General features: G+C 41.8%; 2 protein-coding genes across 4 annotated transcripts; one reads left to right on the forward strand and one right to left on the reverse strand.

Moving 5' to 3' along the window:
* Nucleotides 1–21,525: 21,525 nt before the first annotated feature.
* Nucleotides 21,526–22,686, forward strand: LOC308312639 (inositol polyphosphate 1-phosphatase-like; the record flags this gene model as incomplete). The annotated part of the gene is made up of 1 exon (XM_080759301.1): nt 21,526–22,686. One exon carries the CDS (start codon nt 21,526–21,528, stop codon nt 22,684–22,686), a length of 1,161 nt encoding a protein of 386 aa, XP_080615427.1.
* Nucleotides 22,687–27,610: 4,924 nt separating this feature from the next.
* Nucleotides 27,611–203,772, reverse strand: LOC308310782 (VPS10 domain-containing receptor SorCS1-like). Of its 3 annotated transcripts, XM_080757204.1 has the most exons (28): nt 202,870–203,772; nt 123,649–123,716; nt 117,040–117,139; nt 96,237–96,395; nt 85,053–85,126; nt 78,811–78,875; nt 77,132–77,250; nt 75,779–75,868; nt 73,212–73,391; nt 70,855–71,001; nt 69,343–69,445; nt 65,833–65,909; nt 62,658–62,749; nt 60,805–60,912; nt 58,286–58,403; nt 55,295–55,428; nt 50,504–50,617; nt 49,574–49,745; nt 47,924–48,110; nt 45,506–45,639; nt 43,704–43,827; nt 42,677–42,789; nt 39,480–39,614; nt 36,134–36,233; nt 35,301–35,406; nt 34,128–34,288; nt 32,774–32,824; nt 27,611–30,702 (listed from the first exon to the last, which is right to left on the reverse strand). In XM_080757204.1, exons 1-27 carry the CDS (start codon nt 203,659–203,661, stop codon nt 32,790–32,792), a joined length of 3,807 nt encoding a protein of 1,268 aa, XP_080613330.1. In that variant the 5' UTR covers nt 203,662–203,772; the 3' UTR covers nt 27,611–30,702; nt 32,774–32,789. The 3 variants fall into 3 exon arrangements, 2 of the variants coding, with proteins under 2 accessions (XP_080613330.1, XP_080613331.1); XM_080757205.1 differs by lacking the exon at nt 39,480–39,614; XR_013963536.1 differs by lacking the exon at nt 27,611–30,702 and having other exon boundaries at nt 32,775–32,824; nt 34,128–34,284.
* Between the last annotated feature and the right edge of the window lie 84,586 nt (nt 203,773–288,358).

The following is a 288,358-nucleotide window of genomic DNA, read 5'->3' on the forward strand; positions in this document are numbered from 1 at the left end:
GAGACAGAGACATAATGACACTGCTATGCAGTGAGCATGCAGGGCATGCAATTATATTTTCCTCTTGATAAGAATATAATAAACTCAACACCTTTCAAATAATTATGTTATGACTGACAGTTAAAAGATGGTGATTCCCACTACTGTCTCGGCCAATAGCTGTTTGGTTTGTGATTTTTTTTTTTTGTACCATTCACTCTGGATCTGAGATGTTATTTTGTCAGCAGACTGGTGTTAGTTGGTATGGCAAAATGTCTACTATCCATTCATTAGCATTACAATTAAACAACTAATAAGTCAAACATGGAGATCCTTCTTGTCCATATAGCGAGTGCATTAGACAAAAGGGAGGTATTGACGTAGGCAAATAGTATAGGCCCCACATTCAGCCGCTGGTATATGTAACACACTGAAAGATCCCTTTTAAAAGTGTCGGAACCTCAACCTCTGTTCAATGACGGCTGACCTCCAGGAAAATGAAGTCGGGCCTTTTAATTACGGCGTCTAGATGACACTGCTAATGATTACCTGTTAGCTCCGCCAGTCTGAGATAGATTGAGTTGGCCCCAGAGGTGCACGTCGGATAATGTGTGTCTCTGTTGTTTGCATATCTAGCTACCTACTGTCCACCTCAGTGCCGGGAGGTGCAGAGATAAACTCATGCATTGTGCTGTTATCATGCAGAGTCACACGTCACTGCAGACAAACCCCTGATTGTGTGTGTGTGTGTGTGTGTGTGTGTGTGTGTGTGTGTGTGTGTGTGTGTGTGTGTGTGTGCCTGCCAGCCTTTTGTGATCCCCCCCCCCCCCCCCCCCCTTTTTGTTTTTTTTGCAGATTCCACTTCTTCTTCATTATAGACCTCTATACCAAACAGGCAACTCCTGTCCGGTTTGCTATATGGTTTAAGTGGTTAAAGCATGTGAAGGTGGTTTAACTTCGGGGTTGTTTTTGCATGGATGCGTATGAACATGAACCCATTTAGACCGGGAACGGCTATACACAACTATACCTTTCAATCCGGCAACCCCTTTTGGGGTAGTTGTTGCTATGTAGCCTACAGTAGTTTACATATTTTTTTCTGTAAGTGTAAGTTTTCACAGAGAACTTATTTAGAAGGCTTTTTATTTTGTATTTGCTGCAGGTCTAAATTGTGAATTGGTGACTGCTTCACTATAGGACAGCATTATGTAGTTTCTTTGTCTCAAAATACATTTCATAACATTTCCTCCTACCTTAAGGCTTCACCAAATGCACACACACACGACATTCTTTGACAACTGTCAGTTTGTGCCGTGACATTTTCAAACTCATAATTCTATTGGCCTGGAACATTAAAGGGTAAGACCACTTTTTTAGAGGTTTGGGTTTTCTTACCTTATTATGGGCAAACTATTACATTCCATGAGTTATTTCACTCCGTTGTGATTAGCAATTTAAGAAATAAAAACTAGGGTCCATTGATTTGGCTTAGGAAGCCGTGGATATGCACGGCTTGGGATACACTGCCATGTCTTCCTTCTCAGAATGCATTTCTTTCATGTGGATTCCAAGGGGTTCGATTTCCCAAAAGTTGCGTAACTGATCTGACAGTGCCTGTTCCTCTCCGACGCTGATGTGCATCACTTCAATGTCCACAACTTCAGTCATGATATTTAGCGTGGTGACTTCTCCTTGCACCAGCCATCCAAATACACTTTCCAGTGCAACTAGTCCTTCATTCAGTCTCTCCATTTTTCCTGTGACCATTTTCCAATATTGGTCTCCGCCAATTAGGACTCCTAATTCCACTGCATCCATCCCTATGATGGGTACATCTGCTATGGGCATTTATTTTGCTTCCAAGTCCCTCCTTATCTTTCCGTTTGGCGCTTTAATCATAGAAGAGCTCAACTTGGGTGTTTAAATGGGCATCAATGCTTTGATTGTTTTTAATATTTCTCAAACGAGCCTTCACGTTCCTGCAGGTAATTCTCTGGGGTGTTTTGGAACCAAACACATACATATTCAACGTTTCTTTACCTATAACTGGCAGGTTAAGTGCTCTGGAAATATCCTCTTTAATGAAACTGCGGGTGCTACCCCCATCTAATAGGCACCTGGCTACTTGGCTTTGCGTTGGTGCATCTATCCAAATGGTAGCTGTCTGCAGTAATAGGCCTACTGTAGGCTACTATTGTCAGAGTTGCTTGCTACACTAGCCCTATACTAACTGCATCTGCAACACTGTGGTCAGCCTGTCTGTCGTTGCCGTGGTCGGCGCGTCTATCATGCGTTGTATATTGACTATGGCTGTTTGATTGCAAACTGTTTTTTTGGTGTCTGCGCCCGCACTCTTCACAGTGAATGCCCTGCGTTCTACAATTACGCGCGACATGCCTGCCTAGCATTTTAATGGCATTGTCATAACTCTGGTCTGATAAAGCCAATCCCGCGACTACGTAGCCGCTGTTCCTCTGCCACTTAAGAATGACTTTAAATATGTGAATTTATCAGACTTACTGAGACTCGTGTTTTTGTCTATTGCTGTCTCAAATTGACTCCAAAAGCTTTGCCATTGACTCACATCTCCAGTGAACTTCTCCATGGTCAGTTTAGGCACTTTGACGGACTGTTGTCTTGTCACTGTATTTCCCGAGGCCGTGGATACGATTTCTCCTTCCTCATTTCTCACATAAAATAACTAAGCTAAAAATGCATCACAATTCATTTTGAGCTTGTAGATCAGCTATTATTTGAATCCTTTGTGAAAAAAAAAAAGGATTCTGACAGCAATGAATTGTATTGTGATCTATTTGTAACGACAACGGACATTTGTATTATACTTAATTTATTTGCTGAAATGAATACATTTGAGTTTTGAAAATTATGTAGGCCTAACTTAATTGTAGGCCAATTAAGTTAATTTGAGGTACTTTTATACTTGTACTTAAGTCATTTTCAAGTAGAGAATCAGTACTTCTACTTAAGTAAAATATTTTTGTACTTTTTTCTACTTTGGTAGAAATTTGTTTTTCGTTCTGCAGGTGAGTTGGCTACCTACGCTAGTGTGCGTAGGTAGCCACTAGCGTAGTGCGTGCGTGAGAGGGTGAAATGAACAAAGAAGTTGCTTTAACCCATTTTGAGTGGGAACCCCTTTTGGTGTTAGCATTATGTTACGCTTTAGCTATTGAAAAATAGCAGATCTACAAGCTCATAGCGCGTCACTGAGTCGCACGCTACGAACTTGTAGGTCTGCTTTTTTTGAAAAATCGTAGCGCAAATTTGGAAACATAGGTATTTCCGAAAACTGTCATGATTTAGAAGACATTTTTCATACATACATACGTACATATGCAGGGCCTGGCTGTAAACAAGTTATTGAGCTTAGTCCAGTTACCCTGGGTAAACATGGTAACTTTGCTTTGCTTAACCGTCTCCTTCTTCTGCCAGTGCGGAGTCTGTCATGTAAAGTTTGTAAAGTGACATGGTACGCTGAGTGCGCTCCCAGAGTGAAACACATTCCACATGAGAAAGATAAAGTATGGCTTCCACAGGGCATAACATCATCATAATGATGATGATTGGTCAACATAGGGTAACATACTGTAGGGTAACTTTAGGCCTGTCTGTGCATGGGCAGGGCATCAGTATTATATTGATATCATTAGACAGGATATTGTCTGTGATTTTGGATATTGTACTATTGGCATTAAGAGTAGAGCTTAAACACAACTGGACCAGTGACAATATAGGGAATATTTTTTCCTTGAAAACAATGTGTCTGAATTGGAAAATCTTATAATGTTTTAAAACCTTTATTTTTTATAAAGTAACTAGTAACTAGTTACTTTCATAATGTACTGTAGTAACTAGTAAAGTAATTAGTTACTTTTTAAAAGTAACTTGAACAACACTGTAAGTGTGTATGTTGTGACAGGATATAATAGTCTATTGTATATGTTGTAACCGGAAGTGTGCAGTACATACAGGCTGTGTATGTTTGTCTGCTATAGTGAGTTGTGAGTGACAGGGTACAGTTTATAGTGTGTGGCAATTGGTCAGCTTGCTTGCTTGCTTACTTACTCAAAGCTTATGGTGTCCCTCTCAACCTGATCCACAGGTAAACAAGCCAGGGTGATGACCCCAGACCCCAAGCTCAGCTTCTTCTCAGCCCTGATATGAGTCTGTTCTCCTGTGACATTCTGTGAATGCTGGACCCTAGCGCCTGCCCTAAATCCCTGACCACTGCACTACACCAGAATGCTACAGTATGTGCAGTACTAAACATCCAAGGCTGTGTGAGAAGATGACAGCCAGGAGAATGAGGCTGGAATTGATACTGGGAGGAAAGTACTGGCCAGCTAGCCAAATGTATGGAGGATGGAGATGATTGGAGAGGCCGCTGGAGGCCTCATCATGAACTGAAGAGATGGAGGCTCTATCTCACTATCCATGGCTTCCAAGTTCGACCGTGGCATCACTTACACAACTGATTACCGGTAAGTCAAGTAGGAGACGCCTCCAGGTAGGAACAGTTTTTTGCTTCTTTGCTGCTTGTGTTTGACGCTGTGTGATTCAAGCTGGTGGGCTATTGCTGTCATTTTGGGACCCAATGACTGGGTGGCAATGAAACATGTTCAGTAGGCCTACTGTTTCTGTTTGTGACTCTGTAATTGAATGCTGATGTGAATCTTCAGTTTGTAAGTTGTGTTGTATCTGCCGTTGAAGGTATGAGAGTTGTTTCAGGGAACAGTAGCCTATACTGTATGTATGTGACTCTTGCACTTCAATAATCCTATGAGTGAATTTGCTATTTCCTTTTGGTTCGAGGTAGAGGTTTGACATGACGACCATCAATCACAAAGCTTCATTTTCTAATTTCAATTGAAGACTGATAAACAGTAGTTTGTGTGTTGTGTTGTGGTTGCTAAGGTTTGTTGTGAGTTGTTGTGACAGGGTGGCTGTATCTGTGTCTAATCTCTTCTCCTAGTCCTCTCCCTATTTTTTGTCTAGTTTTTATTAGTATGAAGAAATTGTCATTATATTTAGTCTTAGTCGTCATAGCGTAGTTTTAATTGCATCATTATTTCATCAGTGAAAAAAGGTAGTTGTCATAGTGTTAGGACGGAATTAGCACATCTTGGGTCCAGCCCATCTCTTCCTGCAGTTAATTTGTGAGGCTTTTCTTCCAAAAGGTCAGGAAAATACCAAAAACCGTCTAATAGATAAAATGTGAAGAGCTGGTTTATCGCTGTGGAATAATTTGGAGTGAAGTCATAAAATAAAGCATTGGCAGTGAATTGTTGTAGCATAACAGGCTCATTTCTACTATTCAGGGCTATTTCAGCCTATAGTAACTTTTTCAAAAGAAATTTTCTTTTTTATAGGATCTTTCTTTAATTTTTCTCTGAAAGAGGGCATGTTCAGCTGTCAGAAAAACATATTTGTATTCCAATTATCTCCATTTATATATATATATATATATCTACGTGTTCCGCACCGGACCGTTGGGATTCGAACCACGGAGAAAACCGTTTCCCGCACGGGCTGTGTTAATCGCAATAGTTTTTGCCACAATAATAATCGTGACATGTCATTTTCATATTGTCCCATCCCTACGACCAGCACACCAATCAATATGTTCAACACCAAATCTGTGACCCCTGGCCAGTCTGTGTTGGTTCGCACCAACAGTCAGAGAATGAGGCCACATGGCCTATAGTTAACGTACAGGTGTGTTCACATTTTGATTCCAATGTAGTCTAGACACTTTTGTCTGTTGAAAATGTGTTATTTTTGTCGAGCGGCACTTTGTCAGCGAGGCATGAATCAGCCTCTACTTGCCATTCTACGCTCTTCTGCAACTGCCATTACATGGATGTCAGCAGGGGGGAAAAGGGAATAATAGTGGTCAGGTTTATAATGTAGTCACAGTGCACAGTGGCTATTATCCTGCTCTATAGCTACTGACTGAGGTGCAGGCCTGTCTCTGGGTCCGGGAACCCTCCATGATATAGAATTGATTTCCCAGTGAGAAAGATAATTACTCTCGGTTGCACAGCGGAGGAAATGTGCAAATAGGGCTGTTAGTCTCCACTTGCTGTGACAGTGTGTCTTTTTACGCAGCTCACTGTCAACACGGGCCGCCTTCTCCCTTTGCACACGCAAATAAAGGCTGACGACGTTAGGCACTATTACCGCTCCTCCTCTACAAGCTGCAATGACCTGCTGCAGTAGAGTAGACCACACACACACACACACACACACACTGTTGATGCTTTGATGAGCATGCAGGGCGAAAGGGGGAGGGAGGGGGGTGCGTGTGCATGTGTGCGTGCGTGGCTGCGTGCATGTGCGTGCGTCATCTTCAAAGTGAAGATTTTCTTTTCTCCACATCTCCCTTATCCAGTACAAGGGATGTGTCTGCGTCAGGTAGTTAGATTTAGGATTTGGTTTAGATGTATTATGTAGCAAGTGAGAATTGGGATTTATAGGTTCAGGATCAAATTCAGGGAAAGAATGTAGCCCACTGATAGGCCTATGAAATGTGCGTGGGTGCATGTGTGCATGCATGCATGTACAGATCTGCATGCAGGAGTGAACATGGTTAGTACAGTGAATAATCTGTATTCCCTCGTGTACGTACATGCCCATACAGACAGGCAGAGGAACACATTATGGACAACAGTGAGATAATAGCTATGTTCATGGTGTTGACATGTTTAAGAGGGCAACTTTCTCATCGTTATCATCATTCATATTCATAGCTGCTTTGCATCATTCCAAAGAAAATACTCGTTTGTAATGTATAGACAAACGACACAACAAGCATGCAATACAATTCAGTCACTGCAGGGCCATGGCATGGAACCACTTACACATTTGAACTTTAAACAGTTGAAGCAACAATTAGCATTTTTCTGCAGATGCATTTTAATAAATAATCTCTGAAGCTTCATATGCATTTCCTTGAGTTGGACCGCTTTGATTCACTACCCTGATTTACACTAGCTCACATTACACTAGTCATGCATGAAGAAAACAAAAGGAAAAGTCAATCCGACGCACAATATAAATCATTAACATTTCAGCTTGGTAAAATCACTTGGCAAAATCAAAGGTCGGTCGGTCGGTCGGTCTATCCAACAATGTGTTCCCAAACAACACATCGTCGCTGCCAGGCAGGCAGAAACCTTGAACATCCTCCTAGCCCCTTATTTTTCGGAAAATGGAAAACAGAACCTCTGTTCCAATTGGAACCGTTGTAGTTGATGATTTAGTCACAAATCAGATTCTTAATATTTCCCATTAGTTAAATATTTATAAACTAAGATAAAGCACTGCAAAGCAGAAAGCCTGCAAATGAAAATGAAAGTCCCAAGGTGCACGGCCCGACAATAATGTCTGGGTGAGGCATAATAAATCTATACGTGAAGAGAACATTCATTGAGCGTTGGCTGTTTTCGTGATATAATTCATTGAGTGTTGGCTTTTTCCTTGTTTTAATGCTAGGCAATTATCGTGAAAACACTTTTCACAATTTAACCCATTCTGACCGGGCACCCATTTTGGTGTTGGCATCATGTTATGCTTTAGCTATTGAAAAATATCAGATCTACAAGCTCATATCGCGCCACCGAGTGGCGCGCTACGAGCTTGTAGGTCTGCTATTTTTGAAAAATTCGAAGAACGACTGACATTTTTAGAATCTGATCTCAGGTCAGAATGGGTTAATCAGACCAGTGTGTGTCCAGTGGAAACCTCGTATGAATCTGATCTCAGGTCAGAATGGGTTAAATTGAATATGCCTCACCCAGACAGAGTGACGGACGTTATCTATACTGTATATCTAAACTATCTATACATGCAGGCCACGTGAAAGAAGGGCCTACTGATTGCCAGTGGTGGAACGTAACTAAGTACATTTACTCAAGTACTGTACTTATAAGTACAATGTTGAGGAGTGGAGTATTTCAAATTTTACTTTTAGTTTTACTTTTACTCCACTACAATTATTTGAAAACGTATTAGTTAACATAATGCATTACCCACTTCAGCTCTATATATATATATATATATATACATTTCGACCATTTGGAAATATAGCAGATCTACAAGCTCACAATGCCAGAAGCAGTGAGTGCATTCTCCGGCAGCAGCCACGGCCAATTGCCGACAACAGCCGTGGCAGTGTTTCCTCTGCCACCGGCAAAGCCTCCTAATCTGGCGCCTGCCGACAGCCGCCGGCGGGTGCCGGCACCGCACACTCGCTGTCTCTCCACAATGCATCGCATTGCGAGCTTGTAGATAAAAGTTTGACATGTTGCATGTTGTGAGATCCTAGATCAACTACTGTATTTCTGCAAATAGAGGTTAGAGGGGAAAAGGAGTGAAGTACGTATATGGTTTAAGTGGTTAATTTCTTAAAAAAAAAGAAAAAAAGAAAAGATGAAATATGGAGAATGGAGATACATGTTTATGCCCCGACACCTTCATACTCCCAGGAGGATGAACCCAACATGGTGACTCCTGCATGGCAGAGCTGACATGTTCACTGTCTTGCACACAAAGATATCTGAAAATTGAACAGGCATTAGAGACTTGCTGAGAATATTATTCCATCTGCCCGGACAATGAACTTGAATGGCCTTGGCCTTTTCCTCCAAACGCCAAACTTTTTTAAACAATTTATAAACTTTGCAGGCAATATATCTCATTATTCTAAATGCAGATTGCAGCATTGATTTTGGTGACCGCTTTGGCCTTTCCTCTAGCCCCACCCGTAGGCCAAAATATCCACTTGCATTCTGTCTTAAAGGCTCGATCTTCATGGCTTTTTCAATATTGATACAATTTTTATTTTATTTTTTTATCCCCTGTCGTTGTTCACACAATGTGCTAATCCTTCAGTGAATATACAACCCACCACATAACACGCACACACAGCGACACGGCTGCCATGCTGTCCTTTGACAGCAGCTGTCAGAGGGGAACATGGACCACACAGAGGGTCTTTATGTAGGTGTCCACAGTGGTTCAGCTAGCCCATTCTGACCTGAGATCAGATTCATACGAGGTTTTCACTGGACACACACTGGTCTGATTAACCCATTCTGACCTGGGATCAGATTATAAAAATGTCAGTCGTTCTTCGATTTTTCAAAAATAGCAGACCTACAAGCTCGTAGCGCGCCACTCGGTGGCGCGCTATGAGCTTGTAGATCTGCTATTTTTCAATAGCTAAAGCATAACATGATGCTAACACCAAAACGGGTTCCCGGTCAGAATGGGCTAGTAAGAACGCTGACCGTAATAACCACAGTGTCCCTGTATCGATTCCCCAGCGGGGACCTGTGCTGTACCGCATGTCATCCCCTTGCACGGTTACAATCCCCAACTGTTAATTGAGCTCTGAGCTGCAGGGTTTTTCCTGTGTGGCTCTCTGTGGCCTTTCTGTCTCTCTTCGCTGTCCTGTCGCTATAAATCTTTAACACGCCATTAAAATAATCGGAGAGAAGGATATGCTTCATATCGTCACTGCATGGCTCTGTGCCCTTTTGTATAACAAAGACGGTACTCTCATCCACAACTTTCTAATTTTCTTTCTGTGTATGCTGTTGCCAAATTTCGCTTGCCATTATACCAGGCCCTCCTCATCGTGGTTTTATGTGATGACAGTCACGACACTGTAAATTCCTAATGTGTGTAGGCTGTCAAGCTAAGACGAATTTGACGACGCAGTAAAATCCCTTTGGATGGGCTTTGTTTAGCTGCCTACTCCAGTGATGGCATGGAGGCTATTGAGCCTCTACACTACAGTATACACCAGGGGTCCCCAGATAAAATACAGTAGCCTATTATAATGTAGCATCAAGTTCAGTTTGAACTACTTTAATCGTATTTTACTTTGGCTATTTGACAATCAAGACATATATTTGATACATATTAATTTGGGGGTTGTTGACATCAAGATTTTTGAGAACCACTGTACTACAGTATATACAGACGGCTGGTGATGTATAATTATATCTCAGATGCAGATGCAGGCTCCGCTTTATTCTAAAGCCAAGTGTTCAGTGCCATTACAAAACTCTCACCACCTGTTGTCGTACCTTGAGACCTTGGAATTTATCTTTTTTTTTTAATTGTTTAGTTGTATTACTTCCCTCCACCTTCGGAGGTTTACAGATTACAGCTAACCATGCATGTCCAGCATGTGGCATCATTGGCATGAGTCTTTGACCAAGTCCGCGGGGGATATTTGACTTGTTTACAGAGTTTAATAAAACCTTTAAACTGTCGTTTGTTATTTATTTATTTTTATTCTTAGTCGTAACTAATTATTGTCTCCACCAGGCCGAAGGCATGGTGAGGGAGGGAGGGTGTGTGTGTGTGTGTGTGTGTGTGTGTGTGTGTGTGTGTGTGAAACATACAATATGTATACATAGTCGTCCGTTGTAATTGTGAGCTAACATTCGATTCCATCGGTACGGACGTTTCTGTCTGTCCGTGTGTGTGTTTGTGTCCGTCCGTCTGTGTACAGCTAAACTCCGGCACTGTTAACCCGGTCGATGGCAAATTTTGCACACACACTCCCTGAATCTCTGCCCCAAGTTTTCCAGAACGGCCACCAGAAGGCCAACTTTTGAAAAACACATTTTCTTATATTACTCCTCCAGATTCTGTCCAAAAATCCCGCAAATCGTTACACACCATCTCTATAGTCATGTGTTCAAGAAGGATCTGTCCAATATTTCATATTCCATCCTAATTGGCTAACGTTGGCTTTCAAAGTTTGCAGGATTTGCCCGTTTTGAACAAAAAGCCTCAAATCATGAACGCAGCGTGCAATTCATGTGAAATCTTTCACAGACTTTCCTACTAGGCTGAGGAATATATCCCACCCTTTTCACATTGGCCTGTTATAGCGCCACCAACAGGTGGATTTTTGCCAAACGAATATTTGGAACAAAATGCCTCAAATCATCCAATTGCCATCCAAGGTGTAAGAAGAAATGGTACCCTTTTCACATTGGCCTATTATAGCGCCACCAGGAGGCCACAACCTGACCTGCCCTGGTGGAGACCTGTGCCCCGAGGGGCACCTTTTCTAATTTGAATGTCAAATTGGGTGCATTGAGTTGCAGGGTACTATTTCATGAATGCCATTTCATGAAAGCTACTTTTTAAAGCAGGACAAATGCAGAAAATAATAATTTTAGATCAGAAATTAATGAGAATAACCAACTGGCCCAAAGCCATGCAAGGGACAAAAACAGTTTTACAATAACAGGTGTGCTGAGGGGATCATTGCTTTCCAGGTGCTGCACCAACTGTTAGAATGCCTGCCTGGCCAGAGTGGCGTTGGAATGGAACTTGGCTTTTACCGCACACTGGTTTCTGAGATCAGACTTTTATTAGCTGGTAGTAAGCCAAGGCGCTCAGCACCTGCCGCTGGCCTCGCCTCCATTCTAACAGACTCACCGAGAATACCATAGGCTTTGTTGACCTTTGCTGATGCAACTCGGCTAAGTGGCTTCCCTTAGCCCATTGAGACCCGAGGCCCATTCTAAAACTCTCTCCTAAACTATACTGGTTCCCAAACTTTTTCATGTCAAGGACTCCCAAATTGACACTTATTAGCCAGGGACCCCCATAAGAGAAGATGTTTACGGCTCTAGCAGAGATTCTCAATTCCCATTTAATTTTAAGGACCCCCAGTTTGACATGCATATTAGTCTACAGACCCCCATTTAATGGCATTTCTATCTCTGGGACCCCAATTTATATTGTAAAATCAATGTTAATTTAACTGTGAGAGTGTACAAATGGACCCAAATGGACCTGTCATGGTCTATTTGGTTCCATTTGTACACTCTCAGAGTTACAGACCCATAAGTGTCCATTTGGTTCCAAACTATCATTCAGCTGGGGACCCCCTGGAACTCCCTCAAGGACCCCTGGGGCCCGGGTCCCTGGACCCCACTTTGGGAACCATTGTTGACACAGATGCTTACCCGGTTTTAACCGGTTAAAGTGATGGGATATACTGTAGATACCTACAACAAAAATCTAATAAACTGTAGCTTTGATGTACTCTTTTGAAAATGTTTCCGTAGCAGTGAGTGGTCTCGTAGGGTGAACTCTAAACACGATACACAAGAGTCAGGTCAGCTGTTCACAGTTGATGTTTGAAGCATTCTCACTTATTCCGGAGGTGAACCATCTGTCTTAGACACCATAGGGTGCTTGAGCACCAAACGTACAGCATGTGCACATTGCCATCTACTGTGAGATGTGAAAACTGCACAGCTTGAAATGTATGCTTCAGTCAATGAAGGTTGTACTCTGCCTACAATGCATGTTGTGACACATGTGCATGGGCATAGACGCACTCATTATACAAACAAGTTGACATTTACACAACAAATAATGACTGGATACAAATGAATCACAGATACTGCAGGCACGCACGTGCACACACAAACACGCACACACACACACACACACACACACACACACACACACACACACACACACACACACACACGCACTAAGTTGTAGTGCGTAGCTCTTTATATATTTCTTAACTTAAAATGTAATATTTAGTGTAAAAAAAAAGGCAACAGAGTTTAGGGATAGAGGGTATGCGCATGCCTAAAGTGAATGGCACATTGAGTGGCAAATCGAGTGGCAAAGCAACAGGCAAAGTGAGTTTAACATTGTGTAATGTTGTGTAATGCAATCAGATAGGACTTTTCTGTGTGGATGTATGGGCTGTCAAGGCCAGGAAGTAGTTTTTTGCCACTCAGTAGGCATTCCTGCATAACTTCCGGGTTTGATCATGATGTCACGCGCATACCCTCTATAAGGGGTTTAGCATGGACGGAAATCGAGCCTATGTCTGTCTTCCTAAAAGCGTGTTCTTACGTCAACAACAGTGCACAGAACTGTGCACATGATGCAACAGCAACACGGATACAATCAAGTCATTTTAATAGTGCAAATATCCTTCTGTTAGGACTTTTGCTGTCCATGGTGCTTACTGCTTAGCACAGGTCCTATGCTATGCTCCCTTTCCAGCACCATGGACAGCGACAGTGAGAGAAGAAACACAAATAATGGGTGAAACAAAGTCCAAGTATGATTATTTCTATGTGCCAATAACAGCATCAATACTATAGGCTAGAGTTGGCTTACTTCTGAAATCGCCTGATTGTTGAACTGAATGTCCTAAACGGCCTCATTATCACAATTATTTCTTTCCCCCCTTTTTTGGATAGCACTTACACCCCCTTTAACCGTTTAAACAATATAGCCTATCCTTAATTGATTGGAGTCCCTCAGGGGTCTATATGAGGACACTCCTTTATCCCTCTACAGTCGACAATGAATCTAGCCAGTCTAACCAATTAACCAATTAGCAACGCATGGTGATCTAGCTATGCCCAATAGTGATGCTAGGGTTCATCATGTGGTTAAGTTTACACTTAAATAGAGCTCCTACAATATTGTGCATTGACCTTTACTAAATCTCTATTACTTGGAATCCAAATAGGTAATCAGATTTCCCCTGCAGGGTTTCAGCTGTGCGAATATAGTCCATGCAGTCTGTTGAACTGACATAATGTTGTATGGAAGGGGGAGAAAAACCCTGAAATCCTATCCATTGACATTAAAACCTGCAGCTCAAACCAGCATGTCAGCCCTTAAGTAATGGGAGAACGTATATCAGTGTCTGCCACTTTAGTGAGCCGTGTACCGACTGCTAGGAGGATCGGTGGCTCTGCGTGGCGCACTCTTCACTGACACGGGAAGTCGCTGGAACATGACAGAGCCACATCTCCCCCTGTTGAGGGAAAAGCATAATGCTTGTCAGATCTCTGCATGCAGTGCTGTACCAGCCGTGGCTGTGTGACTGAAACATGCACTTTCATTCACCCCAGCCATCCGGTGAAACCTAAAAAACATCATCTGGCGACTGCTTCGTGCTTTATTTTTTTTACCCAGGCTGAGCGTGTTTCATTATGGGGCCTCGGTGGGGATGCACCGAGCAGTTAGAGGTGCTCTGTTACCCAGGCTGAGCGTGTTTCATTATGGGGCCTCGGTGGGGATGCACCGAGCAGCGTGTTTCATTATGGGGCCTCGGTGGGGATGCACCAGCAGTTAGAGGGTTTCATTATGGGGCCTCGGTGGGGATGCACCGAGCAGCGTGTTTCATTATGGGGCCTCGGTGGGGATGCACCAGCAGTTAGAGGTGCTCTGTTATTTCAGCATTGAGCTTCGGGTCCATGATTTGTTGTGTGGAAGGTCAGTGGTTCTCAACCTGGTGGACACTGCGAAGATATAGCAAAGTGGACCCCCCAAATAGTTGGCAAAACACAAAGATTGTAATGATAATATAACAAAATCACTCAGCTCCATATATGGGCACAAAAGCGGGACAGACAGACAGACAGACAGACAGACAGACACACAGACAGACAGACAGACATGATCTGCTAGGTCTCATAGTAAGTGCTCACTGCGTTCGCAATTAACATATATATTAATATGCACCATTGATCTCAAATTTATATGGTGCTTTTCTGTGTAGGCTACCCAAAGACACTTTACATGGGGGGCATGAGGAAACGACAAATAAAAACAGCTTTATTAGGTGGAAAATAAACTAGGACGATCAATAAAAAACGTGCAATGATTTAGCTGTGGAAAGTAATGTTGAAGAGGTGGATTTTGAGGGCCGTTTTGAAGCTTTGGAGGGCGGGGGCATCTCTGAAAGTTTTGGAGTGCATTCCACAGCAGCAAAAGCTATATGTCGCCCCAGGTACGATCATTTGTGGTCTTCTTGGGGACCTCAAGGAGGTTTGCGTCACCAGACCTGAAGAATCAGGACATGACACTTGAGATCAAAGAGGTAGGGGGAGCCAGATTGTTTAGTGCCTCGTAGGTGTTAAGTATAGTATTTTGAAGTGGATGATTCTTTGTTTGACCGGTAGTCAAAGTGAAGGTAGCAATCAATTTATTGATCATTGACATAAACATGCTCTGAAAATGGCCCACCCAACTGATGAGTGGGTCAACACTTTTGACATTTTCAAGTGGGCCGTGATCCAGAATAAGCTGTACAACTGCTTCAGATTAAACCGTGTATAGAGTGAATAGTACAAATTAACGCATTTATTTTTTACAGTTGATTTAATCATTATGTAGATTGTGACCGCATTCTCAAATGAGCCAATGGAGACAAAGCATTTAATTTGCATTCGTCAAGAGGTTTTGTCCCGGTGGGTGTCTGAGAGTAATACAACATGCCAATTACGATTGCTTGATTCCCTCTCTGTTAGACATTTGCTTGGTTCCAATTAATTACAACTCTTATGTGATTAATGTGATTAACGATTAACTGTGAAATTAACTGATCACTCAAGCCAATGGTTGTAACATCATCACTGTCGGCAGTTTCCCCCATTTGGGATTGGGGTAAGGTTATAGGCCAAATTCCTTTACCAATCCTTTATGCATTTAACCTATTAATATGAGTGACTAAGATATTCTAATCGCTTAGGCTACTTTGTTGTAAGTCAAATAAAATTTGTTCAACACACACACACACACACACACACACACACACACACACACACACACACACACAGAATGCACCGCTCAGTTCATGGGTGTGATTGTTTTTTGTCTATTATGACCGTCCAGAGGAGATGCTTGGGTCCATGTGGTTAAAGATCCCATATTAGTGCATTTTGAATTTGTTTTCACGTGCAAAGTCAGAGGATAGGAACCACACAAATCACTTGAGCCAATGGTCAAACATTCAGCAAAAATAGCAGATCTCACCTCATAAATGTCATATTATTATGCATTGTATCTAAAGCTACTTTCTGCAAAGAGATTGTGGAGGGGAAAAGGCACCGGGCCAAAGGTAGACCCCTGGGTCACCCCAGGCCAATTAACTATATTGGCGTCAAGTGGTTGATGGTATTTTAGACACTTTCGGCAGGATTGAAGAATAAACATTCATTCCAATGCTATTGCATTCAGTTTGGCGGTGTGACTCTGCTCCTTTAGTAAGTCGGGGGGGTAGGACCAAGTCTCATGGGATTTGGGATTTGTTTATAAACATTTTGGTATTTGTTTATAAACATTTGTGATTTGTTTATAAACATTTGGGATTTGTTTATAAACATTTGTGATTTGTTTATAAACATTTTGGGATTTGCTTATAAACATTTAGGATTTGTTTACAAACATTTGGTATTTGTTTATAAACATTTGGGATTTGTAAGTCTCATGGGGGGGGTAGGACCACTACCAGTTGACCTGTAGTAAGTCTCATGGTCGTGGGGGTAGGACCAAGTCTCATGGGATTTGGGATTTGTTTATAAACATTTTGGTATTTGTTTATAAACATTTGGGATTTGTTTATAAACATTTGTGATTTGTTTATAAACATTTGTGATTTGTTTATAAACATTTGGGATTTGTTTACAAACATTTGGGATTTGTTTATAAACATTTGGGATTTGTAAGTCTCATGGGGGGGGGGGTAGGACCACTACCAGCCAAACTGAATGCAATAGCATTGGAATGAATGTTTATTCTTCAATCCTGCCGAAAGTGTCTAAAATACCACCAACCACTTGACGCCAATATAGTTAATTGGCCGGGGTGACCCAGGGGTCTACCTTTGGCCCGGTGCCTTTTCCCCCCCACAATCTCTTTGCAGAAAGTAGCTTTTCAATGCATAATAATTTGATACTACACATTATCTGCGCAAGCATGACACTGAATCATACAATTCAGGCCCCATTATGGTATTCTTATTGCTTTGTGCTCAAGGCACTTCCTCCCGGCAGAGAGCACCTATTCAACTAAATAGAGATCCCATACAGCCAGGTTTATCATAGTTAAGCCAGTTGTGATGTGCAGTAAAAAGAAGGAAGTAAATCACTTTGAGCTCTCAAAATGGATGTTTACAAAATAGCCAAATCAATCTTTGTTCCCAAAGATTTTATGTTGTTCCATTGAAAGTGTCAACATCCTTGAATACAACTTTCTAATACTTGCCTTTGAGTAAATGTAATCTGCATTACAGAGCGCCTTTAAAGCTCTGAAACCTTATTTGAATTTTTATTCATGTGCAATACAAAGAGATATGTCTGACTCTCTTGATTGGATTTTAATGAGTGTCTGTCTGTCTCTGTAATCACTTGCACTTTCAATTGTTTGCAAGTTGCGTTGAAGGGAAAACAATCACAGTCCATAGATCTGACAGTGTTTGCGTGCGTGCGTGCGTGCGGGGGTGTGTGCATGCACACACATGTGGTTATTGTGACAGGCAAATCATGAAAGTATCTAAGGAATTACAGGTTCATCAATCACTATGTTAGCATGTTGGCGTGTATACACTGTGCAGCGCTGTGGTCTAATAATCCAGCCAGTAAGTCCTGTGAAGTCTAGATTTAACAAGCGGATTGTACGTTTCATTTGAAGGAGAACAGCATTAAGATAAGCCTATTAAAAATGTGTGGGTAGAGGCTTCTGTACGCTAATGATCTTGGGCAGAGGTGAGAGAGAGAGAGAGAGAGAGAGAGAAGGCTTGCATTATATTTTCCATATATCTATTTGTTTTTCTGTCTTGATTCTGTACAGTGGGTTTGTGTGAAGTTTATACTTTAGTCTGTACACTGTACAGTACAGGAAAATACATACAGTACATGGATTTACAGTAGATTAGATTAGATTAGATTCAATTTATTGTCACTGCACATAGTATACAAATACTTTGACAATGAAATGAATAGTGGCGTCCAACCAGAGTGCAATACAGTAATGGGAATAAATATACTTGTCGTTGAATGTACAGAATGTACAGTATGTAGAGTAATATATAATAAATAGGAATAAATAGAAAAATAGACAATGAAGTATAAATAGAAATGAGGAGTATGCATGTATATACACACCCACACAAGCCATAAGCCATAACATGCTAGTGTATGTATATGGTGTGAGCATGAGAGTTCAGTGTCATTGAAGAGGGGCAGAGTTCAGCAGGGAGACAGCAACAGGAAAGAAGCTGTTCCTGAGCCTACTGGTGCGGGAACCAATAGATCTGTAGCGCCTCCCGGATGGAAGAAGGGCAAATAGTCTGTGGTTTGGGTGAGAGGGGTCTTTCAGGATGCCTCTCGCCCTACGCAGACATCTTTGGCGCTGTAGATCCTCAATGGACGGGAGTTGGGTGCCAATGATGTACTGGGCCGTTTTTACTACCCGTTGCAGGGCCTTCCGATCAGACACTGTGCAGCTGTTGTACCAAACTGAGATGGTGTTTGTGCAATACATGCAGAGACGCACGCACACATGCTAATATATACATTACTTACGCAGCTGTTTCTTTTTGAGTGAGCTGTACATTTTACTTATTTCCCTTGTGCCATATGTCATTGTCAGCTTATTAATGGTATGGCCAATGGACAAACACACCCTCCGCAGTCAAAACAAAAGATCCATTTGAGCTGTAAGATCCATCCTCGCTTGAAAGAAATGGATATATGGACCTATACAGGAAGCTTGAACTATAAATTAAAGGCTAATCAGCAGAATGCAAATGCTCCGCTGTTACTGTTTGCTTATTCTGCGTTTCCAAACCAAAAGCTGTGATCAATTCTTGGACCGAAAATGTCACGTTTTTGGTTTGTCAAACGGTATAGCCTCCAAATACACGTATACTCATGAGTGGTAAATGACCTCTGAGAATGTAAACATGGACCGTGGACACACGGGTCCCTGGCTACATTTTACTGTAGGTCCGGTTTTTCTCGCATAACTGCTCTGAAAAGGACATTTACACTAAACACTTGTATCTGTAAACATGGACTGAATCACTGATGCATAAATCAAAGGTTCTGTACCCATCTCAGCAAGAAGGTTACAAACAAAGGTCCCATTTGCCCCTCCTGGGAAATGCCTCTTAATCAAATCAACCATTTTCAATGACAAATAATAAGCATGCAAATTGCCTGGGGTGGGGGGGGGGCTGGGGGGGTGGGAGGAAGGGGCGGCGGGGGGGCTGACATTCCTTTGATAGATGCCCTGGCTGTCCCGCTCTATCTCCGCTTTACTCTAGGGGAGAGAAAGACCCCGGGAGTGCAGCATGCGAGGGAACAGAGTGGATGGCTGGCTTGTTAGCCGTGGCCTCTCGCTGTGACCCTGCTTACACCAGAATCAGCGGGCGGAGGCGGCGCTCTGTGCCCTCTGTGACCTCCTCGGCTCACTAGTCTCTGGGGCTTCCTGGGAGACTGTGGGTGGTGGGCGGGTTGCACACAACGCACCCATTCAGGTTGTGGAGCTGCTGTGAGAAATACTCGCAACCTGACACCTAATCCATCTCTACAGCAGCGTCACAGGCTTGTGTTTATGAATCCCTCCAGTGACCCTGCAGTACTTATGGTTTAGGGTTACTTCTGGTCAAATATTGCTAAACTGTTACTATACTTACTGTTACTATATAGGTAACATGTTACTCGGTCTAAACGTACTGGATACATGCTTTTGATGAGCCTTGAAACACATTTAAGCATTAAAAAGGACAAATACGAAGAACATTTTATTTCTAATATCAATGCACCCCCCAAAAAATAAATAAAATTAAATAATTAATGAAATCAAAAGACATTAATAACAATGAAAATAGCATACATACAAGCGATTTTCTCTATACAATAGAGCTTAATATGTGGTTAGTTCATAATGTACTATGTATTTTGAAATGTAGTGAAGTGAAACTCTGTATCCAAAAAAACACAAATACTCAAACCATGTGCAATACTCAAGTAAATGTATTTCTTTACTGTCCACCAACGGTCGTGTTTGCGAATCCCCCTCAGAAGGAGGTAGGCTAGCTGTCATCCAGCCCTCCTATATTGCTCCTTCGGTATGCTAGGCCAGTAAACAGAGAGCCGCACGCTATAGTGACTCATGGCTTTGACCCCAGAGTCCTGTCATACGCATGTAGTCTATAAACTGACAGCGAGACAGACATAGCTGGATTTGTACAACGGAATGAAAATTGTATAGGCGATGCGGCGATAGACCACACACAGACACACACACCCCCTTCAAGCTAAAGTAACAATCTGTCCTCCTGCCATTCTCGCTCAGTTTCTATCTCGGATAATGTTACTGTAGTTCTAACCTAGGGTGATCTATTAAAGAACTGTCCCAGGACCCTTAATCACTTCATCTGATTTCAATAATGGCAAAAATACATGTACATCTGCTATTTTTTGCTACTTTTGACAATTTGTTTGACATTTTCTATTATCATTAGCAACTTTTATATACTGCATGTGTTGGCCAAGGGATCTGTCCTTTTTTCCCCTCCTTTTTCCACCCTCTCGGAAACATCCATATGTGCACACGCAGATACATAATAATAATAATCTTTATTGTCCCGAAGGATATACATCTTCACACACAGGTCTGTTCAACACCAACAACAAAAACAGCACATAGTACAGAATGGATGCCCAGATGATGTGCATTTATAGAAGGAAGAGGTCGCCATAATAATGTTTGAGTGACTCCCGGGGGTTATTACTTGCGCAAGCAGAACGCGCAAGTAATAGTTTTCATCCAGTGCCGTTTGATGCGTATGCGCCGTGCCATCAGCGTATGACGTAATGACTACTTGTGCTTGATATGGCACAGTGGTGACACAGTGGTGTCAGATTACATACATGTATACATAGGCGCATTTACCTTTAATCCTCCCAACACTAAAACATATTGTCATTACGTCACCATCGAAAACCAATTACACCCTGGCATTGGGTCCTTTAATCCACATCTTTATTACGTCATCATTGAGAGCTTGTTATACCAGTTATACCCTGACGTCATATGCTGCTACGATACATACGCATACGCAAAGTAACCACAGTATGCCGCTAATCAACTTACAAATGACATATACATAGAGCACCTCTGTCGAGTGCCTACTTGCTTGTAGGCACTACAGTACTTGCGCGCTCTGCTTGCGCACTATAGGCCATTTATGGCCTACTTGTGTGCAACAAGCAAGTAGGCACTCAACAGAGTGCAGTTCTAGTTACCACTGTGGCTATAGTCACAATACTCTGACTATAGCAACTGCCTGGAACTCCATATTTGGGCATGACTCATTGTGACCTCATTAAGATGACAACCCAGTCACACACTATACAAAGCACAGTGCCTGGCAGCTCCAGGCAGAGGTGCGTGTCTCTGACTTCCAGGTTCATTGATCTGAACTTCTGATCAGTCCGAGGGTGATGGAGACTATCGCCCAAACCCTTCTGAATTTGCCTTCCATTTCATATTCTGTTGCACTTGCTGGACATCCTTAACTGGTCTGTGTTCTGAGGTTGTTGGGTTAAAAACTCATGATGATTGTTCCAATAAAACACAACAGACATGGATCCCATGAAGGCACAGCAGCTGGTGGCGAATTTAACCCGAAGTTAGAGGTTTAGAGTGAGGAAGAGGAACATGGCTGATGTTCTCCGGCTGCTGCTTCAAGTGGCTGAGAAAGCCGCCAACGTGGCTCGGGTCTGCAGGCAGGAAGTCCCCCTCTTTCAGCTTCTGGTTCAAGAGAAAACTGGACAAAATGACAAAAACAAAGAGTTTGTCCCGGACTTCAAGACACTCGCGGATGTGGTGATCCAAGAGATGATCTGCCACGATGTCGGAGCCCAGTTCCCTGAAATGACCGGCTTCATACATGGAGAGGAGTCCAACACGTTTGAAAATGGGCTTGGAGAGAGTGTGACAGTGACCGTGTGTGCAACAGAGGTGGAGACTGCCGCGCTCCTGGCCACAGTACTGGGCGGTGACAAAATGGCAGCATCTCTCCTGGCACAGGCCATTCACCAAGACCCAGCGACAAGTGACACATTACCTGAGGATCTTGACGTGCCCCTCAGTCCCTCCGAGATCAGCATCTGGATTGATCCGATTGATGCTACTAGCCAATACATTGATGGTCGTGAGGAGGTGTTGGAAGAGGGCTGCCTGTCTCCATCAGGTCTGCATTGTGCTTTGGTTCTCATTGGGGTCTACCTGAGGAACACAGGAGAACCAGTCATGGGTGTCATCAATCAGCCTTTCAACTACAAGGATCCGGCAACTGGTTGCTGGAGAGGAAAGCATTTCTGGGGCGTGTCGCGTGGAAACGTCAAAGCCTGCTCGGTCTCCCGCCCCGAGGGCAGACCTGACGGGAGCAGGAAAGGAGGAGAAAGCAGAGGCCTGTCGGTGGTCCTCAGCCCCGGTGAGAAGCAGGTGGTGAAGGAAGCGCTGGCCCCACTGTGCGGTGGCCTGGACAAGTTAATGTATGCCTCTGGAGCCGGCCATAAGATACTGTGTGTGATCCAGGGTTTGGCTGATGCCTATGTCCTCTCAGAAGGAAGCACCTTCAAGTGGGACTCTTGTGCACCGCATGCTTTACTCCGGGCTCTTGGGGGCGGGGTTGTGGACCTACGTGAATGTCTGCGCCAGTCCAGCGCCGGAGAGGTCGTCCAGGCAGAAATGACCTATCACCAACCCTGCACTGAGAGTAAAGGGGCAGACATCTGGGCCAACCATGGTGGTCTTGTGGCCTATCTGAACCCTGCATCACTCCACATTGTCATAGGGGGGTTAAAAGGCAAGTAGGACATGATACCATGAGTCAGACACCCTAACCTCACAGGAATGTCAGGAGCCACGGGTGATTTTTAACCCATAGCACAGGTTTGTCTGACTAATGACTGGAGGACTGTTGGTATGTCTACCACCCCATCTATTTGAGGTATACAGGGGTCTTTGTACTCAATTCATGTAATTAACTTGTTATCTGCAAAGGTGTGGCATTTTACTATATAATACAAAACATCATGGGTCAGATCAATTTTTTTAGTACAGTATACATATTTTAGCTTTCTTACAGTATGAGCCAGAGGGGTGATACAATTAGCAAAAGAAAGGTTAAATAAAGCACATGAAGACGACACGTCCTGGCGTCTGACGAACCACTGCTCCACTGCCTTGTGTTTATGTCTGGGAAGACAATGGTCAAGGGAGAACACCCTCAAAGAGAAAGCAGGCGAGAGGACAGCGACCGACTTCTGTATTTAGCTTTGGTTGGAAACTATTGATTTTCTACAGCCAAAACACAAACTATACTTGATCCTCAGGAGCAATGCAATGTCAGGTACCAGTGCATGTCTGCCAGACAGACCCGATGATGGCGCTCTGTTAAATCCAACAGGGCGGGATGTGGCTAACAGGTGCCGGGCACCTGATGCAATACAATTTACAATTTACAATTTAGGCATTTAGCAGACGCTCTTAATCCAGAGCGACTTACATTAAGATGCAAGACGGACTCATATTTGCCACATTCAACATCTGGGATCTAGCCGCGACCGAGTGCAGAAAGCTGGGTGTGAACTGAAGAGCTAGGCGGCCAAAGTCTGAGGAGCTATAGCATTGAATCTTAAGGAGAGGTGAGTGGAGATATGCCGACTACAGGAGCTCAGGCAGGTACACAAGAAGGACAGACGAAAGAAGACACTAGCTGGGTGTGTGACCTCTATGAGGAGTCGGGGTCAGTGGGGTGGAAAGCGTCCCATGGGCAGCAGACATTAGCAAAATAACTTGAGAACAGATGGCCATATTTCCATGAAACTTGGCAGTAATGATCAAAAGGCTGCCCTGAAGATCTGATTCACTTTTTGAAACGGTAAAAGTTCAAAGTCACAATAAAGGCCATGGTAAAATAATAAATTATAAGGTATGGGTGTATTTTGTGTGAAGACATGGCATGACATTAAATGTAGTCCTTAATCCTTAATTGATGAGTTAATGAAGAGAGTTCCCAGCAACATTTTGGTATTGTTTAATTTACTGTCACCTTCATAGCGTGTCTCCAGGTGTAGCCATTTTTGTTTGTTTGATGACAATGACCCTGACCATCCTCATGGTATGATCCGATTCCTTTTACAGAGTGTCTTAACATTTCCTATCAGAGAAAATTGTTGCGAGGGATGCGACTGTAAGATTGTGACTGTGAGGTGTGCCTTACCTCTAAAACTGGAGCCAGGTCCTTCTAGATGGAAGATGGAAGGAAGCAGTTACTCAAAAATAAAGGGTACAAGACTATTGTTTAATCTGACAGTTTCAACATTAAGCCATCACCAGAGCAAGTTAAAAGAAAATGAAAGAAATTGTTTAATCTCTGACAGTGTTTTACAACCTTTATTTTGGAGTGCCGCTTTCCTTCCATGTTGGTGTGCCTTTCCTCTGGTCTGGAGTGGCACAATAACGTCCATTATGTTAATTGATGTTGGCAATGCTTGAAAAAGATAATTGGGTCACTCAAATGGCTAAGGTTTACCCTTTGCATGGTGCAGAAAGTGTCATGATAATCCACCTATGGCAACCCATTACATTTTTAGATGTCTTGCAAAAAAACCCCACTTGTCTTGCAAGTGGGAATTTGGCCTACGGGTGGTGCTAGAGGAAAGGCCACGATTGCCTTTTCAGCCTAAAGTATCCTCATTATGTTGTCCATTGTGGCAAATCCATCCTGCCTCCAAGTACATTGAAACGAGAACAATTCATGTGAATATTTGACCCAGCTCGTACCCTTACATGCATAGTAAATTAGTAATACAATAAATGATATAACATTTCCACAGGCATGTCTACAGAATCAGATCGGCTGCTATAGTAGATAGCCTACAGTACAGAACTCTCACTGTATAACATATTGATCTACAATGTCCTCCAGAAAAACGTGTTGCCTATGCAACATGAGAGCTTTTACGTCGGCTATACATTCGGCACGCGACACCGTCGTGCAAACCAAGAATAAATCTGCTTTTTCATAGTACTGACGGGCACATCGTAACATGTTGTGTAATCCTCCTGCTATTTACTTCTCCACCACACTCGTTCTCTGGCTCTCCTTCACGCTGTACGGCTGTGCTAACACCAGGCCTTATTGGCTGCAAAGGTCCCGTGAGGCCACTGCACTGCGCTACCTTGAGCTGTCAGCACTATCAGCCCCCGTTGGCATTGATCTCTGGGTAATCTGCTTTCCACCGGGCACTCGGGCATCGTTGGACCAAGAAAACGATTAACGAGTCCCTCGAGTTGTCACCCCCCCTCCAACCCCCATCCACGACTCCCTGTTCTCATGAACACTCACGCTTTGTATCAGACTGTGGCCTGCAGTCCCTAATTCCTTCTGATCTCGTTTTGTGAAGGACAAATGCGAGTCTGTGGATTTCTACATCGTGTGAATCATAACCATGACATTCGTATTTGGTATGTATTTTAGCCTGATAGAAACAGCGCCGTCATACTCATTTAGTTGATGTAGACGGCGACGCTCTGTTCTTAGTTGACCGGAGGGGTCGCCCAGGGCTCAATACTAGTTCCCCTCCTGTTTTCACTCTACACTAATTGTCTTTGCTGAAAATAGATGGTCTACAAGCTCACAACGTATCTGAGCGTGACGCATTGTGAGCATGAACATCTGCAATTGTGTCATGCGTTTTTTTTGTGGTTAAGTTACAGCTTGCATATAGCTGTAACTTTTCACAGCCTGAAAAGGTAAAGAACCACTGTATCTACTGTACCTACAGTATGTGGACACTTCTGATAATCAAAGCGAATCACAATAACAAGTCGTGTTTCAAAACATGATATAGTTTTACTCCCGATTCCTCTGTCAAAACAGACAAAAGCCAACAGACTACGAGTCTGCCAGGTGGAAGACTATCTCACTATCACTTTCATATAGATCATTGTAATAGCAATTTAACATGAAGAGTAGTCAGAGATCTGCCACAGCTGAGTAGCAGGAAGAATGTGAGATAAGGAGATAAGAGTGAATAAAGGTGCAGTAGGCCTACCTACTAAATAAGTGAAATCTCTCATTGCTAGAGTGTTTATTCATTAACACGGGGAGGCACGTGCACACATAGACATGAAAAGGGGCTCAGCACTCGAGCCCCTGCCCTTTTAACCATCGGTTAAAACTTAAAAGTGTCCTCTCCAGACCATGGATGCAGCACTTACTTACTATGGTGAAAAGAACACAAAATGCCCTCTCTCCATGCCCTACTTGAGGGCAGCATTATTGCCACTTTGCCCCAGCATTTTATGTTGAAAGAATTGCCTTCTGTAGAAATCCATGCCGTACGCCACACACCATAGCCAAGGTACAAATCCATAGTCGCGTTACAAATCCATAGTTAAATTCATAGTCAAGGTACAAATCCATAGTCAAATTCAATCATGGTACAAACAAATCCATAGTCAAATCCATAGTCATGTAAAAACAAATCCATAATGAAATCCATAGTCAAGGTACAAATCCATAGTCAAATCCATAGTCAAGATACAAATCCATAGTCTCAAATCATATCATAGGCTGGGAGTCATCGTGGCTCTTTGTCAACGTGCCTCATGATCAGGGCAACGAGGTTGTGTCCCACTGTTGTAGAGTAATACTGTACATGGCAGCTGAATTGCTCAATGCTCATATTATGTATACTGTAGAACATCGGTGACCACTTTTGTATGAATATTGTTCATGTGTTCATTTGTGGAGTTTTTCCAGTGTGATTTTTAAACCGAGATATATTCCTCTAAATCTGGGTAATAACGTAAAAATAATAATAATAATAATTATAATTCTGCCCGGCGCCTTTTGAAACTCCCTTTCTCTCAAAGCCTTTGAATAAACAGAGAACACATTTTCAGGTCCGGATACCAATTTGATCAAATCAGGAGAGAGAACTCATACAGGATAAACAAGTGAAATTGGAAGTGATGGCTCAAAGAAAAGAAAACTTGAGCACTAAATTGAAGATAATACATGTACTCTCTCCTCATCTGAGACGGGGAGACCCTTGCTTCTACTGAACAAACACTATAGCAATGATTACATTCAGAATAGAGATATTATGTTGTTGTTTTTTTGTTCTTTTTTTACAAAAATGTTCTTGGAGATGGAAGACAAAAATACAAACACCCGTTTGACTTGTTTTCTTTATAGGTTGAATATTATTTCGGCAAATACATAGTATTTCTGTACAAATATTGTAAGAAAATGAAAACACTGTTAACAGACTTCTCTCCATTTAATAAATATGATTGTAAATGCATAAAACAATTACACACCACAGTTGAGGTCAAACAAAAACATTGTAACACCTTAACGTCTGTTCTTATACAAAAGCTTTACAGTAATAAAACTTTTTTTTTAATCCTTATGAATATTTCTCTACAAAAATAATCTTGCTAACTCTATGGGAAGAAGAGAGAGAGAGAGACAGAGACAGAGAGAGTGAGAATGAGAGGAAAAGAGAGAGTGAGAAATAAGTCATCAGACCTCAAACTTAAACCCTACACTTTGTTGACCCCTGGCGGTCCCCAGGGGTATATACTTGGTCCCCTATTTATTCCCCCCCCCCCATGTAAAATACAGGATTCGAACCCCGGCCTCTCGCGCAGGAAGAGACCCTAAGGTCTTATCCACTGGCCTAAAGGGGACCCCCCCCCCCCCCTTGGCTGGGGAAGATAATAGGTATTTTGCTCTTCAGACAGAGGCTCGGGGCCACTCTGCTGGACTGGCCTCTACCCGTCCTCCTTTCCTGTGGCCTTCAAAAGCAGAAGCTGCTCCCGGGGTTCAAGTAGCACGTTTCTTCTAAACTCTGACGATCCCGTCTGGAACAGACTCGTGTCCTATCCACTTACAGTTAAAGCCACAATCCAAAACGTTTCATGTCCCACCCAGGATTCAAACAGAATTCTGATCAAATGTCTACGGCTCTGGGCTGGGGTTGGGTCAACTGACAGCATGCGCTTATTAGCTTCAGGCGGTACCAGTCGTCAACTAGTGGGTGTCCTACCAGTCACCACGGTTGAAATGTTTCAATGGAAGGGTAGGGGAGACCACCTCTGAACACTGCAGATAGTTTTATTGTATCAACAGACTCTAGCATACGGATTAGTTAAAGTTATGGTTTATTCATTAAAATAAATTCTGGATTGCAGCTTTAAGGATATAAAGATTAGAGCTTCTGTATGTGGTTACAAGCTACATGTACACACCATTGTGATCTGAGAAAGGTAAGCGGCAGATTGCCTGAAACAATGAGTCCATTGAGTTCCATTGACTTTAGCTCTCCTCTGGGGTATATGCAGTATTACAAATCATAGGGGGTAAATCAGAGTTGAATTGATAATGTCCCACTTTTTTATGTTGATGTAGAGTCAAAAGTCTTTGTTGTGAAATTACCCTCACCATGCTATTGTACAGTAGAAGTCAAATCATAGCAAGGCAAAAATGTCCTGCAACATTAGTATGACATATAGAACACAGGTAAAATAAAAGGTAAAGATGATAACATACATACTTGTTTCATTTTTACACGTGGCATCAAAATGTACACTGTTCATTTTAAACTGGCAAATTCATATTAATTATAACTGATGCAGGGGGAAAAAAGGCAAATGTATTAAATAGTAAATCACTGAATCCACACTAGGAACTTGTCAAGGGCCCAAGTCTCTTTTTTTTGGCATTTAAAGTGTCAGTTTACAATATTTTGTATTTTCATGATTTACATTCGTGTGTGTGTGTGTGTGTGTGTGTGTGTGTGTGTGTGTGTGTGTGTGAGAAACATACAATATGTATACATACAGTAGTCGTCCGTTGTAATTGTGAGCTAACATTCGATTCCATCGGTACGGACGTTTCTCCACAAAACGACAGTGATGGAACAAAGCAAAGAAAAACAAACGGAACAGCAGAACAGAACAAAGACTAAGCGTAGCAAAAAAAATGCTCCTTCTTTCAGAAGTTTAGAGAAGCGTCCATCACAGATCCACGTCAGACAGATTCTTCCTGCAAAGACAGCGAGGGCCTTGACATGTTGCACTGCTCCGGCTCTCCTTGTCATTCACAACATTCTAATGAGCTGGCAGTATGGATGAGGTCAGGACGTCTCAAGAGACAAGTAGACCTTTTGTACTTTTTACTCTGTTGAAAACTTTTGGATTCTTATTACAAATAAAAACAACAAAAATATATAAATAAGCCCTATTTTATATGTGGCTATTTGAAAATAGTCAACCTTGTGGATCTGCTATTTTCAAAAAATATATATACTTTAATTAAGTACACTTTTGTACTTTTACTGGAGTCCAATTTTTAATGCAGGACTTTGACGTGTAACAGAGTATTTCTATATTGTTTGGTTTTATTCTTACTCGAGTAAAAGAGAGAAAAATGTATCTGAGTAGTTTTTACAGCATTGACGGTAGCCTAAATGTGTCACCAACCTTACCCAGCCTTCAGCTTGCCTGCATGGCTGCATCAGCTATTAGCCTGTTCTGTACAATATGACACTCTAATGTGTTTTGTGTCCCCAAAAAGCACTGTTCCATTTCTCTCATCCCATCGTCTCTCTCTCTCTCAGTCCAACTCCGTCTGTCTCTCTCAGTCTCCGTCTCTCTCCGGCTCTGTCTCTGTCTCTCTCTCTCTCTCTCTCTCTCTCTCTCTCTCTCTCTCTCTCTCTCTCATGCTGTTTGACCTAAAATAACAGTAACTCTATTTCCGTCCAGCCGTCACTTTATATTTGTCCGGGCATACATTGTACTCTAGTCTGCCTTGGAAGGGACGTGAGCTGTGACTGGGTGGCGACCGAAGAAGACTTTTCCGCTGAGATTTTCCGCTGTCATGAAAACTCGCCCTGTGATATTCCCAATGCCTTCTGTTTCTGTGAAGGCATGTTCTGTCATTGCCAATGTGTGTGCTGCATTATTACAACTGGGTATTTTTTAGTCCTGAACTAAGTAACTGTGCAGTACCTTTGCCATTAAGTTGTCTTATTACCTTCAAGCAACAAAACACAAGGGGAAAAGACATTTATCCTTAAATAGAACGGCGATATTCAATGCAATTATAGGACAACCAAACCCTGCATCTAAACGAGATATTATTACTTTTAAAGCAACATAAAACATATGAGTACAAAATGTGCATTGTGCCATAATCAGCTTCAGAGACAGAACTGGAATGAAATGATCCTATTCATATTTTTATCACATTTTGTTTAGTCTGACATTTGTTATTAAAATACATACATTTCTAACAGACATTCATGATTTACAAAATAAACATGTATTTAATTTCAGTGATATACTTCATAAAAGTATATTCTTATGAATAAATAATCTACTACTGCTGTTAGCATAATAGCACAGCAAAACAATGTTGGATACCTAAGCAAAACCAAGAAAACGTTACTTTTATTATATATATATATTTTCCCCGCTTTAGTTCATGCTGGCTTTTCCCTCTAGATTATGTATTTGACTCGTATAAATAAATGTAATCAAAAATGTTGAATTCATCAGACATATTATGTAAAAAGAAGATCGGATCAACCTGTACACAGTTTCTTCTGGTTATCACGGAGCACAGTATGTGTCAGCAAGGTCCACCGTCATGCACAGGTTTAAAGCTCAAAACCATCGTGTCCCAAATGGCAAAAAACAAAGAACTAAATCCAAGATACGGCTGGACGAGTCTTCCCAGTCCAGTTTAAACGTTGATGTACGTGGGGAGTTCCGTTGAGAATTTGACATGTGCGTGAGGTTTCATACATCCTTGGAAAAGATGACAGAGAGAGAATGAATGGACGTTAAGAAAATCAACTGTTATAATCAGTAGACAGTAGATTAGAGTTATCAGTGTTAAGTTTGACAGCAGATTTTGATATAGTTTTAGTCTTTTGAATAAATGGCGGGCCTTGATGGCATCGTAGTGCCTGATACTGTATGTAGGAGGTGTGATTTGTATTTTCGGAGTGCGACTCGCACACACAAGTGAGCAAAGCATGACTTTTCTTAGTTCTACTGGATCTTCTCCACTTTTTACACCGTATTAGTCAACAAAATTAACACTGACAGTCACAGTCAATCTCAAGCCATCGCCTTTTCCCAATGTTTCTGGGCTTCCGTTGTAGCCAGATATCCAGGCCAAGAGAAGACTTCTTCTACTGTGCATCGGTCATTGTTTACAGTCTTGCTTAGTAACTTGCATGTTTTAATTACCAACTTGGTGTTTTAGGTAGCCGACTGTAAACTAGGAATTGTACTTTGGGAAATGCGCTCGTACCATATAGACTGTAAAAAATAATATGGACGAAGGGAACGGTGAGTCACCCATTGGTTTCTACAGACCCGTTTTGAAGCCACTTCTTTGGCGAATTCCAATCCTTGGAATTTCTGGTCCAGAAAGGTTAGCTGAAACAAATGCTATTGACTGGAAGGGCAGCGATTAAGGCAGGTATTACCCAGTAAAGCCGGTAGAAGCCCCAGAAGCATACCCAACCTTATCATCAACTTTAATATGAATGAAAAATATAAAAATGCATATTACCGTAATTGAAAGAAGACTTCAAACTAGCGACTGACAGCATAACATACATCATTGACATTTATTACTAAGGTAAACCAAGTGTAAAGTCTGGTCAAATCCACACTGTTGTGGTACTTCTGCAGCTTGAAGGGGGTAAATAGCGACCCATTCCAGGCCATTAATGAACACTGCAGTGCTGAAAAGCACTTCCATATTGACTTCCTATCCAGCAGAGTTTCCTTGGCACTTGATTCGTACTCTTTTGCGGCTGTTTAACCTGGATACTAATCTCACATCACAAAGCCTACTCGAATATGATTTGTCAATACTACTCAGACTATAAGACAAAGTACAAACTGAAACCAATGTTGTGCCTTGCTCAATGCTTACAGATTCTGTATTCATATTGCATATATCTGTTTATAGAGATGACAATCATTGTTATTTTACTGGGCAAATCAGCTAAAACCCAACTGAAGTTAACAGACCAGGAAAAGATAAGAATTAGGTTGGATATTTGCATTACAATAAGACGATGCAAGACAGGAAACAAGACAATAATACACAATCGGTTATGGGAAGAAAATTGTGAACTTGGAATAGTGAGGTTCCATTCGAATTTAGTAATTTAGAGATATGAAATTATACAATTCTCAGATTTTCACACTGATATATCCTTTAATCTAAAAACAACAGAAATCCATTATTCACATTAAAATAATTATAACCTTATAATTCCAAGAACACAATAGCAGAATGGTAGTTATTCCTCAGTTAGTGTGTCAGGCCATGTCAGAGAACATGATGAAAATGTAGTTAAAAGTCAAATATGGACAACGTATTACCCAGAAGTACATTAAAGTAAATACATTTAAAACCTCTTGAACTCGTCCCTGTTCTGGGCATGTCACAATAGGTGAACATTCTGCTAAATATCTAAAACATTCACCGAAAATAGCAGGCTATAGGATGGATGTGAGCTCGTATTTTACACAGAGACATTTGGTATAGAGGGAAAAAAGGAACTAGTGGCCCAAGAATAGAGCACCACAGAGGAACCACTGCGACACTTTGTGAGTGACCTTGTAGATTGGCTATTTTTTTAACATTAAAGTGATACAAGTTGACAATGTGTCACATTTGCACCATGTTGTGAGCTTGTGGATCAGCAATTTTTTTGATTTCTTTATTTTGGGTGGAGAAAAATAGAGCATTTTTCATCACCTATATAATGAAATGCCCCAAATAGGAACGCCAAGGTGAGTAGTTAATTAGGAGAAACAAAGTTGAGTTTTTATAAGAGAACATCCATCATACTTTCTCGTCCCACTGCTCAAACGTGGGTTATTGAACTGACCCCATTAACTCCTGGGAAACACAGGAAACAAAACATGAGTGCCATGGAATGACTGGTGCGTGGAAACAACACAAACAACAAAACAAAAACACAATAGTGGAAACCTTGTATGTCCAAAACGGTCACTTTCAGGAAATGGGTATCAATGTCAATATGACCCCCCCCCCCCCCCATGCTTTCTTAGGTGTGATTTGAGGCCCTAAGGATGAATACAAAATGAATATTAACATCATAATACTGTCCAATACTTAGATGGTGAAATTATGACAGGCAGTTTCTGCTGTCAAAATATGATCCCCCCCCCCCCTCATGCTTTCTAAGGTGTGATTTGGGGCCCTAAGAAAGAATACAAAATCTATCTCAACATCCAAATACTGTCCAATACTTAGATAGGGAAATTATGACAGGCAGTTTCTGCTGTCAAAATATCACCCTCGTGTCAAAAAATATGTTTTTTTTTTAATAGACACTCAAGCTTTCTAAGGTGTGATTTGGGGCCCTAAGATGAATACAAAATGTATATCAACATCCGAGAATGCACTCGCTCCCTCTCTGAATTTAAGCCTTACCGGTGTCTGTATTAATGGATACGCTCTTGTGCCACCTTAAATGTAATGTCGTAATGTTTCTAGTTCATAAACTAGTCCGAGTTTAGGCCTATTAACTAGCAGAATTGCGAGAAAAACCTTGTGAGTTTATTAAAAGCATATTTGCCACATACAAGTAAGACATTTCTGAGTTATGTGGCTAATCTGTGAGATTATAAAGTCAGAAATGTCCGACAAAAATCTCTTGAGACTAATGTCAGGAAATTGCCCCGCCCCCACCAGCAATTTCTTTTTTTTTTAGCAGCAGTAATACGTCATCATATGTGATTGTGTGATTAGTGAGTAATGAGGAAGGAAAAAAAGGTTGATGATGGACCGACCGACACGATAGTGGTGGTCCCCAGGTTGCTCTTAGTCAGGATGGTGGTCCCTGGGTCAAAATCTGTTGAAAACCCCTGCCCTACATGCCTACACCGAAGCTCACAGCGCGGGGCGTTGTGAGCTTGTAGATCTGCTCTTTTTGACTAATTAAGTGGTTAATGTACAACAAAAGGTTCCTGTCACACAAAGATTTGGTGGCCCTCATGAAGACCCCTTAGGGGTTCCGGACCCCATGCCGAAAGACCCCTGCTATATAACACGACGATGCAAGGCATTCATTTACGGGGAGGGTAAAAAAACCATTTCAAAGCTGAAATATGGAGATACAAGGTTCCTGCCAGACAGTGAAGAGATGAACATGTGCAGTATGAGGAGGGTTTTTTACCGATGGGCCGCGTGTTGAACTCTGTGTCCAGCATCTCCAAAGAAGTCACCAGGTCCCGTTGTGCGTTGGGTGTGCTCTCTGTTGGACTTACTGGACTTGGGATCATTTCTTGTTCTTTTTCGTTCTGCATCTGCGCATAGACGTTGAGGCCTGGGATCTTCCTTGAGGAAAGATTCACAATGAGGCCAGGTGATAAAGGCATATTAAGTCTAACTAATATAACGGAAAGAGGACATGGACTCTGCCTCAGGTTCAAAGTGATTGCAATGCTCCATGAAATCTTGGATTCGTGAAAACACCCTAGTTATGTCTGACCAGAACCTGAAGGTTGTCCTTTTTGCCTGTGTGTTTCAAAGATATCACTAATCAATATTCCAACATTTTGGTCGGGTCACGTGCGGGGGGATTTTTGTCCCCTTTTTATTTATTTTAGCTTTTTTTGTGCGACACTGTTGTATGAAGAAGTAGGTCAGAAGTGGCTTATTGACGGTAACACACGGGAGTCTGTCCCCGTAACAATGTGGCCTTGCTGAGGTGGAGCGCCACATCTACCATCAGCTACTGCTTGCCCGTGCCCGGGATGGAATCCATGAACTCGTGGTCCAAAGGAGAGAGCTATAGCCTCTACCGACTGAGCTACCCGGACACAACGTTGTATGACAAAGTATAAAATAGGGCTTACGTCGTAGTTAATCAATCGATATAATTTGATTATCCAAATAGAATAATAGTTATGAAACGGCACCGGAAATTGTGTCTTGATGCTATCGCTATTTCTCTGTCAGATATTGCTAAAAGCTGGTGTCCTTTTTTTTTAAGCAACTTGCAGAGAAATAATGTAATATTTCAGAAAGGTCAACCAGACAAGCTCAATGGGCTAAATATTGATAATGCTGCAACGCTGACTGACATTTAATTTGCAAAGAGTGCCGCCACAAAGGACTTCGAACAAGATTCCCCTTGAACTGAGAGAAAGGCCAGTTCTCTGTGGGACTTGAGCGGCTGCTGCGTTTACATTGACAGACAGCAGATCCAACTACTCTCCATCCCCGCTGGCAGCTTTGTTTACTGAGCTGCCAGGATCCTTCAAACCTGCGTACACAGCACTCACAGCCTTTCTATCAAAGCAGGGTTTGACGGCTAAATTGAAATGTCATGTCATAAACGCTATACCTTTTGAATTTGTAGATGACAAATACAGCTAAGCCCACAACCACTACCGATAGCAGCATTAGCAGGGCGGAGCCACTGTGGTTTGTGCCGGTGTCCACTAGGGGCGCTGCAGAGACAGGGAGACAAGAGTCACAAAGTATAAATCAATAGATACAAGGAACTGTATTTTCCAGCAGCAAGCTACAGTAAGCCATGCATTAAGCGGGCAACATGAAAATTCACCCCTATATGTAAAACAGTGTATGAATTAATTTAATACTCTCTTACTCTTTATCTTATAAGCTCTTAGGACAGTAGCAGCATCCCCAATAGGAAGAGGCACACATACTTGTAACGATGCTCACTCTCTGAATGTCTCTGTGTAGCTACATGTTGGGAGCCAATCACACACAGGGTTGGGGGTGGTTAGTTGACCGGGGCCACCGGGGGGCCCACAACACAAACCACCTGGCTGTCTTAAGGGCAGTCCATACTGTCTCCGACCACCGAACTTTTCGTCGGAAAGATCAGACTTTTACTTTTTTCTCCGAAGTAGAGTTCGGCGAGTCACAACATCTGGGAGTGCAGCTTTCAGAACAAGAATTGGGAGGAATGTGTTTCAGAAGTTGCGAGTGACGTCATGTTGTATTTGTACCGGAGCTTTCCGACGAAAAGTCCGATGGTCGGAGACAGTATGGACTGCCCTTTATTACTGCAGGGCTATATCTAGATGTCTCTAAAGCCTTCTACATTATTTTTTCTACATTTTCTCATTGTTACGCTCCCATTAGGCCTCCTCTTCAACTCTTATCAACATACATAACATGTGTAGTTAAACAGGTGTTGGGCCTTACCGGCTGACAGGTGTGCTGCGTACACAGAGACTTGGACCCCAGGCCGCAGGGTGAACTGGACTAGGTTCTGGTTCAAGGCACTGAGCAAAACCTCCGAGAGCTGGTGAGAGGGAGAGACGGCATCTAAATCGGTGTATTTATTACAAAAAAATAGCAGATCTGCAATCTTGTATAGATCATGCCAGTAGCATGATCAGTATGGTTAGTACATGTCAGTATCAGTACATAGTCAGTATCACTGAGTGACTTATAATCACGGTGTGATGCAACTTTGAATATAATACATTATAGCAGTGATTACAATGCATTATAGCAGTGATTATAAGGTATTACAACTGAGAATTAACATGGGATATTATAGGAAGAGTTACTTACGAGGGCTTATAACTGTAATTATACAGTCTTATAAGTCAATTACAATGCATTTATAATTGGCCATATAAGTCATTATAAAGCATTGTATATGGTTATTGTTATGAAGCATTATGTATAATAGCTTATAAATACTTGTGTATTATTATAAGTGCATTATATACATGGGATGCATAGCCAGTGTTAACCCGGTTTTTATTTGATTTAATCAAACCGATGACGATTGCTTAACCCATTCTGAACGGGAACCCATTTTGGTGTTAGCATCATGTTATGCTTTAGCTATTGAAAAATAGCAGATCTACAAGCTCATAGCGCGCCACCGAGTGGCGCGCTACGAGCTTGTAGGTCTGCTATTTTTGAAAAATCGAAGAGCGACTGACATTTTTTGAATCTGATCTCAGGTCAGAATGGGTTAATCAGACCAGTGTGTGTCCAGTGGAAACCTCGTATGAATCTGATCTCAGGTCAGAATGGGTTAACTAAGAAGCCCCACAACCCACTGAAATGACAGATACTGCACCTACGTATATGCAGGAACCCTGCACGATTGCACGCCATTCTGCTAGTTATGTCTCTGAGTGCATCCACGTTCCACTGCAGTATGAATGCAATTAACGGCACACCTAATGCTTTTTAGAGCGACAAGAAACATTCTGCTCTAAGAACTTGGAAGTTTGACACGAATGAGACAGATTACCCTGACCTGAAGGTAAACTATGAAAGAATTCAAGAGTTCAATCTTGTAGGTCATAAACGTTTTCCCCACGTACAGTAGCTGGTCTGATTCGTACTATGATAAATCTACACCCCGAAGGGCTGCAGTGAGCATAAAAATGACATAGGGTTTCTTTTCATATACGATATCGGTATATCATTGAACCTTTACCTTTTCCATTTCATCTCCAGGCGTCATTCATGCCAAAAGTAGGGTTGCAAACAGAGGACATGAAAGGACTGACTAAACAAATCCCTTAAATTTCTCTCACCAAATCCTCCTTTCCTATTATAAAGGCTTCATTTATCTTATCTGCCTCATTTGCCAAATTAATTGTGATATGAGTAATTCCTCTACCCCTTCATTTCCCTGTATTTCTTAGTGGTTTAAATTTAGACTATGCCATGAATAATTAGTTTCCCCCCACTGTATAGCAGGGTCAGTAAATCTATTATACATTCTAATAAGCAGTCCACGCATTACACTTTCAAGATGTCAACCTTGAATGAAGATTTATTGCATGGCTGTGCAAAAGAGGGGTCTTGCCATGCAATCAGCCAGGTGTGTGTGTGTGTGTGTGTGTGTGTGTGTGTGTGTGTGTGTGTGTGGGAGGGGGAGAAATCAAATTGATTTCTTTCCAGTTCCTTTTCTCTAGACATGCCTGTGGAATATTTCCTGTGAAGAGCAGATCTCACATTATTACCAGTCGCTATCTATTATGTTACGCTTAAAGCTAATGCAGTCCATCTTGATATGCGTGTGATTCAGAGGTCCGATCAGCTGTGACAATCTCTTTGTCTTGGATTTCTATATGCTCCTTTTGAGACTTCCCCCTCCTCCACCCAAAGATGTGACTTGAGGGGGTTTAAAAGTTGTTACCCTTGATGACTTGTGAATACTTGTCAGGCTTATTGATGAATCTATCGTTGAGATTCCTCAGGCGTGTTCCGGAATTAGACTCTCTTTTTTTGCATAATATACCCCGGTCATGCATCAGTGGAACAACATTGACATCTGCTGGAGGAGAGAAGAACTCGAGCTTTGGGGGTTTATTTTAAGGGGGAGCAGTGACTAGAAGCTTGGCAGCAGTGACACCACACAGCAGCAATAAAATAAAAAAGAACATGACATAATCTGCCAGGGTGGCTGGCTCCTGTATAAACACTTCAAACATCATCTGACATTGAATAAGATCAACAAAGGTTACTTTCATCCGCATCCACTCAAATGTGTTGTCGCACGCACTGACAGTTTTGATTTAAATACTGTAGGGAGTGGATATTCATTCAGCCACCACCAGCGGGGACATTACGATTTCAGTAATAATATAACATTCATAAAAAACTGCCTGCTTAAATTTAGGCTCTATTAATATATTGTCTCTGTCGGGTGGAAACCTCATGTGTCCAAAACTGTTCAGGATTCAAATTCAATTCAAATTCAAAAGGGTCAAGTATTTTCATGCTTTTGTGTGACGCTGTAATATGATCAAGTATGACATACATTTATGGAAAGAGATTGAAAAGGGTGGGCGCCCGCTGGCCAAGTGGTCCAGGCACATGCCACATACTGTATAGGCTTTGGCCTGACAGTGTGTCGCGTGCTCGAGTCCCGTTCATGGCGACCCTTGCTGCATGTCTCTCCACCTCTCTCTCTCCCTCCTTCCTGTCCATCTTCACTTGATACTATCAATAAAGGCAGAAAAGCCTAAAACAAATCTTTAAAAAAAAAAGAAATTGAAAAGGGTAGAATATGGAGAGAAGAGTTTTCTTTTGCACGAAAACCACTCCTTGGTGAGATAACCTCACACCTTTATTGCTTGTGGAAACCCCCGTTTAGTAGCAGATCCACAATCTCTAAAAAACAATCTGCTACCTTTGATAGTTTTGAGTGACGCTGTAGGGCGTTCATTTACAAAAAAAAAACACAAAGAATTAGAATACGAGGTTTCTGCCCCGACAGCAACGATATGGTTAATAGCGTTTCCGGGGGTGCCCGCTGGCCTTGTGGTCCAGCTGGCCTTGTGGTCCAGGCGCATGCCACATATAGGCTCTGGCCTGTTCCAGTCCCATTCATGACGACCTGTGCTGCATGTCTCCCCACTTCTCTCTCACTCTTTCCTGTCAATCTTCACTTGAAACTATCAAAGGCAGAAAAGCCAAAAACAAATATACACTATATATGTATACAATATACATTATGAACAAAAATAAGTCTGTCATCCGCGTATCCCAGAGAGGGGAAAACATTGCGTACCTGATCTAAATGAGCAGCGCTCTTCTCTGGCCGGGCCTCGGTGAACTGTTTGTCCGGCACCAGATAGAACTCGGAGGCAGTGGGCTTCCCTGGCAGGATGGTGACCAGGAGCAGGTCTTCTCTCACTCCTGTGGCCTGGTGGAGTCCAGCGGGAAGAGGAGAGGTTATGATAGTTAGGGACAAGAAGAACAGGGTCAACTGAACCACATGGGGACGGGCTCTTAAAGAGAACTTTTTAGAGATTTTTCGGCAGCGGGGCACGCTTGTATATCTGCTATTTTTGAATAGGATATTAAATGGATAAAGTGGTTAATGATTGTGATGCTATCTTAACTACTTTTTCGCAAACATTTTTTATGTCGAGGACAACCATCAGAAAGGATTTTGTGAGAGGGAGAACACCTAGGCCCAAACGCACCAATGCTTTAAGGACACAAACAGTTTTAAGGACATGTCACACCAATGCAACGCCTTGCAACAAAACAGTTTTAAGGACATGTCACCAATGCAATGCAACTCCTTGCAACAAAACAATTTTAAGGACATGTCACACCAATGCAACTCCTTGCCAGCACAAGTGGTTATACATGGTACTATATCAACTAATTTCTCTGGGGAACTCTGCCCTATATAGAGCGTCCAAATTCTGGTAGTAGAAGACAATCATTCAACGGAAAATAGGCGGACCATTGGCAGTTCTACAAGCTCACAACTTGCATATCAGCTTTGTGCCAATGATATTTGCCGTTAAAGGGGGGAAAGGAGGGGACCATGACAGTTCAGACATCTAGGGCACCTTCGTTAAAGCACTATGTACTGCACTATCAATCAATTATGGTGTGTATGATTATAGGTGAAGCTACCCGGTATAACAACAATGCATCCTTTACCACCTGCTACTTCAAACTGATTAGCGCATAAGTGCATTATTCATTCATATGATTGTGAAATAGGTCATTTCTGCGTAAGGTCCATTTCAATAACAACAATGTTGTACTTTTACTCAAGTAATATGTTGAATGCAGAACGTTCTCAATGTCAGTGGTACGCTACTTTTACAAATTAAACAAGACAATGAAAACAAATCTGAGTACTCCACCACTGGATTTATACGTATTTATACACAATGGATGGATTTATGCACAAAACAAGAAAAAAACCAGGGCATTTTACAGTACAACAGAGTTGCTAGGACCAGTTTTATTCTGTTTAATGTGTTGAATGCGTACAAGGTCTTCTCATGCTAGCTCAGTGGTTCAATAAGTACTTGAGGGGGTTCCGGGCCCCAGCTAAATTATGTTCATATAGCATAAAATATGTATTAACACAGTAGCATCAGAAGAGTCAATTTAACCACTTTATACTGTATTCAGCTGTTTGAAAATAGCACATCTCCAAGCTGAGATTGGAGATTTTCTAAACATTTTGTGGAATATTGTGAAAAATGTGGGGGTCCCGGGGACACAAAATATTTTCAGACGGAGGGCCGTGGCCAAAATATCAGTTTAGGGGAGGGGTTTGATATGAAATTTTATATTTTTCAAAAAGAGCAAATCTACAAGCTTGCGTCGCGGCAAGATGTGAGCTTGTACTGTAGATCTGCTATTTATTGGAATAGCTAATGTATGATAAGTGGTTAAAATGATTGATGGGGGGGGGGGGGGGGGGGGGGGGGTGTACGTTAACTAATGGTCTAGTTGACGTACAGTATTTGTGGTGTTGCTTTCAATCAGAACAGAGTCATGTTAATCTGTACTACTGTACAGTATGTGTGTGTGTGCTGCTTTTATTTTAGACAGTGCGCCTGCCTCCATGACTCACCGCAATTTTACATTAAGTATAAAAATGCATAATATTTGTCATGTATTTCATTGGCACTTCCCAGAAGAAATCGATTGTGAACCGAGAATGGCGTCACTCTATTCCATAATGGACCAGAAAATAAATCAAGTATATTTTGCATATAGTGCTTTCAATCTCTATTAGTGGCCTGTGCATGAGATGTGACATAGAAATAATCTTTTCAATACCTTCAAAGAAAATAAACAAATAAATAAATAAATCCATACACTATACACAACATCTTCGTTTGAACTGCACAAACATGGCCCTGAACTTTGAGCTAACGGTAAAGCCCAGTTCTACGTTGATGACAGGCCAGGTCACCGCCATAATGTCTGATTTATACTCGGTTGCTTGCCGTGTCACGCAACTAAGTATAAACCATTCAGAATGATATCTTTTTTTCATCTTCCCTTGCCTTGCCATTGATCATCATAAAAGTCAGACTCATCTCTCAGAGTGCCGCGGGGTCACGCTCTATTCAAACGATCCCCCGTGGTCCCATGAAACCCAATGGTGGAAAGCAACTAAGTATGGAGTATTTTCCGTTTTCTGTACTTTTACTTCTACTCCACTATACCTCAAAGGCAATAAAACCTTTGCTGCTAGATACTTTGCAGATGCAAATTGTTATAAAACATACATTAACCACTTTAGACCTGTTTTATACATACTAGGCACTTTTCAAAAGGGGATCTCTCATGATGACGTCAAAGAAAAGCACCCACACACTGTCAGGAACTTTTGCAATTTCCTGACAGTGTGCGGGTCCTTTTCTTTGATGTCACTATCAGAGATTCCCTTTTGAATATATGCACTTATTATTCAATAATTAAATACATAAATACATAGGACATTTGGACATAGCCGATCTACAAGCTCACAACTCGTCACATTGCGATGCGTTGTGAGCTTGTAGATCTTGATTTGATGCCAAATACCTTTGTACTTTTACTCGAGTAACATTTTGAACACAGGCCTTTCATTTTTAACAGAGCTATTTTTACATTGCGGTATTTGCTACTTTTCCCTGAGTAAAACATACGAGTACTTCTTCCACCACTGCCGGCGGGCGGCGGTGCTTTAGCGGCCTGGTGCGGCCAGACTCATAGCGAGGGTTCACTATATGCAGGGAGGAAACGTCAGTGAATCCTCGCTATGAGTCTGGGCCGTGCAAGGCTAGCGGCGCTATGATTCTCGGCCGCGCCAGGCTAGCTGCGCTATGAGTCTGGGGCTAGTGGCGCTATGAGTCTGGGCCGCGCAAGGCTAGCTGCGCTATGAGTCTGGGCCGCGCAAGGCTAGCGGCGCTATGAGTCTGGGCCGCGCAAGGCTAGCTGCGCTTGGCAGCACTATACCTGGATCAGAGCCTTCCTCAACACGCGGCTCACGTCCATCCTCCACTCCGGCACGTCTGGGTTGTGGTCGTCCAGATTCGACGAGAACGCCAGCAGATGCGATCTGAAGTACTCTGCAAAAAACATAATACAAACTAATAAAAAGCAGTGGTGGAAAGTAACGAAGTACATTTGCTTAAGTACTGTACTTTAGTACAATGTTTTTGAGGTATTTGTACTATACTTGAGACTGTCAACTTTTCTGTACGTTATTCCTTCTTGGGTGCATACTTAGTTTAGACTAGTCATTGGTTAGACATGGGTTAAGGTTAGGTTTAGGTGTGCTGCCCCGTGGGAGGTTAGGTTTAGGGTGAGGGTTTGAGATAGGTTGTAGTTGTAGGTCTAACCAATGACTAGTCTAAACCAAAAACTGTCTAAACTAAGTAGGCTACTGCTCAGAGGGGGGTGCATACTTACCCCTCAGAGGCAAATATTGTACTTTTACTCTACTACAATTGTTTGAAAATAGCCGATGGTATTAGCTGGTATTTTCAAAAGATTTTCATTCATTGGAAAACATTAAATGGGACATTCTGCATAATGAGCACTTTTACTTTAGGTATTTTAAGTACATTTTGAAGCCACTACTTTTGTACTTTTACTCAAATAAATGTTGAATTCCAGACTTGTAACAGAGTATTTCTACATTACAGTATTGGTACTTTTACTTAAGTAAGAAATGTTCGCACTTATTCCCACCACTGATAAAAAGCCTTGTCGAAATAGGATTTCATTCCCCCTCCTGCTGCCATTAAATGCAAGGGTTCGGCCATTAATTCACCACCAAGGGAGCGAGCTAAAAATCTATCCGAGACTGATAGTATTTACTTTGTAAACGAAAAAAAGGGAAAGTTTAATTAAAGTGGACCCTGGCGGCATTCCTTGGGTGTGTGTGTGTGTGTGTGTGTGTTTTTTTGTTTTTTTTTCAGCGCTGTATGAAAGTCCCAGTGGAGGAGGGAGGTAGGAGGAGGAGGAATAGTGGGCTCACCGTGGACAGCAATGTTTTTTCTGTCCTGCAGAATAGCGCTCCCAGCGGACACCTGCACGGTGACTGTGTTTATGCCTTCCCGGGAGAACGTGCACGCCACGCTTCCCTCCAGGGTGATTACAGGCTGAGAGAGAGAGAGATATGAGGGGATAAAAAACAGGGAAGGTGAGGGAATTCCTATGGGAGACCCTTATCAACGCCTGGTTAATATCTCATGCTATACTGTTATTTACACTACAGAAGTGTCATCCAGCCAACCACTGTGCACGCACGCAAGCGCGCACGCACGCATGCATGCACATGATGCACACGCACACGCACAGTCGCACACACACACAAACACACACACACACACACACACACACACACACACAAAAATGTATTTACCATTTTTAACAGAAACCCTGAAGCTTAAAATTACAGATATATAAACTCACAACCTGACGCAATGTGAGCTTGTGTATCTGCTATTTTTGGTGCTCGAAAAAAAAAGACCAACCTCCAACCTCTAAATTTATCTGCGCTCGTGCACACGCACGCACACACGCGCACGCACATGCACGCGCAGTCGTAAACACACACACACACACACACACACACACACACACACACTACAGTCTCAGAGGAGCCACATCCAGCCCGGTCCACAGGGAGTTCCTGTGTGACACCGCCGGCTCCTGCTGTCGTTTTTCCACATCTCCATTTGATCTTCAAATGGCTCAGAGATGCTAATACTGCCTCCGTTTATCATCGGGCGCCGCCGAATAAACACATTCACTGCAATTATAAAGACAGATATGTTTCTAGGAATGAGACACTAGTGTCCCACGCACGCCATAATGTATACTATATGGCAGCCAGGTTTAGATTTAACTGTGGCATTCAGAGCCACGCGTCAACTCTTGCATTACAGGCCCGCTATACACTTGGTTGTGTGCCGGTGTCGTGCATATAAAATAGCCGAGCCACAAGCTCACGTGACATGCGTTGTGCTGAGATACGTTGGGAGCTTACAGTACATGTACATCGACTATTATCAATGTGCGACAACAAAGCACAACTGTGCATAAATCACCAACTTATTGCACACACATTTATCTTTGAAAACCAGTGCTTCATCATGCATGAAGTAGTGACAGTTTATGCGAGCAGTTTAGATGAATCACGTTATTTATCATTTAAGTCTCTGGGGATTGATCAACTTAGACCTTAGTTGGAAGAGTGTAAAAGTAAAAAAAAATAATAATAATAAGATGGACACACTTCAGTGGCTATCAGTGATTGAAGCACGGTTGTGTGTTTTAGAAGTCAGCACGCCCTGCGACTATTTATCCCATTCTGACCTGAGATCAGATTCATACGAGGTTTCCACTGGACACACACTGGTCTGATTAACCCATTCTGACCTGAGATCAGATTTTAAAAAATGTCAGTCGTTCTTCGATTTTTCAAAAATAGCAGATCTACAAGCTCATAGCGCGCCACCGAGTGGCGCGCTATGAGCTTGTAGATCTGCTATTTTTCAATAGCTAAAGCATAACATGATGCTAACACCAAAAGGGGTTCCCGCCCAGAATGGGTTATCAGAGTACAGCAGATTACCGTGGCCACAAATTGCAACCCTCTGCACAGAGGCAGTCGAGCTGAATTAAGATCCCAACTCACGCATGAGAGCGCGAAGAAGTTGGCAACGCCGTTAATTACAAAAGCAGCGGCTGCCAGGAGGAGAGGAGGAGGAAAAAAGAAAAGATGCAAACGTGGAATGTAATAAAAGGTGCGAAAGAAAGCCTCCGAAGACGTACCTCGGAATTATTTCCGATCCACCAGATGTAGGTGACCGTTCCCACTTGGCTGGGCCACAGCACAGCAGTGAGGTTCACCTCCTTATTCTTCACGGCCACAAAGGGAGCTGAGAGATGGATGTGCTCCAGGTGACCTACTCAGGCACACAGATACATCACGGAGTGAACTCGCTGCTCTACTGCTGTGTGCAGCTCTGTCTGCACACAGAGACCAAAACACTGAGAGACAACAAGAACAACGCTGCAGTCTCTCCAATGCAAAATGTGAAGCGACGAGGGTTAGGAGCAGCGGCGTGGACGAAGCACGCAGACCTAAAGGACCACTTCACCCATGTTTAATATCTTCGTATAATTCATGGTCCTCACTAATGCCCATTAAAATTTGGTACCATTTTTGTCTGGTAACTCTGAGGGCTGTGGACAGCCTTGCAGTGACGACATCGATGGGGAATCCAAGCTAATAGAAGCTGCAGGTTTTTCTATTCCTGGAAAGTTAACATGCCATTAATGGATGCCATTGTATCTGCGTTAATAAAAAAAAAGAAAATGACCCTGCATGGCCCAGAAGAAAACCGCTCTTTTCAGGACATTCCCCAATCAGGGCATTGTACAGTACTTGATTAAATTGAATCCACCACTCGGTGAAACGCCGTTGCGAAGAGAACAATTTCACAACAAGGAAACGGCAACTTTGCAGTCTCTCGTTGCAAATGTGAAGCGAATGAAAGGCGGGACGACGGAGGGTTAATGAAAGGGTTGAGCTGTGTTCAGAATCCCTTCCCTGCACGGGGGACTGTTGGATACCATCTGCGTGTTATTTTTCATCTCGTGGCACTCCCTCCCGGAGCCCCGCGGTGGCTCTATTTGCACTGCTGGCACATTGGATTGACAGACTGGAGGGGAGGGGGCTCAGTGCTCCCTGATCAATAAGTCTGCTCCATTACATCTGTCACCCCCCCCCCCCCCCCCTAATACGCTCGGGGTGGTCACGCCCATCACGTAGCAGACAGCCTGTGGTTTGCAACACGCACCGGGGGTTGGACCGCTATGAAGCGTAAGTCGACTGGAGTGGAATTGTAATGTATTTTTACTATCTGGTGTTTGTTTGGTTACGGGAGAGAGGAGTGCGCGTGCTATAAACAGATAAGGTTTGTGTCACGCTGGGTACACGTTGACATGTGCAATTTCTTGTGTGTGTGATAAGGCCATACATAGCCAAAGAGCAATCGAAGAGAGGCCTTGTCTATACGAGTAAAACGCGGAATACGTTTAAGAACGGGTGGGGGTGTAGGGGAACGCGGCCTCGTGTGAAGGTGAGGAAACTCGTATAGACTGTAAACACAAATTCGCACATGCACAAAACGTTGCTGCCGGGGCAGAAACGTTCTCTTTCAACTTTTTTTTGTAAAATGAATGTCTCAAATCATCGTACAATCATTGTGCAAAAGTAGCAAAATAGCAGTTCTACAAGCTGACGACGTGTCTTATCGCCATCCATTGCTTATAGATTTTTTAATAATTATTAAAGTGAAAGTGGTGTCTGTGGATTTGATAAATCGTGAACCAATGAAACGTTTTAACAAGTGCTTGTTTCTGAATCATAAACACATTTGATCGATTGGAACACTGGATCTTTTTTTCCCATTTCGTTCGTATGTCCAAAACTGTTACTTTTCAGGGTTCAAATACAAAATTAGCAAATGTAAGCTTGCAGATCTCCTACTTTTGTGCGACACTAAATGTAGTACATTTACATTTACAACACCGACATAACATACTTATAAACCCTCCCGCGCACTCAGATCAGCCAACGCAGGGAAGCTGGAAGTACCTTCACTAAAAATGCCGGGACAACGCTCCACACGTCCCAAACTCTTCTCCCTTCTGGCTCCAAAACTATGGAATGCACTTCCCATCACAATCAGAACTGCAGCCTCACTCTCGCCGTAGTCTGAAAACCCACCTTTTCAGACTCCATCATGGCCCATAGCACTTGCCCTAGCCCCTTAGATAGCACTTTATGTAGACTTAGATAGCATTTTACGTAGATAGCACTAGAGTTGCATTTTATGTAGTCATAGCACTTTATAGTACATACAGTATGTATGTATAGTTTATATATATATAGTTTCATGATATAGATACTCTGTTTCATGACAACTACTTTTTATATATGTGATGTATGCCATGCTTTTTTGTTATTGCTTAATGTAAATCGCTCTGGATTAAGAGCGTCTGCTAAATGCCTAAATTGTATTGGCCGGTGGTGGACAACACCGACATACATACCCAGCCGATCGCAGTACTTGCTTGCGCAAGTAAATATGGCGATAAGAGGTGTCCGCCCGACTGTAAAAAGTAACAGTTTTGGTTTCCACCCCGACACAGTGACAGTGAATGGAAGGGTGTCTCACGTACACGTGACGTGCAGGTAGAGCACCGTGCTCTCTGAGCCCAGGCTGTTCTCTCCAGTGGCCGTCACCCGGTAGATCCCCACCGACTTGTACACGTGTTTGATGCCGTCCTCAATGGAGCTGACGTTGGAGTAGGTCAGCGCGTGGCCGTCACCGAAGTCCAATGTAATGCTGGTCCGGGTGCCTTCACCCTGCACGGGAGGGACACACATTGTTAATGGAATATATGCTAAAGTGAACTGCATTCACATGTTCTTGCCTTTTATTGATCGTGGAAAGTGGAGACAGACAGAAACGAGGGCAGAGAGACAGGTGATGGTTCTAATTTAACCATTATGAGGAGAATGTTTTTAGTTTTATATATTATTTTGGTTTCAACACGGGGTTTTCTGAAAAGGTTAGGGTTTAGGGTTCGGTGGTACCTGGTGGTCTGGACGTATTATAATATAAGGTCCTGGTTCAGACTTACATTATTCACTTAAAATATATAAAACTAAAAACATTCTCCTCATAATGGTTAAATTAGAACCACCAACGGGGAGTGACATACAGCAAAGTTCTGCATTAGGATCTTCCTATCCTGTGTTTAATATTAAAGAAAAATAATGGCCAGAACTCAATCAAAAATTGGTGAAAGCGGCCTTTATTGGCCATTATTTCTGGAACGGAAAGTCCAATCTGCTCTGCTCAGTTCAAAGCTTGTTGGATGTGACTTTGAGGACATTTTCGGGGGCTCTAGCAACTCTCGGGGGGTCACGTAGTTTGCATATACGGCGGACCGGCACTGTGGTTGCCTGTAACTACCAGTACATGCGTCTACTCACAGGGAGGAGGAGTTGGCGAATCATTGGTGTGGTTAATTGGGCTTTATCCAAAACCCACTGTACCCGGTCACCTACTATGACATCATATCGATGTCACGGATCTCCATATATGGGCATAAGAGGGAGACAGACAGACCAAACTTCCTTCCTATACAGCACATCACTCCCCTGGGTAGTACACATGGCAAGTTTGAGGTTGTTCAGGTGGACAGTTCTCAAGATATGCAGTGGAACACACACACACACACACACACACACACACACACACACACACACTCACACTCACTGGTGCATTTATAGAACACATTTGAAATGTCAAACATGCCCAAAGAGGACACAAAGAGAATTCTTCACAACCTCAACTATTTTATCCTTCTGTTACTTTGTTTTACACTGTTTTGACAGCACCTCAAACAGCTTTAGATAGTATTATTGTTAGAGGTCCAAGCCGTGAAATACAGGAACCCTGTTTTCATGATTTTCCTCTGATAAAAGTGTGCACGACCTGGAAAGACCTGAAACACACAAATTGGCCGGTGGGTTGCAAATTCCACCCACTATACTATAAAATGACACTCATTAACCTCAAAGCAGCGGTTATAATTATCGCATTTACGTTTTCACAATTATCTCGAAAACAGCTTGGCCTGGAGTCAAAATGATTTCATAATTTGAATCTTTCCAGTCACTTGCATCTTTCCTCCTGTTCTTTTGTTCTGATTTCCAATTTAGAGACGTTTTTTCCTATTTTCAACATCGCGCCACAAACCAATGGGCCATCCCAAAACAGTGATGATGCCAAATGGGAAATGACCCTTAAATGATCGTACCTCCTCCAGATAGACGAGGAAGGTGACATTGGTACCCAGTGTGGCTGTCAGACTGCCCTCACTAGTGACCAGGTAGAGCCCCCTAGGGGCCTGGATGGGGCATTGCTGTCTCCTGGCAGTGTACTCAGCAATCACTCCTGCTGTGCAGTTGTTCGATACTACCTTCCTGTAACTGGAGTCAAACACATGCATTATGTACAGTGCAATAGTGCATACACAGTGAAATCCTCAGGGTTCATGTATCCATTCCTGACTTACATATTATTCTTATCTTACAGTATTATATACTCAGTTGCATAGTGGGTAGGTTGCCCTAATAATCTATCAACTAATTCTAGAGATTGCGTCCTTGGCTAGAATGCGTCATCAGACGCATTCTTGCACTGTGATTGGCTGAGCATCGCATAACGGGTGTGCCACATGAGGGAGAGAGAGGATGGGGATAGAGAGAGTAAGGAGTACAGTACAGTACAGTACAGTACAGTACAGTACAGTACAGTACAGTACATGCGTGTGTGTTAATTTGGCTGTTCTTAAGCCTCCACAGGGTATGGAGTAGTAGTGCATGACAATTGATCAGTTAATATGTTTTGTATTAAAGGTCGTATGTAGTGTCGTAGAAGTATAACGTATTAAAATTGGCTACTTTCACTACTTTTGTGTGACACATAAAAACATAAAAAGTAGAAATATGGAGATATGAGGTTTCTGTACACACACGTATGCATGTGCACGCACACGCACCGCGCGCGCGCTAATCTGCTCATAAATTATCAGCTCTCTGTTTTAAGGCCAAATTGTGCTCAGCCAGCCCTCGTTTGAAACGAGACAGCAATCAATGCGCCCTGAACTCCTCAACTCAATGCAATTCACTCAAGGCTGTAAGGTCTGTGAGTCAGCGGCATGCTAATTCCATCGGCCCTCACTTACCCCGTGCTGTTGACAAAGGTTGTCCCAGTGGCGCAGCTCCTGGACGTGGCTGACGGATGGAACCAAAAGGCCGGCGTGCACTTGCCGTCCGTTCGCCTCTCGTAGCCGTAATCGCTGCAGTGACACAACCATGCCAAGGGGAACAGTGGTCAGGCAGTGCAGAGGAGTATTTTGTTGTGTTGGGTTTTTTGTTTGTTTGTTCATTGTTTTTTTAAAGCATCTTACTAAGACAATGTTTCTCAGACATTTTTCATGTTAAGGACCCCAAAAATTGATAAATGTTTGGGCGTGGAGCCAACACTTCCTCTGTCCTTGGTGTTGAGCTAAACTACAGAAGCTGAAAAATCTGTGATAAAAACAGAAATAAAAGGGCTCGCAACTAACTTTAGATGCTCCAGACTTAATTAAACAGCAGCAAAGATTATGTTCCGACCTTGCAGCCTTATTCAGGTTACTGAATTTGAAAACATTTTGTACACGCAGATTTTTTTTTAGAAATAGCAGATCTACAAGGGATGTACCACACTATATACATTCAAGCTATTATTATTATTATTCAGTGTTAATGCCGCACTCTGGCAACTCATTTCTACAAATTAAATGTTAAAATAACATGTCAAACAATCTGAGCATCTGCACAAACACAATTGGCCTGTGTTCGGAGGAGGAAAGCGGGGCAGAGAGGCTAATATTTCTCGCTACGCATACTCGGGGCGGCTGGCATGCACCTGTCAGCTGCAAGTGTTGGGGGGGAGGAGCAGGACAGAGGATTTACGTCCTCCCGGTGGGGGCTCCTCACTGGTAGGTGATGGGATACAACAGTAGTGACAACACAGAAATGTGTGAGGGGAGGAATTCATTGGTATAAAGACTAAATGGGGATAAAAAGAGGTAGGAAAAAGCAACTAGTACATCTGCAGTGGTTGTATAGGTGGAACCTGGTGGCGGGTAGAGCGCCTACCGGCTGACAACTGCCTGAAGTGCAATAACTCCACTGTCCAAGTGGGGATTGCCTTAGAATGGTTCAAATCCCGAGGTAGGACATAACAGTTACAGATTGCAGCTTTAATTGAACCCTCTTACGCTTTAAAATGGATACTGTACACATTAACACTGAGGAATTGACTGTGTATATTCTTAAGCTTTTTAGTCTCAAATACATTCAAATCGGTCCCTAATCTGACAAAATAATTGATCAGCACAGCATTTACTTTAGAAGGAATTGCAAATTTCAACCCCTTTGGGGGAATGATGAACTCCTTATTTGTTAAAACAACATTGACGCCAAACAACTGCGCTTTCTCCATTAAGTGCCTTTAACACAAAGCCCACAAGTTGTTTGTTCTACAAATTAGACGGCACAGCGCTGCGCTGTCCCCAAAAAGATAGAAACAAATTGCCCCAATTAGTGCGACATGCACACAGATGCAAAAGTGTTGTGATTGTTAATGAACGCTATTAGGCCGGGTGACGAATGGGTTCTGATGGAAGCTCGTTCCATACTCCCTCACTCAAGGGGCCTGTATATATTTGGGAATAAAACGAAGGAAAAAAAGGAAGGAGAGGGGGGAAAAAAGGGCTACATTTATAATGCTGATATTTCAAAGAAAACAGGTTGCGTAGATGAATCTTTAATGAAAAGAGCCACAGGCTATGGCTACAAAGGCAGCTTGTGAAGTACGGCGTGACGTCTTCCCTAATCTTTTAAGAGGAGGTAGAGGGATGGCAGACATTCAGCCACGAGCCCAGGAATACTGCGGTGATGCATCAATGCACACATTGTTGTATTACTACACTACACTTGTGAGTACATCACAGAGATTTTATGAATGCCATTATTTGTTTTCTATTTGTTAACCCCATAACATAGCGTTAAACGCATCGGGCTGCGACGTGTACTGTAGATCATCTGTTTTATGTGCGCAATAACGGCATGCAAGTATAAAACAGGCAGAACTCTCACCCCAAGCCATAAACCTAATGTCTTAATAATTGTCTAATCCTGATCCTATATATACCAAAACCTGAATCCCCAAACCTAAAAAAAATAATAAAGATGATTTCATAATTACGGGGACGTTGTTTGGCCCTCACAAGTGTAGTAATATAGGTACAACACACAAATATGCATGCACGCACATGCACATGCACGCCTGCACACACCATCACAGCTTGGTGTGTAGCAGTTGAGTGGTTTCATTTAGCTGGGGCAGAGCCTCCAGGAGATTACGGCAGCCCGAGCTGTTCTACAATTCTAATGTGGAAGACTTTATCCATGACGGTGATCTCCTAACTGTTCATCCTTCACTTTCCTTAAATCCCACTGCCACATATTATTGCCAACGTATTGAACAAGACGGATAGGGCTTTAGACCGGTGGTTTCCGAAACTCATCACCCTTGAGTTAAGTTTGGTGTCTTCCCGGGACACGGACGGACGGACGGACCGAAAAATACATCATGAAACCACTTGAGTCCTGTTTTAAAAAGAAATAGCTACATTAGCTTGAAGGTATACAGTATAGTGACAAGCTCACATGGTGTCGAATCACAGAGCTTATACTGCCCTACAAAGTCAAAGTGCAGTAACTATGTTTTTTGGACAAAACAACTTTTTGTGTATCCTAATGGTAAAATTAGCCCTTTGGCTTTGTACTGTACTGTAGGTCAGTAGCCTATAGAGAGTATGCACATTAGGACTGTCAAAAAAAATCGATTCGAGTTAGAATCGCGATTCTAATGCCGTCCGATTCAGAATCGATTCTCATTTTCCTGGCCTGGGTTTCTGCATAGTGCATTTACTACCAGCTAAGCTAAGCCTGCCAATTGTATTTATTTTACACCTGTTAATATTAATGTATTGTTCTGGTATTGAGTGAGAAGAGATTTTGTAACTTTTGTACTGGTTCAAATTTGTGCAAGCTAAATACATGAGACATCTTACTCTTGGATTTAACCTTTGTGTGTTTAAATCATTCAGTTGATAAAACCTTTACAATTATACAAGCTTTTTACTAAATGTACTCTGCTTTCATGCCAGAAGACTGGAGTAGATCATGCTAAAATTCTATTTAATTGTTTTTAATTTAAAAAAAAAAACTACTTTAGAATCGAAAAAAATCTTTTTTGAATCGAGAATCGAAAAAATCGAAAAGATCGTTTTTGAATCGAATCGTCACCCCAAGAATCGGAATCGAATCGTGGGACACCTAAAGATTCGCAGCCCTAATGCACATGCATGATTTGCCCATCAGGACACGCCCCCCTCATCTAGACTGAGTGGCAAAACATTGAGCAGCATGTTGGAGTGTTGGAGTTTAGAAGCGCTCGTTGGAAATCACTCAACCGTCCTGCGTACCACCTGTTTCTAAATGTCACATAATGCAGGAGGCAGCTAAATGTCATTGAAAACAAGCACTTCCAAACTCTGGCACTTAATAATCAAATAATCAAATGCAGGGCATTTCTTGACAGACAGTAGCTCATAACGTTTCTATGGTGGATTTCTATGAAACAAAAGGATAATAGGATAATTCTAGCTTTTCGTACAGCTGCAATGTTGGTGAGTTTAACATTGTTTAATGCAAACAGACAGGACTTTTGTGTTTGGATGAACGGGCTGTCAAAGTCATGTGTACTACCCAGGGGAGTGATGTGCTGTATAGGAAGGAAGTTTGGTCTGTCTGTCTCCCTCTTATGCCCATATATGGAGATCCGTGACATCGATATGATGTCATAGTACTGACTTTCTGGCCTTGAAAGTCCATGTTTATTTATGGATTTTGGAATATTTCTGAAAAAAGTTTCTTCTTTCTTATTTTAAATAATAATTACATTTTTATTTTTTAAGGAAATAGTGATGTTTACTAAATACCCATAAGTTGAATGTTGTTGGAAAAGAAAGAGCTTTTTGCCATTTTGTCAGAAACGTTTCTGTTGTTGGCTCGATGGTGAATGTGGAAAACTGGCCCACCATCACTATTCTACCAGCCAGCCAGGCTTTGTAAACAAATCATAACCTCAACAGTGCGCGCACACAGTAGAGTCACGAGGATGCAAGATGCAGCTCTAACAGGCGTCTCTTTCCAGCGTCATTTCCATCCACCCGCTGTTTAAAAACCCAGAGAGACGCCTGCTCTAAGCTGCATCTTGCATCTCTGCGACTCTACTGTGTGGGCGCACTAATAACTGACCAGGATTTGGCTGCTGATTGGTTGCTGACAGACTGCTCATAAGCCATTGTGAAGAGGGGCTGAACTCTGATGTTATTTGACTCTACTCTACTTCTATTGAAGTAGAAGTAGCAATACCACAGAGTGGAATTACTCTATGTTAAAAAGACCTGCATTCAACATGCTACTCGCCTGGTATAAGTACAACATGTACTTACTTGTGTGTAAACAAAATTGACAAACTATAAGAATAGCACATTTACAAGCTCACAATGCGTTGCGATGCTACAAATTGTGAGCTTAAACACTTAAGCCACTACAGTACTTTAGTATTCAGCAGTAAAAAAATAGTCGATCTAAGCTCACAACGCGACATGTTATGAGCTATTTCCGAGAAAATAATAATAAAAAACAAATGCGTCAAAATGTAATCTTTGCCGCTGTTGAATTAAGTCTGTATAAGTTATTTGCAAGCCCTTTTCTTTTGCTATTTTCTCCGCTTCTGCAGTTTGGCTCAGCAGCATCGTTATTTTTGTCTTTGAGCGTCCATTGCCAAACACGTATCAAAATGCTTGAGAAACATGGACTTAGCAAGAACAACGTGAAAGATGTCATCTCACCATTCAAAGTCAGCCTCGGTGCAGTCGCAGGGTCCCGATGTCATCGTCACAGAGTAGGTCTTTCCCATAACGCACCTGGCCGTGGGCTTCAGTTTACGGTAGATTCTCTTCACTCCCATGAGGCACGGTTCACCCTGTGGGCCAATCAAAAGGGCATCAAAAAGTCAGTTAATCTTATATCTATAAATGCACCAAGTCTCTGTGCGTAGTACGTACACGTGTATGTCTTTAATCCACATAACTCGGAAACCGTTCACCCCACCGACTTGAAATTTGACACACGCGTTCCACACCACCACAGGGAGTGCAATAATGGCCGGTGTCGAGTCCGTCGCATAGCCAGTTGTCCAGAACCTGCACAAAAGCCTCTGCCCGGACTCTGGACCTGATCACTCCTATACTGTATCTCCATATATGGAGCTGGCCTGTTCTGACATCACAACACTGAATTCATATTTGGGCATGCCTGACACAGAACTCCATATATAGGAATAAAGGGACACAGAGAGACAGATACATAAATCTCCATATGGGCAGAACGGGTACTCTGACACGGGTTCAACGGGTATTGCATAGCCGGGTGGGGCATGGATCTCTAACTTCCATCGTTACCGACTCGGTGCTCTACAGCCTGGCACCGGTCTAGTTGAACTAATTGATTATAAAAAATATCAATCGATCTCACATGCCTTATTTCAAACATTGTACACTGTACATTCAAACAAACGATGCCAAAAAAGAAAAAAACACTTACGCACTTGATATATAAACATTTTTCTTTTAATAAATGTGCTTATACTGTAGATTATTTGATTAATCAAAAAGGTAATTGATTTTTGCAGCCCAGAGAGAGCGAGAGAGAGAGAAACAGCTGTCGTCATAACATTTCATTTAGCATGAATATTATGCATGGTGGCATTAAGCAATTGTGTGCAACGCGGCGTAATATGTGAAAGGGACCGCTGCCTGCCTATCCTCTGGTTCGCTGTGCATTCACGCTGTGTTCACGGACTCATCATGCTGTGTGTTGTGTGCATGTAGTAAAGTTAACAACTACTTCTACTAGAATCTTACACTGGGGAGAGTGTGTTGTGTTTTCATAATGGGATGGGATTATACAGTAGGATTATTTATTTTATTTAAAAACTAAAATGTGCGACATACGTAGGCATATAACAGACCGAATGAACGAGATTGTAATTCTGTTGCACAGCTACCAGTATATTATCATAGTTCTTTGGCAATCAATTTACGATTTAGGCATTTTGCAGACATGCTTAAATCCAGAGCGACTTAACCACTAGAACCTGAGGGAACATTAGCCAAAAACAGCCGATATACAAGCTTGTATATTGCAACTTAACCCATTCTGAACGGGAACCCATTTTGGTGATAGCATCATGTTATGCTTTAGCTATTGAAAAATAGCAGATCTACAAGCTCATATCGCGCCACCGAGTGGCGCGATACGAGCTTGTAGGTCTGCTATTTTTGAAAAATTCGAAGAACGACTGACATCTTTAGAATCTGATCTCAGGTCAGAATGGGTTAATCAGACCAGTGTGTGTCCAGTGGAAAACCTCGTATGAATCTGATCTCAGGTCAGAATGGGTTAAGACTAGAGCCGTTAAAGAGTGCAAGATTGGTGTGGCATGAGCCCACCCTAGGAGTCATAAAGTAGTAGTAGTAGTAAATGGAGTGCCAAGAAAACAATTACACTGTTAGCTCCACAAAGTCACTAGGTATTGATCAACGGGGGAATGTGCGTAGCAGGTGTGTTTAACGAGCCAGTCAGACTGCTGGCTTTTTATAGAAGAACAAAAGACCCCAAAACGGACCTACAGTACACTTAAAGCACCGACGTATTTAATTTAAATTAATTGTATCATCTATCCATACAGTATATGAGATTAGTTTTAGCTGTTTTTGAGAAAGTTTTTAAAGTGGAAGTGGTTAATTATCATTCTTGTCTGTGGATAATATTCAACCAATGAAAGGTATAAAACAAGAGCTTGTGACTAAAATATAATAATAAAAATAATAACAAATAATAATCATATCAATAACCATAATCATAATAATAATAATAATAACTATTGGATCCCATTGGAGGTTTCACCAAGGATATATGTTATAATGGGGGAAGTGATCAAACAAGATGAGAAGATTGCAGGAAACTGAACGCTCCGTCCTAAATCATTCTGTTTCTGTGCTATACGGTAGGTGTCACTGGTGAGATGTGGGAATTCTCTCTCTCTGTGTGACACTGCTGAATTCCACAAAGAGACACAAAAAGACTAATAAAAACTTGAATGCTCCCAAAATAATAAACATTTACATTTTATTTATGGGCTAAATGATCCACTTTGTTCTTGAGTTGACGATATAGGGCTTGTCCTTCTCTTCAGGGCTTATTGTGCAATTAATTGGCATGAACCACAGTCCGCCTCCATGCTATATGTTGGATCGTTAGCCTAGCCAGAGCATATGGTTGTCTGAAACTATTACAGCGCTGGATGCTGAATAAAGGAGCACTCTAATGCTCTTTCTTGGCTCTGGGCCTGAGCAGGTTGAGTGGAGAAGGTTTAATGTATGCAGGACTTGATTCACAAAGATCACTGAGAATAAATGGAGAATGTGCAAAAGTGGTTTTGGAGCAGAGAGACATGCAGCAGCTCACTCCACTTCTTAACTAATTTCTATCTAAGCCAATGATCACACACTATATCCTGACCAAGTTGACTCCGTCTCCTACATTTGATTTGAGGGATCCTATATCCAACAACGCCATAGCATGCAGAGAGATCATGCTTTGATTGAAATTTGTTCCAAAGTTGTTTGTCATCTAGAAATAGAAGCTACTTGTTTAAACAGCAGAATGTGGTGTGAATGAGTTAATGTCTGTGACTATGTACCTTATACTGTTTACGAGCTACTGTACTATAGATGCTTTAATGAATACTAATCTAGGGCACTAGTGTGGCGTCTTACCTGATCATGTAGGTGCCATGTCTGATAATCGGCCTCTGTGCACCTCCTGTTGAAGATGGACCTGAAGTCTATCTTCACCAGCTGCCATTCAGAGCGATGACTGACATGGCCGAATATCCTGGAATATAGCCAAGCACACACGGTCAGGTACAGTGTATGTCCAGGAAAATGCACCGAGTAGCACTGGGGATCAAAGAGGCACAAATATAACAGGAGGGAAAGAAGTAGGCTTATTGTCTGTATCATGCCGGTAATACATGAGATCTGTCCCCGTAACAATGCGCTAGACACCTGGGAATGGGAAACTGCTGAGGTGGAGTGCCACAGATCCCAGTACTTCCCGCACAACTTGCTGCACCCAACCTGTGCTACTCATACGCTGAGTTGGCGGTGCCCGGGATCGAACCCATGTGATGTGACCTTGTGTTACAAAGGCGAGAGCTCTTCCGACTGATCGAGCTACCCGGACACAAACACGTGCGCTGACACGTCAGACTATTTATTCTCAGGTTGCCCGTTGGTTTATGTTACTGCCAAGTCCACTATCCAATGTTACTTTGACATTATCATTTTACTTTAGTTTGCTTTTGTGGATTAGTAGTTTGTGATTTATCACAGCATGTTGTTGGTTATCATCGACTGGAAAGCACTTTGTTTGAGTCAACTGTGCTCTAATAAATAAAGATGACTTGACGTGACACTGAGCGAGCCAAAGGTAAAACAGCTGACTGGCCTCTCTACACACCCACTCAGTCACTCACAACTTTGACATCATCAAGCTTTTGCTGTTAAGCTGAGAAAGCACAAGCCTAACATTGTGAATATCAATATTTTCCTAGTCCAAAAGAATGATCTGAATCCAAGGTTATGAGACATAAGCAGATAAATATTCTGTCACAAACTAAATTGGGGGGCGTGTTTCTTGGTGCTGACCGCCTCACTATTCAAACCATAGCAAATTTATCACAATCAATCTGTCAATTAGCTTGCGAGGCGCACTGCCATGACAGGCACTTACTGTAAAAAATGAGTACAAATTTATTTATAAAAAGTGCATGATGGTCTTATGAGAACTAATGGTGCGTCTGCTAGCAGAGAGCCTCAAGATCTCAAAGAAAATACTTAACGAAATCACCATTTTCTTCCGGCATTTCCTCAAAAACAGTCCTGTCCCCATCCCTCCCCGGCTAGGCTTGCAAGTCTCATCTGCATCAAAGGAAAATGCGAGTGAGTAATCCCCCCCATTGTCTCCCAAATCCCTTTATTCTCTCGGTGGCGCCTGATCTGAACGCTTTGTTGCTCACCGACAATAGCCGATCTACAAGCCCACAACGCGTGGCTCTGTGACGTGTCTGTGAGCTTGTAGATCGCTTATCTTTGGTGCGCAAACCAAAAAGTATAAACCTGCCATGAGCCTCTCTGCCTGTCATCGGTGCCTCTCTCCAGCTGTGTCTCTCCATCGTTCTCCCGGACTACTGTCACTCTGTCCCCTTCGGCAGGTGCCATAAAACATTGATGTAACTGGATGAGGAAACATTCCCAAACGTTATACATCTTTGCTGCATTAAGAGGAGTGACGCCGGGTCATGCTGTGTGTAGATTAGAGTCTGCGCCATTCGCTTTGCATTTTAAAAGAAGTTACAGGTTTTGTAGCGCAACTTTCTTCTGTTTCTTTTTCGATCTTTCCTTTTTTTTCCCCAACTGATTGTTGATTGTTTGATCACTATGATCATTTCCCTCATGTTCTTCAAATGGACAGTTATGCTGTCGCCGGCTGCCGCAGCATTGATCTGAATCCAAGAGACGGACAGTTTTGATGTCAGCTAGACCTTGAGAGAAATCTTTCTTATTCATGAAAGGAAATCAGGCAGTCAAGAATGCTGATTCCGTGTGTCTGTCTGCCGTGTGTGTGTGTGTGTGTGTGTGTGTGTGTGTGTGTGTGTGTGTGTGTGTGTGTGTGTGTGTGTGTGTGTGTGTGTGTGTGTGTGTGTGTGTGTGTGTGTACGTGCACACATTACTGTACTTGTGAGGACCTTAATGTCCAAAAGTATACTAGAATATGAAGAATAGACATGAGTACCATTTTCCTGGTACAAATATTCAAGTTAGGATTAGTTATAGAGGATAGTCTTAGGGGTTAGGGTTAGATGTATGCCCGTTTTATATACTGAGTTGTGCACTGCATGGTGTCGGGCACTGGAAAATAGCCGATCTACAAGTTCACATTGCAAGTTGTCCATGCCCTCAGTTTCTGTATCAACTACGAAATTAGGGCTTTCATTTTGGTAGGATAGCGGGTGACACTGGACCAAAATACTGTTAAGGGACGGAGGAAGCTCCTATATTCGTAATTTTCGGGCAGCGGCTGAATTGCGGGCCGCATTGCATGGTAAAGGTGGCGACGAAATTGGTGCCCGTACAGTATTACTACTAATTGTGCACGCACACACGAACACAAACAGTTTGTTTTCAGCTTCATGCAGGCGGGCAGATGATTTGCATCCATCTTCATCACTCACGTCATAATGAGAGTCTCCTCCCCGGGCTCTCCAAGCACCCCGTCCACAAACAGAGGAGAGTTGGTGAAGCTGTACTTGTTCCACTGCCGGCCTTCATCAAAGCTCAACCTGCAAAAACACAGCACAGCATTAACCCATTTAGGACTGAGGCCGATTAAAAGAATATATATAAGTCTAAGTTCTAAATCATAAAAGTTTTCTGAAAAACCTATGTTTCTATGTCAGTGGTGCTCAACCTTTTTCATCACCGACCTGCACCAGAATGATCTGTATTTGGCCGCGGACCCCCATATGAAAATATGTTGTTCCAGGGACCCCCACAGAAGCAAAGATTTGAGTTGAAAACATTCGCTGAATGATGTGGTTCGGAGCACTTTCAGAGCAATTTTTACGAACGATAGAAACACTGACAATCACAATCACAATCCATCAGAAGGACATCTACGATGCAATCAGTCTCTCTCACCCTCTGAATCACATTAGTTTTATAATTAACGGAGATGAGGAGACGATTATAAAGATGAAGGTAAAGATAAAGAAAACTTTATTGTCCATTAAATGTAACATGAAATGAAAATGTGCCCTTGGCAGGCATAGCTATTATGGCAACACCTGGTACAGTAGACTACAACTGTTTCACCTTCTTATAATTAGCCAATTCAGGACGGGAAACCCTTTTCGTGCTTTAAGCATTATGTTACTTTTTAGCTATTGAAAAATATTTTTGAAAAATGTGGAAAATGTTGGGCAAATCTTGAATATATATATATATTCTTTCAGAGCAAACGTTTTTAACTCGTATCTTTGCTTCTGGGGGTCTCCCCGGAACAAGGGTCGACATAGAAACATACGTTTTTTTCCAGAAAACTGATTTAGAAGACATTTTGTAGAATCTGTTCTAAGGTCTAAAGGGATTATTCAGATAAGATTATCAATATACAGTATCCTATTGCATGTGTCTTTCAGCACCACTGTCACAGAGGCGTGTGTGTGTGTGTGTGTGTGTGTGTGTGCGTGCGCGCGCGCGCTCTCCCCCCCACGCAGCTGCAGACGTCACAGTGTGTTTCTGCCACCGTTAAACAGAGCGTTATCGTTAATTGTTCATCAGTGTGGACGCTCATGCAATTATCATTATCGTTATCATGCTTGGTGTGAACGACCGTTTACAGTAATACATTTCATGAGCTAATAATGACCCTTAGCCCTTTTCATTCCATTTTGATATGCAATAATTAGTCCACGACCCATGTTTTATACAATTTGAAATGCCTTTTATTGAGCTCCTTACAAAACTTGGTTCCACTTATACAGTTTCAGAGTTAAAGCCCGTTCAAAGCAGTATAACTATAATGATAACCATTATCATTCACCATATTGTCTTTGTTGTATAGTTGTGATGTGAATTCTGCCACCCACTTGAGTTAGGATGATTTTCAAAACGACATCTTTATAGTCATCCATATAGTTACAGTACGTACCGGTATATTGCTTGGTGCGACTGGCCCCTTTACAGACCTGCAATATGCCTCAAGGACCACCTGGGACTCCCCGGACCCCCCCGTTGACACTCAGTGGACGGTGGAGAGGACAGAGAGCTACAGTACTTCCCGAGTAAAACACTATCCTCGCCATAATGGGTGAGAAGTTGAACCGAGCGACAGACGGTCATCACAGTAGAATAAATCCCACGCCCCGGCAGGGTTTGTTAAAGTAGAATTAATTACTTTTCCCGTGCTTTGAGATGTACTAATTTGCCTGCGTTTGGCTAACGTGCAGGCTCGGAACTCTCTCCTTCCCTCCCGGGGAATGAGTCACACTGTGACAAATGGCGGCTCCCAGTAATAATGACTCACCACAGGTGTCGGATGGGGAGAGGAGTGTGTCTTATTGCCACCAGGGCTCCTCCTTGGTCTAGGTACAGCACGGCATACTCCTCATCAAAGATCTGCACGCACGCACGCACCCACGCATGCACACACACATGCACCCACGTACGCACACACAGAATGCACGGGAAGCAGCTCATTAGCACAGTATACGTAGCTTTTATGAATGACATTATATAGAAAGATTTATATAGATACGCGCACACACACACACACACACACACACACACTCTTATTATTAGTAGTATACTTGTGAGGACCCCATCATTTTAGAATGGTAATTTTATGAATAGCATTGTTAATCCATTCTGACCGGGCACCCATTTTGGTGTTGGCATCATGTTATGCTTTAGCTATTGAAAAATAGCAGATCTACAAGCTCATATCGCGCCACTCGGTGGCGCGATATGAGCTTGTAGATCTGCTATTTTTGAAAAATTCGAAGAACGACTGACATTTTTAGAATCTGATCTCAGGTCAGAATGGGTTAATCAGACCAGTGTGTGTCCAGCGGAAACCTCGTATGAATCTGATCTCAGGTCAGAATGGGTTAATGGTTGAACTATATATCCGGAAATAGCCTGAGCTTGTCGCATCAACATAATATCGCGGTGCTGCTATTTTTTGTGTAGGCATAACTCCAATCCCAACCCATAACCTCTTAACCCATTCTGACCTGAGATCAGATTCATACGAGGTTTCCACTGGGACACACACTGGTCTGATGAACCCATTCTGACCTGAGATCAGATTCTAAAAAATGTCAGTCGTTCTTCGATTTTTCAAAAATAGCAGACATAGCGCGCCACCGAGTGGCGCGCTATGAGCTTGTAGATCTGCTATTTTTCAATAGCTAAAGCATAATGTAATGCTAACACCAAAAGGGGTTCCCGTTCAGAATGGGTTAAATGTCTAATTCCAAACTGAACCTTTTCCTAAAACTCCCCAACTTTTGTATTCTCCTTTTTTATTTTTTATATTTTAACCATAAAACAACCATTTCTCTTGTGAGGATCACAAAGCAATAATGCCAGTCAGCAATAATTAAATTAATTGCACTATTTACACGTTCACACGTTCCTCCACGTGATCAGTCGGGCAATGCAAGACTATAGGAACATTTGGTCCTCACAAATATAGCGATACAGGTTCACACACAAAGGTACATGCTGATGCATTCATTTACAAAAAGACACAAAGACAAATATCCAGGCATGCGTGCAGCGCCAAACTGGGACTTCCATACAGGTCAGGAGGCCCACCCCCACACAGACCACTCTGCCAGTGGCCATATAGACCATACAGGTCAGAAGGCCCACCCCCACACAGACCACCCTACCAGTGGCCATATAGACCATACATGGGCACCTGGCGGCCCGGCAGCCAAATGCAGTCCCCACCATCACTTAATGCGGCCCGCAGGTTAGCAGAATACAGATTTTTTTGTCTCATAGCTGGTGGTGACGGAGGCGTTGCATAGCAACCGGATCAATGTTAACAGCTGCTATGGGGCTCAACCACTAGGGGGTACGAACATGTTCGTACCTGGCAGAGAAGGAACCGGTGGGCGTGTGCACGTAAAAACGTCATTTTAAGAAATACTGTACATGGAATACGGATGTGTATATTACAGGAAACTCCCGTTAAACTTTCCAACAAACTCCGGTAAACTCCCGAATTGTACCATCACACCTGTATTACTGTATTTGCCTGCTAAACTTGAGGTTTGAGGTCTCAAAATCTAGTGCGCATAATTGCCCGTTAACTCCTCTTTTCACGCAGTAGAATAGAATCCTTCTGACCAACCACCACAGGCACGCGCTGAACCAAAACACACCCATCCATCCATCAACTCTAGATAACAGCCAGTCTATGAGTTGGAGTAGCCTAGATATGATAAGAGTGATTTCCTCTGCATGTTTTTCAGTGACACAAGGGAGAAATCAGTCTCTAGGCAGGCCAGGCCATTGGGAATTGTCCTCAATTTCCCAAAGACCATTCAGGTCGCACGCACACATGCATGCACGCACGCACACAAACACAGGCGCATGCACACACACAGACACACGCGCGCGTGTGCGTGCATTACGTTGCAGCCTTGAAATACAAATAGTAGAAGTTGTTCTCCCACTGGTTTTACATCTCTAATTATTAGAGATCCAGAAAAAGTGACAAAGTGTGGAAAACACTGCACGCACGCACGCACACGCACACACACACACACGCGCACGCACAAGCACACGCCCACGCACACGCACACGCACACGCACACACACTCACGTCTATTAGGATTAGATCTTGTCATATCAATGTTTCAGCGGTTACAGAAACAAGCATCCTAATGTGATGTTGGCATAAGAGGAGGGTCGCCCCCGGGTGCTGTGTGCAAGAACTGAATCTAATTACTGCTAAGATTTCATTTGATTATCGCCCACTAAAACACTGAGCAGGGTGTGAGGATAGATATCAACAAAGTGGCACATCTGTCGGTCTGCTGTACCCCCCAGCTGGATACCACAGATTAGCTACTTCTTTTGAGAGGGACACAATTGTTTTATTATGCTTTAATCATTAGACTTTAATGCATGTCGGAAACACTGATACCCATATCAATCAAAGCATCTAAACTAAAGCTTTAATTCAGAATGAATCGCAAAGCGGTGTCGCACGATAAAAATTGTCAACGTACAAAGCTCACAACGTGGCACATACGTGTCGTGTCGATAGCTTGTAGATCTGCGATTTTGGTGAAGCATAGAATTCCGGTTTGGGCGGTATTGTCAAAATGAAGATATCACTAAAACACAAACATTTCCCGGATTTCAACATTGACCACCAAATTGTCTTTGTTTTCACCACAAATAAATTAATAATATTTATTGCTTATAGTACATACGTAGGCTACAGTACATGTATCATGTATTTTTGGTGTCACAAGTGTGCTAAGCGTTAAAATAATTGTTTCCATCCTGATGAAAACAACAACAATAAATTGTCAAAAGCTGCGTGTTTTTGTGTTTCTGAAAATAATAGTCAATTTACACATGCTCTGCATGTGTGTAAAGATAAAGCCAGCAGCGGGCTTCCACCCACAAACAAGAGCGGCGTGTTATTTATCACACATTAAAATAAGTGCTCTCACCTGTCTCCATGTGTTGCCTGCGTCCGAGGTGATAAACACGCTGACGTTGCTGGTGGTGAGCTCTGAACCGATGGAGCCTGGAAACAGAATGCGAGGGGGGGGAGGGGGCTCTTAATATAGTGGAATAGATGGGCGGAAGCAGGCTAAGCGTAGGGTCAGAGGTCAAACCACTCACCAACCACAGCACTTACTGTACTTGTAGGTAAACGGTGAAACGCATATGAAACTAGATTCACGATAGAAGGTGTGGCGATATAGTCTATATAGTGTGTGGGATAAAAAAGGCCCCATAAAATGCTTTATAGATTTTTGCATTTGTGTGCGTGTGTGTGTGCGTGCGTGCGTGTACGTGCGTACAATACATTCTCACATAACTCGATACCGTACGACTGATCTTCAAACTTGCCATTCAAGACCAGCGGTTGATGACAACATATCTGTCTCTCTGATTCGCTTCTATGCCCGATTGCCTGCCCCGCATATGGATGTCTCATTTTCTGGATCTGTCTGTGTCTGTCTATAGAGATCCCTGATCTGGGATCAATATGTTGTCATACTGTAGTACTGACGTCATACTGGTATAGGCTACTGCTTTAACCCTTAGTTAGTTAGTTAGTTAGTTCCTTTAAATGTGATATTTTCACGATTTGGGTCCTGATTTCTCTTTTGGGTCTCAAGCTAAAAAGTTTGGGAACCACTCCTTTACTGTAGTTTCAACGTTGAAATTATTGAAAACTTTTCCTTGTGCGTGTTTTCAATGTCCAATGTCCAACCTTTGTAGTACGTTATTGTAGTACCGAACATTATTCAGTCAATGTTGTTGACAGTCAAAGTATTTTGAAATGAGTCCAAAGCGGACAGAGTGATCCAACATGGGTTCCAATGCAATAATACAGTGCATTGGGGCACAGTACATGTCAACTGAACCAACATTCATGAACACACAGTATACTATACAGTATACGGCCAATTCACATTCCTGCATTCATTCCTCAACCTCTCTAACCACGTTAAGGCTTGAGCGGTCCTAATGGTGGCTAGACTACAGTAATAGCTTCCAGCCAGTAATTGGCACCAGGTGGTTAAACACAAGGCCTGAATACAAACGCAAGCGAAGCAACATAACAGCCCCTGGTAGCGTAATAAACTCCCACAGGCCCAGTTAGCTTTGCACATGATTGCACACTTAAGAAAGGGTTACATCTTCATGACGGGTAACATAATTATTATAGGTAAAACTAAAAGTCATATCAAAGTTAATAGTTGATTATCAACTTTCAGAAGTAAACCCCCCCTCTGCTGCCAACTCACTCAACCATCTACTACAACCACACAGCAGCACCCACACAACCACCCAGCACCTACACAACCACCCAGCACCTACTGTATACAACCACCCTGCACCTATACAACCACCCAGCACCCGCCCTATACACCTAAAGTACTGGCCACATCAGGGGACCTATCCTGTCGTGCATATGTGAGTCCGGCCGTATCCAACAGTGGCTAGACACCATGGCTAAAGGCTGATAGACACTATGGTTACCTTAGGCTACCTAGGCTTCTGTGATGTGATGAGATCTGGCCCTGCTCAACTGTGAGATAACATGCTGTCAGGTTGCCTGTGGGAAATGTGGACCGCTATTGAAGTTTCAAACAAGTGAGTGCAGGAATTAAGGTAGAGATCAGGATTGAAGGCAACTGCAGTCTCAACGATACAGAATAATGGAGTTGGAAACTCAGCCAATGTAAGATTGCACTGGTTGCTCTAAAATGAGGAGTTCCAGAATTCTCCGCTGCTGTTTCCACCTGGCAGAGACAAGGCCATATCCCATAGGGCAGTGATACTCATATCTTATCTTTAATTACATTATTATAAGTAATACTATTATAGTTGTACTATTACTCGAACGAAAATAAAAGCTTGGGGGGGGGGGAAATTGCGGAAATGGTGGAAATGGAAATTGCGGAAATGAAAATTGCGGAAATTGCGGAAATTGCGGAAATGGTTAAAATGGAAATTGCGGAAATGGAAATTGAGGAAATTGCGGAAATGGTAATTGCGGAAATTGCGGAAATGGTAATTGCGGAAATTGCGGAAATGGTAATTGCGGAAATTACGGAAATTGCTCTTCACTTATAGCTATCTATTTTCAGGTAGATTGTTTTATTTTACTCAGTCAGCCATATCACTACTCATTTTTTTTAAATATTTTTTAAAAATATAGCAATTGAAAGAGAGAAGTTATCAAGTATCATTAATGTCGTAATTTTATCTACTGGCCCCTGGCCCCTTGCCATTTTTGTAATGTGGCCCACAGGTAAATCTATTTGAGTATCCCTGCCATAGGGGAATACCACTCATCCCCGACCTCCCCACCCCCCCTCCCCTCTCCCAGGCCAACAACACTGACAACGTCATGTGGAGCAGAGAGCATTATATGGCAAATGTCAAATGCCATTTCTCAAATTTCCCAGCCCCCATCAACCAAGAGTCTAAGACAGTTATGGAAAATTATTATATTATTAAGCATTGGAACACACATTTTATTTCACTTTTAATATGTCCATTAATTTCACGTTATGTGAATATTATTAATATTCACATATTGTCATCCTAAATATGGGGCCAGAGCCCCCTACTTATGTGTTAAATTGCAGATGGACAGAGAGAGGCTTCCGGACTCATCTCAAATCTCGCGAGAATGTGTTGCTGGGATAAAGAAATGTCATTAACAAAGTAGATTTTCTCCTGATTTGTCTCGCTAAAAAAAGCCATTTTACTATGAATATCTTGTAAATATTGTGTGCCTTGTGATGATTGGGTCCAGTATTTAGTTCAGTGGCCATGGAGTTAAGGAATGGTTCAGAAGCTGTGTTCACGTTCACTCTCCCGTTTGGAAATGAATAAACTAATAATGTCACCGCTCACCTCACGTAGATACGGGAAGTAAAGCAAAGTTGGCCCCTCTTGCTAATTCTTCTTCTTGGGATAGTACACCGACGTGATGCCATTGATCACATGACCCCAACTTCTCGACCTCCAATTATTATATAATAAATAGATGGATTATAATCGCAACTGTGATGTATTTACAAACAAAACTGAGTCATTAACCCATTCTGACCGGGCACCCATTTTGGTGTTAGCCTCATGTTATGCTTTAGCTATTGAAAAATAGCAGATCTACAAGCTCATAGCGCGCCACCGAGTGGCGCGCTACGAGCTTGTAGGTCTGCTATTTTTGAAAAATCGAAGAGCGACTGACATTTTTTAAATCTGATCTCAGGTCAGAATGAAAACTGTCAGGATGTAGAAGACATTTTTAGAATCTGATCTCAGGTCAGAATGGCTTAAGTTATTTTGAAATTCCTCCCCCCGCTTCTACCGTACGTCGAGCACTCATGCTCATCCGCTGGGTGGAGCTGCTAAGAACTAGGGTCGTAGAAATGCAGCCTCCTGTACTGCGGCAACATGCTACTCCAGAGGTTATAGCTCACTTCACCTACCTGACGCCACAATGATCCCAGGGGCCGAGTCCTTGCTGGCTATGTTTCCTGACGTGTAGGGGTTAGCCGACACATGGAGATGGAGGTGCAAGGAGCAGTAGGGCTGTACGTAGGACGGCAGAACAAACAAACAAAACAACAACAATTATATACTTTATTCCAGATGCTTACTGTATGTCCAGAGAAAAGTATACAATGCAAAACACAATTACAATATACCGCTAACCCTCAGGAACGAAAACTCCAGGATCAAAACCACAGGAAATGTATGATATGAAACAGTACTGTACTGCATGTATATTAGGGCTGGGCAAGTAATACATGTAATTAATTAAATATATCAAAACCAATATTTAGAATAACCGACTTCTTTATATCAACAAATCAAAATACTTTTTTAAATCAAACTAATAGATTTTTTGATTATCTTAACACTGTATTACACTTCATTGTACAAGGGTGGTGTATAGGCCTACAGTACACACAACAGAAAATTGTCACATTGTGCCACTTTGCTATTTTTCACAATAAAAAATACATTATTTATCATAATCGAGTCAAAAGTATGAAATAATCCTGATTATTGATTTGAAGTCATATCGCCCAGCAGTATTCGACATTTCAACTAAAAAGTTCAACCCTAATTCCCAAATCCAAATCATAAGATTCTTCAAAAGCATAGTGTCCCTTATTAAGTTATTGGCTTGTCTCACCATTCATTCTGATTGGGATGACCTTTACTGACACGGCTCTCATTACCAGCCAGCAGAATGCCAGTGGTGCGCGCCATGTTGTGACGGGCCGTTTAGAGGTTTATTAAAACTCTGACATTTCCTGACAAATGACGGTATAATGTGAGAGGATAGCGAGGCACGCTACAGGATTAATAATTACTAACAAACTAACAAACAAGCTTTGTCACCGAACAGTTGTCAGTAACACTGATCCTAAAACATACAGTGTATGCTAATCATGAGATTCTATTTATTTATTTATTCTTCTGTCTTGGCACAACTCTTCACAAACACATCAGTAGGCAATCAGCTTGAACCAGCAGTACATGATACAAAAAAAGAAAAGAATAAGCCTCCCGCGGAGTAAAGGATAAAGCGAAATTGCGAACTTTGTAAGCGAGCTATAGGAACCTAATGTACCATGAGAAACATTGAGCTCAGGGAGGCTTGTTAGTCAGAGAAAATGCTGTCTTTCTCTTGTCTTTTGATGCCTCTTGCCTGCCTTTGGTAAATGGGAGGACATCTTATTGGGCTGAATGAAAACATCTGACCTTTAAGCCCAGCGGTCTCGGAGCAGCTTTGATGGGCGCTGCTCTTTCTGAGAGCTCCATGCAGCCTCATCAGCGCTGGGATCAAGAGAACTTCTGATAAGGCCTATAGCTTTGATGGAAACTATCACACTGCAACATATCCTCACTGTTTATCCTGTCGTATCCGCTCAGATATACAGTATATAAACCTCATGTAGAATAGATGCAGCATGTAAACACACACTTACCAAAACACAGTGGATATTGTTTCCTTTCAGGCCGGTGCTTGGAGCCTGCAGTAGCCTCCAGTCTCTGCCTCTGTTGTACGTGATGTACGTCTTCACCTGGTTTTCTGTCCTCTTGTTGGCCAGGAACATCCCCTTAATCCCTGCCACCTAGGAAATATGAACCGCTTTACAATTGTATGAGAATCAACAAAGAATAGTCAACAATAATAAGAGTGTTACAGTACATCGCACACGATCGGCTATTCACACACGCACGTATAACAGTACATATAGGTTATTCATACTCTGATGGAAATCACAAGCCCAGTGACAAGGACACATCCTTACAAGCTTACCACTTCTGTATCTCCAGGTAAATCCAATAGTGTTACATACAGCATTCTGCGCAGGAAATGACTGATTGTCTGGGGTCTCCTGCAAATCGATATGTGTCTGAGAGAGTGTGAAAGAGTCCATGCATGTTCTGGGTGGCGTTGGAAACAAGCTTTGGGGATACTGGCAACGTGACTCGTGAGTCAATAACAGTGGCATCATCTGGTGAAACACCGTCCTCTCGACGAATGACAGATGCTTCAATGTGACCTGGAGCAGCGTAATATGCTAAATGTCTGCTTCAGGCCACATTGAAACATATTATGTTGTGTTTGAGGTGGCGACCCCAATCAAGCCAATGGATTTGACTGCGGGGAAATGGAAGTGGTTTTCAGGCGTGGGAGGTATCATGATGAACAAGTCTAATTATTTGATTCAGAGCTCATATTTTGACTCCAACTAAATTGTGACCAGATTTGACTGAGAGCCTGCCATCGCGCAAATTCCAGCTTTTCACCAAAGGAGAAAAACTTTTTTTTCCAAAAATGTGTTTATAGCACAGGCAGACTCTTCACATACTACAGCATGTCTGCAATAAGTGTCAGAGCTGAAATCGACATGTAAATATGAAATAAATGTGTATGTTAATGTTAGAGACCACAGAAGTGAACCTTTCAAGCCTGTTTTCTCAACTCGCTGTTTTCTGCAAGACATTACTCTATAAGCCATATCTCCAAAACTGGTGGGTCAAACTGAACAACCATGCAATATGTACATTTTGAAGCTATGATTCCCTGCTTTCATATGACACGAACAAACGAAATTTAAAAAAAATCCAATGGCAGTCCCTCAGTCAAATTACAAATGTCTGATGCTGGGCTGCAACTGTTAATCAAATTAATTGTTTAAATAAAAAATTCCAAATTAGCGAAAATAGACAATAGACAATGTGATGCATTTTTTTGCACAAAAAAAAAAGGATTAGCATGATTATTGTTTTCACATTGACTATACTATACGATAGAACAATCGGGAAGAAAAGAATGGATAGTTGCAGCCCTAGCTGATGCTGATATTTCCTTCTTGGAAACACGTAGAATGCTTCTACCTAGCCTTGCTTTTCTATCGGGTACATTTGGCGAACTAATATCAGCAGTTATTCATCAAGAAAGGAATAATCTCAACCCCCCCCCCCCCCTGACAAAAATCTATATCCTTGGCCCAGTCTGTTATTGCCTTTGTTGGTGTCAGCACTCTGAAAGCTGCTTCGTATTCACACAATGTGTTCTGCAAACAGTAGACCTATACCTGCAGCAGCAATATCTACTTCCAAAATGAGGCGTACATTTCATTCTCTATCTCCCATAGTGCTGAAATATTGATCCCTGGCTATAATAACCCTCCATGCTGGGCAATCGTCAATCAAGTGCATTTTATTTCTAATATCAGAGAAATGTGCCAAAATGGAAACAGCGGGAACAGAAATGTCGACCGCTGTTACAGCACTACTCTCCTAGCGCTGCATTTCTAACACACAGTAGTCGCATGATTATATAAAACAAAAAGGATCATTTAGCAGAAACCTACTGTCTAAGGTTTTGTTGTGAGAAACACTTATATAAAAGATCCATAAGGTATTTGATAGAAAAATAAAAACAATAAGTAAGGTATGGTACCATCATATATCTTTTTTTTTTTAAATATATTTATATATATTTTTTTACTTTTGATAACTGGAAGCTCTTTAAACCGGCATGTGCTCAGTGTACATGGTTTATGCCCACCTGGAGGAATTTATAAAACGGAAGCTTGACACGGGCGCCAGCATTGTTGTTGAAGTTGGCCAGTTATGAACCATGCACCTCTGCCACAGTATTCTCACTTTTAAATAGTAACTCCATTGATTAGGAATAGACAAACAGGCAGACAGACAGTCAGTCACATACCTTATATATTTTACCTAGCTGGGGGGACATTAGTGAAGAAAGTGGACAATACAAGATGGCCATTGCTACATGTAACGGGTTGGTTTGTGGAGGTTTTACCTCATAGAGGTCGACCATCACGTTGCCCTCCAGACCCATGCTGCTGACCACGTTCCCCAGGGCCAGGGTGTAGTAGACGCCTGCCGTTCGGGACACGTACAGGTTGTAGGTTTCATTCTGGTTCCACTCCTGGACGGCTGCCACCACGCGGTTGTCGTCTGTACTGATCACATGCAGTTCCTGGTAAGAGACACAGACCCGGAAACAATGGATGTTAAGATCAAGCCTGAGTTATACTACAGTGAGTTGCGGGCGGATGTGAAATAGATGATCTAACAAGCTCCTGTATATCTACAGCATACTCTGGAGACATTTAGCGAGATATAGGCCTACTGTAGTGAGACACTTAGTGAGACGCGTTGTTGTCACTCCAAGCATAAATTGGCCTTAATTACAGTCACTCACTCTGTCGCCAGAGATTGTTGGTTCTGAAGTGACTGCGATGTACACCTCTACTGTCAGTGTTGTTCATTTATATTCATTTATATTTTCAGTAATTTGTTATACTTGTCCAGTAGCATGCACTCATGTAAATGGCAATGATTACCTACTTGTGCAATTATGAATGATGTACAACAGGGCTATTCAACGAAATTGTTCAGGGGGCCACATTGTCCGAAACGCTAAGGGACCGGGGCAGGACTGAGCTTGTAGATTGCCTATTTTCGCTGCACAACACAAGTATAAAATAAGGTTAAAGTTATACAGTAATCACAATCAGAATATTTAGCATATTCACATATTGAATCTCTAACTTTGAGGATATTGCACTTATTATGAGATGATTATGATTGTCGAGTAGAGCTTACGCAAAGGACTGCACGCTGTTCTCTTGTGTGTTTAATTTACCCCTGACTGTGCCAACAACACCTTGGAGAGAAACGACAGCGACCGTGACGAACATGGCTTGATTGAATAAAACATGTTTATTTGTCAACGGGGGAGTGACGAGTAGGGCCATATGCACACAAACAGAGCTGCCCAGAATAACAAGTCCATAGCCAGTGTGATTTCATTTTTTGGCCTTGATTCAAACACAAAATATCAAAGATGGCGACAAGCAGAGCCAGCTGTGAAGCGCTCTAAGTTGAGCCAATGTTTCAACAGAGACGGACTTTGTTGTTCCATGACAGCTGAACCTCTAAAACAACACGGACATGGATCTGTGGAATGTGTTCCGTGGAAAAAAAACCAAAGCAAAATAGAAAATGCAACAACATCAAAACATCTGTCAAGTATATATTTTTTAACAGAAGCTTTTCGACAGCTTTATTTCGATGTTGTCAGTGAGAGAGAGGCAGGACAGGTGTACAGAGAACAGGGCAATAAGACACACAGGATAGCAAACATGCAGTCCAGCCAGCTGGAAAGCAAACCAGGCTGAAGAAGGTATGTTGTGGGGTGGTTCCATTCATGTACTGTACTTTAAAGTTCTCTATAATCGGCAATGTGTGAGTGATAATTATGTATATCAAATCTAATTGTATTAGTAGGCAACATGGCTCTTCCATGGGAGAGGGAGAAGGCATAAGATTTCACTGAGATTAGGGTTGTGCAGTCTGGCACGGTGATTCATTTTAATATTGTAATGCCCAAACCACACCTATGCATAATGTAATGGGTAGCAAGCCTAGCAGGTGTTTTAGGGATAAGGCTGGTGTCTCAAGCTAGCGACTTTTGCACTGGAACAGCCTTTGCACAATGCTAAATCCCCAAGTAGTGGGATTAGGGACTTATATTATATATTAGGCTCTACTGAAAATAGAGCCTAATATCTCCATATTTTAACATTTTTGTGTTTTTTTTGTAAAGGTTGTCCTACTTGATCGTACTACAGCGTCACACAAAAGTAGCAAAAGTAGCAGATCCACAAGCTCAAAATGTGGCATGAAGTTAGTAACATGTTTTGAGCTTGTACCCTATTTTGCTGAATATAAGACTACGTTTTTTTTCCAATGGAAATATCCTAAAAAACGGGGGCGTATTATAATCGGGGACTAGACTATATTTGACATTCAATGTTCTTTTTCCACAAATGAGTCTCAAAAAATGGGGCTCATCTTATAATCAGAGTCATTTTATATTCAGCACAGGTAAACACTACCTTTGAATTTGAATCCTGAAAAATAACAGTTTTGGTGAGATTTCCACCCGACAGAGACGATTATGTTAATCATTAATGTAAGCTGCATTTTGACCACTTCAAATGAAGGGACTTCAATACTGGAAGTGATAATTAGGACATTTGATTGATTGAATACTTTATTAGTCATAAAATAATGTAAACAGCATGTGGCACAGTAAGACATTAAGGCTAAAACTAGGGGTGCACAAATTATGAAATTATGACCCATATCCGATCTCCCATTATTTGCAGCCAATCTACATTGACATGTTGTGGCCATTTTAACTATTAAAACAACTATGTTGTTTTGCAAAATAGTAAAAAGGGGAAGAAAAAAAAGACAAAGAAGTTTAGGGATAAGGGGTTTAGCGGTGACGAAAATGGAGCCCTTTATAGTGTTTGGACAGATTTGTGCCAGACAGTGCAGTGGAACAGTGCTCACCTTGGGCAAAGTGTACTTGGGCAGCTTCATGGGTGTGAACACGTCTCTCCTGGCTGACACATAGTAGATTGGCCGCCCACCAGTTGAGACCTGAGTGTGATGAAACCATGCAGGGAAAACACAGAGAAACAGGCAGTCCAGGCACTCACACGGTCCTCATTTATTTCACACTTGTGGGACCGATTACATAATGCCATAATGTTCTGGGGTTGAACATAGCGTACTCATGTCCGCACCACGGACATGAGTACGCTGTTCAACGCCAGCACTTGAGTCAAAGTAGCCTACAGATACTCCTGGTCAAACATTAACAACAAGTGTAAATTGATCTGTTCAAATTATGCTGGAGTTGCCTTTGCCTGGCTCCAGCCCTGAATCACTAGCCATGAAAATTCAGGCTGAGTGTCAGGCTAATACTGGAGTACTTGCTTAAAAAATATGAATACAAAAGTACGTACATGCTTTTAAAATGACATTCTCTCAAATGTCTCCATGGAGACGTGAATTCATGGTCATGTTTTTGTTTTTGTTGCATTCCTAAGCAAATAACTCATTTGTGTCTCCTACCAGAAACACAGTAGGGAATCAGCCAGTTATTGGCATAGGAATGCGACAAAACTAAAACAAATCCATGAATTTATGTCTCCAAGGGGTGAGAAATCGATAGGGGAAAAAAAAGTCATTTTGTGGGTGAACTACTCCTTTAAGTATTCAAAAGTACAAACTACATTTTCTTTTTAATATCAATGCATCTGGCAGAGGGAGAGGAAGTGTAGCGCCCAGGATTACATTAGATAATTGGCACTGGGTGAAAAGAAAACTGGGTTACAAAATCGTGGGATAAAAATTAAGTTAAAAAAAAAATGAATATCAATGCATCGTTGTAGGTTTTCCTGAAATCTTCCAAAAACGCTCTACAAGCTCACGGCATGTCGCATTGCACCGCGGTGTGAGCCTGTAGATCTGCTATTTTCATAGCCATGGTCCATGACGCTTGTCCGTCAAGAGCGCCATGGCGGAACTTCAACCTTGTTTATGCACTTGCTCCATTCGGTGGCCATTTTATCCGTTTTTTTCACCATAATGAACAATACGGAACATAAGGGTACTTGTATGCGCCCGAGGAGAATTGTAACATCCGTTACAATTCTGTAAAAGGGCTGTTCTGTAAACGGGTTCTGTAAGGGCTGTAAATGCAGCAAGTGTGTAAACCAGGGTGAAGTGTTTCATTCATAATGTGCTGTGAACGTATTAAGTATAAAACAAAAACAAGGAAAGTAGAACAGATACTGTTCACAGAACAATTGTCTTAGCGGCAATTTCTTTCGTGTGAAACCCGGGAAAATGTCCTACCTGGACGAAGACATACTCATCTTGCACCACCAGGGAATTAGGGTCAATGTAGCCGGGGAATGGCTTCCCCTTGTTGGCCTCTGTGCAGTTCTGCAGCTTGCAGGTGACATACAGCGCCTCTGTAAAACACACACACACACACACACACACACACACACACACACACACACACACACACACACACACACACACACACACACACACACACACACGTCAAGTCATGGCACAGATGACAGTGATTGATAACCAGCTACATCCAAACTAATCCATCCACCCACCGACCTCATTTAAAAGGGAATACCACACATTTTCAACATTGAACTATGTCATTAATATACCTTAGGTATATTTTGTCCTACACAAACATTCATTGACAATGAATGGACAATTTTGAGTGTCCGTGTAAAAACAAACATTGCGTAACACACAAATTGACGACGAAGGTGATGTATTTTCTGATGCCAGAATGAGATCATGTAAGATGATGTACGATGATACGATGATGTGATTTTTATTATTTCCACACAACAACTCTACAGTAAGTTATATTAAGGACATAGTTCAATGTTGAAAATGAGTGGTATTCCCCAGTTCCTTATTGATAGGACACCATCATATACTCCTTTGACGTTCCTCTGGTTCCAAACGCGCCATTATGTGGAGAGAGAAAAAACCAGCTAAGTGTTCAGGCTATAGCCTTCACCTGGAGTGCTGAGCGGACCTTGGTTCCATATGTACTTTCTCAAGGGTTTAAATAAACCCGACGTTTTTTCAAAAGGGCATTAGGCCAGTGAAGAAAGGCAGCCTTCACTGAGCGGCCTCCATTGGGTCCTTCCATTTCCAGTGTCAATAAGGTGGCCTCAGTGGACAGGTAGGCTGTGGGGGGGAGACAGACGGCCAGGGGGCCAATTGCTTTCCTTGCCTTCATTGGCAGTACAGAGAGAGTGGCTGTCCCACAGTATTAGCCTCTGCCAGCCACGTGTCCCCTTTGACCACATGTTCATGATCAATAGTGATGGCTTCTGAGAGAGGGTGGCTTGGAGGTCTGACACCGTGTGTGTGTGTGTGTGTGTGTGTGTGTGTGTGTGTGTGTGTAGACGGCAGAGTCTATTGCCTCCAGGGCTCAAGCCGTGATTTAACTGCAAATAGGTGACACGCCTGCACTGCTTTGCTATATTAGACTGAAAAAACTAAACAAACAAAAACAAACAATCTTGAGTTTGCTACTAATATTTATTTTATGTATGCATTATTTAGATTATAATAATAGGCATATAACAATAATCAAGAAGGAATATACAGTTGTGTGTGTGTGTGTGTGTGTGTGTGTGTGTGTGTGTGTGTGTGTGTGTGTGTGTGGCTCATTCAACAAAACGAGTGTCCCAGTTGTCACTATCGCTCATGAAAATGAGTGATATTTCTCCATACACAAACATGCACGTGCACACATGCGCGCACACACGCACATGCACAGCTTCAGAACACATTCTAATACATGCATTACTTTCCCCTGCAGTGTCACTGTGTGTCCCTTCACCTGGGCATTCCCTCTAGACTGTCCCTTCATGTTAGCCGTCAGAGGCACGCGTACGGCACACACCACTCCTTCTCTACTCTAGTACAACACAGTACCGACACGCCGTGGAATGGAGAAGTCAACTCGGAAAACAATTACTCACGTCCTTCAGAGATGCTGGTTTCCAGGTGAATTAAGCCTGGTTCTTTGTCCAGACCCATTTTCGACCTGTAAAGGGAGACAAATGTGTTTTCGTGACCATCACCATCGCTCTATTTTGGCCAGGGAATAAGGGAGCATGCGACGGAGCTAATGGCATCAATCGTAGCTATACATGTGCAGTCAGATCTGGGAGATAGAGCGCCATGCGGCGATGGCAAAATGAATTCATAACTACAAGGTGGCAACTGTCAAATGCCATGATGGCTGTCATAAACCAAGTGGGTTCCGGGGGAACCTCAGGGGTCCTCAGGGGGAGTTCCAGAGGGGTCCCCAGCTAAAAGGAATATAGCAGCATCAAAATGTGTTTAGTTTGCTCCCTATTCTTTTTTATTTCTGAGCGGTGCCTCTGCTCCATTATGCAGCTATGTGTGTCCCTATGTATGTATGTACAGTACAGTACAGTACAGTATGTGTACGTGTCCCAGCATGGATGCGTGTCTGAGCACGGAAAGCTGCAACACAATAACTCTGTCATTTCACGACCGCTTCGGACCGTTTGTTTGTTTGTTTGTTTGTTTGGGAAATGCAGTGTCCAATCATTTTTCACATCCCTTGAAATCCAAAAAATGAATTAGGTATAGTGCAATTCCCAAAGCTTCTTTGTAAAGTTTTAAAGCTTATCTTAAAGGGACTGGAGAATCAGAAGTGAAATAAAGGCACCGTCATAGGAGAGAACGACAGAGAGAGAGACCATAATCACCATAAATTCTAATTATTAGAGTCATTGCTACTGTACTGTAGTTAGACGGTAATATCCGGACTGTTAATTAAACTGACCCTATGGGTCAATTTGTACACTTTGAGAGTTGAATGAACACTCTAGATTTTGCTGTGGTAGTGTAGGTGAATTTCTAAATCACAGGGCTTCAATAGGGGGTCCTTAGAGTTACCACAAGGGGGCCTGCTAAATCTGTGTGATAGGAACGTTGTTGATGTGCACATTGTTAGCTTGTAGATCAGTTATCAGTGAAGAGATTTGTTGTAGAGCAAAAAAAGAGCAGATCAAGTACAGAGCCATGGCCAAGTTTATTATTATTATTTAAAAAAAATATGTAAACAAATAAACGTGAATTTACTCTTGAATCTGTGTGCCATAATCGCATGTTGTCTCACCATGACTGGCCTGGAAAAGATATTATACCGATCCATTCATCGCGATAGATGTTGGATACTCAAAATGACACTATTCATTCTAAGAATAAACCTAAATAAAATACTATACCGTATATAATATATATCGTACCATATATAATTGATAGTGCTGTCATACAAGTCTGCAACACAGTTTTATAGAATATGTATAAAACTCTCAGGTAAGGAGTCTGAAATATGTTGTCCCCCGTTCCAATTGAAACCCATCTCTGAATAAGCTGGCCTAGTTGAGTTCACTTTGCTTATGTCCATATGTCCATTTACCACTGAATAATTCAGTCGGGTAGCCAGAACCATAGCTGTTGTTAAAACTTTTCCTTTTTACAATAGTTAATGGAAGGTAAAACTCTGCTTCAGCTTCAGCTTTTGGACTTATAACACCAGTGGCGCACAATATATTATTTATGCACCAAAAGCCAGCCGGTTCCATGCGCTGCACAAGGTGCCCTTTTTTCACTTGAGCACCTGCCCCTCTGTCTGTGCACGCCACTTCTGGGTACGACATTGAATTTGACAGCTGTCCTTGTATCCCAAGAGATCGTTTTGCTGTAGGACCAGCTGGGAGGGGGGGAATACAGGAGTGGTTTAGTCATGAGACGGAGCTGTTTCCTCATAAAAAAAGAAATACAAAAAAAGAAAAGAGAGGCAGTGCCAGATGTTTCCTTGCCGATTGGTGTCATTTTCATGTCTGAATGTCTGAAGAAGTGATTATCCAAATACATACTTTTTCAAGGTTCATGGGAGTTGTTACAGCATGCAACCAACGTTTTGATAATAAAAATGTATAAATATATCATTGAAGTTGCTGGCAAATCAATATAGCACTCTACTGTATATTCAACACTGATTCAACACATGGAATTTAATGGACCAAACCACACGAAAGGGTTGAGAACTTGAGACAGTTTTAGTGTTAACTCCTTGCAACCGTTTGGACCCAAGGAGTTGCATTGTGACCCTTTGGTGTGGTTAGGGCTTAAGGGTTGCATCATTATGTGAGGAATCGGATCAGCGTCTCCAAATCTGAGGCCATGGTTCTCAGCAGGAAACCAGTGGATTGTGCAGTCCGGGTAGGGAATGAGGCATTACCCCAGGTGAAGGAGTTTAAATATCTCGGGGTCTTGTTCAAGAGTGAGGGGAGGACAGAGAGAGGAGATCAGCCAGTGAATCGGAGCGGCAGGCGTGGTATTGCAGTCACTGTACCGCACTGTTGTGACGAAAAGATAGTTGAGCCAGAAGGCAAAGCTCTCTGTCTACCGAGCAATCCTCGTTCCTACTCTCACTTATGGTCATGGGTGTGGGTCATGACCGAAAGAATAAGGTCGCGAATACACATGGCTAAAATGAGTTTTCTTCGACGGGTGGCTGGCATCTCCCTTAGAGATAGGGAGAGAGGTTCAGTCACAAGAGAGATACTCAGTGTAGAGTTGCTGCTTCTACGCCTGGAAAGGAGCCAGCTTAGGTGGTTCGGGCATCTGGTTCGGATGCCTCTCGGGCGTCTCCCTAGATGCCTCCTGAGGCACGTCCCACTGGGAGGAGACCCCAGGGCAGACCAAGGCGCAGTTGGAGGAAACACATCGACTCACTGGCCTTGGAACGTCTCGGGATCCCCCAGGAGGAATTCACTAATGTTGCTCTGGAGAGGGAAGTCTGGAGCTCTCTGGTGGAGCCGACTACAGATAAGGTTGAAGATGGATGGACTCTACATTTTGCAGTATAAAGATGACAAATGTATTCCTGTGAACTTCGTGTATAGGCCTACTTGTATACTTTGTGTCACTCGCCAAAAACAGTCGATCCACAAGGTCAGCGAGCTTGTAGATCGGCTATTTTCGGCGCACGACACGACCATGCGACGAAGTACACATCATGCTGGAGAGTTTCTTGCTTAGCCTCATTACCGGGGTTACCACTACACTTCGCAACCCCAGTATGGATCCTAAAATAGAAACTCTGCCAGCCATTGCAGCAGAAAGCAGCCCTCTGGGCTCTCTTCACTCCTGGCTACCCGGCTTGTTAACACTTTTGACAGTTTCCCTACAGCCCTTCGAACAAAAGCTTTTTGTTGCACATTACTACAGAGGCCAGTCATTCGGAGGAAAGTATTCTCCCGTGTTGTGATGGTCTGGTCGCAAAGACCACAAGTAAAAGAATGGGTCGAGTTCCGATATGTATTATTTATTTGCTTTTTGTATCGATTTAAAATGTTTGTTTTTTTGTCTCACATAACACAATGTGAAGATGAACGTGTAATTTTGGGTATTCAGGGGTGCACGCAGGCAGAACAATGGACATTATTACTTTGCCTCAAGAAAATCTACAAAGCTCTACAACAGTTGTGTACTGTTTCTTTACCAACTTAAAAGGAAAGCAAAAGTACAGTATTAAGATTACACGCAAACTCTAGAAATACAAAAGTCATAGAGCACCTATATACAGCCAACCATATACAGCCGCTATTGACAGAGAACAGTCCCTATTTTGGCCATTCTCTGTGTTTCCATGATGCAATTTAATGCAATCCTTCCCTGACATGATAAACTCATTTTGTCAGGGGTTCCCAAACTTTCTCAGCTCGAGGCCCAAAAGGGAAATTTGGTGTCCGTCCGACAGACTCCGTCAGACTTGCCAAAACCCATTATTAAGTTATTCTGACTGGCAGTGGCGGTGTATACCTGGTAAATGTGGTAAGGTAATACATAATATTCCTATAAAAACAGGACATTAATAACAATACGTTATTGATATTTCATTATCCAGATTTCCTATCATTATCCAGATAGTATATCTATCTATCCATCCGTCCGTCCACTCAGCACAACAGCACATTATAACTACCAGACAACACTTATATGTTGTGTCTATAATACATATTATGGGGGTCCCTGGCACTCAAACTCTTAAAATGGGGTCCGCGGCCAAATGCACATCAGTTTGGAAGGCTAATGTCTTACCAGCACACCAGCACACACATAGTACTGTAAATGCATGCAATCTCTGTCTGAAGCCCTCCAACCGATCAACTTCAGCAACTTGGCAAGTGTAGTGCTGAGTGCCAGAGGGAGTTCCATCCAAGTGGGAAGTTGGTCAGATCAGCGCTTTTCCAGGAATATCTATAAATCAACGAATCTCTGTATCCATCTTGTCTGTTTGTGTCCCTTGTATGCCCGTATAGTATATGGAGATCCCTGTATCTGTGAATCTGTATTGTCTCCACCAGGCCGAAGGCATGGCCGAAACTACGTTTTGCCCCCGTCCGTCCGTCCAGATGACAGAGCAGAACCTCTGCCCCCAATTTTTTTCAGATCTGACTGTTATAGCACCACTATGAGGCCAATTTTTACAAAACATTTTTTTTTATATATTAGCCTACTCCCACAGATTTCGTCCAAAAATCACGCAAATCGGTATACATAGTATCTCTATTCAGTATTTAAGTCTGACGTCATTTTGTAGTGCTACGTTACATCCGGGTCCAAGTGGCACCAGCTCCCGTCCGCATCTCATTGTAAATAGAAAAATGGGTCTTAATGCTTCCAACTCGAGTAGAATTATTAATGTTTTGTACAAGTGTCCATGGTAACAAAAATATATGATGTGGACACAATAAAGACTATTATTATCATAATTATTGAAGGTGGCAACAGCCCATTGCTCCGTAAAATATTTCGGGGGCATATTTAGAATGTGTGCAGGCTTGAGTATGTTGAATGTAGTTTGCATTAATGAGGATTTAGTTGACACAATAAAATAAAATGGCGATAGTATTCCATGTGGGGCCAGATTTGGGAGAGCAGCGCAGCTTTGTTGTTGCGAGGAAAGCTGTAAAATTTGACTTTCATGGTTGTTTTCGTCTCAGATTTAGTCCGACGGAGCGTCACAGTATAACTCTATGGGGAGTGGGACCCGGAAGTATCTCAGGAGGGGGCGATCACGTCACAGCTAAAATACTGAATAGACCTGCAATCAACACGCTTCTGTCCAATTTTCCATATTCCATCCCGATTGGATTCCAAAGTTTGCATAATTAGTCTGTTTTGAACAAAATGCCTCAAATCATGAACATAGCTTGGAAATCTGCTAGATTTTCAGTAGGCCTATTTATATTTTTTATGAAAGCAGGTGGCTTGCATCAGGTGAAATCACCTGATGAAGGCCGTTCACGGCGAAACGTCGTGTCCTGATTAGAATGGTGTTTTAACAAAATAAACACTGTTGGAGCAAAGACTGTGTGCGGACCACTCCTCTCTATTTAGATTTTCTACAATAATAATGAATCACATTTTCCCTCAAAGTGTCGAGTCGGCCTACTTTCTGCACCCTCAAAGTTGATTAAAAAAAAAACATTAAATCAATTAAATTGATACGTTTTAACATATATATGTTATATCTATATGCAGTAAAATTCTCAGAGTTACTTAAAATTAACATTTGGCTACATTTGTACATTAAGAGTAACAATTGGACAAATGTTATATTGTTACGTTTGACTGAGTACAGTGGAATAATTACATGTTTTGATACTGCTCAACATCCTCCTCCAACGCCTTGCCCCCTCCCACTCCCTCAGGTCTGGTGATGCAAACCTCTTGGACATCCCCATTACAAAAAACGCACCTTGGCTGACGGGCTTTCTCAGTTGCAACGCTCCCTTTGGAACTCACTCCCACCTCACATCAAAGCCACCAGGCCTTGCCCTGTTCAAAGCCTCACTCAAAGCCCACCTTTTCACACTCGCTTTCCCAGCCTAATTCAAATCCCTTTCTGCCTTTTAGTCTAAACTTAAAGTTTTTTTTTTCTTTGCAAAATGTTTAGCCTTTTAACTATTTCTAACTATTTAAAGTAGTTTTGTTGTAAAACGACTTTGTGTACTAAGAAAAGCACTTAGCGCTATACCTATACAGTATACACTGTATGTATTTCTAGTATTAAAACATCTCAGAGGCAAATACAGAGGCAGTACTTTTTACGCAACTACAATTATTATTTGACAGCTTTGTTCAACACGGCTAGTGAAAATCATATGCTTACCAATAGAAGCGATTGGGGGCCACTCTCTCGTGCACCAGCTGCCATCTCCTGCCGAACTCCACTGAGCTATAAAGCTGCAGGAAACAAAACAAAATAAAAAATACACATAGGTTTTAGTCAAGTCAGTAACATGTTAACTCAATTATAATGTGTCTCCAATTTTCAGCCGCAGCCAGGTTTATGAAAGAAACACACATGCACCCACCGATTATACACACCAGGAGTGTGAGTGTGACGAATAAAATGATCCGAAAATGTGTAACAAATATTTCACGTTAAACTGTTAATTTGGTGATGCCTCATACCTTATTTTTAAATTACGCACGCACGCACGTATGCACACACGCACGCACGCACACAAGCACACTGTTTTGCGTAGACGCCACCAAATTTGATTATTTTATCCAAAATTTTAAAAGATGCATTATTTCTCTTCCCACACAAGCCGACATTTAACCTGCCTGCAGATTGTGAATCATGCTGCAGATACTTAAACCATGCATGTTCACACACACACACACACACACACACACACACACACACACACACACACTCACTCAAGGCTGAACACCACCGGGATTTAAAATATGAAGCTGTTAAAGGAAGGTGTTTTTAGGTGTACTGTAGGTATTATTCCACAGGAGAAATCGTCAATGTCGGGCAGAAACCTCGTATCCTGTATGTTGTATGTTGACATACAAGGTTTCCCGACGGTGACTAGATTGTGCACCCTCTAACAAGCCTGTGGTTAGACAGCGGGGTGAGGAGAGGCTGACCGCAGTGGTCTGAATGCAACCATTGTTCACCAGTCAGCAAATTACTGCTCTGCTGAGATTTCACCACCAGTTATCCATGTCATCAGCCATACTGATAACCGCTAAGGCCTATTTTAATTTATCCAAGATTCATCATTCATTCAGAATTAGTCCTATATGTGAGCCACATATTGTACTGTACTATACGCTGTATTATTTAGCTGCATTTTCAGTGAATAAAATGCTATTTTTTCCAGTATATAAACTTATACAATTGGAGTGGTCTCCCTGCTCTTCTATTGAGACATTTAGATCCAGTGTCTAGGATGGACACAACCTGTTTCTGGTCAAAATGGTATTGTTCCCAGTGAGCGAGCAGGCATTATTAGCTCAGTGGTAACAATGCCAGCACAGAGGAGACCCATGGGTTCAAATCCAGGATAGAACAGGAAAGTTACAAGTTTGTTGTTTCATATTCATATTTTGTTGACTGATCATTAAATCAACAAACTTGTCAGAAAGACTAATTATACGTTTCCTCTGTCAAAACAATGCTGTACCAGGACAAAATGATAAATCAGTTCACTATAAATTACAGCTAAAAATGTAATGAGCCATAAAACTTATTTCGGCATTTCAATTAGGACTATTTCCACTTAGAGCACGAGCAGCCATGCGTGATGTGTAAACAGTCATTTATTAGCGAATAACTCAATATTCTGTTTACATTTAATTATTTGCAAATGTTGTATTTATTTACTCTGTGCTGAAGGGTGAAGTCTGACTTCAACCTTCAGCACAGCGTAAATAACTACAAAATTTGCAAAGCCAGCACATAAATACTGTTTGATGTTGACATTACTTTACCTGCAAACAGAAAGAAGCTATTTATGATTCCATTCCATTTTCAATTGCCAATGTTGCCCAGCCAAGGGACAAGTATAGTTCTGTGTCAGATAAACAATCAATCCCAAATTCCCAAATCTTCCATCGACTCTGATCAATCAACCATGATAAACCCTTTGTGACATAAGCTATACAAAAGGAACGTTACCGTGTGTGTGTGTGTGTGTGTGTGTGTGTGTGTGTGTGTGTGTGTGTGTGTGTGTGTGTGTGTGACTGTGCGCGTGTACGCGTGCGCATGCTTGCGTGTGCGTGCACGCTTGTAAGGACTGTATCCAAGTGTATCCAACAACGAGCAGATGCAAACTATTCCCTGCGAGTGTTGAATATTGGACATAATTATACGCTTCCATGAGGAGATAAGCACCTGCAGGAGGGAGAGGGACTTCCATGTTGAACAGCGTTAAGCAGATGGGCGAAAAGTGTGCGATGGAGGATAAGGCAGGTAATCACAGCTGACTAATTATCCTCCAACACTGAGTAAACACTTAGTCAGGCGAGTAACAAGAAGCCACGTGATGGAGGAGGGAAGGTTGAACTCTCACATATAACCACCTAAACCCTATGCTTTGTTGACCGGGGTCCCCCAGGAGACTTGAACTCGGCCCACTCCTTGTTTCCCTCTACACAACATCTCTTTGCGGAAAACGTGCAGACGTGTTTTGAGCTTGCGCTATTTTCGGTGAATGATTGTTTGCCTATTTTTTGCAAATTGTGTGCATTTTTTGACACATGGACACTAAGATCATGTAACCTCTTCCCAGGCTTTTCTCAGAAAAGTGGAGAAAAGCGTAGTAACAAACAGGTGGGACTTCAAAGAGAGACAACTATTCCACAATCTCCGAATGCTACAGTATAATACTGTATATTGTACTATACTGAGTCTGACTGGAACTACACCTCCCAAAAGCAGAGAAAGGAAGTCATCCATCATTTCCGTGCAGGATCATATATTTTAAAATATCTTTAAAACATATTTTTAAATCACATTTGTGCTAAGCAGAAAAGTTATGCTTCAACTAATTTGTAATTTATATTCAGTGATTCCGTGCTCCGGACTGTGTGATGAAAGCATTAGAAAATTGTGTGAGGCAAGAGTCTGGCTCACGAGAATAATCAGAACATAAAAGGTGGAGTTTGAGTGACTAGTTGCTGGGAGACAACAAGCTCAGATAAATGAAGGGTGGCATCCTGATGGTGAATTAAACTACCTCACCAGAAGGCCACGCATTAAGTACGACATGAGAGTTGTGTATACATCCCATGTGGTGGTGAGTAATACTGGAGCTGCACAGGGGACAGTCATGTTTCCTTTTCTGTTCACCTGATACGCCTCAGACTTCTGCTACCCTATTCGGGTGCCTGTCACCCCCAGAAGTTCTCTGGCGACAGCTACTGTATATTGTGGGGTGTGCGTTGACAACGGTGACAAGGAGGAGTACAGAACCCTGGTGGAGAAGTTTGTGCAGTGGGACTAGGAGAAACACCTGTAGCTGAATGGCAGGAGGACGAGGAGTTGTGTACAGTGTTGGACGAGTGTTGGAAAGGCGAGCATGGTTCGTTCCTCGGGTTGAGTACAGAGTGACGTAGAGGGTGCACTGTGACTGGCCAGTCGCTGTGATTGACAGCCTACACCTAAACCTAACCCTAACCGTAACGTCAGTAAAACTATACCTAAACCTAACCCTGACCCTAACCTTAACCTCAGTAAAACTATACCTAAACCTAACCTCAGTAAACTATACCTAAACCTAACCTGGGGGCGTTTCCAAGAACCCGGAAGAACGACGGAATCCGCGGGAAATCCCCTCCTCGTGTTCGAAAGAGCCCCTGACCCCTTGTGGTGGTTGCGGTCTGTATGGACAACACACCGAAATGGCAGACTTTCTGACCATATAATCATTATATGGTCAGAAAGTCTGCCATTTTATATTATAATGTAACAAACTGCTTTTACCCTTGTATCCCATCAGACGGGGGGGGGGGGGGGGGGGGGATTGCATTAAATTAGACTATTAATGGAGAGAGTAATTTGGGCCAAATTATCCTCCATCATGGACACTGTCACCAACCCTTTGTACAGGGTACTCTCACAGCTGGTACACTTGCAGTAAATGGTTCATCTCGATGAGGTGAACTCAAAATATGTCCCGCGATAACCTGGTTGTAGGTAAAGTATGGACCATGGAGTCAACAACACGAGGAGCAAAGGAAAGAGGCATACGTAGGTTGGACACATTTCTCAATGTGAATCTACTACTTTTGATCATTTTGTGTGACGCTGTAGTATCATCAAGTAGGGCATCTATGGAAAAAAATATATACCGTACATGTAATATAATATGGAAACTCTGCCCTCTCTCTATCGACAGCAACGATATGCATCTGTCTTTATTAACCCATTCTGAACGGGAACCCATTTTGGTGTTGGCATCATGTTATGCTTTAGCTATTTAAAAATAGCAGATCTACAAGCTCGTAGCGCCACCGAGTGGCGCGCTACGAGCTTGTAGGTCTGCTATTTTTTGAAAAATCGAAGAACGACTGACATTTTTAGAATCTGATCTCAGGTCAGAATGGGGTTAATCAGACCAGTGTGTGTCCAGGTGGAAACCTCGTACGAATCTGATCTCAGGTCAGAATGGGTTAATAAACTGCTGAGGAACAGTGAGCCCAGCCCACTGGGTCCTGGTGCTGTTCTTTCTGTCTCTCTGTTATTTGGGTCCCTGTGGAAATATTGAAGGAGCAGACGGGACTTAAAATGTGCCGCGGGCGGGAGTCTGGCAGTCAGAAATAAACAGGTCGGGTACAGGATGAAACCATTGTGAGAGCGGGAAGATAATGGGGTCAGAAATACAGCAGAAATGTGTGTGAGCGGAAAGGACAATCCCACGCAGAGCAGTCTAAGGGACAGTACTTCAACACCATTAGTACTAATAATAATCGACCATAATGGTGTTGACATAACGTGCTTCTCAATTATTTATTAATCAAAAAAGTACTCGATAGAATACACGCTAAGAAAATAAGTGTTAGTTGCAGCCCCCCCCCCCCACAAATTGTTCAGCTTTGTGATAAGTGTGTGTGCGCGCCGTGTACAAAATGATGGTGTTGTACCCTGTTCTTTACCACAAGAGTGAAATATACAATTATAAACACTGTCAAACGTATCATTGAGCTTCTTTCAGCACTATAGTAGGAGCCCGGTCATTTGAGGCTGGATCGGTGACTCAGACAGGTCTTCGCTTGTTCTCATTTAGCCCAACCATGTACTGCATACCAGCTCAGTGTAATTGACAGGCGGCTGGAGCGCGAGCTGAATGCTAACAGAGCTGCATTAGAGTAAATCACGTAGTCAAAAACGAACATGAAATAAAAAAAATGACGAATTGCTACAGTCCAATACCTGTACAGTATACAAAGTATTAAGTGTAACGGTGTGAAGGTTTGTGTGAAGTGAATATGCACGTGCTGTATTATATGTGCATGTGTGTGCACATGAGGGATTGTACAGTCCCTGCACAGTGCAGGTGTGATGTGTATGCAGGTCCAGCAGGAGTAGCCAACTCAGATCCCCTTGAGGGGCGTGTGCATGCACGCATGTGCACACGCATGCACGCACACACACACACACACACACACACACACATACACGCACGCACGCGCACACACAAGACAGGCCTCCTCAGCGGAGAGGAGAAATGCCTTCATTATTCATCAGAACTGAAACATTAGGCTCAAATGGTCTTGGCCCGCAAGGAAGGCATTTTATTAATGCAAATGGTCATTCCTTAACCCATTCTGACCTGAGATCAGATTCATACGAGGTTTTCCACTGGACACACACTGGTCTGATTAACCCATTCTGACCTGAGATCAGATTTTAAAAATGTCAGTCGCTCTTCGATTTTTCAAAAATAGCAGACCTACAAGCTCGTAGCGCGCCACTCGGTGAGCTATGAGCTTGTAGATCTGCTATTTTTCAATAGCTAAAGCACAACATGATGCTAACACCAAAATGGGTTCCCGTTCAGAATGGGTTAAGATGGCTATAAATTGCACCTCTGAAGCAACACTGGAATATATATCCACTCCACATTACCATCTCTGCTGTACTATAGTTCACAGATAATTACCTTCACCCAGACACTGTCTCCTGTATTAGATGTCTAGATGATTATTTATTTGAAAAACATTTAGCAGTCCATCTCCATCACTGTAACTCTGGTGATTTACAGTTTGATGTATTACACCTTTGACTTATAGAGTGATCTATATTGGCTTATTAAACCACTGACTCATGCGGAGGGACTATTAGGTTAGTCTAGGCTTTGCATGTGGGATAAAAATGGTATTGGCTCTTTTTGTAAATCGCCTCATCCCTTATGCCTAATTTATGCTCTTTCATACGGCGGAGTCACCGACCGAAAATACTGTATAGCCGATCCATGAGCTCACAATGCATTGCATCCGAGACACATTGTGAGCTTATAGATCGGCTAGTTTCGGACCGCGGCACTGTCTGGCGATGAAGTATAAGTTGGGCTTTACTACAGTGTGTTACAGCAGTTGCCGTGAAGTTATTGGAACGAATCCCACATTTAATGGGAGGGGAGCTTAGACGGCTCTACGGGGATTTGTATTCTTAAAGAAAGGACTGGATATGGTGCTTTGCCACCATATCCAGTCACTGCCTCACTGCCTTCGAACATGAGCTGTGCTGTTTGGACTGAGCTGTGAATACAAATAATTTGGGGTACAGTGTGGCTTCATTTTTTTACTCAAAGATACAATTTACTATAGTTCAGTTAACTAAAACTGAAACTAATTAAAGTGGTCAGAATATGTTTTTGTGTCAATAAAACATATGGAATGTGGCCAGTACATCTGTACTGGCCATATATGGAGCGTGTCTTGAGTGTACAGGGTTTGATGTGTTTATTTATTTGTCATGTCTGCCCTGTGCATTTTTTTTTATTATGGGGCATTTAATTAATATATTCCAATGTTCAGTGCCAAAAACACAATTACATTGTTAATCACAATTATTAGTGTGACAATTAATCATCAACTTAAATGTGTAATCAACAGTCCTAATCATAACCTGAGAAAAAGAGGAGAAAAAAAAGGATTCTATTCTCCGGATGGAACTCTTCTTTTCTCCATATTTTCACAGCTTGTCAAGTGCAATCTTATGTGCTATCTTGAGAATATAGGAATCCTTCAGCCACATTAAATCTGGCATGTTTATTTTCGGCATACGTACAGTAAACATTTAAAAACACACAGACAAGACAATAAGTATATGAACCAAACCACCCCTTATACAATTATACTCCCAGAATGCTTTGGTGCTATACTTTGAATGCTTGGATGAAAACCTGACTAACATCTACCCATTAAATGTAGACTACAGTTCGCCACCTAGTCGTGATCAGAGCCATAGAGTAAGACCCAGTTCTGACAACTCCGTTCACTTCATGGGGCAAGCGGCTCTTTGTACCTTTTCAGGCTGCATGAAGCCTGAAATTGGCTAGAAGTATTGGCTAGAAGCAGCCATACTACGTATATCCCTGGCAGCCACGCAGACTGCAGACTCGCAACGCAGATCACTCACCAGTCACCACAGTCACACTCACAGCTTGATCATACTAATATGGGGGGCAGAACACAGCAGAGACAGCGCTTCTTTCACCTGACATTATATCACTATGTGATTAATTCTCGTTTTTTCTTTCTCCGAAGTATAAAATAGGGCTTAAGTAGTTAAACTATTTTTCTAGAGCACCTACAATACATTCAAGCTGCTGCAGTACAGTGCATAATTTGACGTTAAACGTGTCGCCCAGGTCGAATGGATTTATGGGCTCGCACATTTTTAGTTCAGCCACTGTGGCTAGGTGTCATTCTTTAAAGGCCTTATTTTTAGAGGCATGCTCTACCAGCAAAATATACACAGTATGCAAGAATGATCCAACACCTTTCACTGATGCAGTTACATTTAGAACACGGTCTACACGATACACTATACACAGCTTTTGAATCATCCCAGTTATAGGAATGATACTATTGCCTGTTACAGAACAATCTGTGTTACAGTGTGGCACTGAAGGGACCAGCTTCATAGAACAGTGTTTGTCCAGAGCCATAGAGTAAGACAGAGTTAGGACATTGAGGGGGCAGAAAACAACCTGGTCACGTGGTTCATGTACTCGCATTCTGTAAACCTTTAAAGGGACAAACCAATAGAAGTCTATGTAGAAGAGCCTGGCCCTATGAAGTGAACAGAGTTGTCGTAACTCTGTCTTACTCTAGAAATACAACTAGTGTTGACTAATCATTACAAGTGGCTCTTATTTTGAAGAGGAAGAGGAAGTCGTTTCGGTTGTGGTCAAGCTGTCATGACAGTTGTTATGATGCCGGCAACAAGAACCCCGTTGATTAAAAGCGTTTAGCTTGTGTTTAATCCATAATGTTTACGATATGAAAACCATGCATCCGTGACTAAAACAATGTACACACTTTGGAAGTACATTAAACATGGAATGGAACCTCCGTGGCATTAGGTGAGTAGTTAATTGTATAAGTTTCATGCTGGCTCACACTGGTAAAATCATCAACAGCTGCTGCTCAAAAAAAACATTAACAGATAGGCTACTCTTAAATTAGTACAGACTGTTACTGTCACTGCCTGCAAAAATGTGATGTTAATAATTGAAGTTCACTTAGCCTGCTTATATCATAACCTTAAGTGCTTGCACTTGGAACTGTTTGGCCGCCGTGCCAATTCTTATAAACATTTTAGTTCATTGGTTGAAGTGGGAACACCGTGCACTGTGGTGCTGAAATGTACTGTAGCCTACCGTATGTTTCGGGTGACTTGAAAATGGGATGCAATAGATCTTTAACTTCTGGACCTGGGGTAATTTTTTCACCTTAAGCTAAGGCACGGCTGAATTAACGAATGAATCCATTCATTAATACGTGGCACTGAATGTGTTTAAATAAATAACAACAAGTTCACATGTTGCATCACGATGCATTCTGATGCTTGTAGATTGTAGCCAATTTCCAAATTTGACGTCAAGTAGGGCTTACGTGGTTAAGTCAAGACTTCAAACGAATACGTCTAGTGTAGATTAGAGGTGGTGCAGTAAGAGCTCAGCACTATTAGCAATACAGTATGTACAGATACAAGAGCATGTCGGAATGAAAGCAGTGGACACGGAGGCCTTATAACATCTCCATTAGGGATTCTCCAGATAATTCCCTTCCCACAAGGGAGACCCGGGATTGAATCCAGGTGCGGTTATGGCATAAACACCACAGGGGATGCTGGCACTGAGCCCCTGGTGGCATGTGGGGTTGGCAACTTGGCACAGATACCGTGGAAGATAAAGAAAAGGCATCTGAGATAGGATCTAATGATGATACTGTACTTTATTTATTATAGCTATACTGAGTGGGAAGATTAGAAGATATATATGCTAGTGGTGCTGGGCCGTCTGCTGCACAATGGACACTTTTCCACAGCAGCCAGCCTGGCGTGTCATACAGTAAAGGTTGAATGCAGTTTAACCAGATGAACCCCATGAACAGTAGCTCTACAACCTCTACAACCAGGAAAATACATTTGGTAGGGGGGAAAAGGAACCCCTATTTTGTGTTTTAATTAAGCATTATGGTATACTTTGGCTATTGAAAAATAGCAGATCTACAAGCTCATAGCTTGTTGCGAACGCAGTGAGTACTAACTATGAGACCCTGCAGATCATGTCTATCTGTCTGTGTGTCTGTCTGTCTGTGTCTGTCTGTCCCGCTGTTACACCGCCTGCCCGCCTGTTACACTTAAAAAAAATCTTAAAAAACCCCAAATATGTACGAGCTGCGTTCGCTCCCCGCGTTTGCGCGTCTTACTTGTAGGTCTGCTATTTTTTTTTAATCGTAGAAATGCGGCACATGGATCTTTGAATATATATTCTTTCAGAATACTTTTTTTCTTTTTTTTTTCAGGTCAAAAGGGGTTAAGGTAAAAATATCATTAATTCCTGTAATGTTTCATTAAGGGGTCGCTGTGTATACCGGCATGGACAACTCCTGTACACTTCATAATTACTCAAATTAGAAAAAGCTCTATATAAACACGTACACTAATGTGTACTTTACCAGGTAACAAAACAAATCATTCAGGCAGCTTTTACTTCCAGTACTGATTATGGTGATATGATATCATACTGGATCACCAGAACACAATAGTATTTGTACTGAGGTGTCCTTCGCACGCATCATTGTTTAATGTATATGATTGGTGATTTCCCAGAACTGAGGCTTAGTAGAACCTCCTAAGAAGGTGCCCAAATTGGGTTCTGAGAAACGTATCTGAAATTGAGCTGCATAGCTCAATATGCAAGCAAATCCAGAACCCGTGAAATACGAAAAGAGCCTTTATAGACGACACACTCAATCATCTTTTCATGCCGTGGTCTCTGCGGGAGACTGCTGTAGCTGTCTATAAGCCGTCTGTGTGTCTGTCTGTGTGTGCGGAGCTAATCTTGCAAACCGCTGGAGCGATCAGCGCCAAATGTCTTATGCACATCACTGCCAGAAGGCCACAGAACTACCTCCACTTTTTTTCCCTTCCACGCTTTATACTTTTTGAAATATTTAACTTTCATTTCATAATGAAAGTCAATGGGTCTCTTATATAGGACTGAAACCTTGCCCAAAACTCTGTCCATAATTGCCACCGCAATTATTTCCGACTGGAACGAGGGACGTACCGTATACAGCACACGTCAGAGCTGCTCTCTTCTGTTCACTATGGCTACTTTCTTGTCTACTGTCTGTGTAAATTTCCACCTGAGAACTTGATCCTTCAACTTGCCGTCATATTGAAACTGTTCTTCGCATCCATATGTGTGCCATTTAAAGTGCAGACATACAGTACACTAGCTATACTGCAACGAGTGAGTAGCCTACTGTAGTTTCACAGAGAAAGGGGGGGAGGAACAATTGCTTTGATCGTTCCATTTATGAGTTCTAATGACAGTGACAGCGAGTCCCCGGCTTGATTCCCAGCCAGCAGACAATTTGCTGCATGTCACTCCCATGTTCTCTCTCTCTCTCTCTCTCCGCTCTCCATGTTCCGTGTGTCCCCTATACACTGTCAAATAAAGGCTCAGGAAAAACTTTAAAATAAAATAAAATTATAAGTTCTAAAATAAAATAAAGTTGTACAAGGCTGGCTGGCACAGGAGTTACACACCAATTTGTGTGCCTCTCCTTCCCTCCGATCAAAGGATGCTCGGAGCGCTTGCTCACATTGAAGACAATGCCAAAAACGCAAATGCCTTTTCACCAATGAATTGTAATGAGAGCATTTGCATGAAAGCCTCTCACATCGATCCAACGCACTCTCGGGACGGCATGCTTTCTTTGAGAGACTCGGTTGTTCAGCGGCACCACCACCACCCCCACAAACATCCCTGAGCACGCACACACACACACACAGGCTCCGAGCTCTCACCTTCTGGTCGTGGCTGTAGGCCAGGATCCAGTCCTCCTGCTCTGGGTGGAACAGCAGGCTGAGGATGTAGAAGCTCAGCCGGTACTTCTGGTAGGTGGCTCCCTCGTCGGAGCTGATCAGGAGACTGCTCTCTATCTCTGGATCCGTTAGCAGCATGATCTGAACCAATCAGAGGAAGAATGGAGGGCGTTAAAGGTGAAGAAAGTGATTGTGTTACTAAAATAAGTGTTCAGCTCTTCATTAAACGGACATAGTTTCCATTACCTTGGACGGCAGGGAATTTTAGATTCCCTAAAAGGGCACTTTTGGCAAAAGAAAATTCAAAAACAGGGGATCTACAAGTTCACTCGACACGCTGAGAGCTTGTAGATCAGCTATTTTCAGGGCGTGACCCCACACTCTTTACCTATACCTGAAGATGACATGGATTTCTACACATTGAACACAAAATGTTCGTCTCTTTCACCATAGTAAAACATAGTACATAACAACGTACAACGAGGGAGGGCTCGTCTGAGAACGACCTAGAGAGAGAGAAAGGCAGGGGCTGAAGCCACCTCTGATGCCTATGTGTGCACGTGCATGTTGAACGGCCGCAGATGATGTGATCGGTAGACAGGTTTCTGTGTACCTTCCACAGATCTGCTCTGTGACACAGAGTGTAGACAGAAATGGTGCACTTATTATTTTGTGCAAATGTGTGTCATAATGGCTATTTCCCCTACCATAAGCCCTCAATGTTGGGTTTTAGTGCTAATTCGCTTATTTCCATCGCTCAAAAATCATAATTTTTTTAATATTCAGTATATTCAGTCCGACGTCATTTTGTAGTGCTACGTTACGTCCGGGTCCAAGTGGCACCAGCTCCCGTGCGCATCCCATTGTAAATAGAATATCTAAACGCGTGAATCTTTTTACAATGACGTTCTTTTTCAGAAAGGAAGCCATTGAGGGTTAAAATGGGTCTTAATGCTTCCAACTCGAGTAGAATTATGAATGTTTTGTACAAGTGTCCATGACAACAGAAATATATGATGTGGAGACAATAAAGACTATTATTATCATTATTCAAATCCCTGTGAACCATGAAACGTCTCTTATCAGGGCTGTGTTAGGAGTCCACAATGCCTGGATGCGTGTTTCATTTCTCTTTTTACTTTCTACTCGACTATTATCCATTTGCTCTGTAAAATATTTCGGGGGAATATTTAGAATGTGTGCAGGCTTGAGTATGTTGAATCTAGTTTGCATTAATGAGGATTTAGTTGACACAATGAAATAAATTGGCGATAGTATTCCGTGTGGGGCAGACGGCCTGTCACAGCCAGATTTGGGAGAGCAGCGCAGCTTTGTTGTTGCGAGGAAAGCGGTAAAATTAGACTTTCGTGGTTGTTTTCGTCTCAGATTTAGTCCGACGTTCGTCACAGTATAACTCTATGGGGACACAAAAGCGACACAAAAGTAGGACCCGGAAGTATCTCAGGAGGGGGCGCTCACGTCACAGCTAAAATACTGAATATCCTCTGTCATAATGTAAATAGTATCCCAAGTGGCACACTTGGAAATAAGCTAATTATTTCCATTTTAATTAGGGGAAATTTAGCCAATAACACACGTTTGCACAAAATAACACCTGGACCTCTTTGGTGGGGACGTAACAACTACAAATAAAGGTAAGAAAGCCTTCTAGTCCGAAATTCTCCTTTAATGGGAATTTAATATTTGTGTCGGAGCGAAATAGCCAATTTGCTCGTCTACATATGACGTAAATTCTCCATTCATTGTCAATGGCATTTTATGTTTGTGTTAGGACAAAAATCTACACTATGAGTATGAGTGCCCCTCAAAAATGTAAAGAGTTAGACATGGTGTCATCTTATAATGAGCATTATCGAGGCCCAAATCCATGAAGATAAGGTTGAAAATGGGTAAATGGAGGGATAGGACAGATGGTGGCCGACATTCCTAAAACTTTGTGTCTTGTTTGGTTCTGTTACTTCTTCATTGGGTAAAGCCCTTTCAAGCTGTAGGCAAGTCATTCAAGACTAATTACCACTTCAAAACATTTACTCTGTGAAATGCATTATAATGACTGCTGATCCCCATTAGTATCCACAAACTTAACATTTTCTTGCTGCCAGATATTCACCGGTTATTAAACAGCTCAATTATTAATTTAATGTGCTCCATTCAGCTTGCTGATATCGCAGTCGCTGTGATACAGCCACTCTTTGATGCATCCTATCTCGTAGCAAAATATGTGTATATTTGTGTCAACAAAAGGGGCGGTTTGTCGTGTTTGTGATGTTTGGGGGGGGGGTGTGTGTGTGTGTGTGTGCGTGCGTGTGTGCATGTCTGTGCATGAGTGTGTATCTGTGTGTGCGTGTGTGTTGTTAACTTGTGTGAGTGCCTGTATGTGTGTAACTCATTCTGATTTCTCCAGTGTTTTTTCCCACTTCTTTCCCTTCATTCTCAGCGTCTATGCTCAGTCAGGCCTTGAAAGCATTAATTTCCCATGAGCTTTCTTTATTTCTGGGAGGTCCACCACTCTTTGAGGCCATGCCAAGTTGAGAATGGTAAAGGGAGAAAAGGATTCACAGATAAAATCAGCCACAAATATAATTGAATCATCGGAGCTGAACAGTTACAAACGGTCTTATCATTAGCATAGATGTATATAAGGAATGCTTTTGCATATGTGCATGAATCATGTATGATATCTGGAAGAAGTACTCCGATTGTTTACGTAAAACGACAGTAAAGGATGAACAAGTGCAATTGGTGGAAAGTGATGAAACAATAAATGAGCACGCAAAATTGAAACTGGTAAATCAAGGTCTCTTTCCCGAATGGACAACATTCGGGTCCCACCTGAAAATGGATTTTCTACGCTTGCTTGTTGGGGGCTTGTGGGGGGATATAAGCCCCAGGGGTGCCTATTGTTTGTAATGATCCATTAGTGACTCCAGGTCCCCCCCAAAATGGAGGTGTTGGGTGGCCTTTGTGTGACAGGCTATTTAACTGGTCATTGTATCCGTGCGAGGCTGCATGAGGCTGATATTCTGCAGAGCCAAGTCACTGGCCATGTACACTCAGAGTTACAAATGGATGTTATAAGTAAAGTAACACTGAGGATGTTACTGTGCAGTGGCAGCCACCTTTAAAGAGACTTCAATATAATATTTCCATCCATCCATCTTCAACAGCTTATCCGTAGTCGGGTCCTACCTCCTGGGGGATCCCGAGACGTTCCAAGGCCAGTGAGTCGATGTGTTTCCTCCAACTGCGCCTTGGTCTGCCCCGGGGTCTCCTCCCAGTGGGACGTGCCTCAAGGACCTCCCTAGGGAGACACCCGAGAGGCATCCTAAGCAGATGCCCGAACCACAAGCTGGTTCCTTTCCAGGCGAAGAAGCAGCGGCTCTACTCCAAGTCTCTCTTGTGTGATTGAACTTCACCCTATCTCTAAGGGAGATGCCAGCCACCCGTAGAAGAAAACTCACAGCTTGACACTTCAGCACTTTTTGCATATACCTGGCCTACAGGATTCGTCCATGGATTCGTCTATAGGAAGTGTCTGAATATCACATAACCAAATACTGAATCGAGCAACTTAACAATTGTCTGGGGTGTTCACAAATGCCAGAGTAGACGATAAAATGATAACATTTTTTTACTTTTTTTAAAGATTTCTTTGTGGCTTTTTATGTTTTTATGATAGATAGGACAGTAGCCTGACAAGAAATGGGTAGGGAGAGATGGGGAGTGACATGCAAAGCAAAGGTCGCCTGGATCGGGACTCAAACCACAACGCCCTGTCAGGCAACTCATGGGGCATGGACCGCTACGCCAGCAGTCCAGGCCCAAAATTATTTTGAAAGTGAAATATCCCTTTCAGTAACAAATCTGAGCACATCTTTGACAACTTCTTTACTTCTGCAAACCTGTGAAGTGACAATAAAGCTGATTCTGATTACCGTATTTAAATGTTCAGGTTCTGCCCTATGAGGGATATGTATCTAATATCATGTCCATGTCCAATATCATGTCCATGTAATATCTGTGTATCTTTCAGGCTCTGCTTCAGGGAATTTGTGATCTCTGTGTCACACTGCTGAACACAATGCATTTTCATTGAAATATATGTGTTTCATGTCGACGAGAGACTGACTGAAGTACAGTAGAATAGCGCTGAAAACCACGTTATCCCAGAGAGCGTGTGTCAAACCAGTTCTTTATGCTGTTTCTTGGTTATTCTGCTATCTTATTCTGTTATCTATCGTGACTTGAAATGTCCTGACAATGGAGGAAAAAGGCTGTGTTCATATTCCCAGGCCACTGCAGCACATTGCGGACAGATTTACAGAGAGGTCTCACAATCCAATTACAAAAATGACTGTGTGAAATTGAAAATATGGACCTAATTTCATTAATATTCTATCTCTGGCTATATACAGCAGCGGTGAAGTTAACTCAAGTATTTCTTACAGATACTGTATCTTAAATGTCCTCCTCCAGTTGGCATAATCGCTTCATTAAACTTTGTCATTTTAAACCTCTTTGGCCTCATAATTTACTGTCTCTTGCATGCACACACGTGTGCAAGCATAGCCACACGCACGCACGCATGCACACACGCTCGCTCGCTTCTACCTTCTTCCCATTGTCTCCCAGAACGAGTAGAAAGTAAAAAGAGAAATGAAACACGTATCCAGGCATTGTGGACTCCTAACACAGCCCTGATAAGAGACGTTTCATGGTTCCCAGGGATTTGAATCCAGACTGCAAGTCCTTGGAAAAAAAAAAACGAAAAAAACATTGCATAATATATGCTGAACAAAGACACCACTGGGGGTGTCTTTCTTTCTTTCTTTCTTTCTTTCTTTCTATAAATGTATCTCTAATTAGGTTTTATATGTTTTTCACATGGTTTTGGACAAGGCGATACAAAATATAATTATTTTAATTATGTTTTATATATTAGTTTGCTCTGTAAAATGTTTGTATTCTAGCATCGCTGTCCACATAAGGTGGATAAGGGTCTTGGACAGTAGGCCTACTTAGCTCTTCCTTGGACCTACCTGTGGATACCAGGGACAAGAAGTGACTCACTTAACTTTTTCAGTCACTGACTTTTATCTTTTTGCTTGTGTGTTTTTCTAGCATCTTAACTAATGTTCATAAGTATATCATGCACATTATACATCTGCTGCTATGCACCTTCATATCTTATCTCGGGCATATGTGTAGATAAATTGTCTTTTTTTGTTTTCTTGTTTGATCTCCTCTCTACCCTCTTTCTTTTTCCCCTTCTTTTCTTGCTATGCTATACTATAATAATGATACGATGGGAATCATGCACGAAAACTAATTTCACCCACTATTGTTTTGACTTCTGTAAACCCTTTCTGATTCTGACTCAAATCACTCAATCAATCCTCTCACAGTGTGCACTGGGAGGAGGAGACCAGGTAAAAATGAAAGTATGGAATCTCTAAACAGCTGTTTGCAAATGACTTGTTCAGCCTCTTTTGCATGCAGTCATATTAAGAGACTATGGGATTTCAACGAGGCAAAGGCCGGCACACTTGTCACGCTGTTATCTTCAGTAGATGAATAACATTAATCCTGTAACGATCAGCGTCATGCTGCTGTCCTACTGAGTCCCTTTTTTCCACCCTGCTTAAAATGAAACTCATCGCTGTCAGACAGAAACCTTATATCTCTGCATTTCTTCCTATGATGTTTTCTTTGTAAATCAATGCCCTACTTCTTTGTACCAGAGTGTGGCACAAATGTAGGAAAATTGGCCAATCTACAAGCTAACAATGTGTCAAATTTTAGAAGATTAAAGTTGAAGTGGATCTTGGAGCTTTTGACTAAATAATAACTATATTGGATTCATTGCAACCACAGGTTATTTTTTTTTTTTCCTGAAAAGTAACAGTACAAGGTTTCTGCCCAACAGCGACAAATGTAAGGTAATTTTACACATTGTACTGTAGGTTAAACTTTAACGCATAACAATCCCAAAACACAACCTCACGTGATAAGGTTGCAAATTTACATAATGTTTTTACATGCTACAACTAGAGCCTAGCTATTCATCATTTCCATATTCCATATTCCAGTTCATTTTGTAAATCATCCCACAGTGGTGAGCATTGTATTTAATTGTATTTGAGAGTTGGCGTTTGGGTGTCTTTGGAGTGGTCGGCTGCCTCAGCATGTGCCTCACGTACGAGGCACCACAGTGATTGATGAAGTGGTGTTTGAGGGTCTGGTCTGCGTACCATGGCCACCATTACCCAGCAGGAGTTTAGCTAACAAATGACTAGCAAATGACCAGAGATAGTTAGCATTATGGCACCGTGACGAGAGAAATATTGACTTATATTGAACAGGGGTTCTCAACCTTTTGCGACTCAAGGCCCACCTGGGTATGGGTCAAGATGGTGCAGGGCCGGCCCACATAGGGCCCGAAATAAATGTAATACTTGTATAAAGAGGAATTATTCAGCTTTTCAAAAGGCTTATGATCAGACTCAGTCCCTTTTTTTTTCTTTTCCTGATGTTTGTCCATAGCATAGAGATTTAATTGTGGCTGTTTTCTGAGTGTTTCCAGTGCATTGGGAGTGGGGCCCACAGTCTGCTGACCAGCACTGGGTGTGACAGACCCCCAATTAAATCACTGTTGTGATGTTATTGGCACATTTTGTGCTTGTTAAGCCTCATTTGACTATGCCAGTAATTTGTCAGCTAAACATGAACGTGTCAATGAAGAAATCTAGTGTATGCATTTTAATTCATAGTATAAGCTATTTGGGCAACACCTGCCTGGCCCACTGGGAGGTGCTCTGGGGCCCACCAGAATAGGATGATGATAGAGGCTGCCGTGCCCATGGCCATATAAGTCCCTATGATATTATGATATGTGTATGTGTATGTGTGCATGGTGCCTTCACTTATACACTGTACTTTTAGATAACTTACTGCAGCTTATTTTCAATTACTGTAGTAAGACTGTAGTATAAAGAGTTAGGACTATACTCTGGAGTTGGCATTATGGTGGCAATTTTTTTGTTTTTGTCTGGGCAATAATTCTTAGGATTTTATGTGCCTCTTATAGACTGCTTGGCTCTGAAAGAGAATAGCAGCAGATGCTATTAACGCTTAACACTGGCTATAGTCCATGATTATTTTGGTTGGCAGTCAAACAGGGATAACATTGATAACGGCATGACATCATATACTGTACATCATCTGTGCCCAAACTTGGTCAATGTAAGCCCCATTGTCTTCTATTATAAAGTCAGGTTTTTTGAGAGGCACTAGCCCCTCCTATGTCCAGCTTTTGGTGTGTGTCCACAAACTTTGTCCTACACAGACATTCCATTCCCATTGACAATGCAATGAATGAAGAATTTTCTTCACGTCATAGTGTCAGTGAGCAAATAGACAGTGTCTATTTTACGGCATGTGTGCGTGCGTGAGTGAGTGAGTGAGTGCGAATCAAATGAGGGCCCGTAGCGTAATGCATAACATGCTGGGGGTAAGATCATCCTCTGGGCCATGCAGAACTGATTGTCATTATTGGAACAGGTCTGCTGAGGAGATTATATGAGCTCTTTTTCACAAGCGAGTGATAAATGTCAGTAGTAACTAGTAACGAGGGGAAGCACAGAGTAAAGGTCTCATCATCTCCAGGGACCACCGCCTTCCCATTATCAAAGAGGCTGAGAGAGAAGAAGCTAAGAGATGGGTATTAATGCAGTGTGACACATGCTGTACTGTACATATACAAGGAAATATGTAGCTGATAAAGCAACATCTGTCACAACACAGCTTTGTCGTACCATCATGTCGTTATATTGATTTTAAGATCTATGTTCATGCTCTTCTGCCCAACACGACACAACTATTTTCCAATATATTCTTGCTTGTCTTGAGCCGGTTTCACACAACGCACTGCAACTCTGAGCGTGCGCGTGCGTGCGTGCGTGCGTGCGTGCGTGCGTGCGTGCGTGCGTGCGTGCGTGCAACTCTGAGCAATGCACTGCAACTCTGAGCTTACCTAGACATTCCACAGAGGCACTGATGAGAATTCAAAATGTCCGGATCGCTATGACCCTGACATGCAGCAACGGACGCTACTGCGGCTAAGTAGCCAATTAAAGTAACCAATTAAATATTTAGTGCTGGATTGGGAGAATTGAATTCCAGCTCCAACATGCAAGACGCCGCGCCATGAAATGCATTCCTTTCGCCATCCATATGATAATGTCTGTTTGAGTATGCTAAACCTGCCCATCAGACAGTGGCCGTGCATGTTTATTAGCACCATTAGACACCATGAGGTATCGTGCACAAAGGGTTGTGTGTTTTGTTTTGTTAAGTAGGGCGGGGGACCCAGTGGGAGATAGCAGCGTGATAGATTGGACTGAGGGTGTATCTTGAGGGGATACATGGTTGTGAATATTATTTATGTAATAAAGTAAGGATAAAGCAGTTGAGGCAGTTAATTATTTTGCCAGTTTTTATTATTAGTAGTTAAGTTTCATATTCGAGACAAATACAGGTTTGATGTATTTCAACACCGTTTATCGTTTATGTCTTTATTTTTGCATAAAGATATATTTTCCCCCCCGTATTCCCCCTCCGCTCTTTTTCATAAACTGCACGTGCATTATCTTAATGTTATATGTACAACACGCTTACATTACAAATTCTTTAACGGTTTGACTGAACTTTATTTACAAAGTCCTTGGTGGGTTGACGTGCATTAAGGGTGGATCTATGAGAGACTCCGTGTCAAACAGTTCACATTCCTGTGCATATTTATTTCACATCTCATTTTCACATCGGTCGTGTCCTGAAGACGGAAATTAATAAAGAAGAAGATTGCATCTCATCCTCACATCTCTCCCTGGTGCCGTTAAGGAGCTAAGCAGTGTGCCTCCTGCACCCTTTCATAAAACAATATTTCCAAGAGGAGAAAACACATCTACCACAGGTTACAAATTACAATATCTTCTGCTGTGTGTGAAAGGCCAACTCTAGACAATGTCCCCCGGAACTCTGATTCTCTGGACACTCTCAAGACTCGGAGTTCATATTGTCATTTCCTTTTATCTCCTAATTTGATTTTTTTTAAATTATGTCTGTGAATTAATGCCGTACGTACTTACGTAGTTGTACAAGAGTGTCACGCAAAAGTTGCGAAAATAGCCAATCTACAAGCTCACAATGTAGGTGTCACATCGTGACGTGAAATTGTTTTATTGTTTTGTTTAGTTTGTGAAAGTGGTTGCATGGGTCTTTAGGTTTTATACATAGCCTATTTAACCAATGAAAAGTATTAACAAGAGTTTGTGACTAAATAAGATCTACATTGGGGCCACGTGGAGAACACATTTCCTGAAGAGAATGTTTTGACATCATTATGTGAATTGTGAAAATGACTTTGGGTGCAGCGGGATGGACTGAATATAGGACAACCAATACTCTATCATGAATGTTTGATTTCTGCCTTTTGCATGTTCTGTAGTGGGATTCCACATTTACCACTCTCAACTTTCCTGCTGTCTAGCTGTAGAGAGGGAGAAAGACATATTGTGACAAGTTGCCCACTCTTTTGAAGGATCATACCAGCATGACGCAATGTCTCTGCTCCTCACACGGTGGTTTGCAATGACTTTAACATTTTCTCCTGCCAACTTGATACTTACTGAAACTTACAGTAAGCCTACCAGGGCATACAGCACCCCATAGTCTACCTCACAGTCTCCACAGTGCTTCTGAAAGACTCTCGACACAACTTGGACATCCACAAATGGCACACAATTATTATGGTTACCTACACCATTACATGTGAGAAGTAGTTAATCTCTTTTAATGCTACTAACCTCAGGTTAGTAGCAGTAACCTGGCACCTTCCAGCAGCTATGTACTGTATTAGTGTACCAGTGGTTCCGGGGATCACCACCAGGGGTCTTTGAGGGAGGTCCAGGGATCCTCAGCAAAATGAGGAACAGTTTAACAACCCTCAACTGTGTGTGTGTGTGTGTGTGTGTGTGTGTGTGTGTGTGTGTGTGTGTGTGTGTGTGTGCGTGCGACTCTTTTTAAATAATTTGTGGGGTAACTCTGCCAGTTTTGGGGTCCTTGACATGAAAATGTTTGAGAACCACTGGAATGTACATTATAATACAGGACCTCACAAAGTATAGTCACTTCCAAAATTGTAACTATACTGAATGGAGATATGGTTGTAAGGAGGCATGGAAAATACTCAAGAATACCTTTGCTGCATGCTCATTCAAAGCCATGTGCCCTCCACACACATAATGCTTCAGTGCAAACAGCTTTTTAAATATCAAATGAGATACAAGCGCTACTGTATATATTGATCCAAGGTAGTTGAAGCCTGCAGGCAGTCTGATCACTCCCTGACATTTTAACTCACACTGACCTGCTGCACTACTTCATGCTTTTAATTATTGCGTTTAGTTATTTCTCATCATTTTGGACCATGGGCTATAGCTCATATCGTACGGCATACTATAGCACATACGGCATACTATAGCACGCCGTTTTTAATAATAAATAATGGTTAGAAGCTATTTTTCAACAGCCAAAAGTGTCAAATAATGGTTAGAAGCTGTTTTTCAACAACCAAAAGTGTCAAATAATGGTTAGAGAAAGTTTAAAAAATCAAAGCAAATACAGGTAATTCGAAAATGTTATTTTTGTACTTTTGTGTTTCTCTTCTTTATATATTACTTTACTGTTGAAATGTAAAATTAACATTTTAACCAAAGGACCTGTAAATGACAACACAAAAACTAAGGCACTGGTGTCGTACTTCTGGTTTACCGGAACGGGGTGCAACTCCCTGCAGTGCCCTGCTCAATTTGTTGTATTTACATGGTTCATTGGTCCATGGTCTCAGAGGTCATCGTTATAGTCTTCATCATTTTTGAGGATTTAAAAAAGGTGAAAATCGAGGAAAATGTTGCGGAAAATTGCAGAAAAAACGATGGGTTATAGCCCATGTTTTTAGATTCTTTTTTATTTTTTATTGCGGAGTATTGCAGAGTATTGCGGAGGAATTACGGAGTGTTGCGGAAAAATTGCGGAAATTGCGGAAATTGAAAATTGTGGAAATTGCGGAAATTGAAAATTGCGGAAATTGAAAATTGCGGAAATTGGAAATTGCGGAAATTGGGGAAATTGCGGAAATTTTGGACCGTGGGCTATAGCCCACGATTGTCAAATCATCAAAAATGATGAAAAACGTCGTGCTATAGTATGCCGTACCATATGGGCTATAGCCCATGGTCCAAAATGATGAGAAACGAGGATAACTTTTTTTTAATTTCTGGATCAGGGCTGCTGTGTTAAGTGGTCAGATGGGTGGGCCGTAAGCATTTTCAGAAAATGCTTATTTTGTGCCATATTTTATATTATGATCACTCGATTGTGTTCCGGCTTGGATCAATGAAACTAGTACTGTACGTCAAATTCGTATTCATCAGTATTGGGGTGACTGTGGCTCAGGAGGTATGAGCAGGTCGTCCAATGATCCATGGTTCGGTGGTTCGAATCCCGGCTCCTCCTGTCTACATGTTGAATAAACTTTGTTCAAGACACTGAACCCAGATCCTGATGTGCCTTGCATGGCTTCCGCCACAATCGGTATATGAATGTGTGTGTGAATGGGTGAATGTAATGCGCCTTGGATAAAGGCACTATAAAAATGCATATATAAAGATATATATAAAAAGGCACTATAAAAATCCAATCAAATGAGGCCAGGCCTCATTTGATTGGCTTGGCCACGCTGCCCGTGGAGAACACACGCGTTGGAAGGCTTATAGATCTGTGTTCAAACGGTAATGAGGATTCACACAAATGAAAGGAAACAACACGACATGAACAACATGTTTGAGTTCATTAACTGGAGGCATCACCAGTCGCAAGTGGCGTGCTGAAATGCACGGGGTCCAGGACAGTGCTCATTAATAAATAACAGCATGCAATTTGATGGATGCTGTTAACATACATTTTGTCAGCAATTTCTTCTGTCACAGCTATAGCTATTTATAACTTGCATAGCTTTATTTGAATCAAACATGGAAGATGAGCTTGGGATAAAGTCTCAGGACTGTTTATGTTTAATCTCTTAATTTATGCTGCTAGAGAAAAAAAAATGCTGTTGTCTTGGATTAATGAGAAACCACCAACAAAGACCGGCACAAAATAATCATGCAGTGCATGCCATTGGAATTTTTTAACACTTTCCCTCACATTCACAAGTTACACAAGTTAATTGATGTAGAACAGCTTCCCTCCTGAACACGAGTTACGTTTCTACAGGCATATTATATACGTGCCTGTAGAAAATACCAGGGGTGTGGGCAGGGAAACAAACCTATACCTTATGATGTCACTGAGCATCATGAAGGTATACTGAAAGACCCACCCACCTCAGACCTCAGCAACATAACAAAGTTACAACAAATATACTAATCGTCCGGGTGAAAATCACCCGTGTTTAAGTGTTCTAGGGTTACACATCAAAATGACTACACTTCCCAGAGTGCCCAGAGTGCCCAGAGTGCAGCTGCTCGTTAGTCAAACAAACACCAGAGAGAACAAGCTACAACTGAACTACTTGCAGGTTCGATTCAAAAGACAATACTGTAGTTGGTGTAATTGTTTTTTGTTTACATGCTTGTTGTTTGAAATGTTGCTGAATGTGTTTGGTTTTAACTGTTTTAACTGCTACAGTTTTAAGTTGGTTAAAAGGAACACATTGCAGCATTTGTGTGTGTGTGGGGTGGCACACTTGTATGTTCAAACACAAACACATCTATAGGACAAGTTAGAAATTACAACATTAAAAAGGTTTAGTGAAAACAGAGCCGATCTAAGCTTGCAGATCAGCTATTTTTCTTAAAATGTTTAAATGTTGTTCATTTTTTTTTTTCTCTATCAAAACTGCAGAAATAACTCCTGGACTGGACTAGTTTGCCCATAATAAGGTAAGAAAACAACACAAACTGTGGTCTTACCTGTCAACACACTTTTACTCTATGTCCTGGGGTGAAGGCAAAAAGTGATATGCACAAACGTACATGTTTTTGTTCAACGGTATGTCACAACCCACATTAATAAAGTCCATCCACTCAGTTCTGATGTCCTCATCCTTAGTTGGGATGATGCAGAGAGACTGGTGTTGGTCTTTACAGCCTCTAAATCACAGCAGCCTTTTCTGCACATTCAGTGTTCACAGAGCACTGGGTTTGTTATACCTCAATGATTTAGCTCCTGTCCCAAGCTGGGATCACCAGGATCCACCAAAGGGATCCCACAACATACAAGCCCTTTGCAAAGACATATAGGAGCGAATTGTAATGCTCATAAATTATATATAGTAGCAGGAATTATGTTAAATATATTAAACCGAGGCCAAGCCTTCTTTGTAACCCAGAGGTACAAAATGGCACGGGTGGGGGGGGGGGTGCACAAGCCGCACGTTGGCACCTCGCCCGAGTGCAGTGTAGTTGAAAGTGTTATTGAACCAAGTGTTACAACCTGAATTGCACATCTAGATTTCTATCTCTCAATTTATTTCAAGGCATACGCTAGTCCAGGCATGTCCAAACTCCCCACAGCTTCCTTCCTAAAATCCATTATTTATCCAATATAAAACCAACGTTACGTATATATGTACACCTACGTAAGTACGTATACTAGTGTTCTAGGATATATAATAGGCTATGTAGGCCTACTGTATACTACTGTGGCTGTGTGTTTGTCTGCTGTTGCTAGTGAGTTGTGACAGATGGGGTACAGTACAGTATGTGGCTCTTTCTTTCTTTCTTTCTTTCTTTCTTTCTAACTTACTTCTACTCAAAGCTTATGCTTATGGTGTCTCTCTCAACCTGCTCCACAGGTACACGAGCCAGGGTGATGACCCCAGACCCCCAACATCAGCTTCTTCTCAGCCCTGAGTCCATTCTCCTGCGACACGCTGTGAATGCTGGACCCACTGCACCACACCAGACTGCTGTGTGTGCAGTACTAAATGTAGCACCCAGCCAAGACCCGGCCCGCAACAGCCCTGCCAATCGGGCTCTGCCCAGATAGCCAGATGTACGGAGGATGGAGATGACTGGAAACGCTGCTGGAGGCCTCATCATTGACCCGGGCATCACTTACATTACACAACTGATGAAGTAGAAGATGGCTCAAGGTAGGGAGTTTGTTTTTTGCTGCTACTCCTGCTGCTGCTGCTGCTTGTGTTTGACGCTGTGTGTGTACTAGTGTGATTCAAGCTGGTGTACTATTGCTGTCATTTTGGGGCCCAATGACTGGGTGGCAATGAAACATAACGTAACTGTTTGTGGCTCTGGAATTGAATGCTGATGTGAATTTAGAGTTTGTATGTTGCGTTGTATCTGCCATTGAAGGTATGTGAGTTGTTTCAGGGAACAGTAGGCCTATATGTGTATGTGGGGCTCTTGATCACTTCAATAATCCTGAGTGAATTTGCTATTTCCTTTTGGCTTGAGAGGTTTTGGGCTTTGACATAACAGCCAATGATTTAAAATGTTAATTTTCAATTGAAGACTGATACACAGTAGGTTGTGTTGTGGTTGCTGAAGTTCGTTGTGAGTTATTGTGACAGGGCCGTATTGGTTCATGACTGGCATGGTGGCGAAGTCTTCTTTCTTTCTTTATTTCTTTGTCCCGTTCTTAAATAGTTGATGCATTAAAATGTGTCTGTATCCTACACAAATCTTGTGCCTTGGACAAAACTATAGATTTTGTTTTGTCCAGCTAATGAAGAATAGCCTGTGATAGTGTGAGTAACACGGAAGAAAACAACCCTAATCTTTAACCCATGGAATGGGTGTCACCCAACACAATAGAGGTGGTCCCCAGGTTGCTCTTAGTCAGCTATAGTGGACTGTCCCTCTGGAAGCTGAAGTGACGAACAACATAAAATATTAGTTTATCCAGCAGCCCTGAAGGAAAATGGTCAATGATGTTAAATGACCACTTCACCACTTTTAAACCTATCTTCATATAAATGGTCCTCACTAATGTTCATGATAAAATACCGCAATGGTTTTCCGACTTGGTCTGTGTCTCATAGGAGGGCTGTGGGCAGTTCAGAAACCCGTCCAACAGTGACATCATCGTTAGGCAGATTACTATTTTTTAAACAAGATTTGTTTAAAAAACATTTAGATTTGTATTATCGTGATAACGATGGCTTCCATTTTTCACTGGTGGATGGGTTTCTGATCTGCCCACAGCCCTCATATGAGACACAGAGTATAAAAATAATTGTGCTATTTCATCATGAACATTAGTGAGGACCAATTCCATATCACTCACCATATGCACTCCTTTTTTTTGCTATATTAAAAAGTATGATGAAAGTATCAACACATCGACACAAAAATAACCGATTTTGTTCTAGTAAATGCCGCAGCCCTATTCCAGCATACCGGTAATATCTAAATGACTGCATTAATAGATGAATAATAAATGCTGGCCTTGCAATGACCTCTGCCAACTCACTCACTCACTCACTCACTCACTCACTCACTCACTCATTCACTCACTCACTCACTCACTCACTCACTCACTCTATCTTTATCACACCCTCTCTCTCAGCCTTTCCCCTCCTATCCGTCTGTCTTTCTCTCCCTCAGCCTCACTTGGTCCTCTTCTCCTGGGCTCCAGCGTTCTGTTCTTGCATCTCCATTGGCAGCCATTTGCAGATTGTGCCTTTAGGGCTGACAGATGCTCAATCCCCTCCGGCGGCCCCAACCCCCCCCCCCCCCTCTCCCCATCCTCTGTTAAGTTGTCTCCTCCATCATGTAACCATCACGGCGTGCGTGATCCGCCAACAAAGCATATAGCGTTGATATACACACTTTCACTCATTACACCTGCACCGGCAAAGGTAAACGTTATTACCCCGCGCCCACGGTGTGTGTTGGCTTTCAATTTGGTGTTTGAGCTCGGCAAATAACCCAAAGAGATAGCAAAAACCATAATTTAGATCCTCTAACCATCCTTGATCTATGTAGTGTTTAATCAAATAATCGAGAAGCAGTTTTTTGAGTGGTGCAACCACTCCTACAACCAGCAATGTCCACCTGTTTGTGTACGTCAATGAGTATGTTACTTATTTATACCAGTAGGGGGCGCCAGAAACAGAGAGAGGGGTAGTGCTGTGTCTCTAATGAGAGAGAGAGAGAGAGAGAGAGAGAGAGAGAGACACACACAGAGAGAGAGAGAGATGGGGGGGGGGGGATTGCACCACTCAGTTCACACGTGTGTGATTTTTTCTTTTACTTTTACTTTGTATATTACTTATACTGTGTATATCAAACAACACAACAGAATCATAATCGAGGAAAAACGTTGAAGTAATTGTGAGATTGATTTGACGTCATATCACCCAGCCCTATAGGTGCTCGTTGTGAGAGGTTAAGGAATGGACATGGAACAGACTGATCGCTGGTACAATACAGCAATGTAGCAATTAGCTTCTAGATCAAGCATTCACAGCATTTTATATAGCGCTTTTCTCCAAAGCACTTTCCATTACACCGTACCCCATTCACACACCGATGACGGAGGAAACGGCTCATTAGGAGCATTTAGGGGTTCGGTGTCGTGCTCAAGGACACTTTGCCAGGAGGAGCCGGGAATCGAACCTGGAACCTTCAGATTCCGAGGTGTGATAGACTAGGCTCAGTATGTTTACTGAAAACAAAAGGAGCATAATTACTGTATATAAACACAGACAATGTAGCCCAGAAGAGGATAAACATTGAGTTTACTCCACCTATTCTTATCGGGGAAACATCTCTGTGCAGTGTGCACATCTCCTCTATCGCTTTTGCTCATTATATACACAGCTTGTGTATTAGTCGACAATTCATCCAAATAAACGTTTTCATTTACTGAAGACATGCAGTTAAACGTTAGTGAACATTTCAACTTTTAATAGCTGTCGGGTCTTCAGGACAAAAATGTGCTGTACATTATTTTATTTATTTTGCCATTTTGAGTGTGATTTGGGGACATGGAACACTGCAGTTGAGCTTTAAGTCTGAGTATAACTGGAATCTGAGCATGTTACAGAGGAGCGACAATGAACAAAAAGCCTTTGAACCTCCACAGTGGGAGGGATCTCATTTGTGGTGAATTCATATTCCGCCCACCGGCCTGTTGTTGCCGTCTGAGTCTCACAAGGCCGTAATTGGTTTTGAGCGCTGTGCATACAAACCGCGCAGACACGGACACGCAGACGGAAGCGCACCCCAGCTCCGACAGACTTGCAGAGATTGAGAGGCGTACGCACTTGCATGCGCGCGCACACACAAACACACGCACGCGCACACAACGTAGAGAGGCCTTTTGCCTTGAAAACACTTAGTCTGGCAATTAGTCTGGCTCTCTTTATTCTTGTTTTCAATGATACAAATAATATTTGTATTTCATTTGAGAGGCATTATCTCTCATGCCAGTGTGTGGAAGACAAACATTCCAATGGTTTTCAGTTGTGGAAAGTAACTAAATAGATTTACTCATGCACTGTACTTAAGTGCAATTTTTAGGTACTTTGACTTTCCTTGAGTATTTTTTTATTTTATTACTTTTTCTCTACATCTCAGTACTTTTTCAGCCACTGTTGTTTGGTTTCTGCTGAACTGTGTCCATGAGTGACCCCTGGGTCATCTCTGTCTTTCACTCATCTCTCTCTCTCTCTCTCTCTCTCTCTCTCTCTCTCTCTCCCCCACCTTCACATTAAAGTAAAGAGAGGATCTTTGTTTGCCACCACAGCAGCAACAGTCACATGGTATCACGCCACCAACCTCCACCCCATTCCATATTTGTGAACCATTGTGTTTGCGTGTGCGTCACAAAATATATGTATAGTGCGTGCGTGCGTGCCACATGCGTGTGCAGTGCCTGTGTTTTGCGGTGCTTGTGTGGGAGTGGCACATGTACAGTACTGTATGTGCATCCATGAACGTGTGCATGAAGGAATGAGGTGAAACATGCAGAGTCTGAGGTTGTGTACGTGTGTGGGTGCGCTGCTTGCATGTACTCCGTGTGAAGTGAGAGACAGACATTAACAACCCGCGGAGCTGTTTGCGCGTCCTCGCGTGCTGCAAGCACTCGTCGTGTTTCGACACGACGGAGGCTGTGCTGTGGCCAGCTATACTGTTCACCGAGCTGGAGAGGCGGGCATGTGTGTGCCTCCCCACCGTGCAGCACTCCTCCGTGCCCCCTAACAGAGCTGCTGCCTCATTAGACGCACTCCACACCGTCTATTGTGCATTACAAGTGACTGACTCCTTCTCCGGGAGCAGTGCTCAGTCCCGCAGAACACAGCCTGATAAAGCATTCATCTGAGGATCTAAAGGAGAACACCAACAAAAGGTAGCAGACGAAAAGGATATGCTATCACCCGGTTCCCACTGTCGTGTCGGTTTCCTGCTCTCTCTCTCTCTCTCTCTCTCTCTGTTTCTCGAACTGTGAATTCTTAAATTCAGTTCATTGTGCGGGCGCCTACAGGGATGCTACACTTCGCCAAAATACATGGGGGATAATACTGTGGGAGCAAGCCAGATAATAATAACCGCACAACGGGGGGTTGCTAGGGCTGACTCAAAGCATATAGCATTGCTGCTGCTCTCTCAAACTGAGAGTGCATTGTCGCGCTTGTACTGTACCACACAGCTCAATTGAAAAACCTCCATAATAATTGCCAAACATATTCATTATTCAATTTGGAAAAGTCTTCTCTAGTTTGTATTCACTTTCATTGAGTCGATGGTATATTTTTGTTAACGGTTGATGCCAATTATGAACCAAACAACTTCCTGGCATCGAGTCATTTCAGTATGGCGTGTGTATCATTACCTCCTGTGATGACAACATGAATACATCCCTGTCAATCTAGCCTGAAAGTGCTCGGATCAAACCAGCGCCGCAGGAAACGGACGCCGGTTCCCCATTGGTTCACCAACCCATGTTATTAGCTGATAATTAACTATAGCAGGAGGAAAGGATTTCTGCTGATTAGTCGCATTAAAGGAAAAACACGGAAAGGGCGCATTGAGGAGGAGGAATAGTGGCAGATGCTTAATGGCTTTCAGCTACAGCATGAAACATATTGCTATAACACAAATGTCCTGCGTGCATAATCGCATCGGTAATTCGGTATCGGTCAACATATTATTATGCATGTAATGTTAACATGTGCACCTGGGGGGGGCAGTGTTGCATTTACTAAAGAACGAACTTGCAAAACAGACCCTGAATAAGTCCCCCACACACATTGCATTGCAGGGTTTTGTGTTGTTTACAGAAATGGATACAGCACAAAGGTCGGCAATGGCCAGTTATTGGATGTGTTGAAGCAGAAGTTTGTGAGCGCACACATTTGAAGAGTGTGTGCATTTCATCAGCACCACCAAGACAAATGAATAGCATTCTGACTACAATAGAGTGTGATGCTGTTCCTTCATTAACCCATTTTGGGCGGGAACCCCTTTTGGTGTTAGCGTCATGTCATGCTTTAGCTATTGAAAAATAGCAGATCTACAAGCTCATAGCGCGCCACCGAGTGGCGCGCTACGAGCTTGTAGGTCTGCTATTTTTGAAAAATCGAAGAACGAACTGACATTTTTAGAATCTGATCTCAGGTCAGAATGGGTTCATCAGACCAGTGTGTGTCCAGTGGAAACCTCGTATGAATCTGATCTCAGGTCAGAATGGGTTAATACAAAAAAGGAAAATGCATACTTTGTGACCTACAGTAGTTCTATACTTTGAACTGAGAATGAGACTGCAATGAAATGATTACCCAGTTACAATACAGATGCACTGTGGCACTGTATAGGCCTGATGCCAATTGCTAAAATTGGGTTCTGGAGAAGAAGACTCTTAGATGCTGTAACTCAATATGGGGGAAACTGCAAAAACTGTATAGTACTATACTGTAGCTGTTCATTTCTCATATAATTGGGGGGTTTATTACGGACAGAGAATGTCTGTGTAATGTCAATACAAAAATGTAATGGAAAAAAGTTTAAAAATATAATATAACCTCTCGGCCGAACAGTGGGGCCCTAGCGGCCTACAGTTTGGGAATCGTTGATTTACATGACCTGAAAACTCCCTTAAACCTCCCCCTCCCTCACCTAGTCCATAATTGATTCATTCTGGGAGAGCTGGAGAGAAAGACTGTACTACAATGATTAATATTAACATTTGGGGAGTATTTTCTGTGGCTTACTCTCTAGTTGGTTTATTATATCGTTTGGTTTTTTTAGAATGGCTTTTCTTAGTGACGGAGGAAGAGTGAGGCAGAGTCGGTGATGATGATAAATGCCTGGTTGCTGGTTATTACTGGTTAGTTATATCGTCGCCGCTGTTGGGAGGAAAGTGGAAAGCTTGTATGTCCAAAACCGTTTTCAGAAAATGGAGGAAAAAATGCTTTCCAACATCTTTCCAAAGGATCCAATGTGGTACTTTGTAAGTTTAATTGTTTTAAATATTTTATACAACCACAACCCACGACACACTTAACCACTTTTACTTCAACTTTCAAAATGTATAAGAAATGGCAAAACAGTTCACAATGGTGCAATGCAACGTGTTGCGAGATCGTATCAGCTATTTGTGCTACTAGTGTATATATGGAGATACAAGGATTCTGCCCGACAGCAACGATATAACAATGATATAAAAAAAAGCACATTACCTTTCTCTTGTTATTGGGGCTGACGTACAAATAGCTGAGTATTGTCTTCGATCCCACCTTCTCGTTCAGCTTCTGGTAAGTGGCGCCGTAGTCTGTTGACCTGGAATTGAAATCAGAAGAGTAGGCTGATAAACAAACACTTGATGAATTACACTTGTTGCAATTAAACGTTCCCTGGAGAATTCCAACGTGAGAGAAGCGGGCAAACGATGAAGTCCCTCTCGTGCTCCACACAGCCGCACACCGGGAGCACCAAGGGCCAAACGATGAAGTCCCTCTCGTGCTCCACACAGCCGCCTGCACCGCGGCGGCACGCCGGGAGCAGCAAGGGCCAAATCGTTACGGTCACCCCGCGATGACCTCGCTAGTATAATTTACATTAAACATGGCTCCGAATGGCATTAAAAAAAGGTCCCATTCTTCAAGATGCAAATATATATTTTTAATTAGTTCTGCATTCTAACAGTAGTTGTTGGCTGTTGCTTAGAGTGTTTGTTCAGTAACAGGGGTCTCCCAGGAGACCCCTTACATCTCAACTTACATCTCAGTGAACAACCATGAGTACTTACACTATGTGCATTCATGCACAAGCGGAAGCCTCTGCAATACATGGACATCCATTATCATCACACAATAAATGTGCAACATGTTGTCTTGGTGACACTGGTAAAATGGAATATTGGCAAGATACATACAGTTCAGTCAGATAACTCACAAATAGATTGAACACATATACTTATTATAGAATGAGAATACAAGTGTGCATATAATTTAAGTGCTGTCAAACAATTAAATATTTGAATTGTGATTAATCAAATCTAGTCTAATCAGTTTCACAATGTACCACAATGTTGCATTTCACGGCATAAACAGCAGTACAGATTGATATGAGCTAGGTGCTCAGGTGGAATTATAACGGAGGGGAGATAGAGGCACGCTCTATAAAATCCTCTGATGTGGGAGTGTCTCGTCATTGGTAATGTGAGCCTTCAAGAATATGCAGAGAAATCTCGTCATTGGCAGGCAAGAAGCAAGTACTCCAGTACTTAGTGCAAATTTCACTTAATGTACAGTAGATGAGTAATATTCAATATTTGGATTGAGTACTTTGAAAGGAAACATAGTTGGCATTAATTACCCTGATGAATAAATCAAGTTAATTGTTTCCAGTGCAATAGGTTGTTATTTTAAGAAAGACGGGTTAAATCAAGCATGCTGCACGAGTAGCTGAGTTCAGTTCCTCTTCATGTTTCATCTCCTTTTGTACCAGAAGAATCTACTAGATATAGTCAACTATACATTATACGTTCCTATACTCGGTGGTGGACAAAGTCCTCTTCTTTAGTTGTTAATCGTTATGCCAATTGATTTCTCCCCACACACATTGCTGTGTTGTCACTGCTGTTGTATCCTACTGACTCACCTGCCAGTGAGGAGCCCCCCCCCTTCGTCCTACTCCTCCCGCCCGGATTTCGGACCTGGCTAAAATGTGTATGCACTTAATTTTGGAGAGAATATCTCAACTGTTCTTGGCTAATATGACCCCCGCGAACAACTTGGGAACTGTAAAAAATTCTCTATCCGTGGCGGAAATACCCGAAAATGACCACGCCCTTTTTTAAATGACCACTACCTCGAACATGACTCTATCTTCTCTAAAACGTTGGAGCTACGGATTTTCGGAGGTGCTCAAAATGTTCAGAATACTCATGTTTGTTGAATCCGTGCCCAAGTCAGCAACCCTCCAGGTCATCATAGTGGCCAAATCCAAAATGGGAATCAGTCCGCCACCTTTTGCTAGAACTTTTGAACCGCATGAGCTATGAATGCAAACTTGTGCAGAAGGACGCTGAGGTTGGAACTGCTTTTACTCGAGTAAACTTTGACTTTTGTATGGCTTTCAGACATGATGTCATGTGGCAGCCAAGTCTATGGACTTAATGTTTGGGAACCAGTTTCGGGTCCAGTTGAGGCTCACACAAACAAACAAGCCCTAATACCACCACTTTTATACTGAAAAACATCCCTCCATGTGCAAAAAATGAAGGCCCTGTGAGTGGCCTTGTGAGAATAGTATTGTGCATTTTGCTTTGGCAATGTTATTCTCATGCCAATAAAGCCCTTTGAATTGAATTTAATTGAAAGGAGGCAGTCTAGCATGGTGAAGTGCTTACGTTCTGTTTGTATTAATGAATGGCATTTTTTTAAAGCTCTTATGATGTGCTTCATTATAATCAATAATGGAGAGTTATACCTTCATTCAGCCCAGGACGCTGAAGGACAGATGAAACCGGACATGGAGAAATTGGAAGACAAAACTAGCTAATGGATGTACAGTAGAAGGACAATTCTTTCTTGGAATAGTGGAGTGCAAATCACAAAAAATTAAATTCTTAAGTAAAGTACAGAAATAAATAAAAAATTATGCTTTACTGTCCACCACTGCCTATATGTCCATTCTGATGAAATGGTAGTTGCTGGTTAGGCTGCAAGCATGTTTTCAAATAATTTGTATTGCTTATTGGTGGGGTGGAACGTGTGTGTCGAATTTGAAGTCGGTGGGGCGAACGGTTCTCGAGTGGATTACAGACGTACACACAAGTACGCACGCACGCACAGACTTGGTGCATTTATAGCTAGATGTGTTTTATTGTCATTGCATCTTTGATTAAATGTGCTATCATAACAGATTCAGAGAGGGTGAACTTGGGTGAGCAAAGCTTAACTAAACATTCATACCACAAAATATGACAGAAACAAAAGGCCACAACTATTCCCAACACGCATGATCCCAACACGCATGATGTTGTTGTTGTTAACTATAATTGCTCTTCTTGGCAAGCATCAAAGAATCAATTTATTGTTCTTTTGTTTGTTGTCTTTAACCGCATGCACAGTCCACATACAGTAATTATGTAATTCACAGACATCATTTATCACTGATCAGCACACAATGAATGCACAATAATGCATTGCACAATAACTTGCCTTGGTGACACCGGCAAGGGACATACAATATCAGCAAGCTACATACATTACAGTAGCACCGTGATTCTAAACCTGCAATAATGCTAGTAAAAATCTGCAAAGTAAAAAATAACTAAAGCTGTCAAATAATTGAACTAGAGTAAACTTTTACCACAGCTCAATGTACAGATAGGTGTCATTACGTGTCATAGAACTCTCTAATGGATATAGCTTCCATTTTGCCAACCACCACACTACGCATTCAGTGCCCCAACATTTTGTCATTGAGACATTCCGACTGACAGACAGACTCGTAAGGACGGGCACTAATATGAACATAATAGCTTAGGAATCGTGTGTTTGTGTGTGTGTGTGTGTGTGTGTGTGTGTGTGTGTGTGTGTGTGTGTGTGTGTGTGTGTGTGTGTGTGTGTGTGTGTGTGTGTGTGTGTGTGTGTGTGTGTGTGTGTGTGTGTGTGTGTGTGTGTGTGTGTGTGTGTGTGTGTGTGTGTGTGTGTGTGTGTGTGTGTGTGTGTGTGTGTGTGTGTGTGTGTGTGTGTGTGTGTGTGTGTGTGTGTGTGTGTGTGTGTGTGTGTGTGTGTGTGTGTGTGTGTGTGTGTGTGTGTGTGTGTGAGTGACTGTGTGTGTTAATGTGATGCTAAGAATAGACTGTGCACCGTCTGAGTGCACTGAAGGGTTTGTAAACTTGTCTGGAATTCTGCCATGCCTTCAACCACCCAAGCTGCTTATCATGGCAGGGAGGACGACTCATATCTCCTGCCCTCATATGAACTATCCCAACCACGCCTTTTCCCACCTCCTAATCCAGTGGTTCCCAACCTTTTTTCCCACGTGTGTACTATATGACGTTACATGTATACATATATGTAGCTGTCTAGCAACAGGTGCATGTGCGCACGCTCCAGTGGAATGCGTTAGGTTGACTATATGGCTGTGAAGGTGGAATTGGCTTCATCGTAATAGCATTCATAATTTCTTCCATTTCTCTCAGTGAGTCACATCATCTTCATAAATGAGTTTGTGTCCTCGTAGGATGTTTCATTAACTTCACCTCATTCAGTGGACAAACTCAAGTGGTGACTCAGCTGTAATAATAAGCTGCGCTGCTGGATGGCTTTTTAAACCCACACAGCCATGTCTATACTTGCCTTTCACCAGTGGTGGAATGCAACATTTAAAGTCATTTACTGCCCGAGTTTATCTACAATAGTCGGCACACACTGCCAACAAGACCCACAGAATATTTTGTGCTATGACTGTGATGTAAAAAACGAATTACTAGCAGTGTACGGTAGATAATGAAGTATTCTAATGTTTGTTTATATTATATATATACTGTGTATATATATATATACTGCAATCATGTATTTGGGAGATTTACTACACTTTTGAGGTATTTCCAATAGTTTTACTTCTACTCAGAGGCAAATATTGTACTTTTACTCTTTACTTTATTTGAAAGCTTTATTTACTAGTAGTTACTTTGTAGATTTTGATTATTATTACAAAACATACATTAACCCATTCAGCCCTGAATAGCCTACATTTCGGACATTTGAAAATGGCCGATCTACAAGCTCACAATCGCGACGCATTCTGAAATCCAGTCCAACATCAGACAAAATGACATCTGACCTGTTTTTTAAAGTGAAAATACCGTGTGAAGTGAGGGGCGCTCTTATCATCGTACATCATCATGACGTAAAATACTAGACACTGTGACACTTTAAGACATGCACTATATATGCCTATTTGCTCAGACACTGACGGAAAATTCTCCATTCATTGTCAATGGGAATTTAACTAATAGCTGAATATAGGAGGGACTGGTGCAGTGGCGCCCCTCGCAAAAAGTACTCAAACTGAGTACCTATACCACAACTGACTTTCACAAAGCACTGGCAAAGAAAGTCCCGCATTGAGGCGCCTGCAGAGAATAGACGGACGAGTTTCACTCAAACTCATCTGTCCTTGAGAAGCCATCATTTTCTATTTAATGTAACTTATTTCATCTTCCCAGGGATCTGGCGAGGCCGTGGGTGATTTTTATCGGTTCATGTGGAGAGTTGCTGTAACACTAAAAATAAGTCATTGGCTCTTAAATCAAGCAGCTCTGTGATAGGGTCCTCCGTGGAGCCGATCAATAGCCCGATGATGTCATTGTCTCATGGGCCCTGAGTGTCGATGGTTAATTCTTTGATGAAAGACGCCAGAATGATCCAGCCCAGTTCAACCCGTTGCAATGCGTTTCCTCACCAGCAGCGGTGGAGATGTCTTTTATCTTGGATTTATTTCTATTTTATTTAGTAAAAGTAGCAATAACACAATACAAAAACCTTTATTAAAACTTTGACTTCAGTGTGTTAACATTTAATTGGCACCAAAGTAAAGTAAATTTAAAAATCGCATCGCTGGTGGGGAAGGAGGAGCTCCATAATAGCCGGAGCAATGCTAAAAGGTAAACAGACGGACGGCGCGTGCATATATGGAGTAAACCGTTGTCTACGAATATACACGTATAGCACCAGTAGGTACCATTAGCCTAGCTACATTTACAAACGTAGATGGCACAGAAAAAGTTAAAGGCTTTAAAAAAAGAGCAGAGCAGAAGTGGGGGGGAAAGGTGCATTAATGCAGTGCATAATTACCATCCCCTGTAAATGTAAAGGGCGAGGTTGCGCGCATGCAGGGGCGGCGGTGGACCAGGGGTAGAGTGGCTGGATGGGAACCGCAAGGTTGTCAGTTCGATCCCGGGCTCCCCCAGAGTTAGTGTCGAAGTGTCCTTGAGCAAGACACTGAACCTCCTAATTGCTCCTGATGAGCTGGTTGGTTGGTGCCTTTCCATGGTTTCCGCCGCCATCAGCTTATGCATGTGTGTGTGAATGGGTGAATGTAATGCACAAACTATGTAAAGCACCATGGATAAAGGCGCTATATAAATGCACCATTTACCATGCAGCCGTCTGGGTGCCAGCAGACTGGCTGGGCGAGCGCTGGCGTTTTGGCATGATGAGTCAGATCAACATATGTAATTAATTCTGTACTGGCCATGCATATATGGAGCGTGTCTTAAGTATAAATGTTTTGGACATGGTTTCCACCTGACAGCGGTAATGTTTTAAAGAAAGAAAAAAGTCACTCTTACCATGAAATTAGAATAGCTCTTTCATTGTACCTCATGCATCTCAAAACACATTAATACAAATGCCAAATTGTAACGGCACACACATTTCACATCAGCACCTTGACCGACATTTAAATACTATTTCGTTTCAAAAAGTATTTTTGATTCAGCAAGCATAGCTCATTTCTATGTAAATCATTGTCTCTGTCTGCCAGTGGTCTTGGACAAGAACGATTACTCTAGAGGCAATATGATTTCTATTATCTATGTTCTGTGTAAGAGTCTGAGTGGACACAGACCAGAGTTTTTCAGATAACGTGAACATTTTTGAAACTTTACTGAAGATGCTTCCTTGTCACAGACTCAAACACAAGACTCACAAACCGTCTTCTAAACACATGGGCCCCTACAACGCTACACCACCAATACACCAAAAAATAATATATATATATATATATATATATATATATATATATATATATTGGTATGAGGAGCTTACCTCCATAATGAACTCTCTGTGACGCTGTTGAGGTTGAAGTCAAACAACTTGGTCAGCATCAGAATCACCTGCAAAACAAAAAAAGAGAGAAAAGATAAGAACAATTTATTGTGACTGAACGCCTGGTTTTAATTATTACACCTCTACTAGCCACTGAGTTGAGGGGTTGCTCATCCGTGTGTGAGATAAATGAGCGAGACAAATATGAAGCGGTTAAAAAAAAGAACAGCTGACGACGACAACTTTTTTGTACGATAATCAAAAGCAAGCCCAAATAAGTAACTACAGTACTACACTTTAGAAACAAGCCCAAAAGGCCACAGCCTGCAAATAATATTTGCAAGTGACTTCACACAAAAAAACAAGCCCAAAGTCGCTTAAAATTAGCAGACATATGGCAATACCGCTTGTAGCCTGTTGTTTTGTCACTGCCAGTGTGAACATCTGGTTGGGGTAGGGGTTAGTTAAGGTTTCGGGTTATGATAAGGTTTGAGGGAGGTGCACAATTAAAAAAATAAACCTTGTAAAAGAAAATCACCCAGTGCTCAGACCGCATTACGACGGCACGCCTCAGTGCAACACAATGCTACTCAAACATTAATTTCACATTCCTCTGTGGCTCTAATTGTCTTATACTCATTACTAAATCATATCACACTGATTTTAAATACTGCTATCCAAATACACCTCGTGCAGTTAACACCCCCAAGACGCCCGGGTTCAGAAAGAAGTAGGCCAAGCTGCTGACGTCTTTGAGGGAGGAAACGGAGGCAGAAGAATCACATTCCATCCCCGAGCACAAAAGAGCCACAGCAGGATGGCAGCTCCCCATCTATTTACTTTGTGACTGGGTGGATATTTCACATTGCAATCAAATTCCACGGCAGAAATGAAGAGTAATATTCACAGGGAGACTCGGTCTCATCTTCAAGACTGTGGTATTTTAACCACTTATGCCCTGTTTTATACCGTTATACCTCGTTGCACAGTTGTCAGTGTTGCATGGAAACAGAGGAGATAGCCATGAGCTTGTGTTATTTTAATAATATAATGTCAATAATCTAAACTTTGTCGTAAGAAAAACAGCTAAAATTGACAATATCAAACAAACAATATCCATAAAAAACTGTCCTATTCACTTTTTGGCCTATAACTCTTATGATCGTATATGATCAAAAATATTTTTTTCCCTAGACTCCTTGGATTATGATTCAACTTCCCATATAGGTCTCGACTCTCGAGTTCTCGACCATTTCCGATTTCAAGATATATATATATATATAAGAAACATAACATACTGGGTGATAACAAGGGAATAATATATTGGTTTAAACATGGTTGAATATTTAACTCAGAAATCAAATGTATTGTATGGAAAATATGTTTTGTTTAGTTAAAACATGGTCATTCATTTTCTGTTGACAAGGTTTGAACATAATGGGGGAAAAATTCAAAAGCATGTGAGCAATAGTTCCAGGAAGTGAGAAACCAAGAACAGCTGTACAAGTACAGGAAGTGAGGCGGTCGGGCACATGAACATGGTATACAGTACAGTGTGTCAAAATCTAAAGTTGCAAAAGTTATAATTGGTCCCTCACTGTCCCTCACCGTGTAATTAACAGACATATAATATACTGTACATGCCCTTGGCCTATAGCAGTGTACATACACATGAGGAGAAAGCGTTATAGTATGAGAGAGGCAGGCAGATATACAGATATACAGAGACAGACAGACAGAAGAAGATAAAGCGACAGTCAGAGAGAGAGAGAGAGAGAGAGAGAGAGAGAGAGAGAGGTGCTGCATGGTGCGAGTGTGAATTGAGCCTCCAGCTGGGCATCTAAATGGACCTGGTAGCTCATTAGCATGCATGGGTGTAGTCCGGACATGTAAGGTCATTCATTCCCCGGGCTAATTCTTTCCACACTGGAGAAACAAAACACACACACACACACACAAAAAAAAAACTGGGCTACTTCCTGAATCACTCTTGATCAACAACTTTTGTTTTGGTCTAGTTGCTGTCTGTCTTTTCCCACTGCACCTCCTAAACAACGGCCCAAAGCTTTTTCCAGCCAGCCGCAGGTCGGCCCAAGTGCACCACATGTTCGGGTGTTGTGGGGACGCATTTGTTAGTGCATACTTAATAAGCACCAACCTCGCAATGTAATTCTCCCCTACCCAAGGTGCACCTGTTCTACGTGTACTCACAGGAGCCCCCATGCTGGCGGAACTGTTTCACAAAGTCACACGAGTCGTACGGTGACTCACCGGCAACCTCTCTAGCAGCGGTGTGAACACAAGGAGACACAGTTGGATGTTGCCCCGAAGCCCTGCATGGCACCTGACTTAAAGGCACATACAAATTGCATTGGCATAGATAGACTGGTTGTTTATTTTACTCTTTGCACACTGTTGCACACATCTGCTATGCATTTCACCTGAGTGGTGCGCCTTATTTATTTATGTCAGACACACTTAAAGGCAGCAATCTTAACCGGCCATGCATGTGTCTTAACCGGCCACGCATGTCTTGCTGGAAGCCACGGGTGAATCTTAACCGGCCACGCATCTTGAACTGTTGCACGTCGGACTGTTAGTACGTCAGACCAACGTCCCCTGTTGCATAGACTGATTGTTTATAGGGCTGAAAGCAACTACTGACTAAAATAACCAATCCTTTTGCAACATATTGTCAGATTGTAGGGTTGACTGTAAGTAACAATTTAAATGTTTTCCCTCAAGAAAAGTGTGTGTGTGTGTGTGTGTGTGTGTGTGTGTGTGTGTGTGTGTGTGTGTGTGTGTGTGTGTGTGTGTGTGTGTGTGTGTGTGTGTGTGTGTGTGTGTGTGTGTGTGTGTGTGTGTGTGTGCATATATATTTTTATAATCGATTGCATGGTAAATGGTAGTTACATGAATTTCATATTTATTTGTATGTACACTGGGGCACATCTACTGTATGCAGTTCACTTGAGTCATGCCTACACAGCATTATCTCAGACAGCAATGTTTGAGATAAGGGTGTTTGTTCCTGTGCATAGCGAGCAATACTGTATTACATGAATTGAATACATTGTGTCACACACAAGCATAAGGGTCGAAAGATAACTGTCAAAGTCACAAGGACTTATGCTTGGAAGTTCCATGCAGTTATATCATAGCGAGGGTTCACTGATGTTTCCTCCCCGCGGGAAGAATCTTCAGTGAATCCCCGCTATGAGGCTGGCCAAGCCAGGCTAGTTACAGTATATTGAGCTCTAACTTGACAAATTCAGGAGCAAGACCTAAGAAAGTGTGCTCCTTGGAGCTTCATTATTCAGACTGAAAGCCCTCTCCACGGCAGCAGTTTATGGGATGGGCGTTGTAAAAGCGGCAGTCTTCGGTGATTGGTTCATACCAACCACTCAGAATAGGAAAGCAGATGACGTTGTTGTCAATCATGAGGCTATGGCTAACCCGCATGCATACTAGCATGCACAAAAGCGGTAAAATATGTCGGATGATGATGTTTCTGTAAAGAAACTATTTATCATACGCTGATTTAATATCCAGATTGATACAGTCGTGAGTCACCGCAGTTGGGGCAGCCATGTTTGTTGTCTGACGCTGTTGAGTGACTGGGCTGATGGCCAATCAGCTGCTGTGATCGTATTTTCGAACGACACTAACGCCAGACTCCAGACCTGAATCGCCAGAACATATTTTCTTAATGGGCGTGGCTAGCGAATCAGGGCTGGAGCCAGGCTAGGTCCGTGGCTGAAATGCCAAATAAATACTGGGGCTTGATGTGAAAAAGGTTGAAAACCTCTGCTCTAGAAAGGCTGAGCGGCGACATAGTGTAGAGGCTTGGTGAAGGACCGCGTCCAGGACCTTCTGTCTGCCACATATGGAGACTAATGTGGGTGGCCTTCAGTGTCTGTTCATGTCACATGGGCTCCCAACTGGAAAGTACATATGCTCAATCACTGACCGTGCCAATTAGGTATGTTGTTGGTTTCTAGCACTGTAAGCATGACCCGGTCAGAGGACATGATGTCACCCCATCCGGGCCAAGCAGGCAGTTCATGAAGAGGCACGCTTGCGTAACCTTCATCTTGATACAGCTGCGACTATAGATTATTTTTGTATACCGATTATTCTGTAGATCATTTTTTGTATTTTATGGGAGTTATCGAGCATTACGTGTTTTTATTGTATTTGTTTAATCTATCAAAGAATCGGTTAACCACTTAAGCGTTTTATATTTGTCGCACAACTGTATCATGCAAACTTTGTGAAAATACCTGCTCTACAAGGTTGTACGATTTAGTATAAAACCGGCATAATGATAGGACAATTGAAAATGGGACCTTGTTGCTGGTGGTGGCATTTTAAAACCATTAAATTGTGTAATTATTATGCGTTTAAAGATGGCGTTCGATGGCGCCCATCCCAACGTGGTGAAACTTAGCAGATTGTTTTAGGTTTACAAACACAATTTCTCAGAAGAGACCAGTGTTGCAATATCGCCGATGCAAATGGAATTCTTAACTCAAGGCTCAGATCATTACAGTAATAACAATATGCGCCATGTTTGGGGAGCTGAAGGCATCACCCCTCCCCCATCGTTCTTCATTAAAGCAAGCCTTTTTGCCCGCTAGCAAACAGTATTATCTCTTATACTGTTGGGTAATTGTCCTTGGTTGGAGCAGACAAAATATCATCATGAGCTGAGATCCACAAACATGCATATACAAACAAGCATTATTATATCCTAGGGCACAACGAGGCAGAATAAACAAATATGAGACACGGCATCTCAGCATATCTGGACCTCGCTAATAAGGAAACGTGTTCGGATCATGTCCTGCAGGCTATTATCAACTATTTATTTATCCTCACAACCATGTTAAATTACTCTTGATTACTCTTTGTTTTAAATGAGTTTATGTTGTTGTTGTTTTTAACAGGGTACCCAGCATTTATATTAACATATCTAAAAATAGTTATACTCACTCCATTATGACAATCCCTATGCACTATCCCGATACCTCTTCAGTCAATGATATTTAGCCCATTTAGGCCTGACGTCGAAATTAAAAAAACGTTCGCTCTTAAAGAATATATACCGGTATTCAAAGATTTGTGCCGCATTTTTACGATTTTTCAAAAATAGCAGACCTACAAGTTCATAGCGCGCCACTCGGTGGCGCGCTATGAGCTTGTATATCTGCTATTTTTCAATAGCTAAAGTATAACATAATGATTAGTTAAAACACCAAAAGGGGTTCCCGTCCAAATTCCGCGATTACCTACAGTATGTTTTGACGATGTGTTGTGTATATCAAATGTAATCAATTTAAAAACATTTGATTTGATTAAAGTTCTTAAAACATAGAAACAAAAATGCTACCTACAATAATAGGTACACAACGCGTCGTGTTTGATCTTGTATATCAACTATTTTGGAATATATATATATTTTTTTTGCTTTTGAAAACATTCTTCTACAAAAATTATAATGAACATTCACAAAATACTAGGTTGAAAGTGGTAAGAAAAATGATATAACGTTGCTGTTATATGTATAACCATACTGTATATCTGATCAACTAACTTTGTGTTTTTTTTCTTAAATGAATGCCCTACTAGAACATAATATAGCGTCACACTTGACTAAAGTATCAAAAGTACAGTATAGCAGATCCACAAGCTCAAAACGTGTCACGAAGCGACATGATTTGCGCCTGTGTATCTGCTATGCTTTTGCAATTTCTTTGCAATTTGAGTCCTGAAAAGTACTGTAACAGTAACAGTTTTGGACAAAATAATGAGGTTTCCACCCGACAGAGACGATATAAATAACGAATGATATGTATCAGCCAAACCGATAGATGGGTCTGGATCTGATAATACTGAGCGGCGAAAAAGTGAGTCAAGTACACCCATATAATAATGCAAAAACACCTGCTGAGACTCTGAAAGGGCCAACACTGGAGGGCTGTCTGGCTTTTGGTGGATCACTGAAGCAGGAATGCCTCTCTGTGAATTACCACATGCCATACGTCTCCTTTTATAGTTTCATATAAAAAGTGAAATGTGCCGAGGAATCAGGATTTGCACTCAGTTGTCCGATTCTTGAATATCTTAAAATAATAATGTCTTCATCAGTATTAAAATGGATGAGTCTAATGAGAGTCTGACTCCCAGGAAACGAATTTGAATAAAAATAATTATGCTGTCATAATATGCTAATGTTTGTGATTGTTACTTTAACATGCAGAACCATTATTATACAGTATAATTATAATATTATATTTATTATAGTTTTGTGCATAATTACCCAGAAACAGGTACTCAATTAAAAGCACTTAAAGATGGAGTGCTGTGATTTTTGTATTTTTCCAGTGTTCATGGGGTGACAGTACTTCATTAGAGTAGACCTGACCTGCACTTTTTCTAGTTCCTTCTGCTATTGGAATGTAACGCTCATTGTGAAGTGCTTTGGAGAAAGGTGCTACAGTCAGTGCACCAACTTTAAAACTTAAAAAAGTTAGAGCATTATTGATTTATTTGCACTAAACTTTATCTCCAATAATAATCTTCCATGCCTGAAGACTACAAAGCAACTAAAGAGTCACGAAAGACTGAAGCTAAACTTTAAGTGGAAGTTGGTGGTTATAATAGCATGAAACAAATGTTTGGCCATGTTTTTAATGTGCTGTACATTATTATTTTGCCTCATGCTAATTGTATTACATAGCGGGGTGAACAATAGCAGAGCTACTGGTCTCCCTGTTTCATTTCAGCTCAAGCGTATACTGTTGCACTGTGTTATGAATTATGCATATACAAATGTGTGTGTGTGTGTGTGTGTGTGTGTGTGTGTGTGTGTGTGTGTGTGTGTGTGTGTGTGTGTGTGTGTGTGCGTGCTCACATATATATATTATATCCTTGCTGTCAGGCAGAAACGTATCTCCATATTTAAACTTGTTTTCTTTCTTTTTAGTTTTAATACTTTTGACACTTTATTGTACAACAGTACAAGGGTGTCACGCAAAAGTAGAAAAAAAGCTCACATTACAACACATTGTGAGCTTGTAGATCAGCTATTTTTGAGAAATTGAAAGTGTAATGTGTTTAGTCTGTCTGGGACTTTTACACCACAATTATTCACAATGGAAACAAGCCCCTTAGGGCTTTTTGTGTTATCCTTCTAGCAAAACCATTGACTGTACCGCTACGAACCTGGTAATAAACTATTCAATAGGGAATGCAAGGCTGACGTCACGGTAGGCTAGCTGTCACGCCTATACCGGCGCCATTGTGATTGTGATGGCCTATAAGCCCTACATATTAGATGTGCATTAAGTGTATTAACCCATTCTGATCGGGAACCCATTTTGGTGTTAGCATCATGTTATGCTTTAGCTATTGAAAAATAGCAGATCTACAAGCTCATAGCGCGCCACCGAGTGGCGCGCTACGAGCTTGTAGGTCTGCTATTTTTGAAAAATCGACCAGTGTGTGTCCAGTGGAAACCTCGTATGAATCTGATCTCAGGTCAGAATGGGTTAAGTTGGTGTTTTATCAATTAAAAATAGCTTGTGACTAAACAATAACTAAATTGGATCAATTGGAATACAGCCTACACAGGTACACTTATCCCCATTTCCTGAAGAGGTTTTGAACTTACAAGGTTTCCGCCCGACAGCGCCCGACATTTGCATGATATGCAAATGTTTCCGTGTTGAATGCGAGTGTTTTCGCTGTGTGTGCACACTGTGCACAGGCTGTCTGTTTGACTGCACACTGCGTGTGCACGTTAAGTGCACAGTGTTTGCAGTAGTACTTTAACCCATTCTGACCTGAGATCAGATTCATACGAGGTTTCGTATGAGACCTACAAGCTTCGGTTTCGTAGCAGACCTACAAGCTCATAGCGCGCCACTCGGTGGCGCGCTATGAGCTTGTAGATCTGCTGTTTTTCAATAGCTAAAGCACGACATGATGCTAACACCAAAATGGGTTCCCGGTCAGAATGGGTTAAAATGAGTGATGTGTCTGAAAATAATGTGTATTCAGGTAATAAATCTCTGTTTAGTACTAGTACATAAGGGGGAAGATAACACTTGACACAATTATTGAAATGGGATTCATGGACACTCCCTCTGAACTGATAGCAGGTAAACGTTCTCTGTACTGAGCAGAAATAGATGAGCAATGACAACACTGTTTTTTACAACTTCAGAAGTAGGTTAGGCATCACATCTAGCTTGAGAGAGTTGTGGTTACCTTCTTTTGATAATGTGGGCAAATAAAACGCATACATGAATTTTAATAACCCCGTTATGGGATGTTGCTCGTACGCAGTAATAAATAAAACTTTGGACCAAAGTGGCAAGCATGCAGAGAGAGAGAGAGAGATTTCTGAAGTACGTATGTATACTATGTATCTACCGGTACATACATTTATTATACTGTATGCTTGAGTACCTTTGCTTGAGGCCCGCGGTGGCTCAGGGGTAGAGTGGCTGGATGGTAACCGCAAGGTTGCCAGTTCGAACCCGGGCTCCCCCAGAGTTAATGTCGAAGTGTCCTTGAGCAAGACTCTGAACCCCGAATTGCTCCTGATGTGCTGGTTGGTGCCTTGCATGGTTTCCGCCGCCATCGGTGTATGAATGTGTGTGTGAATGGGTGAATGCAATGCACAATCTATGTAAAGCGGCTTGGATATAGGCGCTATAATATAAAGTAATATACCCTGCACCATTTACTTGAGTACTTTTTTTTTTACATTATTTTAAATACTTTATACTTTCTTGACTGCATCTCAGTGGCCAGTACAGTGTTATACATTTTACTCCACTACAAGTATTTGACAGCTTTAGTTTCTACTTACTGTACTTTGAAGATTCAGATTATATTTGACAAAATATGCATTCACCATTTAAGCCCTATTTTATACTATTCAACAATAGCCGATCTAGCTATTTTGTCTGACAAAAAAAATAATTTACTACTTTTACTTTGGTATACTACTGGTGGTATATTTTGATACTAATACTTTTGTACCTTTACAAAGTAAAAACTTGAATGCAGGCCTTTTACGTAAGAGAGTATTTTTATATTGTGTTATTGATACTTTTACTAAACCACCCTATGGTTGAGTCCCTCAGCTTTCAGTGAAAATAGTCAATAGTTTACGCCGATCTGCTATTTTCTGCCAAAAGCTTAGCATAATAAAAAAGAACATATAAAATCTAAGATGTACATCTTCCACAACTGGAAGCTACTGTATGTGAGAACGGCTCAAAGGCAATGAAAAGCCCCAGAGCAACATGTATTTGTCCCAAAGCACGGTTGCTATACAGAACCACAAGTTGTAATAGAATAGAGAAATGAAATCCATGCACGAGGCAACAATACAGTGCTACTGTAGTGTAGATATAAAGACCTTCAAACCCCTCGGAGAGTCATGGAGTTCATGTTCATGCCTTTCTTTGGCCGGCCTTGAGATGACTACGTAACATTGCTATCGCAAACACACTGATGAATGTATTTGTTGGCCCACATTCGTATTGCTATATGCTGTATGTAGACTGTATTCAGTACTGTTAAAATTTACTCTCAATGTTGATGGTACTGTATGTGTATAGAGGGTATGCGCGTGAAATCATCATCAAACCCGGAAGTTATGCAGGAATGCCTACTGAGTGGCAAAAAACTACTTTCTGGCCATACATCCAAACAGAAAAGTCCTATCTGATTGCATTAAACAACATTAAACAATATTAATCTTTGCCTGTTGCTTTGCCACTCGATGTGCCATTCACTTTAAGCATGTGCATACCCTCTATTGTCTGTACTAGAGGGGTTACATACAGGGACCCTCCCTGGAATCCTTGAGGGGTTTCCAAATGGTTCCATTTTGTGCAATGTCAGAGTTAAGGGGGTCTTTGAAATCAAAACATTAGAACCAGTGCTGTATGTCTTGCGTCTGTGGGCCTATACTGTGTATATATATGGACATGACTGACATCACAATACTGATGCCAGGGCGGAATTACATCATAGACTGGCATCAAGCTACCATGCAGTAGAGCTCTTCACGTGTCCCAAAAAAATAGACCCGGCCGGACCAGAAATGGACCTGTGAAATGTGTGACGGCACAGAGCCTGTCTTCATCACCTGAATTACATTGTTTTCATAGAACCTTACATTAATTTCAGTACCGGCTCTCCTTTGTCCCAATTATACTGAATCAAAGACTCACGTTTCCATCATTTGCATGTAATTAAAGGTGATTAGATGAGTATGTGATGGAAAACATAACATCCCCCCCCCCAAAAAAAAACCAACCACTCACCCCACCTCCGCTGTAGCATAATCACTTCAAGCAATAATACAGGTCTGACACTGACCTCCTTTTGTGTTGTTCCTTTTATTTTCTACCATTGAACATGATGTCAGTTGACTAGTAAATGTACCATGCGTAGTTTATTTTTAGGCTACAGTATGTGATAATAAACCATGGTGAGAATGACAGAAAAAATTCTGCCTGGCAGAAACCGTGTATCTCCATATACAGTCTTTTCACGTAAATAAATGTTAAAAGTTAAACTGAAAGTTTTAGTGTGTCTGTGGGTTTCATAAATTTTACATCAATAGGGAAGGGAATGTGACTAAATATGAATATTGAATCCATTGGAACACAGGTTCATGATTTCATGTCCTGAAAGGTAACCGTTTAGGACATACATGGTTTCCACCTGACGGCAACGGAGATTCTAATGATGCAATTCGCTGAAGGATGATGACACACTGGTTAAATAGACGGCACTGCATGGGAAAGAGAAATGCAATCAACGCGGGTCCTGACCTTGTCTCAACGCCACCATAATGAGATGATCAACCGCCGTCCCCCAGAGCCCTGAAAACAGCCTTTTCTGCTTGTTCGTAGACAGCTGTATCGATACCCAAACCACTGCTATCTGCTTCAGCTCAGTAATAGAATTAGGCTACACGTGCTGCACACAAATACAAAATAATGTAGACACCATAGACAATGCGTGTAAGCCACAATTATTCGGTGTTCGTGTGCGCATTAGTGTGTGCACATGCATGCATGCGTGCGTTGCCCTGTCGTTTGTTTACTAGGGTTCGTGCCATTCACTCTGTTCTTGCACTCGTAAGTCGATCTTGATAAGTGCTTCTATTAAATGCTTGTAAATTCTAAGTGTGTGTGTGTGTGTGTGTGTTTGTAATATTACTAGAAAGGTCCTCAAAGTATAGTATAATATACCGGTAGTATAGTAGTACATCAGAAATAGTCATTGAGATGACCATTTTCCTGGTTATTCAGAAATGGTTCTTTTATTTTTTTAGATATAGGTTTGATTTAGACCTACACTTGCATTTTGTCACACACCCAAAATAGTCGATCTACAAGCTTCTAGACCAGTGCACGAGAGAGGGTATGCGCGTGACATCATCATCAAACCATTTATGTGGGAACGCCTACTGAGTGCCAAAAAACGACTTTCTGGCCTTTACAGCCCATACATCCAAACAGAAAACTCCTGATCTGTTTGATCTGATGCATTAAACAACGTTAAACTCACTTTACCACTCGATTTGCCACTCACTTTATGCATGCACATACCCTCTATTAAATCAGGCATTAAGCAAAACATGGGGAAAATGTCCTCGCAGGTATAGTACTACCAGTAATACTTGAAGTGTGTGTGTTCTCTGAATACAGCATGACCACGTGGAAGGACTAAAGTTAAAATGGTGGCCAAACAGCGGGGCTGCATTTGGGTGAAGTTAACCCTGGCATTTGATCCATCTGATGCCTCTTGCGACTAAGACTTCGACCTAGCCCACACAGGAAGTCATTCAAAGCCAGAGCATTGTGCCAGCCTCATGCCCTTGGCAGGGAAATGCATAGAGCGGGAGGGGGTACAACCTTAGGCAGAAGGAACGCCTGCTTCCCTATTAGAGAAATAAAGCCATGGAAAAGTGAGCAAAAGCTTAGTAGGAACAGGACGCAAAGGACAGCAGCCGGACCAGGAGAATTATGTGTTCTTTGCTGCAGTGCCGGAATTAGTCACATTAGTTACTATTAGTCATTCAAACTTATTTTTTTCTAGCGCACAATGCATTGCGATGCGCTGCATTGTGAGTTTGTAGATTAACAAACACAGGATATGATGTTATTATTATAAAGTGCCTTGGACTCTGCATGGCATTGGCTCCTCCCTGAGCCAAGCTTGCTTATACCATCAGAAACATCAGAAACAAAAGAGTATATAAGTTAATTTGTTTTCTACTAATAATCTAACTATAAAGTGACTAAAGCTTAAAGCTGTACAATATTTGTAGTGGAGTACAATATTTGACTATGAGATGTAGTATAAAGGGTAGAACTAATAAATGATCAAAAAATGTTTTACAATATACTTAAATGTATATACCAGCTCAGTGGCCTTGTGGTTAGAGTGTCCGCCCTGAGACTGGGAGGTCGGGGTTCAATCCCAGGCCGGGTCATACCAAAGACTGTAAAAATGGGACCCAGGGACTCCCTGCTTGACACTCAGCATCAAGGGTTGGATTGGGGGTAAGTCCCTGCGACATACTAGCGTCATGTCCAGGGGTTGTACTTGTACATCAAGCTGCCTCACGCTACAGAAACAGGAGATAGGCTCCTGCCCATATGCGCCTCATGGCTCGGCAAAGGCTACTTGAGTAAATGTACCTAGTTACTTTCTACCGATGCTTCTCTGTCGTTGTGCCTCTGGGCTGTTTGCGTCAAACACAGAATCCATTTACAGTCGGCGTACAGTCGGAGACATTGATCAGAATGGGTGTCATTATCGGCCCGGGTTAATGTACGGGACATAAGTAAACACGATCAACATCGATGTCTCACGGCCTCTCGGCTTTACCTTTAACGACAGGAGAGGCCTTAACCCATTCTGACCGGGCACCCATTTTGGTGTTAGCATCATGTTATGCTTTAGCTATTGAAAAATAGCAGACCTACAAGCTCATAGCGCGCCACCGAGTGGCGCGCTACGAGCTTGTAGGTCTGCTATTTTAGAAAAATCGAAGAGCGACTGACATTTTTAGAATCTGATCTCAGGTCAGAATGGGTTAACCGTAAACCTCAATGAAGTAGAATTTATGGGAAACTCTTGCCGCTGTGATTACACGCAGGATATCTCATTTTGGCCTTTCCTTCCCCAAGGTGGTGCATTATTAAGGTAATAATTACAGCTCTGCCCCTTAATGCAGACCTCTGTAATATGTGTGTGGATTTATGTTGTGGTGTGGGTCAACACAGCCATATTTGTTTACTGCAGGAGTGTATGGGGACTGTGTGGGATCGAGGCAAACTCCTATTAAAAAGCTTTAAGGAAATGAGTTGTGTTGTATGGGCGGGTTACTTGCGGTTTGGAAACAAGAGTGATTGATCGTAGGCCTGCTTCCGTCCGCCCCTTTATGGTTTTTAATGGCATTCCTAACACCATCCAATTACTTACTGTGGTATTATTTGGACTTGCGCTGATGAGTAGATGCCACTGGAAAATTCATACTGGATGCGTTCCAAGTTAATGCATAAATTAATAGGAGGGTAAGTGTGGGGGATGTTATAGGTTTATTGACAAGGAGAGGATAGGCAGAGATACTCTAGAAGGAGGAAGTGCACAGTTGAACTAAAGCAATAAACCTCACAGTTGTTGGTGAACCATAAAACTGTGCATTTATCTGCAAACTTATTTACTGCTCATTGTGGTTTCATATAGTGGGGAACACAAGCTCAGCTCAGCTCCCTGTGCTTCAGAACCAGTGGAGGGCAGGAGTGAGATTCTACATTGTCAGCTGAAACTAGAAGATGGGAGTCCATGGGGGGGGGGGGGAAACCAGCCAGCCAGGGGCAGATTATAGAACAGGGAATTAACAATTGACAGATGCATAACTAGCTTTTAAGTTTTTTATCAATTGGAGTATTGACAAAGTCTCGTGCCAAGACGAAATGGAAGCTGGCTGTATACTTTGCCAGACTCATTTCACAGATATTTGAAGAAATATTGGGATTGTTGTTAAATCTTCAGTAAAATCCCTGGAAGCGCCAACACAAATATGAGCCTTTTTCTAACTATAATATTTGATTGTAGGAAAAGTTAGAGCAGTCAGTTTTAATGGAAATAAAGGCTCTCCAGCTCATGACCAAATCAGAATGTGAAAGCGCACTTGCTAGTTTTGTCAAAATGTACAATATACTCTGGGAACAAATTGATTTGTGAGCTTTGGGAATCCCAGAGAAGTCTGTCCATTCATGCTGAGAAAATTACATTAATGTTCTTTATCATCACAGAAGTTGGGCCTTTTTTAAATTGTACTTCAGCGTTCAGTGAAATGTAATTACTTTTGTGTCCAGGGGATAGTGATTAGGACCAACCCCATGCAGTCCAACAATTCATTTTCATATCTCACCGATTTTGCCTTATCAACACTTATAATTAAGCTTTCTGGTCTATTTACTTTCCTTAACTATATGTTTGCTAATGAATTGATACCCAAGGTGGAAATTGTTACTCATGACCAAACCAAACCAGGTCCTGTGTAAAACAACTGCCAAATTTGAAAGGAAATAATGTTATAATAGACAGACAAAGTGGTAGCTCCAAGGTGCTAGCATACATCATACAGTAGCCTATTTGACAAGATTACTACAAATCAATACAATGTAAAAAGGCTGAATTCCAAACATGATTCATGTTTAACACTGGGCGGATGACATGATACCACCGGTGTTTTATAGGACAAAGTGTGTGAATCTATCTATCTATCTATCTATCTATCTATCTATCTATCTATCTATCTATCTATCTATCTATCTATCTATCTACAATAATGCTCATGAGAATGAGGAAGGAAGTAACAATAGTTGGATTTCCATTTTAAAGTCTGTGAATTCATGCACGCTTCCATCCACTAATGGCATGCACATTTTAGGAGTTGGTTCATCAACATGAGCGGTATTAAAAGCTCTCTCCAGTCAGGTGAGAAGCACATCATTAGACATTAACAAATGTCATTATTGCAGTTACTTTGCATGCACATTCCCACTAGGAAGAAATTACATCCTTTTTTATTTTATTCTTTTCCAAATCAGAGTTATAGTGCCGATATAACAGGCCGATTCACTGTTTTCCACTCCAGAGAGAGAGAGAGAGAGAGAGAGAGAGTGTATGTCCGAGTATGACCTATTGACCCCTGCAGCTGATGCTGATTGGGGTCGCATTCACAGGTCTCTCTCTCTCTCTCTCACCCCCCCCCCCCCCCCCCCCCACACACACACACACACACACACCCCCACAGATTGGAGTCGCATTAGGTCACACAAACACACGCACGCACGCGCACACACCCGTATGAACTGGGCGGTGCAACTGTGTGTGTGTGTGTGTGTGTGTGTGCGTCACATTATCATCACATTATCTCTATAGTCATGTGATCAAGGCGGATCTGTCCAATCGGTCGTCTAAAAAAACTTTCTGATTTTTCATATTGCATCCTGATTGGCTGAGATTGACTTCTACTACCTGTAGAACTAGGTTACTCTTTTTTTCTTTCTCTCTCTAACTAAGCATCCTTCGCTGCTTCCCGTTAACTCCTCTTCTCACGCAGTGTATTGTATCTGCTTTTAATATCACCACTTCTGTTTTCATCGCAGTAGCATTAAACCTTGACGTTGCAGACGTTGTTGATACTTATGTGTAAGTGCATTTGCATTTCACATCAATAAAATGCTTGACAGTATCCTTGTGCAAACTCTTTTTGACATGATTTTAAGCAGTCATTGATTTTCACTTGCACATAATATAAGTATCTAAAAATATAGTAGGCGGATTGCCACGAAACTTAATTTGCATTGAAAGTACATCAATGTCCTCCACAGAATAAACACTAGTGCTTTTGTCTACCCCATGGCCATGTGTGGATGGTGCCATTTAGACCAAAGTGGAATTAGGCGTCTGTTTTATTTAATTATCGTTCTTTATTTTCTCCATTTTAAAGCTTTTGGTGATGTTTACAATAATGTGTTGATCCTTCAGTGACTATACAACTATGACCACCCACCACACCGTCTATATTGGTGTATGTTGCTGTTGTTGGGCAGAAACCTCTTAACTCCATATTCATAAATGAACGCCCCACTTGATCACACTACAGCGTCACACAAAAGTATCAACGGCAGCAGATCTAAAAGCTTGAGCTTGTAAATCCACTGCTTTTGCTACATTTTAATTTTAATCGTGAAAAGTTACTGTTTTGGATGTTTCCACCACGACAGAGACAATATTTTGTTAATTATTGATGGCATTGGCGACGTGTCTTTTGAGTGTGATATATTTTACTCTTGATGTATATCTACACTATCTAAACTACTTGCCCTCGAACTGTATCTTAAGATCTAAATGCAGTAGTGCCTTTGGTGACCTTGCGTGATCAATAAAGATCTTATCTGAAGTTATTTGCTTAAAGTAGCAATACCACACAATATGTTACAAGTAAATTCAATGTTTTTGAAAATAGCAGATCTACAGACTCATAGCGTGCTCCGTGCTAGTAAATCTGCTGCTTCTATTTAGCCAAAGTGTAATTTGGGGCCGAGTGCTTTATTTATGTTTTGTAATAATAACCTAAATCTACAAAGTAACTAGTGACTCTAAAGCTGTCAAATAATTGTTGTGGAGTAAGAAAAAGGATAATGAGGATGCACTCACGCACGCACGCACGCACACACACACACACACACACACACACATGCACACAAATATATGCATGTGCATGCATGCATTCATACGTTTAAGTTGAAACAGTACTCTTGTTAAAACATGCGTTGTTGGAGTCTTTCGACTACAAATCTGATAATCAGTGAAATAAATGCAATTAAAGGAATAAACCCAATTAGCAGCATTGTCGGCTTATGCAGTCTTTAATATATGGATAAATTACATCCTTCACATTGCTGCTATTGGCTAGTTTATAATTGCACAACTTCAGCCGTTCTTGACCTTCTCTGCACAAGGCTTTTTATCCTAATACCTAATTTCTGTGTTGAAAGCGACATGAAAGACAGGAGCGTTACTACCGCCTTTTAACTAGGCATCGTTAAAAGCCTTAAATAACACGTAGAGCCCAATTACTGAGTGACTTCAAAGAGGAGAGACAGAAGTGGAGCTCGGGAGATGAGCGTATATGGCATCAGCACTGCAGCGTTGTCACGCTGACTTGTCCACGGAGGCCAACAGATAAGCCTGGTGTCCATGCAGTCAGGCAGAAACGTCTTCTTTCCATATTTCTTTTTGACACACTTAACCCGTAATTGCTACAACCTCCACGATCCTGTGTGGGCAGCACTCAATAGATGTAAAAATTAATATTTCTCTAGGTCGTCCTCAGACGAGCCCCTCCATCGTTGCTTCCAGTCATCCCTCCTGCATACATCTGACCTGCTCGTTGGTGCTTTGCGCACCTGTGTCATTCTTGAGTACATTCACATACTGTATGTTAATGTAGGACGTCCTCGTGACCGGTGGCCGTGTGTTGGTTCCCACAGCACTAGTTGTCTGGCTGACAGCTCATGGTGTCTTTGGCAGTGTCCTGCTATAGTCTCATTCTCCTGGCTGCTAGTTTCTGGCTCCCCCTCGGCATTCCCTCATACAGGGTATTGTTGGTAACACAAAAGTCCACTTGCACCCATCTAGAGTCTGCTGCATGGTTGGCTTCAGGGTCCAGCATTCATAGCCGTATTATCATCATAAAATCACATTCCATGCTCATCCAATCATATCACCACAAAGGTCATTCCGGCCAATCACTTTTGGCGTCTTGACCGTCTTCACTTTTCTGCCCTCACTTTTATCTTCAACATGTACTTTGCTCAGCCAATCAAATGGCCACTCTATGGAGTGGCCATTCACAAGCCAATGTTTATGTTCACAAAAATCCGGAAAGATGGGCATAGCCCCTCAAAAATATATAATTTGGGTCTATGTGTATACTCTCTGGCCCTCATTAATCAACCGTGCGTACGCCAAAATATGGGTGCACGCCAAAATTACCGACATTTTCTGCATTTACCATTTCCTCCAAAGCTTGAAATTGAACTTGAGTAGGACAAAAAGTCACGTCTGGTCGGGAGCTGTCGTATGCTTTGTCCTCGGCTGTTTTTCTGTCGTACACAAGCGGAGCAGCATTGTCTGAACTGCTGACACGCTGTCACGGGCATCTAAGCATATGTTTTCACTCCTAAAATGTTAATATAATACTATGTGTATACGTCAAAAAAAGAGAGATTTCCAACTGTACAAGTAATTAAATTTGCGCAATTAAAAACAATATAACATGTTTACAATGTATTAGTTTGTGCTTAATCTAACAGTGCTTTACTGGCCTTGTTATGCGAGCGCACTTGTGAGATGATTTGGGAGCACATGCGGCATGACATCAGATGCCTATATCACTGTACTGTCTGTGAGTGATATTATTTAAAAAAAGGCATAAATGGACTGCACGCCTTTATTTCCAAGTGACAATGACAAGCATATACAGCTTGCCTATTTGCAATTGTAGCAGGCTATAGGCGTAAGGGGCTTAATCATTCACCATTTAAATAAGTGCTTTGACAGTTCAGATAAAAGAGATATCATTTTAGGGGGTCGGGAGGACGGGACCGCGGCGTGCGTCGCCAACACATACCAGCACACATGCAAGCGGCAAGCCTTCATCCATATGTTTATGATTCGTACAACGTTGATTATGACTGCCTTGACGACATGATAGCATATCTCTCATGCAGGCAGCTGACACTCACCCACAGGACTTATCACAGCAGTGCGCAGTCTCACACCTTCACCGTGCACTGCGCACGAATGGGTAAAATTAATATAGGCCAGCCTACAAACGTATTGCATTCATGGCGATGCGATGTCGATGTGTCATGTAGGTGCGTGCGTGCATGACAGCAAGGCAAGCGAGGTGAGAGGGAAACCGACAGGGTAGGCCTACAACTTTATTTAATTCATGCAGGTGTTCGTTCTTTATTTAACAACACACCAGTTAGTTGGGCTTGCAAGTTCATGCGTGTGCGTCTGTGTGTGTATGAGAGAGGGGGGTGAGGCGGGCAGCAAGGCACGGGAGAAACTTTTTTTCTTCCTGTAACCATGGTTTCCAGGACGTATGGCAGTTGTTCATGTCGCAAAAACGAGGGCGAGGCTTGATTTCATAGGGCGTGCCAGATAGATTTCAGCCGTCACATTTATTAACGTCAGAAGGAAATTAAGGAAGGATCAGCTGTTTGCGATCACTTTATAAATGCCGTGGCGACGTGGGTGTACTACGAAACCCACACTCGAATTTGGGGCAGATTTTACACTCAATTGATAAATGAGGGCCTCTGAATTACAGACCCGTAAGGGTTCATTGATCCCCTGGTTTGGTCATTTGGACACTATGTTGAGAACCAGTGGTGTAGAGAGAAACAAGTAGGGGACCTATACCATGGCGGACACCAGTCAACAAAGTATATCTAGCGTTTAAAAGGGATTAAAAATGTTTAAAATCCTCACATCTGCGATATGTCAGGAATAAGCAAAGCCTTACTAATTCTGGCCTGCTTATTATTCCACTCGAATGCCATAGTCCTTCAATTCCCTGATTATCACACTCTCACACAGCAATCTCATCTGGTCTTACATTCAGACACATTCACTCTGCTTCCATTTTCACCAGAACCAAAGCATTTCAGGGCCTGTTTACTTTGTTATTTTACTCTGTGGCTGCTCTACGGGCAAGTTGTCAAAATACCAGTCTAGTGTTTTAAGTAGTGAAAAGTGCAGGTCTACAATTGAGCTTCTAGATCTGCTATTTTCACTATTGGTCATAGAAAGACGTGTACAGGTTCTAAATGTCCGGTCCAGAAACCCCCATGTGTATACCAGGAGGTCCCCAGCCTCATGAGGCGCTACTATAAATATAACATAGAATTATTACTGGGAACACAGAAATCGTCATGTGCTTTGTTTTCAGGTATAGTTCTGTTTATATAATGGAAACTGAAATTGATCACAGAATTTCACATACTTCAGTATTACTTAGTTACCTTCCACCTCTGCTTCTGATTCATTTCTGCATAACCTAACTGTCCTCGGTGTCAGAACAAAAACCTATTATCTCTATATTCTACGTTTTTCACAAAAGTATCAACATTTTTCAGATCTACAAGTTCGAAACACGCCGCAAAGGAATGTGTGTTGTTGAGCTTGTCGATCTGCTACAGTACTTTTGCTGCTTTTGAATTTGAATCCTGGAAGGTGTATACCCGCTTTGGACATATGAGGTTTCCACCCGACAGCAACATTCTAATGGTTATAAATGGAAACGGATACTTCAGGTACTTCAGTAAAATGCACTTAGTTACTTTCCACCTCTGCTGCTAGGTCATTCCTGCATAAGTGATGGTGAGCAGATGGCTTAGTGTGTGCAGACATCTCTGGAGAGGCTTAACCCATTCTGACCTGAGATCAGATTCATACGAGGTTTCCACTAGTGGACACACACTGGTCTGATTAAAACCCATTCTGACCTGAGATCAGATTTTTTAAAATGTCAGTCGTTCTTCGATTTTTCAAAAATAGCAGAAGTGGCGCGCTACGAGCTTGTAGATCTGCTATTTTTCAATAGCTAAAGCATAACATAGTGCAAACACCAAAATGGGTTCCCGTACAGAATGGGTTAAAGACGGAGTGCCGTGATTTCTTCCCCCCCCCCTCCCCTAAAACATGATCATCATGTATAATTATTGCATGTATTAAAGATTTTTTTTTCAAAAAAGTGTACAGTATTTGTGAAAATGTCGTTTGTTATGTGGACACTCCCACCAGTTCATTAAGTATGCCTGGTTTTGCCTGGTGGGTGGTGGTGAGTGGTGATCCACCTGAACTGAAGCCGCACCCACAGCTGTTTGTTGTGGTCTGTTGTATGATTTAAGGGGGAGGGATTTGGGGAAGGATGATATTGTGATATCCCTGTTTGACTGTCAAGGTTTCAGCCTCCAGGAAGAAAGCCTAAATACAAAGGGAGGACATCATTGCACGTAACACAACCATACCAAGGGGTCTAATGAAGTACTGTCACCTCATAAACAAAAATGTAGAAATCACGGCATAAAAATTCCAGGCATGATCAGTTTATTACTGTATGTATATCATTGCTGTCGGGCACTTATCTCCATAATTTAACTTTTTGTACTTACTGTACTTACTGTAACTTACTCTACTACAGCGGCACATAAAAGCATCAAAGGTAGCACATATATAAGCTCGAAACACGGTCCGAAGCGACACGTCTTGAAGAATACTTTTGAATCTGCATTCTAAAGAGTAATAGCTATGAAAGATATGAGGTTTCCACCCGACACTGACTGTCCTAAACATCATGCAAGCAATGGGTAGGACTTGTGAAAATGATGAAAGATTTGACCAATCTTTCCAGAAACTGTCCACGCACACACACACAGACAAACAACATGCACGCACGCACACACAGGCACACACACACATGTGAGCTGCAGTGTATTATCACTGCACATCCTTTAGACTAGTAGCAGAAATGCATGAATGAATGGGTCATTTAATGTGGCCTATTATTGCGTGCAGCCCTTTGTAGGACGGTGTGTGAGCTCCATAAAGATTCAAGGACTTTCCTTATCACTGTCTGACACAGTGGCTGACAGTATAGTGTCTTACCCAAACAGGCTGCAATGTGTCTTCATGACTTGGCAAAAACCTTAGTGTCAGATAAACTCATTTGCAAGGCTCCAAGAGCATGAACATGAACATTGTGATCAGGAGATAATTAGGGGTGCTTGCCTTGCCTTGGGTGGCGCGCAGGCACGGTGGTAATGTTCTGAGTATTAGTTACAGAGTATATACTGTAGATGCTTTGTGGAGCAATCTAAATGATATACAAACACCCGTGTTCTGGGGAGCCTAGAGGGCTTTCTGTGTTATCCTTTTAGCACTATTGTATAACTCTACCTCTGTACTTCGTTGTCCCTCAATCAATCAGCCAGCCTGCGTAGTGCAGCTTCGCCACTGAACACCACATAGTGATCTGTGTGGTTTCGTTCACACAAACTGCAAGCATGGCAACTTGATATGACTAAACTAACGATCACATCGTTATTAGACTCTTGTCTTAATGCAGGACATTATAACTGCTGTTGGCCCACCGGCGATCCCGCTCCTGCATCCCTTCTTACCTGTGAATGTTTGTTTAACTTAATCTGTGGCATCAAACCAGGATGGAAGTATTTTTATTCAGTGCAGTAATGTGTGTACTACACAATAAGACTATACGACTTGTGCAAATGTGGCCCGAATCTTGCAATGGAAATCCACCAAAATAGAAAATGTTGTGTGTTGTACCCAACAACGTGTTAGCACATTGTGAGCGTGTTAATTATAAAAATAAATAAAGGGGGGTTAAGCTTTTATCAGTACAAATAAACACTTGATTAATTGAAGTTACATTTTCACAATGACTAGAGGGCTCCCTCAATCCATCAAGTAGATGTGAAGAACGCCTTTCCTTCACTTTCCAGGTTACTGACTGTCAGCATGAAACCTCATATATCCCAAACTGTTACGTTTCAGGATTCAAATTCAAAAGTAATTACTTTTGTGTGACACTGTAGTATGATCAAGTAGAGCATTAATTTATGAAAGACAGAAAGATGTAGATATAGAATGAATCCATGGAGTGGTGCCCTGTCTATAGATAAATATTGATTTCTGGAATTTTCTGTCCGACAGCAGTGACATCCATAATATCCATATTCATCCGGATTGCTTCCATGGATGCACACAAGGGCCAGGACGCCACACTGTCCACACTTTTTACTGTCGGCATGCTAGCTTGTGATGCCTCTGATTCTATAGGATCTATGATTCTATAGCCTTCTAGCATTATTTATACATTATTGCCTGAGGATTATATTAAGCTGCAATCTGACTCTGGTCTTCCTCACAAGCAGGATTTCTACTAATACTATATGGACAGGGGAGATACAGTATTACACTGTGACGCGTCATGATCGAAATACCTGTTAACAAGCAGGTCAATAGGGTCAGAATTTCTCAACAGAAGAGCAGGGAGACCCCCAACTACCACATTTGTGTTAGTTGTAGGCTACTGTAACATACTCTACTCGACCTACACATTTGTTAACATTAATGTTTTATTCACAAAGAAAGAAAATTATGGATTCTCCCTTGCAAGGACGTCCGCGGACGAGCCCTCCAGCTGTATCCTTTTCTTTTCTTTTTCTTCGTTTTACCCCATTTTAGTTGTTATGCCAATCGATTCCTCTCCACACACACACACGCGTTGTCACTGCTGTTGTATTCTACTGCCTCGCCAGTGAGGAGCCACCACCGGGAGGACGTAGTAGAGCCTTCGTCCTACTCTTCCCACCTAACACCCCGCTTTCCCTCGCCCATACAAGGGCCAATTGTGTTCGAATATAGACGCTCGGCAAAGTCTGATGCACCGCGGAGGATTCAAACACAGAACCACAGCGTGGTGCAGGCACAGCGCCACCCATCTTGATCCTCTATCTCTGGCTAGCTCGCGAGTACTTTCTGTAGGACGCCCTCATGATCCATGCCTGTGTGTTGGTTCCAGGCCAGCCTCATTCTCTGCATTACTGCGGATTTCTAACTTTAAGATTTTTGGTATCAACTTGCTTTATGTTTCTGATCATGTTTAACGACCAATTAAAACGGGTCACTTCATGCCACACTGCAAGCTTGTACATCTTCTATATTTGAACAGTTTTGAAAAGTCTTGGTGTGAGAACTATACTTTTTTGGAATAAGGTATTCAGCATCGGCCTCAGGTCTTAATGGGTTAAAAGCAATGTGGTCTGTTTTGCAAAAACCTGAAAAAGGTATGCACATATCATTATTACAATTAGCTGAGGCTGGACTTCATTATGACAAATGTTCAGTAATTCCCAGAGCGCACCAAAAGGCCCATGGTAGCCAATTGGGCCTCTATCTTTTTTATAAATAGAGCTCACAGAAGGAGTATATTAACTCATAAGGAGGATGGATCATTTCATATTGCTGTAATTTATGCAGCCCATTTTACAGTAAGCTGGAGATGTTGGGCTAATATCTCGATCCAGAAAACTGCAGGTGTAAGCAGAGATGCCAACCATGCACAAATTAACATGGCCAAGCTGGTCTTTACCTCCATGTTAATCAACCACCCATGAAAAGTTCTAATTAACAAGGTCTAGTACCAACTCATTTTGAGTGCATAACCCCTCTTCAAAATGGACCAAAAGGTTAATAGGACTTCAAACACCAACACCAACAAAAACATAAACAATTCAGTCTTTGCTCTACTTGCAGAAGGTGAGGGGTACGGGAAGGTGAGAGCACAGGATAATTTTCTTCTCTACAAGTCATCCCCTCTCTCTCTCGTATTATATATTTTGAACTTGCACTTTTTGCATTCTCATTAGCCACTAGAATACAATATTTTCTGACCATTATATAGCGGGTGGGCGTGGTTTTCTGGATCCACTGAAAACTCTCCAATAATTTTTTTCCCCATATGATTTTTTCCATATTCTAAGCCTAGAATCAATAAGCCATCCAGGATCCTGGTGAATCATGACGATAAAACCTTTGATTCTGCGAGGAAAAAAATATATAATAATAATAAAATAATAATATGCAATTACTGTATATGATATACTACATTTAATAAATACCCTTTGTTTAGTGTTTTTCATTTTCCTTTTTTTCCACAGAATCAAAGGTTTTCTGGCCATGATTCACCAGGATCCTGGATTGCTTGATTCTAGGCTTAAAATAATTGATATCAATATTTCTACTTTTTGGGAAAAATGAATGGCCGATTTAAATCCACGCCCACTGCTATGCTCCATTTACTGTAGGTCCTGTGGTCTATATTGACATTTTATTTCCTTTAGAGGATAGCCCCTTAACCCATTCTGAACGGGAACCCATTTTGGTGTTGGCATCATGTTATGCTTTAGCTATTGAAAAATAGCAGATCTACAAGCTCATAGCGCGCCACCGAGTGGCGCGCTACGAGCTTGTAGGTCTGCTATTTTTGAAAAATCGAAGAACGACTGACATTTTTTAGAATCTGATCTCAGGTCAGAATGGGTTAATCAGACCAGTGTGTGTCCAGTGGAAACCTCATATGAATCTGATCTCAGGTCAGAATGGGTTAAATGAGTTGAGGTACAGTACATAGACAAAACAATACATTAAACATGTCGACACAGAACAATACACTTACAACATCAACAAAACATAGATGCTCTCCAAACTACTCAAACACTACATCATCTATTAGAACCTACAGCCTGAAGGTCCCTTTAGTTTACAGGCAATGCTCTACGCATCTGTGGTAGAAATTCAGCAATTCAGACCAGGGTTAGAAATTAGAATCTCGGCTATAGGATATGAAAGGTACACATCTATAATTTGTCTTCCGAGGAAGCTTGCAATACATTGTTGATCTGCTATTTTAGCTATTGAACATTTAGAAATGTGTGAATTTTTTTAGGTTGAAAGAAATTGATATCTAGACACGGACATGGTGTTCTACCGCCAACTTGGGTGGAAAGAAGTTTTTAACCCATTCTGACCGGGCACCCATTTTGGTGTTGGCATCATGTTATGCTTTAGCTATTGAAAAATAGCAGATCTACAAGCTCATATCGCGCCACCGAGTGGCGCGATACGAGCTTGTAGGTCTGCTATTTTTGAAAAATTCGAAGAACGACTGACATTTTTAGAATCTGATCTCAGGTCAGAATGGATTAATCAGACCAGTGTGTGTCCTATAGTCGAAACCTCGTATGAATCTGATCTCAGGTCAGAATGGGTTAAAGTAAGCCACATTATGACTGTTCTATGGGGATACGATCTGGGCCTGGTTTCTTACATTCAGATGTATTACCTGGGTATCACTGCTTATGAATTAAACATCCAAGTGTATTTGAAAGCAATTTTATGAATTTAGGGATTATGGCATGCGGCTAAAATTCTTAAACCGATCCCATAAAACAACCACTTTACATGCATTGTTCGAGCAACGGAAGGAGTCGGGCCACAGACACCACTTTTCCGTATAGCTCTTCAATTTCAGAGAAAACATTATGAAAAGAAGATTAATGGTTTGCATTAAACAAAAGCACAGGAGGCAAATTGCCGTTTTAGAATAGCAGCATATCATAATGACAAATAATGACATAAGTGTTTTCCCCTAACCACTTGAACCCTGTGTGGGTCTGTATTTAAAGATGGAGTGCCACAATTTTTGTATTTTTCCAGGTTTCATGTGTCTATGAGGTGACAGTATACTTCATTAGACACCCTGGAGTCGTTTTTATGTGCAATTGTGTATTAACTTTGTATTTAGGGTTTCTTCCTGGAGGATGAACCCTTGACAGTCAAACGGGCCAATGAAATAAACAATATAGGGACATCACAGCCCATATCAGCCCCTCCCCTAACCCCTCCCCCTTTATCATACAACTACAGCTGCTGTGGGTGCGGCTTCAGTTCAGGTGGATCACCACCAATCACCACCCACCAGGCAAACCAGGCACACTTAATGAACTGGTGGGCGTGCCCACATAAAAACAACATTTTAACAAATACTGTACACTTTTTTGAAAAAATTATACCTCATTATATAACAATAAGACCTGATGATCATGTTTTAGGGTGGAAAAAAATCACGGCACTCCATCTCTAAGTACAATTTTGCTGTACTTTACCCTTTTCCAATACTTCATACTTCTATTCGCCTACATCTCAAAGGTGTCTCATAATAAAGTTACGTAAAACACAATCTGAGTACTTCTTCCATCGCTGCCTGCCTGCAGCCTGCCCCCCGTAGAGAGTCTGCACTGCAGCACTTTGAGTTGAGTTCATACTTAGCATCACGACTCATAGACAACCAGTCTCTGGAGACCGACTGCTGGCTCAGACAATTATAAAAATGCTTCCCTTCCGTATAAGGGCTGCAAATGGATAGAAAATAAAGTGCATTTCCCGCCTCCCTCCAAACTTCAAATAAAACCTTCAAATAAAACCAAATTAGTTATAGCTATCTTGCTGCTTAGCAATGGAAATAACCAAAAATATAGATCATTTTGAAGATGTTAAAATATATTTTCGTGAAAGGTAGATGACAAAACGGATGACAGCTTCCCATCGGAGGGGTTTGCGATGGCGGAGCTACAGACTCTGTAGCATTCGAAGATTGTGGAAGAAAAGTCTAGATTGAGAGATTCCCAGACAACTAACACAATTACCGGTAGTCCAGAATCACTTCACTTTTATCCCCACTTCTATTCCTGTTTTAAAATGTTGTCGTAATTTGTAATATAAGACAAAAAAAAGGCTGGGTTGCATGATCACAAATCCTTTCAAATGCAGGCATTAGAGCAATTACTAGCGAGCGAGGGACTTGAGATGGAATAGCAAATTCTTAACCTCAAAAGCGAAACTGCTTAGCATAATATAGCGGATCAAAATCCCTCCCCAACGTAATCAATTTAAGGGGAAACATCTCGTTAGGGGCTCCGCAACAAAAGCCACCCGTCCCCCCATTCGACAGCTGGTGAGAGTGCCATAAAGAAGCCATGCACAGTAAAAACCCAGAGTGCCCGTTTAAATCTTACGTGGGTCCATTTGCGTGTCCATTTTGACTTTCTTTCTCTCTTGAGACTTAAATGAAAGCCCAGATTTAACCTCCTTGAATGGCTGTGTCGCTTTGTGAAAATAGCCTGTAAGCTCAAGAGCTTACAATATAGATCTGCTATTATTAGCACGCGGCACAGTCGTACGGCAGAGCCTAAATTCAGCTGCGCACCCCAGATTTTTTACTGTGCACAGCAGATGCTTCTCACATTAACATTAAACTTATGGACAGTGTGGCGCTTCTCCAACGATATCTTGAACCCCACCATTATGACTGCCAAGGTCATATCTGATGAAAACATGATGAAGCAGCAGTTTATCTTTCGCTCTTCTTTTTTTTCCCTCCCGCTTCTCCCTTTCACCTTCTCCCTCTCCATCCCTTCCCCTTGCTCGCTCTCTCTCTCTGTCTCTGTCTCTGTCTCTCTCTCTCTCTCTGCTGGCGAGGAGTTATTGAACAGTGGGGTACCGCTGGATTTTAATTACAACAAGATCCGCAGCATTAATTGAACATAACACTGGCCCCCTCATTTCACGTTACAGCAAATCAAGATGTTACTTATGTAAATGTTGCCCTGCCCCACTGAGGGAGATGGGGACTTTTAGCAGATGCTGAAGTCCTGTAGTGTACCGGTACTCTCTCAGCATCAACCCCTGGAAGGACTTTATGAGCATACATGCACTCTATATTGTTTTAACTAATATATCTATGAGTCTACATACAGGCACTCTATATTATTCAACATTTTATATCTATAAGCTTTATTGCTTTCGCAGGGCCAGTACAAGGCATTGTTCTGACTGCAGGCAAATCTGATCTTTAGGACTGCACTGCCCACACTATTATTTTGTCTCTGGTCGGGTGGAAACCGCATGTAACTGTTACTGTTCAGGATCCAAATTTCGAAAGTAGCAAGAGTAGCAGATCTACAAGCTCTGCGTTTCGAGCTTGTGGATCTGCTACTTTTTATGCTTTTGCGTGACGCTGTAGTATAATGATCAAGTAGGGCATTCATTCATGGGGGGAAAAAAAGAGAAACGATATGGAAATCAGAGGTTTCTAGAGACTAGAATCTGGCTCTTTCTCATTCACTTGACATTGATCACAGAGGCTCTATTCCTCAAGTCCATGTTAAATACAGTAGGCCTACATATTGATTAAGGATGGAAGGCACTGGGACTGGGTGCCGGGTGTGGACCCGATGTGGGTGCAGGTCTTGCTGAGAGGTTAACATAAGTTCTGAGAAACGGTTTCTCGTTGGGAGAATGCCTTCTAAATCATTCAGTCATTATTCAAAAATGTCCAGAAATAACAGATGTACAAGCTCACAGCGTGGCACAAAGAGACGCACTGTGAGCTGGTATAGATCTGCTATTTTTGGAACGCAAAGATCTAAAATGACACAGATGCTTTCCCGGTTTTAATGGATTAATACTGTACACCCACATGTCCTTTTGGGCTCACACTACAACCTATAGCTTCATAAAAACGTTGGTTGGAAATAAAGGATCATAACCATCCATAACACGGGGAGAGTTTAAATAATACCAATAATATGTCAGAAGTGGGTGTCAAAGTTCCACATTCACATGAATAGTATACAACCATTCCACATATTAACAGTCCTTATTGTTCCAGTATATCAACAAGGATATGTCCAAAACTAAAACACAGAGCCAGATCAATGCATTATTTCACAGCAGGCACTAATTGTGGCCATTGTGGTAGGCCACTTCTTTAGCCACTCTACTGTATACTTCTTTGACCAAGGTTCCCCCTGGGGTCGACTAAGCCCACTTCTTTTTTACCCTCTACACCAGCGATTGCAACAAGTAGTTCCCCAAAACATTGGCAAAACACAATGATTGATAAATGATAATGACCGTGATGATATAATAACCATAATCAGAAATATGTCCTGACCCTGATGGAGTCCGTCATGCTACACAGAAGCATCCAAATGCCGCATTGTGTTCCGATCTGCTACTTCAATTTTCTACTTTTTGAATTTGAATCTTGATCAGTTTTGGACAGGTTTCCACTCGGCATAGACGTTAATTTAAGCTTTATAGAGGATATGTGTGTGACATCATCATCATCATACCCGGAAGTTATGTGGGAACGCCTACTGAGTGGCAAAAACGACTTTCTGGCCCATACATCCAAACAGAAAGGTCCTATCTGATTGCATTAAATCATGTTTAACTCACTTTGCCACTCACTTTATGCATGTCCATATACCCTCTATAGGCACTCCTTGTCGCTGTTGGGCAGAAACCACATTTAATCCTTTCTTGTCACAATCAACATGTGACACACTGTTGTGAATGTGAATTTGTAGATCTGCTAATTTAGCTTTTTTTTTTTTTATGTTTCAAACATTTCAGCTCACCTGTAGGCCTAATGATTATGCCCAAAATAGGGGCCCAACACCAAGACCATGCATGTTCTAGTTGAGTCCACCCAACACCAAGACCATGCATGTTCTAGTTGAGTCCACCCGACACCAAGACCATGCATGTTCTAGTTGAGTCCACCCGACACCACCAAGACCATGCATGTTCTAGTTGAGTCCACCCAACACCAAGACCATGCATGTTCTAGTTGAGTCCACCCGACACCAAGACCATGCATGTTCTAGTTGAGTCCACCCAACACCAAGACCATGCATGTTCTAGTTGAGTCCACCCAACACCAAGACCATGCATGTTCTAGTTGAGTCCACCCAACACCAAGACCATGCATGTTCTAGTTGATTCCACCCGACACCAAGACCATGCATGTTCTAGTTGAGTCCACCCGACACCACCAAGACCATGCATGTTCTAGTTGAGTCCACCCGACACCAAGACCATGCATGTTCTAGTTGAGTCCACCCAACACCAAGACCATGCATGTTCTAGTTGAGTCCACCCAACACCAAGACCATGCATGTTCTAGTTGAGTCCACCCGACACCAAGACCATGCATGTTCTAGTTGAGTCCACCCGACACCACCAAGACCATGCATGTTCTAGTTGAGTCCACCCAACACCAAGACCATGCATGTTCTACAGTAGTTGAGTCCACCCAACACCAAGACCATGCATGTTCTAGTTGAGTCCACCCGACACCAAGACCATGCATGTTCTAGTTGAGTCCACCCAACACCAAGACCATGCATGTTCTAGTTGATTCCACCCGACACCAAGACCATGCATGTTCTAGTTGAGTCCACCCAACACCAAGACCATGCATGTTCTAGTTGATTCCACCCAACACCAAGACCATGCATGTTCTAGTTGAGTCCACCCAACACCAAGACCATGCATGTTCTAGTTGAGTCCACCCAACACCAAGACCATGCATGTTCTAGTTGAGTCCACCCAACACCAAGACCATGCATGTTCTAGTTGAGTCCACCCGACACCAAGACCATGCATGTTCTAGTTGATTCCACCCAACACCAAGACCATGCATGTTCTAGTTGAGTCCACCCAACACCAAGACCATGCATGTTCTAGTTGAGTCCACCCAACACCAAGACCATGCATGTTCTAGTTGAGTCCACCCGACACCAAGACCATGCATGTTCTAGTTGAGTCCACCCGACACCAAGACCATGCATGTTCTAGTTGAGTCCACCCAACACCAAGACCATGCATGTTCTAGTTGAGTCCACCCAACACCAAGACCATGCATGTTCTAGTTGATTCCACCCGACACCAAGACCATGCATGTTCTAGTTGAGTCCACCCGACACCAAGACCATGCATGTTCTAGTTGAGTCCACCCAACACCAAGACCATGCATGTTCTAGTTGATTCCACCCGACACCAAGACCATGCATGTTCTAGTTGAGTCCACCCGACACCAAGACCATGCATGTTCTAGTTGAGTCCACCCGACACCAAGACCATGCATGTTCTAGTTGAGTCCACCCAACACCAAGACCATGCATGTTCTAGTTGATTCCACCCAACACCAAGACCATGCATGTTCTAGTTGAGTCCACCCAACACCAAGACCATGCATGTTCTAGTTGAGTCCACCCAACACCAAGACCATGCATGTTCTAGTTGAGTCCACCAGACACCAAGACCATGCATGTTCTAGTTGAGTCCACCCGACACCAAGACCATGCATGTTCTAGTTGAGTCCACCCAACACCAAGACCATGCATGTTCTAGTTGAGTCCACCCAACACCAAGACCATGCATGTTCTTGCCAGGGCTGTGAAGTTGAGGACAGCAGAGGTGTGACATGCACGAGGTCACCGGAGGTCGGCGGGCGCGAGGTGTCTGACGATATCGGAGCCTTTTATTGGTCCATTACAGCATCAAATGTTGAGTGCAATAGAGATCACAGGAAAACACCGCTGCATGCTATTGAGCATTTTAATGAGATCAAATAGATTAGAAAGAATCCTTTACTGCTGACGAGGTGTTAACTGCAGATAGATTGGGACTTAAGACCCTTTTCAATATGCCAAGGACTAACGGGAACACCCTTCAAATCCCTTATCCCATCTGGAAACAATTTGGCACAATTACATTCATCTATACACAAAATCGTGGACGCTGTCAGGGTGATTAGATTTTTGAAGTAATACAGATTTTTAACCAATTTAACCTCATATATGCTTATAGCCTTTCGTGCACGTTATGAAAGCACAGGGAGGGGTATTCTGTTGTTTATTTTGTACATTATTTATTATGAGAGTCTTTGCATCCACAGTACTTTTGAATCTTAACTGCCATGCCTTTAGCGACTGAATTTCCACCCACGGGACAGGATCAATATCTTATCTTATCTGAGCCGAACAAGGCCCCCAGGGCTCATTGAAAAGAGATTTAGTGTAGAGGGAATATAGATCTACAAGCTCACAAAGTGTCACGTTGCGACGAGCTGTGTTCTTGTAGAGTGTAATCCTGGGCAAAAAAAAAAAAAAAAAAACACAGGAGGATGCACCAAATGTGTTTATTGAATTAAGCTTGCTGAGGGACTGATTGGCTCCTGAACCGCAGACAGCTTTTCGATTAAGGTCCCAGGACTCCGAACGGAGCGCCAGTGGTAGAGCCGGAGGAAGCTCAACTCAACCAAGTTGCCCATACGGTGTGTTTGCACTCCGGACCTCATGGGAAATCCCCATGCAGCTGCAGGCATGGTTGATAACAAAGGAAAATGCTCTCTCTCTCTCTCTCTCTGGCTCTCACTCTATCTCTTTTCCTCTCCACAAGGACCTTATCTTAAATACCTTGAAGTGGATGGGTTTGTGGGGAGCTGTCAGCAAGGCTCCAGTGTGAGTCTGTAGGGGTGGATGGGGAGTGTGGGCTGGGTAGTTTAACAGTGGTACCCTATACACACCACGAGGCTGGCTGTACCACACAGCTGGAGCCTGCACTGTACAGCTTGTAAATGTTTTATAAGCTGCAGCGGAAGGACCCTGCGCTTATACCGCATGTGGGTTCTCCAAGTTGTATACCAGTGAGACAAGTTAGTAGGAGTTGGAGGAAGACTTTTGACCATCGAAGGTCAAACAGCACCCCCTATTGGTTGCACCACTCAAATTGGATGCGGTGATGACTTTTTCAGCACCACAGGAACCTTCCACTTGAGAAAGTGGCTTTTAGCCGATTGTTTTTTCATCTCATACAAAAATAATTTCTATCTCTCCTATAAAAATTGCCAGCTATTTTACCACCACAGCAGTGTCCTCGAATAAGTATATTAATAGAATAAGTATAAATATACTATATATTTTTGATGAGTCATTGAGGTTAGAGACATTGGACAAGAGACGGCAGAGGCTAAAGCATGGTACTTACTACTTACTGTAATTGTCAAACTGCCCATTAAATTTGCATGTGAGGGTCATGCAGGGCAAGCAGTAACGTTCTAGAGATGGCATTGGAGAAGTCTGAATTTTCAGTCACTGTGTCATACCAAAAGAACCCGATAGCCTAGTCGTTCCCAAACCTTTCTGGATCATGGCCCACTTTAAAAAATCTCAAGTGTTCGGGGCCCACCCATCTGACCACTTAAGAGGTGATTGGGATGGGTGGGCCACATGCATTTCCAGAGCATCTTTGTTTTAATGACCAATCAATCGATTGTGTTCTGGCTTGGATCAATGGAACTGATCTTACCTGAAATTATGTTCCTATTTGTGAGCTTGTCGATCTGCTATTTTCACTACTTTTGTGTGACACTCTTGGATGATGAAGTAGGATATTAATTTAGAAAAATACATAAAAAGTTGAAAGTCACGATAAAAACACAATTGTCAACGTTTTACAGAAAATAAATTGTGTAGTTGTTTTATATTGCGACTGTAGGTCGCAGATTACTATGAAAACCCACGCTCCATACAGTATATGGCCGTATATGAAGATCATGACACTGACCTCATCAAACCCTGCATTGCCATACATGGAGAAGACTGGATCATCACCTAAATCTGCATAATGGAGCCGGGCAACACAAATTCTAAAATAACTACATAATCACCTTTGGCAGCTTGACATTAACGATGTTTTTCAGCCTATAACGCAGTGTGTAAGCTCTTAAAAGCACAGCGTGATAATATCAATTTGTAATATCTGTCATTTGTTTTATGGCACATAAAAAAGTAACTTCATACATACAGCTTTAGCTACATGTACAACTTACTTTGCAGATTTAGATTATCATTACATTAATCACCTAACCACTTAAACCACAGCATCCATATTGTGTATAACTATTTCACAGAAATTAGCAGATCTAGATCTAGACTCCAGTCAACCAAGGTTTTAAGTGGTTATGCCCTACTTACTATTACTTAGTCTTAGGCTATTCGAATATAGCCGATCTACAAGCTCACAGCGCGTTGCAGTGTGACGCGTTATGAGCTTGTTAATCGCCTATTTTGAACGAATTACTTTGGTACTGTGACTACTACCACCACTGGTTACTATACTACCAATTACCAGTGTTCAAATGAGAGCAAATAGAGAAAGGTTTTACTGGTAGAATGAGCAAAAATAATGCTCATATTTCCTGAGGAACAATGAAAAGGGAGAAAAAAGGTTTTGGAAAAAGAAAACAGCCAAGTTCTCTCCCTCTCTCTCTCTCTCTCTCTCTCTCTACAGAGACTAATTATTTTCAGAAGTTTTGCTCTGTCCCTGTCACTGTCCTCTATATTTAACATAACAGATTTATAAGATGGAGGGGAGGAATGAACGGCAGAGAGACTGCTTTCCTCTTGACTTTTATTTATATTCTGTCTCCCGGGGTTTCATTGCAACGTTGCTTCGGGTTTATTTATCAAGCTCTTTCAGTTGACATACGGATTTCAGGGGGACACGAAGAAAAAAAAAAACAGGAATGCGTAGAAAGTATTTGCTCAATAGCAACATGCTGAGGAGGAGGAGGACCCCATAAGAGATTTTTTTAAGTCATGTGTGCTGGAAGGGTTATGAAACATACACATACTCATGGCACATGAGTGCGTGTGAGTGTGTGTATATTCGACTAGCCCATATATCTCCGTATCGTCTGTCAGGGAGAATCTTTGATATGTCTAAAACTCTTTGGACGTGGATTCAAGTTCAAGTAGCAAAATAGCAGATATACAAGCTCAGAACACGTCACAAAGCTTTTGTGTGACGCTGTGATCTAGTAGCTCATTAATTTATGAAACAAGATAAAGTTAAAATATGGAGATAAGAGAATTCACTGTATTTTTTTTACAACTTGTTTATAAAACAGCTAAAATAGAAGACAGGCTCACAACCCATCACCATTTTTGTGCGACACTGCTGTACAATGAAATAGAAAACCGGCTAAGTTAAAATAACTCTTACATCAATGGAAGGACAAAAACAAATAATTAAACCACGCTCGATTATTCAATGAATCATAAAAGTAATTAATATTAATCACATAAAGAAAATGATCGATAGTTGCAGCCTTACTGCCATCAGTCCAGACATGGCACGTGATAATCTCTGAGCCTTGAGTATACCAACAAGTTTTATTTGTCTCCTTTTAAAAATATCAGGCTCAGGCAAATTGCGAGTGACAAGATGTATGCGCTTGCGTTTCGCCGGGTAACAACACATCTCGGGCTAAAATGGGAGACTAATTTGCACCCAGGCTCACACACAATCGCCTTCTCCGTAATGATTGATAATGTTTTATTAATGGACAGATATTCTCTGTCAAGAATCCAAACAAATTGTGGCAATTAAGTCTTTCCAATGTGGGGTATCAATCATTCCCAACAACAAATTATCATGAATCACTGTCATATTTTCCAGCAAAAGGGGTAATATGCCTTGAAATAGCAGCTGCACACACAAGCTGAAGAAAATGGACAACGTTCTTCAAAGCAGGACACTTTCTAAATTGTTCTTTATTGTTGTGAATTACTTATCTGGCCGGGACCAAAGCTTTGATTCTTTCCTTCCTTGTGTGTGCAACAAATTCCACATGTATACTTTAACCAACTTTCACCTGGAATCTCTATTTTAGAGTATGTCTTTGTGGGTGGAAATTGTCACATTTTCCAAATGTTCAGAAAGGAAAACAAAAGAAAAGGAAACAGAATAAACAGCTTCTAGATCAGCTGTACACTTCATCATACAATGAAGTGTACAGGGCTTTTGAACACTAAATTGTTAACAGAAATGATGAACCAAATGTTATTAAAAAAAAGAAAGATTGGAAATATACAGTATAGATATAGGTACTGCTGATATTATGGGTATACTTGATCCCACCTGTATTACACGTACGGTATTTAGGCCATTAAATAAATACATTTGAAAGAGCATGATGTATGTGTGTGTATAGAGTATACTTGTATGCCCTGGTGGGCTACAAATGGTGGGGGTTCCTTGTAGTGCTGTAACCCAATAACTAATAATAACAGTTTTACTGTGTACCATTTTATACTTTGTCGTACAGCAGTATCGCAAAATAGTAGCGAATATAGCTGATCTACAAGCTCTCAACGCATCGTGACCTGACGGCTATTTGCACTATTTTATGAAAACTGATTATTAACTCGATTCTCAATCAATTTATATTATCAAGTAGTTTGATTCACTTCTGTACCCCTAATAACTATGCATAAGCGCCACAACAAGCAAAATAGTAGCGAATATAACTGATCTACAAGCTCTCAACGCATCGTGACCTGACAGCTATTTGCACTATTTTATGAAAACTGATTATTAACTCGATTCTCAATCAATTTATATTATCAAGTAGTTTGATTCACTTCTGTACCCCTAATAACTATGCATATAAGCGCCACAAGCTCTCAACGCATCGTGACCTGACAGCTATTTGCACTATTTTATGAAAACTGATTATTAACTCGATTCTCAATCAATTTATATTATCGAGTAGTTTGATTCACTTCTGTACCCCTAATAACTATGCATAAGCGCCACAACAAGCAAAATAGTAGCGAATATAACTGATCTACAAGCTCTCAACGCATCGTGACCTGACAGCTATTTGCACTATTTTATGAAAACTGATTATTAACTCGATTCTCAATCAATTTATATTATCAAGTAGTTTGATTCACTTCTGTACCCCTAATAACTATGCATAAGCGCCACAACAAGCAAGCTTGTATATCTGCTATTTGTCCCTGGCACAAAATATTTTCAGATGAGCGTCGGTAGCCAAATACTGTACAGTATATGTAATGTAACTGTGTCCTAAAACGTTTGAGAACGATTGAGTTTTTTTTTTTGGCGACAACTCTGAGCTAGATACATTTGGTAGGCTACTAACCATGCTGAATAGGTGGCGATATCTGCTCTTGGTCAATGGAAAATGTCCTAAAAACGTCCCTATGTTGTTCACAATGACAAATGCCAACATTGTTGCACATAGTGTTACCCAAATAGGCTAAATGTATCTTTTCAGCAATCCTCATTTGAACCTCTTCTCTTTATCTCTTCACTCTCAGAATAATAGATTAATCCAATACCAAATGCCAAGTGAGAAAGTAAACCATGGCTTTAAAGCAATGTCCCTATTGTTGCTGTATTGTGTGTATCTGGCTGCTGTGTCACATGAATATTCACATCATGCCTGTGTGTGTCTGCTCACTCCTCCTACCTTCCGGACTCCATTAACAGGTCTATTGTTTAATGGAGAAGCAAAGCAGGCTGCACTCTGCGGGTCAGATCAAAGGCCTGGAGAAGCGCAGTAAGAGGCTAAAAGCCCCACTGGCTACGCCCGACCAGAAGGAAGTGCATTTAATCGACCGTCATTTCCATAACTAAAATGAATAAATAAAAATTATAGAATAATGGAAATGATTATATCATTAGTGCCAGAATTGGAGGATGGGGTCTATACTGAAGGATTCATTGAAGGATTAACACATAAGCAAGAACAAAATCTTGAAATACTTATACCACTATGTTGACTGGGGTACCCCAGGGATCTGTACTACTACACCCCCAACATCTTTTCACCAAAGATATCCAATCTGCAAGCTCACCAAGTGTCACACTGCAATGCATTGTGAGCTTGTAGATCTGCTATTTGTAACGATTGTTTGCCTATTTTTGCCAAATGTGTGCTTATGTGACATGCCCAGAATATGGGACCCGAGGATTCACGTGATAAAGTAAAAATGAACAAATAAACTATCATAATTTTATGATAGTTTATTTAACTATCAAAAGGAAAGGCCATAATATAAGGTCACTAAAATCATTGGTATTTATTCTCCAGGGAGCATTAATGTACTCCGCAAGGTTCATGAAAATCGGTTGTTGCTATAGAGGGAACCAAATTATAGGTCACCAAAATCACTGTTGTGTTCATTCACTGCTCAGGAGGTAGGTAAGTAAGCGTACCTTGTGTGGTCTCCTCCGCCATCCGTGTGTGAATGTGTGTGTGAATGGGGGTGAATGTAATGCACATTGTAAAGTAGGCCTACTTTGTATAAAGGCAAAGGCGCCTTCCATAGCATAATTTGATGATGATGATGTTGGAGCTGTGCGTACTAGTCACGCATTCGTGTGAGTACAGACAGTAGAGGAGAGGTCTCAGCATGCAGCCCTGAGGGGCTCCCGTGTTTAGGGTCAGTGGTTCTTACAGTATGTAGTGCTGTACATTCTCACCATCTGGCGACAGCCCAGCAGGAAGGTCGGAAGGAGGCCCAGATCCCTGCGGTTTGTGTCGAGCTTGGCAGGAACAATTGTGTTGCATGCCGGGCTGTTAGTCCACAAAGATTGTTCACACGCAACAGTTACTCCCCGCCAGGTGAGAAAGGGTAGTGTAAAGAGCCCTGTGTTGTTGATATCGTTGCTGTATGGTAAACACCTTCCGTTCATTATGTCATATTGTCTCTTTATTGTTAATGGCGTTTAATGTTTGTGTTGGCACAATTTGTTTTACATCACCATTATATCACCTAATCAGCATGAGTTAGACTTTAATATATTAGCGCCCCTCACTTCACACGAGTGGGATTTCTTTCTAATATTTACTGACAACTGACAGGACTCCAGCCATTCAGTTAGATGTGAGTGCTTGGGGACATACGTGCATTGGTGGACATCTTGACCATCACCAATAATCTACGGTTTCTGTTGAGATACAGTAGGACACAGCAGTATTTCAGTAAACTCCCTCGGATATGAATGGTTGCCACGTCAGTCACCTGACCAAAATCAGTAAGGGCCATCCTCTGGGGAGCATGACAGTGCACCGCAAATTCCAATTCCAGTCAATACAGATAGTTTTCAAGATTGATTGATTGAATACTTTATTAGACAGACATGTAAACAGCACAAGGCACAGTGAAACATTTCGGCTAAAAGGATAATACGAAATAAGTCCAGGAAACTGGTCCTTCCTATGTATTCAATTCATCAACGTTGAAAGACTAAGGATCAAAACGGCGAATGGATGTCATCACCATCCTAAAAGTCTTTCATGAATCCTAAAATTCTCCCATGAATACAAAAAGATGCTTTGCTCTTGGGACTATGTAATCTTATAGTAATCTAATAGCACGCATTCTGACTGCAAAATAGTTATTACCTCTATCAGCAAAATCGGCGAGTATTACCGATATCCATCTAGAATATGGCTAGCATTCAGCCATGAATTATGCCTGCCATGCTGACCTTCATATAGGTCCGTCTGACTCGCAGATCGGAGAACATGGAAATGTATTTCTCAATATGCCATTTTGAGAGGCTCAATCACTCCAGACAGGTCATGCCTCTCAGCGACGGAGAGAGAGCCCGGGTCTCTCCCTGAAGAAAGGCACAAGGTGCCGGAGGCTAGAAGCCTTGGCTGCTGGCCAGACTGGGAACTCTAGGATTAATCATAGAGGTGTATGGCAGGCTGCGATGGAGCACTGGATGGATGGAGGCAACTGGCATGGAAGCAGGGATGGAGTGGAGGATGAATGAAAAACAAAACAGAAAAAAAGTCCTATTTCGTTATTTGCAAAACACTTTGCTGCTCATTTAAAATTTGTATAAATGTTCATTATGTCCATCTATTTATGATTGTATAGGTCAGTGATTCCCTACCTGTTGGCCGGGAATGATGAATGCATCGCGACAGACCTATAACAACCTGTGTCGATTCATACTGAGATGCCCTTATAGAACTCACCACTGTTGTATGTATGAGTCGCTAAATCACCTAAATCTCGAAGACATTCACACTGGCTGCAATTTATTTTCAAATGCATTTTCTTTAATTATCCTCAGTATCTTAAACAATTTATTGTGATACACCATCACACAACCTAAGGCATACTGATCATCCCTACTTTATCCCAAGGGGTTTATCCTTTCAATAAAGGCATATAATAATAATAATAATAATAATAATGTTAGTGCCTCGTGGACCCCCAAACAATTGGCCAGATGGGCGGGCCGCAAAAAGTTTGGGATCCACTTGAATCCTGGTAATAACTTATGCAAATATAAAGCACATGGACCCTAGTGGGCCTATTCTGTGACCAATATTCAGCGAACATAGCTATATGATATTCTATATTACATAACATACAGCATATGTATTGCAGTCGCTTTTGTCACCTGTACAGTTTTCTTTTTAGTTTATTGTGTATGATTTCACCATTGTCTCCTTCCAGGGATAGAAATATGTTTGCACTTTGCAGCCATAATTGACGGTATTATTCACACCGTGGCAATCTTCCTCTGTCTGTGCTTATGGCAGGCAAATGATGAGACGAAGGAAGGAAGGAGGACAATATGGCACTGAGTTGGATCGAAGGCGCTTTCATCTCGGAATAAGGGGAGTGAAGGGAAAAGTTCCAAATGTTGTTGTAACACTGTTTAAAAACTTGGGATCCTCGTCTGTGATGGAGGAGGGGAGAAACTGTATGTGAATCGTGACTGTGTGTATGTCATTGATCTATTCTAGGCTGTCACAGGTGCTACAGGAAAGGTTTTGTCTTGCACACAGGAGTCACACTAAGCGAGTTCATCCTGAATTAGTACATTTTATTGCTGTTGGTGATAGCAACATTGGACTGATCAAATTGGTTCTGCCTGACATAATGTCATAAATAGTTTTTTCATTTGAGTAGTTCCAATACAGGACGTAGTGGACGAATTACTCAACCCCAGTGCTTGAATCACTGACTGGTATACGTATACATACTCAATACTGGTCAAATATAATAACTACAAGCGTCAAATGTGTACTAAAAATCACACCCGTGTGAAGTGAGGGGCGCTCTTACAATTATTCATCACACATCATCTCATGAACAACTGAATTTACATGATTGGCTAGCCGATTTGCTCCTCTACATATGGCGAACATTTTCCCTTCATTGTCAATGGCATTTAATGTTTGTGTTGCCACAAATTGACGTCATATTTGAGGCACATATGACCACATGTCTCCTTTCATTGTCAATATTGAGACATGTGGGGACAAAAGCTGTATAGGAGGGGCTAGCACCCCTCAAAGAATAACAACCGTGAACATACCAAATCTACAAGCTCTCATTGTGTCTTTCTGCCGTGTCTTTAACTAATAGCCTGACAAGAAGCAAAACTATGCATTAATGCCACAGTAGGCCTACAGTAAGTGGGATCTGCTCGTAATTCCGGCAGTGCATTAGTCTGACAACGTGGCTTTGCGTGCGGTTAGGTTTTGGGTTAGGATTAGTAATGGTGAGAGTCAGACCAACGCACCATCAGAATAATGACGCGGACCCACAGTAAGTTGCCAACAGCTCAGTGGCCTTGTGTTTGGAGAGTTCGAGATTGAGACGTCGCCAGGTCGGGGTTCGATTAGCTGGTCGGCTCATACCAAAGGTTGAGTCATACCCCATGCTTCCATTCTTGGCACTTAGCATCAAGGGTTGGATTGGAGGTGAGTCCCTGCGACATACTAGTGTCATGTCCAGGAGGTGCACTTCATGACTGATGGATGTACTTGTGCATCAAGCCGCCTGACACTATACAGAAACAGGATATCGGGTCCTGCCCGATATGGGCCACATGGCTTCACAAGGCTTAAATACAGTAATTCTCACAGTGCCACAAATAATCTCTTACAGTAAAGACACACTGACCACTAAACGGCTTTAGAAAATTCACAATTTAAAAAGCAATTAGCTTGTAAGCAATTTACAAAGTAAAGTTTTCAAGATATATCATATCTGGCTCTCCAGTAGCCGTGCGTGATCAATATATGTTGAATTAATGGCCACGTTAACAAAGCCCTTAAAATCTTCTTAACAGGGCTGATAAAAAACCCAGTGAACTTTGAAAGGTAATGAACATTTTTTATCTCTATGAAGTTGCTGGCTTTATTAGCTGAAAGAAATGGAGTAGGTACTTAAATCAGTGCAACTGGATTTTATTTTTGAGGCGCAGAAAATAGCAGATTAGCATTTTGCCATAATGTATGTTTCCCCAAACTTCTTTGCAAGTTCTTCACAATGACAAATCAAAGATATAGTCTAGGCCTGCAGATTGAGAATGGGCTAACATTTAGAGAACCATGAAAAGGCATGTCCTGACTGGGCTAGTTTCCAAGATGAGTAGACGAGGCTAAAGCGTAGAGCATTCAGACAGAACCGTATATTTAGAGTCCGGCCAATGCCGGTTTTGGGGCCAATACCAATTCCGATTTTTAACAGTCCTAGACCACTGCTTACCGATGTTTGGAATATTGGAAATATCCTACCAATTTCATATTGACATTTGATGATGTTGATGTATGCCTGTTAATGATAAATGCTGATAATTGCGGCGATCTCACCGTACGCCCCTTATTTGGCCTACACCACATTGAGACATGAGGACCTATTTGTACATACTAGAGTAGGGGGAGTGGTCACCTGCCTATGGGAGAAGTGATATTGATCTCTCCCTTTGGCCTCCTGAAAGGTGGATTTTCAGGGATGTGTTAAAGGAAGCCAGTGATCCGCATTTCAGGACACGTCGGCTGCATAATTGCTGATGCCAACGTTGTCAAATAAGGCAAATCTCCCTCATCTTGGCTGAGGATCCATTTTTGCGACCATAGGTTGCATTTACTATGAAAACCTGCATCTCTCGTCCGTTAGTCACCCACGCTATATATGGTCACGCCTCATGACATCACGCCTCCATATGGTCACGCCTCACGACATCACGCCTCCATATATGGTCATGATCACGCCTCGTGACATCACTCCTCCATATATGGTCACGCCTCGTGACACGTCACGCCACCATATTTGGCCAGTCCATATACAGTATGAAGATCACAACACTGACCTCATCTAACCCTGGATAACCATACATGGAGATACATAGATCTGCATATATGGAGCCGGCCAGCAACTCTACATCTGACATCAAACCTCAAACCCTTAGATCTCCATATGGAGCTGACCTGCTGACACATTCCATTATGTTGATCTGACCTCATCAAACCCTATACACTCAAGATACGTTCCATATATGGCCAGTACAGAAATCATTCCATATGTTGTACCTGACCCCCCCTCCATGTTAACCCATTCTGAACGTGAACCCCTTTTGGTGTTAGCATCATGTTATGCTTTAGCTATTTTTGAAAAATCGAAGAACGACTGACATTTTTTAGAATCTGATCTCAGGTCAGAATGGGTTAATCAGACCAGTGTGTGTCCAGTGGAAACCTCGTATGAATCTGATCTCAGGTCAGAATGGGTTAAAGCGCCAGCACTCACCCTCGCTCACTCTCGTCTGCCGTCTGCCGTCACCCATGCAGGCAGATATGCGTGCACGCTTCTCGCCCTCAGGGCGTCTTACTGGTTTACGTATGTAATGGGTGCAGGTAACTACTGTCTGTAGCAAAGAAAACTATGGTAGAACTGTTGTAAACACTGCCTGATGCAACTTGACAGTGCCGTTTGTGAACACTTCTTAAAGTATGTCACTGTGCAGAGTGACATACTTTAACTTTAACACACTAGATTGATTTAAGTTTTAATATATAAAGGTAGTGTGTAGATACCATTGCCCTAAGGGACTGTTATTGCGCTGTGAGTAGGTGGTTGTCAGACAGTTAGTGTTACGTTATACTGCACTCCAAAGAAAGCCTATTTTCAACTTCAGACCACAAAGTAGCCAAAGAAAAAGGCTTAGAAGCTGGTGGGTTTCTTTGCTTGCTAGTGCTAATGATAATCATGATTAATCCATGTGGTTGCACACCTGTACCTTTCAAGCATAACAGGTTTATTGGTCATTCTATGTTGGGAAATTGACTCAACAATGCTTTAAAATTATCTTAATATGATTCATTTTAAACATCTACAGTATAATGGTAAATAAAGTAGCCTACTCAATATTTAATGGTATTACAGTACGGGAAACAAAACAAAACAGTTGAGCGGGACAATTCCATTGAACAGTCAGATGAACAGTGGTGTGCCATGAAACATTTAACAGGTTCTGGACAGTGGCGCCATCAGTACGTAAAAAGTGTGGGTGGGGGGGTTCGAGTTGAGACTATGGGAGACTGTCTGTAGCACATTCCAGACAAACACTGTTCGCTGTAGGTGTCATGACATAATGTCTAATTAGGCATTAACTTTGCACTGTCCTAAATGCCATTCAATCTGTCAAATAGTCCACTGATGTAACAGCACTAAAGATTAATCTGATTTCTCAAACTTAACTCACAACCAGTCAATCAAATTGTGAGATAAATTAATTAACTGTATTAATTAACGTGCAACAAGGACAACATCATCTACATAATATGTATTTCCCAGAAATACACCTGCTAACAGTTTAGTACCGCAACATAAACCTCGGATATGCCCTCGCATCTTGCGTTAAAATTCTGGATGGAGAGACAAACTTTGTTTGGCAAATTGCACAGAGCTGTGATGGGATGGGATCCCAGCTCCCACAAGCAGATGGCTCCTTTTGCCATCATCAGTGTGCTAAACACTGGATAATACAAACTTTAATGAGTTCAATGCTAACTTTCTCTCATCCGCTCACGGGCGCCGGTGCCTCCGAAGTCACAAATCAATCCATTATTATAGGTAAAACAACACCAGAGAGAGAGGGAGGGAACGGTGGTCATTAGTGCTGACAAATGAAAGGCCTGGGTAGCCGGGTGGCTGGGTAATTCATCTAACACTGAATATTCTGCTTGCAGAGCCATCAAGGGCCAATGTTTTGGACCCGGCGTTTCAGATCACACTTCACATTATGTTCTTATATCAATTCATAAAGTCGCTGCCATCACACGGAACTCTCCCTGACTGTAACATTTTAGAAATTAACCCTGAAGTGCCTACTTTGGGGCGTGCGTCTGTCTGTCTGTCTGTCTGTCTGTCTGTCTGTCTGTCTGTCTGTCTGTCTGTCTGTCTGTCTGTCTGTCTGTCTGTCTGTCTGTCTGTCTGTCTGTCTGTCTGTCTGTCTGTCTGTCTGTCTGTCTGTCTGTCTGTCTGTCTGTCTGTCTGTCTGTCTGTCTGTCTGTCTGTCTGTCTGTCTGTCTGTCTGTCTGTCTGTCTGTCTGTCTGTCTGTCTGTCTGTCTGTCTGTCTGTCTGTCTGTCTGTCTGTCTGTCTGTCTGTCTGTCTGTCTGTCTGTCTGTCTGTCTGTCTGTCTGTCTGTCTGTCTGTCTGTCTGTCTGTCTGTCTGTCTGTCTGTCTGTCTGTCTGTCTGTCTGTCTGTCTGTCTGTCTGTCTGTCTGTCTGTCTGTCTGTCTGTCTGTCTGTCTGTCTGTCTGTCTGTCTGTCTGTCTGTCTGTCTGTCTGTCTGTCTGTCTGTCTGTCTGTCTGTCTGTCTGTCTGTCTGTCTGTCTGTCTGTCTGTCTGTCTGTCTGTCTGTCTGTCTGTCTGTCTGTCTGTCTGTCTGTCTGTCTGTCTGTCTGTCTGTCTGTCTGTCTGTCTGTCTGTCTGTCTGTCTGTCTGTCTGTCTGTCTGTCTGTCTGTCTGTCTGTCTGTCTGTCTGTCTGTCTGTCTGTCTGTCTGTCTGTCTGTCTGTCTGTCTGTCTGTCTGTCTGTCTGTCTGTCTGTCTGTCTGTCTGTCTGTCTGTCTGTCTGTCTGTCTGTCTGTCTGTCTGTCTGTCCGTCCGTCCGTCCGTCCGTCCGTCCGTCCGTCCGTCCGTCCGTCCGTCGGTCGGTCGGTCGGTCGGTCGTATTTGAATATTAACAAGAGCATGTGACTAAATAATATGAACTACATTGGATCCATTGGAACACAGGTTCCATTTCCTGAAAAGTAATGGTTTCGCACATAATACATTTTCAGACAGCGACGATATCTTGAATCTATTTGAAAATATTGCCTCATCTTTTGATTATAAATCCAAAGGCTGTACAAATATTGATTCACAGGCTTAAAGGCAACCCAACATCACTTCATTAATGCAACACATTCACCGCTGACTGTAGTGTAGAGCACTACAGTACAGTTGACTACACAAAACCCCACGATAGCTTACAAAAATCCACATAAATCATTTGGTGTGTGTTGTGGAAGCCAGCCCAGAAGCTCCTGGTTGAGTTTCTGTCTAAAGAAATATAACATTTACTTAGCTGTGGTCTGTGGTGCTGGATCTCCTGGGCACTGAGACAGATTCAAGAATGGCAGCTAAAGTTGCTGTTACTTAGTGCTTAATTTAGTTTCCTAGCATTGTTGGCTCTATACAAGGAACTATTATTCCAATGTCTCTGAACTATGCTGTCTTTGTCAATTGTGGTAAATCACATGCATGCTGTACAATCTTGTTTAATGTTATGCACTAACTAAGTATCAAAATGTCTTCATTACACATAAGAGTAAAAAAAAAACTACGTAATTTCACCTCGACAAAGCTGGATGGTGAATTCAATCCCCAGACTTGCCACCCTATTGCATTATCTATAGGCAACTAAGGCAAGGTGTTGGCAAAAGTCCCTGTTTATATTTGAATAACTGTTATGTTTTATTTTCATTTAGCAGAAGCATCCTGACCGGTCCATGTCTCTGTTCTCTTAAAAAGAAAGAATGAAGTAAAAGATATTAATCTTTGTCTCTTATCAGTAAAATGCCAAACCAGCATTAAGAAGGTTGATATATCACTACTATGTGGAGTATAGTATTAGTTTCTTATACATTGCCCTTATCAGCACATATTGTATTATTTCCTGTATTCAAGCCACGATGCATTGTTCAAATAAGACTGCCATAGCAGTCCATTGAGGCCACACTGCTCCATACATACTGTATAATCAGAGCCAAGTGGTTTGAACCCTTTGACATCTCCATCTTCGAAGCTGTGCTCTCACTAGTGGAGCTAAAAATGAAGAAAAACTGTAAGTGGAGGGGGGAGTATTGGCGAGATAAGTGCCCTTTAAGGCCAAACCACACCAAAGGGTCGAGACGGGACAAGACTGTTTGTAAGGTCAACCACACCAATGCAACTCATTGAGTTGCAATGAGTTGCGTTGGTGTGGTTGACCTTAAAACGTTTTTTTGTCCCACGGAGTCCCTACCGGTGTGGTTTGGGGCCAAGGGGTCACTAAAATCAGTGGGATTCATCTTGCAATATTCCATTCTGAGATATCTTGGTTGCAAAGCTGACATTTTGGCCTGAGGATGGCATTAGAGAAAAGGTCATGGGGTCAATCAAATGGTTATAGGGTTAATCCTCCTGGGTAGGAGATATATTAGCCTTAGCGTGGCATTAGAGGAATGGAATCACTGGTATCAGCAATGGTGTTTTTAGTAAGACGATCTGCCTACACTGATATGGCTTTGGACATTTTAATTGAATATAAAGGCTTGAACACTGGAGCCAGCTAGTGCTCACAAAACTAGGCTGACTGCTTTGAAAACCCATGCTGATACTGTCCCAATATGAAGAAGGCCTGTCCTAAAGTATTTGTATTGGTTCTGAAATGATGTTATTGTTTTTCCTGAATTGTTTCCACACAGTCTTGGCCCATTCTTTAAATGTAGGTTCAGTAGGTCTCTGCTTGCATGGCAATGTTGTTATAGTTTGTAATTTTTACATTTTTCAGTTTAGTTTAGGTTGGCTGGCTGGCTGGCTGTGTCCCTGGCTGGCTGCCTGTGTCCGACCGAGCCTGAAAATAGTGTTTGGTTGGTTTTCACCACCAAGTGTCACTGTTGCGCAGCCTAACACACACACACACACACACACACACACACACACACACACACACACACACACACACACACACACACACACACACACACACACACATTAACTGTATATATGATGATTTCGGGTGTGACAGTACAGTACAGTGACAGTACAGTGACAGTACAGTTCAGTAGAGCGACCCCCTGGGGATCCCCACACGGTAACTCACGGTAACTGTCATTTCTCAACCAATTCGGATGCGGGGCGGCTCGCCGGAATCGAGCTGCCCCCCTGGGCGTGTTACTCGGGGTCTGGATGTTCTGGGGACCCCCGGAGACCCCCACACGGTAACTGTCATTTCTCGACCGTTCCGGACACGGGGCGGCTCGCCGGAACCGGGCCGGTACCCTGTGCACGTTCCTGTGGGTCACGTCACACGCCACATTGCAACACGTTGTGAGCTTGTAGATGAGCAATTGTGGCTGCTATTTTATATTTTTTTTGAAAACTATCAATAAGCTTCTGACAGAAGCTTTGGACATTTTCTCTATAATTTTAACTCATTCTTCAGTTTGTTTTTCGTTCTGTAAATACAATGCAGTTTCAGTTAGATATTAATTTCTGTTAACAATTAGTTTTTTTCAATTCTACTTATTTTTGTTTCTAAAGTAGTAGACCAATTGACAGTCATCCTTATTAGCACCGCTTCTAGCAGAGCTGAAAAATACCTGACAAGTTTGCATCACAGTAACAGTAATTGCACCGGAGACCAAACATTTCCCCAATGAGCTGTTTAGAACAGGGTGACATAAGATGGAGAATAATTTGGTGTAATTACGCAGAATAGTATAGTTCTCCACTGCTTTGATAGGCCATTAGGACACGAAGTGCTCTCATTCATCACAGGCCTTAATCCAAACTCAGACTGGGTGAAAGGGATGTGTCTAAACGTCAGTAGGCTCACGCAGCGTGGGGAAATCAAAATGTAGTATGGCTATAACAAATATGTTGTTCCAGGAGGGACCCCCCAGAAGCAAAGGGGTGGGTTAAATTTGGCCAACAGGCCGATGGGTGGGCAGACGGGCCCAATGGCCCGCCACTATAACTCAGATAATATCTGAGTTATAGTGGCGGGCCATCTAATATTTCCACTACTTAAATATTAGAATGTTAGAAAAGTTTTTGTTATATTATAACAAAAACGTTTAAGTAGTGGAAATATTAGATCTAGCAGTCACCGTGCCCGAATATGTGAGTCCCGGGTGAGTGTGACAAATGAACGATAAATGTGAAATATTTCACATCAAATACGGGGCACAGGTCTCCACCAGGATAATTGCGTTTGTGATGTTTGGACAAAATGTGTAGGAGTAATTTTTTTTGTTGGTTTTTGTGCTGTCTGGTGGTTGTATACCAGGGCAATAAAAATAAATATATACTGTAACCACGTAACAGTGTATTCACATTGTGTAGTAGTGCACATACAAAGTTGTACACAGATCGGTGCAGTTATATATACGTAAACATTTAAGTCCTCTGCCTTGTGGGAATGTGTGTGCATAATTTCACAGAAATTGCACGCTGCGTTAATGATTTGAGGCATTTTGTTGGAAATGGACAAATCCTGCAAACTTTGGAAGGCAATCTTAGTGATTGGGGATGGAATATGGGGAACAGGTCAGGTCCGTATTGATCACATAACTGTAGAGATAGTGTATAGCAATTTGTGTGACGTATGGATAAATGATGAGTAATATAAAGAAATGTGTTTTGTTGAAATCGGCCTCATGGTGGCGCTATAACAGGCCATTGTGGAAAACTTGGGGCAGAGGTTCGTCGTTGGCATCCAGGGAGTGTGTGTGCACAGTTTGGCAACGACCGGGACAACGGTGCCGGAGATTAGCTGTACAGGACGGACGCACGCACGCATGCACGCACGCACGCACGCAAGCACGCACGCACGCACTGACGGACGGACGGCTAGCACCCCTCAAAAATAAGTATTTATTCATATCATCTGTGGACGTCCTTATGACACAAACAGCAGTTTAGATTAATGCAAATTAATCGCACAGAATAAACACTCTCGGACCGGTAGAGTAAAGTGTGAAGGACAGATACAGTACTACACACACATCACTCATGTGGGTCTCCAGCACAATCAGTAAATATTGCATTAAAATCAGTATCCACTATTAAACCTGTATCGGTTATTTGAAAATACAAGCTCACTACGCGTTGCAATGCAAATGCGAAACATGGAATATTTTTTCAACATCTTAACAACACTTAATCTTGTGGGCACAAAATCTGATTTGGGTCCGTGGCCAAATACACAGAGAGAACATGCTCCCACTTTTAGATTTCAGAAAACAGCAGAGCTTTATCTCTTTACACAAGCCAAGGATAGATTAAGTAATTTGCTTCTAATTTTCACTGCAACCAAAGGAAAATGGCTTCCTGCCTGAACCTATAGATTAAATGAAATTGGCTTTCTTGTACAACTCACACCACTTTAATTTAAGAAATTGCTGATGTGACGTGGTTCTGGAAGCATGTGCGGTACTTAAGGTAAAGTATACTGATGCACATCATGAGTGGATACTATGTCTGTCAACAGTTTGCTAACAGTAACAGATAAGGGTTATCCCTCTTACATCTAATTTGAAGCAAGGTATCTGAGAGACCTTCTAGTCCGTTTTACCACAAACCACACAATACTCCAGTTTATACCTCAAGTTACAGTATGTTCCTAATAAATAACTGATTAATATAATGTGCGAGCACACAGCCACACATTGCAACAAGTTTGCTCCAATAAAATGCATCTATAAATGCACCATGTCTCTATACGTCTGTACGTGTGTAATCCACGTAACTCGAGAACCGTTCGACCCACCAACTTCACACGTTCCACACCCCCACAGGGAATGCAGTGCCCGGTGTCGAGTCGGTCAGACCCACGGTTGTCCAGAACTGCCACAAAAAGCCTCTCGGTACCGACCCAACGTTTCCGGGCCGAGCCGGACCCGAAAGCGCACTGGCAATGGCATTTCAGCAGCACGCACTGCAGGCAGCACAGCACAGAGAAGTGAACGGTGGTTGTTGAGACTTGCTACCGCAGTCTGGCCTCTGGTTTGCGCAACAAAAGAGCTTCTAACCAGTTAACTTGCCATATGCTTAAATGTTTTATAAGATCAATCGGATTATCACACGATAGCTGAAGCGTCAGGTTTTCGTCATGTTGCACTGAGCTATCTCGTTAACCCAGCTGGCTGCGATGAATAACCTAATCATTAATCAACGTCACCAGTCACCAAACGATCCATATAAGTGAACTCTGTAAACGCTACACGTAACAAGCAACTTAGCAAGTGTATGATGACCAGGCGATGTTGCAGTCCTCTGCAGGCTACATGCTATTTGATTTGATATAACCGCCGTACGTTATATGTGCCCAAAATAACAGATCTGTAAGCTGTCGAGAGACTCGAGACACGCCACTATAGCCAAGTTGGCAGTTGATATAATAATATTGTCGCTCTGTTCGGGACTGTTGCACAACGGTGATGATTGCACTTTGCGAATCAGACAATACTTGGACATAAACTGCTTCACTTCAGAGGAAACTAAAGGGATCAGCTGCTATTCATTGTTTACTCACCACAGCTGTCTGGAATCCATTAGAATGATGGAAATGTAACAGCCTAACTAACGTGAGTTACATAAATCATTTATTCCGGCGATAAGTCTCACTCTCACACTGAACCGCGGCGCTACCACGCCGCCATTTAGTGGCGTTTTTTTGTGGGGGGGCTTCGGGCTTAACATTAAGGTGATTTTTAGGGTCGGGCCGAGCCTCGTCAGTTATAGGGTATGGTAGTTACAACATTGCAAAAGTAGCAAAAATATAGCCGATCTACAAGCTCAAATAGTACTTTGCCTATTTGGATTATTTTCAATCATTTGAAAGTGAAGGTTAAAGTCTGTCTGTGGGTTTTTATAAATATTAAACCAATGGAAAGTGTTAACAAGAGCTTGCGACTGGATCCCCTGGATACACTTTCCCCATTTCCTGACCATGAACGGTTTTGTGGCATACAGTACTGTACGTATAGGTTTCCACCCGACAGCGACGATGTGCAGAAGCATTAACCCATTCTGACCTGAGATCAGATTCATACGAGGTTTCCACTGGACACACACTGGTCTGATTAACCCATTCTGACCTGAGATCAGATTCTAAAAAATGTCAGTCGTTCTTCGATTTTTCAAAAATAGCAGACCTACAAGCTCGTAGCGCGCCACTCGGTGGCGTGCTATGAGCTTGTAGATCTGCTATTTTTCAATAGCTAAAGCATAACATGATGCTGAACACCAAAATGGGTTCCCGTTCAGAATGGGTTAATCTCTCCACATGATGGAACCAGGAAGTGTGGCGGGTAACAAACAAGTATGAATATACAATATGATGTGTATCAGACAGCTGAAGCTCCTATCTGCTTGATGATACCTGGCCTGATGTACTGGCTGCTCAGTGACTGATGGATATCCACACATACGGTATAGCTGTTCACTCTTCTAGGGTCTGAGAGCCCGAATAAAAGTGGCCAGTGATGACATTATAAAAGGAGCTATATACGGCACTCCAGGGGGGGAAATAAAAAAAATAAAAAATAAATGGTGCTGCTATCCGCAGTGCTGCAAGCGACAGGACTACAGTCCAATAATGCCATCCCCATGAGCTGGATGAGCACGGAATTGCCAAAACAGACAACAGACAGTTGAATCTAAATGAGTAATGAGTTGATCAAGCGACAACCAACAAAGCCTGGTTGTATATGTCAGTGGTTTTCAAAGCGGGGGGGGCTGCCAGATTACAGCCAGAGGCTTATATGGCTGTTTTTGGTCCTTTGCATGGAAATGTTTCTCGTATATACCGCTGGTATACGAGAAGAAAACAGAGTTTTTGTTCCATAAGATGCATGAAACACGCTGTATAGTGAGTAGATCACAACTCGAAATTCCACCTCTCATCCTGTCTGGTACCAAAGAGTCCACATGAAACGCTGTGTGGATAGTTTTGAAACTAAAGTACCGCACGTCCACGCAGGTCTGATTAGCTGATTGAAGGTTCAGGTATAGACTGTCTTTATGTATAATTCAGCAATATAAAATCTCCATATCAATCGACAAGCACATCTTCCATGTCTTTTCACTGTACAAGGGCCTCGGTGGCTATTACACGGATATGAAAATAATATCCTTGTTCACGTATGAAGCACTGGAGGTAATTACAGACTTGATGCTGGACGCTTTTGAAATGGAATTTCTATTTCCCATTTTTTTATTTAGCTTATTAGTGTGGCAACCAGACTATAGTTATTGTCACACTTTACTTTTTCTGGAGTAACCTACCTACATTTATTCAATAGGCACGCATTTAAATGACTTTAAAAGTGCTTAATTGTTAGTAATCAACAGCTATTTATTAATGTAGTTGTTTGAGAGAATACCTTCCACAACATAAATCACCATGAGCATTTACTGCTGACAGCCAAACTGTTTGGCAAAAACTAAATGCATTGCCATTGATCATTAACACTTGAATAACTTTACATTAATGCACTTAATGTTGACACCAGAGATGTCAACATTGTTGTAACATTACGTGCTACACATTAGGCCTATACTGCACACAGACAGGCAGAAATATCAAACGAGTCTGACACCAACATAAATCATTGAGAATATCAATTAAATGATTGATGGCAGAGAACAGCCCCAACTAAATTTATTAAGTTCCATTAGCCAACTTCTGCAGCATCTTGCTAAATGTTAGAGATATCCCTTTTACCATGGAATGGACACATGCGCATGCGTACATTCTCTCTCTCTCTCTCTCTCTCTCTCACACACACACACACACACACACACACACACACACACACACACACACACACACACACACACACACACTTCTTTCTTTCTTTCTTTCTTTCTTATCCGTACCATTTAGCTATCATCAATGCGGAGACTTTCCCCGTCCTCCATTGAAAACCAATTATAACCACTGTTATTATCCAGCATACAGGGAGTTGAATGGCAAGAGTGAAAATGCCATACACCATCTAATGACCCCGGTGTCTTCATCATTCTTACCTAACGGATGTATAATCCCTCTTTTCCCAGTAATTAAAACCAGGGGAAGTGATGCCAGCAGTGCTCACAGCATGCCTGAAACTTTCATCTGAGATGTGCAGTACCTTGGCTTAGATTCTTTATTTCTACTTATTCTTTTTAATATACCGTATATGTATTTATGTATGTATCTGGCCTGGGCCGTGGCTCAGCGGTCCAGGCACCTTGGCCGGTAGTCCGAGCCTGGCCATGTGCCGCGGGCTCGACTCCCGATCCCGACGGCCTTTTCCTGCATGTCACTCCCCCATCTCTCTCCCCCATTTCCCGTCAGCCTACTGTCTGTCTCTCTATACAAAATATAACATAAAGGTGGAAGCCGCAAAAAAAAACATTATCACTTTTTTTTAAATAATATGTATGTATCTATGTATGTATTTATTTCTTACCTCAGATCAATTCACAGACACAGGGCATAGGGATCAAGCATCATGACGATTTGCTTGAGGTATGAGTCTGAAGGAGTGCTTTGACTGAGGAATACGGTAATAAGGCCTCCATTTGAACTAAGCAGGCTCTCAAAAAACCCTGGGCGATGGGGGGGGGGGGGGGGGGTCGGGGGGAGCACGAGGAAATCTCATTAGGAACAATATCAGTGCCTTTTTCTACACAGGCTGCCTTGTCATAGCGTCGAGCTACAGAAACCAGGTTTAAGAGCGGCGTGCAGAAAGAGGCAGCAACCTGAAGAAACGGCAGTCTGCCTTCATACTGAAACAAATGCTTTTTTTGTTTTAAATAGCTGCCGCATTAGCAAATTTCCTGCTGGTTAAAAGTGCTCAAAACAGCATATTTAAGACTCCCAGGTGGAGCAATGGAAGCACTTGCACACGAAGCACATATATACAAAAATAAATCCCTATGATGAAAATAGATTTCTTCAAAGACAAGACTTTGCTTAAATGGGAACGAGATGGGTTGAGGCCCGGGGCAAACGGGAACGAGATGGGTTGAGGCCCGGGGCAAACGGGAACGAGATGGGTTGAGGCCCGGGGCAAACGGGAACGAGATGGGTTGAGGCCCGGGGCGAGCGGGAACGAGATGGGTTGAGGCCCGGGGCAAACGGGAACGAGATGGGTTGAGGCCCGGGGCAAGCGTGTGACGCCGAATAAAAGTCGGTTCGGCGCTGTAGAGCCTACAATGTGTTATGTGACGTCATTTGAGGTTCGGGGGGGCGGGTACCGTCCTAAAGTCGGCTCTTCGGTGCTACTGAAAATTTCTGACGAGCCGAAATCATTTCGGCACTACAGCGCCGAAACAGCGGTAAAATAGGAGTATGAATCGGCCCTTAGATCAGTGGCACTAACGTACTGTATAGTGTACTTTAAGTTCTCATTCACATCTCAACAGTGGGCCGCCAGCCCACAGGTTGGGAATCACTGTGTATACACATTACACACGAAGTGAAAGAACATGGAAACTTAAATCAGTAGTATCACTTAAGAAACTAACATGTGTATGAAAGGCAATGTTCTGTTATTATGACTCATGCAATTCAATCGAAAACAGAAGTCATTACATGTCAGTCAAAGTTTGTCTGTAAAGAATAGAAATACTGTTTAGTCAGAAGAGATAACTGTGTTGCTACAGGAATAGAATTCCACTCTATTGTGGTTCATGACATCACAATACACTGCATACTATTATCACATTATTCTGGGAGGTGTTAAAAGACTGAACCAAATATAAAACACCAAGGTGACAGTGAAATGAAGATAGAGAGTAGAGAACGCAATGTTCCTTGTTTAATGCAAATGTCTTCACAAGCAGAAAGACAGCTTCTTAATGTCAATACAGTATGTGCATTGTGCATCAGATTACATCATAACAAATCACTAAATGTCAAAACTGCTCATATAAAACAGAATGATATCATAATCACACTGCTATCTGCAAAACTACTTTGTTTCCTTTTGATTCCATTCTACAACATTTACAAAGCAGACTACAGTTTGCATAATAAAACGTAGGCTTTTGGCAGCTGTTATTACCGTTTTATTAATGGTTATTTTCCAATTAGCATCTGGATAACTGACGTAGCCTGAGCCAATCTGCAATCTTCTCTCAGATTACTCCAGCGCATCTGTACCAGAAGTTCGTTTTTTACCGGTTACATAAGTTGTTGTTTTCTTGCTAGTTTGTGCATCTCAATAACAGAGGAGGGCAGATGGATTGTCATTTTCATCACTGATTCTTCTTTTTCCCTGCCTCCCATATCTAACCTGATTCAGTCAAAATCTGACAGCAGAGTGAGATGGAGGGAAGACACATGAGAGAGAGAGAGAGAGAGAGAGAGTATAGTATAGAACAGACACAAAAAGCATATACGGTTCCATCTGCTGAAGAATGTGAGAGGTGTCATGTTGAGGGCAGTAGGCTCTTCATAAGGAACTTGCTATTTTTCTTCTATTCCCCAGAAATGTTGGAATTGTTGCTCCCATCCTCTGCTGCGAAATATGGCAGACCTTTACAAGTCGAGACAAGATATGTGGCTATATGGAACCGAGTTTACATTTGAACCAGCTGCAGTCACATTCTGAAATGAATGTACTAACTTCAGTATCTGACTGAAATCTTCATTTACTTGAATTTGACTTTGGCAACGAGTCAAAGCCAATCTATAGGTCTTTCAACAACTTAACCCCTATACTTCATTCTACGATGAAGAGAGTTTTTATTTTAATTATAACATCCCCAAAATAGGTGTGCCAGGTTAAAAGTGGTTAAACACCCGGTGTTGTCTTGAGGTGACATATAAGCGTTTAACACTGTTTAACTGGTTATCTGGACACAGTCTCCATCTGTGAGCAGATAACACTGTGGCAATTAACAGCACTGCACTGCGAAAACTCAAGAGTTATTTCACAAGAGACAACCACCTGAGGTTTATTTCAAGATGTGAAGTGACTGAGATGTGCTTGCGCAGTTGATTCTGCCAGTGACCGTGACCTTGGATGAGCCTAGAGGGGAGTGTGCATTATGTGGGGAGAGAGGCCAGCTTAATCTGAGCCCTATAATTTCCCTCAGTGTACAACTGTATGCCACTGTACTACTACTAAAATCTCTCATCTTTATTTTTTAGTGCAATCAAGCACTGAAAGGCCTTTAAATGTCCCATCATGTGGTGTGCTACACAATGCATTTAGCTGTTAACGACGAGCCATTCTGACTGAAAATGATTCACGGCAGTCATGGACTGCTGTTGAACTATCTTTCCATGTTTGAAAGCAGCGTCCAAAGTGTCCCAGGCAACTAAATGCGGTAGTTCCTAGGACGTCTGTGGACGTCTTTGGGCATATATTGTGTTAACTTATTGTTATCTATATGGTTCGAGCAACAATGAGTCTTTGATTTTAAATATTGCGTTCTGATTGCTCAAAATGTCCCAGGCATTCTTCATGTGAATGGGCAGTGGTCGCCAGAAGGGCTCAGGGGGAGGCATAGCCAACATAAGAAAGGCCATCTGGCCTGGGTAGTGCTGCCTCTGTGCTACCCGTACACCAGAGCTGGGGCTGCAGGGCACCTGGCAAAACTGGCAATGTGCACCACGGTAGCTTGCCAAATATGGAAAGGTAATACTTTGATTTGGATGGAACAACTCTGCCTGGAAGCAGCGACACACAGAAAAAATATCAATAAAAAAATAAAATCAATAATAAAGTGTATTCATACAATTACCAATGTACAAGACAAAACAAAAAAACAACATAGATTTATGGAACCTGCTGCAGCTCATTGGTTATAGGTCCATGCTGCTATTCAGCCAGCTCTTTATGGAGTAATAGTACTATAATGGCGTGCAGGTAACCCAGCCAACTACAGTATCATATGGCACAAAGGGTCAAGCAACTAAAATGATGAATTCAAGTAAGAAAACAAAGTAAGCTTTTGATGCCAGCCTGCATGGGACGAGAAAGCATACTAAAAGTGTAAAATGTATTGTGCATCGCTATTTCTAGAAGACAAGGAAATAAAGCACATATAATAACAGTATAGGGAAAATACAATAATTTTTAAAATCTGCAGGTATAGGGGTTGTTTTGACTATGTGAATTTCAACAGATTAATCAATTTACTCTAGCACTCATTGAGTCCTTCACAAACAGCATAACACTTTTTGGTCAAATAGTCAGCCAACACACTGTGCCTCCATTAAAGCACAGGCCAGCTCCTACTGAAAACAACATTTCAATATCAAAAGACCCACCTGGTTCTTTGAGGGGGGGGGGGGGGGTTCTGCTGCCATGAATGTATTATTAATGTATTGATTATAAATGTCACCTCCTTTACATCCTCATAGCAGCACATAAATGGTTCTCTATTAAGTTGCAGTATACTCCCCAAATCTCCCTCTCCGCCCCACGCACCCTGAAATTGGGCAAGTGGTGAAATGTGAAAGATGTGAAGTGCCTTTACTGCACGCTCATGCAAAGATAATAAAACGGCGTATCACCGTGGCGCACACAGTACGTGGCACTCAAGTTTGCTGCAGGCATATCCCTGTCTCTCAGAGCACTACCCCAACGGCAGAAAGAACTATGAAAGCCGTAACACTGACAATCGAGACAGAGCTCAATTGGGCATGACCACCACACATTTTTATCCTAGTCTGGGGTGCAGGTTTCGCTTTAGACCATCTCTGCACATGAAAAGACTTCCGTGTGATACAGCTTCGCTTTAAAGGGTGTCTGGCTCATCCCTGGAGTGTCTCCACTCCGAGGGGATGAATTAATTAGACCCCAGGATTCCTGGCATCCAATAGGAAGACCACAAATACTAATGAGCTAATGCCTGATCTAGTCAGACATATCCAATATATCATTCCACCACCTGCACTCCACTACTTTACATATAAATTACACACCCAAAACAACCATCAATTCTATCTTTATTCTAGGCACTAGGCACTTTATTCTAGGCACTAGGCATTTTGCCTTTATTGATAGATTCACACTAATAGTTTGACAGGAAAGGGGGAAAGAGATGGGGGGGGGGAAGACAGACAGCAACAGGCTGGATTACCAGCTTGGCCGGCCCCCAGGCCAGGCACATTTTATATGCAACATTTGGATGTGGAAATAGCATCTGATAGGGAATGAGTGGAAGTGAGAATGGATGGCCGTGATTATCCAATGCTGATCTGGTCGTGCCAGTGACTACAACTGGGCAATGGACATTTTCAGAAGCCTGATTAACACATAGTTGTGTTCCCGTGTCACGTAGCCAATCTACAAGCTCACAACCCATCATGCCGCAACACATTGTGTGCTTGTAGACTGCTTGTAGGCAACTCTGATCAATATCCAAAAATCACACCTGTGTGACGTGAGGGTCGCTCTTATCATCGTATATCACCATGATGTAAAATAGACAATAGGTCTATTTGCTCAGACACTATGACGTACATTTTTCCATTCATTGCCAATGGGAATTTAATGTTTGTGTAGGACAAAGTTTGTGAACATACACTAAAAGCTAGATATAGGAGGGGCTTGCGCACCTCAAAAAAATGTATTTGCATCAAAGCCCAATACAAACGACTTGCCAAACACTGACATTACTGTACATATTGGATGCATGTCCACCCGACTCCGGTCCACCCTTCATACTTCGTGGGCCGGAGTCCCACAGGGGTCTATACTTGGTTTTCTCCTTTTCCCCCCTCTACACCAAAAATCTCTTCGCCAAAAATAGCCCATGTATAAAGCTGTGAGGTTATACTGTAGATCGGCTTGCAGATCTGATACTTTCAACCAAATGTTTGCCTATTATAACATGCCCAGAATAGGGGCGCTAGGTAGTTAACCCATTCTGAACGGGAACCCGTTTTGGTGTTAGCATCATGTTATGCTTTAGCTATTGAAAAATAGCAGATCTACAAGCTCATAGCGCGCCACCGAGTGGCGCGCTACGAGCTTGTAGGTCTGCTATTTTTGAAAAATCGAAGAACGACTGACATTTTTTAGAATCTGATCTCAGGTCAGAATGGGTTAATCTGACCAGTGTGTGTCCAGTGAAAACCTCGTATGAATCTGATCTCAGGTCAGAATGGGTTAATTACAGATGAGTAGCATTATGCAAATGTGAGCCCACTGTACACTACTGTAGGTGCAGAGTCAACAGCATTCCTTTGCTGCCTTCTAATGGGGTGTGATGGCCTGAGGCCGGCTTCAAGGGCGGTGGCACGGCGAGCGGGACAGATCAAAGCCCAAATCCGAGGGCTATATGGTAATTGAGCCAGTGATGATAGGCTTGAGCTAAACCCATTCTGACGGGGACAGATGTGGCAGGTACTGTACCTCCAGATGTCTTCATCGGTGCCTGGCGGCGAGTCTTTTCAAAAGATGGCGCAAGACACAGATGGAGCCTGCCAAAAACGCAGCAAGTGATTTCCTCTGCCGCTGTTCTTGTTTCACAAAACAGACACCGTTTTTCTTTTCTTTTTTGTTTCCTCCCTCATCTCCCTCCCAAACACCGTCAACGCCAAGAACAAGCAGAGGCGTGTGGTGTAGTAAAACTTCTCACATTCAAAGCCTGTGCCATAAATCAGCCTTTACGGAAAGGAACATATTCATCAAAATCAAACAATCATTTTGTTTTGGGGCTCAGTGGTATTTAATCTCCAGTGGTTTAGGAAAGAGAATTAAGTATACTTTTCTGGAACTGATTTTAATGGAAATATTAAATCCACACCTGCCTTTGAAATGTGTCTCGCATTTTACAACATGGAACTCACCCGCACAGCTGTTTGATGTTGCTTTCCAGTATGTTTTTGTTTTTTTTGTAAATTCTCATTTAACATTAATGCCTCTTCACTCTCTTAGCGGAGCTGCTGAGCTGACTGAGATCCTTAAACTGTGGGTAAAACAGAATTGAGCCCTCTGAGCACCAGGACAGCTGATGGAGCATTACCTTTCAAGCCAATAATGACTCAGAGGGGAATGGGAAATTACACCAGTGTACTTTTTGCTCTCAGCTCATTAGGCGCCCGTGTGTTAGAGCTCCATTGTGCTCTATGCTGCCCCCGCTGAAAAAGAAAGGGAATTGTGATAACGAGACTTTCCCTTGAGTCTTTTAGTCTGGTTCATTTTTGTTACGCCCATACCCCTCTAAAACCCACTTAGATCCATAACTACAAAGGGCCTTAAATGGCCTTTCGGCCTTTCAAAGGCCAGTGAAAAATGGACTAACATTGTGTGAATTATCCAGCTATACATAAGGGGAAAACTTATTCATTTCAACATGAGCTTTTTTTTAGGGGTCAGTCCAAAAATGGGATCGGGACATCTCTACTTATGACACACAGTAGCCGTTATCACTATATAATACAATAAGATAGATAGAACATGGACCATATTTATTGCGCATTTACTATGAAAACGAGCAGTAACACTGTAACACACTACGCAAAACCGCATCACGCTCAACACATCACGCTCTAAACAAACAAAAAAAACCTAATTAACATGTCAGTTTCTGTTGTGCGACGGGCAGCTGCAGCCACCCCGCCTACCCAGAAATGTAGTATCTGGGTTGTTTGACTCATTTCTAGTGCTTATTGTGTTACTCTTTGGGTATATTTGTACATTTCCACCTTCAGTTGATGCTTCATATCCATATGAGTGAAAAGGCCGGGATGATCGGTTTATTTTTCAAACACAGTTCTTATATGAAGAGATCTAAAATCTGGGGATTTCAATGCAAATAAAAAGTACACAAACATGTTGACTGGCGCCTTCTACTGACAGTCGGTGCTCTATACAAATAAATAAATACACAAACCCTTGGACTTAGCGCCCTCTAGCGATATTGATGTTGATGATGAAAATATATTCAGGGCTACAGTCAAACACAAACAACCAAAAAAACATCCAAAACTAAAGCTCTGTTTGCCCGGTCCACTGTGGGCAATATGTCCTTAACAGGTTTAGCAGAATTCCAAGTCATGTGTATAGAAAAATGTATTCATAAATTATCACCGGACTACAGAAAATAACTCATAGATTAGTGTGTTTTGTCTATTCCCAGATTGTGAGAACATGGGAGGCGCTCTTATCATCATCATACATCATATGATATCATCTCACTCATCTCATTCCAATTGACTTCCTCACTTTTGCCTTCAATGTTTGTGTTTAACACGTTTATAAATGACTGTGTGAACTTCTATCGCTGTACCATTGAGAGTGGGTCCTGACAAGCTCTATCACGGTGTGGTTTGGCAACCTGCAGCCTGCTCATGCCCACAGACTGCTACAAAAGGACTGTGAAGACAGCAGTAAAAATAATTGGCACAAACTTCATAACATTTACACCATTCACTGCAGAATGAAGCCCACAACATCATTAAGGACAGACTATAGCCACCCTGCTCATGTTCTGTTCTCGCTCCTTCCATCTAAAAAAAAAAAAGAAAAAAAAGAAACGCTACCAGTGTCAAATCACACACCACCCGTCTTACGGTAGTAACAGTTTCTTTCCACAGAAAGTCATGCAGGCTGCTGAACAGCAGATTTACCCGTGCACCGCACATTATTGTACAATATGAAATGTTTTCCTGTGTACCGTGTATTGTGTATATAATGAGTGCACTTTGTACTATGTAGGTCTAGTGTTTATTATGATAGTTTTAGTATGGTGTGTCAACTGTCAAGTGTCAACACAATTGCGTTGTGTTGCGTTGCGTTGTGTTGGAGAGAGCCAGAGCCCAAGTATTTCATTGTATTTTAGTATATATGAAACTGAACTTTTTAAGATGTCTTAATAGCCTACACACATTCTGTTTAATCCTGTGAATATGCATATGGTTAAAGATCTTCTCATGAGATGAATCTTATACTGTAGCATTGCACCTTTTTTCTAGATACAGCTCCGAACATAGTTTGTCTCAGACTTGCAAAACAGCCAAGGAGTTCAAAGAATAGCAATGTTATTGCTCATTAAAATATTACTGGAGCATGTCTATGTACACAGCAGCAGTGAATGTTTTGGCTGGTGTAAAGAGAAGATGGAAAAGTTAGATCGGAAAAGGTTAAATGGTTTAGTTTTTTAATGCAAAGTACTTGATATGCAGATGTCAAGTATAATGAAGCATTAGGTCTTATCAGTGTGACTCTGTTACTCTCGAGAATTACACACTCACTTGTGAAAAAAAACTAAAATGTCTTGTGAGAACTAATATTACAAAACCCTTTTCTGTGAGATCTGCACTGTATCATATCTGCTTGTTAGATCAGACTTGGTCAATTAACTTAACTGGCCATCTCATCTGCTCCCCTCAGTATAGCTGTCCGTCCAAAGCAGTAATGGTTTCTGCTTTCCTGGTACCTGTCACATATTCCTCAGGATTACAGATTGCCAGGGATTCAATTTGTGCCACGGAAATGTCCCATACAATTCTGCACCTGATCAGGTGCGAGATGGGTATTCCTCCTGACTAAAAGCGACCCCTGACTATCTTCGGATAGCAGCAAGAATTTGTTCTTGTCAAATTGAATTACCCTGAGAAGACAGAGGTTCCGGAGGAAGCATCTATTGTATACAAACCTAAAGAGCCATTTAGATTGAACATCCACAGAAACCTGGCATATTTCCAGTCCACTGCCTTTGCAGTTCAAAACTACTCATATTTCCCCAATTTCTTTGCAATGCCTGGCCTCAAATATTTCAACAAATGGTAATTTGTGTGTGTGTGTGTGTGTGTGTGTGTGTGTGTGTGTGTGTGTGTGTGTGTGTGTGTGTGCGTGTGCGTGTGTGTGTGTTTCTTTCCTGAAAATGTTATACCGGTATTTCGTTTTTTCATTTCCTGAAAAATGAACATTTTGGAGTTAGCTGGTTTCTGCCCGACAACAGAGACTATTATTATAAGTCTACACAAACTTAGACATTAGTGCTGCACAATTAATCGAAAAAAAGATTGCGATCTAGATTCAGACCCCTATGCAATCTAATTTCCTTTTTTTTGTAAGAATCGTGCTGCACTAGTTGGCTGTCCAATTCATTTTAGATACTCTTGTGTTTTTGCTACAAGAGAGAGACTTTAGGACAGGTTTAAGTCAAGCATGTTGATGTTTAAAGCCACAATAGTTTGCTCCAGGTGCCGCCCACATTTTGAATATAGTAATAATGTTCAGCAACTACAGACTTCATGGAGAAAATGATCTCAATACACACACACACACACACACACACACACACACACACACATGTACATACCGGTACGTAGTGATTTGAAAAGATCATATCACCAAGTTCACAACAAGCTTGTAGATCGGCAGTTTCTCTATTTGTCATATAAAGACACAACAGTATATATAGGACTTAAGTAGTTCATCACAGGGCTATATGGGGACTTTGAAATAACTTAGCTGTGTCACAGATGACACGTGTGCAGGAAAAAAGTGTACATCTGTTATCTATTATCACTATTTCAGGAAAACTGAAAAAAAATTCAACTCGTTTTCCATTTTTCATTACATGGACCCATGAATGGAAATATAATATAATATTTTGACGAGGAAAGTCACGCAGCACAGTGATAACTAGTGAAATTGAATGATCGGGATTTCATCTGCAATCTATTTAATTTGCCACCAGCAAACTCACCTTCTTGACAGGCTTCCTACCCATGCACAGCTTGATTTAATCTATTTTTGGAAGATGACAAATTTACACCACAAGGCCACGAATCGACTGAGTCATCAAAACACAGAGAGGAAATCATATCATCACATGATTGAGAGAGCTCAACGAGGGAAAGAAGAGAGAGAGAGAGAGAGAGAGAGAGAGAGAGAGAGAGAGAGAGAGAGAGAGAGAGAGAGAGAGAGAGAGGGAGAGACAGGGAGTCGTGGGGTGGTCTGGGGGGTGTTCTCAACGGAACATCTAAGGGCACTTACTGAAATGAAGTATGCATACCAGAGGCCTCACACAGGCTTGGATTAGAGTGTGTAGGCATATTAGTCACAAAGTGCATTTTATTTGTCTGAAGCCTGCCTTTAAAAAGATACTGACTCCTTAAAAAAAACAATGGCTTTATATAGCTACTGTCTACTGACGTAAGGAAATTATAAGTAAGTCCCATGGGAGAGCGACTGCATTTAGGAGAGAGAGGGGGCAGTAACCTGGTGTGCACTTGGGCACACGGAGCCCGACAAAACAGTAACCGCTGACACGCGGAGTGTGACCGCATCTGCCCGCCTGATCATTAGACCCAGCATGTACTTTCTTTCTCTTATGCTCATGCCTAATTCATGCCCGTCATACAACTGTGTCCTTGCTGAAAAATAGCAAATATCCAAGCTCACAACACATCACAGATGCGATGCGTTGTGAGCTTCTATGTCAGCAATTTTTGGTGTGCCACACTGTCATACGAAGTATAAATCAGACTTAGTTCCACAGAAACTAATGTGTACAATTGTTATTCCCACTCGATTTCTTTGATCATCTAACGATGCCAAGAAGCATTGAGTGACAGCTCTCAATGGGGAAAAATAGAAAGGAATTGGCTCCTAATGGCTATCCAATGCCGAACTGGTAACCTTGTTAAAAAATGTCCGTACATAATGCAGATGTGAATAATGTAATGGGGTGGTGGAGGACAATTGGAGAGAAGGAAAAAAAACAAGTCATTCAGATGCAGTTGAGAAGTTAGAATTCACAGAGTAATTGCCATTTTCGTTCAGCCCAAAGATCTAAAAAATCAAAATGAAAAGTGTAACTGTAGTCATGAATACTGGATTAAAGAAAAATATTGTGAGAGAAAAGTTGTTTGATTACAGGTGTAGCCTACAGTACAAACGTTTAAAAAAGAAAATCAATTAAATAGACAGAGATGCTTTTTTTTTTATCTCTTCACAGGTTTTAATGAATTGCCTCAGAAAAAACTATATGCAGGTGTTGGTTCAGGCACAGTAATATACAGTACCTGAATCCAATACTGTATGTCACATTAGTAGATTCAGTACAGCAGTATTGAGTTATATTATACACGACTCGATAGCGCCTGAGATCTGTATGGGGAACAAGGTCTCTTGCTCTGACATATAATTAGCTTTCTATTAACCTTGACAAGTTCTAGGCAGACTTTGCTATGTTTCTATGGCTACAGTAGAAATGGATGTCTTATGGCATTCAGCATTATTGTTTTTTTGTGGTTGTTTTCCTTTTTTTCTTCTTTTTGTTTTCTTTATTAAATGTAAAATCTATGTAATACATACCATAATTGGCAAGGAGGAAGTCTACATAATTGTAAAAACAGTTCATTTTGATACCTTATGTGCTACAATACAATACAATACAATACGGGGGAAGAAGTAACCACTTTAGGAGGGAAAATCACAAATTATGGATCACTGGATATAGTTACATGTGCAATTTCTATAACGGCTATTCCCTGTACTGCAAATCTGACAATGTATACCTATATTGGTCAGGTTGTAATTTTGCTTGATTTATTGCTCACTCTATATAATCTTGTTTGAATATTATAGAAATGTATGAGGGGTTTACAGTAACAAGCTGATCAATGTACTATACTGTGTAGTTGAGAAGTGAGTTTAGTTTCTGATATGGCTAGGTTTTTGCCATAAAATGAGATGCTGCCACAGCTACAAGAATATACACGACCATAAATAGATTCCCTCAACACCTACAGCGTTAGCGTGAGACTGTCGGGTCAGACATCTGGTACGAGCGCATTTCTCACACAAAGACACCCAAAGCTGGCACGCACACAATCCATTAATTTGTGACACAATTTTCACGTATATTATTATTACAATAATAGTCCTGTACTACTACACTACAGTATAGTTACTTTTGAGTATGATGTTTTGTTTCTGTGTGTTGTTCTGTTCTGTTCTGTGTCTGTTTTTTTTTTTTTCTGCATTCAGATTGGTTCCATAATTTGGGGGTTTAGATGTCAAAGATTTAGGTGACTCGGTGGTGGATAGTAACTATCTATAGTACATTTACTTGAGTAATGTATTTAAGTACATTTTTGGAGTATCTGACTGTACTCTACAGTACTGGTATTTTGTATTTTGGGAGACTAGTTCACTCCACTACATTTCAAAGACTACTACATTTCTAGGAAGGGAAAAGGTACCACTTTAAGCCATATAATGTGAAAACTTAAATGGGAATACCACTAATTGTCAACAATTTACTATGTCAGTTTCAGACCTTTTTTTCAGCCCTAAGGTATATGTTGAAAATGAGTGGTATTCCCCTTTACCGTAAGTATATATTCAAAAGCAACATTTGACGTAGCAACCTTCGCTTGTACTTTAGTAATATTCGAACAGAGTATCTATACTTTGACTCAAGTAGGTTACTGGAGCTGAGAACTTTGTCCACCACTAGATATAAAGTATTTGTTTGAGAGGCCCTGGACTATAATTTATTCAGAGTAGTTTGAGGACATGCAAAACACCTCCAGGCCACTAGGTGTGTATGCTTAAAACAGCATAGAGAAGAAGTGCAGTCATGTTTATTGTTGTTCTGAAGGTTGAGTTCATGACTAAAGTGGGTATAGGCCTATTAAGATTATTCAAGACTGCAGAAAGTAATATGGCATGATTGTGTTTCATGCTCCAACTATGTGCTTGTTTATGTTATTGCCTGAAATTTAGTTAGTAATATTTGAATTGAACAGAATATACATTGACTCAAGTAAGCTACTGGAGCTGAGAACCTTGCCCACCACTAGATATAAGGTATTAATGTTGGATATTCTTCTCCTGCAGGCTGCATATCATCCTGTAAAGTACATATGATTTGGTACAATCTCGTTAAAGAGGCTTATCAGGATTCTAGTTCAAGTAAGAGGGTTTTTTTTTTCCTTGTTTTCTATCAAAGAGCAAATCTGGAAATGGAGTAATGGACAGAACTATATTGGAACTAACAAGCTACGTGGCTGTACTGGTAAGTACCCTGTGTGACATAACATCAATTTAATTAGATTTGAACAGGACATGCTCGGGTGAGGCATGTCCTACATCTCTTAACCCATTCTGACCTGAGATCAGATTCGTACGAGGTTTCCACTGGACACACACTGGTCTGATTAACCCCATTCTGACCTGAGATCAGATTCTAAAAATGTCAGTCGTTCTTCGATTTTTCAAAAATAGCAGACCTACAAGCTCGTATCGCGCCACTCGGTGGCGCGATATGAGCTTGTAGATCTGCTATTTTTCAATAGCTAAAGCATAACATGATGCCAACACCAAAATGGGTGCCCGGTCTGAATGGGTTAAAGCAATTGAAGCTCAAGAGTAAACATGTTCGCAATGGACCCCGACAAGCAACCTCTCTCCCTCGCCATGCTGAGAGCGGAGCTGCAATCGTCTCGGGAGGCAGGGCTCTGTGAGATAAAAACTGAAATAGCAACCATACGGCAAGAAATCAAAAACGATATCACAGCACTCCGTGAAGAGGCAAAAGCAGAATATGCCTCCATTCGCTCGGAAATAGCACAAGACCTCACCTCGCTGTCTTCCAAGCACACAGAGTTAGCTTCGGAGCAGTCAGACATGGGGAGATCTCTGAGTGATACTATGGACCGTGTTGCTGTACTGGAACATTCACTGGGCTCGATGGCAAAGGAGAACAAAGTCTTACAGGAGAAATGTTTAGATTTAGAATGCAGAAGCCGTAGACAGAACCTAATTTTATTCAACATAGCTGAAAATTCTGAAGCAGGTGACCCGGTTGGGTTCGCAGCCAACTTCTTCCCTACGGTGCTCGGTGCTGAGAACTTCCAGAACCCCATCGTTGTTGACCGCTGTCACAGACTAGGGGCAAAGTCAAATGATAAGAAGGACAGACCTCGCATCATGATACTACGTCTACACTATTTCTCTGACAAGGAAAAGATCCTGCAGCTGTCCAGAAGACAAGGCAGCCTACGCTACAACGGCTCTCCAGTGTTTATTCATCCAGACGTGCCCCAAGTGATTACAAAACTTCGCGCAACGTATGGCCCGATTAAGACCAAGTTGCGCGAAGCTAAACGCCGTCTCCCGGGCCTAGATTACAGTCTATATCACCCGGCCAGATTCACAATAACATTGGACGGGATCCGGTACTCTCTCAACTCTCCTGAAGCGGCTGAAGAATTCTATCAAAAGAAAATAGCATCCGCGGCAGCACCGACTGTTACAGCCGATGGGGAGCCTGCAGAAGACTAGCTGGCCGGGACATACACCCTGAACAATGATCACAGACTTGCTTTCTCCCCGTGGACATTACTCTGTCTGCACACCCTCCACTATCATTACTACATGGATACAACGATGACAAATTCACGCTCAACTTTAAAAAGAAGGTAATGTTTGTGTGAAAAGGATCTGGCGAAAGCTACTACTAAGACTAACTTTATCCCTTTAATGCTTGGAATGCACATAAACACCGTAATAATTATACTTTGTTTATCTATTGAATTTATTTTTTATTTTATTTTTTTATGGTTATTGTATTTGATCATTCGTATTATCAGTCTAAAAGACGGGGTTATAGTTTACATTACTAGTGTCAGTATATAGCAGCTTTGCTAATGATGCTATTATGGAGTCACCATGGAGGCCGCCATTTCTGTTTTATTTATTTTTGTCCACTGTAGTACTGCGTTCGCGACCTGCGGTGCATTTGTTATCTTGTTTAGTACAAGTGCTAGCATCCTTGCTATTGCTGTTGTTGTCATGTAGCCTCCATGGAGGCCGCCATTTTGTGTACTATGACGCTAGCAACCTACGGTGCGCCTCGAGGGACAAAAAGGACGTCGTTTGTAATGTAGTGAGGGAGGGGAGGGAGAGACGTTAAGTTACGAACGTAACTATGGTTATATGAGTGAGATTCGCCTCCACTTCTGCCGTTTTGGATATGAGGAGATTGCCTTGAGTTCTTTACATTCCTCTTTAGATCCATTTTATTGCCAACATTATGGTTTTAAAAGATATCATTTGCTAAAAAATACTTTTGAGCAAACAAAAGTGGGAAAAGTTGTTACTTTATAATTAGGATGAGGGATTTTTCATTTTTTCATTTATTTTCTTGTGAAAGTATGTGTTCATGCGTATGTGTGTATGCATATATATATACAAATTGGTTTGTTTTTCCTTGGTTTTTGTGAACTAAGTTGCACTGACTGTGGTTTGTGTCTGTCTGTTTGAATGTGGATTGTGTGTTTTTTGTGTCTGTCTTTGTTTGTATACCCCTCTTTATTTGAACGTTAAATTGTATTTATATATTAATACATGTATATAAGTGCAGGGATATGTTTATGCGGGGATGTGTGTGTGTGTGTGTGTGTGTGTGTGTGAGAGTAATGATCATCTGGTTGTTTTGGTTCAAAATAAGATTGTATCTTTTCATTTTATTTAATACATAACAATGGACGGTTAGCTAAGGTCTTCCCATTGTAGTTTTTTTTTGTTTCTCTATTTTCACTATAGCTGCTTGTGTCTTAGACATAGAAAGCTGGTTAGCTTAGGCTTTTTCTTCTGTGACTGCTATTTGAGAGCAGGCATGGAGGGTTTTGGGGTTTCTCCCGTTTGTTGTTTTAATGTGTTTTTGTGTTTCTCTGTTTTTGTTTTTGTTCTCTTGCACTTCTATTCCGAATTCAGATTGATGTCGGCATTTACACTCAGTCCTTTTTTTATATTAATTCCTGATTTATACAATGGCTAATTCTATTCCAAATTCTAATATTGTAAGAGGGGAAAGCTTGGTTCAATACACTACTTGGAACTGTAGAGGTCTGAATGGAGCGGTGAAACGTGGCAATGTATTGGCTCATTTAAAGAAGCTGGGGACAGAAATTGCTTTTTTACAGGAGACTCACTTACGGAATCAGGATCATAACCGCCTACGAAGAAATTGGGTAGGCCAAATATTTCACTCCCATTTCAATTTCAAATCCAGGGGCACAGCAATACTTATAAACAAGAACATTCCTTTTATACTAAATAAAACTATCCAAGACCTACACGGCAGATATATTATAGTTACTGGAAAGCTTTATAATTGTCCTATTGTTCTGGCTAATATCTACGCCCCTAATCATGACGATGAACGATTCATATCTTCTTTTTTGGCTACTTTGCCTGACCTTGACACTCACCAATTGATCTTAGGTGGAGATCTGAATTTTATTCTTCATCCTACGCTTGATAGATCTTCACATAGACCCTATACTCTGACTAAATCAGCTAAAATAGTGAATACATTCATGGACACATTTAAATTATCAGATCCATGGAGATTCTTAAATCCAGCTCAACGTAAATATTCGTTTTTTTCTTCTGTACATCACACTTTCACAAGATTAGATTACTTCCTTATAGATTCAAAACTTCTTCCCTCAATAAGACACTGTGAGTATGAAGCAATTGTAATATCCGATCATAGTCCCCTAGTCCTCAAACTAGCATTTCAGAACAGACATATGGCCAGGACTTGGAGATTTGATAACACACTAATAACTAGGCAAGGGTGTGTGGATGATATTAAAACCCAAATACAGTTCTATCTCTCTACAAACGACACACCCGATGTATCAAGAAGTACACTATGGGAAGCACTTAAAGCGTATATACGGGGGCAGCTTATTTCACGACAGGCTTTAATCTCCCGTCTACGTAAGGAACAAGGCAAAGCTCTGACTGATCGATTACTTGAAGTAGACCTACAGTATGCAGAATCTCCTTCTCCTGAATTATACAGAGAAAGGGTCTCGACTCAAGCCGAATTCAATCTCCTATCCACAAATGAGACAACTAATTTGATGACACGGTCACGCCATAGGTTTTATGAACATGGGGATAAGGCGGGCAAAATACTTGCACTTCAAATTAGGGAATCAGCTGCTTCTAGATTAATTACAGAGATCCATACAAACACTGGTCAAACTACTATTAATCAGCAGGAAATTAATGATGTATTTAAACGCTTTTATTCAGATTTGTATACTTCGGAATCACTAGGAGATTCTAATTTGATTGATACTTTTTCAGAAAATTTAAACATACCTTCCATTAGTCAACAACATAAGGTTCAACTTGAAAGAGCTATTACTTTAGATGAAATACATCAGGCAATCTCACAAATGCAGTGCTCAAAAGCCCCAGGACCCGATGGCTATACCTCTGAATTTTACAAGACATTTACTGAACTCATATCTCCCCTTTTACTTAAAGTGTTTAATGAATCTCTCAACGCCGGCCACCTCCCACCAACTTTCTACCAAGCTAGCATCTCTGTTCTACTTAAGAAGGATAAAGACCCGCTTAATCCAGGTTCATACAGGCCTCTGAGTCTTTTGAATGTTGATGCTAAAATTTTAGCAAAAGTTGTGGCTACACGCTTGGAAAAAGTGCTCCCAACTGTGATACATACTGATCAAACGGGGTTTATAAAAGATAGACATCTATTTTTTAATCTTAGACGCCTATTCAACATTATATATTCTCCCAGTAGCACCCCCCAAGATACGGAAATACTGTTATCTCTTGACGCCGAGAAGGCCTTTGATAGGGTAGAGTGGGACTTCCTCCTCTCGACCCTGTCAAAATTTGGGTTTGGTCCAACCTTCACTTCCTGGGTTAAACTACTTTATGCTTCTCCATTAGCTTCTGTACAAACAAACGGATACAGGTCTGAAAACTTCCCTTTGAATCGCTCGACCAGACAAGGCTGCCCTCTCTCACCACTGCTCTTTGCCTTATCTATTGAGCCGCTTGCAATTGCGTTGCGTGCTTCAGACACCTACACTGGTATCTTCAGAGGAGATAGAGAGCATAAAGTTTCACTTTACGCTGACGATTTATTATTATACATATCCAAACCGTCCACATCAATTCCTAGTATCATGTCCACCTTGGAGAGTTTTGGCAGGGTTTCGGGGTATAAAGTCAACGTTTCCAAAAGCGTTTTATTTCCTATCAATACACAAGGCAATCAAACTTTTGGCTCCCACCCATTTAATGTTACAACCAGCTTTCGATATTTAGGAATCATAGTAACCAAAGCACTTAATGACTTGCTCAAGCAAAACCATACAAAACTTTTTGAACGTACTGAACAAGACTTAACGAAATGGTCGAACCTTCCTATCTCACTTGCCGGCCGAATTAATATAATTAAAATGAATGTCCTCCCTAAATATCTGTTTCTATTCCAATGTATTCCAATTTTTGTTAACAACACTTTTTTTAAGAATCTGGATAAAATTATCTCCAAGTTCATTTGGGATAAGAAACACCCTCGAATAAAGAAAGATTTTTTTCAGAGGCCTAAATCAGATGGCGGAATGGCATTACCTAACTTCAAACTCTATTACTGGGCGTGTAATTTACGTGCACTCTCATTTTGGCTCCAAGATCAATTGCCTACATGGGCATTTATTGAAGGTCAATGTTGTCCCCCAACATCGTTGTCAGCTTTAATCTTTTCCCCAGTGGCCTCAAGATACACTAAGTTGCCAAAGAATTCCATAGTCTCGCATTCTCTCAAAATTTGGCTCTCAATACGAAGGCATTTCGGTTGGCACCCGGGCTCTGTGCGCGCACCACTGGTCGCTAACCATGCTTTTTTACCGTCCCTCTCTGACTCATTATTTAAAGTATGGCATAGAAATGGTATTCACTCCTTCAAAGATCTTTATATTGATGGGTTATTTCCGACCTTTGAACAAATACGACGCAAATTCAATTTACCCCAATCACATTTCTTTAGATTTCTACAGATACGACATTTTTTAACACAACACACTGATTCATTTCCAAACATACCTCCCAACTCATCAATGGAATCTATATTTCTACCAGACCCACTGCTCAAAGGAGGTGTTTCTATTATTTATAACTCTCTCTCATGTTTGGATAATAATGCCTCCTTGGAGTATTTAAAAACTGCTTGGGAAAACGACTTAGGAATATCTATCACTGACGAGCAATGGTCTACATCTCAAAAGTTTGTGCACTCTTCTTCAGTATGCGCCAGGCACGGTCTTATACAGTTTAAAATATTACACAGATTACATTTGTCAAAGGAAAAACTCAACAGAATGTATCCAAATGTGAATCCAGCCTGCGACAGATGTGGCCAATCGCCGGCCACTCTAGCTCATATGTTCTGGCATTGCACAAAACTAAGATCTTATTGGCAAAGTATATTTAAATCACTGTCAGACATTGTTGAAAGACCTTTTGACCCGGATCCACTGACAGCAATTATGGGAGTCACAGGGCCCGGGGTCAAACTGTCTACTTTCCAATATAACATGGTAAAATATGTGACTCTACTGGCTCGCAGACTGATACTGTTGAATTGGAAACAAGCACAGGTTCCAACTCACACTTCACTGATGAAAGATGTTATGCATTACTTACAATTGGAAAAGATTAAGTTTGAATTGAGAGGGAGTGAAGATAGGTTCTACCAGACATGGCAACCCTTCATTGACTATTTTAATAGGTGCACGCTAACCCCTCCTACACAATAGCACAATAGAAAATTGGAAAGAAAGAAAAGGAACTGAAAGAAAAGGAACTGAATGTTTTTTCTTTATTTTATTTTTTATTATTTAAAAAAGAATGTCTAACTTACTTAATTCACAACATGTTGGAAGTTTGAGAGCAAGAATGTCTGTCCTGTTGTCTGTTTTGTTTGTCTGTTCACACTTGTCATTGTTTAACTGTTTTTTGTTTTTTCATGTTTATCACACTTATGTTTTTTTGTTATACTGTATGTGGAACATTTACATTGCCTGTTATTTTTTTCATTTTTATTTAACTGAATTACTTATCATTATCTAATCTGAAATTGTCGAACAAAAATGCCTAATAAAAACAGTATTAAAAAAAAAAAGAGTAAACATGTTAAACTGACTGACAATACGTCAGCCTGTATCTAGCTAGTGCTGAGTGACAGACCAAAGTACTTAATAAACACCTGACATTTCAATAATGTGAATAATGTTTCATGTGCATAGTAAGAAATATTCCACAGGTCTGTCTATTGAGACTATTTTATGCCTGTAAGCTTCCATTCAGAACTTCAACACTGTAGCTAGGATGTCTTATCCTATTCAATGCTTGTTGCAGTCTCCATTTTTAATGTATGTGCTGTTGATCGTTATGATGAGGTCATGTGGATTTAATAGATGGAATAGCTTTTCTTGCTGAGTGATGCTAATGAATGCAAGATTCATCCTTTACATAAAACCTACTTTCTTTTTACAAGTTTCTTGGTTGGAAGCTAAAGGTTGGCATTAACTAAAATAGTCTGGTGGTGGTGGCTATATTGTGCACTGAGCCAAGTAAAACATGAATGAAGTTTCATAATGGTGAACTGCACATGGGGCTCCATCTTGCGCCACCCTTATCCCTTATCCCATTTTTACTATTTAAAAAAACCTTTGAAAATAGTTCAACTAGGTGATCAACATCGAGACTCGTGAACTTGTAGATCGGCTATTTGAACAATTTTTAAATGTTTTTTAAAGTAGTAAAAAATGGCTAATTAGTTAAGGGTTAAGGGGTGGCGCCTGTATGTATTTATTTTACACAATGACAAATGAAAGTATCTGGATGGTTAAAAAAAAGTCGGTCTATTTACTTGACCACATTTTGACAATGATGAATTGCGCTGACCAGATTAATAAGGGGAAGAAAATTGTTTATGTCCTTATCCTGTGATATTGTGTTCTCAAAATCACATGCAAATTGTGTGTGTGTGTGTGTGTGTGTGTGTGTGTGTGTGTGTGTGTGTGTGTGTGTGTGTGTGTGTGTGTGTGTGTGTGTGTGTGTGTGTGTGTGTGTGTGTGTGTGTGTGTGTGTGTGTGTGTGTGTGTGTGTGTGTGTGTGTGTGTGTGTGTGTGTGTGTGTGTGTGTGTGTGTGTGTGTGTGTGGTGTAGTGTATAGCAGTCCGTGATTCCTGCAACAAATATTAGGATAAGTTCCATTCCAATATAACATGTGGGTATTCAAGCATGTTGAATAACCTTGAGGTTGGATATACTGTACTGTAATACAGTACAAATATGCTATTTCACTTCTGTTCTGTGGGTCATTGCAGACACAATTTTGTCTATTTATATAGTGGCTCAGGTGGTGAAAACCATGAACAGCTGTTTCTGCTAAAAGCCACAACCTCACATATTTCATTTGGGATCCTCTACTCTTGTCACAAAGCAGTTTGGGTTTAGGCAAACCAAAATAAAAAGGGCAAAATGTTCCTTTGATTCATCAAGTTCATTAACAAACAAAGCTACAACTACAATTTCTAGAGTAAACACAAATGGAACAGATCTAGACTATTGGAAAAGATGACTCCAGAATGAGAACGTCGTTAGAAAAGTGTCTGGCATTTCAAAAGTTGCCTTTGTTTGCTGTGGTTTGCATTCTTTCTCGTCTTTGTGAAGGCTCCTCTCCGCTATAAGGTTAACTTCTGGCACTTCCTTATTTGTCAGACCCACAGAAACACCTGAGGCATAGGATTACATTTTCAGCCACAACCGAGCGGGCATGGAAACCGGTGATATGTGTGTCAGTGTAATTGGTTTTCTTATAAGACAGAGCTAAGTGATGTGTGTGTAATAAGGGACTGTGCAGTCCACATCAGCTTGTGAGAACAGATTTGGGACTGGAGACAATCGGAAGGATGTTGTTTGGACAGAAGGTGTCAAGAACATAGAGATGAATCTATTTATTTGTGCAGTGCCTTACATGTGTGTGACCTGTGTATGGATGGATGGGCGGGCAGACAGACAGACGGACACAAAGTATCAATGTTGTTGAACACAATTCAACCCTTTATACAGCTAAACTTATTTGCCATTTTTTACCATTTTAAAACATTTTAAAATAGTACAAATAGCCGATCTACAAGCTCACAGTGTGTCGATGTAGATGGCTAGTTGAACTATTTTTAAAAATGTTTTAAAATAGTAAAAAATGGCAAATAAGTTTAGGGGTATAAGGGGTGGCACAAGATAGAGCCGTAAGTACCATTTCCCTTCCATCACTCTATTCGAAGCAATGGGCATACAAAATAAGCAAGGCTGATAGAAACAAGCTTTGAAATGAATGAATGACAGCATAGTAAATATGACTAAATTGATGGCACTGAATCCCAAAAGCACCATCCAGCGCAATGCACGGATACAAAGAGGCATCCCTGTGCAGTGTGCATCAACAGGACGGACAGCTATGGGGAGGGTCAGCAGCCATGTCAGACGTCCAGGCTGTGATTCTCGCAGGCAGCCCTCGGGTGGGACGATAATTCCGGGGAGATTACTGAGGAAGCATAGCAGCAACTTTCTTACCTGCTACAAAGGGCCAGAGGCACCAAAAAAGTGGCCTCCTAAATCCAGAGGAGCCATTAAACCTGCCACATTGCAGTCCTGTTCTACTACACCTGCTGCCACAATCAAAGAGCCCTGTTCTCATTCCTGGATAAGGCAGTGTGATCTACTGCAGTGCTTCTCAACCTGTGGGTTTGGAGGGGGGGGCGCGGGGGGTGATACCGTCAAGCCTCAAATCTAAAAAAAAATTAACTAAACAAAATCATAACTTAATTATTATTGTCAACCATTTCATTTTTCCAGATTTTTCATTTTTTTTTTAAAGTAGCCAATCTATGTTGTATGAGACGTGTGTGTGTGTGTGTGTGTGTGTGTGTGTGTGTGTGTGTGTGTGTGTGTGTGTGTGTGTGTGTGTGTGAAAGGGTTGGGAAACATTGATCCACAGTAAGAGGCCAATGAGAGTATAGGCAAGTTCTTCTTGTCTAAACTCTGCTGGCAACAATATTCAGACCTATTGTATAAATCCACATCCACGCCTCATGACAGGTTAAACAATCAGGCATCTAAAACAGCTTCATTAAACCTCACTGCAGGGTTGTAGTCAGAGACAGAGCACTGTGCCCATGCTGTCCTGAAGAAAGAGGAGCAAAGTTTGTCACCAATTAAAAGGACACAAATTAAATCCAGACTAATTTCTGCTTAGTGCTGCAAGAAATATTTTCCAAATGCATGGTCCTATGATTGATCTAAAGTAAATCTAGTTTGAGTGCAGTATACATAATTCAATACAAGTCAGGGGCTTCTCCATCAATCAGGAATATATAAGCCCAGCCCCATAATGGATCTTGTCTCTTCTTAAGGGGAAGAGGTGGGGGGGGGGGGGGTTTAAAAACTTTTCACATAGTTAACTATTCACATTAAATGCCAAACAGTGTTACAGTAGCCTACGACGATATATCTATCCTGCTTAAAATTGACAACTTCGGAACGGGGCGCGCATTTGCTTGCCCAGTGCCCACCTTCTTTCTCCCCAAATCAGACGCGCGCCGTGACGCGCGCCCGGACACACACAGACACACACACACACACACACACACACAAACAAACACAAACACAGGCACACCACAATCATGCTGCTTGTTTCACTTCAGTGCGTCAAAACTAATCATGGCCAACATTAAGCGCGCGCTTCCCTAATGATGAGCAAAGTGCGGTGCGCGTGGTATGGTGGTGGAGGTGGTGGGTGTTGGGGGGGGTGTGTGTGTGGGGGGGGGGGGGGGGGGGGCAACAAAATGACTCATAATAATTAATAATTGACTTACGCTGCTGTTCTGGCCGGACCAATGCACCATGGCTTGGTTGTGAGACGAGTCCCCCGTCAAGGCGAAGGTTGAGCTGGTGAGTTTGATCTCCTCGTGCCTGCTGGAGCCATGCGGAGGACTCCGCCTGTCCTTCATGCCGCTCCAGCGGGACTCGGGACGTGGCGCTCGGAGTCCGCTCGGCGATGCCATGGCGCCTCGCGGCGGGTCTGCAGCAGCAGGTGCCGGGTTCGAGGATTTGACTTGGCGGTGTTGTTCTGCGGGAGAACTCGACGGCGTGTTCCTCCTTGCTCGCTTTTTGTGCGCCCGGCCGGCAGAGAGAACAGCAGCAGCAGCAGCAGCAGCGCCCGTCTTATTAATATGGTAAACTTTGGTCTTGTGCTGCTGTGTGAAGTCACTCTCGGCACCGGCGGGCGTTCCTTCTTCTTTCGGACGCAGCCTGTCGGTACTCCGTTTTGCTCTCGAGTGGACATATTTCCCTCCTTGGTTGTTCCGAGCGCATTCAGAGAAGCCTGCTGCGCAACGAAGCTGTCTAGTTTCAGCACTTCTTGCGGGATTGACCGCCCCTGCCCGGCCGTCTCCATCTCCCAAAACTTCCCCTGCAGCGGACCCTGTTGCGAATTCACTTGTGTCCATTTTCAGCAGTAATTCCTGTCTCCGCCAGTTAATCCCCGGCTGACATGTTCTGCAAGTTATCTCTGGTTTGGCGACAAGAAATACAGAGAATAAAATCAAAAGCACAAACCAAGAAGACGCACTGTGCCACTTAGGGCAAAATGTGACCCCCCTCTCCATCGCTTGTTGTATGTAGCAGATAAATTAATGCTCTGAATGAAAGAGCTTTCCACTGTGTTCCCCAGCTGTGCCTCTCTGTGGATCTAATTGACGCGCAGCTGTAGAACCGCTTCCCAAGTTGTGGCGTCTCCAAATGCAGTGTTGTAAAAAGTGCGGTCGGTAGAAGTGGTCCAAGTTGAAGGATTTGATCAAATGAAGCTCCGTGCGCATGGGGGAGGAGCTGGTCCAGTCCAGAGTAGACCTAAAGATATGGCACTTTCTTTCTTTCAGTTTCGTTTCTTCTTTCTCGTACATAATTGCAGGCCATCTGATCTGCTGTAAATAGCTTTACAATCTTTCATCGATTCGTTTCTCTTTTTCTATACATTCGGAACTATATACTTTTTTTTTCTGCCAGATAATATTTTATGGATTGGCTAGCTGGAGCCTCTTCAGAGTAATTCTCCTGGCTTAAACAGAAATAATCAGGCTATTATATATAGAAGTGCATTTATTAAAAATTAGAAAGTTATTATGACAACAACTTGCAATAGACTCCATTAAATTCAGTATTGCTATTGGGAGTGTCTGCTATAGTGCTCATTAAAAAATAATAACATATTTCCAATTAAATGCAATGTAAGGATGGCATCTATATGTTTTCACTTGTAGCCTGTTCAGCATTCCACATAATGAGCATGAGAATTATGCTACAAACTTTATTATTATGCTGCTGTGTGTAATCATGCATTATTGTATGATAGGTTATTAGGTTCCTGTATTATTGTGCAATTGAAGAAATGCAATCATGACAGTGGAATCAGAGGAATCACAGCGGGAAAATGGAACACTTGAGTCGATGCTAACATATTTTCTGAATGAATCCTTGAGGCTATAATTATAAGCCATCATATAGGCAATTATTATGCCATCAGTGAATAACAGCAAAATAAATGTAGCCACAACAGATGGGCTACTGTTTATTTTTAGTTTAGTTTATTTATTAATTTTAGTTTTATTTGATGTTGTCCTTTCCTCCTACTCAGTATAACCAACCAAAAAGGTTAAAGCCATCCCAAAAAGCAGAGCAAAACAGTTGAGTCAGTAAAAGAGGAAGCAACATTCACGCTGAGAGATCAGCTCTTTCTTTCTACTGCCTTCTGCTGTTAATGAGTGGATGCTGACGGAGGTGATTAATATCTCATGAGTGTTTGCATGCACAGAGGGAGATATCGTCACATAGCTGCCTTATTGTTTCTATGTAGTCAGAACCATTTACAGTAGGTGTCTGGTGTACAGCAGTGGTTCTGAAAGTGGGCACCCGGCCCCATGGGTCCTTGATGGTGGACCCCCATGCATGGGGGTCCACCACTCTGTAGCGAAATTAATTAACATACAGTAGTATAAAATTCTGTTTTACCACTCGTATAGGCCTACATAGGCTATTTGACGTATGGACGGTGGTCATAAATGGTCATCTGGTATATGAAAATATAGGCAATTACATGTGAGCTTTAATCGTTCAAATGCTTGAACATTTTTGAAACATTTTAACACATCTATACAGATGGGAGATGTGGCCAAATTCTCAGTAGCACCGAAGAGCCGACTTTACCCGCCCCGCCCGAACCTCAAATGACGTCACATTGTAGGCTCTATACAGAGCCGAACCCACTTTTATTCGGCTCTAAAATAGGAGTATGAATCACGCCTTACAAAGCCGACGTGCATTAACTATACGTTTGTGGACACACCGACTTATTTTTGTATCCCAAAGTTGAAATTAGCCTTTGTGATTTTGGGGGATAAGAACAGTGTAATATCACTTACTGTACATGCTGATATATCATTTGGCTGAACAGTTGAAACACGTTCAAACCCATGTTATGATATATTTCCTTTTTACTCATAGTTACTGCACTTTGGCTTCGTAGGGAAATGGACAGATTAAACAATGGATAACACTTTTGTCTGCAAGGAGAAAGACACTTTTTGAATACAGATTCATTCATTCTGCAGTTATTTTGACTTGATTGACTTGACTTGATTTCTCTCATCCTTGGATATTTCTAAATGTCCTACTGCCGGTGGGTGATGTTATGCACATACCGGTAAACCCAGTCTTTGACCGGTGGTTTGACCGGTGGTCTATATGTGGCTCCCTCCTTTTTACCCTCTACAGTAAAGACGTTGTGCGCTTGTAGATTGGCTATCTCTGCAGAATGTTTGCCCATTTTCACCAAATGTTTGCAGGAGGCATGTGGTTAAACCCTACTTTGTCCAACGACATTTTGTAGAAAAGGTTAAAGAAAGAAAAGCATGTGCGTTTCCTCTGTACTGCCCTTGGTTAAAGGACAACTTTAGTTTTTTTCAACCAAGGTTCATGTTTTAGGTTGTTATTAGAGAAACTAAAAGGTGAGTGTTAATTTTCTTTAATTTGCTATACTTTCTTTCAGTCCGCTATGAGGACCGCAAGGCGTTCATCCGCCTGGTGCAGAAAGCCCGGCTAGATGAGGGCAGACAACAGGTATGTTTTGTGAGAGCGATATATTGCTGAGGAGTCCACAGTGTCCTATTTGTAAGACTTCAGTTGTGGTTATCTGTGATTATGTTACGTGTATATACTGTACATCTATCACTAGACTGAATGATCGTTCTACTCTGTGTGCGTGCGTCAGATTTCAGCCATGCAAGCAGGCCTTTTGAAGGTGGTACCCCAGGCTGTGTTGGACCTGCTCACTTGGCATTCGAGCATGGGGCTAAATATGTATTTGTTTAAAAAATGTTATGGCGATTTCTTTTTATTATTCACTATACTCCTGCTAGACCCCAAGAAATTACATCTGGCCACAAAAGATCACAGATCTATTGAATGTGACAAACTGACATATTGAGCCTAAACAAAACGGTATAAGCCTTCCCCCATATACGTAGGCTACCTTCACATTCAGTAGATCCTGTGATTTTCCGTGGCCAGATGTAATTTCCTGGGATCTAGTAGGACTATAATAAATAATACAAAAATAAATCACCATAACATTTTGTACAAAAATACATATTTAGCCCCTTATAATTCGAATGTTCGAATGTCAAAAAGAGCTAAAATCCCTAAAACGAAAGAAAGAAGCAAATGAAAAGAAATTGTACACTCATCTTTTACTTTCTCTAATGACAACCTAAAACATGAACCTTGGTGTAAAAAAGTGGAAAAAGCGGCACTCCAAAATAAAAGATGCAAGACTACCTCAGATGCAATTTATCATATTTATTTGAGAAAGCTGACGCGTTTCGGCAAACAGCCTTCTTCAAAGGCTGTTTGCTGTTTTCCACAAACCTCCACATATTTTGTAGAATATTTACCCCGAATATGAATGCCAGGTTGAAAGTGGTTAAAGATAAAAACTACATGCCCTTTTCAAGGCACATAGCATAAAGAAGATGGATTGGATTGATGGTGCTGCAATGAACAGGCCTCACATGGCTTGGAGACACTTGTCAAGTGGTTCCCTAGAGGGTGTGTGAGTGTGCGTGTGTGCGTGTGCACGTGCATGTGCATGTGCGTGAGCATGCTGTGCATGTGATACTGTCTCTAAGAGCCCATCATCTCCTATCTCTACCCGGGCCCGCCATCCATTCACAGGGAATCAATGTCCTGTCAATAGCCAAAATGGATTCTTGAGAATGTTGCAGAATAAGATATTCAGGCCAGAGTTTGTGTGTCTGATTTGTATCCCTAGTATGTGTTCCACATTGGTATGCATGCACAACACAGCTGGAAGCCTCAGATATGAGGAATGGGCCACACAAGTGCAACATTTTCTTGTATGCGCAAGTGGAGGTTAGAGTATGCCCCCTGGCTGACCCATCTCTTCAGGAAAATGCTCCATGCCACAGTGAATGATTGAAAGCCTTCTCGGAGCAATGGATTGAGTTCCAATTCATCTTATTTTGTTTCTTCCCCCCCCCCCCCCCCTTTTTTTTAACACATGATGCATGGTGAACAATGGTCTCCTTGAAATATACAGTTTTGGTTTTAAAGGCCTATTATTTTCTGGAGCCTGTCATTGATCGACCAGATAACAGGGAGGAAAAAACTCCCTTTGTGCAAAATACCTATTCAAAGCCACGTTTCTGCCAAGTTTCTATAGAGTTTGTATAACCATGACATTCATGCAACTTCTAAGCCTTTTCCAACATCATTCTCCGTTGCTCAGCTCAAAAGGTTATGCCTATGCTATGTCATACGACCGACGGCCTCACGCACACCACGTTGTGAATTTTTGCTATTTGTGCTATTTTTGGTGTGTAGCACTGTGATAAGACGAGGTAGAAAAGCAGGCTTTATTCCTTATTAATTCCACTAATACACATTTTGGTGCATTAAAAACTAAATAAGTGTTGAGTTTGACAAAATGATGGTATTGATCTATTTTCTGTGTAAAACAATTAATGGTCAAAGAAAATGTATATTATAACAGAAAAAATAGTAAGAGAAAGCAAAACCGAGAGGAGAGACAGTGCGTTGTCTTTCATATTCACAGAAAGTCGCTCTGAAAAGAGATGTTTCCCATATTATATAATATACTTTATTGATATTCATCTACAGGGGAGTGCAGTCATGGGGTCAGGAGCAATCATTTCTGTTGTGTGCTCATGCTCATCGAGAGGGCTTCACCAGCTTTGTTCAGAATCTTTCGGTTTTTGTTTTTGCCATGTTTGCGTCTCCCATTAATTACAAAACTATCCAACCACAACAATATGTGTTTCTAAGATCAAGACTGCGGACTGTGTGTGTGTGTGTGTGTGTGTGTGTGTGTGTGTGTGTGACTGTGTGTGTGTGTGTGTGTGTGTGTGTGTGTGTGTGCTTGCTTATGGACTGCCATAAGCATGTGTGTGTGTGTGTGTGTGTGTGTGTGTGTGTGTGTGTGTGTGTGTGTGTGTGTGTGTGTGTGTGTGTGTGTGTGTGTGTGTGTGTGTGTGTGTGTGTGTGTGTGTGTGTGTGTGTGTGTGTGTGTGTGTTCGTGCGGACATACACGTATGTCTGTATGTATACATACAGTACATACATTATACATACAGACATATTGCAGTTAGAGAAGGATCAAATTTATAGGCGGCTGTGGCTCAGGAGGTAGAGCAGGTCGTCCAATGATCCCTGGGTCGGCGGTTCGAATCCCGGCTCCTCCAGTCCACATGTGTCGAAGTGTCCTTGGGCAAGACACTAAACCCTACATTGCCTCCAATGAGTTGGTTGGTGTGAGCTCGCCACCATTGGTGTGTGAATGTGGGAAGTGAGGACGCTGGCGTCGACTGTTCGCCGCTTCACCTCCCAATGTATGAATGTATGAATGAATGAACCATTGTAAAGCGCTTTGAGCACTTGGAAAAGCGCTATAAAAAAAAATGCAATTCATTATTATACTTCCCATTTTCCAATTTATGAATTGAATTTCAACTATAGTGTCTGCTCTACGCATTGGAAAACCAGAAATTGGATTATCCCTTTTAAGCTGCCAGTGAAACTGGATCTCCCAAATGAAAGAGGCAGTTGGTAAATCAAATTATATTATGATCTAAAACACAAAATCCTTATTATACTGTATCACATTAAACTGCATACAGATAGCATTTGTGTTTGGGCTCGTCTTATCCGAATATAATCCTTTCAGCATCTTAGCCAATACAGTAGGCATGCATTACCGTAAGTACAGAGCGTCATATGATGTAGATTGAGTGCAATTATTTTCTACAGAGATTAGCTTGTTAGCAGAGAGTGCATGGTTCTCGACTAGAGGTTGAACCCTCACCCTGCAATGGTTTCCAATGGTACTGCTACTATTGGAAGCAAGTCTCAGTTCTTTATCAGGGACATTATTGCACTCCCTTAATTCACTTAGATGAAACCTAAAAGCCTCAAATTGATCATGTTGTCTTCCAGTATTCTTAATAGCCCTGTAAAGTCACCATTGCAAATGGTCAAGCTGTGATTGTCAGTGAAGAAGAGAGGAGAGAAGGGGATTCTTTCTCAATTGAAAGAGGCTTTTCATCAGACAGTATCTTCATTCATAAGGTTTAGGAAATGTGTATAATTCATCGACAAAGCTCGCTCTCAGCCTCTCACTGTTTGCTTTCAAAACCTGCCTGTGATCTGCTCTGGCTCCCTGTAAACTACCCTTTCAACATCATGTATGGAGATAATTACATTATTTCAACTCTTCCATAAGTCACCAGTGATTTGACATTATAATCAGCGTTGGACTTAATGTTTTGAGTTGAAACTGGAGCCGCCTGCTGTGTATTCATTAACTTGGATTCATCCACAACATCAAGCATCCACGCCATTAACTTGTATTCAGCAGATTGGTGTTTTCATATAAATGGTAAATGCTAAATGGTGCATTTATATAGCGCCTTTATCCAAGGCGCTTTACATAGATTGTGCATTACATTCACCCATTCACACACACACATTCATTCATACACCCATTGAGTATTGTTGTGGTCGTACATGCGGAAACCCATTATGTCCAAAACTGTCACTTTTCAGTGTTCATGGATCAAATGTAGTTATTATTTAGTCATGCAGCTCCTGTTAATACTTTTCATTTGTTCCATATTTATGATGGGACTTTAGTGCAACACACACATAACAACAAACTAGGGCATTACATTAACCCATTCTGACCGGGCACCCATTTTGGTGTTAGCATCATGTTATGATTTAGCTATTGAAAAATAGCAGATCTACAAGCTCATATCGCGCCACCGAGTGGCGCGATACGAGCTTGTAGGTCTGCTATTTTTGAAAAATTCGAAGAACGACTGACATTTTTAGAATCTGATCTCAGGTCAGAATGGGTTAATCAGACCAGTGTGTGTCCCGTGGAAACCTCGTATGAATCTGATCTCAGGTCAGAATGGGTTAAATTAGAAATATAGAGATAGAAGGTTTCTGCCCGACACCGACAATATTCAGTTCCTCAAAAAGATGACGAGCAGTGCGGTGGAAGCAGAAACTGCAGCTGTCAACATTGTCAGATCCCTGAGCTGTCAACACTGCTTCCTACTAACATCTTGTATATCAACATCAGCCATGACCAGAAAAGTTTGTAGAAAAGCCAGGGAGACCAAGAAAGATCTGTCTTAATCTATGTCAAACACTAGATGAGTGACTGATTTAAAAGCTTTCCTACTGTGGTTAAAATATTCATATTAGCTGTAGATGAACATGACTAGGGCTCCTCCGAGTGATGAGGCAACGATAATAATTATTAATGAATCTCATTTTCAGACCAGCGGATGTTCAAAGCAACCACGACCTTCAGAAGTAGAGCAAAGCACAGCATAACCTAAAATCAGTAAACTAGAAATGAACAATCTGTTCCTGATTCTTCTTACTGTGGTTGACTTATTCATGTCAAACTGCACCACCTCAGAGGAGGGTTTACTTTTTATTTCAATAGGCAGTCTTGTTTTTCAGTCACAGACACAGCTGGGACTGCTTCACAGATCCAGCACCATTTCTCTGTCACACGGGGCATTGTTTGATAAAGCACAAGATGCTTGAAGATGCAAAACAGCTTTCCACTTACAACTTGGCATCTAAACAACAGCTGAGATTGTTATTATATGCCAATAAACTTCACATCAATCATGGGGACAGTTCTGCTGCCTATGCCTATCCCTCTCTCTCCTTTAGTTTCAACAAGTTGGATGGAAAACTCTAACAATCGTGGCATACACTGCAGTCAGCTAATAAAAGGAAATCTTAGATTCTGTAACATGTACCTCCATGCTAATAAGTGTATTTTTAATTGACCTCACATCTGAGCAGAGTCACTGGCCTAAGGGGATAATTATGAGTGAAGCTGAGCTAATGATGTCTTTATGTTTCAATTCCTCTTGCCCTCCTGACAACTTTGACCCGAGGAAGAGTATGTCAAATTATACAACTGTGAAAAGTTTAATTAAGCACTAACTTAACCCATTAAGGCCCGAGGCTAATTCTACAAATGGCAGCTTATTCTCACAGAATAGCAGATGTAAACAAATTGCAGATGTACAAGGTGTGGCACGAAGTGACCTGCTGTGAGCTTGTATATCTGCTATTTTTGAATAGCCAACACAAAACTAAAATTACACTGCTTTCCTGGTTGTCATGGGTAAAGTCACATACTGCTGAATTACCATTATGTTCTGTGTTCTGAAGTCACCTAGTGTAATAACTTCTGTGTGTCTCACTTATGCCCTGTTGCAGGAGCAGGCACAGCAGGCACAGTCAATTGCAATCTTGCCCAGTCTAGCTACTGAAAGACGGGGGGGCGGAAAAACAAGAAAAACAAGCAAAGATAGCGTACATTGGCAGTAACCTCGCGTCACCACACTTTTCACCTCACCTCGGAGTGACATTGTCAGCCCCTCACCTCTATGCATGCACATTCCTTTTGTGGCCAACTAGTGTGTCCAAAATCACACCAACCACAGCAAGCCGCCCTTGTTTTATTTTATGTTTATGTTTTTTGTGGCTTTTATTCACCTTTTATTTTTATATTTTTTATAGAGGGACAGACAGTAGGCTGAAATGGGGAGAGAGATTGGGGGTGACATGCAGTAAAGGCCGTCGGGATCGGGAGTCGAACGCACGGCACACTGCCAGACTTGGACTATACCGGCCAAGGCCAAGCCGCCCTTGTTTTAAATGGTCCCTCATTAGCAAGTCGGCAAAACCGGTTTCATCTATCGGCCGGAGTTGCGTGTCCAGCAACACCCCCCAAACCCACCACCCCCAACCCCCAACCCCTACCCTCGCCCCGTACGCTTGCGAAAGTTTTAATGCACGCTACGCTCATAATTATGCCCTGTTGTGAGAGTGAGACATGGCTGAATCATGACCCTAAAAAACCACACAACTAGAATGGTCTGTTTACCTATTAGTCCCAGTATGAAATAGCCTAATCAGCTTTGCAATAACTTGATTAGTGTACTAGTTTATATCTTCAAATGGGTTTTCTTAATTATGGGAATGAGTTTCTTCTCAATTAGAAATTGAGATGTTTTGAAATGTGTTCATTTCTCTTGACTAGTACCGGTAGTTAAGATGGGAAAAGGCTGGATGGTATCAGAGCTGTTATGATTTATTTTGCATGGAGGCTTCTGGCAACATTCCACAAACAACATTCTGGCACTGATCATCACAAGCACCTCATTTAACATCCTCATGTATTCCACCCAGTGATGGAAGAAGTACGCAGATTGTTTTATACCTGAGTAAAAGTATCTATGCCGCAATGTACTGTAAGTAAGTAAGTGCTTTACATGCAGAGAATAAAAACAAAGACAAGCAAAATACAACAGAATAGTACTGAACAAAAAACAGGAACATACAATTGATCAATTGAACTGAAAACAAAGCAGCAAAATACAACACATACATGGAAAACCTTCAGGAAATGCCTGTGCAAATAGCAGAGTTTTGAGTTTGTTCCTAATATGTCCACAGAGGCTGCAGATCTCAACACCTGCGGAAGCTACAACCTGAAAGGCTGTCACCTTTAGTTTTACGTTTGATGCTTGGAACCTCTCTGGCACGTAACGTTGGACTAGGTAAGTTAAGGTGTGTGTGTGTGTGTGTGTGTGTGTGTGTGTGTGTGTGTGTGTGTGTGTGAGCACGGAATGTGTGCATGTGTGCATGTGTGTATAAGCGGAATATGATGTATGATGATGTATGAGTGCCCCTCACTTCACATGAGTGTGATTTCTTTAACAGATAAAGTATATGGGGTTTGATTGGTTAAAGTATTAGTAATCTACAAAGAACCTAGTAGTAGAACCTAGTAGGAGTAAAAAGTACAATATTATTTTTGTATTGGAAAAAATTACATTCTCATTACTCAAGTAAAGTAGAAAGTACGTCAAAATTGTACTTAAGTACAGTACTTGAGTGAAATATACTTAAGTTATTTTCCACAACTGATTCCTCATTAGCAGGTACTGATTTATCGGCCATACTTACAAGAAGTAGGCAAGTAGCCACGCAAGACTGAATATTAGGACACATCTGTTATATTGAGGGGAAGCTGTTCCTGGGAGATTCTATGACCATGCTTTGCTTAATGAACTCATTTATTGTCGCTGTTGGCTGGAAACCTTGTATGTCCAAAACTGTTACTGTCACTTCACTTCAAAATGTGTTTAAAAAATAGCAGATGTATTAGGGGTGGCATTGGGGCACGTTGTGAGCTCATAGATTGGCTATTTTTGTGACTTTTGTGTCACACTAGTATGATGGAGTAGAGCATTTAAAAAAACAAATGTTGAAGGTTTTATAGCCCCTGTCTGCAAGAAAACACATTCAAACCGGCATTGACGGTGGGACCACACATTGTCATATTTTGTCCAGTGAAATATCGATTTGTTTCAATCACCAAAATGGCACAGACCATTTCTAATACCGTGAAAACAGATGAAAAACAAATCTCTACAAAAGAGCTGACTACTACGGTTAGCCTTCAGATTCCTTCACCTGAGTAAAATAAATACCAGGTTTGTTTCCGGTCTGGGTTTACAGTAAACTATGGCCAGGACTGTTTGTGTATATAACACCCTGAGTAATTGAGTCTCCCATGCATATTTATGACTAAATAGTCACCCTGTCAGCTGTTGGATTTATTAGTGGGAGTTGTGGTTTTGGCGGAGACTGCGACTCTGCAATCTATAGCTTTATAAAAGGGCTTTAGTGAGCAAAACAGTCAATCTATCATTTCTTTTAGCATAGAATATATCACTCGATTGGCTACGCTGTCAACAGATCATGTTCCTTTAGAATAGGCTCTCTAACACTTTACAGGAAAGCTGAATGATTTTAGTATTAGCTAAAAGACTGAAGCAGGAATGCAATGCATTGCAGCTTACTTTGCATCCATGGCCCAACAACTTTATGTACAATGAATTGTGTGATAGGAAGGAGTTCCCATCCTTGTTTTGGTTTAGAAAATGTAATTCCATCTGACATTACTTTTGCTTCTGAATACAACTGTACTTGCTCACATGCTCGAGCAAGAGTTATAACTCAAGTCCATTTCACTAAGGCTCGGGTTTAAGCGCTTAACCACTTACATTTAGCCGCCCTATAATGTCCAAAATGGAGACACCATGTTGAAAGTTGTTAAAAGAAGCATTTAAACTTATTTTGTGTGGATGTTCCCTTTTTTATTATAGCTGACCTTATACCTGCATTGATTTGGTTTCCTTGGCTGGTACTGTTAAATTATACATTAAATCAAACTGGTTATAAAAAGGCAAGACAAAACAAAGAGCCGACCAAAAGGCCATACAAACTATCTACTTCAGTACCATTTAGTATTTTAAGTGTGCAAGGAGCTGCTCTAAAAGTAATAGATTGAGAAGGAGCAAGGGCCATACAGCATCATTAACATGTGAATTGTGAATAGAAGGGTTTCAATCAGTCAACATCTGTCAAAATGTAGGCTCATTCATTGTTTAATCTACAGGCCACAGAAATACAGCAGGGAATGACAGATCGACATTATGAATGGGCAAATCAGACAAAGAACTAGACTGTAGTTTAGTTTACCAATGGAGTATTTATTTTGTGATGATGGATATGGCACATTTAAAAGACAATTAGATTAAGAAAAAAAAACATTTATAAGCAGCAGTCAATATTTTTAAAGGAAAATGAAAAATGATCATTGTCTACAAAAAATTAATCAGCATGGAAGAACAATGCAAGGCAGCCCGTGGAGGCTGTATTTGAACATTTGCACCCTCCCAAAATAAGATTGCTTTTTGACTTCAATATTGATGTGCTCCGCGTGATCTCATGGTATCCAGATGGTGGATGTTTTGTTATCATTGTGTGGGTTCAATTGTCTTGAAAATATAAAAATCGTATTTTCCTAAAGTATAATGCAATGGTATCAGGGGACTAGCCTTGTTATGAAAATGGATAAACTAATACAGTAAGAGTAACACCTGCAAACAATCACACTTTTCCACCAAATGCCAGGTGTTCTTTAACCACAAACATGAGCTGCACATAAGTAGACGTCACCTCACACCCGTGTAAAGTGAGTGGTGCAACTCCATGTGGGGGTTCTCGGGGGGGGTCTGCGGAAGTTCCAGACCCACAGGAACGCGGCCAGGGTCCGAAACGGTCGAGAAATGACAGAGTTACCGTGTGGGGGTCCATGGGGGGTCCCTGGAACATCCAAAGTCAAATGAAAAGGAAGTTCATAATGATATTTATACATTTAACTAGGTAATTACGCCAAAGTAATAAAGGGACTTCAAAGGAGTGAAATATATTTTTCTTCCATTCTGTAAAGACTACAAGTCAGTGGCACTGTGGTGTAATATTTGACAAACAATCTCCATACAGTGTAATATTTGACAAACAATCTCCATACAATGAGATACAGTGCGTGAGGCTGTATCTCACTGTAAACTCATAGCGTGTCACATCCGCTAATTTCGAAAATATTTGAAAGATATTGAAAATTGTTATCTTGGGGCACGGTGGCACAGTCGGTAGTGCCTCACAGCTAGAAGGTCCTGGCTTTGATTCCCCCTGTGGGCGCTGGGGGTGTGTTCTCTGCATCATCAGTGCCCATACCCGAGGCGGGGTTGGCGAAAGGGCCTTTCTGTGTGGAGTTTGCATGTTCTCCCCGTGTCCCCTATAGGGTAGGTACCCTCACAAAAAACATGCAGTAATCCTGGTCTCTAAACTGCATCCCCCTGTCCACTTGTCCAGCCTGTTGGAGGGAAAGGAACTGGTCGGAATAACGTGTTCCTTCCACACGCTACGTCCAACCAGGTGAAAAGAAGCAGCTTGGACTCCTCATGCATAGAAGGAAGCATTAGGTCAGTCCGCTGCCCCCCCAGGTTGGCAGAGGAAGTGTAACTGGTGAAAAAAGTTTCTTGAGTAGTAGTAGTTTATTTTTGAATACTTTACTTCTACTCTGGCACGGGGCAACGTTGCGAACCATGAGCAGTTGGTGGATTATGGAGGACGTGCGTGGTGGTGGTGGGGGGGGGGGGGAGACTTATAAATGAACCCATTAAGCCCTGATGCTTTGAGGGCAGGACTCCAGAGAAGAAGGGAAGATATAACCTCATTGTCAGCTCTGTAGCAGTGGCCGGCAAACTGTGTTCTTCTGAATTGGAAGTGAAGAAACACTGGGAAGGTTGCCGTATATTAGATTAGTCGATGGGTGGCTCTTCCAAGACAGATTTCGCGCTCTCATTAGAAGGCGGGTGTAAGTGCCATCCAACCGTTTCTCTAGTTTCTTTGAAAGTGTCTCGGAGCCATAGAGTAGAATCGGCTCAACGGTCTTCCTAAATATTTTTTATTTTTAACATCTTACTAAGCTGGGATGACCAGATCTTATGCATGTCATTGCAGGCTGACCAGGCCATACCCTTCCTAGTTTGAAAGTCCTTTTGGGAAGAAGATATATATGAACCCAAATACTTGTAGTCATCAACCTGTTTCAGAGGAGTGTCAAGTGTTTTTATAATGTGGTTATTGTTGGATTTGCATATATTTATGTATTCAGTTTTTGTCTCGTTGAGATAAAGACCAACACAGTTGGAGACCTGCTCAAGAGACTGAAGGAGAGCCTGAGTGTATTCCAATGATTGACTGATAAGCGCGATGTCATCAGCGAAGTCAGTGTCGGTTAGGTATTTAGCAGGTCGATGTTGCAGAGCTGTGATTCCTCAATAACCCTATGTAAGCATAGGTGGATCTACAACACGTCTAAATCAGTTTTGATTGTTTCGGAGTAGAGGCTCAACGAAGGGATAAGACGATTAAGGATGAGTTTGTTGTAAAGTTCAGAGGAAAAGCCCATAGCTTCTATTTTGAAGGAATTCCGGCACTGATTGTGTTAATGGATTAAGTTCCTGCGGTTTGAACTGGTGACCTTTGGGTAACATTCACTCTTCGCCAGGATTGCATTTTCTCCATTAAAAATGTATCTGCTCAGCTTTTTTATTTATACTAGACCGGTGCCCGGCTGTAGAGCACCAAGTTGGTAACGATGGAAGTTGGAGATCTATGCGCCACCCGTTGTACCCGTGTCAGAGTACCCGTTCCACCCATCTGTCTGTGTCCCTTTATTCCTATATATGGAGTTTATGTCAGGAATGCCAAAATATGTAGTGTTGTGATGTCAGAACAGGCCGGCTCCATATATGGAGCCTGGGCAGAGGCCCTGTCCAGAGTCCGGGCAGAGTTCTGGACAACCGTGGGTCCGACCAACTCGACACTGTCCACTGCACTCCCTGTGGTGGTGTGGAACGCGAATTTGAAGTTGGTGGGACGAACGGTTCTCGAGTTACGTGGATTACAGATGTACTTACAGAGACTTGGTGCATTTTACGACACAAATGCAGCTTCTGCTTAATTCTTAATTCATCCCAGTGGTCAAATGCAGTTAAACATTTATAGCATACATCATGTAGCCAGCATTAGGGCTACAAACTCATCCGTCCGCATGCAAGTCCAGCTGGCCATACAACAGATAATTATAATAGCTACTATAGTTATGGCTCATGCTTCAAATGTTCATTGCAAATAAATATTATTTTAATCAACCCCTTGTTTATGAATGCCTCGTTGAATTTGATAGCTGCTGCAAATGGACAATATTCCCATTGCCTGCCCTATATCATAAAATCTTGCTCATTACTTAGTTAGCATGTTGTACAGCAGAGCCCAGACAAGGGAAACGATACAAAGCAGTTTTAATTAACTCTTGGTCAAAGTGATACTCAATGTGCCGTGCTTTTATCAGGAGGTCTGAGTTGGTCTGGTGGGATTGTTTGACTAGAGGGTTTTATCAGGAGGTCTGAGTTGGTCTGGTGGGATTGTTTGACTAGAGGGTTTTATCAGGAGGTCTGAGTTGGTCTGGTGGGATGGTTTGACTAGAGGGTTTTATCAGGAGGTCTGAGTTGGTCTGGTGGGATGGTTTGACTATAGGGTTTTTCAAACCAAATCAGTGAATGTCTTCCTTTGAGGCTATGGAAGCTTGGTTCAGTATTCAGACTTTTAAAAGCTGCAATCTGGAACATAATTTAATTAATAAAACATAATTTTAACCAATCTGTGTGCCAGAGCATGTTAATACAATATAAGTAGTTCACTAAAGCAGTGGTTCCCAAACATTTTTAGCCTGTGACAGCCCGGGACTTCGCGCTGCATTGTGAGCTTGTACACGTGTGAAATAACACGTGTCTTCAGATATTGAAATGGATGATTCCAGGAATACGCAGTCATTCTTCTTCCCCTGTCCTAACATTGCAGTGCAGTGCACAAACGGGAATCATTATCATAGTTTAAGTAAGCCCCGGAGTAGCAATAAAGAAATATTGGCAACAGAAGAACATGTAATGTGGCCAGTATAAATGAACAACGAAGACAAATCAGTTACCCAGATTTCCTTTTTTTATCTCGTTCATTCTATCTGCATGTGTCTGGAGTCGACCACCACAGTTATGACACTGTGCAACACATCATTTTAACGCAGCCACTTTAAATTATTCACCACCTTTGCAATTTTCATGAGGTAGGTGATTACATAGTGAAATGGTACTGCAGGCAAAACGGGAAACTGTTTCTGTGCAGCATTAACAGTACTGTACGTGGCACTGACGGCCAGCTCAATATAACAGAAAAGTTACTTCTTTTCGAAGATATTCTAATTCAGCTCAGGCTGTTCTGCCATCTAAAAATGTCCTCCCCCGCTACTCATTTCAGTAACGTCTTCTAATGAGGGTCGTGACCCACGGCTGGGCACATGCAAAAAGCAGGAAGAGATTTTTGTGTAGGGGGGAGTGTGGGAGAGGTTCATGAATAATGGAGAGAGACATTTAAGTCCTTTTAAACTACACTGCACAGAGGGGCTTCAGTTTAATGGTTTGGTCAATGGCTTCAATTGTGTCAATGGGAGTTTCTAATCTGGAGGATGGTCCTGTTATCAGAAACCAGATCTTGAAATGGAAAATATAATCATATATGTATTGTTACATGTACTGAGTTAATTTTAAGAGTTGGTTTAATTCATTTCATTGTAAGATTAGGACTGTAGAACTGCGTGAGTAATACAATGTCACTGGTACAGTACATGCACGTTATGACCCATTATGAACTTGTGGATCTGCTATTTTAAGCGGAATGTTTGCCGGAATTGCCACCAGAATAGTGGTGCTCGGGTTAAAGTGGGTAAACACTACTGTACATAAGCATAACCTGGCAGCATGTGTAAATATCTGTGTATATGCACCAAACACTTTATAAATGAGAAACATATTATGCATTCAATATTCTCTGAGCATGTGACAATTTGTTTGTTGGATACATTTAACCATGGTCAGGTTAGAAATATATTTGTAATCATTTTTATTTTTACTAACTTACGTTGGGGTGGCAGGGGTAGAGTGACCGGATTGAAATTGCAAGGTTCGGGTTCCCAGTTTGAACCCGGGCTCCCTGAGCAAGACTCTGAACCCCTAATTGCTCCTGATGTGCAGGTTGGTGCCTTGCATGGCCTTGCATGTGTGTGTGAATGTAATGCACAATCGCCTTGGATGAAGGCGTTATATAAATGCACCATTTACCAGGCATTTACCATTTACTAACTGTGCGTGCGTGCGTGCACGCATACTTTAAAACTTTAGTTACTAGCCTATATATTACTTATAAGCTCGAGCTTGTAGATTTTCAAAAGATTTCTATACATTTGAAATTCTGCACAATGAGTACTTTAATTAAAAAATGTATTTTACTTGTAACAGAGTACACATCTACATCTTGCAGTATTGACACTTCTACTTAAGTAAAACATTTGATTACTTTTTCCACCACCGCCGCCTATACAGTAGATAATGGTTGTATAGGTAAGCAGGTGGCGGTGGAAATTACAAATCATCATCCTCTTGAGCCCAAAATTGCACTACACTCTACAGTACTGCTGATTTGCAAACGACACAACCCCTATTCCTCCTCTCCTCCCACACCACTGCGTGGGGAGTCCCCAAAATACCAAACACACGTAGGCAGGGGAAACATGTGGAACTTTGCCTCCAGAAATGGTCAATTCACGTGTTCGCCGCACACCTCAAAACATTCCGCCTGCCCCCAAAATAGTACTGTTATTATGGTGCTTGGCCTTGTACTTGGGTAAAGAATGCACTGAAGACTTAATCTATACTGTATGGTTTGCTTTCATAAAGGGGGTTGGGGGGGTTTATTGATCATTCTTAGTTTTTAGCTTACTGTTTTTCTCCCCCACCTCATGACATCATGCAGTGACTTCTTATGTATTCATATCTGTGTAAACACTGTTTAAAATATTATTTTAGGTTATAGGTATAAAGATATTCAACTGGCAGCCCGCTAGCTTTTGCCCGTCGTAGTTTTCATGTGGCCCTATAACACATTCCATATTATTTTTCTTTTTTTTTAATAATCTCGCATGGTTGCTTGAATAGGATGAATATTTTGAATGCTTTTGGTAAATGGTGCATTAATATAGCGCTTTTATCCAAGGCACATTTACATAGATTGTGCATTACATTCATCCATTCACACACACACACACACACACACACACACACACACACACACACACACACACACACACACACACACACACACACACACACACACATTCGTACACCAATGGCGGAGGAAACCTGCATTGTGACTGAGTAATTAGGGTTCAGTGTCTTGCTCAAGGACACTGTCTGACACTAACTCTGGGGGAGCCATTCACCATTCACACGTTTTGATGTTTGAGACAAAAATATCTATGCCACACCTTAGAAGGGTCTTTGTGAGAGGAATAGAGACTTCACAGATTTTCAGAGAGAGAGAGAGAGAGGAAGAGAGAGAGAAAAGAGAGAAAAGAGTGACAGGAGTCCATTCAACACTCAAAATTAGGTATGATTTATTTTGCCTATGCTCACTTAACACCCAGGAATCAAACCAGGGTCTCTCACGTGGAAAACCAACATCTTAACCACTAACACTGGCTTGGGGGAGATTGTAGACTTTTGAGGCCATCAGGCTGAGGCTGTGAGCCACTCTGCTACACTCATCTCCCTTTTGACCTCCTCCCACGGGGGAAACCCGATCCGGGTCACGGCACCAATGTCTCCCACATGGAAAGCCAACAGTGTAACCACTAAAGCTAAAGGCAATTGCCTATGGCTTGGGGGAGATATTATGTTAAAAATGTGTTTTTCACACTTTAGACTATCCGTGGTCATATATGCCAAAAAAATGGGAAAATCATTAATTTTACAGGTTTAATGTTTGTCTTCTAAAATGCATTGACAATGAAGGGAAAATTCACGTCATTTACGTCATATTGTCTCTTTATTGTTAATGGCGTTTAATGTTTAATTTACATCACCAATACGTCACCTAATCAACATGAGTTAGACTTTAATATATCAGCGCCCCTCACTTCACACGGGTGTGATTTTTTATATTTTTCATATCAAAAGTCAATACAAAAGTCACATGTTAATTACTTCCTTTGAATGAAAACGTGCTGCGTGATGACGTGTATATAGGCTCATGCATATTAATGAATCTTGATTAAATTCACCTGTTTGACATCACTATGACATCATCAGGGATTATAGTAAATCAGGGATCATAGTAAATGCGACCTGCTGTCGCAAATAAGCCTGTTCTGACATTCCATTATGTTGAACTTGATCCTTCCCCATCCATCCGTCCTCTTCGATGTCTCCCTTTTGACTGATACCGCCCCAAAGTTATTTGTGCAGCCGTGCCTGGCTGCCCGGAGTTCTCAACAGGCCTGAAAATGAAGTCCCAGCCCTACCTGGGCCCTCATCAAGACACTGCCACCCTTAGATCTCCATATATGGAGCTGAACCTGTTCTGACATTCCATACTGTATGTTGATCTGACCTCATCACCCTCAAGACACGCTTCATATATGGCCAGTGGGCGAGGTCGCTTCTCGCCCTCAGGCGTCTTACTGGTAGTTAGATATAGTGACATCTGTGGCGTTACGGTCAGAATTGACCCTTGCAGGAAAGGTAAACGCAAACCTTTTTATATACATTTTTTTTTTCTCTCTATCTCAAACATGTACATTGACTATTGACAATTTTGGGGGAATTGAGCCACACTTTGGAAGGGTTAATACTTGCCCCTGGTGAATGTCAAATACACATGGCAGATGTATGTGTGTGTTTGTGCGACTACCTTTGCATACATTTGTTTAGTGTGTGCTTTGGAGTCTCAGCACATACGTAGAGTGTGGGCCTGAGGCAAACAGCAGTTAGCATTTAGAAGAATTAAGGTCTGTCAGCCTTGCTCTGTTGGGCAAGAGGAGTCCTTAAATCTCCAAGCCAGGACGATCCATCTTTGTCCACAGCTTCAGCCAGAGAAAGATAGATGCATTCAATAAATGTGGTCTTGAGAAATCTGCAGGAAATGATTAAGAGTGATAAATGGGGACACGGGATTTTTGCAGGACCTGAGTTTCATTTGACATCCATTATATCATCAATGGCTGGATGAACTTTTCACAGCGTCCAGTGGCAATGGCGTAAGTTTGCTATTCACCGTTAAATTCCTCTCCCATAATCATTAGTTTCTTTGACAGATGCAGACAGGGCATTTTGAGATGTCAATATAATATGTTGTGCTGTTTGTGATATTAAAAAAGGTATTAAAAAGCATCACTTTATTTGGAGCACTTGCTGTAGCACAAATGTCCAAAATAAAGCAGTTCCATCTTCACCTAATCTCTTTGCAGAGGCAAACAAGCAAACATGTCATGATGTTCACCTATTATAATTCCCAAAGGGACACTGTGGTTCATGTGGTTAAAACCAATAAAGATTGTAATTGTGAGGATGGGCCTACTGTCTGTATGGGCTATGTCTTTGGGCCTGTATGCATTTTTTGGGAAACATTCCTATGATTTGCAGCAAGCCACCACAACTACCGCAATAACTATGTCCACCCCGTCCGACCCCAATGCTCCCCATGTTTGTCTGTCTGTCTGTCTGTCTAAATGAGTACGGCAATAGCGTTGGTTGACCACCAAGTGGCACGCACGTACACGCACGCACGCACGCACACACTTTAAAAAGGGCTGTATTTTGCGTGTCTTAAGTACCAGGTCTTATTCCCTAACTTGAGTAAACTAAAGACCTGGAGGCGTGATCAATGCCATTTGGCTATTCTGAGTGGCCAAAGAGCATTGACCACACCTCCAGGTCTTTAATTTACTCAAGTTAGGGAATAAGACCTGGTACTTAAGACACGCAAAATACAGCCCTTTGTCTCCTCTGTTCCTATAGTTCTTGATCGCATTGCATATAGTTCTGCTTGCACGATTACGGTTGTTTTGTTTTTTTCTGTTCCTACTCTGTAAAGCACTTTTTAAAAAGTGCTATATAAATAAAGTTTGTTATTAAAGTTTTAGATATAACTAAAGGTGGTGGAAAAACTAGTTCAAACTCAAAATACAGATGGGGGGGAAAAAAACAACAAGACGCAAGTGTCCCACAGCACCGTTGTTCAAATGAAATCTTTGTGGAAGTGGGCGGGTGCCTGTTGGGGCCATGCTGTCATATGAGTCAGTGTGTTCCTTTACAACTGTACTGTACGTGAAGACAGGGGCTAACCCAGGTTGCCAAACCTCCAGAGATCACAGAACCTATATATGAGGCTAGCACTTGCAAGTGGATCTGCCCCCCTTATACTGTAGATAGTGTGTGACACTTGCAGTTTAAAGAAGAGGTGAAAGAATAACAAGGAAAACAAGGAATTATACAGTATTCCATTATTAGTGATGCACAATATAATCGCCCATATCGGCTATAAAAATGCCGTATCGGATTGGTCTCAAAATAATCAAGATTATTTTCACAGACGCAATAATAATGTGACCATCACTGGCTCTGTCGCTTTTTCTTTGTGTATTTTCTAATGTTTGAAGGCAGCATAATCGGTATAATATCCGAATGGTCACAATCGGTATCGGGTATCGGCAGATATTACCCTGCAAATAATGGAGATAATCGGATATCGGTCATAATTTGTAGTGTCAATATAGGTGACATTAAACGAGGCAGTGAATTAGCATCGGGTGCCCTATAGAATGACAGCCACAAAAGAGAGTATTGTGTTAAAGGACAATGAAATGGGCCAAAAAACGCTTCTGGTGCAAGTGGAGAAACATTGCAAGTGATCAAATAGCAGCAGAATAGAGACTCATCTTGTGCAGGTGAGACATCATTCAGTGGCAGATATCAAACATGTGTATATTGTACATACCGCAGTGCCGGTTCTAGGCCTTTTGAGGCCCTAGGCAACATATTATACAGAGCCCCCCCCCCCTCCTGCTTTGCCACGCCGGATAAAAATTGTAAATTTGCCGTGAAAATGCTTCAATCTGGTGCACTTTGAGATCAAAATTAAGAAGCTAGGTGGGGGCCACATATGTTTATAAACAAATCCCAAATGTTTATAAACAAATCCCAAATGTTTATAAACAAATCCCAAATGTTTATAAACAAATACCAAAATGTTTATAAACAAATCCCAAATCCCATGAGACTTGGTCCTACCCCCCCGACCATGAGCCTTACTACAGGCCAACTGGTAGTGGTCCTACCCCCCCCCATGAGACTTACAAATCCAAAATGTTTATAAACAAATCCCAAATGTTTGTAAACAAATCCCAAATGTTTATAAACAAATCCCAAAATGTTTATAAACAAATCACAAATGTTTATAAACAAATCACAAATGTTTATAAACAAATACCAAAATGTTTATAAACAAATCCCAAATCCCTTGGTCCTACCCCCCCGACCATGAGCCTTACTACAGGCCAACTGGTAGTGGTCCTACCCCCCCCCATGAGACTTACAAATCCCAAATGTTTATAAACAAATCCCAAATGTTTGTAAACAAATCCCAAATGTTTATAAACAAATCCCAAAATGTTTATAAACAAATCACAAATGTTTATAAACAAATACCAAAATGTTTATAAACAAATCCCAAATCCCATGAGACTTGGTCCTACCCCCCCGACCTAGCACTTTGTGATTTGCAAACATGTTCAGTGTGTTATACATATAATAGATTATAATTGTCAATGTAGATACATAGATCATCTCGGCCTCCTGTATACAGGCCTGGTGAGTCCATGATCAACTCCTTGTGGGCCCTATTTATAGAAGCTCCATGTGCCGAGCCCAGAATGCAAGGTGCATTTTGCATCAACGGGGTTACCCCCGAAATTGCTTTCGACCATAGGAGACACATAGGGCTGTATTTTGCGTGTCTTAAGTACCAGGTCTTATTCCCTAACTTGAATAAACTAAAGACCTGGAGGCGTGATCAATGCTCTTTGGCCACTCAGAATAGCCAAATGGCATTGATCACGCCTCCAGGTCTTTAGTTTACTCAAGTTAGGTAATAAGACCTGGTACTTAAGACACTCAAAATACAGCCCATAATGTGATGTGACAAAGAGACAACAAAAGGTGTCTGCTCACTGAAACATCATATGGAAAGGAGAGGTGGGCCAAACGCAGTGGGCGTGCATGCTGCTGTGGACATTATTATCACCATAGCCATATGTCTCCTCATGTTCGAGACACATCTGTGATATTGTGACATTATATATCAACATATGCTCATTCTCTTTTATTTTATTTTTTTATTTGTTTGGATTAAAGCATGACAGATGCAGCAGCAGGCAGCGCATTCTGTGTGCCCTCTGCACCCTATTTCCTGCTACCCTATCTGCAGAGGCAGATGAAGAATGCTATGTTATTATTAATGTTATTATAGATTCATGACATTCTTACATGATGAGATTTGATCAGTACAAAAGTGTAGAGAGGCTACAGTGCTTTGGTCTTTTGGTCCCAGCCTTACTCATCTGCCAAGAGAAAAGTGCTTCGTCGGTGGATCTATTTTGACAATGCAAATGATCATGGCTTGATTGAATGTGCTATAGTCAAAAAGAATGAAACAGCAACAGAGGTACAGTAAAACATTTAAGCTGAAAGCATAACAACAGAAATGTACTGGGGATTTGTTTCCATTGTGGTCCTACTGTATTTATTCAATTCATCAACAGAACATATATAGTGAGGAAGAAGGCATGGAACAAATTCCCTGCAGTTCTCCAGTCATTCAGACATGATACCTATACAAAGTCATTCAGAAATAATCACTAACTTCTGCAGCGTCTGGTTCTCTGATCCAGAAGTGGTGTGTGTACCACTTCTTGCCAGTACCTCGATGTGTTATGCTGTGTTGTTGTGATCTCCTTTCCAGAATGGTGGAGATATTGAGGCCTCATTGGCTGCTGCAGTTCGTTGGAGCCAGGTGTGTCCAGTGTAAGAAGTGCATAAGGCCCACTGCGTCGCTGCAGCCACTCAAGTGAGTACTGAGGGAAATCACACACGTCTTTCCCGGGACTTATCAATTAACCCATTCTGACCTGAGTGAGGTTTCCACTGGACACACACTGGTCTGATTAACCCATTCTGACCTGAGATCAGATTCTAAAAATGTCAGCCGTTCTTCGATTTTTCAAAAATAGCAGACCTACAAGCTCGTAGCGCGCCACTCGGTGGCGCGCTATGAGCTTGTAGATCTGCTATTTTTCAATAGCTAAAGCATAACATGATGCTATCACCAAAATGGGTTCCCGTTCAGAATGGGTTAAATCCAAAGGAGCTTTATTGGATAAAACACACGTTTACATTGCCTCTGATTGGCCTACCGAACGTCCCCTTCTGTGACGCATGCAGAAGCACTTGGCAAGCTTCCGCTATGCTTTCGCACAAGAGCTTGCTTCCTCTCGAGAATACACACGCCCCAGAGCCCAAGGAGGCATCTATACCTTTTTATGCCTATGCCTGTGGAGAACACAGCCTGGGAGAAGGAGATATTGAATGATTGAACTCTCCTACCGGCTGGTCCGCATACGACGGGAATGCTGGGATGCTGTCTGGGCCTGCGGCGTAATGGGTTCACACGTAAGGCTCTGCACACGTCAGCCTCCGATATGGTTAATGGTCTGGACTCCTCGGGTGGTGCTGACACTGGCTGGTTGCGGTTGATGCTGTTAGTTTAAACCTGGCGAAAGAAATTGGGCTGGCAAAAAGAGAAACAAGGGCTTCTCTTGTGAACTTGTTTGGAAAAAAGAAAGAAAAAGAGATAAAGAAAATCAATTCTTTTCATCTATAATGTATGGTTATTTTTTTAACAGGACTAGTCTGGCTTGCACAACAGATACAACAGCTGATTTTGGCAGGTCTAAAGTGATTAGTGAAGAACTAAATTCTTAGAGTACACTTGATGCCGATAGCTGAGGTAGCTATATGCACCATATTTCAGGCACAATGTTCTTGACTGTTTCTAGCGACGCCCCCGTGGCTGTGTTTCATGGACAAAATGTGTTGCTAAACCTCCAACTGATTGTGCATTCATGACTTTGAGAAATGTGTCAATGGTACCGTAATCGTCATAATGCACCGTGAGCCAGTCAGTTATGAGAAAATAACTGCACTTCTGGGGAGTATATATGGCAGCACCCCCCTGTGATGTGGTTGTTTTCTCATAACTGACTTTCTCCCAGTGCAGCCAGCATCCCTTATATACAGTACAGTACAGTATAGCCTAATACTGTCTCGGTGATGTGGACATTATAGGCCGTATAATGTGCAGAGATTAGGTTTTAAAGTTATTTTCTTCCGGATGATGCTAGTAATATCTGAGATATAGTGCTGAAAGCATGCCCTGCTTCAGACTTTAGGGGAAAGGGAATGCTTTCTCAGGGACATATTAATTCTACAACCAGACAGCCTGGCGTGATTGATTCAAAGTCTATTCTTAGTTGGCATTTAGCTTAAATGATTTTCAGCTCGAACTGTCTCTCTGTCCTGTTCTTCCTCTCTGTTGGTATGTGGCTCTGTCTGTCTGTCTGTCTGTCTGTCTGTCTGTCTGTCTCTGTCTCTGTCTCTGTCTCTGTCTCTGTCTCTGTCTCTGTCTCTGTCTCTGTCTCTGTCTCTGTCTGTCTGTCTGTCTGTCTGTCTGTCCCTCCCTTCTCTCTTCTCTCCCATCTTCTCTCATTTGCTTCTTGTCTTCTCCCTCGTCCGCTGCACTCTCCTCATTTCTCAGTGTGAATAGCCGGGTGACCAAGAACAGCTGCCTTTCCACTAGTTGCCCAAGCTCTGACAGATCTGGGTAAAGACTCGCACAACCTGTTCCTTTTGTAGGTGTGAGCTCACGGCTCCTTAATTCACTCCTACGGGGTGCATATACTTATAGTTTAGACTAGTCATTGGTTAGACATGGGTTAAGGTTAGGTTTAGGTGAGGGTTTGAGATAGGTTGTAGTTGTATAGGACTAATGACTGGTCTAACCTACTACAATAACTACTCTAAACCAAAAACTGTCTAAACTAAGTACTGCACCCCACTCCTACAGTATTAGAAATTGGAATTGGGATACAGCAGTCAATTTCACTTGATTTCTGGCTAATGCGCAATAAAGTCTGTGTTCATAATTTTTTGTACTGTGTTGTGCTGTAATGAGACAGTAACTACAAGGTACACGTACATTTACTTGAGTACCCTACTTACTACTTAAGTTAGTATATGTTTGAGTATATCTGTACTTTACTTAATTTGACCTAAAAGAGCACATCTACTGTAAGCTCACATCGTGGTGCAATGCAACGCGTTGTGAATTTGTAGATCTGCTGTTTTAAGTATATTGATGTGTTTTGCCCATCACCAGCAACGCTTACAATATTGCAATATTGCCAATTGCCAATGAACATAATATTATGAGAGGTGCAGAATTAGGTTGAATGTGTTAATATGCAAATGTAATGTGTGATCTGCTCTATCCAGTAACTTTGCATAAATCTTGGTAATCTCATCTGCAAAAATACTGATGACAAAGCCATTTAATTATTCAGCAGTGGACATATGTGCTCGTTGAGAGCTGGAGGAATATGGTCCCTGTGGTTTTAGGGAGAATTACATAAAAATATAAGCATCTGCAGCTCTCAATCTCATTCTGTTAGATTTCTGTTGCTGTCGATTGGAAACCTTCTATGTCCAAAATCATCATGTACACATTTTTTAAAGAACCACTGCTATACACACACGTAGACTACATGTACATACTGTACTGTATACTGTATACATCTGTTACTAGATCATATCTAAGCACTAAGCAGCATCCAGTACATTACTACTGTATGAGAACAAGCCCCAGCAGTGTTATGTTTCCATAATGCATTTGATCTCCATGCCTCTTCATGCATGAGACAACAAGAAAGATGCGCAGATGCAGAGTGTATGTAGGTGTACAAACACCACACACACACACACACCAAAGGTGGGAGGGATGCTTGAGGAAGCGGAGATGCAACGCCTTGGCCCCAGATTTTGATCTAGAGGACTTGTGTCAAGGCGGTGACATAAATGATGTATCTCTGCAGACCCATCAATAACACCCAAAGAGGGCCTAATGGAGGTATAAAACTGGACAGATAAGAAGTTTGGCTTGGAGCGTTCATAAATCAGACACTCAGAATGACCTATATTAAAGTGAACAGCCGTGACAAGCTGCATAAATTACAAATGGATACTGTACCATAAGAAGTATGACTGTTATTATAATTATCAAGGAGCTCGTGGACACCTTAAGCACATATATTTAATATCCATGCAGGTAAAGTGCAGTGCGCTTTATGATACATGAAAGAGACATGCTTTATAAAGGTCATTTTCTCCCTGATGGAGCATTGTAAGGCATTGACTGATTGATGTGTCCTCAGTCTATGTATCAGGGGTTATAATCAGAACCAGAATCATCTTTATTGTCACATCACAGGTGTACCAGTGTAGTGTAACACAGTGGGTGGAATTAGATTTTGTGCATGTCCATTTTTGTCATTTGAGAGAGAGAGAGAGAGAGAGAGGGAGGGAGGGAGAGAGTTCCTATGGTAAGACTTTAGAGCTATGCTACTCTCGTCTTCCTGCATGAGCTCGCATGAAATGCAGACCAGCCTCTCAACTGTAGCGGAAAATAAAAATTAAGTTTTCGCTACTCACCAATACAAATACTTGTGTTATTAGAAAGCATAGTGGACGCACTCTGAGCCCCCCACCACACGTATAAAATGCACTTTTTGGCCAGAAAGGGATTTATTTTCACCGGAAGAAAAATACCTTTAGTCTTACTCCACTGCGCCCTCTACCGATATTGCCAAGAGAAAACCCCATAGACAAGATTTTGCATTGTATACGTGTGGTGGGAGGCTCAGAGTGCGTCCACTGCAGAAAGTAGGCTTTCTAATAACACAAGCCGCCTTTGTATTGGTGAGTAGCGAAAACATTTTTTTTTCTTTTCGCTACAGTCGAGAGGCTGGTCTGCATTTCATACGAGCACATGCAGGAAGACGAGAGTAGCATAGCTCTAATGCCTTTGCATTAGAGCTATAGACCAGAGCTATAGGGTATAGGTGGATATAATACGGTTTTAATATTTATGATCGTTATAGCTGAATACTTTCATAGAAGAGGAAATCAATATGTTTTTATTATGTGATCGAACAGCAAATCTTGGTATTTCGATCACAAACACACTATTCTTACTGGTTTTATGACTAGTATGAGCCATATCAGCAGGGTCCATTCCATTTGTGGAGCATCCTGCATTATGACATCATGATCTATATTAGCACCAGGCTCCTCGATCTCACAGGAAAATGACCTTTCAAAGCAAGGAACAAATAGGGAGGGACGCGGAATGAATTGCAAATCAGGATGTATTGTTTTCACATAACATGCTGCATTCTTGCCTTTAGTCACTATTACAGAAACCCTAAAATGATTGCCGAACCAAATATTTGAGAAGCCTTATAATATTGACCTGCACAGACTGCTCCAGGGCCGTTCATCATTAGAGAGAAGAGAGGAAGAGTGATGCTTGTTCTCTTTCTCTGGTATAAAATGGTCACACGCCTACAGGTATATCATTTTGGCAGTCCTGTTGCCTCTCCCTTCAGGCTATAGCTAGCTCAGCTCTTAAAGCACTCCACTCAGTGTACTTTTTTGTTTTTACTAGCACAACTTCCCAGAGAGGTCAAAGAAAGCACACTCTGCATCTTGTCAGTGGTGGCCAAAGTACTCAACCATGGTAGTTGAGCCAAAGTATAAAATACTTGTGGATCTTACTCAATTGTAAGTGGAAGTTGCTCTGTCATATTTGTTGTTGAGTGTAGCAATTGCTTTTAAAATTAAGTATTCAAAAGTGCATGCTTTAAAAAATACTTGTATTAAACACACACACACACACACACACACACACACACACACACACACACACACACACACACGCACACACACACACACACACACACACACACACACACACACACACACACACACACACACACACACACACACACACTTTGCTTATGGCAGTCCATCGATGTCGATGATGACGTTGCTCCAAATATATAGTTTATGAGATGATTAGTGTTGTGCCTGTCGTCTGTGCATATAGCCAGGTGGCAGTTCAGACCGATGCGTGATTCGCAGACTTTGTCACAGGAGGGGGCATGGGGGCTGACATACGAATCACATGCACGACCCATCACACACAGTACACATATACTGTATATATATATATATATATATAGTCTGTGATATATACAGTATATAGCCTATATATATAATATATATAGGCTATATACTGTATATATCACAGAGAAATATTAACTGCTGTTTGACTAAATGCTGGGGGAGAGAAGCCACAAGGATGGCACAATAATTGTGTAAAAGCCATCTTTATTAAGCCCTCCCCAGGGTCTTTTCTGGGTCCCCACTCTCTTGTTTCTGCTGGAGAAGGAAATATGATCTCATTGTTTCTGCCATGTAGTTAATAAAACACCAAAGTGCTAATTGTCAAATTTTGTTCACGTCAGCATTATTCTAAATAGGGCCCACAAAGGGAAAAGCTGCGAGCACAGCCAACGGCATTAATGGTGGTGGGGTGATGTTGGTTGAGCTGTGGCAGAGTTAAAAAGACTCCTCATTCGTCGTTGGGAACATACCGATGAAGGATCGGTGAACAATTCTGGAAAGCCAAAGCAGACGCAACTGGAGGTTCATCCTCTCAGTGTAGGCGAACCATTAGGAAGTCACCCGGCAGTCTCAGCCGGGAGATGGTTCCGCCCCTCTATGCCCAGCATATATAGATCTCTTTCAGGCTAGCCCGGCCCGGACAGACAGAAACACAGAGACATGTGAAAATTATTCCCCCTCCCCCCCTTGCCTTTGGCCTGGCGGAGATGGCAAGGGAAAGTTTTTCAACCATATTTCTGCTACCTCCCTTGGGGGACTAAATCCTTGAGCTTCAGATGTCATGAACTTGTTAAACCACCACGCTTTACTGAACCAGAAGTAACTGGACTGGAGCTGCTGTGAATCCATCAACCCAGCATCGTGCATGGCCACCATAAAACACTGCATTGAGACGTCTCAAGGCACACTGTGCATGAAAAGAATAATTTTGAGCTTCAACCCCATTAACATTGCCACTTGTTGCACTGTATAGCCTATACTGTATATGTTTAAAGCCTCATGTACCAGACAGTATACATACTTACTCTTTATGCTATGTGCATATACAGTAGCCTATAGTTGCTGTCGGGCAGAAACCTATTATCTCCATATAACTGTTTTCTTTTCCGTAAATTAACGGTCTAATTACAGTGCCACACAAAATCATGAAAAGTAGCAGATCCACAAGCTCGAAACACTCGAGCTTGTAGATCTGCTACTTTTGCAGTTTTTTTTTATTTTTAATCCTGAAAGTAACAGGATATATGATGTTTCCACCCCATAGAGACGATATGTAGATCTAATATCTTGGATTTTTTTTAACACATTTTTATCTCACGATTTATGTAACCCATTTTTCAACTGGTGCCAAATGGGCTAAACTGTAATCCTGGGCGCTAATCTCCCTCTGCCAACCTGGGGTGAGCCCCAATGTGAGTTCATGCTTCCTTCAATGCATGAGGAGTGAGCAGGCCGCTTCTTATAACCTGACAGGGGAGGGATTTCCCGGTAGGACGTAGCACCAGTTCCATTCCCCTCCATCAGGCGGCCTGGCTGACCAAGGGGAGGCAGTATAGAGACCAGGATTACTGCATGTTTTTTGTGAGGCTACCTACTCTAGGGGATACGGGGAGAACATGCAAACTCCACACAGAAAGACCCAATCTCACCTAGGTTAGATGTTAAAGGAGAATGCTAGAAGGCTTTCTTACCTTTATTTGTAGTCGTTACGTCCCCACCAAAGAGGTCCAGGTGTTATTTTGTGCAAAAGCGCTTTGTTGGCTATATTTCCCCTACCATAAGCCCTCAATGAATTGCATTGAATTGCATTGGATTGAATTGGGCTATGGGGTGTTATGCTATAATTCGCTTATTTCCATCGCTTAAAAATCAATATTTTTTGTATATCCTCTCGTCATAATAGAAGTGGCACACTTTACTACTTATTTCGATGGAAATAAGCGAATTAGCACAAAACCCAGCCCCCATTGAGGGCTTATATTAGGGGAAATAGCCAATAATGCACTTTTGCACAAAATAACACTTGGACCTCTTTGTTGGGGACGTTACAACTATAAATAAAGGTAAGAAAGCCTTCTAGCATGGAATTCTCCTTTCATTTTGACTACAGTTTCTTTCCTATGTTCTTCTCCATGCTCTCTCTGCCCCCCATTCTTCTTTCCTGCAAACTATGAATGGTTTTGTTTGCACAAAAACACATTTTACCCACTTGTAAACCTGTGATGTGACAAAGAAGTTGATTCTGATTCTGGCATCAGGTTATATCTTTATGCTTTTTCATCTGGATATTACCCAGCATTGTGTATAATCCATAGAATAATAAACACACTCAGAGATTGTATTGTTTGCTTGCTGCATATCTGTACATGCAAATAAGTACATCTATCATTCACTCCATTGAGTCATTCTCATTTTCTTTATAGATGGGGGTTGGCGAAACAGCCTTTATGTGTGGAGTTTGCATGCTCTCCCCATGTCCCCTAGGGTACCCTCACAAAAAAAAAAAAAAAGCAGTAATGCTGGTCTCTCTCTCTATACTGTGATGAGAGAATGATAAAATGAGTCAGTACGGTATATAGGCTATATTATGCAGCATAATCCATAATCTGATCAGCAAGCTTTTTAATACATTTCAAGAAAATAGTTCCAAATGTAGCAGGTCATAAAATTGTATTGGCTTATTTGTTGCTCAATACAGACAATAGTAAACAGTAAATCACATTAGAGAGCAATGGCATTAAGTGCACTGTACAGACCATTTAGCTGTGCCTGTGCGGGGGTTGTGTTTACCCTAGATTCTAATAAAGGCCAGGATAAGGCTTAAGGGATCCATCTCAGAGCTTTCCCCTTTAATAAGACAAGAAGGATGCCAATTATGGACCCTTTGCTGCACAACCAACTCCCAGACCTTACCCTTAAATTGGACACTTCGTCTGGCTCCGTGCGCAGAATGCTGTTCCTCTCCTGCACTCATGCTCAAAGAGTTCTGAGGGCTAGTGGGAGGGGCGGTTGAAGGCATCGATGTCTATTTGCTTTTCTAACCACTTAAGCCAGTTCATGGTTCTCAAACATTCTCACGTCAAGGACAACTCAAATTGATGTGTTTGGCCACGGACGTCCATCTGAAAAGATGTAGTCAGTGCCTCCGTAAGAGAAAAACAATGTTAAAGAAAACTATTATTCCAAATTCCTCCAATTGTTACAAACTAGAAATGCACTCTCTCGAGATGCCAACTTGCAGAAGCAGAGCACGCTATGAAATGCACTCACCACTAGGGATGGAGCTCATTCATTTTTATTGATCACCTTATCGATCAGGCTTATCGAACCAGGTTCTTATCGAGCCCACTATCGAGCAATTTCTATTATTTTGTGAAAAGACAGGAGACAATACATTCTGAACAGAACCAGTATATTTTACTAGGGCCTTCAAATACAGTACTTTTCTAACAGACAGAAGGCCATTGACCTTTTTACCAATAAAATAATATTAAAGGAACTGTTTATGTACCGCCACTTTAAAAGCGTAATTACCCCGGACAGCGCTGCTTGGTTGGCATATATTTCTTGATGGCCTCTTTTCTTGATTGTTTAAACATGACTGGGCCACTATACCGCTATGCTCAATAACAAGCTTGATAAGCCCAAAGCTTATACTCTCTGCTGTCTGTCTGGGTAGGGTACGACTGCTGCTTTGAGTCCTAGAGCTCTCTGCTGTCTGTCTGGGTACGACTGCTGCTGTCTGTCTGGGTATGACTGCTGCTCTGAGTCCTATAGAGCTCTCTGCTGTCTGTCTGGGTATGACTGCTGCTTTGAGTCCTAGAGCTCTCTGCTGTCTGTCTGGGTATGACTGCTGCTCTGAGTCCTAGAGCTCTCTGCTGTCTGTCTGGGTACGACTGCTGCTGTCTGTCTGGGTATGACTGCTGCTCTGAGTCCTATAGAGCTCTCTGCTGTCTGTCTGGGTATGACTGCTGCTCTGAGTCCTAGAGCTCTCTGCTGTCTGTCTGGGTACGACTGCTGCTGTCTGTCTGGGTACGACTGCTGCTCTGAGAATATTGTCATATCCCCAAACGTGTATGGATCCCCAAACGAGTATGGACTAGTATTTACTATTGCTGTGGACCCCCTAGAATCCCCTGGCCTAAAGGACCCTTGGGGTTCCCCAGACCTCACATAAAGAACCACTAACTTAAAATTAACATGCTCTGAAAATGCATGTGGCCGACTCATGTTTTTCAGATTTTCAAGTGGGCCCTGATCTGGAAAGGTTTTGGGAACCACTGGTAGCATATCGTCTCTGTCAGGTGGAAACCTCATACGTCCAAAACGGTGAGTTATCACCTACTGTATAACATCTCACCGGAACATCAACCTCTGACAACAACAGGAGGCACTGTGCTGAAGGAAGTCAAGGACTTCAAGTACCTTGGCTCATGGGTCAACTCAACCGAGCAAGACCTGAAAGTGGGGAAGGCACTTTGCATGGAGGCACTTGCATGAAGGCACTTGCACCTGAATGGCATGATCAGTGTATGGAACTCCAACCTCGCCCGTCAAATCAAACTCAGCTTCTTCTACGCAATGGTGGAGTCCGTTCATCTATACGGCAGTGAATGCTGGAACCTGAAGCCAACCCTGCAGAAGTCTCTTGACGGGTGCTACACCGGAATGTTGCGTGCAGTACTTAACATCAACAAGATTCTGTATGACAGAATACCACGTATGCCAGAAAATAGCAGTCAGGAGAACGAACGAGGACACTGCCAAAGACATCAAGAACTGCCAGCCAGCAAATTGGTGCTGTGGGAACCAACACACAGGCATCGATCACGAGGACGTCCCACACTAACATACGTGGATGTACTCAAGAACGACGCAGGAGCGCAAAGTACCAATGAACTGGCCAGATGTATGGAGAACCGGGATGACTGGAAGCGACGATGGAGGGCTCGTCTGAGGACGACGTAGAGAGAGGGCCGTGCAGAGAGCACTGAGGGGGCAGGTGCTCAAAGCCCACAAAAGGGCACATCTGTGTGCGCCTGCAGTGTGCCGCAGTTTTCGAGGTGGTCTTTTTGTGGAGGTCGCTCGTGTCATTTCACACCCAAAATGTAGTACATTGGATGTCTTATAATTATGCTAATGTTCCACAATAACTTGGCCCATCATTGGACAGTAAAATAAGCAATAAGTCCTCAATACCATAAAATTAAATAAAACGTAAAAATGAAAAGGGCCCCGGATGTTGGGCAGGAAAAGGGCACTTTGAGGTAAAAGTGCAGGTGCCCAAGCCCCAACCACCCCCCCCACCCCCACCATGCACGTGCCTGCTATGTGTTATGATTCGAGCTTGTGGATCTGTACTTTTAATACTTTTTGTGATGCTAGCAAAGAAGGCATTCATTTACAAAAAAAGCTAAATGTTAAAATATGGATATAAGAGGATTTTGCACGGCAGCAAGGATATACAGCATTGTGTTGACTATACTACGGTATAACTCGTCATCAACTACTATAATTCATTGCATGGTTGAGGCATTTCAGCAGGACGGTGCAATCTTATAACTACAGGACGTTCTAAAATGTAGAATGTGCCACTAATAGGATTAGAAGTGCCAGGATACACTCTGTCCCTTCCCTTCTTCTGAGATAATATATGCAGGGAAACTTGCTTATCAAAATAGGGTTGCTATCTATACAGTACCTGGATTCTGAGTGCAAAATGTAAATGTTGATATTCCTTCCTTCCTTCCTTGCCTGCCCTGCACATTCTTATCCAAAACAACATTTAGGCTTGTAGTTGCGACCGCACGTCGCAGTAACTATGAAAATGTGCAGGAAGCCTGTAATGCTTCCTTCCGTCATGCTTTCCCGTAACGCTGCTTCCGTCACGCTGCTACCTGTAATGCTTGCCTGTTACTCTCTATAGAGCGCCGCAGTCCCCGCCCCCTTTCAGAAAAGCGAGTGGCCCAGGAAGTGAAAGCCCCATGCATTCTGCCATCGGCACTTTTAATATAATTTATTTAAAGACGGTTACGCCGCGGACAAAGCCAATTCGGATCGTGACGAATCATGACAATGAACACAATATTTTGGGACGATCAAATCATTAGAAAGAAGAAAAGAAAGTCAGGAGACAACACTATTTGTTTTATTTTTCGTCTTATAAATTATTTGATCGGCCCAAAATATTGTGTTCATTGTCATGATTCGTCACGATCCGAATTGGCTTTGTCCGCGGCGTAACCGTCTTTAAATAAATTATATTAAAAGTGCCGATGGCAGAATGCATGGGGCTTTCACTTCCTGGGCCACTCGCTTTCTGAAAGGGGGCGGGGACTGCGGCGCTCTATATGGTTCTCTTGCTTGTAATGCTGCCCTTTTCCTCCTCACGTGTGCTTTGAAGAGCCTTGCCTTGTAAGTTTTCATGCTCCAGAAACCAGAGCCTTGTTTCTATACATTTTGAGAAGTTTATTTGTACAGAGGAGGCATCGCCCCAAAGTGACATGAGCACAACCTTTTCATATTGCCTCAAATAAGAACTGTTATCACAAAATAAACAAATGATCGTGGTGGTTTGACTCATATGGATATAAAGAATCAACTGACTGAGAGGAAACGCTAATATTACTGCCGTCGAATTATTAAAAAGTTTGCTATAAACAGACGCTATCAAGATCAAATATCACTGACTGACTGTGGTGGCGACACAGAGACACCTCCCGGCTCCCTGACAATATCGCTGAGACAGTTCATTTATCTTTGGACCGCAATGCACAATTAAAAATGAAACTTCTACGGCCCTGGACCAGTGGATGAGCGAGGATCAGGACTTGGGTAGAGATTTCACCGTCTGTCCGCTCCGCTGTAGTGCTGACATAATGAAGTGACATTATTCCGGTAGTGTCTCAGCCCTGCGGTCGCTACTCGCCTTTAAGGCGTCTTACTGGTTTACATGGGCTTTGTGTTTTGTGGTCTTTGCCACTACCACCGTATCAACCAGAAATCTGCTTATTATCTCAATAGCAAGGACAGGACTATGGAAAGGCCAATTCACAAAATATCTAAATGGTAAATGGTGCATTTATATACAGTAGCGCCTTTATCCAAGGCTCTTTACATAGATTGTGCATTTACATTCACCCATTCACACACACATTCATACACCGATGGCGGTGGAAACCATGCAAGGCACCAACCAGCACATCAGGAGCAATTAGGGGTTCAGTGTCTTGCTCAAGGTGTTCTTCAGTACTAAACATTTGTTGAAAGATTGTTGGACAACCACTTCAGAGGCTCTATACATCCACGTATGATAACAGCATCCTAAGGTTAGCACGGAATATCATCTCTAATACTAGCCACGTTTTGCATGGAGAGTATATAGGTTGCTGCCTTCAGGAAGGAGTTATGGTGTTCCAGCATACAATAAGGATTCATGATTGTTTTTCTGTCAGTTCATTTCTCATGTCAGCTCTGAGGCTGACTTACCAGGGATCAAAGCTTGCGTATATGTCTTCAGAATGCTTTAGTCTTCATACTGAATCAAATGATGGTCCCAAACCTCAAATAAAATATGTATGTGCCCAACATTTGTCAACACACACACACACACACACACACACACACACACACACACACACACACACACACACACACACACACACACACACACACACACAAATATGATTATATTACTCCTAAACATTGTGTGTGTGTGTGTGTGTGTGTGTGTGTGTGTGTGTGTGTGTGTGTGTGTGTGTGTGATACTGTGATACTGTGTAGCTGAAATATAGCTGTGTCCAGAACAGAACCATTCCTCAGGCATTCCGACAAATGACAGTATGATATTAATCCAAAAGACAAATTTCCCCTCGGTAATCAATAAAGCTCTGATAAAAATATCACTCAGATATATTTTTTTGACCTCTGCAAAGGTGGGCGAGGAATTGTTCAGTAGAAATGGCTTTTATAATATCCTTGCCCAGTTTTAATAGCCTTTGGTCTTGAGGTTGAACTTTATAAATTAACTTCTTTCTCATTATACACGAGGCATAGCCTATTTTATTAACGTTCAGTGGATCCATCTCGACGAGTGAGGGACACTCTTGCCAAAATAAGCTGATCTACAAATTCTTATGCAGTGTGTCCTGGCCTGGTACTGGTGACATTGTTAGTTTGTAGATCTGTCCATTTTGAAGCATGAGTAACGTGAGACCATAAACGTCATCACATTAGCATCCAAGATGGCCACAAACCGGACGTGCGTCACACTAAAACTCATACAAAAGACTCTGATCCGGTGGCACCCAAGCGCTACCTATTTTGTCCAACGGCTGGCACTCATTGTAATGTCCTTTTATGATGTTAAACGGGGCATGGAACAATGCAAATTAACTTCTCGGGAACGTGCTTGGGATTTTACGACAGCTGGCAGCCGTCAGTGACCTCACATTTCAGCGACTTACACGCCTCTTTGTGAATGGCATGTTGGTTTTTGCTTAAAGAAACGTCCTCCTTTAGTCACTTTATTCACACGTTATTTACAACCTGCTTGTGAATCTGGCCCAATGATTCCCTATACAGATGTAGTCATATCAGAGCTGTTACATTAAGACCCAGGCTAATATCAGGCCTAGAGAAAGGCCATCAATCTAGCCTCCCATACAGCTGTAGAAAATAGAAATCCTCCTAGTAGAGCTTTACACCTCTGATGTATTAAAAGCAACCAGGCGTAAATATCTTTAGGGAGTACAAATCAAACATCCCTCCTGTGCAACATGTAAGATCTACAAGCTTATTGCTGCCAGTGCCTAATATATTAGGCACTAGACCTTTCTTTGTCACTAAATTCACAATGAAACATTTCAATTATCTACAGGGTGGATTAGAACTCAACTTTATGACCGGTAAAAGGGTATTTATAATACGTAGCAGTGTTTCTAAGATGAATATGTTTTTTCCAGTATGGTTGCCAACTACGGTGAACTACCTGAAATTCCAATAAAGGATACCCGGGCGTCCCTTATGTCCAAGAAAAATATTGGACACACAGAAAAGTATACAATCTTATTAACCACTAGCACCACAGCATCCATATACTGGGGGGGGTCATTAGCCAAAAAATAGCAGCTCTACAAGCTCAAAATGCGTTGAAAGCGACACGTTGTGAGCTTGTAGATCGGCTGTTTTTGGCAAAGAGATTCCCTAATTGAAAAGGGGGGACCCTTATCCAATTGTCTTCTTCTACCAAACAGTTTGGTAGAAGAAGACGATCTGATAAACAGCCATGGTTCTGCCATAGGAAAAATACAATGCACTACATTGCATCCATGCAACTGTCCTATTTACTGTACACTTTGTACTTTTATGAAAATTCAGTCTTATGCCATAAATGGTATAAATGGTGCATTTATATAGCGCTTTTATCCAAGGCGCTTTACAGAGATTGTGCATCATTTGGGCACCAACCTGCACATCAGGAGCAATTCGGGGTTCAGAGTCTTGCTCAAGGACACTTCGACACCAACTCTGGGGGAGCCAGAGTTATTTATATTTATATAGATAAATAAATTAGTCAGGTACTTTACTGCAGTTATACTCTGTCCACCACTGCCCCAAGGCTCAGTGATTAGTTGAAGTAGTATAAGTGCTATATTTGTATCCTATTGATACATAGCATTAATAAGCCCTATAGCAAGGGCCACTTGGAAAGGTTGGGTGACGAATAAAATGTGTGGTGATGAATTATTTTCTCAGCCAATCATATCACTCATCTCATACCTTTTAAACAGCTGTGCAGAGCACTCTATTAAAGTGAGAAAGCCAAAGTTATCAATCGAGCTATTGAAAGGGAAGGAAAGCTCCTTAGCATATTCTCAAAGTATTGGATCAGAGTAGAGAATGAATCAATATGCATTTATGAATTAAAACGTCAGTACAATAAGTACTTTTCCTTGTGGATCCTGTGGACTTTACCTCTGGGAATTATCTGCATATGATTGATGTGAACCTGAAAAATGTGTTGATACAGACATACAGTACCTTTTGCACCATATGTCTAATCTTATACTCTTCTTATGTATAGATCTGCTGCTAATGTGGACCTACAGAAATCTGTGACCACCTTGCACCTTATATTTAACTTAATGTACATACTGTACCTGCTATACTATATATCTTAGATTTTTGCCTCTCTGTATTTCTATAATGTAGAATCGTTCTCCTTTCCTTCCCCTCTTCCTTTATTTTCTTACTTTTTTTGGGGGTTATTTTTGGTGCCTGTCTGAACATTTATTTGATAGGTCCAGTGTGAAGAGACAGGAAACACACAGACAGATAGGGAGTGACATGGAGCAAATAGTCCGGCCGGCTGGGAATCAAACTGTGGACTTAAGCTGTCAGTCATTAGAGCCATGTGGTATCATGCCTTAACCACTCGGCTATCCAGTCAACCTTTCCCATGACTTATTTTGGCAATGAATACCATTTAGGCATGTAATGTCTCTTGGTACTGTATGTACAGATAAAATGTACAGTTATCACCCACTGTAAATAATGTTTATTTCCAGCATGTATTTTGTTTCTAACTGAAAGCACCAAATTAATTTGCCGTTGCGTTGGCTTCAGACGTTGTGGGTTCTTATCCAGCTTCTCAAAATGCATTAGAGCCAGTGGTATGAAATAATGTAACCTCGCGTCAACAGGCTTTCCACCTCGGAGGAAAGCCTGGTCTGAGTTACTAAATTGCCGTGTGATCCGGTCGGGATGATATCGTTAGTACAGTGTATATCATGTTGTAGTCATTGTTTTGTAGTCATCAGGGTGGAACCTTCTAAACCAGAACATCCTTTCCCTCAAACCGGAAGAATAATACCTTCCCAATAAAAGCCTTGAGCGAGTCACGCTTTTATCATAAATCCAAAAAGGAATTGTAGCACCCATTTCACCACTAGACATTCCAGTCTTCTTAACACAAATAGCTTTAAGTGGCTGATCTTGCTCTCCACTGGTCCTTCCATGTGGCATAATATGTTGTGGAGAGTTCAAAGAGCCCCACAAATGAAGTGACTACTTGGATCCATTCATCTGTGTATAGCTATGCAAGTAAAAATATTTCATATCCAAAAGGCACAAATAATTGCAGGCACCTGCTCATCAGCTCATCATCACACTTGTTAAGTGTAAAAACGTATTCAAATCAGGGCTAGTAAGAAGAAGCAGTAAGCACTGTGAGGAGCCTTTATCTATGGCGTCCTGCCTCGCTGTCTTTCAAGAGGAGAGATGACAGGGCCCTATAATCTATCACACAGAATACTAACCGCTCTCCCTCTGCGAAGAGTTGAAGAGGTGAACTATATCCCCCAAAGGGATCTTTTCAGAGGGCTTTAATATGGATGAAAACATTCATCTTTTTCTGTGTTGCGCAAGGATAACGAGGATATCGATTAGGCGGAACTGAGGAGGATGTCCTCTTCCGCCGCAGACATCTCCAGTCACAGTGACTGCAGCAGTGTAAGCAAGCTTGATCTCTTTCGAGTAGCCGGCTATATATAACAACTAACAAGTCTGTTTTCAGATGAACAATTAAACTGGTAAATTACAGCTATATGTAGTGATGAGTGCAGGTTATCATTAACGAAGACTATAGTTAATTGGTACTGCCCCCAACATTTTATGAATTTCAAAGACTGGGTTGGTTTTCTAGCATGTCTTCCAATGAGTCAAACTCCTCTGATTAGTACTGTGTTCTAATAGCTGACTTTGCAACATAAATGGCTCTGTGGCTGGTAACTTTCTATTGTGTGTGTGTGTGTGTGTGTGTGTGTGTGTGTGTGTGTGTGTGTGTGTGTGTGTGTGTGTGTGTGTGTGTGTGTGTGTGTGTGTGTGTGTGTGTGTGTGTGTGTGTGTGTGTGTGTGTGTGTGTGCGTGTGCGCGCGCGCGTGCGTGTGCGTGCGTGCAGAGCTAAAGCCTGACCTGAACTGGACTTATAGTTGCAGGAACTCCAAGCAGCTCATTAGGATTATTCCTACTCTTTATTTTACAGCAGAGGCTGTAAAACAAATTGTAATTGATTCGTATATGCTAGTTAAGTTCACCCAGCCTTACTATAATATAATTACTCAAAAGAACATTCAGCAGAAAAGCAAACACACAAAGTCTATATTTGTGTTTACTATTTATTTAGTTATCTGGCAAAGTCTGACCTATAACAAGGAAGTTAAATTAATACATTTCTACCTTTTTTTTCTGTTGTGATTGCAGCACAAACAAAGACAATGTGCTCTAACTAAAGGTCAGAGGAAGCCATCAAAAACTACAAGCCAATTAGTGATCCCCTATTGATCTTTGACTGCTCCGAGGCAGACGCAGGCTTGAGTGATTCTAAATGACGGTAATTCTTCCATTTTGGAGAGCATAGGTTTGCAAAAAACATTTTTCTTCCACTAAATTGCTTTGCCAATGTTAAAGCTATTGCTGGGAGAGTTGTTTTAATTATGTTGGTCGAGGGACATAACTCCAGATGACATAGTAAATTGTGTTGTGCATACACATTTTTTATGCTATACACCAAGATCTTGAGACTTTGCAACAGCTTTGTTAAATGGCCTCAATTTTGTTTTCATAGTGTTTGGAAGTGGGTAAAAAGTGAATATGAGGTCACTTGCCTGTGATTTTTCATGTAATTTGTACTCATTTCTTATTGTGTCCCACTGGGCTCTGGGATAAATGTCTCCAATTTGAAACATTTCTTGAATCTGCATGCCAATACTATGTTTTATATTTACTACGTTATTTGTATGTCATTGATGGAAACAACCTTAGTTAATTGGAGTAACCAAGGGCTCTGTACTTGGTCCGCTATTATTTCCCAAATCTCTTCACCGAATCATTTACAAGCTCACAACGCATTGCGTTGCAACACATTGTGAGCTTGTAGATCTGCCATCTTTGCCGAATGTTCACTCCCCCAGAGTAGGGATGCTAGGACAATGCATGGTCCAGGGACGACCAAGGGACCATGATAACCCATGGGGGGGTCCCCAGCTAAAGTTGTTAACACAATATCACAATCAATTTAACCACTTCATCCATTTATATGTTGGCTATTCACCATGATGCTGCATGATGCGAGCTTGAGATCTTCTATTTCTTTTTTAATATATGAAAAATATCTAAAAAGTTTGGAAAAATCTTCTCTTCTGGGGGTTCCTGACACAAACCCTTTCAGATGGAGGGTCTGCATACATTTGTTGATCCTTGACATGAAGAAGAACTTCATGTCATTTCATGTGGTGAAACGATTCCTTCACAGCACCTTTAGTTTCTGTTCCGTTTGCTCAGATGGTGACAGAAAAGTGAAAACAATCCGCATTCAGTAGCATTGTTATGTTTACAGTAAAAGCAGCAATTCATGTTCACACCTGCAAGCCCATTTGTATTCCTCTGAAGTATTGCTGTTTGACCTTTCTGGGACCCATATGAAAGCATGCGTATAGGCTAACCTTATTAGTAGCCATTTATAAACGTTGAGGTGTATCCCGGTGTCAAAGCAGGGCATGTGTATGTGGAGAACAGAGGGAAGGACTGGTAATCAGGTTTCAGAACTGACTGTCAACGGCCGTATAGCAATCAAAGGTAATGAAACAAGCAATGGGGATCAATACGAGTCAGTGATGGTAGACAGACAAAGGTTGTTTAGGAGCAGGCAGTGCTAATTGAAATCAATGCCTAATCTGATGACAGTTCTTAACCCATTCTGAACGGGAACGCATTTTGGTGTCAGCATTATGTTATGCTTTAGCTATTGAAAAATAGCAGATCTACAAGCTCATAGCGCGCCACCGAGTGGCGCGCTACGAGCTTGTAGGTCTGCTATTTTTGAAAAAATCGAAGAACGACTGACATTTTTTTTAATCTGATCTCAGGTCAGAATGGGTTCATCAGACCAGTGTGTGTCCAGTGGAAACCTCGTATGAATCTGATCTCAGGTCAGAATGGGTTAACCTTTACACCTCTGAGGATTCATAAATGAGTGAAAATCAAGGCAGACGCGGGCAGGTTGCCATGCCTATACAATTACTTTCCGCCCATACATTTTTTTCTCCCCTTTTCTTTTTGCTGATTCACACTTCACACACAAGACGCCTATAGCTATAAGCCGTTCAATGAGGTCAAAATTGCTGGAGATCAATAGCGCTGAAATCACTGTGGTAAACGGTGGTTGTGCTGTATGTGAGGTCTCATCACTGAGGAGGGCCCTATTGTGGTAACGAAAATACCCAAGTGCGTGTGTGCGCTCATGTGTGCTCGCACGCGCGTGTGTGTGCGCGTGCGTGAGCGTGTGGTGATTGTGAAGTACAGTAGCCTATGTACAGTATGTGGGAGAGCTACTGTAAGCCATTTAAGGCACTAATTGATTAATACACAGAGAGATTGACCGTGTCAGATAAGGTCAAACCATTAAAAATGAATGAACAAGGGTCAGTTGAATGGGGCTGTCAATCTCCTGGGCTCGGATCCCATTTACATGCAATTACATGTAATGGCCTTAACACTTTGTGGTTAACCCATTCTGACCTGAGATCAGATTCATACGAGGTTTCCACTGGACACACACTGGTCTGATGAACCCATTCTGACCTGAGATCAGATTCTAAAAATGTCAGTCGTTCTTTGATTCTTTTCAAAAATAGCAGACCTACAAGCTCGTAGCGCGCCACTCGGTGGCGCGCTATGAGCTTGTAGATCTGCTATTTTTCAATAGCTAAAGCATAACATGATGCTAACACCAAAATGGGTTCCCGTTCAGAATGTGTTAATTGATCAAGGAAGCACAGTCGATGCTGTAGGCCTTTTGATAGCTAGTGACCAACAGCTCATCAATTAGGGCTGTGTCCTCCAAGGCCTTCCATTTGCCCCTGAGCGCAGCTGCCGCAGCATATGCTTAGATTGGTTTTTTTTCTCCAGTGGGAGCTACAGTATAGCGCTGCGGATTTACGCTATGCTGGAAATACGGTACCAGCATCACGATTCGCACCCATGTGCTGTGCGTCTATTCTGCGCTGTGTGGCATGTTTTATAGCTTGTGTTTTTATGTGGTCGGAGAGAGTTGAAATACTTTGGGTGAGTGTTTTAGAGCGAAACATTCAACAACAAAAGAATCATCTGTTGGGGGGGAGTGGGGAGTGGGGGGGGGGGGGGGGGGGTAAGCGAGTTGAACTCCAGTGAGTAGTGACAGCAACGGTGGTCCAAGAAGATCAAAGCAAGCAGCTGTGACCGGCTAGGAAGCTCAGAGACATGCAGTTCTCTCTGTATCTGTCTCTGCCAGCTTGTTTGTAAAGGATTTACACTTTTTAGTATACATTTATTTATTTAAGAAATTGGCCATAGCTCATAACAGTCTTAAACTGCTACTTTAAGACTTTGTTACAAATATTCGCTACTTCCGTAAACTATAGTGTTTTTCTGTATAGGCATGTAAACACACACACACACACACACACACACACACACACACACACACACACACACACACACACACACACACACACACACACACACACACACACACACACACAAAATTCCCCCAGTCCCAACACACATTTCTGTGTCATCACTGCTGTTGTATCCTACTGACTCACCTGCCAGTGAGGAGCCCCCACAGGAGGGCGGCCGTAGGGCCTTCAACGTCCTACTCCTCCTGTCCAACACTCCTGACCCAGCCCGTATTAGTACACGCAATGACCATAACAAATAATAGGCTATTATTCGGAATGCCGGGGTGTTATAGAAAAGAGTAAAACCCCGCCATTTCGAATAATGGAAGTCAATCTTCGAAAATGAGATGCATTTTTTTTTCTCCGGAATGCCAGGGTCTATATAAAATTAGGAAACACCGCCATTCCGAAACATGGAAGTGAACCTTCGGAATAGCGTTGTTTCGGAATGGAGGGGTGTACCCATTATGACTCTCCCCGCCCGGCTTCCCTCCCCCAAACATCGGACAATTCAGTTGTGTGTTTGCTATATACTCCATGCCTACTTCAGAGCACAGCGCACATCTGGTTAGATGTCCTGTCAAAGTTTAGCCTTTCTCGACATTGACAAAATTGCCCCTCGTCCGCCATGATAGTTGGTGTGTTAATTGTAAGTGCATTTTCAAGGGTGCTATAGTTAAAATTGCTTTTTTTAAATAAACATGTATGCATAATATATCGGGGGAGGAGGCCGGAGAGAAACGGCAATTAGTGACATGTGGGTTTTAGTACTGTACAATATCCACATTATTTTAAGAGCTACTTAACTTGAAGTGCTACTGAGTAGGAGTACACTACAAGACATTAAAGTACTTCACCATCCATGAAGTTTTGAATAATTCATCCACCATGAAACATTTAAAGATTATATTTTTGCCATTTACATTTTATATGTGATTACTACTGTGTGTGTGTGTGTGTGTGTGTGTGTGTGTGTGTGTGCGCGCACGCGCGTGCGTGCGTGTGTGTGATAATTTCCTCTCCTCTGCTGAAAAATGGATTTTCAGGCCTGTTTTAAAGGTTTTTTGTTTTTTTTTAATCATTGTGAGCTTCTAGATCAGCTATTTAAAAAAATCACACCCGTGTGAACTGTGTGGTGCAATTCCCCCCCCCCCCCCCCACTCTGTTTCTGGCGCCCCCTACTGGTACTAATAAGTCATAATACTCATGCTCATGGCCACATAGATACATTGCTGGTTGTAGGAGTGGTTGCACCACTCAAAAACGAAAAGTGAAAAATGTGAGTAGGCCTACTATTATTTGGGGATTTTGTTGCCAATACCTTTGCACATTTAATAAAGTATACAATTTTGAATATTGTCGCTGTCAGTTGGAAACCTCAAATGTCCAAAACTGTATCTCTTCAGGATTAAAAAAATCTGCTAGTTTTGATACTTTTGTGTGGCTGTAGTATGATCAAGTATATGGCATTAAAAACCCCCACAAAAAGTTAGAATACCGATATAGGAGGTTTCTGCCCGACAGTATGACAAAATGGATACTTCTTCCACCAGAGAGAGAGGAATGGCAGCAGGCAGCACAGAGACATGAACCCAGGTCAGCAAGCAGGATGGATTATATAGCCTTATTAATGTCGTACAGGTATGTGCTCTATAGCTGTGCTCACTGCTCTTTCCCCGTGATCTCTTGATAATGTGGTGTGTGTGTGTGTGTGTGTGCGTGTGTGTGTGTGTGTGTGTGTGTGTGTGTGTGTGTGTGTGTGTGTGTGTGTGTGTGTGTGTGTGTGTGTGTGTGTGTGTGTGTGCGTGCGTGCGTGCGTGCGTGCGTGCGTGCGTGCGTGCGTGCGTGCGTGCGTGCGTGCGTGCGTGCGTGCGTGCGTGCGTGCGTGCGTGCGTGCGTGCGTGTGTGTGCGTGCGTGCGTGCGTGCGTGCGTGCGTGCGTGCGTGTGCGTGTGCGTGTGTGTGGGTGATGACATGCAGTATTGCAGTAAAGAGCCTCAAGCTGTGCGAGATGCAATATAATCTTACACAGTGTGTGTTCTTACCAGGTAAGATAAAAATAATAATAATAATAATTACAAATAACATTCATAACATTCAAGTCGTTGCTTAAAGTCCCACTAGGGCACTGCAGGGAGTTGAACCCCGTTCCGGTAAACCAGAAGTACGACACCAGTGCCTTAGCTTTTGTGTATTCAACTATTTGGGTAACATGTGAGCTTTATCCTCTAATTCATGGGCCTGGATTTTCTTTTTTCAAAATTTCAAAAAACATGGGCTATAACCAATCGTTTTTTTTATTTTTTCATTTTTGTCAAATCATCAAAAATGATGAAAAACGGCGCGCTATAGTATGCCGTACGATATAGGCTATAGCCCATGGTCCAAAATGATGAGAAACGAGGATAACTTTTTTTTTCAAAATTTCAAAAAACATGGGCTATAACCCATCGTTTTTTTCATTTTTAGAATCTGATCTCAGGTCAAAATAAACAAAATCATACGTACCTGTAAATGCATATTATGTGTTTTCAAATGTCTGCTTTCACAAAGGTCATTGAAATGCAAAACCGAAACAAAGGATTAACAAGGTGGTTGATACTTTCTTGTCTCATTTGGAATCTGAAGAGAGCGTCTGTATTTGAACAGATCGAGCTGTGATTCATGCACACACACACTCCTTGATCCCTCTGCCTAATCCTTCCATTGGCTGGGACAAGGACACTTTGACAATTTAAGACCGCTTCTCTCAAACTATCTTCAATGGTCCTGTTGACCCATCACAACATAGTCTCCTGGATTTAGAAACATGCTTTCAATTAATCAGGTTGAAACTGGTTGATCTGACTGGGTAAATATATCCTCACCAAAATGCAAATGCCTCGGCATGGATAATAGATGTGACAGTTGATACAATGGAAAGTTCAGGTGTGTTATCAATTCAATTCAATTCAAAGGGCTTTATTGGCATGAGAAAACATACGTTTACATTGCCAAAGCAGAAAGAACAAAACAACAGTACAGCAATACAATCAAAACAAAAATGATGTACTTTGAAGGTCAGAATCTTCAATAGATCAACTTCTGTGTACCAAGATAACTCGATGCAGGTATAGTGCAGGAATATACACAATGATTAGTCTTTAGGGTGGTTGTGTTCCATTTGATATCCTTCTCCTATCACAGCAACTCACAAATCTTGCTGCTGTGTTTGCACATTGTTGTACTTCGCCCAGCAGATATGGGAGTTTTTTGTCATTGGTCATGTTTTCAAAATCTCCGTGTGTGGTTGTAATCTGTGGGAAGTATGTGTCTCTGATGTCTTGGTACAATGGACAGATGGTTAGGAAGTGTAGCTCGGTTTCCACTTCGTTTAGTGTGCAGTGGGTGCATAGTCTGTCTTCTCTCGGGATACAGGTCTGTTATCAGAGCTGGGCAAAAGCACATCAAAATACATTTGGCCTCAAACTATACAAATAGATCAAATCTATCAGCAATACAAGTTAAATTGGATTTTTGTGCTCGGAATTTATCACAGATTGTGTCTATACCTACATTTGCCCGTTTTGTGTCAACGTGCCCATTGTGACACCAATGAACATGTTGCATGGTGCAATGCCAATACAGCATTGTGTTATATTGGCAGAAGGAGCAGGGTTGCATTAGCGGAGGCTGCGGAGCCCTATAGTGCGCAAGTGTTTGTTTTTATTAAATCTTTGTTGTATCTACCAATGAGGATGTTGACACAAAATGGGCCCACCACCGCAATGTTTGTCTTCAGATAATATACTCTGCCTGTCAGGAAACTAAAGTCTAGGTAGTCACAGGGAATAATAGTCTCAGTGTTGGACTGCATGGCTGACCAGATCAGAATCCTGCAATATCTCAATAACTGGGAGCTCCTTACAAAGATGACACATTCTCACATGTCAGGCAGCACTGTCAGACAGTGAAAGACAAGACAAGCCAGCTAATCATGTGTTCAAGATGGATCTGTCCGATATTTCATATTCCATCCTAATTGGCTAACATTGGCTTTCAAAGTTTGCAGGATTGGCCTTTTTGAAACAAAAAGCCTCAAATCATGAACGCAGTGTGCAATTTACGTGAAATCTTTCCTACTAGGCTGAGGAATATATCCCACCCTTTTCACATTGGCCTGTTATAGCGCCACCAACAGGTGGACTTTTGCAAAACAAAGCCTCAAATCATCATCCAATTGCCATCAATGGTGTAAGAACAAATGGCACCCTTTTCACATTGGCCTATTATAGTGCCACCAGGAGGCCACAACATGACCTGGCCTGGTGGAGACCTGTGACCGAGGGGCACTTTTTCTAATTAAATTGTGTATTTTACTTTGACTGAATTGTCTTTTTTGTTTTAATTGAACAAACTTTCTTCAATTTAAACAAAGTCTTTCTCTTAGTTGTTAAACAGCTAAGTGAGACACAAAGTGTTCTTGTCAGACACTCCCTAGGTATAGAAGATGTGGTAAAGAGAGTGGAGAAGCACAATGAAAAGAGGGAAACAGAAAAAGAGGGAAGGGAAAATGGACATGGCATCTGTATATGTATGGATAAGACCCGGTTTCTGGCTTTTATTGCTATGGTGATAAACTGTGCTGTCGAAATCACAAGGAACTCGGAAAGAATAAAGATGGTGCTGGAAGCAGCCAGAAGATTCTTGGGTGTGGTGGATGTTACTGGGGAAGATCTGGACAGTGTGCTGAGGGAGGATTTCTCAGTGCCTGAGGGCCTGAGTAACTGAATGGAATAGGGGATGGGATGGGATCACAATGGGTGGACAGTTCACTTTTTTATTTTAGTCGTTTTGATATGGCAGTTAGTTTAAGAAAAACTCTTGTACAGTAGGTGGCGGTATGCACCTTTATGTTGGTGCGATCCGCCATAAAACTCAGAGAAGAAGAAGAAGAAGAAGAAGAAGAAGGTCTAGAGAAGATAGACAACCTGCAGAAGGAGAAGGAAAACATTAAACAACTAGTCTCCATATATATGTCAGGGACTGTAAACTCGCTAAAAAGGCATGTGTGACAATTGAAAGATTTATCGTCATGACAAACGGCACTGTTTTTGTTTAGTTTTTTCAATTGATTGGATTCTCCAGGACAGGTGAGTTACCTACAGTAGCTAGCTGCTTAGCATTAGCATTAAGCCTATACAAGCATTAGTGTTTACATTTCATATGTGCTTACTACAGTGTGTGTGTGTGTGTGTGTGTGTGTGTGTGTAGCTGGCATTAACTGATGAAGTCAAGTAGAAGACCGCTCAAGGTATGAAGTAAGAACCTCCTTATTGTTGTTTTATTTTGCTGCTGCTTGTGTATACTAATGTGATTCAAGCTGTTGTATCTTGCTGGCAATTGCTGCCATTTTGGTAGACTAGGCTACCCAATGACTGGGTGGCGAGGAAACAGTTCAGAATGTTTCTGCTGATGTGAACCAGACCTACAGACACAGTACAGCTTGTACACTACAGTGTCAGTATATCATTGTTGTGTTTTGTTGAAGATGTCACAGTATGTGTATAGTATGTGTGTATATATGTGGCTCTTCTTTCTTGGTCACTTAACTTATTCTATGTGTGAGTTTGTTTGCTATTCCCTTTTTAGTTCAAGCTATAGAGGTTTTTGGGGCTTTGATAGAACATCCATCAATTCCAATGTGGATCTATACAGTAAGGCTGAGGCTGTTGATGGTTTTGAGACTTGTGACAGGGTGGTTGGTTGTGTGTGTACTGTATGTTCATATAACTGGCTTAGTAGTTAGTGGCACAACGCTTCAAGGTCCTCATGGCATGGTTTCTTTCTTTATTTCTTACTCACACTCTCACTCACTCTCAGGATATATAATATATAAAAGGTCGGAACCTTTTGTATGTCTTTGCTGAGCTGCTGCTCACGTGTTGTATGCTGTGTATACAAATCCATAGCTGCTGGTAGTGAACTTAACTGTATGTATTGAATGGTTTAAAGAGGCGATCAGCTCCTACACTAGTGTGTGTGTGTGTGTGTGTGTGTGTGTGTCTGTGTGTGTCTGTGTGTGTGTGTGTGTGTGTGTGTGTGTGTGAGAGAGAGTTGTTCTTACTATGTATTCAATTCCACTATTCCAACAGTCTAAAAAGGATGTAGATTCATTGCACCAACAAACAGTTTTGGATACTGCTTATAGAAATATGTTGTTCTGAAAACATTCTGGGAAAAGCATTGTTTAGATGTTCGACAAGGATTCTCACACTTTATCAGCTCAAATTACATATTTAGATAAAAATGCTTTGAAGTATTTTTAGTTAATACTTCACCCACCCAACAAATGAATAATGGGTGGATTTGCCCCACTAAGCAATCCTTATGTTCCCTCATCAGTCTGAAACTTACAAAACAGCTGCTCTCCCACAAGAATAATAATCACTTGTAACAAAAGATGTTTTGTCCTCCCTGTCTCGCCACCGCCTGGCCGCCTACCCCTGAATTAATTGTATATTTGAATACCTGGAAGAAAAAGGTGAGAAAGGGCCTTTTGGTCTGAATAGCCATGGGCGCAAGAGTAAAGGGAGGAAAATCATTGCTGCAGCACATTTAAAGATGGAGTGCCGTGATTGTTGTACTTATTCTGTTTTGTATGTGTCTATGGAGTTAACATTATTTAATAGACCCCCCTGGTGTGGTTATAATATTCAAATATGTCTTCGCTGTGTATTTTTGGTTTCTTCCTGAAAGCTGAAAGCCATTGAGTCAAAAGGCCCAATTGAAATACACCACTTTTAGTGACATCATAACCCTCCCCATAACTCCTCCCCCAACAGCTGTGGGCGAGGCTTAAGTTCAGGTGGGTGGTGCTAGGGTGAAAACCAGTTATAGATCATAGCAGTGGGTGTGGTTTTCTAGTTCCACTGCAAAGATTACAAAGATATTTATATAAGTTATTTTAAGCCTATAGAATCAAGCCATCCAGGATCCTGGTGAATCATTCATGGCCATAAAACCTTTGATTCTGTTAAAAAATAAAAAACGCTTAACAAAGGGTATATTTAATGTAGTTATTGTAGTATATCATCTTTACTTTGCCTTGTCTACTTTCACCATATTGTAACACAAGTCTGAAATGCACAGCTAAACTTGTAGATAAGGGGAAAATAATCAAATTTCCACTGTAAAACTGGGATAGTTCTTTTTCACATTTCTTTGGCCTTGACAGCATAGCGAGGGATTATTTGTGTAACGTTAGTACTGATTGATTGTATGAAAGATGGACTGAAAAATGGTGACCAGTGAATGTCATCTGTGAACTCATAGCACAGTATATTGATATGTACGCATTATTATCATATTTGCATGCTGATTCCAGTTGTGATTTCCCTTTTAAGGGCCACATTGACTAATTCGAACTAGGGAACTCTAAATGTGCTTCTGGAGATGAGCCAGAGGGGCTTAGAGTGACTGAGAATACGAATGGCCCTTTTGTGGAGAATGTGTGGCATACAAAATACAAATTGAAATTTGATAGTTATTTGATACTGCAGTGCGACAGTTTCCTCGGGTCATGCTATCTTAACTGACTGATTCCAAAAGCCACTAGTACACAGTCACAGACAGACTGCAAATGGGTGATATAATATTATAGTCAACAAAACTTTTGGTGTACTGTACACTTATTTTAATAATAATGTAAGCAAAACACTTCTCATCCGGTGTCAGACTTGCCGCTAGAGCAAAATAAAGAAATAAATTCAAACTGAATGGAAAGAGCATACAGTACGTACGCTCAAATCTGTGGAAGTACAGCTTAGAAGTCCTGCCTTAGTGTAGTGCTGCCTGTACCGCTGGTAAAAATACATGGGCGACTGTGGGCTGAAAAGTTTAGTATTTTATTTTATTCAGGCAGTTAACGTTCAAAACATCCAATGTGGTGTTTGTCACATTTAAATAAATGTATCTTTATGCAATCCCTAAGGTGGTTGTTGCACACCGGCCGTGTTTTTCCGGATAATCGATGGAGAAACGCCGCTAAAATCCGAATTCGCGCCCGGTGTGTGGAGACCTTTACAGCTGCTTGTTGTATGGGTTAATTAATAGCCTAGGGCACTGCATGTCAAACTGTGAAGTAGTCATCCATATTTCACATTTCATTTTCACATATCTTATACATATATTCTCTGTAGAATGAAATCAATGAAAAAATATATAAATTAGTGTAGCAATAACTTCAAATCCAGCAACCAAAACAAGATGTCGTCATAAAAAAGTAAAAACAACAAAACGATACAGAACAATCCACCTGTGTTACACGTCATAAGATGTTGCTCCAAAACTATGCTTGTTAGACCAAGGATGTTCCATTTGGTAAATCAAATCCTCTGTTTCTCAAATGTTCTGACCTTGCTTCATTTGAGAGATCGCTTTTGTCACATTCAGTGGCTTCTAATTGCCACTAGTGTGCTCTACAAACATCTTACTCCTGCCCAGTCGAGTTGCCTTGCTAAACATGACAAAAGAAGTCAACACAAAGTTTACTGTGGTTGATCTCAACCAAGTTTCAAGTCTCCAAACCGTGAAAATCATATGGATCCGAAAACCAATAGCTTCCTGTTTCATTAGTATAGAATTCTAAAAAAGTGATGCTACTTAGTTTACTATTTTATGCTTTTGTAAAGAGTTGGCAATAATATTATAAATCGGATATACATTATTTGTAGGAGGCTAAAACACAAAAACAAAAACAATGACATGATGCTTCTGGAGTTTGGGAAATCTGAAGTTTCACCATATGATATCTGCATGATTTAACAAGCAGTGGCACTGCAGTAAAGTCTGACAGTGAGTACTTTTGATTCAAACGGCAGCTGTGCAGCAGAAGAAGTGAACTATACCCGAGGCACTGCTAGACTCATGTGAAATAAGACATCTGTTGACTGTTCCTCTCTAAAAATAACTAAGAAAGGGGCAATATCTTATTTATTTTTTTATCTGTATGTGTGATCCAGTTGCATGTGCTTGTTGTCTTCACAACTGATGGGAGGGAGCTGTGTGTGTGTGTGTGTGTGTGTGTGTGTGTGTGTGTGTGTGTGTGTGTGCGTGCGTACGCGCGTTTGCGTCATGACTGGCATCATCAACATATAGATCTCCATTATGTGTGCAAAAGGTGACCCAATCGGAATCAACTTGTTTGTCAATTTATTTATTGTATTGCTGATGGTTCTCCACCCTTTTGTAGTTTTTGTGAGGAGAGGGTGGTGGAGTAAGAGCAGGACACAACAGGATAGAAACCAGTCAAAAATCAAACATTCACATGTTTCAATTACACATGCAGAGATTCCTGGATTTATTACTCCTAGTTTTGCAAACTAAGAATCAAATCACGTTAAGCCCAGAAAAAACACAAGCAGAACAACTCACGACATCACACCGATAGGTACTATGAGATTTAATAACTATGTGGAACCAATCAACCTCATCAAATGCATATTAGTTTGTTGAATCATAAAGGAAATACTTAAGCACGTTAGAATACAAGCATTGATCAAGTAGGTGTCTTAATTCTCTCCTCGATTTAGTTGTTGTATTGCTATTCTGCCAACAAGGTACACTAAGTGGGTAATTACAGGAACCGTCTATTTTATAGCTCTCTGGACATAATCCCAAAGTCTAAAGGTTTCCTCAGTGTTCCTCTTACCATGCTAACTCAATAGCTTTATCCTCCTACACTACACAACTATTATCATCCCCATCAGGGCAACGGAGTACCTGTCTGTCTGTCTGTCTGTCTGTCTGTCTGTCTCTGTCTGTCTGTCTGTCTGTCTGTCTGTCTGTCTGTCTGTCTGTCTGTCTGTCTGTCTGTCTGTCTGTCTGTCTGTCTGTCTGTCTGTCTGTCTGTCTAGATTGTGTGCCACTGGACATTCGACAATATGTAATTTTCTCCTGAACTTAGTTGCTAAAGTTTCCTTTTCATCCAAGCATCCTTTTAATCCATAAATGACAAGTTGTTAAGAGCGGAACACACAATGATACTGGGTCTGTAAATCCTTGTCATCATGATTGGTTTTCTCTGACAAGAAAAAAAGAAGCTCAAAGACATCCCGTGCCAAAAACACAAATAAAACTAATTAAAACGTAGCAACACCATCAATCTCCACAACAGTGTGCCTGCCAGGCTGGTCTCTGCACTGAATTAACACTGGGTGGTCTTCTGCCTGCCCAAATGGTTGATTGGCCGGCAGGATCTCCACCCTTTTTTTTTATCTGGCAGAGACTCAAAGCAAGACGCCTTGATTAGGCGTGAAAGATCGCGGGGCCCTCGACTCAATGGTATCGCGGAACTCCAGTCCGAAGATATCAATCTGATGATGTTTAAACGACAAAATAAAATAAAGCGAAATGTAAACTGTGTATATCACATGGCACTGAATGACACCGGATGAATTGGGAAGCACAGTAAATTGTATAATACTGGGTGTCTCTCAAGGAAAGCTTCACAGAGTGATCTTATTGATTAGCCATTCATTTCACCCCCACCGCACAGTGTACTATATCACAGTTATGAGCATGCTGTTTCCACATGTGGTTGCCGTGGTCTGCCAGGGAGAACATGATCCCGTGAGTGCCAGCTCGCATCTTCGTGATAGGAAAAAATGCAAAAGCAATCAAACTAATCCATGCATGAAATCTTGTCTTACAAAATGCATTTACCCAAAGCTTGTTTCATTAGCCATGTGTCGGGTGAGAAACATTACCCTCAGGTTCCTCTCACACCTTTTAGTCCCACGGCGATTGGAACACAAATGTGGGAATGTGTCTGATGCCAGTCTATAGCGCACTTTTCTTTTTTAAACACTTGGTGAGTGTCTATTTGATAAATGTGATCATTTGATGTCACTCAGGTTAATTAAAAGCCTGTCACACCTGAATAGTAATGGATATTGGGACGAGGCAAAATAGACCCAACTTACAGAGAATTAATTCCCTTGTATACTATGAAAAGGAACAGATTGCGTGGGCTGTGTTTTAATGGTGTCTATACCAAAAGGGTTTCATTACATATTCCGCAGCTGATTATACATACCTTATTGTGGTGGTGGGGGTCGCGTCTTATGTTTGGAATTAAATTCTTTACCCAGTCTTTGCAATTTATAATGGTGCCGTTGAACGTACAGTACGGCGCTCTGAACCAGAACAACTTATGTAGTGGGATTTTGGAGCAATTAACCCATTCTGACCGGGAAGCCATTTTGGTGTTAGCATCATGTTATGCTTTAGCTATTGAAAAATAGCAGATCTACAAGCTCATAGCGCGCCACCGAGTGGCGCGCTACGAGCTTGTAGGTCTGCTATTTTTGAAAAATCGAAGAACGACTGACATTTTTTAGAATCTGATCTCAGGTCAGAATGGGTTCATCAGACCAGCGTGTGTCCAGTGGAAACCTCGTATGAATCTGATCTCAGGTCAGAATGGGTTAAGTGCCATGAACACTAGGCATGCCTCAAACAGGGTTAAAGGGATGCGTAATTAAGAGTATGTACTAACATGTAGCTGAAGCAGAACAATTGCAACACTTGAAACATCATACAGTAGACATGCACATGTACCATATCTAAATAATATATTTAGCGTCTGTGAACCAGTAAACTATTTACTTACTCACTGTAGCATCCTACTATGAACTAGAAAAAGTGCCCTTCTAGGAACAGGTCTCCAGTCCACCAGGAGTGTGTGTGTGTGTGTGTGTGTGTGTGTGTGTGTGTGTGTGTGTGTGAGAGAGATGTTTGGCAACAACACTAAAAGGCAGAGTTGAAAATGTGTGTCCTTCCTTGGCCTGTAGGGAGTGTGCATACGTTTTATGCAGATTGGTGCATGTAAAGACGTGACTTGACCTGTTATAGCGCCACCATGAGGCTGATTTGAAAAATGTCAAGTGGCATTGCTTCCTGCCTTCCTCAGCCTAGTGGGAATATGCATGCACCGTTTCACAGCATTCATGATTAATTGCAACATTTTGTACGAAATGGGCCACTCCTGAAAACTTTGGAAGGCAATCTTAGCCAATCAGTGCAGAATGTGAGAAATCCAACAGACTCATCTTGATCACATGACTACAAAGATCATGTGTACCGATTTGTGTGATGTAAACAATGTGTTTTGCAGAAATCGGCCTCATGGTGGCGCTATAACCGGCAGATGTGGAGTGGAGGGATGCAGGGAAAATGTTTTTTCCATGGCCTCTAGGGAGTGCGCATACAAAGATGTACACAGATCAATGCAGTTGTTGGTAAAATTAGGAATTGCCCTGTTATAGCACCACCTTGAGGCTGATTTGTAGTACCAGGTCTTATTACCTAACTTGAGTAAACTAAAGACCTGGAGGCGTGATCAATGCCATTTGGCTATTCTGAGTGGCCAAAGAGCATTGATCACGCCTCCAGGTCTTTAGTTTACTCAAGTTAGGTCTTGGTACTTAAGACACGCAAAATACAGCCCTTTGTGTGTGATTTGTGGCGTTTTGTTTGAAACGGACCAATCATGTGAGCTTTGGAAGCCAATCTTAGCCAATCAGGATGGAATATGGGAAATGGTGCAGGTCCGTGTTGATCACATGACTATGGAGATAATGTATATGTATGAGGAGGGATTCTACGGTCCTGACTGACTGTCGTTGGAAAGGCAGGGAATCAGGGATAGACCATCACTGATCGTAGTGTGAATGTATTATAGGGCTGGAATCTGGATCATATCCTGCAGGCAAGGCCAAGCCCTTGACCGCCTTGTAGGTCATCAGCAGTGTTTTATTTAATTGGATAAGAGCAGTAGAGAGAGCTCAGAAGGGGAGAGACAGAGAGGCGTCTTTAACCCATGCAGCATTTAGACCTGAGGCCTATTTTTAAATATGCCTTCTAAATCCTGACCTACGTATTCTGAAAAACATAAAATATTTATATATATACAGTATATATATATATATATATATATATATATATATATAAAACAAAGAAGGGGTTCCTGTCCTAAATGGCCGGGTTAACAACTTTTCACCCTGGTGCACTCATTCATGTAGGGAGTGTGCATACGTTTTATGCAGATTGGTGCATGTAAAGACGTGACTTGACCTGTTATAGCGCCACCATGAGGCTGATTTGAAAAATGTCAAGTGGCATTGCTTCCTGCCTTCCTCAGCCTAGTGGTCATTTTGGACATTTTGGTCATAAAGTGAACAACGGTGACATGTGCGTGGGTTTGGTGTAGGGTGGAATTCTCGTATCTGACTTTTGTTTTGTGAATCTTATAGGCTTTTAGCTTCTGCCTATTCCTTTTGATCATCTTCATGTTTTGTTTTGTTTTGTAACGGCTTCCATTCATTGTCTTTAAATATTGTATTTGAAACTGAAGGATGATCAAATAAACTAAACTAAACTAAACTGAAGTATAAGTGGTTATGTTATGCTCTTGCATGCCAGACTGTTGTCTGCCACAATTTTCAAATGCTTCCATCATACAGTCTAGAGCACGGAAGCTCTGAAAAGGATCGGATGATAAAGTGGATGTGATGCCTCCTTCCCGCTTCTTTACAGTTGCACATTCGTCCTAATATTAATCGATATAATCAAAGCGTAATACAGCTTTCTGATTATGGAAATTTGAAAATAAAATGTCTATTTTAATTTTCTTTTTTTTTTGTGGAAATGCTGAACAGATGACAGCTTCTGTTCTTGTCTTTCGGGATGTGTAGTTCCAGACAATGGCATTCTGATATTGTGGAATAGTTGGCTGGCTACCCGTATATGTGTGAGACTGTGTTTTATTAAAACATTCACATGGTTATTGGTTAAGCAGGTGGTTTCAGTCTCCGCCAGGCCCCCTGTCTGTCCGTCCGTCTGGCCTGTGCACTGCACAGTGCACACACACTCCCTGGATGCCAGAGAAGAACCTCTGCCCCACCATTTTCACATCAGCCTGCTATAGCGCCACCAGGAGGCCTATTTACGTAAAACTCATTCTGTGATATTACTCCTACAGATTTTGTCCAAATCGGTACACATGATCTCTAGGCATCTGATCAAGATGCATCTGCCCACTGTGTGGAGTTTGCATGTTCTCCCCGTGTCCGCCTCATGGAGGGGAAAGGAACTGGTTGGAATAACGTGTTCCTTCCACTCGCTACGTCCAGCTGGGGAAACTCTCCCCTCCAGTGAAAAGAAGCAACTTGGACTCCTTATGCATAGAAGGTTACATGAGGTCAGTCCGCTGCCCCTCCCCAGGTTGGCAGAGGAAGTGTAGCGCCCACTCGATGGATGGAATCCAGGATTCCTGGATCTCTGCCCAGCCTGCCCTCCACAATTTCCTATCCAACATCAGGTTCTTGAGCTCTGCAGTGTTGTCAGCCAAGCTGTCGCACCGCAGCACGTCTACATGGGTGGTACGCTTCTTTCCCCTCCTGGCTTTGCCCTGGGTTGGCTCCCATAGGGTCAGATTTACTTGCCTCGTGGGATAAAAATAAATGAATTTAAGATGCATCTGTCCAATTTTTCATATTCCAACCTGATTGGCTAAGCTTGGCATCATCAATGCAGCAACCGATTGCTGTGAAACTTTGCAGTTTGAACACAAATCCCACAAAGCAACACATTGTGTCTGTGCAATGACTTACAACATTAACATTGATCCCTCAAACAACTCTATAATGACATTAATTGAAGATTGCTGGCCCACAAAAACATGCCTGACCTGACGGAAACCCTTACTTTGCCTTTCGTCCCCAAAGGAGCATTTCAATAATTTCAAGTAGATTCAAAACAAATACCTTAACTCCCCTTGGCAACGGTAGTTAATTATACTCATCACTGTTTGCACATAGCAAGCATAGGAATCCCCCCCCCCCCCCTCCTTCCCCACAGATCATCTCCGTTTTTGTACTCCTCCTATACTTCCTCGGTTGCCAGACAACCGAGGGATGTTTGTTCGTACCAAACCCCCCGTCACTCCAGCTGCCGTCTAATGCCACCCTATTTTTCCCAGAGCGTGAGGTAATTACCCCTCTCTGAATTCAGCAATGACTTGATCTGCCGCTGATATGGTAAAAATAGCTGACAGGGATTTTGACATAATAGTCACATTGTGAAAAAGGGGCTTCTGATGAATTTCTGATGAGGCCCACCTCGATAATTATCTCCATGTCATTCAGATGGGTGCCCAGATAAGACATTTTGTTTGCTGCGGCTGCCGGTGATTTTTGAGCAAAAGGGAGTCGTTGCTGACTTTAGGACAACCTTAGTTGGGAGTTTATGATGACTTTGTCTAGAACGAAAATGCTGTACTGCAAGATATTCTTGAATGATATTCATTCATGTGTCTGGTACAATGAATTACCTGTTGTTGCGCATGGCCATCTTTATTCACTATATAATGACAGTTAGCAAGTTTCTATCAGTTTGTTTCCCCACATGAGCCTCCTGCATTGAAGTCAACTAGACTATACAGTATATATATATGTATATGTGTGTGTGTATATATATATATATATATAGATAGCCTACAGCATTTGTTTTTATTATGCGATCGCATAATCAGCATAATCAGCTAGCATAATCATCATAATCAGCCAAAAATGTTTGTGTATTTTGCAAATCTTCACATATTCTTTTAACTTTCCACCACATAAAATCACATAAACCCACATATTTTGCAACTTTTCACATTTTTCCACATATTTTGGCATATTGTGCAACTTCCCCCATATTTCACCACATACAATCACATTATAACCCTGCATATTTCACAACTTTTTACAAATTTCTCGAATTTCACAAATTTCTCGTATTTCACAACTTTTCTCGTATTTTACAACTTTCATTCAGAAAAGATGAATGGACTTTCTTTCTGTGGAACAACAAAATGTCTGCCACTGCTATGCTCTATATGGAGTTCTCTGTATCTGTCACAAGTTTCTTTTTAGGTTAACCCATTCTGGCCGGGAACCCGTTTTGGTGTTGGCATCATGTTATGCTTTAGCTATTGAAAAATAGCAGATCTACAAGCTCATAGCGCGCCACCGAGTGGCGCGCTACGAGCTTGTAGGTCTGCTATTTTTTGAAAAATCGAAGAACGACTGACATTTTTTTAAATCTGATCTCAGGTCAGAATGGGTTAATCAGACCAGTATGTGTTGAGTGGAAACCTCGTATGAATCTGATCTCAGGTCAGAATGGGTTAAAAGTGGTCAAAGGCACTTCAGACAACTATTAGCCCCCATGGGGTCATTCTATAGAAAGCTTCATTGATTTTGACAAGTGATTTTGTGTCACAAGACGGTACAAATTCATTTGCCTGGTCATGGTCATTGAACTTTCACGCATTGAGAAGGATAATTGCATGTTTGATTTTACAATTTACTGGAACCTGGGGGACATAAAGCTGTTCAGAGAACAAGAATCGTAATGTCTTGAAATGATGTGTTCTCAACATATCTGCATTCTGCATACGGTCATTTGTTTTGTGACAAAGCACATTTTCAAACTGTTCATTTGAAATGCTGAGTCTATATTGTACGCACTATGCCCGAGGTGTCACTCTCACCCCAAGGGCGGGCATGGTCAAGTGACGCCATGAAAGATGAGTATGTGTTGGCGCCTCTCAGGACTCTCTGGAGCATTGCTGGGAATGTTAAAATAAACTGTATTTGGCCAAAGCCTAGCCTACCGTTATCTCCCCTAACTAGGCTAATTTCCATATATAGTTTCTCTCTCGTCTTGAGAAGAAAACTAACCCAAAAATCTACTGTATCTTCTACCAATTAAAAAATGTGACAATTATGCACCATTGCTTGCATGTTAAATGTTTTGGCCTTTCGAAGTAGGGAAACCTGCAATTGAGAGGCAAAAGTGAAGAAGCCTTGACGTGAGTTTAATTAAAAGATGTGTTCTTCTGTGGCTGGAATCTCACGGCCTTGTGACGCACAGAGAGCATAATTAAATGACACACAGATTTAGCGACACATCATCCGTGTTGCTTAATTGATACAGCACGTCCTGTGCAGCTTGTTAGTGTTTGTGTTCAAAGTAAAATAAACGAGCATCGCAACATGGCGTCCAGTTCTGCACTGTCAACATGAATGCTCTCAAGGATTCCATTGAGATGTAATGGATAAAAAGGAGGGTAGCCACTAGCCTAATGAATAATTTATCACAGTGTATTCATTTCATGGTCCACTTGCACCCTGGACAGTAGTGTGATGTGTAACATCTTAGAGAGGACAAAGCATATTGTGTGGCTTTCCCTCTTGGCAGAAGGCTTTGCATTTAGGATGTGTCTTTAGTAGTGAACTAATGAAAACCGTGTCTATTTTGTTCTCAGTGCTAAAATACAGTAGTATAATGTTATTAATCGCATGACATTTATGTTAATATTTATTTAACACCTTGATAATAAGGACTATGCCTGTGTGGCTAGGGCTCTTCTTAATCAAATCGTGATTACCTTAGTTTAACCACAGCACCTAGATCATATCATATTAATATAGCTACAGCTAAGTTGATCAGTTCCACTGTGCAAGGTCTTTTTTATGGAGATTAGTGATCTTCATTAAGATATGACTCAAGGTGCCGTTTCTATTGCCAATGTGGAATAAACTGCACTACCAGAATGTGTAAAAGAGATTATGCTCCGAGCACTGTAAGAACTGAATGGGTCCAATTGATGTCAAACATGCCATGCCATATCTAATGTGATAGAGTAAGAGTTTATTACAACAGTGCAATGAATTGCCTTAAATTAATAACGCGTCAATCTTTATTCTTATATACTTTATTACTTGGGAATGTAAATGGCACATGGTACAGTCGCGACATACTAATTCCTACACGGGTTGCGCTATGTGCAAACAGTGATGAGTATAATTAACTACCGTTGCCAAGGGGAGTTAAGGTATTTGTTTTGAATCTACTTGAAATTATTGAAATGCTCCTTTGGGGATGAAAGGCAAAGTAAGGGTTTCCGTCAGGTCAGGTAGGTTTTTGTGGGCCGGCAATCTTCAATTAATGTCATTATAGAGTTGTTTGAGGGATGTTAATGTTGTAATTCATTGCACAGCGCTTATGTAGTTTTTTCTGCCGTCACCCAAGCGGATGCGTGCACGCGACCATTTAAGGCGAGGTCGCTTCTCGCCCTCAGGGCGTCTTACTGTACAGGACAGCAGCATGGAAACTCTAAACATCTTCTTAGTTGTGGTGCTGGGAGTACACTTTTGTGTCAATGTTGTGAATTTGTTATGTTGAGCTTGGGGCACTGGTTATGGTGTGTTAGATTTAGGCGTGCCAATGGAAAAGGGAGAGCAAGAGAGAGGTGTAACATGAGGGGATCATAAGTAACGGCAACAACCACACGAGATTATGTCAAAATGATGTGTGAATCCGCCTGCCCTTCCGCAGAACGGCCTGAGGTGTGATTACTGTCAAGTGTGCATTATGTGTAATAACAGATTTAGGGTAATGCATTGCAATACATGCATCAGAATCTTCTTTATCGTCACGTCACATGTTTACATGCAGGTGTAAAGAAGCGAGTATAATATTTTCTTCTGAGTGCGGTTCCATCATTTGTAGTTTTCGTGAGAAGAGAGAGGATAGACTTATAGGGTAGAGCAGGAGAGGTAAGAAAAGGAATACTGTTCAAATAGTCAGAGGTAAACATAGGCCTAGAGATCAGATGGTGTGTCGTAGCAGGTATGTGCGTACATGATGTTTCGAACACTTAAGGAGCAGTTCAATAGACCAATAATGAATTGACACGAACTAATCAATAGTTGTTAACATTGTTAAATAATGTATACATGTATTAACAAAGCATTACATGCCTTTAGATTGATCTTTAGTGATCTCTGTGGGATCACTAAAGGTGTCATAGCGACAACAGCAGTAAGCACACAGGATCAGTCATCTTTTTATTTTATTGCACCTTAAAATTCTAAACTGTTACTTTAGGCAGATACGGGTAAAATGCTGATGGTGTATAATATGCCATGCATAATTCATAGAACATACATTGACCTAATTTATTATGTTATTAGTATTAGTCTACTGATTCTTTTTAGTGTGGTTGCCCAACAGGGCAACCAGACTCTTGTAATTGTAACACTTTATTATTATTCCACTAGTCTTTATTTTGACGCACTACTCCTCCCTCAGTTTTGACTGTATGCACTTGAGCCATATGTCAAATTGACCCGAAAAATCGGGAATCGATGGTGTGTACTTTGCTAAGAGAAATGTTGTATAGTTTAATTGATATGAATTTATTAGTGAATTAAATTTCCCCATTGACATGAATGGGAAAATGCAAAAAAACACATTCAAGTATTTTTTCCTCTGAGACTGTAAGCACTATAGTTACAAAACTTGGAGGAATATTTCCTAATTATCACTAAAATTAATTAAAATTATAATTTTTTAGGTAGGCCTCATGGTGGCGCTATAACAGCCCACTTTACCTTTTGGCTCATAACTCTTGAACCGTAGGTCGTAAAATTATTTTTTCCTCTTGATTCCTTGGGTCATGACGCATCTCCACATATAGGCCACGCCCATTTCCGCCATGATGGATTTTCCGCCATTTTGAATTTTGTCCAAAACACACTTTTTGCTTTTCCTCCTACAGATTTTGTCCAAATCTCACAAAAATCTGTACACGTGATCTCTGGACCCATCCGATTAAAACACCAACTGCAGATTTTCGGTAGTGCGTATCGTTCGGCCGTAATCGTCTTCCGAAGTCAGTAGGAGGGGCCTATATCACGAAAAATGCCATAAATCACGAACGGAATGTCCAATCCATCCAAAATTTGAATCACATGTCCGGGGTGGTTCGTTCAACCGAGTTCCAAAACCATTTTCATCCATAGGGGGCGCCGCAAACGCGATAAATGTAACCGTTTGTCGTAAAACCAGAATTTCGGGGCTTAAATCCCCTCCGAATTACTTACACACGATCTATGTGACTTGAAACTGTAACAGGCTGGCAATATCAGTGGGAGGGGTATATATGTAAGCCACTGCGGCAACCACACTCTGCAATTTTTTAAAATTGCGACCTCTACGAGGTTGTCTAGTTTGTTCTTGTTTTACTATTTTAAACGTACAGTATGCTGCTACACTCATTCTTCCGTTCCCAGACAGCCCTCGACTCTTCTTTATTGTTGTGATTATTATTATCATTTTATTTTCACCCAGTGTCAATTGTCTAATGTAATCCTGGGTGCTACACTCCCTCTGCCAACCTGGGGAGAGCAACTGACTGACCTCATGCTTCCTCAGTTTTCACCTGACAGGGGGGAGTTTCCCCTCCAATCAGGAGCCCCGGGCTGGCCAGGGGGAGGCAGTATAGAGACCAGGATTACTGCATGTTTTTTGCGAGGGTACGTACTACCTACTACCTACCCTAGGGGACATAGGGAGAACATGCAACATGCCCTACTCGCATCTCCCCACATTCACCTACAGCAAGCACACTAGTTCAACTAGTTCAGCTGGCACAAAAGGAGAGAAAATGAATGGATGATGAGGAGAACATGGATCCTCGTTTTAAAGGCTGCCATGATGTAGGCACATGGTCCGACGGAGTTAACATTCTATCAATAAACATAATGTCCTCATACTGTAAATACATGAGGAATCTATTGGGGGGTTAATTCAGCATCACAATATTTTTTACCACTTTTATATGTTAGCTAATTAAAAAATATCAGATCTACAAACTCACAGCTTACACTTTGTACCACTTTGTACTTTGTACCAAAACCTCTGGGGGTCCCTGGCACAAAAACCCTTTAGATTGGGGTTCGCGACCAAATTAAATCATTTTGGGGGTCCTTGACATGAAAATGTTTGAGACACTGCCATAGACGGATCTCAGATAAGTGTCAGTCTGCTGCCCTAAAACACACCCTCAGCTTCCTGACCACAGGCCTGTATGTATGATGGCACAGCAGGGGCCGGGGGTTCTTGGGGTTCACGGGGCTGACGGCTCAATCAAGAATGACGGCATTCTTACATTGAATTGTGTAAGTAATTTGTCATACTTTAGTAGCATTGTATGTACATATTCACCAGTATAAGGGGGCAAACATAAGTAACTTGAAGGGAGGGGACTGTAAAAGGTCTAACTATTGACAATACTTTTGACTATCAGTTGGCATTTGGCATGATTACTTTTACTTCACTGTGTGCCAAGCTAAGCCTTGCCCTTCATGAGTTCTAACCTTTAGATGACAGCAAACCAAAATAATTGCTTACATTTTAGTTCCCATAAACTTGATTAAGAAACTTGAGAACTCGCTCAGTTTTTAATCTGTCGATGTTTAGGTCTTTCGACCTTTGTCAATTGTCAAGACAAGATAAGGAATGTCTGCCTTTGACACAGCCTCACATTTTAGCTTGAAAACAACTTTAATCTTGATTAAACTTTAGTTGGATTATGGACTTCTTAACATGAAGAAGGTTATTTGAGGACCACCATCAAGGACGGACATATTACATTTGCCTGCTTCAAGATGGAACACAGAACGCATGGGCCTGCAGTTCGGTGGTGCTCAGATGCAAATCTAAAATTATTAAGATAAATAGTTGTTGCGAACATAATGTGCAAATGGAATCTTAGACTTAATAATGTGAACAACACTATGATGACTGTCATTCATTTCATCAGTTTTAATCTTTTCTTTGATTGGCTGTTTTGGAACCACTGCTAGGAATTGAACCTTTTTCTTTTTAATCTTAAAAAAAAAAGAAAAACATCTACTCAACATGTTTTTCTTCAAGTGACACTTCAAAGTCAATTGACTGTGGTTTAGATTTTTTTCCCTGTTCTCTCCTGTTGTAAGGAATCATGTTCCTTCTAGTCAGACAGATTATGTGTGAATCCAATATATCTACAACCACCACTACCACCAAACCACATGCATGCATCCATCCTTCCCACATGACCCGGATGCTTCTCAAGTCTCTGTTCCTCTTCCATTCTCATAATTGAATTCAGAACAGAAGACTAGAAGCTGCCAGGTTCTCCCTTATCTGTTCCCCCACTGAGTTAGATCAAAATCTTTTTTGCTATTATCTCCGATTGCGGAAGCCTTGTGTTTATCTTATGGATGAGCAATGGCCACCTCTCAAATCTTACACCTCTTTTCTCTATGGGCCAAAACACAGATGAATACAAATTTCATTTCTTCATGTCCCTGTCAGCATAGAAATTCAGGATTAGAAAGTAATCTAGGAGAGTTTGTGGATTAGCTTTACCATGTTTGTATGACTTCTCTCTGTGGTGTTGCATTGTAGGATAATGTACAACAATGGGACTGAATGTACACAAGCCATACAAATCCAATTTTTTTTAATTTAGCGGCTACATGAAATGCATCCATGTGTGTTTTCCCTACAGCTGAAACCTCAAACCTTAGATATCTCTACATGATATCAGGAATAAATTGGTATCTTCCTTCCTTCTTACTATGTATGATATGAGTGGATTAAATTTAGATGCGTTTCCCCCAGACTTGCTGAAATAGAGAGTGACGACAATCTTTGATCTCGCTGTGACGCAATCACATGGTTGATCATGGTATCATGCGTGCACGATGCATCATTCCTCTCGCCCATTATGAGGATCCAGTGTTTGGAACAGACTATGCAGTAGTGTGTCCAACTATTAGTCACCAGGTGACTAATAGTTAGATTGTGTTAGATTTGCATTCTTCTTGTTCTTGTTGTTATCCCTGAGCGTACGTGGCACAGCAATGTAGCTTGATCTCCTGCTGAATATGACAACATTTTATATTCTTCTCCACCTCTTCTCCCGATTCCTAAATGATCACCTCCCATAACCCATTCTGACCTGAGATCAGATTCATACGAGGTTTTCACTGGACACACACTGGTCTGATTAACCCATTCTGACCTGAGATCAGATTCTAAAAATGTCAGTCGTTCTTCGATTTTTCAAAAATAGCAGACCTACAAGCTTGTAGCGCGCCACTCGGTGGCGCGCTATGAGCTTGTAGATCTGCTATTTTTCAATAGCTAAAGCATAACATGATGCTAACACCAAAACGGGTTCCCGGTCAGAATGGGATAATCATCTTTACTACTTAAATTCAGTTTTAGTCCAGCAGGGGGGTATGACCAAGGCTTGGTCCACAACATGTATTGAGTTCACCCCCACTGCTTCTTTGGCAAAAGAAAATAGTTTACTCAATCAAAAATTACTTTTGCTGTACCTTTTGATATTTTTTTTAATGAATAAATATGAATAATTGCGAATAAGTGAAGCAAGTGACGCCATGATTAATCTCATCCAATCATGGAGAAATTAGTTCCACTCTTTATGGAAATGCATATATAATACAATGCAGCTCATGGTTGAATTTCTCTGCTGCCTCCAGCTAGTCCATTTAACGTAGGCCTACTGTAGCTGTAGCTTAATGAAAGATAAATGCTAATATTGAATTCATGTCATTAGGGCTGATCATAGTAATAAATCTTAGATGTGCTATTAATGGCATGAAATTGTTTAGTCCCATTTATAGAAACCCATGGTATAATTAACCATGGCCACTGAAATTGAGGATGATAACCAACAAATATGACAGTTGGAATCCATACTTAAACAGGTGCGATTTTGTATTCTGTACACGTCTCATGCAAGTGTGGATGCTCGGAGACAAAGTAACTTCAGCTCTGCCTGGACTTGGCATGTCATGACATTCAGAGGCTTGCTCGTGGGATCTTTACATGCGTACATTATATTGGGAATCAATATTTTGGGGCCTCGTGACCTTTCTACATATCTGAACCTAGCAGTGAATGACAAGTTCATTGATTCCCACAGCGTGTGCCTGTTTCCGACTTTCCGTCATAAGTGAAAGCAGTCAGCCACAAAGTCCATCCCATTATTTTTTACAGAATAGCGTACTAGCTCTGACCATTTCTATTGATTACGATTCAGCTGGTAACATTTACAGCACAGTTGTCAATGCTAATGTCTTCTCACTGCTTTGTTATTAGCATCTGTAACAAATATTTGACATCTCTATTTGGGACCAGATTTGGTCTTCTCCTGATGAATTCTGCTTCCTCTCCCATTCTCAAAATTGAATTCACAAATCAGAATATAGAATATAGAAGAAGGTTTCACCCTGGTAGTTTTGGTTTCGCCCTGGTAGTTTTGGTTTCACCCTGGTAGTTTTGGTTTCACCCTGGCAGTTTTGGTTTCGCCCTGGTAGTTTTGGTTTCACCCTGGTAGTTTTGGTTTCGCCCTGGTAGTTTTGGTTTCACCCTGGCAGTTTTGGTTTCGCCCTGGTAGTTTTGGTTTCGCCCTGGTAGTTTTGGTTTCGCCCTGGTAGTTTTGGTTTCGCCCTGGTAGTTTTGGTTTCGCCCTGGTAGTTTTGGTTTCGCCCTGGTAGTTTTGGTTTCGCCCTGGTAGTTTTGGTTTCACCCTGGTAGTTTTGGTTTCGCCCTGGTAGTTTTGGTTTCGCCCTGGTAGTTTTGGTTTCGCCCTGGTAGTTTTGGTTTCGCCCTGGTAGTTTTGGTTTCGCCCTGGTAGTTTTTGCTGTAGGTGTTCTCTTATCTGTCCAATGTAATCTCTTATCTGTCCAATGTAATGGGTCCCGGGACCCAGGGGTGGTCTTTTACATGGATCCCAGACTCCCAGGGACATTAAATGACTCATAACATTTTTATGAGTCCTACTGTACTTCATCGACTTTAGAGTACAGTACTGAGTACAGTATTGCATCCCAGCAGGACCCCCGGAGGGTGATATGATTGCGTAATTTCTCAATTTAGTGAGTAAGGATGCAGGATGCAAGCCATTTGCATCACTGCACTTGCAAGAAACATAAATCACCCATTATTTAATGATAGGTGAAATTTGAATTATGGTTCAATTTAACACACTTTTCAAAAAAATTCGGGGGCTGTGCAAAAAAATAAAAACACCTACCTAAATGTGTATGCCAAATACCTACTATAGCTATGAATATGGGTTGATTGTGTTCACACTTGTTATTTTATATTGTAGCAACAGTGAAAACAGCACATTATAGGTAAACGGTGCTCTTATTTTACATTTCACAGATCAGAAGACTGAAGCACTGAGAAAACTGTTGCGCCTTTCTTCGTCCTTTTTTTCTCTTTAAACTTGACTACGGTAGCGGTGGTCTCAAAAACATAAAGGAACTTTGACAGGAAAAGACTCGCTCACCGTATAAACAAAGAAGTAAAACTCCTTAGACTTGAGACTTAGAAAAATATATTTTCTTTTATTTTAAGATGCTGTGCTCATGGTGCTCTGTGCTCATGGTGAGATTAAAAAGCGAAACGTTTTCGGTCCTCAGACCTTCGTCAGTGCTATGGTTTTTCAGACCAGAAGACAGCACTCTGGCGGCGGCTACGTTCAGGTGTTTAGACAGATATCTCGTGTTGTGTTTTATAGACGGTTGCGTCCGCTCTCAAACGAGCACTCGCCCGGTCGGGGCAACCTGAAAGAAACCTCCACCAGCCAGAATGTTTTATTTACCTGCCAGGGCCAGGTTGCAGCCCGTCAACGCCTCTTTTCTTATCCCATTCTGACCTGAGATCAGATTCATACGAGGTTTCCACTGGACACACACTGGTCTTGATTAACCCATTCTGACCCGAGATCAGATTAAAAAAATGTCAGTCGTTCTTCGATTTTTCAAAAATAGCAGACCTACAAGCTCGTAGCGCGCCACTCGGTGGCGCGCTATGAGCTTGTAGATCTGCTATTTTTCAATAGCTAAAGCATAACATGATGCTAAACACCAAAATGGGTTCCCGGTCAGAATGGGTTAAGTATGGTCACCTCTCAAATATTACACCTCTTTTCTCCAGGAGCACAAATACAAAACAAAAACAAAAAAAAACTGATGGATGCAAATGTAATTCCAACACATCCTTTTCAGCATATAAATTGAGGATTAGAAAGTAATCTATAGGAGATTTTGTGGATTAGGTTGTCCTTTTGTGATGGCTCGGTGCAGGATAATACACATAAACAATTGGACAGAACAAACCATTCAAATCGTTCTTTAAATAAATGTGCTCCCACAAATCACTTTAGTGAGTTCTATGCTTCAGTTACAGACACAGTTTAATTTACACACAAACTTCCCTTTTTTCTTTGACTTATGGTGCTTTTAAAAAAACAAGTCTTATACCATTACCAAATAGCTCTTTATCTGTATGTGACCATAACCCCTCATCGTCCATTTTCTGGGGGGGAGCATTAGATCTACAAGATCACAATGGGTTGTGAGCTTTTAAATCTACTATTTTTGGCAGAAGAGATTTGGTGTAGACGGAAAAATTGATCCAGTTCTCTGTGGTCCATGATATTTCCCTTCTGCAACACTCACCGACTAATTTAGTTTTCCGCCTTATTAGTAAAGGCATGCAGCCAAGAAATGATTAACACACTAGCCACCACCTGTTTCATTCAGACAATCAACATTTCTTGGATATTGTGTATTTATAAGTCTCTTGTCAATTCACAGTGTATTAGGGTGTAACTAATCAGAATTCATGTTTTTCCATTTTCTGTTGATCTCAAGGATCTTCTGATCTGAATTATGTGATAAGGGTCCCTATGTCTCTGTTTTACACTGGTGTGTGTGTGTGTGTGTGTGTGTGTGTGTGTGTGTGGAGACAATCCATGTTGAACATTTGATAATAACTACTGAGGATGTTGAGTGTAGCTTACTTGTGTGGATGGAGTATGGTTCTGTGTGTTGTTGGGGAGGGGGGGTCTATTTTGTGTTGCTATTTTCTATGTTTTAGAAAATGTAACATTTGATGATCACACAAAGAAAAACAAATAAGTGGATTAAACTTAGATACTGGATGTTTTCCCTGCCAAGGTGGGCTCAGTCATCCTGAACCCCTGCTGAATGGCCATAAGCCCCGACCTGGACTGGCCATCTGGTGTTCCGGTGGGCTGCTGTGCATTTTGGTCCAGTCTTGTCCGGTCTGAAAACGAAAAATTAAATGATAAACGGTGGCTCGGTTAAAACTGGTCCTGCCCCCTGGCCAAGACATGACCCAGACGTGACCTAACGCAAGTTTGATTTATACTTGTGCGCTGGACTTGCTAATAAATGATATAGCCAATCTACAAGCTCAATGAAAAATACAATTGAAAGTGTGTGTGTGTGTGTTTTATAAACCTGCTGCATGGTGGCATTCCAAATCACGCTGGGGATACTATACTAACTGATGCATTCATGGTGCGATATAATAACCCACCAAAGCTTGACCTTACATCACTTTAAAACAAACAAACACTTGAAACACAGGCCCACAATTGAGGGTCTGCTTGGCAGGCTGCAGCAGTTTAATCTCTCACAAATTAAAAGCATTTGATTTTGAGGGTTAAGAGTTCAGCACCACACGGACCCACTGCAACTAATGAACTAAAATGTTTTGAAGAATTGGCACGGCCGGCCAAGTGCGGTAAAAGTACACACTCAAATTCCTACTACTCGCCACAATTTGAAGGGCATGATACAAACAGGCTATTATCAGAATTTCATCACATCACATTCTTGCAATGGATTATTTTATTTTTCAGTTTTGATTGTATGTTGATTTCAGTTCAGTTCAGTTTTGTACGATTTGTCACACGTTACCGCAGTGAAATTTCTTCTCCGCATTTGACCCGTCTATTGGAGCAGTGAGCCGCAGCCAAGGAGCGGTGAGCTGCAGTTGTGCCACGCTCGGGTATAATTTGATTAGTTGATTTGACCCCCCAATCCAACCCATTGATGATGAGTGCCAAGCAGGGAGGCATTTGGTCCCATTTTTACAGTCTTTGGTATGACCCGGCCGGGGATCGAACCCCGATGTTCAGGGCGGATACTCGAGGCCACTGTCTGGTTGATGACGATTTTACGCAAAATACATTTGGAGACAATGGATTTGTAAATGTGCATGGGCCCTCCACCTACTGTTGATAGTTGAGTGGGTGTGATGATAATGCTTTAAATGGGCCTGCTGCTCGACATGCCAAGAGGCAGGGCTCGCAAAGTGTGGCCAAGTAGTAAATTGTCTGTGATCATGATGTAATGGCTGGGTGGGCCTCTCATCTTCAGTCTTGGTCCATAACCGGGTGTTGACTTGCACACCCGCTGCTTCTTGGCCAAAGATGTTTGCACAATCACCTATTACTATTCATTAGCCATTACATTAATAAGTGCCGCAGTAAATGAAACCATGATTCATCTCTTCCAATCTTCGAGAAATTAGTCTTATGGAAAATGCATTACTTTACAATAATACAATGCAGTTCTGGCTGAATTTCTCAGTTGCCTCCAGCTATTCCATTGTGGCCATTATAGCTTATAATGAAAGATACTGTAAATTCTAATGCTAATAAATGCTTGTTAGGGACAAAGCAGTGGTAATGAAGAAAGGGAGTTAGATAGTACGCCTACAATGACAAATGAGGGAACATAGAGTACGAACAGGTGACGCATATTCACCTGTTTCGACCAACCTTCCAAAACACTTCACATCCAGGATTTGGAAAATCTGCAGAGAATCTGCTGCCACATTCCAGAGGCAAGGAGAGAGGCCCCTTAATTGACTGCCAAGGACTTATTTAACTTATTTTTCATGATGTCCTAGACTGCCAACGACGTGTTTAACGCCTTTTCAACATGGGGAAAAAATAAATAAAATAAAATAATATATTATTATGGTGGCGGTCTGAGCCTTTTGCCTGAATGAGGAGAATTCCATCAAGATGGGACCAGTCCAATGATCCAGAGCCTGTCTACAAACACAAATCACTAAGATTTAAGAAATGGGAGGACGCTCATGCAACCTGTGAGTCATACAAAAAGGCACCAGATGTCCTTCCTCCCATGAGGTTAGAGCGGTTGGAATCTATCTATAAATGCACCAGATCTGTACGTCTGTAATCCCTATAACTTGAGTTATATAGGGATGCAATTAGTTGCAATCAGAACTTGCAGTTCTGATTGCAAAGGGAAGTGCATTCCATAGTTTTGGAGCCAGAAGGGTTAAGAATTTGGAGCGTTGTCCCGGCGTTTCCAGCTTCATTGTCGTGATCTTCATATGGAGATCCAGGTGATGATAGTCAGTTTTGGCGCTTGTCTTGAGTGTACAGGCCAGGGTTTGATTAGGTCAGATTAACTGACTCAACACCGGGCACTGCACTCCCTGTCAATTCCCATTGACAATGAATGGAGAATCAGTGTCTGAGCAAATAGCCATAGTCTTATTTTACATCATGACGTACGATGATAAGAGCGCCCATGACCTAAAAAAAATCATTAAAAGTAGTCCGGCAAAAAAGACAGAGGTGAAACCAGCTGGTCTCAATAACTGTCTTAAAAACTTTTTTAACAAAAGAAAAATGTGATTTCCCATCTTTTTCAGAATACAGCGTTCTAGCTCAGACAATTTCGATTGATTCTTTTTCAGCTGGTAACATTTACAACACATTGTTCAATGCTAATGTCTTCTGAGAGGTCTCACAGTGGCATCGGTAACAAATGATGTCTTCTGTATTTGGGAGCAGTTGGGGGATTCTTTCTTTTCCTGAGGAATTACAGATTAAGACGAGGCCGGTCCTTATCTGTCCAGACAAGAGCCTCGCCAGCTGTGCATATGCTAAGCAGTACTTTCTTCTGGGATTCAAATAACATTGGCAGGAGGGCCTATTGTCACAATGAAGAAGAGCGTTGCCGTTGCAGGGGACATAAATAACCTTGCGGGCTCTATTGACAGCTTGTTACTCAGTCTTTATTAGTGAAAGGGGCCTATAAATCATGGCCTTGGAAATTATTAGCTCCACATATGAGCCTCTGTGCATGTCAGCCTGGCAGTGTGAGAGAAATAGACTGAACTTGAACACACACACACACACACACACACACTTTAAAAGGAAGTCCTGTAGCATGGTGTTTGGTACACAGTACACCACAGTCGAGCAAGCTCTCTTGAAGTACGCATACAGTTCTCAAATGGCACTCGGCTTGAGAAAGTTTCAACGCATATACTGTACAATATACTGTACACTGCATACTGTAGAAGACAAATATATATTGAGTGGACAAATGTTAATTATAAACATATACTATGTATCCCCTAATGAGGGTGTGTGTGTGCATGCTGTGTATGTGTTTTTTACCTGTTTTATGCCTGCATGTGTACGTGTAGGCCTAATCTATACAGCTCAATGGGTAGCAAGGCATTAACTGCAGGAGTGCAGGTTAAGTCAATTTTATTTATAAAGCATATTTAAAAACAACCAAAGGCCGACCAAAGTAGCCTGGCTAATAAGCCAGACTAATATATCACACTGGCATTTGTTTGCCAACGGCTGATTCGCGTCTGACTTATTATTAGCCAGGCTACGACCAAAGAACACATAAAGAAGCAACAAATACACTACATACAACAAATATAATTAGGAGCACATGAACAGTGCCCAACCATTTCTCCAAGGAAAGGAGGTTCATTTGAAAGGCCTGGAAGAACAGGTGCGTTTTGAGTCTCCTTTTGAAAATGTCCAAGGAGGCTGCAGTTCCACAATTTTGGAGCAACGACCGAAAAAGCACGGTCACCTTTGAACCTCATGCGCGTGCGTAGAACTTTTAGGAGTTGCTGATCTTAGGGCCGATTCATACTCCTATTTTAGAGCTGAATAACAGTCGGTTCGGCGCTGTAGAGCCTACAATGTGACGTCATTTGAAGTTCGGGGGGCGGGTAGGGTACCGTCCTAAAGTCGTCTCTTCGGTGCTACTGGAAATTTCTGACGAGCCGAAATAATTTCGGCACTACAGCGCCGAAACAGCGGTAAAATAGGAGTATGAATCGGCCCCTAAGTGGCCAAGTGTTAACCGGGGGAAGAAGCAAGCAGCTCACATAATGTAAGATGGTGCCAGCCCATGGTGGGCTTTATAGACCCATACTATGTATATTTTTAATCAATTCTGTATTTGACTAGAAGCCAGTGAAGGGAAGCCAAGATGAGAGTAATGTGATCTCACCTTCTGGTGCCAGTCAGGAGTCTATAGCAGCGTTCTGGACAAGCTGCAGTTTAGAGAGAGAGAGAAGCACTATCAAATATAGTATGGTGAGTTGCAATAATCTAGGCGGGAGGAGTTGAGGGCATCAGACACGGTCCTGTCTGTACATACCTAGTACGATCTGGTATCTGCACGCTCGCTGTCACTATCTGTTCTTTGGTTTCCGCGGCCAACATTATCTTTGAGCTATACTGTAGGAGTCATGGAAAATCCTTGCCTGTTCATGTCATGAAAGTTGCTCACCCAGCATGCATACTCCACCTGGAAGTACACCCTCCTTCTGAGATATATGCATCCTGCTGTTGCATAATAGTTTATGCACACTCAGGGCCCAAGTTTGCAGTACCAGAGTTGGCCATTTGCCAACTTTAGCTTCAACTAGCCCTCACGGTCCTGGGGACCCCCACGGCCCTGGGGACTTGGGCATTATCCGGGTGAATTTGCCATCATAGCTATGAGGCGTGGCCTAACTAGTTGCGGAAGTTAGGTTGAAAATGAGGTGGCATCTAATACTGGGGAAAGGAAAGGAACTGGTTGGAATAACGTGTTCCTTCCACACGCTATACGTCCAACTGTCGGGTGAAAAGAAGCAGCTTGGACTCCTCATGCATAGAAGGAAGCAGGTTGGCAGAGGGAGTGTAGTGCCCAGGATTACATGAGATAATTGACACTGGGTGAAAAAATGGGTTGTAAAATGGTCCTTATTTTGGGTGGGAGGTGGTGGGGATGCAAGGGGGTGAGCAGGTGATGAAACGTGGCTATGCAGAAATGGAAAGTATCATTTGGCCTTTAATCTGCCTGACGACTTAAGTTTATTGAAATGGTTTGGATACAGTTTTATAGAGCATAATGGTTGAGAGATTCGTACATGTGCGCTACTGTAAAATGCAGCAGCGTAACTAGACTTCACTATAGCCCCCCCACGCAGGCTGGTCAGTGCGTGCCCCCAACAGCACGTGTCTGTGCTCAAGAAAGATTCTGAATTGCAGAATACACAATGGATGGCGATTGGGTTGACTACAACCAGTATCAATTCACAGTGCTGTACAACACAAGCATTGTTAGGTCATTGTCAGGTTCTGGATGTACCCGTTATAGCTTTCCAGTATTCAAATGCACTAGGCTCAAAAATGTATTCTAGTCTCAGGTGTTTCATATAATGTCCAGTACGGCTCCCGCCCTTCCAGAACATTTTTTAGAGACTTTAAAGTCGTTTGCCAGCAATGTTTGGACCTTTTTAAAAAGCTTCCGCCTCTGTCTGCATCCCCAGGGGACCTTGATGGTAACGTAGCCCTGGGCATCATCAAAGCCCTTCTGCAAATCCCTGACATGAGAATCAATGAGTGCCACATTCTGCAGGCCATGAACCCCCGGCAATGATAGTTCTGGAAATGTCTGCCAGCTTTACGCTGCAGGTAGTAATGAGAGTCCCATCTTGTTTCCCACATAACCTGCTTTTACTTGACGGCTTATTTCCTTATGTCACTCTTCTGCTTCCTGTCAGGGCTAAGCTGACAGTAATACTGCTAACTAACAAGTCCTTGTGAAGATCACTGTCTTAGATCTTCCTGAAATAGCAACAACTTTAACATTTTACTTTAATAATGTAGTGTGTTGTGCTGTGCAAAAAGAGGTAGTCTAAATGATGTATGGTGTAAAATGTTCCAGTGCTCAAGTCTTCATAAGCAAAAGACTTTGTTCAAAGATATATTTTTCTTTAAACCCTGCCAAGGTGAAATGCATCTTATCACCTGGAAATCATTTGTTTATCACATGCCCAAAGCCTTAAAGCATATTGGCGTTTAGCATTTGAACAGTATTCTTACTTATTGGTTAAATAAATCAACATTCACGGAATGATCATTTTCTTACTCACTGAACAGCATAATTAGTATGGAATAAATGTAAATGTAAATGTCTATGTAACTATAATAATAATTTAATGTAGTGCTTTGCACTAGAATTAATTACTGTCACATGCCTGTCGTGGTGCAGCAGTACTGAATACTGATGGATTCAATTGACTGGGAAAAAATATATTGATTTAAACTATATAATTATTATAATAAAATATAATTTGTATGAAAGTATAAAAATAGGGCTGAAGTGGCTAAATCAGCCTAATCAATTTATTTAAAAACAAATGCTTTAATATATATATTTTCCATGATACAAAAAAATCTTGATCTGATTAACCCATTCTGAACGGGAACCCATTTTGGTGTTGGCATCATGTTATGCTTTAGCTATTGAAAAATAGCAGATCTACAAGCTCATAGCGCGCCACCGAGTGGCGCGCTACGAGCTTGTAGGTCTGCTATTTTTGAAAAATCGACTGACATTTTTAGAATCTGATCTCAGGTCAGAATGAGTTAATCAGACCAGTGTGTGTCCAGTGGAAACCTCATATGAATCTGATCTCAGGTCAGAATGGGTTAATTGGAAACGTAATCGATATAATCTTCTCTACAATTTACAATTTAGGCATTTAGCAGACGCTCTTAATCCAGAGCGACTTACATTAAGCAAGAACAAAAAAGCATGGGTATACATCACATAAAAACATTTATCATGAAACATGCGTAAGCTAAGAAAGTAACAGTGGAATATCTATAATGAAACTATACATATAAGCTATACATCTATACTACTATGCTATACATATGTACTATGACGTGCTATGACAATAGCACATACACATCTCTAAGAAGATATTTGATCGATTCTGGCCTACTACACACCTGCATCCCGTTTCCGCCAAGCTGGGTTGACGATGTTCTGTCAGAATCTGCTGTGTGAGGAACTTGAACATCCAAGATTCCATTCCATGTAGCGCGGTGGAGGCGAATGAAAAGGTGCTCCCACTGGGATTTCCTGACGGCAGCCAATCACCACTCTGCCATTTGACCTGTGAACAAGATGGGGATGTCTGATTGGACTCGCATGCAAACTATTGGTCTCATCTGGCCGAGTATTGATATAAGTGCATGTGCTTGCGTGCGCTCGCAGACGTGGTGCCCCAATACGGCTGCAGTAGTAGACTTGTACTTTTTTAAGACGGGCAGGACATTTTATAATATTTCTTTGGCATAATTCTCTTATAATTAATATTCTCTTATAATGAAGTATTCAATTATAATGCATATTCATAAGATGGACCCCATATTTAAGCGCACAGCGTGGCAGTGACACTGGACATTCAAGCAGTAATTTGTATTACTGCACTGATATGCCGTTCTGCTTCCATATGCTCCCACTAATGAGGTCAGAACAAGTCTCACAATTTGTGGAGTAGTCCAGCTGCTGCTTTATAATAAGACTGTACGTTTGTGTATGCTAATGATGTGGCCACTAGATGATGTGGCTCATCTAGAAACTCGACAACACTTCTTTTCAGATAATTGACATGTCTTTGTACGTATACTTATATTTAGATCTCTAGAGATTTATTTCTATGTAAGATTATGGTGTGTGTTTACCGTTCAAGCAACCATATTGTCAAGTTTGCGGATCACACAGCAGTGGTGGGGCTATAATCTCCAACAACAACGAGGTGAAGTACAGGCGTGAGGTGGAACTCCTGGAGTCGTGGTGCAGAGCAAACGACCTCTGCATCAACGTCAAAAAGACAACGGAAATGATAGTGGACTTCAGAAAGTCCACTTTTTCATCGGTGGAGATGCTGTGGTCCCAGTTTTAAATACCTGGGCGTGCATATTGCCAATAACCTGACCTGGAGGCTCAACTCGGCCTCCTTAATAAAGAAGGCCCACCAGCGTGTGTACTTCCTGAGGAGGCTGAAGAGGGCGGGGCTGGGTATACCCCTGTCCTTACCTCTTTCTACAGGTGTGCAGTGGAGAGCATCCTAACATCCTGCATCACCGTCTGGCACGTTAGCTTCTCTGAGGCAGATGGGAACGCTCTACAGCGGGTGGTGAAGTCTGCCCAGAAAATCACCGGATGCAGCCTTCCTCCCCTCAGTGACATTTACATCAGCAGATGCAGGAATAAGGCCGTCAGCATCATGAAGGATGCCACCCACCCTGCACACGGTCTGTTCGTCCCCCTCCCTTTGGGCAGGAGGCTGCGCAGTATTAAGGCCAGCACCACCAGGAAGAAAAACAGCTTCTTCCCTGCAGCTGTGAGAATCATGAACTCTAGACCTCTGAACTGTGACCTTTTGCTAGTGTTCTGCTGATCACACATGAACTCTGCACTATGAACTTGAGCCGTGACACATGGTCACAACGGTTTCTTTTAATGCTGTTTTTAGTGCTGCTGCTTCTTATGGGCACGTGCAATATCAGTGGGTTGTGCAAATGCTTTTTTGCACTATAGGTTTTTAATTGTTTTTAGTGTTTTTAGACTTACTGTATTTTACTTATACATGACGTCACCTATTGATCTGATGCCAGCTAACACAGGATTAGTATATTTAGAACGGTGCTGCACTGGTGTTTGATGTATCTGTATGTGTTGTGTCTTTCAGACTCTGAGGAAGAGTTGGACACCCACAGCAGCCCCAGCGAAGAAGACTGGTACGGTCAAAGCCGAGGAGGAGTCAGAGTAGGATGATGAGGGTGAGTTGTTTTGACTAGCTTTTAGTGAAAAAATAAGCAAAAGAGGAGGAGGTATGGGGTGAAAAGAGGATTTCGTTGTGCTATATATATAAAGATATATTTAGAGTTGCTTATCCCATTTAGACCTGAGGCCGATTCTACAAATGCCTTCTAAAACCAGGACCTGGCTCTGTACGGAATGACAATAAAACTCCTTGAACCTTGAATTCAAGGTAAATGTATTGCCAGCAAAGAATACAGAATATTCTAAAAGGATGTAGTGGAGAGATACAGTATAATAGACAGAGAGGGATGCAGGCAGACACTTGAAATAACTGAATGTGACGAATGTCATATAGGAATATTGCAAATGCATGTGTTGGATTGGAAACAAACAGAAAGGTAGGAGCGCACACCAGTCGTGGGGAGGTGCTGACCGCAGGGGATACAACTATGACTGAGAAAGGAGAGAGGCCGCACAGCTCGTAGTCACGAATCACGATGCCATCAATTTTTTCCAACGTTTCGGCAACAAGTTGCCTTCTTCAGGGAATGAAACGAACATATTGAATGTTCACCTCTGACCGCTGCAAGTTCTGCAACTATAATGCTCGCGGTAGTGCAGAGTTCCTGTTCAATGTTCTGCCTGGGATATGATGTATACATTCCACTGTTTTTGCAAGTCAGTCTTAGCTGGGTAGAATGACACTTTGATTTGAATGTGTGAATAACCCATTCAGAACGGGAACCCATTTTGGTGCTAGCATCATGTTAATGCTTTACCTATTGAAAAATAGCAGATCTACAAGCTCATATCGCGCCACCGAGTGGCGCGCTACGAGCTTGTAGGTCTGCTATTTTTGAAAAATTCGAAGAACGACTGACATTTTTAGAATCTGATCTCAGGTCAGAATGGGTTCATCAGACCAGTGTGTGTCCAGTGGAAACCTCGTATGAATCTGATCTCAGGTCAGAATGGGATAAGCACCTCATCACATTCTGCCCAGGCCACAATGCAAAGCCGTGCAGCTGGCCCACACTTTCAGCTGATAGAGGGAATATTCTCATAGTTAAGCCCGATATATTTCGTAGTACGACGCAACAGTGTTGTGTGCCAAAGAATAGCAGATGCACAAGTTCACAGCATGTTGCATTCGCAAAGCGCTGTGAGCTTGTACATCGGCTGTTTTCGCCGCGTCACACCTTCGTACGGCAGAGCATAAATTAACCCATTCTGACCTGAGATCAGATTCATACGAGGTTTCCACTGGACACACACTGGTCTGATGAACCCATTCTGACCTGAGATCAGATTCTAAAAATGTCAGGCGCTCTTCGATTTTTCAAAAATAGCAGACCTACAAGCTCGTAGCGCACCACTCGGTGGCGCGCTACGAGCTTGTAGATCTGCTGTTTTTCAATAGCTAAAGCATAACATGATGCTTAACACCAAAACGGGTTCCCGTTCAGAATGGGTTAAGCATTACGACCTGTAAACCATTGGCAGAATGCACTGATTTACGTGAACTCATTTTGAGAAATCCATATCCTGTCATTGAAACAGTTGGCCTCTCCCACCTTGTCAATAGTAATCAAATTTTCATTGCCTCTGCAAAAGAATGGAGAGTCAACATGCCATAAATCTCATGTATCTTTTTTTTTTTTTTTTACGTACAGTTGCCAGAATCTGAATCATGTTTTCAATTTAGATGCCTGCAACAATCGATAAACTCTATGCTTATGTAAGAACAATACTGTGACTAAGTAGAAAATGTGAATTTGGATGTAAACAATGACTACCTATGTCTTCCACAGTGTGCTTTACAAAACCACAAAGGACGTCAATAATAATTCATTTTGTGAATGTGAATTGGAGTAGCTACGTAGGCAGCGGTTTGAGGGATCATGAGGTAATATACAATGATATTGATGTAAATCTTCTTTCGCATAATTACTTACCAAAAAGGATATTTGAAATCATACGTAACGGTATTATTATCTTAAACCATTCTTTCTTTTTATTATTTATTTTACTTGTCAATGGGGCTGTTATATTGATTGATATATATTGATATGGGGGAGTCAAAACACGTGACCACACCTCAACCTCCTGAATCACCGTCACTCAAGATTAACCCATTCTGAACGGGAACCCATTCTGGTGTTGGCATCATGTTATGCTTTAGCTATTGAAAAATAGCAGATCTACAAGCTCGTAGCGCGCCACCGAGTGGCGCGCTACGAGCTTGTAGGTCTGCTATTTTTGAAAAATCGAAGAGCGACTGACATTTTTAGAATCTGATCTCAGGTCAGAATGGGTTCATCAGACCAGTGTGTGTCCCGTGGAAACCTCGTATGAATCTGATCTCAGGTCAGAATGGATTAATGTTCCCTCGGGGTGATTCCACATTCCTCCACATAGTATAGAGCTTTCATTCGAGTACCTTCCCATTGGTAGGGTTCCACTTGTTCCCAGGCCAAAAAGCATGTAACTACATTACTTTGACAACAATTGTATTGACATTTCTCAATGTAGTATGCGATAAAGTGATTTAAAAGCAGTACCGTAAGCATGTTTCCCTCTTTCATCGGATTGGTGGAGAAAAAAAAGGGCAAATACAGCAGGTTCTTGAGCTGGTGAGATAAAAGTGCTGATTCAGGGCGAATCCAACAGAATAAGAACATGGTAACAACCTATGGTAAAAGACTGATAAAATAACACTCCCGTTTAGACTCCTCCTGCATGCACAGACTCTAAAGTGAAGGTCTCATATCTTGAAACTATGTTAATATAATCACATTTTCGCATTCACAATCGCATTTTTTGTAAAAGCATCATTGTATGCTCGGTATTTTTCTCCTACTTGGTCTTACTGTATGTTATAGATACCACAGCATAGTCTGTATGTCGTTTATTCCCCCCCCCCCCCCCCCCCTCCCCTAAATTGCCGGCTATACACGAAATGAAGACAAAAAAGCCCCTCTCTGGGGAGCCATTACGATGCCAATGATTAGTGATTTTCCATTTCATGTGCCCTGAACCATCGCAGATACTCAGCTTTTCATAATGGCACCGCACTGCTCCACTTTATTCCTCAACCCTGATCTCTCCGTGTTTTATTGCATCTCATGAACACCAGTCCTGGATATCATTCACTGCCCTTTTTTTCTCTCTCTCCAGAGGATCTGCCGCATTGCATGTTATGGTATGATGAAACCCTGCCTCTATGGCCATGGAAAGCCTATATAGTCGAAGCTATACTTCCTCTGCTGTGTGCACAATCACCACAGAAATCAAACTGGTCCCTTCAGGTGTGTGTGTGTGTGTGTGTGTGTGCGCGCAACTTTTGCACCATCCAAAGGACCAAGAACAAACAGTAATGCGAGTTTGCTATCTGCCACTGAATTCCTGCCGTCTCCACATTGTCAGCTTCATTCACCCTGGAGACATTCAATGCCTCATTAGTAATGTAATGAAAACTGTATATGCTACATGGGCATTTAGACGCCTTTTGTATGTAATGCAGACCACAGCAGTTGTGCCTCACACAAGCATACATATACGAGCTGTAAAGGGTTTTGAATTATACATTATTCAGTTAAATAGATTCAGTAGTTGATTCAGGGAGCACAAAGGAAATGAGATTCCTAACAAGACATGGCCTGCCGCAGCTTATAATTGTGAGCTTAGTATTGTATTGCCATTTTCTTTTGTCACTGCTTGGTATTTTAATGGAACAATAAAAGCTCCAATCCCATTGTCATTACATAATGGAATGTGCTGAATTAAAACTTTTCACAGAGATAGCAGCACTCGCTTGCTGGAGAGGAAATGTTGAAATGTCAAAACAATTTTGCCCTTAATCAACTTTTCTCTTTTTTTTTTTTCTTTCTTTTTTTTACAAAATCTAGTTTGGGTTCCACACTATTTGTCCTTCAGTGTTTTAAGATGGCGAGGCACTCGACTCCTTAAATAGGATAGGATCTAGCATTGGTGCTCAAACATTTGCATGCCAAGGACCCCACATTGATATGTTTTTGGCCGCGGGCGTCCATCGGATGTTTGTTTTGTGCCAGGGACAATACACTATCTACTGTATCTGCTATTTTGCGCATGCAGTATAGTCTTTAAAGGAGAATTCCATGCTAGAATGCTTTCTTATCTTTCTTACCTTTCTTTGTAGTTGTTACGTCCCCACCAAAGAGGTCCAGGTGTTTTTTTGTGCAAAAACTCCTTATTGGCTATTTTCCCTACCATAAGCCCTCAATGAATTGCATTGCATTGAATGGGAATTGAATGGGGCTACGGGGTGTTATGCTAGTTCGCTTATTTCCATCGAAAGAAGTAGTAAAGTGTGCCGCTTGGGATATTATTTACATTATGAAGAGAGGATATATACAAAGAAATTATCATTTTGAGCGATGGAAATAAGCGAATTAGCACAACACCCCATAGCCCCATTCAATTCCCATTCAATTCAATGCAATTCATTTAGGGCTTATGGTAGGGGAAATAGCCAATAAGGAGCTTTTGCACAAAATAACACCTGGACCTCTTTGGTGGGGACGTAACAACTACAAAGAAAGGTAAGAAAGCATTTTAGTATGGAATTCTCCTTTAACAGTGAATCAGTGAATACCACATACCTCTTCCCAGAACCCAAACTTACAAAAGATCATTAGGAATTATCCACTGAAGCCCTAATCAAAAATTATAATAATGAAAAGAGTTGCTCATCTACCAGCTTTTTAGATATCTTTGGAAATCACAACCTCGCAAACCTTGACCAAAAGGTTTTAGAAACACTGGTGAGAGACACAGCTTGACA

Source organism: Protomyctophum bolini (assembly GCF_963924005.1).
Source record: "Protomyctophum bolini genome assembly, chromosome: 3".
NCBI classification, from domain to species: Eukaryota; Metazoa; Chordata; class Actinopteri; order Myctophiformes; family Myctophidae; genus Protomyctophum; species Protomyctophum bolini.

Bases quoted from the DNA above. Each gene is read 5' to 3' on its own strand.
- LOC308310782 (XM_080757204.1), bottom strand. From the start codon at position 203,661: ATGGAGAGGGGGGTCACATTTTGCCCTAAGTGGCACAGTGCGTCTTCT. The intron at 50,618-55,294 runs GTGAGATGACAT...GTGTCACTGCAG, and splicing joins ACCGAGGCTGACTTTGAATG to CGATTACGGCTACGAGAGGC. The intron at 36,234-39,479 runs GTACGCAATGTT...CCCTCTCACCAG, and splicing joins GCGCTGCTCATTTAGATCAG to CTCTCGGAGGTTTTGCTCAG.